This window comes from Delphinus delphis, chromosome 1, assembly GCF_949987515.2.
Source record: "Delphinus delphis chromosome 1, mDelDel1.2, whole genome shotgun sequence".
NCBI lineage: Eukaryota > Metazoa > Chordata > Mammalia > Artiodactyla > Delphinidae > Delphinus > Delphinus delphis.
The window spans coordinates 112,543,075-112,821,995 of record NC_082683.1 but is presented as its reverse complement, the minus strand read 5'-3'; the positions used below and the strand labels follow the sequence as shown (position 1 = coordinate 112,821,995).

The following is a 278,921-nucleotide window of genomic DNA, read 5'->3' as shown; positions in this document are numbered from 1 at the left end:
GGGCAAGGAACAAGAGCCCAGTCCAGGCCAGTCCTCTGAAGATCATGCCTCCCTGGCTCCAGCCCTCAGCCCTGACCATCCCAGTTTAGAGGCCAAAGATGGAGAACCCAGTGGGTCTAGAGGGTCCAGCAGATTCCAGGAGGAAGGGGAAGGACAAATCTGGGGGCTGGCAGAGAAAGAAACAGCTGTAGAGGTCAAAGTAATAAGCAGCTTGCAGCAGGAAACATGGCAAGAAGAGGGGGATCTGGACATGAAAGAAATCCAAGACTCCCCGGGTCCTTTGGAAAAAGAAACTCTGAAGTCTCTGGAAGAGGAGATTCAGGAGCCTCTGATTTCTCTGGAAAAACAGCGCCATGAGACGATGAGATCTCTAGAGAAGGAGAATCAGGAATCTCTGAGGTCTTTGGAAGAAGAGAACTTAGAAATACTAAAAACTCTAGAAAAGGAGAATCAAGAGTTATTGCAGTCTTTAGAAGGAAAGGAGATGGAGGTAATGAGACCTCTAGAAAAAGAGACTCTAGAACTACTTAAGCCTATAGGAAAAGAGGACCCACAGACATTGCAATCACTAGAAAAGGAGAGTCAAGAAATAATGAGGTCTCTTCAAGGAAATGTAGGAGCATTTTTATCTCCGGGAAAGGAAAATCAAGAATTAGTGAGGTCTCTAGAAGAGGAGAACTTTGAGTCATTGAGAGCTCTAGAAAAGGAAAGGCAGGAGCCACTGAGATGTCAGGAAGTAGAGAACCAGGAAACATTGAGACCCTTAGCAAAAGAGACTCTACAGCCACTGGGATCTCTAGAAGAAAAAGACCAGGAGACACCAAGACCTCTAGGAAAAGAGAATCAGCCACTGAGGTCTCTAGAAAAAGAAGACCAGACGACATTGAGCCCTCTAGAACAGGTGAAACCAGAGGCACTAAAGTCTCTTGGAAAAGACCAGGAGATAGTTAGACTTCTCGAAAAAGAGAATCAAGACTTATTAAGGTCCCTAAATGAAGAGAGCGTAGAGGCAGTGAGATCTTTAGGAACAGAGACTCTAGAACCACTAAAGCCTACAGGAGAAGAAAACCTGGAAATGTTGAAACCTCTAGAAAAGGAAAGTCAAGAACCACTGGGGTCTGTGGAAGGGAACCAAGAGACACTGAGACCCCTAGAAGAGGAGACTCAGAAATCACTGAGCTCTCTGGGAGGGCAGAGTGTAGAGGATATGAGATCTCCAGAGGAGGTAGACAAGGGAAGTCAAAGGTATCTGGAAGAGGAAGAGAACGTGGAGAAGGGAGAGAATTCAGAGCCACCGAGGTCCCTGGAGGAGGAGGGACAGGAGCTGCCACTCTCTGCACATCTGCAGAAGTGGGAAGATACGGTGCAGGGGGGTCAAGAACTGGATCAGGAAACGCCCCCTGGGAGACCTGAAGTGGACAGTGCGGACGAGGCAGAGATGGAACCTAGGGAATGGGATAGCTTCGCTGGGAAGGGGGAGGCTGTAGACCGGGGGGAGCTGCAGCTGATGGCCACAGGCAAGGCCTGGAGCCCAGGTGAGGGGCAGCCAGGGAGCTCCGAGCCCAAAGAGCAGAGGGTCTCAGCTGAGGGAGCCAGTGGGGTGGGAGGCACTGAGGGCCTCCAGGACCCTGAAGAGCGGCCAGACCAGGTGGGGACCCCGGGCCTCCCAGCTCCCCAGGGAATGTCAGAGGTGCTAGAGCCAGTGTTGGAAGGTGAGGATGTGGCCCCCAGCGATGGCCGAGCCTCCCCAGAGGTCACCTTGGGCTTAGAGACTGCAGGAGCGGAACAGGGACCGGAGCAGGAGGCGGTAGGGCTGGAGGACCCAGGCGGCCTGGCCAGAGAGGAGGTGATGGGGCCACCCCTGGGGGAGGAAGGTTTGGAGGCAAAGAGGGTGCAGGGCTTGGAAGGGCCCAGAAAGGAGCTGGAGGAGGCAGCTGCTCTGGAGCCAGAGCTCTCCACACTGCCCAGGAAGAGCAGAGACCCGCTGGACGCTGCCAGGGGCTGGGAGGAGTCTGAGCCTGAAGGCCCTGAGGAAGCAGAGGAGACGTTCCCTGCCGAGACCTCGTGCTGCGATGGAAGTGATACCCCTCAACCCAGGCCCTTGAGCTCCGAGGGGGCAAAGGAGGATGCCAAAGCAGTGCTGGGGCCACCCAGCCCACGGCCCACTGAGTCCTGCTCACCCATCCCAATCCCTGAAGATGCCCCTGGGGCCCAGCCCCTGGCTGAGGGTAGCCAAGAGGCTAGCTGGGGGCTGGCAGGCAGGGCTGAGGTCCTGGGAAAGGTGGAGGGTGAGCAGGAGGAGATGGGCTCCGGGGGAATCCCTGAAGACCTCTCGGAGGAGGGGGAGGAGAGCAGAGAAGAGAGTGAGGCTGATGAGCTAGGGGAGACCCTTCCCGACTCCACTCCCCTGGGCCTCTACCTCGGGTCCCCTGCTTCCCCCAAGTGGGACCTGGCTGGAGAGCAGAGGCCCTCCCCTCAAGAGGAGACTGGAAAGGAAGGCTGGGGCCCTGCAGTCCTGGCCTCTGAGGGCCTTGGGGCCCATCCCTCAGAGGAGGAGGAGGGGGGAGATGAGGAGGAACGTGGCCATGACTCTGAGCTGTCGGAAGAATTTGAGGACTTGGGGACTGAGGCTTCTCTTCTTCCTGGGGTCCCTGGGGAGGTGGCAGAACCTCCGGGCCAGGTGCCCCCGTTGCTACTGGAGCCTGCAGTCTGGGACCCGGATGGGGAATCGGATGGATTTGCAGATGAGGAAGAGAGCGGGGAGGAGGGAGAGGAAGAAGATGAAGAAGGGGAGAGGGGGCCAGGGGCAGGGCGGTGGGGGGCAGGGCCCTCTGTGGGCAGCCTCCCGGCCCTGAGTGGCCCTCAGAGAGGGAACCTCCTGGGGTCTGAGACCATGGATGTCAGTGTCCCCTGGGATGATGGCTTGAGGGGTGCGGCGTCTGACGCCCCCATGACCGCCCTGGAGACTGAGTCCCAGGACAGCACGGAGGCCTCAGGATCAGAGGACGAGTCGGATGCTATTCCCCTGGAGAGGGAGGGCCAAGTCCCTGGCCCTGTGGGGACCCTCAGTGCGGTGGAGGACACGGGCTTGGAGGTAGGGGACACCCTCGGTGTCAATGGCCAGGGCCCCAGCCTGAAGGAAGAGTTGGAGCATGTGAATGGGGGTGTGGTGAACGGGCTGGAGCAGTCTGAGGGAGTAAGGCAGGGGAAACCGGGGCCCCCTGAGGGTGACCAAGGGAGCCCCTTGGAGGAGGAGGAGGAGGGGGGTGCCCTGAAGACCCCTTGGGCAGGGGCTCCGCTTCACCTGGGCCAAGGCCAGCTCCTGAAGTTCAGTCAGCGAGAGGGAGATAGAGATTCCTGGTCCTCAGGGGAGGACTAGAGGAAGAGCACCCCCTCCTGCACCGAGGTCTTGGGCGGGGGGGATCCCCCAGCCCCTCCCTGCTCGGAGGCAGCACCCTTAACTTATCTCTTGACCCGTGGTTTCTGTCTGAGAGGCCTGGCTAGCCGAGGTGAAATGGGTGTGGCAAAGGGACCCGTTCCAAGAATGCAGGCTCTGGGAATAGAAACCAGCCCCTTGGACCCTGCTAAGGGGGACATCCGGCCTGCACTGTCCCACGAGGCTGAAGCCAACTGAATCTCTGTAGGACTAGGCCCCCCCTTTTCCTTGCACTCCCTTTCCTCCCCATCCCATCAGCTGGAAAAGGCCAGGGGCCCAGTGGCTCCTCCATGGGGAGGGGGCCGTGGTGGTCCATGCGCCAGGGCTCACCAGCTCTGCCCTTCTTCACTGCACCCTCATGGGATGTCTGGCTGATGGCTAATGGGGGTGAGGGGGTGCTCCTATGTCCTGACCCCCCATATGCCTGCCATGTTGTAGCCCCATCTGGCTTTTCCCTGCCTGAATAAAGTAATGCCTCCGCCTATAAAGTCTGGACTCTTCCTTCCTCAATTCAGGGGGGCCTCAGGGCTGACACAGAAGCAGAGGAGACTGGGAGAGGAAGCAGGAGATGCTAGTGTGAGGGAGGGGCTGCCTCCTGAGGAGAGGAGGACCTGGAAGGCCTCATGGGGGAGACACGGCAGACAGATGAAGGCTGCAGGCAGCAGTGCTGGAGACCTGGGGAGGGAGGGGGGTGTTGTTTGACCAGGGAAGGAGGGCCAGCCCCTGTGGCCTTGGCGCCTGCAGAAGTCAGGCCTGTCATCATCTCTGCCCACAGCGCTGATTACAGGGATTAAGCCTTGGGGCCACACTCCCCCGCGCATGTCCTCGCTGCTGGCCCCTCAGTGCCGCCAGCATGATAAGCCCCCTTGCCCCCAAACCCAAACAATTGTATGGCCTTGGCGTCTGCGCAGACTGGCTGGGTCAGAGCTGGGTAAGGGAAGAGGGAGGCCTATTCTGTCTCAGTCTGGCTGTGTGGCCTCAGGTCAGCGTTTAATCTCTCTGAACCTCAGATTCAGCCGCACAGCGAGGGATGCTGGGCCAGGTGACTGCGGGGCCTCCCAGGGCAGGGAGATCAGGAGGAAGGCTGGGGAAAGCCGGAGGGCTACCGTGTAGATCTTCGGTAGGACTTGCCTTCCATGCTAAAGCAGGAGACAGAGAAGACAGGAAAGTGGAGGTGAGGCCGGGATAGACTGAAGCTGTCAGGGGTGAAACAAAAGAGCGAGGGGGTGTGCTGATAACGGGTTAGATCGGGGGTCCACCCAGCCACAGCTTCTTCCCAAGAGTACCCCCCTTCCCAGGAGTTCTCTGGGTCCCTGTGTAGGGCAGGGTGACAACCCCCTTCCCAGGGGTTCCTGGATTAGGCGGGGCTTGAAGGACTTGAAGTCAGGATACCCAAATAGAAACCACTCCCCAGCTCAGCTCTGCAGGGAAGGAAGAGCCGGCGACACCTCTAAATATCCTGGGTGGGGGTGGGGCAGGGGCTGACAGACAAATGTTCCATGTCTGGGGACAATCCCAAGGCCAGAGGCAGGCCCTTCCTTTCCTCGGGCCCAAGGCTGAGGGCAGGGGAAGATGAGAAGATGAAGTCTCAAGCCCTCTGACCTCAACTCATCCTCTGGACAAGGAGGGGTGGACAGAGGCCCCCTGACAGAACCTCACTGTCTGTTTCTCTGCCCATGCCTTTCTCCTCCACCTAAGGGTCTTTGCATTAGGTACCCAGGCCCCCTCCTCTGCCCTTGGGGTCCAGGATGCTGGCAGCCCTCCTGGCAGCCCAAGCTTCCACGATCCTTCCTGTACTCACTGCTAACAAGGCCATGTCTGCTCCCGCCAGGCTGTGGGCCAGCACACTGGCCCGAGCAAATAAGGCCCACTCCCTGCTCCTCTAATGGGACAGAGGAGACCTGTGCTTGATCTCCCCAGGCCCTCGGGCACCCCCACCTGGACGGGGGACCAAGGACAGAGGCCAAGCCAAGCAGTCCTTCCCTGTGTCTGGTGCCCATCCTGACCCCCACACCAAGATCCCTGGTCCCCTGCAGAATTACCCAAACTAGCCATTTCTGCCAACAGTCCCAAACAGGTGGAGGGACATCAGTTAGACAGAAGTGAAGCCTTTCTGAAAGACGTATACGGTGGGTGGTGTGTTCTCTTTGGCAATGGTAGTCCATCTGTGCAGCAAGAGAAATGAGGGTTGGACAGTAACAGGGACTGTCAGATGTCTACAGGGCATCTCCTATGCGCCATGGACCATGCAGGTGCTGGGAGTCCAAGGTTCCTGGCCCCGAGAGCTCTACCTTCTAACCGAACAAGGGCTTCTGAGTGGAAATCATATTTGAAAACAGAGAAGGGCAGGAGGTTATGGGAGCATAGAGCAGGGGCCCCACCTGATCTGGGCTGGGGAAGGCTGGGAGGAGGAGGAGGTCAGGGATGGCTGCCCTGGGAACCTGAAGCATGAGCAGGAGCTGACCTGCGTGTTGAAGAGGAGGGAGGAGGAGGGAGGAGGAGAGAAGAGGAGGGAGGAGGAGGGAGGAGGAGGGAAGAAGAGGCGGAGGAAAGGATTCTAGTCAGAGGGAACAGCAGGTGCAAAATCCTGGGGCAGGAAGAGAAGTCTGGGCATTTGAGGAACAGAATGTAGGCTTGTGTGGCCAGAAGGCGGAGAATGAGGGGTAAAGTGTCCACAATAAGACTAGAGAGGAGCTGGGGGCCAGTGGGCCAAGGCCTAGCCAAGCAGCCAAGCAATATGGATTTCATCCTAAGGGAAATGAGGAGCTTCGAAGGGTTGTAAGTAGTGAGATGACACGACCAGGTTTGCATTTTAAATAGAACCTCTGGCTGCTGTGTGAGAGTGGATTGGGGTAGGTAGGTGGGCTTCAGGGAGGCTACTGCAGCGGTCCAGGTGGGGGACAAGGGTGGCAGTGGGAAGGAGAGGAGGCAGGTAAGGGAAGCACAGTCTCAGGCCTTGGTGACCCACTGTGGGAGATGGAGTGGGAGTGTGGCAGTAGGGGCAGCTGGGAGTCGGTGGTCCCATCTTCTGAGCTGGAGAATCCAGCAGGAAATTGTGACCTCTAGGAGGAGCTGCCCTGGGAGAGGGTGGGTTTGTGGAGCCCAGGAGAGAGGACCAGGTTGGAGAAGAGAATTGGAGGGGTCTGGGGGCCCAAGGGTGCTCAGTAAACACGGACTGAATACATGAATAAATGAATGAATGAACGACTGTGATGAGATCAGACGACAGGAAGCACTTGGGAGGGTGGAGTCCCAGGGGAGGGAATGAGGAGGCAGCACCCGCCACGTCCCCCCCATCCCAGCATGAGGACAAGTGGGAGGTTATTCTGGGGCCTCCTCTGGGTAAATATAGCCTCTGAACAGGGTGGGGGTAGGATGGGGGGGCTGGAGGTGACTTCCTCAGTTTGCTTGGGGCACTTCCTTATAAGGCTGTGCAGGCCGAGGCGCCTGGGAGGGTGAGGTCAGGGGCTGAGCTCTCCATTCAGCCCAGCCTGATGCTGTCCCCGTTGCTGCTGCTGCCGCCAGAGGCTCAGAGGAAATCAAAGGCCTTGGCTTTGGGTTCTGGCCAAGGAGCTCAGAGTGTGGCCTCTTAAAGGGCCCCCTCAGCCTCACGTCTATGCAGGAGCCCAGTCCAGGGGTGGGAGGGGGTGTTCTTCCAGGGTCCTCTCAGAAGGTGATGCTGGGGGCCTCGGTTTTCCCATCTGCACAATACTGCTCGGACTGGATCATTCCCTGCTGCTCCATGCAGCTAGGAGATGCTGCCGTCTAACCTGTATCCCTCCCACTGCAGGGTCTATGCTTCTTGCTCTGGCCTCTTGAGATCAAAGGCTCAGAGTTCATTCATTGCTTCCAAAGGCCCTGGTCTCTCAGCTCCCCTAGTTTCCCCCTCTCGGCCCCTCCTTGGGGGACCAGCTGCTGCCACTTGACCCTGTGGTGTCACAGCTGCTGTCAGAAATGCCATCCTTGTCAGGCAGGGATGGAGGAATGTGATTTAATTTCAGCTGGAATGTGCCCTCTGGGGCTGCCCCTAGAAAGGGGAGGGAATGGAGACTAAGCCCACCTAAGCCCAAGAAACCCAAGAGGGCTCTGGGCTTGGCGACAGGCCCCTGGGTCCCTGTGAGGCCACCCCAGCCCACAGGGGATGGTAAGTTCCAGGACAGTGCTGCAGCAGGATGGATGGAAGTTAGACATGAGGGTCTTCCTAGGAGGCGGGAAAAGAGAAGGTGTCACGTGAATGCAGCTCCAGTAGATAAAGAAAAGACCCAGGGACCCGTTCCCGAGTCCTCAGGCCCACCTTAAAAAGACAAAGGAGAGTCTCAAGTGAGCCACCAGGGAAGGGACTTTTCGGCTCAGGGGCAGGAAGAGGGACAGAGTGGCCTCAGGTGAGGGTCCACGGAGTCTGCGACCAGAAGCAGAGGAAAACACGGCCCTCTCTGTTTCCACTCTCATGATCTGAAGATTCCATATCCACGTCTCCATCCACCCTGGGGGCCCCTCTCCCCTCTCTTTCTAATACAGCACTGGCACACCTAGATCATGTCTCTTCTCCAACAATTCAGAAGCAGTAGACTCTGCCTCCCACTCCCCACTCTTTCCCCAGCCCCATTAATCCAGGGTCTCCAATGTGGACATCCCTCCTGTAACCTAACTCCTGTTTCTCATGCTGTCGCCTCTGACCCTCTTTCCCAAAGGGGCAGACCTGGGCCCCAGAGTCCCAGGTCCTAGAGCCTCCTTCAGCTTTCTCCTCTTCCAGTCATAAGCTCCCCTTCCCCCAGCCTTTATTCACTCTCCCCACCCCATGACTCAGCTGTGGCACCAGAAATAAACCGAGGCAGGTGCCAGGGGGCCACTGTCGAGGAAGCACCTCCCAGCAGCTGTGGGCTCCTGCTGACAAGTGGAGCCCCAGGGTCCCAGGAGGGGTGGCTTGGAGAGTTCAATTTTGGGGGTGGGGAGACGTCTCGCTGGCTCTGGCTCCCTCCTCCATCCTCCCTGCTAAGGAGAGACACCCCCTCCCTGTCAGCCTCACTCACCACTCACAGACCCACTCTCCTTCCTCGTCTCCCCCTTCTCACCTCTCCTCTGTCTTCCACTCTTCCACTTCCTTTCTTCCCTCCTCCCTGGCCCCTTCCCAAGTCCTGAATCCCTTGATCTCTCCTGGATTCCCTCTTTTTCTATTCACCTCGTTTGCCAGGAAATTCTGTGTCAAAAGAGAACTCCAGTTCACCTTGATGGGGATAAAGGCACAGACAGACATTCTTGCCAACGATACTAAGAATCCTTAGATGCCACTTGGGGTCCATAGAACATGGGCCAGCGGTCTGTGGGCTGTTTCTCTTAAGGGCTCAAGTCCAAAGTGGTCAACCAATAGCCTTCCCTCTGTTAACAACTTCTAAAGACCAAGGAAGAATCATCAGGAAATAAACACAGAGGCCACAGGATCTACACACTCAGACGATTAACGAGAGTCTAGAGTCTTTCAGTTGGGGAATTTCCTCACATTTTTCTTCCATTTTCCTCTTTTCTTTTCTCTCCTCTCCTTCCCAATCCTTTTCTCCTGCTCTGTCCCTGAATCTTTCAGTTCTCCCTTCCCAGGAGGAAGAAGGCTGCTTTGCAGGAGGCAGACGGGAAGTTAGATCTCAGGAAGGACCTTCAGCCTGGGGAACAGAGGAACCTTTATACCGCCGGGAGAGACAGCACCTGGATCCTCACTCCATGCGGGATCTGACTGCAGCCCCTACGGAAAGCCCTCCCACCCACGGGGGTCTGACAGGCTGAGCATTTTTGGAAGTCTTTGGGAGCTACTGTGTCGAAGAAGGCAGCCAGGACAATGGGGCCCTTTCTCTCCCTGCCCAGGAGACAGGCCCACAGACAGGCTAGGACAAAGGCTTCAGTGAGGTCAGGGCAGTGTGTGGGAGTTATGGGTGGGGGGGTGGGGAGTGGGGGAGGAATGGGGAGGTGGGATGTGGGTAAGAGCAGCCTGGGAAAAACTGGGAACCCTGGCAGGTGGAGGACCTCTGGAAGGCCCATCTCCCTGGGCTCTCAGGCCCCTTTTCAATGCCCAAGCCCCTAACCCAAGCTGGGCCTCCTCTCTCTACATAGAGGGGGAGGGAACCCCCATTCTAGATATGTGGGAAGGAGGCTGGTAACTTAACCGTATACCCAGGGCACTCTGCTGTGTCCTGGAGGCAGAGGTAGATACAGCTGTGCCCCTGCTCCAGCTGTCCAAAGAGATAGGGATGACACTCCATGAGGGGCCAATTCCCCCTATCCAGACCAAGAGAGGCCACACACACACACACACACACACACTGGTCCAGGGGTTAGATTCTGTGCAGGGTGCTGAGTCATCCCTGGACCAGCTCTCCCTTCCCCAGGAAGTCCAACAAAGCCAGGAGAAGGCTTCCGTTTCCGGCAGCCCTGCCCAAGCAGCTCAGCAGGTGTCAGGGGAACAGGGGGGATTCTAGTTCTTCTGGAACTCTCCTCATCCACAGATCAATGATGGTAGATCCCTGCCTACTGCTGCCGGGAGATTCAGTGAGAAAGCTGATGACAAGGCTGGGAAACCAAAGCCCCTTCCAGCTTACCACCAGAGTCTCCCCAGGAAATCCAACCTGCTACCTAAACTCCATCTCTGTGAGGATATGTTTCTCAGACAACCTCCCTTAAGAACCCAAGGACAGGGCTTCCCTGGTGGCACAGTGGTTAAAAAGCCGCCTGCCAATGCAGGGGACACGGGCTCAAGCCCTACTCCAGGAAGATCCCACATGCTGTGGAGCAACTATGCCCGTGTGCCACAACTACTGAAGCCCACACACCTAGAACCCGTGCTCCACAGCAAGAGAAGCCACCGCAATGAGAAGCCCACGCACCGCAAGGAAGAGTAGCCCCCGCTCACCGCAGCTAGAGAAAAGCCCGCGCACAATGCAGACCCAATGCAACCAAAAATAAATAATAATAAAAAATAAAAACCCAAGGACAGACACTGCCCCCTCCTCAGCCTTCTCCTCTTCAGACCCCACCTTCAAAGGCCCACTTTGGTCTTGATCCACTTACAATTCCAGCTTAATGCTCTGACATCCCTAAAAGTGCAATGAGTGGGTAATTGCAGGGTCATACAGGATAAAGTGGGGTTCTGCTCTGGCCCCAGGATCATCTTCTTCTTTGCAGCTGCTTAAAAAACAGTCCCACTCCCTAGCCATGCTAGGCTGTGTCCTGTGGAGGTGTGGAGTGTGGGCGGGGCAGAAGGTGGGACAGGAGAGCCTGGGGCGAAGAGAGGAATGTGGTGGTTGGTGATTGGTTGGGAGCTGGGTCTGGGAGGTCAGTGTTGGTGTCTCAGAGACCAGCTGGTTGGGGTTTACATACCTGGAGAAGGCCCAGGATGGGCCTGGGCAGGGATGGCCTGGGAGAGCCCCCAGCTCCCCCCAGCAATCACCTGTCTTTCTCTGGCCTGTCTCACTTGTCTGGGTCTCTTCATGTTGCCCTCTCTAAGCTTTTTGCTGCTCTGGATCTGTCTCCCTATCCCTTAGGTTTATCAGGTTTTACAGACTTCTGCGAAAAGGAGTAAGAACTGCCCATGTGCGTGAATGTGGTGTAACCGTGGGCACAAGCAGAAATGTGTACACATGACAGTGTGCACACGTGTGTGCATGTGTGTGAACCAGTGTGGTTAAGTGTGAGGCTCTGCAGCAGTAAGATTCATCCCCATCAAGAAGACAGCATGCTGACAAAACACTTTACCAGGAGGCACAAGAAGGCACAATTCAGTGGACTGCGATGAGGTACACACACACACACACACACACACACACACACACACACACACACGCACGCAGCTGATCATTCTCTCTCCACTATTCAGAGAGTGACCTCATCATCCCAATCTCCGCTGACTCACAGACCCCAGGGCCAGCTCAGCCTGGCCGGAAGTCCTACCTTCCTCCCGCCCCACAGCCCGCAACCCGCTTCCCTTCCCTGGGCTCCTCAGAAAGACAGACCCCAGCGCTCCCTGGCGGTATCCTGGGACTCCTCCAGTTCGGCTCCACTCACGCACGCGCAAACGGCACTCTCAGGCTGACGTGTCTGCAGCCGCAGCGCCCTCTGCTGACCACAGCCTATGGGCCTCACAGGTCGTTCCCCAGATCCCTGCCCGCCCTTGTTTCCCCGTTCCTGCATCTCTGCTTCTTCTGCTGAAAGTAAGCCTTCTTGAAGCCTAACCCTCTGCGTTCCCTTCACCCTCACACCCCCTGGGAGAATCCCCTTCTGGGACCTCGGAATGGGGACACCAAAGCACCCACCTCTCTGCCTTCCTCTCCGGGCCCTCAGCCCCTCTACCTCCCCAGACTGAACTCCAGGTCGGCTTGACTGGACACTCTGGGCACTCCAGCTTCTTCCAAATATCCTCATGCTGTTCCCCAACCCCCGTGGGCTTCTTCATTCCATAAATACTTACAGGGCAGCTATTCTGTGCCAGGCATTCATATCGGGCACTGACATCTTGAGGATTTCTCTGATCTTCAGAAGCTAATAAACACAGAAGGTCTATTCATCTTGTGAGGCCCGGCCCAACTCCACTTTTCTCTCTCACACACAGAGGCATCAAACTTGTTTGGGCTCAAATGCAGCTTTATTTCCTGTTGGTTTTACAGGTATTCCACCCTGCGAACCCATTCTCTTGGAAAACCGAGAATGAGTGGGCACAGAGCCCCCCAGGGGAATGGAGAGGACAGGATGGCTGGCAAGGAGAGGGCAGTTGAGGCACTTAGGGACCTACTCAAGGCCCTGAGGGAAAAACCTGATGCCCAGGGTAGGGGTGAGAGAGCCTAAGGCAGGGCTGGAGCTACCCAGGTATTTCACAGAAGCCCCTCCAGGCACTATCACCTGGACTTCAGCTCCACCCCTCTCGTTGTCACTCCCTGTGATGGGAAAAGCATGGGTTGGAGGGAGGGTTGGGGGCAGAGCGCAGTGCTGGGGGCCTTGACCCTTAGGGACCTGGAGCGGGATTGGGAGGGGGTGTCAACCGTGCCTTCCAGCTCCCCAGGAGCCTCCTCTGATGTCCTTCTGGGGCTTTTATTGGGCGCAGAGCTCGAGCCTGGGAAAGACACACACACTCACCCTCCACCCTTGGGCTCCTCCTCCTTCTCTCTCTTCTCAGAGCCTGCCCTCTGGGTTCTTGCTCCTTGACCTCTGACCTCAACAAAACACTTTGCCTGGCTCAGCCCTTAAGAGCCCAGACTGTGGCTGCATATTCTCAGACAGCAACACTGAAGGGGACCCCGGAGCATTCAGCCCACCTCCTCTTTGCCCCAGAGAGGGGTAGTGATAACTCCAAGATTACACAGCCAGTGATGGACAGAGCTAGGACTGGAGCCCAGGGTTGTGTTGGCTAGTGCCCCCCACCTGCCTCCTCCTGGCACTCACAGGCCTGCGGGGCACACAGGAGATCTGGGGGGGCTCCCAGCGACCATTCTCCTGGCAGCGGATCAGTGGTAGGTTGCGCTGGGCCAGGCCCTCCAGGCACCGGTAACGAAGCACTGTGTCTACTTCATAGCGCAGCCGTGGACGGCCAAATACTCGAGCCAGTGGCAGCTCTGGTGGGGGGCCACAGGACACTGCAGGGGGGACACAGTCAGGAACTGGGAGCTGGGCTCTGGGGGTAACAGTTCCCAGAATTGGGATGAAGGAGGAGAGGAGTAGGCCATAACCTGACACACACAAAAAAGTAGGGGTTCCAGGGACTTCCCTGGTGGCGCAGTGGTTGGGACTCCGAGCTCCCAATGCAGGGGGCCCAGGTTCAATTCCTGGTCAGGGAACTAGATCCCACATGCATGCTGCAACTAAGAGATTGCATGCCACAACAAAGGAGCCCACCGGCCGCAACTAAGAGCCGGTGCAACCAAATAAATAAATAATAAAGAGTAGGGGTTCCAAATGGACCCGTCTAATTTGTTATCCTGCCCATGCCCACGGCCTGGGACGCATTTCTGATTTCTCTGTGTAGCTTTGCACCCTCCTTCTGCACACACATCAGTTCCAGGATTCTCTAGCCCCCACCCCTCCTCCCCCTCGCCCGCCCTCACCCAGCCCCATCTTGCAGGTGTAGGACAGGTGGTAGTTGCAGGGCACATCACTCCATTGTCCCTGATCGTGCCACACCATAACCACGCAGTTCTCTCCGGACAGGAAGTAGCTGTCTGGCTGCCCAGGGTTCCAGTTCTCATAGAGCTGGGAGGGTGGGGGGAGGATGGAGGAGGTGGTGAGGAGCTCCAGCCCCAGGAGCACTGGGAGGAATGGACCTGGAGGACCTGAGGAGAAGGGGGTGGGGGAGGGGCACCAGGAGAGGGAAGGCTAGAGGGATGGGGAGTAGGGGACCCAGAAGGAAAAAGAAGATGTCAGGGGCTTTGGGGGGAAGGATAATGGGAACCAGAAGAGAAGAGAAGGGGACACAAGGAATGCAGGAGGGCCAGGAAGAGGAAAAGGTAAGGGGCCAGTAAAAGGAGAGGGAGGGATGGGGGTTATTGGGAGTAGAGGGCAGAAATGCTTCGAAGAAGCGACCTAGACAGCGTGAGGGGCGGCCAGAACCTCTCACCAGGGAGACGCCATCTGACCACAGGAAATCGCCTTCAATGGTCCTGTCATTGAGCCCGATCCACTGGTACTCCCGGTATCGATCTGGGGAAGAACCGCAGGGGAGACGAAGGTGTGCAGTGAGCTTCGCTGCCAGCAGATGGCGGCCATTCCCTGTCATCGGGCTGTCTGTGGGTGCTCGCGGGGGGAAGTCCTTCCCGCAACCCCAAATCCGCGCTTCCCGGTATCCTTATCCCTCCAACATCTGCACAAGGGCGGGATGGAAGGCAGGGGCGTGGGGCGTGAGGGAAGAAGAAAAATATCACCAGGGCTAGAAAAGGGAAACTCTGGAAAAAGTGAAAACTCTCAGCAAGGTCAGAGTCGGGGAGAGTAGAGGGAGGCAGGAGAGCCAGGGAGGTGGGGAGCGACTAAAGGTAAGCCCCCAAGCAACCGCCAGGCTGATGCAGGTGTATTTCCTGCGCGAATCTCAGCCCTCCCCTGCCTGAAGCCCCACTACCCACGTGTGGAGTGGGACGGAGGGAGAGAGGAAAGAAAAGTGAATGAATGAGGTAAACCAAGTAATGAGTACCTGAATTAATGTATAAGGGGGTTAATTAACACACTCATTAATTGATTGATTGATTGATGAGTGAGTGAGTGTGTGAGAGAACAGGTGATGAGGGTCGCCTCCCGCCCTGTCCCCAGCCCACTGTTGATGAAGTCCTGTTCCTCCGGCGTGCTGACGCTGGCCAGGTGCGCGCCGTACATCCGGCACTTGTTCTCCGCCTCCTCCCAGCTCCTTCGTGTAGAAAAGTGCTTGTAGCAGGCGCCCTGGAAGGCGTCCCAGCCGGGGCTGCAGAAGTGGAGGCCTAGGACACAGAAGGGCAGGCACCTTAGGCGGGAGAACGCCGAAACTCTGAGAGGCTGGGTCCCCAGACAGGGACTGGGCTCCTCCCACCACCTCAGACCGAGGGGGCGGGCTAAGTGTAGGAGGGCGGTGCCAAAGAGAGAGTAGAAAAGGAGCAGCTAGGAGCTGGAAGGGCCCTGGTTGGAGGGGGGCCTTGATGCCTTCCTTCTCTTGAGCGACACAGACCAGGGTGAGGCTGGAGTCCCGGCCTGGGTCTCTGCAATCCTCCTTCCTAAAGAAGAGCTGAACCCTCCTCTCTTCCTAGGAGAATGGAAACCGACAAGTACTGCCTGCCTGCCAAATTTCAGGAGCATAGATTCCCTGAGAGAGTCCTTTTTGATTCCACTTAACAGATGAGGAAATTGAGGGGAGGGCTCAGAGAAGTTATGTGATTTGTCTGAAATGGGGATTCTTTTCCCGCGCTTCCACTGCAGGAGGCCCAGGTTCAATCCCTGGTCAGGGAACTAAGATCCCGCAAAGTGCGGGGTGCCTCCAACAACAACAACAAATGGAAATTCATTAATGGCAAGGCCAAAACCAGTGTCCCATCCCACCCCCTGGAACTAGCGCGTTGTGGCAGGGTCTAGGCTTCAGCTCTCCCCCCACCGCAGCCCCTCAGCACACTCACCAACATCGCACAGGTCCCCCCCATAGCCAGGCAAACATAGGCAGCGGACCCCCTCCTCCTCCTCCAAGCACGTCCCACCATTGTGGCAGGGGCTGGGGACACAGTAACCTGAGAGGGAGAGAGGTGTGAGGTGGGGGGCCAGGGGAGCACAGCTCTGCAGCACAGGGTTCAGGGGTCCCAGCCCTGACCCGCTTGTCCTGGGGGCTATCACAGCACCCTAAATGTTCTCCCTGGAGCCTGCCTCTGGTCACAGCCCAGACCTGAGTTCTGGGTTTTTTCCCCTCCTCACTGCCCCCCACTTCAGCACTGGCTCAGCCCAGTGCTGGTCATTGTCATGCCCACCAGTGTGGGCCACGTCTAACAGGGGCCGAGAGGAGTGTCCAGGAAGGCCTTCAGGGTTTAATCCCACTAAGGGGAAAGATACTGGGCTGTCAGTCATGCGTCCTGGACTCTTACCTAGCTCCTGGATCTGCTGGGTACATTGAGCCAGTCACTTTACCTCTCTAGGCCTAGAGTTTAGTCCCCCACCCCTTGTCATTGTGCCAGGTCCTAGCACAGTTCTGTGTAGTCTAGGTGGGCTGGGTGGAACTGAAGGAGAGGAGAGTCACCATAGCAACAGTGAGGTGTGGCCTGCCATTTACTGCTTCTGGGATCTGACACTGGGGTGATCTAGGAGGGAGCTAACCATTCCTCCTGCTGTCCACTGGGCAGAGCCAGGCCCAGAAGCTCTTAGTGAAGATCCAATGCACTTCCCTCACTCTATGCCCTACTCCCTCGCCCCCCCCAACCCTTCCCATGAATGGAGCTGCAGCAGCTCCCCCTGTCCTGTAGCACTGGCTCCACACACTCTCTCAACATCACCCAACCTCTTTGCCTCCCCTTCTTATCTCCCAGGACTCTCCCCCCACCCCGTTACCAGGCTCCCCTTTCCCCCTCCACTTGGGGCCTCCTGCAGGTTCCCCAGCCTAGAAACCCCTTCAGTCCATTTTGTTCCTTCCTTCTGGCCCCTCTCCTCCAGGCAGTCTTCTTGGACTAACACACTACTCTGAAGGCCTGCAATCTGTTGTCTACATCCAGCTCCGTCTGGCTAGGCCATCTGCCTTCTCTTCTGGACTCTCTCTCATGATCTTGGGTGGCTGCCCTTAGACTGGGCCTAGGTGCTGAAGGGGCTGTCAGATTCTACTCCTTTCTGATCCGGATGACCTGGAGATGATGGCCCCACAGACTGACAGAGCAGGTCAGTGTTCTCGGCCCAGCCCTGGGCAGGACCCCTCAGACCAAGCCATCCACTCCTAGCAGCCAAGGCCCACGCCCACAGTGATTTACTCTGGCCCAAGATCCCACTGCCTGGTGGGGATCAGAGCAGAGGTGGGGGGAGGAGAAGCTGGCGGTGATTCAAAGAATTTTGCTGGGATGACCTAGCTGTTTTGGGTAAAATGAATCAGCTATTCCAACACCACTCCCCCTGTCATCACCCCTTCTGCCAATAGTTTCTTTCAAGCTGGTACTGCTACCTCCTAGGGCAAAGCAAGAAGGGGAAGTGTTTTATTTAACCCTTTAAGGACCAGGTCCTACAGAGGGTAGGAGTCCTGAGCCCCCTTCCTTTCCTCACACTTTCCTGCTCCTCCCGTGATCCTCTCTGCTCCTCTCTGTCCAACCCCCTAACCCTGGGGGCCAAAGACTCTCAAACTCGGTCCCTGGGGCCGTACCCAAGCCACAGGTCCCTCCCCCTGGCTGTGGGTGGCAGAACCTGAACCAGGATGGTGGGGGGCGGGTGTTGGCGGTGAAGGAACTCCTGTTGAGACTTTCTGGTCTTCCGCCTCCCCCCTTCTGGATCAACTACTATACACAGTCAGAAAGTTCTTCCTTCCTGCTGCAATAGCAGGCTGGAGGACCTCTCACTCATCCCCCAGGTGGGGTAACTAAGACACCGCAGATACTTCCAATGGTGATCCTCTCCCACCAAAGGCCCTCCTCACCCCACAGCACTGAACTCCAAGGCCAGCTGGGCAGGGAGACAGTAGTTGAAATGAGTGAGCCTAGGTGTGATGTAGAGCCCCCTAGCCCACCCTGGGCCACCTAGGAGAATGGCCCTGGTACTAGGAGGGTCCCAGCCTTCTCCAGAGATCTCCATTTGGAAGCTCAACCTTCACTGAATAGATAGGGCTTCTTTCTCTCAGACCCCAGAACCTAACTCCCCATTCCCCCTCCCTCCACACTCTCCATCCTCCCCTCCTGATTTGTTTCTTCTCCAGCAATAGGAACTTTGAGATCCTTTGGGTTCAGGAAGGGTGAAATAGTGGGTGAGGGTGGTCATTAGTGCAGGAGTTAGTGGAGGAGGGGGAGGCCATGGGCAGTGGGATGAAAGCGAGATACCATTCCCCTGCTGATATGTGGGGGAGGGGAACAGAGCCTTGGGGCACCTGGACACCAGGGAATGGCCTTCATGCTAAGAGGGGCTTTCTCTGTCAGTCCGCTGTATGTATGGCTCTAGATGGGAGCCATCAAGATGGATCAGAAAGGGACACGTGTACACACACACACACACACACACACACACACACACTCTGGCCAGCAGAGGTTTCTCTCCAACAGGAGTGAGGGATTACAACTCCCAGCACTCCCGCAGACTGACAGACAAAGACTTCTCTGGGGTAAAGTGTACAGTCAGATTTGGGATCTCAGCAGTCAGGAAGGAAGGCGGAGACAGGCCTGAGGAGAGGACAAGGGAACGGCAGGGGCTGTTAGACTGCTAGGACAGGAAAGGGTGCAGGCTGAAGATGGAGACGGAAGAGGCACAAAGACACCAAAGACCCAGGGGGAGAAAGAGAGAGACAGAGAGACACAGAGGGAGAGATGGCACCAAAAGAACCATCAAAGAGCTACCCAGGACACAACTCCATGGAATGAGAGGGGCAAACAGCTGGGGGTGGAGACAGAGGGTGCCAGAGTTTTGGTTATAAAGCGGTTTAATAGAGATTTATTTCCAAGGCTTGTTTCCATGAAACAGTCGAAAAAAGTACTTCACAGAAGTAGTTGCTTAAGGCTCTGTGGGGATAGGGCTCTCCTGGACCCGAAAGGTTGAGGGGTGGGCATGGGACCCCAGGCTTCCCTGATACCAGTGGGAGGCAGCTGAAGGGAGGTGGCACACAGGAGGGGGAGGGAGCAGTGGAGGATGGGCCTGGGCCTTGAAGAACGCAAAAGGCAATGAGGGCACCCACTGAACAAGGCATGAGGGTCCTCTGTGGGGCCAGTGAGATGTGAGTCACAGGTAGAGAGCCGAGGGTAGGAAAAAGTTCCAGGTGTTTGGTGGTAGGGCTGGGGGTCACAGTGTGGATTTCAGAAACAGGGACAGGGTCACAGGGTGGGAGTCATGGAGTTGGGAGGTTACAGGGTGAGGACTCAGAGAGCTGGAATGGAAGTCACAAGGTGGGGTATCCAAGATTGGAAGCCCACAGGTAGAGGTGGGTAGGAGAATGAAGGCAAAGGACAAGAGAGTCTGGGGCAGTGGTGGGTTAAAGGACTATAGGTCAGGTGATCCAGAGCTGCAGGGGGGGAAAGAGGACGAGGATAAAGAGGGAGGTTGAGCCTTGGGCAAAGTTACCTGATGAGGGGGCCACGGCCACTCCACCATGGCTGGCACTGTCAGTGGGCAGCACCGGCTGGGCATGCACTGAAGTCCCTGCTGGGACAGTTCTTCCAGAATTCTCTTCAGAAGGGGTCTCCAGGTCCCTGGTACCCTCAGGGGCCCGTGTGGCTGGAAGCAGGGAAGGGGCATCCTCGGAGCTCCCTGTCTCCTCACTCTCTCCTCGAGGGACCCCAGACAGCTTAGGACCCCCAGTCTCCTTCCCTATCTCTCTTGCCCCAACCGGAGCGGAAGGTGATGGGGATGCCAGGTTCCCTTCCCTGGGAGAGGGCAGGGCCTCCGTGGGTGGTCCAAGGACCGTTGGAGGCCTGGGAGCCTCTGGCTCTCCGTAGGGAGGTGGTGATGCATCAGGCTTCAGGACCGCCCTCACTGGTGGGGATGCCCGGGAGAGTGACTCCTCTGGAGCCGGCTCCGTGGGGAGAGGGGCCTCTGGGTCCAGGCTGCTGAGCTCACTGGGCCAGGCCCACAGGGCCTCGTCCTCCACCTCCTCCTCTTCTTCTTCTTCCTCTTCTTTCTCTTCTTCATCCTTGTATGTCTCTTCTTCCTCCAACACCTTGCCTTCCTCTTCTGAGGACCCCAGGGGAGGTACAATGGATTGGGTTTCAAATTCTAGGCAAAGCACAGATGGTTCAGCACCAGGGACAGCACCCACCAGAGGACAGGAAGAAGGAAGGGGAAGGGGAGAAAGGTGGGGCTGGGGAGGGTGAGCCCTCAGGGAGAGGGAAGAGCCTGCCCTGGGGAGGAACTGCCTTTGCTCCACACCAGAAGAATTTCCACTGGAGCTGCAATAGTGAGGCAACACTTGAGAAGGCTCTATGAGCTGTCATTAGCCCAGGAAGACCTGGTGGTTGCATCTCCCTCTCCCAGTCTGTTAAAATTCTCTGTTTATTTTGGGTAGGTGAGGGGGAGGAGAGACCAAAGAAAGGAGATCCCTCCTTCCCAGAGGGCAGCTCCTTAGTCCAAGCATCTCCAGACCCAGCTATCTGGGAGTGGGATTTGCTGGAAAGGCAAAGGTTGGGAGAGGAACAGGAGAGGTGCCTTGCACGATTGTGCTGCTGAGAGAGGACAGGGTAGAATCACGGCAGCGACAACGCCGGCCTCAGCCTGGGCTTGCCCTTTCTGCCCCAACTTCTCCCAGGTGTGGATATCCCCAGGATAAGACATTTGAGTTACCTAGGAGGGTCCTAGGGGCCTCTGCTGGGTCTTCTGGAGTGGAGCTTCCACCTGTTCCATCCTCCATAATGGGAATGGAGTAGATGGCTCCCCGGGACTCGCTCTCCACAGCTTCCCGAGGCAGCTGCAGTTCCTCCAGGGTCTCTGTCACTGTGACAATGGCTTCCAGTGCATCAGAGGCCAGGTCAGAGGCCTCAGGGATGGCAGAGGGCTGGCCAGAGTCTGTGGCAGGAGGAAAGTGCCGATGGGAGGTTAAGGAGGTGCCTCTGCCCTCACAGGCCTGCATGTGAGGGTTCTGGCTTAGACTCAGAGACCATGGAATTCTCTTAATTGTCTCTCGTCTTCCCTATGGAGCACCCATGGGGCCCAGAGAGCACCCCGGGGCTTCATCACTCATTCCTCAAGCATTAATCAAGTACCCGAGCATTCTCCTGGGCACTGAGGATACAGTGCACAGCAGAACAGCAAGCTTCCTGCCCTCAAGGGAATTTATGTTCTAGATACAGACAAACAAATAAACATATAATGTTACCATATAAAGAACAATTAAGTTTAGTAAGGAGATGGGAAGTGCTACTTTAGATAGAATGGTAAAGGAAGGCTCAGGAAAGAGGTCATCCCTTGAGTAAGGAGATGGAGGCAGAAGGATGGACAGAATGGCCTCAGCACCTTGGGACCCTGGTTTTAGGGTAAGGTGTGAGGGAATCCCAGTCATCCTAAGACTCTAGAAATGGAAGGGGACAGGCTGCCATCACCACAGCAGAGCTGAAGGGTAGGGTACAGGAAGGACATTCAACCATCACCACCTGATGATCTCGGTGTTGGGGCAAAAGGGCAAGTGGCCACCCCATCCTTCCAGGATCTGCTCTCTTCAAATAACCAGAGTTTTAGAATGAATTACCTTGTCCCAGGGGAAGGGAACCAAGAGCAGAAAGCCAGTGAAGCAAAGGTGGAATTGGGCTAAGAAAAGCCCTGAGGGCCAGCTGTGTTCAGCCAGACAAGACAGGACAGCACATCCTGCCTGCGTCACCTGCTTCAGTGAGCCTTGCTCACAGCAGACAAGCAAACCTGTGCCCTTGCCCGCCTCTGCCCTCCACCTGCTCCCAGCCATAGTCGTCCTCTTCCTTCCCCTCTTCTCCTGATTCAGTTCCTCCTTCAATTTCTTTCCATAACAGTGCTTGGGACATAATTATAATCAGTGCTAGACGTGTTAACTACTATTGTTATAATTATCATCATCATCATCCCCATTATCTGTGTTCAAGTAAGTCTTTCCAGATGGACCTGTCTTCCTGTGGACTTCCCTTCCCCATCCCTCCCAGCCTCGGGCCAAAGCCACCTGGAGATCTGTCCCAGGGGAAGTAATGCTTTTCTCTCAGTCTTTCCTTGTGCTGGGAGTGAAGCATTTCGTCTCTGGTCAGACTGGGGGCTCCCATGGCAGAAACTGTGTCTTCCTCCTTCAGACTAAGGGCTCCTAGTAGCCTGTGTCTTCTCTTTCCATTTCTGCCTCCAGCCCTTGTACCAGTATTGCAGGCTCACAGTTGGGGCAGGGACTCCAATGCTCCATGGCAATGCCTCCCTGATTGTCAGTCATCCTTGGCCTGGGCCCTGTGCCTCTGGGGGTCGCAGGCACTGCCTCCCCTCCAGCTCCCAATATAAGATGTGGGCAGGAAGCCATCTCTACACCCAGCTGTCTTTAAGGACCTGCTCCCTGTGGGGGGAATTATGTCTGTCCCTCAATATTTGGTGGTAAAAATCTGATACCTTCAAGCTGAAGGTTCTGGAAACCCCTCTGAAGCGTATTTAGTTAACTGGAGCAGATCATTCATTGGATTCAGAGAATGTCAGTCATCTCTGGTCTGCTCATGAGCTGACCAGAGATGGAGACATATTTGGCAGCCCAATAAGGGAGAGGCAGCTTTGCAACAGGAAGAGACAAGGCAGGGACTACTGGTGTGGAGGCAGGTGAGGAGATGCAGCGAGGTGAGCCCTCCTTGAGGCCACAAAGACCAAGTCAGAGGGCACAACCAGAATTAGAACCCTAAGTGACAAGCTGAGCACCACCCAAAGCTCCTTGAGGCAAATGGCAAAGATCCAAGAGAAACTGGTCGGGGCTGGGGTAAGAGCGACGGCCTCGACTCCATCTCCCTGAGGTTGGTCTCAGCCTCTGCAGGGAGGTGGGCTCACCTCGGAAGCAGTAGACATTGAAGCGGCTGTGCTTGTTGGGGAAGCCGGTCTGGTTGGGGAAGAGGAAGAGAGTCTTGACACCAGGGAGGCCCCCACCACAGCGCTGGCTGGGTGTGACAATGGGGTAGCGCACACTGCCATCAGCCAGCCAGCCTGGGCTGCAGCGGTCCAGGCCACCATCCCAGGCTGCATACAGCTGGCCCGTGGTTGCAATCTTAGCACCCCGCTCCTGGCAGTACGCCCGTGCCTCCTCCAATGTCAGCTTGTCTGCAGGGGCACCCAGGAACAGCTCTCCTGGGGAGAAGAAGAGGCTGGGTTACCAAGAAGGGAGCTCCTTCCACCCTGGGCTCCCACAGAGACTCTGGGCAAGCTTCTCTGGGCCTCAGTCTCCTCATCTGCGACATGCAGTCCATCACACTACTTTATAGGATCGAAGTCTAGATAGAACCTTAGGATCGATGATATTGCTCGAAGGAAACTGGCCCAACTTCCTAATTCTGCCAAGAAGGAAACTGAGGCTCAGAGATACTGAAACATAGAGAGATGCACAACAGGTAACAGCAGAGTCAAACTCAGTCTCCTACCACCTGTCTGAGGCTTTGGCCATGAACTTGTCTCTATGACAGTGTTTGGAGGGAGGGACACTGACTGTTTCCTTACCGCTGGCTGCCCACTTAAATACAGGATGATGAAGGATGATAAGGTCCAGCAGAGGCCCAGGAGGACCTATGGGCAGCACTGGAGAGGGGGCTCTTCCCCTGGGAACTCCCTACCCCCAATCACCATTTAGTTCTTCCGCATAACAGTAGACATCATAGAGGTCATCCGGGTCCACCACTCCATAGTTCCGGACCCCAGGGAAGCCATCCATGTCTCCATAACAGGCCTCTCGTGGAGTCTGGATGGGATACCTGGGGAAGGGGTACAAACGCCTTCACCAGGGAGCCATCCCACGGTGACCCTCCTGAATCCCATTGCTTTTCAGTGCAGCCAATTGTCCTCCTAGCTCTGCAGAAATGCACACCCCCCACCAAGGCGGGGTCCTAACCCACCCTCCAAAGACCAGCTTCATCCGCCAGAGGCAGGGAGCCCTATATGGCCAGCCTGAGGCAGCCCCTGGCAGAACCAGAGGCCACAGCCCACCTCAGAAACAGCTAGAAGCTCCAGGGCCCCAGCCCCAGCCCACCTCACGGTCTGGTCGGACAACCAGCCAGCATCACACTGTTCATAGCCCCCAAGATAGGCGGCATAGAGCTGCTCCGGAGTGGCGATTCGGGCTCCGATGCGGGCACAGGCCTCCTGGGCCCCAGCGAAGGAGAAAGCATAGCGGGCAGAGCCCTCCCGGTAGAGAAAGACGACCCCTGCGGGGCAGAGAGGATCCTGAGGCAGGATCACCCAGCACACTGACTTCCCCTTCCCCTCCTTGTCAACCCCCTGTATACAAAGGGTAAAGTCCAAATTGCGCCCCCTCTACAGCATGAGGGGCTTCAGTGAGACTGTGGGTAGAATTTCCTCCACCTGAAGAGAGAAAGGAGGTAACAGAGGCCTGTAGCTACCCACTCCTTTTCCAACTCAGTCTGTGCCTTCTAGGTGTTTGCTTCTGCTTCAGACTGTGGGCTCCCCTCCCTCTCTCCGGGAACCTCTCTCCATCTTTGCCCTCTCACCTTTGACCTTGACCTCCACAGCGTCGCTGCTGTCGTCGATGCCGTGCTGGACCTCGCAGCGGTAGATGCCCGAGTCGTTGGGCCGCAGCTCGCTCAGCACCAGGGAGACATCGGTGAGTGACGCTGGGTAGGCAGGCAGTGCCACGCGGAACCGGTAGGCCTCGCTCACCTTGACGCGTAGCCCCCGCGCCACTAGCACCTCGGCCTCCCGGCCGCCGGACAGGAAGGTCCACTTGACCCGGGGGGAGCCCTGCGCGGCCCGGCGGCTTGGCGGCGGCCGCAGGTAGTGAACGTGGCACGGGATGGTGAGGGCGCCGCCCAGCACGCCCTGCAGCGGCGCGTCACCCGCTATGCGCACGCGGAAAGCCCGGTCCTCTGTGGGCGGGCGGGGCCGGCTGGAACTTCGTGCTGTGGATCTGCCACGACCCGCCCCAGGGTTTCCGAGCCCCGCCCCAGGATCCCGACGCCCCGCCCTAGGATTCCCGGGCCTTGCCCGGGGGTTTTCGTAACCCCGCCCCCAGGAACCTGGGCTCGGGCCCGCTGAGTCCTGCAAACCCACCTCTAGGTCCCCCAGGCCCACCTCCCACGGTCTACAGACCGATCCACAAAGTCTCCCAGTCAAATTCACCCCCAAAGTCTCCCAGTACCACCCCAGGATTCCTGGCCCCCACCCCAGGGTCTTCTAACCTCACCCCCTGGGTCCTGCAGCCTTGTCCCCAAAGTTTCCCAGTCTGTTCCCTTCAGTCACTTTCACGATTTCTCCCAATTCCACCTCTGTTCTGCCTCCCAGCCCCATTCATTGTGCCCCAAGGGTCTCCCATCCTCCACCCTGGAGACTGGCAGCCATGCACCTAGTGCCCCTCCCCAGCCCTACTCCCAAGATTCCGCCACCCGACCAGCGGCCCACAAATCATCCCTTATTTTCAAGTGTCCCTGCCCTGATCTTCCCCCACAGTGCTCCCAATTCTGTCTCCTCCCTGGGTCCCTCAAGGCTGACAGACGTTGGTTAGGGCTGAACAAGAGGCTCCTTCCTACCACAGGGGAGATGCAGGAGACTGACAGTGACCCTGAGTGGGGTTGCTTACCTGAGCTGTCTCCTTCCAGAGCATCAGCTAAGGCCGCAGGGACCCAGGCCAGAGCCAGGGTTGCCAGCAGCGGCAGAGATGGTAGGGCCATGCTGCAGGATGAGGGGGGGGGAATGGAGGAGGAAAGATGGGGTTAGACCTCAGGATGGACTTCTGACTCCCTCCCACGTCCACATGGATCACACATATCCTGACTCCAGAAGCCCACTGCCCCCACCTCACTATTAATTAACACTGTTTCTGTCTCCCCACAAGGGATTCTTATTTATTTATGTTTGGCTGCATTGGGTCTCTGTTGCTGCGCGTGGGCTTTCTCTAGTTGTGGCGAGTGGGGGCTACTCTTGGTTGCGGTGCACGGGCTTCTCATTGCGGTGGCTTCTCTTGCTGTGGAGCACAGCCTCTAGAGCGCAGGCTCAGTAGTTGTGGCGCACAGGCTTAGTTGCTCCGCAGCATGTGGGATCTCCCCGGACCAGGGCTCGAACCCGTGCCCCCTGCACTGGCAGGAGGATTCTTAACCACTGCGGCCACCAGGGAAGTCCCCCCCACCAAGGGATTCTTATTCAGAACTGAGACCTGGGTCCTCATCAACTCACCGTGTGACTTAAGGCAAGTTCCTTACCCTCTTTAAGCCTTTGTTTTCTTACTTGTAAAGGAGCACCATTACTACCACCTTACAGGTTGTCATGAGGCTATGGGCTTTGAGAGTGCTTTTTATCCTAAAACAAAACAAAACAAAAACAAAAAACAAACAAAACAAACAAAAAAACCTGTACAAATGTATAGCACCCTGCACACAGTAAGAGCTCAATAAATGCTTACAGCATATAGCATGAATTGTGGGTGCCATTATGCTTGAGTCTCCTCTGCCCCTCCCAGTACCAGACTTCTTTGAACCTTCCTCCTCCCACAGTACCCCTCCAACCTTTCCTTCCTGTCCCTTCCTCCCTGAGTACCATACCCACCTAGCCTCCTCTGGGAAGGCTTTCTAGACTAAACCCGGGCAATGAACAACACCTCTCCAGCCCAACCCCTCATTGACCTCCCCCCACTGCACCATTACTTATAAGGAAACTCTTCTCTTTACCCCCCAGCATCCTCCACCCCCTCATCCTTGGCTGCCTTCTCCCTCCTTCCTCCCAGCCTTTCCTTTCTGCCTGGCACGGGCTTTCCCACAGGATCTCCTGGCTCAGAAACCAGCTGGGACAAAGCCCCTGTCTCTGCCAGTCTGGCCTCCATCCAGCCTCTCCCTTCCTCCACCCCAGCCCCAGGCTGGGGGGTGGGCTAAGGGGGGTGTGTGAGAATAAATGAAAGGGACCATTTCCCTCCTGCCCTTGGCTATCAGAAGCTCTGAGAGCTTGAACTATTCTTCTGAAGATCTCAAAGCTCTTACACTCTCATAATGGAGGGATGGGGGTGGGACATTGAGAAAAGGGCCCAGAGAGGGATTGAACCTGAGTCCCCAGTGAAACCAAGTCAGGCACCAGGCCAGTGTGCCCCCAGGAAGGAAGGCTGCAGAGCCAACGTCATCTTTAATGGTTGGCTTAGACTCAAAAGAGCACGGAGAGCCAAGGCTGCCATGGAATAGGCCAGTGATACGGCAAGAGAGATGAAGGTTAGACTGCAGGCAAGGCTTCCTAGACATCAGGCTTATTCCTACTGTCTACTCATTCCCACTTCAGGCCCATTGTTCCACTTCTATCTTCCCTGACCACTCAGGCTCTGTCTTCATACATGTCCGCCCTTTTCTGAGCCTGAGCTGATGGGAAGTTTCCCTCTTCTCCCAGATCCTCTGAAGGATCCCAGATCCTCCTAAGGATGCCTCCCCACCACGGTAACATCCATTTCCCCCATCGTGGCTGGGCATCAAGGGCTCTGTGGCTCTGTGGCTCTGACCTCAAGGTCAGAGGTGGGGGAGGAATGGCAGAAGCCAGATGCCCAGGGCCTCTCTTCGACCTTTGAGAGGGAGGAGGTTCTTGATGGGGCCCAATCAGAGGGTGTGAGACCAACTCTGGGCATGGGGGCCCTTGAGAGGACTGCTTTCTGGGGTTGGAGTGGGGACCATTTGGTATGAACAGCCAGTGCCTGCCGGGTGCTTGAGAGACTGTTTGCCATGCATTTGAGCTGTGCCAGGTCCTAAGCTGGACCCCTTTCTGGCGCCTTCCGTCCCCTCACCCTGGGCTGGAGCTGGAGCTACCCAGAGCTCTCTGATGGGCGGCCCAGAAACCCATATAGTTGGAGCCACTCTGGGACCAACACCCTAGACCCCGCCTTTCACCTCTGTTACATAAGTGGGGGAATGAAGGGAGAAAGTCTGAGTCTGATGAGGACCTGGATGCCTTGAATCATAGGGGGTATCCCACCCTCACCTCCAAGATTTGGAGTCACTGACCAGAGGAGCCAAGAGAGTAGCCCTGATTGTGTGGTTCTCAGTCAGAGAGTTTTGCACACCTCCCAACCCCACACCAATCACACCAAGCTTGGGCCTCAGCCCCTTCCTGGTAGAGCTAGGAGTCCTGAGAAAACTTAGGCATCCCCTCCTCTGGTACCAGACTCAGACTCAAGGATCCAAGGCTTGGTCTCCATAGCACACACCCACCCACCTCCACTACATCTTCTCATCCTCCAGAGCAGGACACACCACCACTTCATCTCTATCCTCAAGAGCTCAGCAGTCTTCCTGTCCCTTTCCCTGATGCCACACCATCCCTCTGCTACAGCCTCTGGATTTCTCCCCTTGTCTTGAGTTTTCCCAGCTGTTCAGGAAACTTCCCTCTCGTTACATTATCATTCCTGTCTGACCATGGATGTCTATCCCCTCACAGCCTTCAAAAACCCAGTGCACAGAGAATCAAGACCAAGCTGTGTGCGTGTGTGCGTGTGTGCGTGTGTGCGCACGCATGCATGTGCGTGCACTTAGGCACACATACCCAATGCCCACCATCTCTATGCTGAATGCCCACCAGCTGGCGGTTCAAGGTCTGCCCCACGGGAACTGAGCTCCAGCACTCAGCAGGGTGAGCAGGGATGCACAAGAGGCCAGAGCTTCAGTCACAGCAGGAGGGAAGCTTTCAGCTACCCCCTTAGTGGCTGTGTGAGGGGCAACAGGAACCTACACAATATCAGTGAGGCCTTAGCAGGGCCTGCAGGAGTAATTGCGGTAACCGTATAAATAGTCCTATTTATTGGAAGCACAACTAACAATACGATTAGCAACATCGTCAGCTGAGCTATTGTAACTCCTCCTAGTATAAAACCTGAAATGTGGATGATGCTGTTATCAACAGCAAAGTTAGCCATGACAACACAGGCACTGGTAATACTGGGAGTGGGTCTATGGGTTAGGTCATTGTCCCTTGATCTCACTGGTATTATCTGGAATAGAAGTAATGCAGATATGAATGGTGCTAACAAAACTAATGGCAAATCTTTGTCCTGTTAGAACCAAGTGGGCAGAGCTATTCTGATAGGAAGGGGATATGGAAGTACCTGGGGGGAGAGGGGTTCCCGGCCCAACAGCAGTGCTAGGAAGGAAAGCAGGAGCGGTAACTGGAATTCCAGCTGACAGTTCCTGACCATCTACTTGAGCCAGGCCTCTTACTAAATGCTTCCCATGTATAACCTCAACTTTGAGAAAAATACAGATTAGACATTACATCGATGAGGAATCCGAGGTTCAGGGAGGTGAACTAACTTGCCCAAGGTCACACAGCAAGTAAGTGGCAGAGTTGGGATTCCAGCTCCAGTCGGCGCCGGCACCACCCACAACAGCGGCTCCTGTTTGCTGTCCTGCGGGCTCCGGGAAGGTACCCCTAGGGTGGCCGGCCGCGGCTCTTCCCGCGGTGCTGCCTGCACCGTGGGTACAGAGTCGGGGGCTGACTCGAACCGCTGCCGCCCTGACCAGGACAAGGTCGCAAATCTCGGGCGGTGGTGCTGGGACTGGAGCCCGCAGCAGGGAAGACGCAAGGACCCAGAGGGGCGTTTCCATTAGCCCGCGGACTCAAGGGGGTTGCGGGTCAGGCTGCAAACAGCAATGGGGGTGCCAGCGGCAGAGCTGGGAGGCAGAGCTGGAGATGGCAGGACGGCAGCAGGGGCCGTAGGCGCTCCGGGCTGGCCGACAGCGGACCTCGCCGAGGTGTCAGGGGTCGGCGGGTTGGGTGTGCCGGAGCCACGCGAGGCAAGGCCTGAGGGGTCGGGGACGCGGACCACAGGGCAGCCGGGGGTCGCTCCCTTCTCTCTCCCTCCCAGGTCTGGGCGGCTGGGATGCGGTCGCACTCACCTACCGGCGGGAGGCGGAGGACTGGGGTGGGGGTGCGGTACCGCGAAGTTTGCTGCTTCCTCCGGGGGTCTCCTCCGCGTCCACGGCTCGGTCCCGCAGCTGCAGCCGAGACTGCGGCGGGGACTGCGCGGGCGCGAGCAGAGGCTGGGCCCGCAGGACGCTCGAAAGAGGGCGCCGGGCGGCCGGGCGCCGCACAAAACCCCCTTTCTTTACCCCCGCCCCCGCCCCGCCCTTCCTCGAGTCTGCCCCCGCCCTCGGGCTGGGAACGCGGGGGGCTCGGGAAGATCACGGGACCCGCTGCCTTCTCTGCGTCGGTTCCCGGCGGCGGCAGCCGCGAGAGCAAGGACGAGAGAAGTAGGACAGCGTCCTGGGGATAAGAAGCCGATGACTTGGAGTAGGGAGGGAGGGAGGGCAGAAGGGGCGGGCAGGGAGCGCTCGCCGAGCTAGAGGATGATGTTGCAGCCGGAGGGATGGAAGTTAGACAGTCGGAAGGACTTCCCGTTGGTCAAGAGGAGAGGAGGAGGGACTCAGACAGTAGGGAAAAGGATGAAGGGAGAATGGGAGGGAGGCTTTGCTCCTGGAGAGACATCACACGCACGTATAAATGGGGGAGGGAGTCTCTTTTTTGGAGGCAGGATCAGGTGCAAATGACCTTAGCCACCCCCCTGGAGGAAGCTCTGATTGGGTTTTGTCTTCTGTGGTGCTCCCACTCCCTGCACAGAGGAGGAGCTGACTTTGCAGCTGGAGGGATGGAGGTTAGGCAGCAGATTCATGGGTTAAGCAAAGCAAGGAACTCTCTAGACATGGAGGGGGGAATGTGGCACTGTGAACGGTCATTACTGGTCATGCAAACCAATGTGCAAAATGCAGGCGTTGCTGGGAGCCCAGAGGGCCCACTGGCCAGAGCTGTCGCTGATGAATGCACAGCCTGGTGCCAGGGGGTGGGCCTTGAGCGCTGCCCAGCCGCTGGGGACTCCTCAGAGCCCAGAATACCAATGACACCCCCCCCCCCCCACAGCTCCAGGGCCTCAGCTTGCTTCTTCTTTCCCAGGCTCTCTTTCCCTCTCCCTCCTCCCTCCTGGGATTCCAGGCAAGGGCCATGGCACAGACTGTGGGCAGGACAGCCAGACGCCTGGATTCTCTCCCCTGGATACCAGTGATGGCATCAAGGATAGCTTGTCAGGGGCTTTGATCTACACAATCTCTAACAGCACCTCCAAAATATCCCAAGTAAAGTGGGGTGCCTGCAATGCAAATGCAGCCTCAAGGCAGGTCCATGTCCATCCATCTAGATTTACCCAAGTCCGTCTTGTATGGAAATTCTGGACTGCCCTCTAGTGGATGCCCCAACTGCCCCACTCACCACTGCCTAGGCTTCCACTGCCTGGGCTTCCACTCACAGTGCTGTGAACTTGGTTCCGAAGGACTTGAAAAGCTCTCACACACACACACACACAAAAACAAACCCTCCCCCACAAACAAAAACCCTCCTCCCCAAATTCTTGAGGACCTAAAAGGTAGAATTCGGGCCCCTCCGCACAGACCCATCTATTGGAGAGACGGGACAAGAAGACCTGGGGGAAGTGGGTGGTAAGGTCCCTCAGTAAGAGACATGCCCCAGGCAGGGATGCAAGACTGAAGGGGACAGGGCAAGATGTCTGGGGAGTTTGGGGAGAAAGAGACCTCAGTTTATTCATTTCATTAAACAAATACTAACTGAATGTCCGCTATGGATCAGGCACTATTTTAGGCCTTGGGAATGCTGTCCCACGTTCCTTAGTGGGGGTGAGGGATCTGAGAATGCCTCTGGGGACAGATCTAGGCAACGCCTGGGCAGACCTAGGACCTCCCTTTGCTTTCCTCAGACCTTGCATCCCCAAGCTGAGAGACAGTCTCAGCATCAGTGCCTGAATCCATCCTAACCCCCACTTAGGCTTGTCTCTACATGGGCTGGATGGGGCTTGAGCCCAGCCAGGCAGAGCCATGCAACTGAGTGGCTGAAATTCAGTCCCAGCCGTGGCTCACATGTAACGACAATTCTTGCCTCGGGGAAACCTGGCTGTGACCAGAAAAGACAGAGAAAATGACTTTCCTTGCCACCTACCCATGTGACTAGAAATGTGGGCACACATTTTGGTGCCCTGGAGGAATCCATCCTCCAGCAGCACCTGCGTCTGGACAAGGGCTGGTACCAGACAGTCTGTTCCAAGGGGCAGACCCCTGGTGGGAAACCAGACCTGGTGAGAGAACAGTGAACTGCTGCTGTGAAGATCTTGATGAGAACAGGACTCTGGAGTCATGCGCACTGAGGTCAAACTCCTGTTCTGCCATTTGCAGTGGCAAAACCTTGGGAAGGTCTTTGTTTCTCTGGAACGGTTTCTTCTGTACAACAGGCTGAAGAGTATCTGCTGCACTGGGTAACATGTACTGCACTTGGGCTGGGTAGAGGAGGCACGTGGCCCATGGCTTAGGCTCAGTCAAATCTAATTATTTTTTATTTTATTTTTTTTTTACTTGAAGTAAAGTTGATTTACAATATTGTGTTAGTTTCAGGTGTACAGCAACAAAATCTAATTCTTTTCCTTTAGTAGTCATACACACACACCCTAATCTGCACCAGATCTCTTGGCCAGGAGGTCAGTGGGCCACTCCCCTGTGAATGGGATAGAGTGCTCATTATTTGAGAGAGGAGTCCTTTCCCAAGGATTTCCCAGGGGAGGAAATGAGCACCTCCCCAAGACTTTCCAGTATTTCCAGCTGTGAAAATTCATACTGAAGTCTAACCTGCACTTGATCTGCCAATTTCTGATCAGGGACTTTCGTTACTTGCATCTTGACCCATGGCCATGTGACAATCTCCCCCACTCTCCATTTCCATCCTCTTTTTGAGAAGAGATGAGATCTAAGGCCTTCCCCTCTAGGATTCAGAAAGAGATCCTCAGGGACTGGCTGAAAGCAAACAGGATCAATGGAAGCAGGAAGAATGAAAGTCAGATTTTAAGTAGAACTTCCTGCCCCAGTAACAGGAGGAGAATGTCTCAGGTAACCTTACGTATCTTCTGAACGAGGAAACTGAGACCCAAGTGGTGAAGTGACCATCTAGGGTCACATGGCATGTAACTGACATGACCAAAACCCAGGTCTCCCAACTCCCAGGCCCGGGTTCTTGCCAGGGCCCACAGCTGTCTCTCTCAGGGGAGAGAAAATGGGAGAGGTGGAAAGAAGAGAGAAGGAAGGAGGTGGGTCCAGCTCTCCTCCCGCTTCCATGTGCAACCCAGCTGGCCGTCTCCCAGCCTCCTGGGCCGTGGAGAATTTTCCAGTTTCTCCAGATGAGAACGATCTCCAACCCACTGCCCACCCCCAATATCCTCCATCCAAGACAAAGCTGAGGTCATGACCCAAGTTCAGGAAGCAGAATCAACCCTCCAAGTTCTAGCATCCCAACCCACCCCCCCACTGGACTCCCAATCACAGTGGCCACTGGCAGAGCCTGTCTCTACAGCTTCTTGAACACCTGTCTCCACTTTCTCAGACTTGGGGGTGGGCGCCCAAGCAGCTTGATTGCTCTCTGAGGCCATGCACATCACACAGGCACCTGGATCCTATGCCATGGGGACATGAGAGTGGGGCTGAAGACGGGGGATGGACATGGCGCTGAAGGCTGGCACAGCTGTGTTTGGAGAATAGGGGCTTTGATAGCTTCTGAAAGGGGCCAGGAAGCTTGGGACCCCAGCCCAGGGGAGGGAGGGCCCAGGAATGGCTGGGTGTAGCTCTGAGGGCTCCTGCAGCTGACCATGGGCTGGGGGTGGGAGGGGAGTAGGGTGGTGGAGGGACAGTGGGGGGACCTACAGACTGACCAACGTTGTGGGAGAGCCTCTGCTGCATGAGGAGGAGCCAACTGTCCCCCCTGACCTGACAGACCCTCACTTTGAGGGCTGCAAACTCATGTGTTCAGAGAAGACCACCAGCCTTTTCCAAAAAGAACAGCTGAGGGACTGGAAGGCTCAACCCTGAGTACATCCAAATCTACTTCTTGAGAAAAAGTCTGTCCCATCTGCAGACTCCCTGCAGCCCTTCTCCCGCCCCCTGATGGGGAAAGACCGCTCACTTTTCTGTGATGCTGGGGCAGGTGCTCTCTGAGTCTCAGTTTCTTCACCTGTAAAATGGTAATAACACTTTATTTTATGGTTTTGATGTTGGAATAATATAATTAAAACAAAAAATTAAACTGGAAGGAATTAATTTTAGATTAATTTAAACAGAGGAAAAGTGATGCAATCCCTAAAATTTTAAAACAAAATGAAACTCATGCACCTAATTATATATAAAGTTGGAGGCAAAGCCACATAGAAGAATTTTCTTTCAAGTGATTATAAAACTCAGCATTTTGACTATAGAACCCTAAGAACAACGAGAACCATGGAGATATGTTACTGCTGGCATTATTATTTTGAAAAGGGTTATTTATGGTGATAAAGCAAATAAGTAATTATAGTAATGGTGTTAGGAACTAAGATTTTCAGTGTAAGAAAAGGAAAATTAAGCAAAAACTGCTAATCTTAAATCTGCATTGGAAGTAGCAGCGTGAACTCAAGATTTGCATATTTATTTTCCGTCTCCTGAAAAGGCTTAGAAGCAATGACAAACCAATAACAGTGAATACCCCTTGTATCCAGATTGAGGTCTCTAAATAGTACTTTTCACTAAATGGAACTCTTTGGAGAGATTCCAGGTCTGGGGCAGGATAGTTTGTCATACTTGAGAATAAGGAAGTTATGAGACTTAGGTCAGGTTCATGTCAAAAGGACCCAGTAGCCAACTTGAGAAGACTCCCACTGGCCAAAGATGAAACATCAGCATTAAGATGAGTAATGACTGGAAGAGATTGAAACACGTCGAATGGATAAAAAGTCCATGGTTTCATAATGATACTAAAAAATAAGATCAGTGGTCACCTCTGGACGTTGACAGGACATCAACTCACAATTTTGAAAATGAATGGGGTATATAGCAGATCGTGTTGGTGTCCCTGTCCCTTGATAAGGCTTCATTTCTGATGTGGAGGTACACTTGGCCTAAGTGCATGGCAAGTCAGAATGCCCCTGGAAACGGCCCTCAATCAGTGGCAGAATGGGACTTGATAGCCTAAAATCCCAGCCCCTCGCCTCTCAGGAGGGAACGCTCTGAGGCAAGTTCCTCTCAGAGCTCCCAGCAGCTTTGAGCTCCAGCTGCCCAGAGCCATTACCTGCCCAATTATTTGGATTATTTACTTAATTACTTATTGGATTCCTTTCCTTCCCTGTTTCCCTTTCCTATCAAGATCCGGGAATTTTCAGACCTGCTAAGTCATGAGCACACGTGGGTGAGCACGGTGGCCATCCACAGTGGTATATTTGTGACTGGGTGTGAACACTTACAGAGGCATGAGTAAACCACGTGAGCAGTAGGCCCAGATTCCCGCATTACCTATCTCTGCTGCACACTTGCCTCTCTCCCAGCTCACCCTGTAGCCTTGTGGGGCTCGTCTGTGATTAGGATGCAGAGGAGGACAAAGCCCACACCTGGTCCGTAGATGAATCACTGCGACATGTTGATGTGAGCTGAACGTGGGCTGTTACCACACTGCCGTCCCCAAAGGGGTGGCCCTGAAAGACAGTGGTGAGGGAAGATCCTCCCAGGAGGATGTTTCAAGCAGTACACAGCTCATCTACTTTGCAGTGAGAGAGGTGACTTGAAGGAAGTATGCACGTGGACTCTTGAGCAGTGGCAAATGGCTTGGTTGGTCAGGCCAGAAAGGGCACAACTGGAAGGCTGGAGATAAGAAGTCTAGGGAAGAGCTATATGGATGGACTCACAGGAGTGGACATTGTGTCTGAGGGCAGTACCGTTTGAGAGCATTCACTGCAGAGGAGACATTGAACAGCTAGGGGAACAGAAGGACTCCAGTGGATAACAGCCAGCCTTTGTCCTCCGCGGTGCCAGGGCTTGCACAATGTGCCCATGAATGGAGTAGTTGTGGCAGTGAATATGGGGACTATATAAGGGCTCACCAGCATGGGCTCCCTCTCACCAAGGCTGATCGAGCTACTGCCAATGCTGGATGTTCGGCCTGTCAACAGCAGAGACAGATGCTAAAGCCTCAACATGGTACCCTCCCTCAAAGAGATCAACCGGCCACTGGGAAGCCTGTTGATTACAATGTACCTCTTTCAGTTTGGAGGGTGGAGCAGTAACTCCTTACTGGGATTAATGCATATTCCGGATATGGATTTCCCTTTCCTGCCCCAGTGCTTTGGCCATCACCAATATCTATAACCAAGGACATGAAGGAAATGGTTTATCCTTATGAGATCCCATATAGTATCACCTCTAACCAAGGAGATCAACTTTATAGTGAAGGAAATGTGACCGTGGGCACATGACCACAGGATCCATCGGCCCTACAATGCACCATATCTCCTTGAAACTGCCAACCGGATAGTACGTTAGTATGGCCTCTTCACACCACATCTAAATACCAGCTTGGGGAAAACATCCCCTAGGATTGAGGTACTGGTCTTCAAAACACAGTATATATATATGTATTTGAACCAATGGCCATTCCATGGTGCTGTATCCCACGGGTAAAATTCATGGGTACAGGAACCAGGATATGGAAGAAGCAATACCCCTCTCACCAGTGACCCACTTCGGGAATTTGTGCTTCCTGTACCTATACATTTAGGCTCTGCAGGATTAGAAGCCATAGTTCCTGGAGTGGGAGATGCATCCACCAGGTGTCACAGTAAGGGTATCACTAAACCTAAGACTATAGCAACTTCTGGGTCATTTGGGCACCTCATGCCAACTGACCAGTAAACAAAGAAAAGAATTATACTGGCCAAGATGTTTGATCTTGATTATCCCATGTCCGGTGGTAATCATGAACAGGCAGGTACAGCAATGTTGGCCTGTTAAGGGCATGGTAATGAAAGGCTGAGGCCTTCAGGGATGAAGGTCAGCGTTTTTCCATTGTGAAAGACTCATAGACCAACAGAATGAACTGTAGAGGAGGGAGATGTTGAATATTGATTACGGCCTTGGAACCAACTGCAGCAACTGTTTGCTCCACTAACCTTATTGTTATAAGATGCTTTTTTCTTTTTTTTGACTGTACCATGGAACTTGTGGGATCTTAGTTGCCTGACCAGGAATTGAACCCAGGCCCTAGGCAGTGAAAGCACGGAGTCCTAACCACTGGACAGCCAGGGAATTCCCAAGACTTTCTTTTATTGTTTGTTTTTGTTTTTGTTTTTTTTCCGGAACGCGGGCCTCTCACCGCTGCGGCCTCTCCCGTCGCGGAGCACAGGCTCCGGACACGCAGGCTCAGTGGCCATGGCCCACGGGCCCAGCTGCTCTGCGGCATGTGGGATCTTCCCGGACCGGGGCACGAACCCCTGTCCCCTGCATCGGCAGGCGGACTCTCAACCACTGCACCACCAGGGAAGCCCAAGACTTTCTTTGTAATGAATTAGAAATTGCGATCAGCCATGACCTTGAAGAATCGGTGAGGGGACAAAGTGATCTTATCATGGAGGCACAAATGGATGACAGTGCAAAGGGTTTAGCATAGCTGCGACCCCTATCCTTTGCATTCACCTCTGCAAGGGGAAGGCTTCTGGGAGAACATCTGTGACTCTGCCTGGGGACGTTTTTTTTCTGGCTGTGGGAGCATATTTGTGCTCAGGGCTAGCCAGGAATGGTAGAGGGTTAATGCTTCCAGACGCAGCCCTCAACTTTCAGACAGGAAGTTGACCAATAATATTTTAGTTTCTTTGCCCCTCAGGTGGGATTTCCTGAGACAGGTTCTACACTGCCTTCTAGAATTCCCCAGCAGGACTGAGCCCCAGTTGCTCCACCTGCTCTATCACAACGTTTCATTAGCTTCCTCCCCTTTCCTGTCTCACTTCTCCACTTCTATACCAGTGTTCCTTAGCATGACCTCCCAGATAAACTCCTTGCACTCAAAGTCTTGACTCACATCTGCTTTTAGGGAACCCTGTTGTCTTAGTCAGTTTAGGCTGCTATAACAAATTACCATAGTCAGGGTGACTTAAACAACATTTATTTCTCACAGTACTGGAGGCCAGCAGATCTGGTGTCTGGTGAGGGTCCACTTCCTGGTTCTCAGATGACTGTCTTCTCGTTGTATTCTCACATGGTGGAGAGCAGAGAGAGAAAGTAAGCTCTCCGAAGTCTCTTCTTATAAGGGCATTAATTTCATCATGAGGGCTCCACCCTTAAGACCTCATTACCTCCCAAAGACCCCACCTCCAAATACCAGCACATTAGGGATTAAGGTTTTAACATATGAATTTTGAGGAGTGGGGGGACACAAACATTCACTCCATAGCACCTATCTAAGACAAATAGAAGAGAATCAAACATTAATCCTACCTTCCCGAATCGGTTATATGTCAGGGTAACAAAATAGTGGATAAAGAGAAATTTTTCCTCATAGACAATTCACAGCTAATAAATGAAGGAGAAATGACAAAATTAGAACATCTCCATTTCGCACTTCTAATGAAATAATGGATCTAGACAGTGATCATCAGTAGCCATTAGATTAGAAAGTTCATGAGTGTAGTGAGTTGACAGTTGGCCACAGATATATCCACGTCCTAATCCCTGAAATCTGCAAATGTTAACTCGCTTGGAAAAGGGTCTTTGTGGATGTCATTTATTACATGAATTCATTCCTGGAATTCAGTTAATGGTTTTGAGATGAGATCTTCCTTGATTAGCCAGGTGAGGCAAATCCAGTGACAAGTGTCCTTACAAGAGACGGAAGAAAAGACACAGGCACATGAAAAGGAGGAGGTGGGGATTGCAGTGATGCAGCCTAAGGAGCCCAAGAACACCACCAGACACCAGAAGTTATAAGAGGCAAGAAACAATTCTCCTCAGAGTCTCCAGAGGGAGGGTGACACTGCCGACACCTTGAGTTTGGACTTCTGGCCTCCAGAGCTGTAAGAGAATACATTTCTGTTGTCTTAAGCCACCAAGTTTGTGGCAGTTTGTTACAGCAGCCGTAGGAAACTAATACAGTGAAGAACTTTATAATGAGCGGATCAGACTTACACTACCTGAATTCACTGATCAACCTTAGCATCACTATTTTAGCCCAATAATCAGACACCATGTGCCTTTTGATGTGATGAAGGAGGAAGTATGCAGTATCACTTATTAAATACTCCTGGGGGAAAAAAAAGTGAATGTTAATTTAATCAAACTTGTAAATATAATTACAGGGGATGGAGGAATATATTAAATGACACTTTGAGGATACACTCAGCTAAATCAAGACTGTGGGAAACCTGATAGGAAAAAGACCGAGTTACATAAACAAACAAGATGGCATAGATAAAATGAAGGGGAAGTATTATGGCTTAAAAGATACTTAAAGGGGCTTCCCTGGTGGCGCAGTGGTTAGGAGTCTGCCTGCCAATGCGGGGGACACGGGTTCGAGCCCTGGTCTGGGAAGATCCCACATGCCGCGGAGCAACTAAGCCCGTGCGCCACAACTACTGAGCGTGGGCTCTAGAGCCCGCAAGCCACAACTACCGAGCCCACGCGCTGCAACTACTGAAGCCCACGCACCTAGAGCCCGTGCTCCACAGCAAGAGAAGCCACCACAATGAGATGCCCGCGCGCCGCAATGAAGAGCAGCCCCTGCTCGCCGCAACTCGAAGAAAACCTGTGCACAGCAACAAAGACCCAATGCAGCCCCCCCCAAAAAAAGTTGAAAAAAAAAGATACTTAAATTAACCCAAAACAACTAATCAAATGCAATGTGTAGACCTTAGTTGGATCCTGGTTTGAGTAAATAAACTCATTATAAAGTTATATTTTTAGACATTCAGGAGAAATTGATCATGAACTAAATGTTAGATAACATTAATTTTGTTGGAGGAGTGTGATAGTAAATTATGCTTGTTTGTTTAAAAAAAAGTTTTTTTTTTGCCACACTGGGTGGCTTGTGGTAACTTAGTTCCCCAACGAGGGATTGAACCTGGGCGCTTGGCAGAGACAGCATGGAGTCCTCACCACTGAACTGCCAGGGAATTCCCAGAATTATGGTTATTTTTAAGTCACTATATATGAGAAATACATACTGAGTATTTACAGGTGAAATGATAGGCTATTTGAGATTTGTTTTAAAATACTCCAGCAAAAAACAAACACAAATGAGAGGATTCAAGAAACAAGGATAATTTTGAAATCGTCAAGCTGGAGGATTTGTTATTCTGTTCCCTCTATTTTTTGAGTACCTTTTAAATTCTCTATAACGAAAAAATAATAGTAATAGCAATATGAAGAGTAGTTGTAAGAACTTGTGGTCATATGTTTCTATGGGCAAAGAAACAAAGCTTTGCAGCAAATGAAAATCTCCTCCCATGACCGTTTCTCATATGGTCTCTTGACAAATGCTGAAGGCATTATACTGAAGACAAGCCATCTTCCTACAGGCTGAGCTGCAAGGCCTTAGATCTTGGCTTCCTGGGGTTCTGACTCCATAATAGGAGTGGGGGGACACAAACATTCACTCCATAGCACCTGTCTAAGACAAATGGAAGAGAATCGAACATTAATCAAATATTAAGAGAATCAAACATTAGAAAACCCAGAAGATTGGGGGAGTGGGTGACTACCAATATGTCCAATATATCCCAGAATTTAGACTGCCCTCCTTGCTGTTGGTGGTCAACATTTGTGCTGGTGCTGTTCACCAAATAGTTCCAATTCTACTTCTAGGTCAAAGTAAGATTGCTCTTTGCTGCCCCCTTCTGGTTGAGTGGGGTCATGTAATTAGTTTTGGAGAATTGAGTTGTGGAAAAGACAGTTGTCCCTGGCGCCTGTAGCTATTAACTGCTTGTATAAGACCCTCCAGAGCTCTTTTTATTTTTTCCTTCTGGCATGGTGATTGATGGCATATGAGATGGTGGCTGCTCTGTCACCCGGGGTCCCTGAATAACTAAAATGAGAAGAGCCCCATTATTGACCACAATACATGTAGCTAGAGTGAGAAATAAACCTTTATGTTTTAAGCCACTGAGATTTGGGGTTTTTTTGTTATCACAGCATAATTTAGCTTATCCTGACTAATCAGTGCCATACAACAACGGATACTACAGGCTGCCTAGTAAGAACCTGAATAGGAATGATTATTTTTGTTCTGTTACTCTCATTATTACTCATTAATTATTATAGGTACCACTTACTGAGTGCCTCTTATGTGTACCAGGCATGTACTATGCAGTCGATGCATTGTCTCAATTACTGTTCACAGCAAACTTGGGAGGCAGATCTTATTATCCCATGACCAAGATGAAAAACCCAAAGCTTAAGAACTGGAACAAATATTTCATTTGCTATATGAGGATTATTGAAGATGATGTTCATTCAGTCATCCTCTGTCCCTTATATAAAGTCCCATGGGATGAATTCATTTGACAATGATTTGCAAGAATCCTCTTGGAAGGCAATTTTACAACATGTATGAAGTGTCATTAGGAAGTTCATACCCTTTGCTCCAGTCATGACTATTCTCTAGCCCAGGCTTTCTGTGGTGTAGTTAGATTGCTTGAACAGTAATAAACAAACAAACATACAAATAAAATGTATAGAATATAATATATATTAAGGAAAATGAATTAATGACATGGGAGTTTGTCTCTTGAGTTACTGGTATGTTTCTTTTAGCCAGTTGTTAAGAATGCCCCTGGTCCAGTTGCCACTTTTGCCCTGGCAGTCGTGACGGTGGTGAACGCTAAACCCAGTGCACATAACCACCCTGCAGTATCAGCCCTGCGAGAACCTTATTGTGTCCGTTAACCTCCTCCTCCTTCTGAGGGCTTAATTTCCCATCAGCTGTTAACAGCGGAATGACTTTCCTTCCTTTAATAGCAATCATGTAAACCCTTCTGGGAGACTGGCAGGATACAAACACATTTTGAAATATGTTCAGGTCCACCTTATATTTGTTCTGTGGTGCCCAGGGGCTAGGCCTCGGGGGTTGGAGCGCTCCTGGCAGATTTGAACTAGAGTAATCTTAAGTGGGTGTGTGGCGCCCCCTCGTGGTCCCTGGTACAACACCACCCTGGATTCACTCGCTCCTATCCGTGACCAGGCCGTCCACGGTGAATCCAACCCTCTTCCGGACGTTTGGTGCCCTCTCCTCGCAATCCCTACTCTCTTGCAGGTTCACCCCTCAGGGGCAGTAGCGTCTGCTCTTACTCTGTCTTCCTAGGCGCGCTGTCAGCACGCTGGGTCCAAGGCCATCCCCCTCATCCCCCCACGCCTCGCCGCGGCGCTTACAGCTTCACCCAACACAAAAAGTCCTCGAGTTATTTTATTGCTGTATATAGAAGTCAGTTAATGCCCCCTCGACTCCCCTTCCGTCACCTAGCAGTGGCTGCCTCGTCTGCCGGGGCGCGCGAATCGCCGCGGGTCCGAGGGTCGTAGCCGCGCACCGCCACCGGGTGCGCCACCACTTCCCCTCCCCGACGCCGGGCCAGTCGGGATCCTCGGCCTGCAGCCCTCGGCCGAGAAGGCGGGTCAGGAGGGACTGCTCCTCGTCTGATGGAAGGGGAGGCTCGCGGGAAAGGGGCGGCGAGAGACCCCTGACACGACTCCCAGGCTTTGTCGCGCGCGCTGGAGGGGCGCTGTGGGCCCCTATTCGGAGTAGCAGTAGGTCCCGTAGGCCGCCTGCTGGGGTCTGGGGAAGCCGAAGCTGCGCACTCCGGGATCCGGGAGGCCCCCGCAGCGCGGCCGAGGCGTGGTGATGGGGAAGCGCACGCTGCCATCCGCCAGCCAGCCGCCGTCGCATTGGTCCAGCCCGGAGAACTTCCAGGCTGCATAGAGGTGCCCGACCTTGGCCACCACGGCCCCGCGCCGCCGGCACGCCGCGTGGGCTTCAGACAGCGTCAGCCGCCCCGGCACGAAGAACACTTGGCCTGGGGACCGAAGCGGGTCACCGACTGATCCAGAGAAGGGCCAGCCGGGGCGCAGCGGGATTCAGACTCCCAGGGAGCAGAGTCGGGGGGGCATGTGTGGTCGGGTGGGTCCGAGCTTGGGTAGGAGGAGTGGGAGTAACGAGACTGGGGGTGCGGGTGAGGTTGCGGGAGACAGGCTGGAGCCTGAGTGGGCGGAGTGACGGAGGGGCGAGGCCTTCAAGAGACCACGGAGCTGGCCCGGGATCTCAAGCCACTTGCCTTCTACCTTCCCGGCCCCATCCTTCAGGTCCGGGTCCTGGCCCCGCTCGCCCCGCCCCGCCTCATTCACAGGCTGAATCCTCCTCCTTCGCAGCCGGTCAGGCCACGCCCCCTCCGGTGCTGAGGCTGGCTAGCCCCGCCCCCTTACCTGACAGCTCAGAGGTAAAGCAGAAGGCGTCGTAGCGGTCGCGCTTCCGGTCGCGGGGCCCGTAGCTGCGGATCCCGGGCCGACCTGGGCCACCGCACGGAGCGCGCGCCGTGAGCACAGGGTAGCGCACGGAACCCTCGAGCAGCCAGCCCGCGTTACACCAGTCCAGACCCTCGGTCCACGCTGGGGGGGGGGGTTGTGTAGGGCGATTAGAGGCGTCACAGGGGGAGCAGACCCGGAGTTCGCCTCCACTGGGGCCCACGTGACAGCCCGGAGGGCGCCTGGGCTGTGCCGGGGTTCGGCCGCTCACCCTGGTACAGCTGGGCGTAGGTGGCCAGGCGTCCGTCTTGCTCCTCGCACGCCTGCTTCGCCTCGTAGTAATTGAACTGGTACCTGCCCCGGCTGGGCTGGTACGGAAACACCACACCTGGGGAGTGGCAGACAGCCTGGGGAGGGCAGGCAGAAGGAGAGGGGGAAGGAAGGGCGGTGCAGCCTAGGAAAAAGGGCTAGGGGGACCCCGGGAGCAGGCGGGGGAGAGGCTGGGGAGGACCCCTGGGAGGCCTGAGATGAGACAGCCGAGCCACCCCTGGAGAGGAGCGGGGCAGTAACCGAAGGGCCTCACCCTCCAGGCGAAGGGTCAGCGCCACACTCTCGTCCTCAATGCCATTGATGAGCTCACAGCGGTACCGGCCCTCGTCCTCCAGGCGCACGCCCGCGATGACCAGGGAGGCGTCTAGCCGATGCCCCCTTCGCATCCTGGCACGCCCCCCCAGGGGCCCGTAGCCCCGGGCGTGCAGTCCGTTGGTGATGAGGATGGGCGTTTCCTGGAGTTCCCCCGGCTCCACTTTGCTCCAGCGCACCTTGTAGCTGGGAGGCGGGGCGCCCAGGACGCAGGGCAGCGTGGTCGTGGCCCCACGACGAGAGTGAATGACCTCGTGGATGGGGGGCAGGAGGTAGTGGGGGCCAGGGTGGGGCGCTGAGCAGAGGGGGCCACAGTGGCAGGAACCCCCGACCCTCAATGCCCCAAGTGCATACCCAGATCCCCTTACCCCAGGCTCCCCCAACCCTCTGCTCCATTGCTCACTCAGCAATGACTCTCAGCCCCAGAGTATCTCCAACAGCTGCCCTTTCCACTTTCCCCACCACTGTTCCCCAGATTCTGGGCAGAGCTAAGGTCTTACCTGAGTCCCCCAGGGCTCTGTGGAAGGTGGTGAAGGCCCAAGGGAGAAGGAAGTGGCAGAGAGTGGGGAGACTGATCCTGCCTTGCATGATGGGGAGTCAGCCCAGCACAGTCTGCAGGGCACAAAGGGTGGGCATTCCTTAGGACTAAGGGAATGGGGTGGAGGGAACAGGGTAGATCTCCCATCAGGGATTCCTGAAAGGGAACTGTCCAGCTGGAAGCCATGAGGGCAGAAAAAGGGGCTGAAGTTGTTAGCAAAAGGAAGGTAATGGGGGAGGGGCAGTAATTAGCTCCACTCCCTGCCAGGCCTCCTGAGCCCATCCCGCCTCCTCTCTCACATCCCTTCAGTCAGCAGGTCCTAACTGAGCACCTCCTCTACCTATCCATTCTCAGCACCAGTTGCACTTCCCAAGTCTCGCCTTCTGGATGGCCAGCTGTGGTCTCTGTCCTCTCCCAATACCCATTCTTCATCTGAAGCCAGAGTAAATGTGGTCTTGTCATTCTCCTGCTTTAAACAGTGACTCCCCATTGCCGTGAGGATCAAATCCAGTGTCCGAACCCAACTTCCAAGGCTCTCTGTGATCCAGCTTCTCCCAGCACCTCCAGCATTGCCCCCCCCCCACCCTACCCCTCACTACCTGTGCCCTCTGCGCTGTGCTCCAGACATGTTCTGGCTCCAACACAGTCCAAGTTCACCCTCACCTTCTTCTTACAGGCAATCAGTTTGGGCCTCACCTCCTCTGGGAAACCTTTCCCCTCCCCTCCACTTCATCACGCTGTAGTGCACTGTGATCTACTCCTCTGGTTCCCCTACTGCCTTGGACTGGGGACTTGTTTTCTTAGAAGTAGTTCTATTAACAGCGAAATTAGCAGTGTGGATCTGAAAGTAATACATATGCATATGTAGACTATGTCAGTGAGCTTTCCAGTAATTATCAAGTATAAAATTATAAGGCTATTAAAAATGATTTCAGGGCTTCCCTGGTGGCGCAGTGGTTGAGAGTCCGCCTGCCGATGCAGGGGACACAGGTTCGTGCCCCTGTCCGGGAAGATCCCACATGACGCGGAGCGGCTGGGCCCGTGAGCCATGGCCGCTGAGCCTGCGCGTCCGGAGCCTGTGCTCCATAACGGGAGAGGCCACAACAGTGAGAGGCCCGCGTACCGCAAAAAAAAAAAAAAAAAAGAAAAGAAAAGAAAAGAAAAGATTTCAAACACAATTGTCTATTTCAGTAGTTGATTTTCCCCCCTTCTTTATTCTATTCTTTATTCTTTATCACCTTGGCCATTTTTTAAAAAAATTAGACTAAAGACCCCTTAACCTAGTTTTATTCCTTTCTGAGATCTGATTCCTCCACTTCCTAATCGCATGACTTTGAACAAGTTGCTTAACCTCTCTCTGCCTCAATGTCCTCATCAGTAAAATGTGGTGAATAGCAGCACACCTACCTCACTGAGCAGTTGTGGGGATTAGAAGAATGTATGTAAAATGCTTAAATAGGTCCTGATATCTAGTAAGGGCTATGTATATGTTAGCTGTTATCTGCAGCTCCCGGCATAGTTTCTGGCACACAGTAGGTGCTAAATAAATATGTGTGTTAATGAATGAGCTCACATTAAGGACTTCTGGGAAGGAGAGCAGGGACACGGCAAGAGGAAGGCAAGATTGAGGAGGAGTCGGAAAGCTAAGGAGCTGGACTCCGTCTTCTTGCAGATGAAGGCCAGAGCTGAGCATGCAGAAGAGACAGGGTTTAGGTGCAGAAAGGACTTCCCAATGGTTAAAAAGGAAAGCATCTGGGACAGGGACCTGAGCGAGAGAACACATCTCCTGTACAGGAGAACCTGGTGAGCACAGTGATAGTGGGAACTGAGACCGATTGAGGGACCCATAGTAATGACAGCCAGCACCAACATGTTTAAAGTTTAATGTGCCTGAAACTGCTCTAGGCACTTTACATGTACACTTTTATATCTACTCCCCTTAGCAATCCTATGAGGTAGGAACAACTGGATCCCATTTTTACATGCTCAAAGGTGCTCACATGTCAGGATACTTGAGTGAGGTCACACAGCTAGTAAGAGAAGGGGTTTGCTGGGACTTGAATCCAGACTTGACGTGAGGTTCAAGCTGTTAGTCACGGATCTGTCTTTCTGTTTCTCAAAGCAAGCGCACACACGTCTTCTTCATACCCTTTACAGAGAATGAGAGCGCGGCTAACAGCTCCAGTGCCTCCCCCCACCTTTTTTTTTTCCACTTATAAAGTTTTATTTAAGCTAAATATTCATAATTTTTGTGAGACACTTTTAAGTATAGAATAAAATTATTTCACTGATAATTATTTTATGAACATTCTGATCAACAGTACTGTGTAAGATATTTTGACACTGACCTGTTAGAAGTGGGCCTCTTCACAGAGATGGAGGGAGCAGTGACTAGCAGCTTTTTGTCCTGCTGGAGGAAGAGGTTCCAGGTGAAGGAGTTGCCTGGGTCCCTGGGAGGTCCAAGCATCTAAGAGCCCCAGGACTTGGACCCCTGATCATCGTACTCTCTCCTTTCACACCTTTGAGGAAAGGCTTCTGCCCTGAGTTCAAAGAAATCAAGGTACCAAAAACTCCCCCACTCATCACTCCACTAAGCCAGGCTAAGTGACTAGGGTCCAGCTCTGTGGCCGGGCACTGTGTCTGTGGCACTCACTGTCCTGGGCCCAGGGGAAGACACGGCTTAGGAAGAGGCATGGGAACCCATGAAGAGGGATGGAGTAAAGGAGGCAACCCAGGAATAATTACCTGGAATATTGTGGAGAATGGGGTGCCTCATTTCTTCTAGATGCTCTTAGACCAGAGAAAGGATGGATTAATGGGTGGGTATAAGGATGTTGGACTGATGGACATGGAGTGAACTACAAATGAGGCTCAAAGATCCATAAGTGTCAAGTTCCAGCTGCCTCCGCTTTTCCATACGGGCCTACTCTACGTAGCACCACTCCACCTCCCCCAACAAAGCCCTCACCTCTGCCCTCCGGTGCCTGGGTGCGCATTGCCTATGGGAAGAGGCTCTCAAGGTGGGAATCAGACTTCCAGGACCTCCAGTTGCTTCAAAAACCCTGACCCCTTCTGTCCACCTCCCCTGTCTGTCATCTGTCTGTCCTTTCCTTCTCTGTCTCCACCCCATCGGAAGCACAATTTCCCATTGTCTCCTTCTTTTCCCCTATTGTTGAATAACAGGGGCCCTTTCTTTATCCTGTGGGTAATGGCAATGAAATGTCAACAGCTGGGGATGTGGGATGCAGGACCGGCTGGCACATGCCACCGGAAAAAGGGCCTGGGTGGAGGCGGGCTCAGAACAGGAACTGACATCCCCAAGGAGGAGAAAATGGGGAGAGGGAGAGAGAAGTTCTGTGAGAAGGTTGAAATGAGGTCTCCCTCAATATTCAAGTTTCACGGCTCTAAAGAGATTTTGTGTAAGGCCGGGGAAATGGCTGAACTCCATGGAGAGCAGAGTGAGAAGTCAGCATTGCATGGGGAGAGATGGAAATTAGATAGCACAGAGGATTTTGCTGTCTCTGGGAAGGATATGGGAATTTCTGAGGATGGAAGGATTTTGGAAAGTTCTCCGAGAGAGGGCATCTTATTTGTTCCCTAGTTCCCCATCGCCTCCTTCAGCAGATGGATAATCTTAAAGTTCTCAAGAGAAAGGAGATCCTTAACCTCCCCGAGTGAAGGTTCACTTCTCTAAAATCCCTCTTATTAGGAAGTTCTTTTGGAAATCTAAACTCCTACTGGAGTTTAAGCTCATTTTTTGTTTTTTTTTTTAAATTTTATTTATTTATAAGAGGTATGTGGGCCTCTCACTGTTGTGGCCTCTCCCTCTCACTGTTGTGGCCTCTCCCGTTGCGGAGCACAGGCTCTGGGTGCGCAGGCTCAGCGGCCATGGCTCACGGGCCCAGCCGCTCCGTGGCATGTGGGATCTTTCCGGACTGGGGCACGAACCCATGTCCCCTGCATCAGCAGGCGGACTCCCAACCACTGCGCCACCAGGGAAGTCCTAAGCTCATTCTTTAAACCTTTCTATTGAGATATAATTTACATACAACAAAGTGCAGATCCTAAGGGTACAGCTCAATAAATTTTGACATGTGTACACACCCTGTAACTACCCAGCCCCAGATTAAGATATAGAAGGTTTCCAACACCCAGAATAAGTGCATTTCTTTTTTGTTTGCTGTCAATGCAAAGGGAGCACTTCCCTCCATAAACAGACATTTAGAAATGTTTCGAGCTTCAAATCGCCTCTTGCCCTTCTTTTTTCTCTGCAACCCAACATCAGTGGCTTCACGTTACTAAATCCTACACTTTCAGGATCCTTAGCTTCCTCATTTACCAGAGGGAAGGGAAAGTGACTTGTCCAAGACCACACAGAAGGCAGTTGTTGAGTCAAGCCTAGAATGTTCTGCTTTTCCGGCTAATCCCTCTTCCATTCCTCTCCTCGACCCTCCGAGTCAGCCCCGGAGTAGCAGGGTCTTCACTGGGGCCATATTTGACAGCATGGAGCCCACCCCGACGGTGCTCTTTAAGGATTGGATTGACTTTTTCCCGTCCGCTCCATCCTTTCCTAAACCCTTCCCTCTTCCTCCCAGAGAGAAGGACGAAGGAGAACAGACAAATAGCCGCCTGTCTCCTCTGCCAGGACACCCTGATCCCGCGCATCTGATTGGCTTCCGCCCAATACAAACAAACAGTCTTACGCGGAGGGGGAGGTATAAAGCCTCCATGGCCTGACCGGTCGCACCCTGATTCCCAGGCTCACCCCTCGCTGCTCCTTTCTCCCCAGACCACTTCTGAGTTGCGGTTTGGAAGTCTCTGGTGTATAAATCCGTAAAAGGCTGAGTTTGGCAGGGAGGAAGGCCTAGAGCTATGCGATAGATGCAAAGAGAACCCCTTGAGGATGGAATGAGAAAGGAACAGACCAAGAATAAATACAGCGTGAATAACCAAACTGTTCAGTCTGCTCAGGTCACATTCATTCTCAGTTCTTCCCGAAGACACTACGAGACAGGAATGAGGTAAGACTGCTCAAGCTTGAGTTGGCATCTTTTCTGGCACCTTCTGAGGAGAAGCCTTTGCCACTCCTGCTACCTACCAACCAGGGTGAGGTGGAATCATCTAGGAGGAACATGGAGTCCTGACACCTCTTTCCCTGACACCCCAGACTCAGCCTCCACCCTCCAGGCATGTTCAGCAGACTAATTTTCTGGATCTTTGGTGACGGCAAGCATGGGCCCAGTTTACTACGGGATTGTTGCATGAAGGACTGGGAAAGTCGGCAAAATGGTACTTTAGGGCGCATAGCAGGGAAGGGCCAGGTGTGCCGGGGTTGGGGGGGTGGGGGGGGGCTTCCCTCTCCTTCCAGTGAAATTTGCGTTCACCCCCACCTGCCTCGGCCGGCCGCCGCAGAGTCTCCTGCAGACGCTGCAGGGCCCTCTCTCGCTCCTCCTCTGCTGGGTCTCACCTTTCTCCTCCTCCCTGGGAGCCCCCAGGCTTCCTCTTGCTTCTAACCCAGGCTCAGGCCTTTTGTGGAGCTGCATCCTGGCTGCACTGCAGGACCATGTGCGGGGTGAGCCTGGGGGAGTCAGCCTTGTGGAAAGACGTGTTTTCCACTCAGGATGCCTCACTGTACCCTGAACAGCCTTTGTCCTGTAGACAGAGTCAAGGGTGGGAAGGAAGGGGAAGATGTGGCCCATGCCCTTGGGTGGGGGGTGGGCTGCCAGTCTGGAGGGGGCATGAGGCCACATGGGCTAATGGGAAGAACACTGGACCATGAATCAGGAATCCCGTTCCAGCAAGATGCTGACTTCCTAGGAGACTCTATACCAACCTCCGGGAACTTCAGTCTCTCTAATTATCGAATGGGCACCACATCTGCCCAACGGGACTGGCTGGTGTGAGGGTGATGGAGCAGACTTCTACCCAGTGAAAAGCACGCTGTGAATGAGGTTCATTGTTATAATGGTTGGTTCAAATTGGAAAACTGCTAGAGAAGGGGAGAATGAGATGGGAAAGAGCTGAGATCCGTTAGACACCCTCATCCTTGAACATCCTTGAACTAGCCACACCCTCCAAGAACAGTGGGGGCCCCTCATGAGGCTGGGGTCTCTTTCTAAACAGTGAGGGTGTCCCTCTCTGTATTTCCATCTCTGTGGAGAACAGGGGGATGTCACCACCCATGCCTAAGGTGCCACGTGGAGCCCTGACCGTGCCCCATCTCAAGCTGCCCCGCCCAGCCCAGGAGTCCTGACAGAACTCAGTTCCCTGGTCGTCACTCCAGCCCCTTGATTTGGGGCTCTTGAGAAGTGGGACCCACAGTGCCCACTTCAGTACTGATCAGAACCTAGAAACTAGAAGCAAAGATGTCCAGAGGCATCCTCTATGGGCAGCGTCTTCCTGGCTCTGAAAGGTCTTGAAAGACAACAGTGGGGATATCTGGTTGTCCTCATCTCAACCTGGCAAATGTTCAGGTTCCTCAACCATCTCTATCCTGAGGGCGTGGTGTCTGAGGGGTGCGGCCAGGGTAGTGCTTTTTCTGAATTCCCCCTTTTCTGAAGGGCCTCAGGGTGTAGAGAACTGTGTGAGCAAATGCAGTAAATGAACTTGGGAAGGTCTTGACCTTATGAAGTGCTCAGGCTAGTGGGATAACACCTGTCCTATCGCAGAGGTAGATGAGGGTAAAATAAAATGTTGGAAAGTGCAGAGAACAGTAAAAGACAAATGTCTAGAAGTTGTTTTCATGGTTACTAAGATTTAACAATTATATTTTACATATTACTAATCATGTCTCTGTTTGTCACAGTCAGTTCATGGCTATATTCAAGTGGGCCATTTAAATTGTACTTTTGGGGTGCAGCTACTGTGGAAAACAGGATGGACGTTCCTCAAAAAACTAAAAATAGAGTTGCCGTATGATCCAGCAATCCCACTTCTGGGCAAATATCTGGAGGAAACTATAATTCGAAAAGATGCCTGCACTCCTATGTTCATAACAGCACCATTCACAATAGCCAAGACAAAGAAGCAACCTAAATGTCCATTTACAGATGAATGGATAAAGAACATGTGGTACATGTATATAATGGAATACTACTCAGCCATAAAAAAGAATGAAATAATGCCATTTGCAGCAACATGGATGGACCTAGAGATTATCATACTAAGTGACGTAAGTCAGACAAATACCATATGATATCACTTATATGTGGAATCTAAAACATGACACAAATGAACTTATCTATGAAACAGAAACAGACTCACAGACATAAAAAACAGACTTGTGATTGCCAAGGTGGAGGACGGTTGGGGAGAGAAGGATTGGGAGTTTAGGATTAGCAGATGCAAACTATTATATATAGGATGGATAAACAGCAAGGTCCTACTGTATAGCACAGGGAACTATATTCAATATCCTGTGATAAACCATATAAAAATATGAAAAAGAATGCATATATATGTATAACTGAATCACTTTGCTGTACAGCAGAAACTAACACAGCACAGCAAATCAACTATACTTCAATAAAATCAATTTTAAAAGATAAAATTATGTTTTTGTTCCTCTACCTCTGCAAATACCTTGAGATTCCCGAGTCCTCATTTTATCAGCCCTTCTCACACTCCCAGGCCTCAAGTCTTGCTCTCTCAAATCCCTGCTTCTGTTCTCGTTCAAGGCAGTCTAAGTTGGATCTGACTTTACTTTGTACAGACTCTCACTCCCAGTCACACGTTAGTCAAACTTAAGCCCAGAAGTAAGAAGATTTGCAAGTATTAATCAACCGTTCTCAGGCCAGAATGTGAATAATTTAAAAAAGTGAGCCCTAACTTATAGCTCTACATTCTCTCACATGGGAAACATAAATACTCTCACAGTATTAACATTCCCATTTTATGGACAAAGAAACTGATGTCTAGAGAAAGTTAATTGTTAGTGAGTAACCCAGGGAGCTCATCTCCGAAGCTAGATGAGTTCTTCCCTTCTGTGGAAGAATAATTCCTCCAAACTTAGAAAAGGTAAAATGAGAATTGCTTTTTTTTTGTTGGTTGTTGGGCGTTTTGTTTTGGGGGGGGGGTTTGGTTTGGTTTGGTTTGGTTTGGTTTGGTGTCGCTCTAGAGCATTGTCTAAAAGCTTGCTTGACACTCAACTGACTCTCCTGGAGAATGTAACTTTGTTGTTACAGTATATTTGATAAATAATCTACAACCAAAAAAAGATGAAACATTTACAGTCTGTATGGTTAGTGGTTAACTTGGAGAAGTTGATAAAATGATAGAATTTTATTGCCCAACAGAGAAGTTAACCACAAAGGTGTTTTGGTTTTATTGTCCTGGAAACTTGACCAGTCATATCTAAATTAGCAATCTTATTTCGGCATTCCTTTTTTTACTGACTCTATAAATCCCTGTTTCTCAAATGCTCTTCAAAGCAGCTCCTTTGTCTTCTTCCTAGTTCTGCCATTAATGAGTTAAATAAATCTTTGACGTGAGTTAAAAAATAACTTTGAGAATTGTTTTTCCACTTCTCAACTTCCCTATATTGATAGCAACATCCTAGTGCTTTCTGCTTCCCTGGAATAGCAGATCCACTTGTCGAACTAACACATGAGTGCCCTGAGAGACTTGAACCTCCTTGAGGGGAGGATACTTTGTATCTCCAGCCCGCAGAGAACCAGCAATGGCACTAGGAGGAAGTGGCCATTCTCAGCAAGAGTCCTCTACAGTGCCTTCTTGTAGTTAAGGCTACGAAGGCTGCTGCTCCAATGGGCCACCATTGTTACAGCAACTCAATTTCATTAGCTACATCAGAGACTTTAAATTGCATCCATTGTTCTTCCTCAAGGAAGCCTCCCAAGAAACAATTTAACAGTTTTCTCACCTGGCATATACTAGCATTCAGAAAATGTTTACTGAATAAATAAATAAATTTGACATTTTCTTTCTTTCTTTAATTTCTGCAAGCTTAACCAAAGGGCAGGGCATAATGGCTAAGTTCCACAGGCTCTGGAATTTGAGTGTCTGGAGATAAATCTCAGGCAACCTACTAACTGGATAACATTAGCCTTCTCTTTACTTCATTGTTTTCCTCTGAAAATGAGGATAATGACATCGGTAATTAGAACTGTGCCTGACTCATAGAATGCACTCAATATATTTTAGTCCTTACTGTTGGTGAGGGGAAGCAGTGTCAAAGGAAACAGAATCAATCAAAACACAGATACTGACTGATTGATCCTAAGGGATCACGTGATTTTTAAAAACCATGAACACATACAAATCAATGTCCCTTTTATTTATCACAAAACATAACAAAATTAATACATGAACATAATGAAAAAGAATTAAACCACTAACAAAGGGATAAAATGAAAAATAAAATCCTTCCTTCTTTTCTTCCTTCCTTCTTCTTACTTCCTCCTGGAACAATTAAACCATTGTTAAGCTTCTTCTGTACCTGCCCACAAAGGTTTTAAGAATCTACAAGAATTCACATAAATAGAAACATACATCATGCATATATTCTATTTTTTAATCTAATTAAGATCATATACAAACTGCTCCCTACTTTTTTTTTTAACCTAATAATATGTTGTGAACATCAGTCCTATCAGCACATGACATAAAGTTTCTTCATTCTTTTCCATGTCTGCATAGTATTCCAGTGGGTGGCTGTAGCATAATTTATTTAACGAGATGTCTACTGTTGGAGACTGCTAGAGGTTGGACAACCAGTTAGCCATCTTGGGAAAAAAATATGATCCATAATTCATTCCTTAAACTAAATAAATTCCTGGAAGTTCAAACATTTAAATGTAAAAATGAAGCCAGAATGAGTCATAGAATAATAATTTTTAAATTGGAGGGCAACTTTTATTGCTTTCTTAAAAACTGATTCCACAATGATGCATTTAATTGTAGAGAGTTTAACAAACATAAAAACATTAAAAAACGAAAATTGCAGGACTTCCCTGGTGGCTCAGTGGTTAAGACTCCGCGCTTTCAATGAAGGGAGCCCGGGTTTGATCCCTGGTCAGGGAATGAGATCCCGCATGCATGCCGCAACTAAGAGTTTACCTGCCGCAACTAAGGAGCCCAAGAGCCACAACTAAAGACCCAGCGCAACCAAATAAATAAGCAAGTATTTTTTAAAAATGAAACTTAATCCTACCACACAGAGAAAATAAATTTTAACATTTTGTTGTCTGTCCTTCCAAACTTTCAAGGTATTTTTATGTATTTATTATGTGTATGAATTTTTTCATGATTTAATATGCAATACATCTGATAGCCAGCAGGTGGCTCAAGAAGGCGGCGTTACCGGCGCTGACGGGCCCTGCAGAGTGCTGGGCTCCGCATACAGCTCGAGTCCTGTGCACTGCTGGAGGATCACCGCTTGTTTACTGCGGACGATGTTCAGAGATGGGAATGCTATAGCAGAGACCTGAAAGTTTTGGGGGCGTCCTCCAGACTCAGAGCGCCCTTCAGACTCGCTTTGACAAGGCTGAGCTAAGCTTCAGTTCAGCGGGAGAGAGTCCCAATATCTCAAAGCGTTTTCCTTCGTATTTGTGGCAGCAGTGCCAAGAGAAAGAATGAGGTGGGATACCCTGCTGCTTTTCTTTCCAGCAGGGTCCTTTTCCCCACCTCTACTTCCACTCATATTGGTGTCTTTCATACTGTCCCCGTTCAGAAATTTTTCCATGGCATTTTTACTGATGTATCTGGAAATATTTCATTAAAAAAATATTGATTGATCGATTGGCTGCATGAGGTCTTAGTTGTGGCACGTGGGATCTTTCATTGTGGTGCGCGGGCTCTTCATTGCGGTGCGCGGGCTTCTCTAGTTGTGGCACGAGGGCTCCACAGCGCGTGGGCTCTGTAGTTGGGGCATGTGGGCTCTCTAGTTGCGGCGCCCAGCTTAGTTGCCCTGGGCATGTGGGATCTTAGTTCCCCCACCAGGGCTGGAACCGGCGTCCCCTGCGTTGCAAGACTGATTCTTAACCACTGGACCACCAGGGAAGTCCCTGGAAGTATTTTATTTTTTTAAATATAAAAAACAAGCCAACTGGAAATGTCTGCTGCCTTGAAAACTTCACTTCTCTAGGCTGACTCTAGAAGTGGCAGCAAGCACTACAGAGGAAAGAGGGCCCCTTTTGCAGTTCCCTCCCTCATCCATTCTCACCACCCCACCACCACAACCAGCATGTACACACACTGGGGTTTCTAAGCCCCTTCACAGAAGGACACACTGAGGCCAGGGAAAGACAGAGACAAGAACTAGAGGGACAGTGATGCAGAGCTCAGAGACAGGTCTTGACCCAAACTGGAGAGAAGCGTGGTACAAAGGGGCAGATGGCAATGATGCTTCAAAGGGTTTGTTAAGCAGAAACCCACACCAGATTGCATCAAAGAACAGCCGTCTGTGGCTGAGACCATTTCATTTCTGGTTTCTGTGCTGACTGGCCCTCAGGTTACTTACCTACAAATAGGGAAGATTATATACAATTTGGGATTAGGCTGAGAATCAAATAAAATGATGTTTGTGAAAATGATATTTTAAACTGTGAACCACTGTTTTAAATAAAACCCACTACTTTAATTTTTTTGAGTCATTTTTATTCACTTATTTATTTAGGCTGCTCCGGGTCTTATTTGTGGCACGCGGGATCTTTGCTGTCAGCATACCGACTTCTTTTTTTTTTTTTTCAATTAAACTTTTTAAAAATGTTTGAGGTAATTGTGGTTTTTTTTTTTGTTTATTTGTTTTGTTTTTTTTAAACATACCGACTTCTTAGTTGCGGCGTACATGTGGGATCTAGTTCCCTGACCAGGGGTCGAACTCGGGCCCCCTGCATTGGGAGCATGGAGTCTTAGCCATTGGACCACCAGGGAAGTCCCCAAAACCCACTATTTTTAAATAGCAAAGCACTCTGCACAAGGGATTGTAATATTTTTGTTGTTATGAACTTAAATAGTTAATGAAGTAGGAAAATTACAAACTGCCTAGGCCTGAGGATTAAGAAATAATATCAGTCTAAGAAAAAACCCTAAGACACATAGGCGCACCTTTTTTTTTTTCCCAACAGAAAGAAAAATAACATTATATTAGGTAAACATTGCCAATATTTGTGATATAAGCTTTCAAAAATCCCAACATTTGGTACTTCCCTGGTGGTCCAGGGGTTAAGATTCCATGCTTCCACTGCAGGGCACATGGGATGGATCCCTCGTCAGGGAACTAAGATCCCGCATGCCACATGGTGTGGCAAAAAAAAAAAAAAAAAGTTGCAACCACAAGCTCTTTTCTCTTCCCTCATTCTCAGATTTCAGTAATAGAATAAATACATGAACAAACAACTGAGAAGAGGTGGAGGAAAATGTTACACAAGTTTATGCACCAGAGGGATTTGTTAGCGTAGTATGATTTTTATGATACTGTGTGTGGACTTAGAGTATAGAAAGATAACCCAGTACCTAATTTTTAGGATTTCATTCTGCTCCAGAAATTTAGAAAGGAATTCAAGAGTTGGTCATCTCGGACTTCCCTGGTGGTGCAGTGGTTAAGAATCCGCCTGCCAATGCAGGGGACACAGGTTTGAGTCTTGGTGCGGGAAGATCCCACATGCTGCAGAGCAACTAAGCCCGTGTGCCACAAGTACGGAGCCTGAGCTCTAGAGCCCGCAAGCCACAACTACTGAGCCCCTATGCCACAACTACTGAAGCCAGCGCGCCTAGAGCCCGTGCTCCGCAACAAGAGAAGCCACCACAATGAGAAGACCGAGCACTGCAACGAAGAGTAGCCCCCACTTGCCGCAACTAGAGAAAGCCCGTGCGCAGCAACAAAGACCCAACGCAGCCAAAAATAAATAACAAATAAATGTATTAAAAACAAAGTTAAAAAAAAAAACAGTTGGTCATCTTAGTGCCACATTCACCTCCTCCTGAAGGTCTCCCTGTTGCCAATCATATTTCTCCTCATTTCTGCACCAAGTTCCTCAGCACTGAGGAACTCTGATTTGTATTCTTTTGCTGTTTTAAAGTTATTTTTCCTGACAAAGTATGTTAATTGTAGAAAAAACTAAAATTCAGAGAAAATGTATAAAGAAGGGTATGCACTTACTCATAATTCCTTCATCTCAGAATGACTGCCTGTAACATGTTAGTGTTCTCTTGTTCTTTTACTGTGCCTGTGGTTTTTTGTTCTTTTGGTTTTTTTGAGATACAATTCACCTACCATAAAATTCACCCTTTTAAAGTGTACAATTCAGTGGGTATTAGTATGTTCACAAGTTCAATCAACACCACTGATTCCAGAACATGTCATCAACTCAAAAAGAAACCCTCCACCCACCCATTAGTAGCCACTCTCCATTTTCCTCTTCCCAACTGAACTATGTCAATGGGTTTGCCTACTCTGGACATTGCACGTAAATAGAATCATACAGTATGTGGCCCTTTGTGTCTGGTTTCTTTCACTTAACATATTTTCAAAGTTTATCCATGTTGTAGAATGTATCAACACCACATTTCCTCTGATGACCTAATCATATTCCATTGTGGATCTACCATGTTTTGTTTATCCATTCATTAGCTGATGGACACTTGGATTGTTTCCACTTTTTAGCTATTACTATACACAGTGCTTCTATGAAATTTTGTGTACAAGTTTTTGTACAGACATATAGTTCCAATTCTCTTGGGTATATACCTAGGAGTGGAATTGTTGGTTCATATAGTAATTCTATGCTTAACTTTCTGAGGAATTTTTCATACTGTTTTCCAAGGCAGCCACACTATTTTACCTTCCCACCAGCAATGTATGAGGGTTCTCATTTCTCCACATCCTCACCAACACTTGTTATTGCTCATTTTTAAAATAATACTTATCTTAGAAGGTGTGAAATGATATTGTATTGTGGTTTTCACTTGCATTTCCCTGATGACTAATGATGTTGGGCATCTTTTCATGTGCTTATTAGCCAGTTGTATATCTTCTTTGGAGAAATGTCAATCCAAATCTTTTACGCATTTTAAAATTGTGTTGTCTTTTTTTTTTTTTTTTTTTTTTTTTTCAGTACGCGGGCCTCTCACTCTTGTGGCCTCTCCCGTTGCGGAGCACAGGCTCGGGTCGCGCAGGCTCAGCGGCCATGGCCCATGGGCCCAGCCGCTCCGCGGCATGTGTGATCTTCCCGGACCGGGACACGAACCCGTGTCCCCTGCATCGGCAGGCGGACTCCCAACCACTGCGCCACCAGGGAAGCCCTGTGTTGTCTTTTTATTATTGAGTTGTAAGTGTTCTTTTTTAAAATTTTATTTATTTATTTATATTTGGCTGCATTGGGTCTTTGTTGCTGCACAAGGGCTTTCTCTAGCTGCGGTGAACGGGGGCTACTCTTCGTTGCGGTGCGTGGGCTTCTCATTGTGGTGGCTTTTGCTGCGGAGCACGGGCTCTAGGTGCGCAGGCTTCAGTAGTTGTGGCACGCGGGTTCAGTAGTTGTGGCTCACGGGCTCTAGAGCGCAGGTTCAGCAGGTGTGGCGCATGGGCTTAGTTGCTCTGCGGCCTGTGGGATCTTCCCGTACCAGGGATTGAACACGTGTCTCCTGCATTGGCAGGCGGATTCTTTTTTTTTTTTTTTTTGCAGTATGCGGGCCTCTCACTGTTGTGGCCTCTCCCGTTGCTCCGCAGCCATGGCTCATGGGCCCAGCCGCTGCGCGGCATGTGGGATCTTCCCAGACCGGGGCACGAACCCGTGTCCCCTGCATCGGCAGGCGGACTCTCAACCACTGCGCCACCAGGGAAGCCCTGGTAGGTGGATTCTTAACCACTGCACCACCAGGGAAGTCCCTGTAAGTGTTCTTCATGTATTTTTTGGATATTAGAACCTTACCAGAAATATGATTGCAAATATTTTCTTCCATTCTGTAATTCTTTTTACTTTTTTTTTAAAATAAATTTATTTATTTATCTTTGGCTGCGTTGAGTTTTCGTTGCTGCACATGGGCTTTCTCTAGTTGCGGCGAGCAGGGGCTACTCTTCGTTGCCGTGCGCGAGCTTCTCATTGCAGTGGCTTTTCTTTGCTTCGGTGCACGGGCTCTAGGCACGCGGGCTTCAGTAGTTGTGGCTCTTGGGCTCTAGAGCGCAGGCTCAGTAGGTGTGGCACACAGGCTTAGTTGCTCCGTGGCATGTGGGATCCTCCCAGACCAGGGCTCGAACCCATGTCCTCTGCATTGGCAGGCAGACTCTTAAGCACTGTGCCACCGGGGAAGTCCCTCTTTTTACTTCTTGATGGTGTCCTTTGGAGCACAAACGTTTTAATTTTGATGAAGCCCAATTTATGTTTTTTTCCTTTGGTTGCTTGTACATTTGGACTCATAGCTAATAAACTATTGTTTAATCCAAGGTTATGAAAGTTTACATCTATGTTTTCTTTTAAGAGCTTTAGAGGTTTTGCTCTTACATTTAGGTTTTTGATTCATCTTGAGTTAATTTTTGCATTTGATGCGAGGTAGGGGTCCAACTTCATTTTTTTGTTTTTGCATGTGCCTATCCAGTTGTCGTAGCATAATTTGTTGAATAGACTATTCTCTCCTCATTGCATTGTCTTGGCATTCTTGTTGAAAATTAATTGCCCATAAATGTCGGTTTATTTCTGGACTCTCATTTCTATTCTATTGATTTTATATCTAGCCTATGCCAGAACCACAGTCTTGATTACTATAGCTTTGTGGTAAGTTTGGAAATTGAGAAGTGTTAGTCGTTCAACTTTGTTCTTTTTCGAGAAAAAGGACTCCTTGCATTACCATTTGAATTTCCAAATCAGCTTGTCAACTTATGCAAAAAAAGCCAGCTAGGATTTTGATAGAGATTGCGTTGAATCTGTAGACCAATTTGGAGAATATTGTGATCTTCTTAAGTCTTCCAACCCATGAACACATGTATCTATCTTTCCATTTACGTAGCTCTTCTTTAATTTCTTTCAATGACATTTTGTAATTTTCACTGTACAACTCTTGCTCTTCTTCTGTTATATTGTGTTAAATTCCTAAGTGCTTTATTCCTTTTGAGGCCATTGCCTATGAATTTTTTTTTTTTTTTTTTTTTTTTGCGGTACGCAGGCCTCTCACTGTTGTGGCCTCTCCCGCCGCGGAGCACAGGCTCCGGACGCGCTGGCTCAGCGGCCATGGCTCACGGGCCCAGCCGCTCCTTGGCATGTGGGATCCTCCCGGACCGGGGCACGAACCCGTGTCCCCTGCATCGGCAGGCGGACTCTCAACCACTGCGCCACCAGGGAAGCCCTGCCTATGTATTTTTAACATAGATGGGCTCTTACTATGCAGGAACCAGTTTGTACCTGCTTTTTTCATTTCCATCATATCATAGACATTTCCCCCAAGTTATTAAGACTCCTTTTAAAGCTACATATTAGTGCATTGTACGGTTACACTATAATTTATTTAGCAATTCTCCTGTTGTGGGATATTTAGGTTCTTTACAATTTTTCCATTTTATAAATATTCCTGTAATAAATATTTCTATTGATCTTGCTATGTCTGCATTTTAGGTTATTTCCTTATAAGCAGTCATGGCCCCTTCCCCCACGAGAGAACACAGCAATAAAGTGCCGGATATGAATCAGGAAGAAGGACCTCACCAGAAGGTGATCGTCCCAGTCCCTTGATCTTGGACTTCCCAGCATGCAGAACTGAGAGCAGCCAAGATGGCGGCATAGAAAGACCCTCAGCTCACTTTATAATAGCCATGTATTCTTGTTCTTACAATGGATTTTATTTCTCACAACTCTTGTGAGGAGTGTGAGACCCCATGAAACTTGGAACTCCTGGAGGTCCATTTCTTCTTTTGCAGTCCCACATAGCCCCCAGGGACAGGCTTACAGGCTGGGAGAGACTCCTTCAGGAAGCCCTCAGGGGCCCTGGCTTCTCCTCTTACCCCTGTGGCACTGTGTCCTGACCTTGCCACAGCTCTCATCACTCACTCATATAAATGCCTGGTAACTTGTTACACTCCCACAAGACGGTGAGGTCCAACAGGACAAGGGCTGGACCCCTAGCCCTTGGCCTACAGAAGACCCTTAATAAATGTTTATCAAATGAGTGAGTCAGGCAGAACAGGAGTTCAAGGTCCTAGGCCAGAGGAAGAATCTTGAGTCAAGGAATTATGGCCATTAGGTTTTTGGAGTGGCTGGCAAAGTATGCCACACAGAAATTGTAGGCTGGAAAGGGCCCTTGAGGTTGACCTATTCAGGAGTTTTCAAACCTCTTTTATGCCCACAGTATAATATATTAGATAGATAGATAGATAGGGGAGATGGAGTGGGAAAATGGTGGAAACTGAAGACCTATCTATGGAATTTTCTCTCTCTCTCTCTTTTTTTTTTGCCGCGCTGCTCTGGCTTGCTGCATCTTAGTTCCCCGACCAGGGATCGAACCGGACCCCTGGCAGTGAAAGCTCGGAATCCTAACCGCTGGACTGCCAGGGAATTCCCCCTTTATTTTTCCTTCCCAGGTAGCATATTGTAAAAGTAAAATTAATTTTATGTAAAAAAAGAAATCATATGGGGATGAGGGAGTATGACACACTGAGCAATTATTACAAAACTTTACTATGAAACAGCAGTTTTTCTTTTTGAAGTTCCGTGGGGGTGGGGGTGGGGGTGGGGGTGGGTCGGCCTCTAAGTTACCGTAAATCCTGATACAGGGACGCAAACAAGGGATTTTTTTTTTCTTTTCAAGTTTTAGTTCTTGGGTGGCTCCGTGAAGCCTAGGAACAGTTTGTGGGGATGAGAGCACGTGCAGCCTCTCTTGTTGATTTGTTTGCAATATGTTCTTTCCCTCCCCTGCTCAATGGACCCTAATACTTAAAAGGCAAGTCCAAACTCCTCAACCTGGCATGGATTCCGGGATCCTCCCTCTCTCTCCAGTCCCACTCTAGGTCCCGATTTTCCCTGGGCTAGACTAGGTGCACCCCGAAGTCAGGGCTCTCTCTTATGCATCTTTGTATCACCAGTACCAGAAGGGGCAGGTCTTGGCACAGCGTGGTGAGTCAAAAAGTGTTTGATGGGCTTCCCTGGTGGCGCAGTGGTTGAGAGTCCGCCTGCCGATGCAGGGGACACGGGTTCGTGCCCCGGTCCGGGAGGATCCTACATGCCAAGGAGCGGCTGGGCCCGTGTGCCATGGCCGCTGAGCCTGCGCGTCTGGAGCCTCTGCTCCGCAACGGGAGAGGCTACAACAGTGAGAGGCCGCGTACCGCAAAAAAAAGAAAAAAAAAATAGTGTTTGATGAACCTACTGAAACCTCTTATCTCTAGGATTTTATAAATAACTGTCCCTGCAGGTTGAGTATTCATCCCCGCAAATCACCTCAGAGGTGCTACCTCCTTCTCTGCCTCCACGAATCTCTCAGGCCACTCTCGATGGTTTCCCCTCAAGTTTTCCTTCCTCATATTTGTGCCTGGAACTAGTCAGTGTCGGACCCAAAGCTGTTCTCGGCATCCCAATAGAGCCGGATAGGACTGAAGTCCCACGGCCGTTCAGACCTGCAGGGAGGAAGAAAATAGAACACTTTCCGGATCTTCTGAAACGTGCACAACACAGTTCCTCCGGGGACGACCGAGAGTTCGGTTCCGGCGTGCGTCTCTATGGTTTCGACAGCCTAGAACGACCGAAACGGCACTTCCGGGAAGATGGCGGCGCACGGGTCACGTCTGGCACATGCTTCTGCGGAGAGGACCTTACACTAACGGTAAGAGCCTACAGTCCCCCGAACGGTGGCTGTCAGAGCCCGGGCTCAGGAGCAAATGTGAGAGCAGGAGAGTAGTTTTACCCAAGTGAAACTGCGGGAGGAGGGCTGGAGTTTAGACCTCAAGAGGAAGGAGGCCTAGGGAAAGGGTTGCCGGTTCTTTGGAATCGCTGTAAGAAAGGTGGCCTAGGGCCCCTTCTCCAGAAAACTCAGGTTGACTGGAAAGAAAACAGTTCCTGAAAATGTGCTATAAGTTTATAAAGACTGCGGCGCACAGCCTGGGATCTAGTTGCTTCTGTCCAGTTATCCATTCTAGGTCGGTTAAAGCAATTACCATCTGTGTCACTCAGTTCAACGAATGACGACTGAACGCATTCTCGATTCTTGGAGTTGCATTAAGTACACCGGGGTTGGGTAATAAAACCAGGGCGTATAGTTTCGAATTACTGCGACAAGGGACAGGCAATGGTAGGTTTTACAGCGTAAAGTACAGACGTCTATGAGATTGAGCAATGTAGTGATTAAGAACACCAGTTCTGGAATGCCTGAGATCCTGGATCCGCTACTTGCCAGCTGTTTGATTTGGACAAGTAACTAAACTTCTCAGGACCATTTGTCAATTACAAAAAAAAAAACCCCAACAACTCCTAATAGGGTTGTTGGGAGGATTAAATGAGATAATGTGTGTTCAGCAATTAGCAGCAGGCTGGCATTGAGTAAATGCATGTGTTGGTTGTTGTTGTTATTGAAATCTGGGGGCTAGTAGATTAGAAATAACTTGTGAGAAGAAGCAGAGGTTTGAGGTGGCCTCAAAGGCCTCAGTGTTTGAATTTTACTTCTGTTGCATTATCAAGAAGCAAGATAGGGCCATTTCTTCACTCAGTACTTTTCTGTTGGGACTCTCAAGGTGTCAGTTAGGTTTTCAAATAATCATCCTTCACAGTAGAAATGTGAACAGAAGTATGATTCATCCTAAATTTGCTACTCTTCATACCTAACCAGACTGGTCATCGTTGTTAAGCCTAATATGTAATGTTTAGGAGGGGTGACTTGATGTGTCTGACTTTTTTTTTTTTATTAGCATACTCACTAGACATTCTTAAACACAACTGAAAGTTTTAGCCTTTGGAGTTGTCACTTGGGGAGGCCAGAGGGTTACTCCAGGAGTGCCATTAATCAGCTTTTAAAATGGTCTGCAATGCCTGTAATAAGTGATCTTAGTACAAGTTAACTTTAGTGAGTCAAGTCAGCAGTGATAGTCTTAGTTTTGAATGTCTTGTGTAATAAGCCATCTTAACCGTTTCAGAGGCAAATTTGGTATATAAGTTGGACAGTGCCATTGTGGAGTCCAAAATGAGGGACACCTGAACAACTCTAAACAAATGCAACTACAGCTGTGACAAACAACACAGATTTGAACTGCATGGGTCCACTTACATGTGGATTTTTTTCAATAAATAGTACAGTACTACATAATCAGTGGTTAGTTGAATCCTGGGATGCGGAAGGCTAAGTATGGGACTTGAGCATCCATGGGTTTTGCTATCCACAGCAGGTCCTGGAACAAATCCCCCGCTGATACTGAGGGATGACTGTAGTTGGGAATGTGGTAGAGAGTGGGCCACTGTGGAGTCAGGCAACCTGAGCTCATATTCCAGCTCCATCTCTTAACAGCTGTGTAACCCCAGGCAAAAAACCCTTTGTAAAATAAGGATAAGGTGTATCTCACAGGACTGTCAGGATTAAATGAGACAGTATAGCAATATGTGTAACCCCTCTGTTACGCTTTAAATGCTCAATAAGAGCACCCTTCCTAAGCTGGACAGTTTCAAAAGGGGTGCTCCAACAAGACTGAAAGACAGTGGGGAAGAGGCATGTAGCCTTCACATTGAGAGGACAGTGTAAATGCTGGGGCACAGGTATAGGATATGGGCTCTGTTAAGTACTGTTGTCAGGTTAACAAGCACCTCCTTGCTTTGTTTTTACGTGGTAATAAATCGTGGGAGATGTTATCAGGTAGTGGTAAAGAGTGGGGACTCTGCAAACAAGCTGCCTGGGTTTGAGTTCAATATGTATCAGCTGTGTGACCTTGAGCAAGTCACCTAACCTCTCTAGGCTTTAGTTTCCTCATTTGTAAAACAGGGATATACTTTCCTGAATGTAAAGTTCAGGAAATCTTCCCGGGCTGGGAAGAGTACGCAAAATGATCCATGTAAAATCTTAGCACAGCCTGGCATGTAGGGAGTTCTCCATACATTTGAGTGTTATTATTAATACCAGGTTTCCTTGGCCTTCAGCATGTTGACATTGATCTCTCAGTGGTCGGACAGGGAGCTCCCCAGGCACCAGGCTTCTTTCCTCTGTCTCTGCTCCAGCTTCAGGAAAGAATTCTTACAGGAGCAGGCAGGATGGATGTGATGGATGATTGGGGCACTTTCTTTTTTTTCCTCTTAAAGGGAAGATAGTGACCCCTTCTCTTCTCTGGTGAGGGCCTGAGGACAGTGACTCTTTTCTCACCATGAGCGTCACCCCAGAGGTCAAGAGTCGTGGGATGAAGTTTGCTGAGGAGCAGCTGCTAAAGCATGGATGGACTCGAGGTGATTCCCATGGGGCCCTTTTCACATCCCCCCAACTCCCTCACTACCCTCTGCCCAGGGAAGAGGCATCATCCTGGATTAACCCCTATGTAGTCCATTCAACTGAAGGAGGAAAGTTAGTTTAAAGGGAAATTTGCAGAAGAAAATTGCTGACATTTCCAGAAAAGGGAAGAAGGGAAGAAATATGATGGTGGATAGTGAGAAAGAAGTGGTTCGGAGGACTGGGAGGGGGAGGAAGAGACACGACTTCTGTCCTGAGAGAATTATGAAGGAAAGATAGTTTGGGCTCAAAGATGGGAGGACTGCATGGAGAGGTGCTAGAAACAGTGCAACTGGGAGGGCTTCCAAGATGGACGGAGCATGCCCAAAGTTAGGTATGTGGAATGGCAAGGAGTGGCATGTGCTGGGTGTGCCTTGTGAGGGCTTGGGGCAGGAGTGGAATAAGCCAAATCATTCACTGTGTTTGCAGGCAAAGGCCTGGGCCGGAAGGAGAATGGCATCACCCAGGCCCTCAGGGTAACGCTGAAGCAGGACACTCATGGGGTAAGACTGGGCAGGCTGAGGGAGGTCAGTGTGGATGGGACAGGGGGGCCTTGAGGATAGGGGGAGGAAGGGGAATGACGGGTCCCGAGTTCACACTTCTTCCTCTGGCAGGTGGGACACGACCCTGCCAAAGAGTTCACAAACCACTGGTGGAATGATCTCTTCAACAAGACTGCGGCCAGCTTGGTAGTGAAAACTGGGCAGGTATAAGCTCTAATAGTAGGCACATGAACCATGAGGGCCTGGGACATGTGGGGGTGAGGGAGACATGGCATGTCACCCACTCACGGATACTCCCCCACAGGATGGCGTACAGATAAGGTGCCTGTCTAAGGAGACCACCCGTCATGATCCTTCCAAGCCCAACTTGCTGTATCAGAAGTTTGTGAAGGTATTAGAGGCTGGGGGTGAGAGGGCTCATCCTTTTTTCCTTCCCTGGTCTCCCCTGGGGCCTGAACAATTGCCTTGTATGCCCTAGCTATTCTCAGGACTGTCCTAACAGTGGGATCCTGTGACCAACCTCGCTGTTGCTTACCTAGACTGCCCAGACCCTCAGCAAGAATTGAAATCTTCAGGTTGAATGGATCCCTGCCATCTGCTGAGGGGGCAGCAATGGGGAGTGGGGGGTGGGGCACAGTCAGGAGCTGTCAGAGCAGGGCAGGGAGGGGATGTCTAATTCAGAGGACTTAAAAGTCAGAGGAGACCTGCGGGATCATCTGACCCATTGTCCTTATTTTGCAGATGTGGCCAAAAGGGGGGAAAGTGGCTCGCTGAAGAGCCCACAGTTGGCTAGTAATGGCAGACAGGACTAGAACCCAGGTGTTCAGACTCCCCTTTTCTAGCCCGCCAACAGAAGGGAGCTAACATTTAACGATCCTCTATTATGTCCTTAAGGGCTCTATGTATTATCTAGCAAATCCTTCCCATTCATCTCTGTGGCCATCTTCTGTCCCAGTTCAGACCATCGTCCTCTCCTGCCTCATTTCTTTCACAGCCTCATAACTAGACTCCTCACTCTAGTCTCAATCCCCACCGCGATTAGTTCATCCTCCACAAAGGATCCAGTGTTCTCTGAAAAACACAGATTTCATTCTGTCACTGCCTCCTCCTTGACCTCGGATGACACAGTCCAGATGTGTCAGACTGGCTCACATGGCCCTTCATGCCTTGTCCCTGCCTTCTTTCTTAGCCTGTCTCTCGCCACCTCTCAGGACCTCTACACTTTAGCCAGATGGAATCTGAATCTTTTCAAGGTACCATGTTTTTTCACTTTCAAGTTTTTGCACATGCTATTCCCTCTGCCTGGGACATTCTGCTTCCTTTGCCCCTTTACCTGCTGACCTTTTTCTTGTCTTCCAGGGCTCAGCTCCTTGTAGAAACTATTCCCCAAACCCTGAAGCCTGAGTAGGGTACCCTTCCTCTAGCACAGACAACACTTTCATCATCATTTTCTATGTTCTGCCATATTCCTTTACCCTCCAACCATGTAGATTCCATCTGGGCTGGAACCATCTCGTCCTTATTCCACTCTATCCCCAACCTCTTAGCCCAAAGTAGGTTCTTAACCTGGTTAAAGTACTGTGCATAGGTATAGGGGGAGGGGGCATGAAAAGTAGCATCTTTATTGTACATTACTGGCACCATGGGATGACCGCCAGGGGGCACTTGTCCCACTGTGAAGACCTGATGACCCAGAGCACTTCCTCCCTTCCTGTTCTGCCCACTAGCTGGCTGTGAGCCAGGGAGGCCAGGACTGCCCCCACCCCACCCGCCCCCAACTGCAGCCCACCTCCTGCCCAAGTTGATGTATGCAGTTTGGCACCTCTCGTGTGGGGCTGCAAGGAGCGATGTTGGGGGCTGACAGATTTGTGCCAGTGGCTGTTCAGGGTGGCAGTGGCACCACTGCTCTTCCCTTTCCAGGAGGGAAGAGCAATGGTGGTGGTGCTGAGTGGGCCTTGTCCACCCCCATGATTCCTCCTTCTAGACGGCCACACTGACTTCAAGTGGGGAGAAGCCAGACAAGGACTTGGAAAGCTGCAGTGATGACGACAGCCAGGGGTCCAAGCCTCCAAAGATGTGAGACTTCTTTTTAGTGCCAGGGGCATGTGGGAGGAGATGCCTTCCAATCTCAAAAGAAAGGACCAAGTGTAATGCTTGACTGTGGGCTTCATCAGGGTGGAAATGTGTTGTACTCATTTTTGTATCCCCTACACCTAGAAAAGTGCCAGGTCCTGAATAGGAACTCAGTGCTGAAGGAATGTTTTAGAGGGGAGGAGAGGTCAAGCCTTTCCACCAGATCTGTTTGTAACTCCTGATTCCTGCCCTTCCCCAACAGTCTGACTGATGAGATGATGCTCCAAGCCTGTGAGGGGCGAACAGCACACAAGTAAGTAGCGGTTAGCTTCTTGGGCTCCCTTCTTTTCTCCCCATCACAAGCCCACCCCTGTGCCACTCTTTTCACCCCAGAGAAAGTGATTCCTATTCTCTGCCCATTTCTGAAGCTGCCTGAAGACAAGCAGCTCCTCCCTTATGAACTTTCCCTGCAGTCTCAGAGATTAGGCCTATTTTCCCCAATACCCTCCCTCTGACTTGGGCCCCATCTATTTCAGGGCTGCCCGTCTTGGGATCACGATGAAGGCTAAGCTTGCTCGGTTAGAGGCCCAGGAGCAGGCCTTCCTGGCTCGTCTCAAAGGCCAGGACCCTGGGGTCCCTCAACTGCAGTCTGAGAGCAAGCCCCCACAAAAAAAGAAAAAGAAAAGGAAGCAGAAAGAGGAGGAAGAGGCCACGGCAACTGAAAGGAATGCAGAAGAGTACCCAGAACACACTGACCAGAGTGTCAGGAAAAGCAAGAAGAAGAAAAGGCGGCATCAAGAAGAAAGTGTCACAGATGAGAGAGAGGGAACAGCTGTAAGGCATGAGGAAGAAGAGACCACAGGAACAAGTGGGCTTGGGGAATTTAAAAACAGAGAACAAACTGATCAGTCCCTCAGGAAAAGGAAGAAGAAGAGGAGGCAGCGTGAGGAAGAAGACTTCAACATGGAGGAGGCTGTTGTAGATGGTGGGAACAGAGAAGCAGAAAGCAGATCATGCAGTGATCGGAAAAGTAGGAGAAGCAAGAAGAAAAGACAGCGGCATCAGGAGGAGGAGGACGTCTTGCATGTAGGGGATGAAGGAGAGGAGGAAGGTGGCAGGGCTAGGACAGCAGAGAGCAAGGCATACACGGGCTCAAGTGGCAAAGGTAAGAAGAGGCAGAAGCAACCAGAGGAGGAAAGACCTGGAGTCCACACTGACCAGAGAGCAAAAAAGAAGAAACAGAAGAGAAACTGAAGGCCAGGTCAAGATGCAGCCCGATCGATTCCTCTTCAGGAGCTGAAGCCTCAGGGACCTGAGTTGGTGCAGGTCTTGTGTACCCTCTCAGTGAGGAGTCCCTCCCAAAGAGGAAACAGCTCTGGAACAGTAGTCCGCTGAGAGGAGAGCGGTAGTGCCGTGTCTGACTTGAGGGAGCAGGCACATTCCCCCTTACAGCATCTAACCCAGAGAGGCTGAACTCAAGCACCTGCAAGGCCCGGGCAGCTAAGGGACAAGGATGCTGGGGGCTATGGGAACGGGAATGCAGACAGCCTCTGAAGGGGCATCTTGGCTAAAAGAAGTTGAAAATGTAGACCTATGGAAAATGTACTGATTTTTTAATTTTGTGAAGGCTAAGAAAGACATGCAAATTCAGCCCATAGGTTGCCAGTTTCTAACTATACCAAATTGAATAAACATCAGCTTGGTCTCCAAGCCTATATATAAGTCCTGACCATCATCTCCATTCTCAGCCTGAGAAGGTCCTGAATACAAGTTAGTTTCCTTGGAGGCCTCTGAAGAAATTCCTTCTGTTAACTTCCTGTAGTCTTGCTGTGCTGTTAAGTGGAAGGAGAAAGTTCAGAGAACCTCACCCAGCTCCCTGTCTGCATCCTTGATAAGAATTGTGTGTGTGTAAAGGACAGCACACCTCACTTGGGAGCCTTTTTTAGCATCTGAAAGTGAATTGTCATTACCCCCAAATGTCATAGCAACCCCTCTTGCATATATTTCCCCCAGAGAGAGGGCACCACATCTCCAGTGTTGCTCTCTGGCTCCTGCCATCTCTTAACCTTTATTGCCAGAAGAGCTCCCAGGACTCCACAGTTCTGGGAGAGAGGAACTAAATCTATTAGGAAGAATGCCCGCCCGCCTTCCCTCACTGCAGACGATAGACACACTCGGTGTCAGGGTAGGGTGGCAGGTTCAGCTGGTACTTCTTTTCCAGAGCAGGAGGCACGAAACGACCCCCCAGGTAGTGGTAGCGACCAGTAAACTGGCTTGCAGACTTTTTGGGTGCTGTCAGGGAGATGAGCAAGTCTGGCTGGATCCCTCCAGAGTTTCCCTTCTCCACATCCCATCCTGAAAAGAAGGTGGTATTCAGAAAGAGCGGAAAAGACCAGATGTCCAGTCCCCTTCCACACCTTGCTCTACTCTAGTCCTAAAAGAGTGGGAAGCCCCCTGGGTCCCCACCCGAGGAAATCGTGTCCATGTACTCCTGGGCTGTGGTCTCTGACAGTCACTGCAAAGGGCATTCCTGAACTTTGCTCCCCAGCCCTACTCTGGCTGTGGTATGCGCCTCTATACTTGGTCTGAACCTTGAGTCAAGAACCAGGACTCCTAGTACCTACCTCAAGGCAGGGCAGGGCCCCAATCCCCCCAACCTCCTTGGACCCAGCACCTGAGGGAATGTCGATGCTGGCAATGGGCACAGTGAGTCCATTCAGGACACTCAGGATGCTGCGGAATGGCTCCCGAACATCACCCTTGAAGCTGAAGCCAAAGATGGCATCCACCACCAGCTCGTATAGTTCATCAATCAGCGTGGGCTGTGGTAGAGCACAAAAAGGAAAGGATGTCAGAGCCGGCAGCTGCACAAAGAACCCTTAACAGGAGAGGGCTGTCCTTTGTACCCACAGACCGTTCACATAGGCACAAATATAATTTTTTTTTTTTTTTTTACAAATATAATTTTATCTCGTTCAGATGGCACTCTGAGGCCTAGAGTTAAGTGCAAGTGGGTCACTGATTGAGGCCAAGCTGAGTGCAGTCACATTTTCTGTTCTGAGTGCCTGCCAACCATTGGGGAGGCTACAGTGTAGGACAGCCTGAGACTTGGAGTCAGGAGGGACAGGTTCTGGTCTTGGCTCTGCCATGATCTGGTTCTGTGACTTTGCACAAATCACTTCCCTTCTCTTGCATCTCAGTCTCTTCATCTGTAAAATGTGTTAAGGAATTTTAAAAAGAAGTTCTCAAATTTTCCACTCCTAAATCCAAGATCTGAAGCATCTGAAGAAAGGGTTTAGGATGAGGCAGTCACCTCAGCTCCCAAGAGATGCAGATGATGTGTTTACTGCAAGCTAGGCGAAGAGGAACTGGCTGCAGAGTTACAGGAGTGGGGCTTCCCTGGTGGCGCAGTGGTTAAGAATCCGCCTGCCAATGCAGGGGACACGGGTTTGAGCCCTGGTCTGGGAAGATCCCACATGCCGTGGAGCAACTAAGCCCGTGCCCCACAACTACTGAGCCTGCGCTCTAGAGTCCACGAGCCACAACTACTGAAGCCCGCGCGCCTAGAACCCGTGCTCTGCAACGGGAAGCCCGCGCACTGCAACAGAGTAGCCCCCGCTCGCCGCAACTAGAGAAAGCCTGCGCACGGCAACGAAGACCCAATGCAGCCAAAAATAAATGAATTAATTAATTTTTAAAAAAAGTGACAAGGGGAAATTAAGGGGAAATGAAGCTGAAGAGAAGGTAGTGTTGGGAACTCATGGAGCACGCCTTATGGAGAAGGCTCTTACACCACTTCCATTCAGATAGCATGCTTTAGGCATCTTCTGTGTCAGGCACTATCCCTGCCCTCTAAGAGTTAATCCTCTAGAGAGGAAGATAAGCAAATGAGCTCAGTCTGGAAAGGTGAGGGAAGAGCAGAACACAGGCAGCAGTATTGAGGGCAGTGAACTGGAACCACCTACCTCTGGGGGCATTTCACCAAGGAAAGGGATGTCCATTTTCTGGCACTGGGTCACCAGTGCAGTGAAGAGTGGCTTGTTAGGCCTTTTAGGATAATAGATGGTTGGCTGGTAGCCCTATGAGGAAAGGAAAGGGGTGATTCAAGCCCAGGTCCTGGAAACCTCACTCTCCCCGACAGCCCTTCCCCACATACTCACAAAGAGTTTGAGGTGTCGAGCACAGACCAGGCCATCTCCTCCATTATTCCCGGGACCACAGATGACCAGGACAGTAGGGGGGCTCCTGGACAAGGACGTGGGGGGATATGCCTGAAGGCAGAGTCAAAGGGGATTCAGAAGGGCTTCGGGCAGTGACAGCCCAGTCTCGGCGTGGCCGTCCCTCCCACTTCATTGTGCCTAGGCCAGGTGGCTTGCACAGTGACTGCCCCTTAGGTGGAGAGTTGTGCCACTGACCTTGGCAATGGCTGTGGCACAGCTCAGCCCGGCCAGCTCCATAAGTTGGTCCACGCTGAACTGGTACTCGTTAAACAGCTCCTGGTCCACGGCCTGGGCCTCCTCCTGGCTGAGGAAACCCACAGCCTGAGTCCCCTTCCCCCAGGTGTTCCGTCGCGCAGGCGGCGCGGCCCAGGTCCCGCCTCTGGGGGGGGGTGGGCTTCCACCCAAGTCCCGCTCCCAGCGTGCCCGCCCAGAGAGCACGTGCCCGTCCAACCTCAGGTACTTCACTGCTGAGCTCGCCATGACCTCTGAGTCCCCGCGGCCACCCGAGATCAGCCGCTGCGGCCCCCACCAGGTGGCTCCCGCGCGACAGGCGCCGGCCTGGACTCTGAGGAGCGATAGGCGCGGGCCCGCAACCAGCAGCCCGAGCCCCAGGAGCGCCCGCAGCCCGGACATTCAGCTCTCAGAGCGCGCGGCCCCGCCCCGCCTCGCCCCGCCCGGCGCATGCGCGGCCCCTCGTCCCGCCCCCGAGAGGCCGGGGCCGCGCGCGCCCCTGAAGGAGGTGGTCCTGGAGCTGGAGGGACTGGTAGTTGGACTCCACCGCTCCTCCGTGTGTTGGTATGCGCGACAGCGCCCTCCCGCCCCGGCCGCACGTCGTCCGGGCGCCTTGTCTAGATGCCAGCCCTTCGCGGGAGCATTTTCATATTGCCTCACAGATGACCGAAGTGCTTTGCTTCCAACCGCCCTTTGATAATAATTCTTGTTTTTCGTAGCTCTTTCAGGAAGCTGTATAGCATAGCAGTTAGCCCGGGTTCCTCCCCTACCACTTAGTGGCTGAGTGAACTTGGCTCTCCAGGTTTCAGTCTCCTGTCTATAAAATGGGGATACGAGTACATACTTCATCGGGTGGTAATCCATGCAAAGTCGTCGACAGCGCCTGGTACATAGGGCTCAATAAATTAATGTTCTTATTCACACTGCTAAGCATTTTATATAACTTAGTACCCCTCTCCCCACCAAATTAGCTTCCCCTATCTCTGTTTACCAGGAGAGCACGCTGTACTTCCCTGATCATACATAATACTTATCCCTCTTCATCGGGTAATAGCTATGGAAATAGAAAAGTATAAACCTTAAATAGGTTGAGTATGCCAAGATTAAAAATGTAGTTGAAACCCTAGACTCCAGGTCACGATAATATTTCAAGAAAAACCTGGAGAGGAAGACTAAACTTGTAACCCAAGAGCTTTTAAGAATGCAAACACACTCCTGCCGGGTTAAGAGAGAAGTATGGGGAATAACAGACCAGTTACATTAAGGCATTAAGATAAAGATAATTATCCAGGTGGAATGAAGGTCTTGGGTTTTTGTGTTTGTTTGTTTTTTCCGTTTTCCTTTATGGTTTATTACAGGATTGAAGGTCTTGTTTTTATGCTAGTATATTCTTTTTCTGTATCGTGAATTCCATTTCCGGCTAGTTCACTGAGAAAACAAGAACCCCTCCTGCTTTTAACTACTCCTCTGATAGTCTCCTTTTTAATTATAAGAGGTTTAACATCTCCTATGGGTTGTACCCTTGGCCTTCATCTATGTTTGTTTTACATGTTTGTTGTGGGAAATTGAATGTATCAGACTGTGATTGCAGTGGAAAATTGTTTTTGTTAGACTTTGTTTGTGGTTTACTCATCTAAATTGAAATGTAGGGTTTACATTACAATTGGATAATCTTATTCAAGACCTCATTAACTTTGTTTATAACTTCACCGGTATATAAGTAGTTTCACTTTTATATATTAGTCAAGACTCCCTACAGGCCTACTTGAGAAAATTAATTTGGTAATTCTGAAGATTCATTTCTAAAACACAATGTGAAGCATGCTTCTTTGACATAGATAACATTTTGAGTTTATGTGCCCAGTGCTGACATGAATCATCTCATTTCATCCTCACAACTCTGTTATTATCCCCATTTTACAGATGAGAAAACTGAGGCTCAAAGATGTTGAATGACATGTCCAATGATACAGTGATAGCTGTCAGTGGAGCTAGGATCCAAGCAGCTTGACCTAGAGTATGTAGTCTTTTTTTTTTTAAGGGCTGCTGTGTATGCAGTGCTCTTCAGTGTTTTTATTTTTATTTATTTTTTAAATTAATGAACTTATGTATTTTTGGCTGCATTGGGTCTTCGTTGCTGTGCGTGGGCTTTCTCTAGTTGCGGCGCGCGGGGACTACTCTTCGTTGCGGTGCACGGGCTTCTCATTGCATTGGCTTCTCTTGTTGCAGAGCATGGGCTCCAGGTGCACGGGCTTCAGTAGTTGTGGCACCTGGGCTCAGTAGTTGTGGCTCGTGGGCTCTAGAGCACAGGCACAGGCTCAGTAGTTGTGACACACAGGCTTAGTTGTTCCGCGGCAGGCATGTGGGATCTTCCCGGACCAGGGCTCGAACCCGTGTCCCCTGCATTGGCAGGCGGATTCTTAACCACTGCGCCACCAGGGAAGCCCCTAGGGTATGTAGTCTTAAGCATTATTCTATGCTGAAATGCCTCTCCAAATGCAGAACTATGTAACTGAAGGGTTGTCAATTGCTGACTTCATTCTGATGAGACGTAACTATAAAATTATGACACACACACTCACAATTTATGAAACAGCCAAATGAGGGCTATCCTCAGGAAGGCAGTGCCCAAGTGCCCTAGTCCACCTTGCTGCCTTTCAGATTCTGGAGTTTTCTTTGGGAAATGTCTTCAAAACCAGTTCAAGAAGGGCATGTGGATTGAGCACCTACTGAGTTCCAGATGCTTTACATATATTATCTAATTTAATCCTGTCCATCCTATGATGTATTTTTATCCTCATGTTAGAGATGAGAAATTGAGTAGCAGAGAGAAGTCAAGTAATTTTCCTAAGATAATATAGCTATGAAATGGTAGAACCAATGATGGTTGATATTGGGTTGGCCTGACCCAGTAGCAATACTCTCGTGTGACAGATGCTGCTACTTGTCCCTCGAAATCCATTCTTCTCTATTTAAAGGCAATGTTATATTGGTTTTTGTTACAGTCAGTGAATCTGCATCCCAGTCAAGACATCTTGAATGCCTGACAAGATAATAAGCTCCATTTAGATAAGGAAGATTAACAGCTGTGTCCCCTGCACCTAGTTCTGTGCCTGGAACATAGTAGGTCCTCTACAAATATGTTAATGCATCCTCAAAATTTCATTGTGAAGTAATTCACAGTACAGTACATGCTCTTATCTGACATGACTGGGAGTAGATGATCTTATTTCAACTTAAAACAAAAAATACAGGGAATTCACCAGCGGTCCAGTGGTTAGGACTCCACGCTTTCCCTGCCGAGGGCCAGGGTTCAATCCCTGGTGGGGGAACTAAGATCCCACAAGCCGCATGGCATGGCCAAAAAAACCCATTCATTTGCCATCTGTCAAAGTGTGACCAGGGTCTTGTCTCTGAGGATAGGGCCAAAGATTGTAGTTCTCCATCTTCTTTATCTCATAAACTTCACCACTTACATATCACCTGCAATTTGCAGTCTGTGTCCTTAAGGTGGAAAAAAATTTATTGTATATTTGAAGCAAACTGAGTGCAAAATTCATCTAGATTTTTATGATTTTCCCCCAATTTGTAATAGTCTCTCTGCTTACATCTAATTCAACAGCAGTTTTTAAGGTGAGTCACCTGAATCACGTCTTCTAAGGATTCAATTTAGTTTTCATAGAAACTGCTTATTTTCACACTCTTAGTTTATCAATTTAATTAAATTACATATTACAATAACACAACTGGAATAAACACATTTGATATCAAACACAACCAACTCGGTAAGCAATGGCTTAACTGGGGGAGTAGAACTGACTGCACAGCATTCTAGAAGCTTCTCACTGCCAGGTTTGAATCGCAGCTTCACTTACTAGTTGTGTGACCTGGGTGGCAAACCAGTTAACTTTTGTGCCTTGTTTTCCTCATCTGTGAAAGGGAATTCATCTGCTGTGAGGATTAAAGGAGAAGACACTTGTGAAGCACTTGGAACAGTGTGTGGCATGTGCTAAGTGATCAGTGTTACATAATACTGTTGTTGCAGCTGCTGGCAGCAGTTTTGCTACAGGCCTGAGGGGCCTGTATCCAGGATCTGCTATGTTTCTTGGAGGAAGAGGAATGCATCCATTGGTTGGTTAAGGCGTATCTTCTGTAGCATTAGATCGCCATTTCTCATGTGAGAAAATGGAGTCAGTGACTCCAAAGCCTCTTAACCAAGATGTCATGGTTTTAAGAACTGGCAGGGGCCTTAGCAGTTGTGAGGTTTGAATCCAGAAGGAAAGGGGGGAAATTCACCATCCGTTTTCCATTTTTCTTTTGCTTATTGAGTCCAAAAATCCCAACGAGGAGCACACAGACCTCCTCAGTGCTGAGACTGCAAAGCCTTTGTCCAGCCTGCTCCGGATCCTACTTTCTGACATTGTATTCTGTGTCCATACAGTGCTCACTGGGAATGACTGGGAAGGGGCTCAGCCCCAGAAGCCCCTGAAGTGTGTATGTTGAGGAGGTACTGCAGGGGCCATGCTGTGGCCAGCAGGGGAGGGTCACATGATCATGCAGAAGCCAGACTCAGTGGATCTCCTCTGAGGGTTCCTGCTGGGGGGTTCCCTGGGCTGTTTGGATGACCTGAAGGAGGCAGAGAGGGGCTTGCCAATGGGAGTAACTAGGGAGCAAACAGAAGGCAGCTCGCCCTGGCTCCCGTTTCTGTTACCCTCTCTGACCCTTACCTCTGCTCGCAGGCTCCAGGGCAGGAGGGAGTAGGCTTAAGCCGCCTGTCCCCCAGTTCAGCAGGACTCTCCCTTTCGCTGAGGGCTGCACTCAGGCTATGCAGGAGGCAGGGGACACCCTGGGCCTCCAGAGCCGGGTGAGGGTTGTTCCGATTGCTAAAGGGCAAAGACAAAGAGGCTCAAAGCACCATATCCCTGAGCACCAGACCACATCTTCCCCCAACTTCATGTTCCATTAAAGTCATCCAAAGCCACACCCTCTCCTACTTCTTTTATCCATTCTCCAGGCCTCTTCCCTTCCCGCAGGGACCCACCTCTTGCTGTGGGGGCCGTTGGTGACCAGAAGGCCAGGATTCTCCATTCTGAGGGGGCCTTGGCCTCCAAATGAGAGATTGGCCCTGGGTCTTGGACCTGAATGGAGAGGACCAAACACATTCATCACAGGCCTCTCTGCACCAAGAACCATCATGGTGGGAACGAGACATCTTTGGGAGAAGAACAAGGAGGGTGGGTATCAGGGGATGTATTGGTCACTGTACACAGAGGAGACACCTGTACAGGGCAGGTGCTTGGCAAACCTGGGCCGACTAAAGTTGGGGATGATTCACCAGTGTCACTGATGCCTGGAAGAAAACACACTGAAAAGAAGACATCAGTGAATTCAAGTCACCAAGTAGCAAGGAACTCTGTCCTCAGAGTGCCAAGACTTTGGGGGAAGAGACTAGTAAACAGTAAGCTAAGGTAAGAAAGGCATCCAGTGCCTGGCATGTAGTAGGTGTGAAAGCCTTGGTGCCCCAAGATACAATGTTCTAGATGTTAGGGAAGCCTCGGAAGCAGGGAGGAAGAGGCGATTCAGGAAAGGGTTTAGGGGAAATGGGCCAGGGCCTTGAGAGACAAGCAGAAAGTGGGGAGGGCTGGTCCTGGGGTTGGGAATATAATGTGTGTGGGGTGCGGCCTCAGTATCAGACCTGAGGCAGGGAAGTGACAGAGTGGGGCGTGGGGATAAAGGAAATGAGAGTCTCCCATTTGGGGGAAGGCGATGCACAGCTGGAAACAGCCTACTTAGACTCACGCTCCAGTCTTGGTGTCCAAGCCGTCGTGAGAACATTCGCCGACTCTTCCTCTTTCCCCTTGTGGCCCTCCTCTAACTCATCTTCCCACCTATCGGAAAATCTGTAGGGGCAGGGAACAGGGGGCAGAGTGGCACTCCGGCCAGATCCCCCCCTCCCCAGATCCCACCGGCCACGGCCAGGCTATGACACCTCCCAACACCCTCCAGAGGCCATACCCACACCTGAAGCTCTGTTCCTGCCTGCCCTACTCACTCACCTGTGCCGCACTCCTGCTGTGCCTTTTCCCACCCTGGCTGGGGTCCCCACCACGGGGCAGGCCCCACCTGGAGCCTGGGGCCCCCCTGGAGCTGAGGTCTGGGAATGAAGGAGAGTAAAGGGAATCAGTTTGAGAAAAATGGCCACCCCAGCAGTGGTTGTGGTGTGCATGTATGTTCTCTCCACACACAATGGCCCCAGAGGGACAGAGAAGTGCTAGAGACTGCTGGGCTGTGCCTTGTGTCTGAGGATGAAATTACAGGGCAAGGCCCTTTGTTGTGTTAAGGTCCCTGCTAGTAACTCTCAAGTTAGAACTCGGGCTCATGGACTGTCAGAACTGGCCAGAGCTTAATGACCACCTCATCCTGCCTGGGGCCTCCGGGACAAAGTCACACAAAGTCGGTGGCCAACTTCAGATGGAACCCAGGTCTTCTGACCCCCAATCCAGTCCTCTGCTTATACCAGGCTAATTTAATTTTACTTGCAAATTATAAATATGGTGTCCTAGTCTTTCAAATAAGACAGAACATAAAACCTAGTAAATAAATATAACAAATAGTAAAGTATAATTTCAATTCCTGGCATAGGAGGTTGCCTGAGAAATCTCAGAGTGTGAGGGAGGAGGCAGCTGGAGAGACGCTGACCTGTTGAGAGAGGCTGGGAGGTAGCGAGAGGGGGAGGAGGGGTCAGAGAAGGAGGGGCACGGCTAGAGACCCACAGAGAAATGCCCCCCAGCGAAGGAGGGAGGGGAGAGAGGAACGTCCTTGGAGCACTACTGCCATCCTGTGGCCCTTTGGGGAACTGCAGCCAAGGACAAACCTTTCCACCTGCTCACAGATTTTTTGCTCAGTATCTTTGAAGGCACACCTTGGCTTTCACCCACTGAGCTAGTTACCACTCAGCCAAGGCCCTGGCACAGCCCTAGTGTTGGAGACGTGCCACAATCCCCCGCCCACCTCCCCATCCCCAGGTGGCCTCTGGAAAGTGATATATGTCCCATATGCAGGCCCCAGGGCAGATGAACACAGATGAGCAGTCAAGTGCAGCAGCAGCCCTGAGGACATCAGCTCTGCTCACCACCACCCCTTTCTCTGGGTAACCTCTCCCCACCCCCCGCTCCTTGTCTCAGGTGTCATCTCACCAGGGTGTGGGTTGGGAGCAGCCCACCCCGGGCCAAATGGGTCCTTATGGCGTCTGTCAGCTTGGCCACCAGCCGCTCTCGCACAGAATCTGGCTCCTTCTGGGGAGAGAGTGGATAATGGAGTAATGGAGGAAGCCTGGGCTTTGTGGTCCTCTGGGGATCGGGGAAGAAAGAAACAGGGAAGGGAGAGGGAAGGGGACTTGGTCTCCCCTCTTTTCTAGCCCATCCCCATGCCTTTGCCAGGGTCCTGCCACCGCCTGCCCAGAATTGTGGACAGAGATGGACTCTTCCTCTCAAGAGTGTCCCAGGACCTAGCACACAATGTGCTCAATGCACGTTGGACGAGTGAATGAATGGTGGGGAGAAGGCAGGAATATCAGCCAGAGAAAGGATAGCAGGAGAGCAGCTGGAGGGATATTGGGGAAGAGTTAGATTCTGGGATGGAGGGTCTCACCTGACACCGGGCCAGCGCTTCCTTATAGTACTTCAAAGCCTGGTCATGCTGCCCCAGTCTGGCTGCAGCAGCCCCCAGACCCTCACAGGCCTGCCATTGCCCCTTCACGTCCCCTGGGGAAGACAGCCTGAGAGGTCCTCCCACAGCTCCCTACACCTCCAGAGGTACTCCCCACCCCCAGTCCCCCTATCTGCCTCCCCACCAGCCCCAAGGATTCTCAGCCTTTGTCCCACCCCAAGCCACCTGCAAACCCCCTCACCCTCACCAGTGTCCCGGGCAGCCTGCAGAGCATGTAGATAGTTGTCTCTGGCAGCCTTGTGGTCTCCCAGCTGGCTCAGTGCAAATGCCAGGCTTCCAAAGCTCCGGCCCTGCTCCCACCGCTGCCCCACAGAGCCTGGTGATAGAGCCCGCCCCATATGAAGAGAGGACTTTGGCTGCTGGGACATCAGGACCCCACCCCCAAAGACAAAGGGAGGGTTGCCAGGAGTCCTTGTGCTCAACCCTGGCACACCTCCAGATGCACCACAGAGGCCTGAACGCTTGAAACCCAGCCTCTCCTCAGTCCTGAGCTTTGGCCTGAATGCCTCCCCCATGCTAGTTTGAGCCACGTATAAATCCAGGGCGTCAGGCAAGGCATGTATTAACAGCTCCGTTTTTATACACGTAGAACCTGAAGCTCAGAAAGCAAAAATGACTCGCTAAACGTCACACAATCATTTAGAGCAAGCACTGGCTCCACTTCAGGCCTCCTCTACCAGCCAGGGCTCTTCCCTCTGCCCATTGCTGCCTTCCCAACCCCAGGCCTCAGCCTCTGGGCCCATGACCCTCTGTCCTGTCTGGCTATCCCATCTCCTGCACCCCCTGCACACCCTCACTCCCCTGTTCTGGACTTCCCAGTCCCATAATTAGTTCTAAACGTCCATCTACTCTTCAGCCTCCGGGCCCCAGCTGGAACCCCTTCTTAGTCCCTTGGCCCCAATCCCATTCCCCAGCCCCTGGTACCCACCGTGTGTGTCAGCAGCCTTCTGGTGAAACTCCCGGGCTTCCTGATAGTTGCCGAGGGCATTGTGGGCCATCCCAAGGTTTCTTAGCACCGTGGCCTCCTCTCCTGGCCCCCGGCACAGGGGCAGGGCTTGCTGGAAGGCCTCTGCTGCTAGCGGGAACAGCTGGAGCTGGGAATAGCCCACGCCTAGGTCGTTATAGAGTTGCCCTAGAGGGCATGGCCACGGTCAGTGGTAGCCAGGTCAGATGCAGCTGAAGCTGTACCGCTGCAGCCTCTGCCCCACTCTCCCAGGGTTCCCCCAGTCCTCAGAATTGCCTCTGCTTCCACCCCACTTCTCAGAGTATCACCAAGTCTTAATCTCCCCAGATCCCGCACCTTCTCTGCCCAAAGGCCTCACCCAGCAGTCCTCGCTCAGTGCTCCTCTCAGCAAGCCTCCGGCTCTCCTCCAGCACCTGCAGCACATCACCCACCCCATGCTGCCCGCTCTTCAGCATACAGCCCGCTGCAGCCCCCAGTGTCAGGGCTGCAGCCCTGGGTTGCCCTGCTTGGGCGTAGGCCCGGCTCGCTTCCTGCAGGCAGTGGGCTGCTAGCTCAGGCTGTCCCAGAGCCTGGTAGCAGGCTCCCATTTTTGCCTGGGCTTGCCCCTGGTCACCTAGTGGCTGGTAGTGGCCCAGGGCCTTGTGATACCAGGCCAAAGCCTGAGGCAGGTCGCCCAGGGCGTGGTAAGCCAAAGCCACGTTGAAACACTGGTCGCCATGACACCCGCCCTGGGCTGTCTCTTGAGGTTGAGCTCGTAGGAGCAGCTCAAGCCCTCTGGCTGGGTCCCCAGTCTCCACGTAGGCAGCCCCCAGGTTGAAGGCACAGGCCCGGAGAACAGGGGTGTCCCTGGTTTGTGGTGACTTGGAAGCCAGGAGGAAGGCCCTCTGGAAGCTGGTCAAGGCCTCATGATTCTGACCAGCCAGTAGGGCCCTGTGGCCAGCCCTGGTGAGGGCTTGGATTCTGGCCTCTTGCAGTGGCCACTTTCTTTTCTTCTTTTTCTTCTTGGAGCTTGAAGGCGAGGGCGAGGGCTCTTGCAGGGTATCCTCAGTGTTGAGGGAAGACATAGTGCTGACGATAGGGAGCAGAGGGGTCAGTATGTCATCCTTGGCTTCCTCCAAAGCACTATCCCTCTAGGCAATTCAGCTCTACCTCTGCCCTGGTGTGACCCTCAGGGTGTCAAGGATTTCTCTCTGACATCTCACTTTGCTTCATCTAACCCGGTGAACACCATATTAACTCTCACTCTAATGTCCAGACTGGTTTTTCGTCCTCCAAGACTCACTTCAAGCTTCCTTCAGAAAGCCCCTCCCCTCAACCAACTGGGTCCCTCTTCTGTACCCCCATAGTACCTTATGTCCTTTACGGCATTTATCACACTGGGTTTAGGGTTATTGACTTTCTTGTCTATCTCCCCTACTAGATTTGGAGCAACCTGAAGGGTCTGGCACATAGATTCTCAATATATGCTTATTGAATGAGATGAAAAAGTTTTATAGATCATTAGATTATTATTATATATAGAGATTTTACCACAATAAAAAAGGTTTATTGAATGAATAAATGAATGGATGAACGAACAGAGCACACACAGGGCCTCTTCTCCACCATCTCCTTCACCCTGTGCCTCCAAAGACACCCACTCATATCTAGGTTCTCCTGCTGTCTAATCTCAAGGTATAGTTCAAGTCAGCTCACCAAACAGTGAGCTCCTGCTGTGTGCCGGGAGGGAGCCACACAAGGCACTGGTGCCACAAAGCGGCATAGGCCATGGAATTGGCAAGGAGCCAACTTCCAGGGGCAGGGCTACTGTCTGTCCATTTACTGCTTACTCCCTATCTCGAGGGGAACCTCTTTCTCCCCTACCTCCTTGGCTTTCTGTCTGCTTGCTAGTTTCAGTCCCCCAACATCCTGCTCTGGTCTCCAGGGCACTCTTAAACCCAAATACATTTCTCTCATCAGCATGTGTTTCCCATTAGTATCTCTCCCCCAAAAAGGCAAAGTCTTTTCATGAACTCTCCTCCCAAGAGACAGGAAAAGGAGTAGAAAAGATCCAGTAGCTGAGCTCTCAGCCCCTCCCATTTGCTTCTTCTTCTCCCCTTTTTTTTTTCTTTAGGAGAAACAGGCAGAGGTGATACATATTCTTTTCAAAGAAACTCCCCCTGTTCCTAAGAACAGCCAGGAATCCTGTCTCTTTGAGCATTCCTGAGGCATTCCCGGCTGCCCCCACAAGGTCTTGGGGCCCCAGACACAAAACGCCTTACCTCCCTCGATCTCCTCTGTAGCTGGCTTTCTGGAATGGTCCCTCAGGCTAGGGTTACCTCCCTTATCTCTTAGCTCAGAGCCCCTGGGGTTCCTAGACAACCAGGTACCGCCCTCCACTCCTAGGGAATTCTTTGATTGACAGCTCAAATGCCCTATCTTAGTGCTGAACCCTGCTGGTGCTTGGGCACAGATACCTGAATTCCATTGCCCTTCCTGCCCCACCTCTCCCCACCCTTGCAGACACACGCATCAATCCTTCACTTCAGGCAAGAATCAAAGCATCAAGGGCTTCTTACTAGTCACAGCTTCAAAGATCGTCTATCCCATTCCCTCATTTCACAGAGGAAGGGACCTCAGAAGAGCAGATGTAACTTGCCTGAGGTCACAGAGCACTCATGTAGCTAGGATTAGAGCCCAGGTTTTCTGATTCTGGGCTAATTAGCCTAAGGTCCCTTCCACTAACCGTAATTGCGAGCTTTAATGAGGCTTGGGTTGTCCCAGAAGTGAACCCTTTCACACATACACACACGAACACACACGCACTCTTATACACTGTGCTTCTGTGTGGTAGTTTCACATTTGGAAACAGGGTGAAAGGTTGATGGTCAGGAAGGGCCTGGAGATCAGAAGAGCCTCTCTGCCCCCCGGAACTCCTTTTTCCAGCTCCACTGATCTGCAACCTCCAGGTTCTGCTTAATGAGAGGACAGCAGGCCCCAGGACAACAGGCACCTACTGCCCTAACTCACCAAGGGTGGCCTGCATCAGAAAGCAAATGTCCTCATTTATCTGGGAGAAAGGCCTCTTTTAAGTAGAGGCCATGGCCAGAAACAAAATTATAAGGAAGTACTTGGGCTCACCTGCATTTGCCAGGCAGCCTCTGCTGAGTGCCTGCTGCGTGCAGGCCTGGTGCTGCGTGCCACAGATGGTGCCCACGCCCGAGGCCGGCTCTCCTAGCAGCCTGCGGCTTCTGCCCATGGGCTGGGCCTTCAGGATGCTACCACAGCATAGCCAGAACCAAATATGCAGCTCAGTCTGTTGTTCACTGAGTAGCCTCTCTTAAGGGGAAAGGAGGATTTGGGGAGGGAGCAGGGACTGAAACCGTTCTCACCAAGGTTCCAATGACCTCTCAATGATCTAGTGATCATTTCTGAATCATTTTTCTTGTTTGATTCCCTGCTGTATCTGATATATCCTTGCAACTCTCTCCTCACTTGGTTCCATGACCCACTGTCCTGGCTGTCCTTCTCCTGTGCTGACAACTCCTTCTCCATCTCCTTTGCTTGCCCTCTGTCCACCTCTTAAATGCTAGTGTTCCCCAACACTCTGCCCTTTGCTCATTTCTTATTTTACAAGCTCTTCCTCAAAAACTTCATCCAGTCCTTTGAATTTTTTTTTAATTGAGTATCGTTGATTTACAATATTGTGTTAGTTTCAGGTGTACAGCATAGTGATGCAGTGCTTTTGCAGATTATATCCTATTACAGGTTATTACAAGATATTGGGTATAATTCCCTGCGCTATACAGTAAATCCTCATTGCTTCTCTATTTTATGTAGTTTGTTCATCTCATACCCCTAATTTGTCCCTCTCTGCCTCCCTCTCCCCTTTGGTAACCACAAGTTTGTTTTCTATGTCTGTGAGTCTGTTTCTGTTTTGTATATACATTCAGTTGTATTATTTTTTAGATTCCACGTATAAGTGATACCATATAGTATTTGCCTTTCTCTGTCTGGTTTCACTAAGCATAATATTCTCTAGGTCCATCCACATTGCTACAAATGGCAATATTTTATTCCTTTTTATGGCTAATATTCCATTATATATATATATATATATATATATAGTAGGCCCTCAAGTTAAAGGGACCAAAGAACACTATAGGAAGAGTGTGTGGGGGGGGTTAATGGGGATACCAGGGGAAAATGATAGAGGCAGGGGTAGGCGCAGGGACTACTTCAAATAAGACGGTTTAACAGCGAAGGAGCCCTGGAGAAATAGCGACCCAAAATACCACAGGAACGGGAGCTCCCCTCCGGGAGCGCCCCTCCCCGTCTTGGACAGTACCCTTCGTCCCATCTGGCGGCGCACCTCCCAAGCCTGGAACTACAAATCCCAGAGGCCCCTGCGGCACAGACAGGACGTATCCTGTCTGCCTGTGGCTACGATGAGGGGCGGTGGCCGGGCGGCGGGAGATTCAAACCTGGAAGAAGGAGAAACATGGAGGGGAGAGGAACGGGCCCGTCCCGGGCGACCTGTGAGTGCCAGAAGGGGCCGAGAAGGGTCCGGCAGTGATGCCACTGGTCGGGGACTCGGGGGTCCTGGGAGAGGTTGGGGCTGGGGTTGGGCGCAGGGCCAACCAAGCAAGGGGCGGCCGAACTGTGCTCAGTGGGGAGGGAGCATTCGGTCCGGACTCCTGCGGGCGGGAGTAAACCTGTGAGCTGCGAAACGCTCCGACTTCTGTGTCGCGCTTCAAAGCTTACAAAGAGTTTTCTCACTTATTCCCAAATTCTGAGGCTCCTGGGCTGGGAGAATGTAGGTGGTCTGGATGGCCCCTTAAAAATTCGGCAGTTACTCTTGGCTACCATACTTGCTAAGCGCTACCGGGGGACGGGACGCCTAAAAAGGCCTGCGGGGGCTTCCTTGACTTTTTGATGCTTCTTTGAGACAATGCCTCTCAAACTTTACGGCGTCGGAATTACCCGGGGAGCTAATTTAAAATGCAGATTCCTGAATCCTATCCCAGAGCTTTAGCAACTATAGGTCTTGACTTGGGCCCATAATCTGCATTTATAACAAGCACCGCTGTGCTTCTTCCGTCACCCCACATAATTGTGATGCGGGAGTCCAAGTACCACACTTTCAAAAACGCTGCTTTAGAAAGAGAGACTGGGGTCCGAAAAATGGGACCGCGGAAAGGTTTCCATCTGACCTTCTGAAAGAAAAGCAAAATCTACTCCTTTCCCTTGCTCTCCATTAGGATTCAAAAAGCGAAGTCCACGTCCACCTATCTGTTGAAGGAAAGCTAGTTCCAGATCTGAAAAGGACAGGAAAACTGATTTTTTTTTTAAGACTCTGTGTCTATGTACAAAGTCCCGCCCATCTCTCACAGTCCTCAATTCATAACTCTGAAGTGATGTCACTCACTTACTGGTTTATTTTCCATGCTTAGCAACCAAAACTTGTTTCTTGTACACCCCCCTCAGAAGAACTGATGGATTTCCTGCGATTGGCCAGTGCTTTCCAATTTGAACATGGAGGGGTGTGTGTGTGTGTTTGTGTGTGTGTTTTAACTTGCTTAACTGACAATTCAAAGAAGCCCTGCCCCTGCCCCAATCATATTGCAGGATATGCAACATAATGAAAAGAGAGAAAGGGTTGGAACAACATTAAGTGCTGAGTCAAAGACATTTGCTGAGCTCTGTCTCTGTTTTCAAGCTCTCTGACTTTATTTTCTTGGTGTATGTGTGTAGCTTTCTCTCATTTTGTCGGCTTTTGTCTTCCCTAAGGAGACTAGAGAGATAGGGGAGAAGAGGGGGGAAAAGGATAAAAGGAGGCTGTGGCTAAGGCAGAATATGAATGCTGTCTCATTTCAGGGATTTCCTGTTCTTGAGTTTGGGAGTCAGAGATTGTCTGCATTTTATTTAGCTTGGAGACTATTTTACTCCTCAGGTGACCTATACCGAAAGGGAGAGTAAATACACCTTTGTGATCTTTTAAAATTCTCTGTCCTTCCACTTAAACCCAAGTGAGTGGCTTTTTTTCACGTGGTTCCCTCTGTTGAACTGCCTTTTCTCCCTTTCTGCCTGTTCATTCTTTAAGATTCTACTCACAGGTAGAATCCTTTGCTTCCTCTGCTGCTTCCATAGACTATTTTTATTTATTTATTGGAGTATAATTGCTTTACAATGTTGTGTTAGTTTCTGCTGTACGATGAAATGAATCAGCTTTATGTATACCTATATCCCCTCCCTCTTGGACCTCCCCACCCCGCCCCGACATCCCACCCATCTATGTCATCACAGAGCACCGAGCTGAGCTTCCTGTGCTTTATACCTTGTCCCCACTAGCTATCTATTTTACACATGGTAGTGTATATATGTCCATCGTACTCTCCCAGTTTGTCCCACCTTCCCCTTCCCGCCCTGTGTCCACATGTCCGTTCTCTATGTCTACGTCCATAGACTATTCATGAGCTATGATCGCACTTCTCACATCAGGTTGAAGTTTTTTACTTACATGTTTTTCTCTTCTAATAATAATCTTTGTACTTCCTGAGAGTAGGGGTCCGCTAGTCCAGTGCCTGACATATAGGAGGTATTGAATGAATGAATGGCTGCTGAATGATGAGTTCTAGTTAGTCCTGTTAACCTAGCCTCTGGGAGAGTACCTGAGGAGGATGGCACAAGTACAGTTCTTGGAGAACTCAGAATCTAATTAGGGATAAAATGAGGAGCTAAGTTCCCAGCCAAGGAGGGATCTGGACATTCCTACTAGGAGGTACTGAGGGAAGCGCAGTGAAGTAGGTTTTGGAAGGGGGGCGGTCAGGAAGATGGGTAGAGGGGAAAGGGAAGGAATGCCTCCAATACAGGAAGGATCCCCTCTTAAAGGGTGGGGAGGCCTCCCTTTAACAGGGTGCTGACTAGGAAAGCTAGGGATGGGAGAGAAGATTGGAGCCAGTGTCCTGGGACTAGGGGGACAGACATGTGGGAGATGCCTCCGGTTTCCGAGCAGAGTTGCCTTAGAAAGTCTGTTAAGAAGAAGCTTGCTACAGCCCTCTGTCTAATGCTCCCCTCCTTGGTTCCTCAGATGAACGCCTCACAGCTGAGGAAATGGATGAGCAGAGGCGGCAGAACGTCGCCTATGAGTACCTGTGCCGGCTGGAGGAAGCCAAGCGGTGAGCAGAGCGACCGCCTCTTTCTGGTCTCCCTTTCCCACCCTGCCCACCCCAGGCACCTGCCCCCAAAGCAAATACAAAAAGACAAGAGTCCATTCTATGGGAAAGGGAAAGTTGAAATAGCATCTTTTTTTTTCTTTCTTTCAGACTATTTTTTAGAGCAGTTTTAGGTTCGCAGCAAAATTAAGAGAAAGATACAGGGATTTTCCGCATGCTTCCTCCCCACAAACATACATAGCCTCCCCCATTATCAACAGCCCCCACAAGAGTGGTATGTTTGTTACAATTGGTGAACCTACTTGGACACATAATCCTCCAAAATCCATAGTTTGCCTTAGAGTTCACTCTTCATGTTGTAGACTGTAGTCTATGAGTTTGGACAAATGTATAATGACATAGCCATCCATCATTATAGTATCATAGAGTAGTTTCACTACCCTAAAAAGTCTCTGTTTCATTTATTCATTCCCTCTGCCACACCCCCACCCCCACCCCCAACTCCTGGCAACCACTCATCTTTTTACTGTCTCCATAGTTTTGCCTTTTCCAGAATTTCACATACCTGGAATAATACAATATGTAGGCTTTTCAGATGGGCTTCTTTTACTTAGTAATATGCATTTAAATTTTCTCCATGTCTTTTCATTGCTTCCTAGCTCATTTTTTACTAGTGCTGAATAATATTCCATTGTCTAGATGTACCACAGTTTATTAATCCATTCACCTATTGAGGATCATCTTGGTTGCTTCCAAGTTTGGGCAGTTATGAATAGAGCTGCTATAAACATCCTTGTGCAGGTTTTTATGTAGATGTAAGTTTTCTACTCCTTTGGCTAAATACCAAAGAGCACAACTGCTGGATCATATGGCAAGAGTATGTTTAGTTTTGTAAGAAACCACCAAACGGCTTTCCAAAGTGGCTGTACAATTTTGCATTCCCACCAGCAACGAATGAGAATTCCTGTTGCTCCACATCCTCAGCAGCATTTGGTGTTATCGGTGTTCCAGATTTTGACAATTCTAATAGGTGTATATTGGTATCTCACCATTGTTTTAATTCACATTTCCCTGATGACATATGATGTGAAGCATCTTTTCAGATGCTTATTTGCCATCTGTATATCTTCTTTGTATATCTTTCTTTGGTGAGGTGTCTGTTAAGGTCTTTGTCCCATTTTTTAATCAGACTGTTTGTTTTCTTACTGTTGAGTTTTAAGAGTTCTTTGGATATCTTGGGTAACAATCTTTTATCAGATGTGTCTTTTTTTTTTTTTTTTTTTTTTGCGGTACGCGGGCCTCTCACTCTTGTGGCCTCTCCCGTTGCGGAGCACAGGCTCTGGATGCGCAGGCTCAGCGGCCATGGCTCGCGGGCCCAGCCGCTCCGCGGCATGTGGGATCTTCCCAGACCAGGGCACGAACCCGTGTCCCCTGCGTCGGCAGGCGGACTCTCAACCACTGCGCCACCAGGGAAGCCCAGATGTGTCTTTTTTTAAATAATTATTTTATTTTATTTTATTTATTTATTTTTGGCCATGCCATGTGGCTTGCGGGATCTTAGTTCTCTGACCAGGGATTGAACCTGGTCCCTGGCAGTGAAAGTGCCGAGTCCTAACCACTGGACCGTCAGGGAATTCCCTCAGATGTGTATTTTGCAAATATTTTCTTTTGCAAATATGTTCGCCCAGTCTGTGGCTTGTCTTATTATTTTCTTGACATTGCCTTTTGTAGAGCAGAAGTTTTAATTTTAGTGAAATCTAGCTTATTAATTATTTCTTTCAAGGATTGTGCCTTTGGTGTTGTATCTAAAAAGTCATTGCCATACCCAAGGTCATCTAGGTTTCCCCGTTGCCTTCTAGGAGTTTTACAGTTTTGCGTTTTACTTGGAAGTTGATGCTCCATTTTGAGTTGATTTTTATGAAGGGTGTAAGGTCTAGGTCTAGGTTCATTTTTTGCATGTCGATGTCTAGTTATTCCAGCACCATTTGCTGAGGAGACTATCTTTGCTCCATTGTACTGCCTTTGCTCCTTTGTCAAAGATCAATTGACTATATTTACATGGGTCTCTGTTCTGTTCCACTGATCTATTTGCCTATTCTTTCACCAGTACCACACTGTCTTGATTACTGTGGCTAAGTCAGGTAGTGTTAGTGTACCAGCTTTGCTCTTCTCCTTCAATATCATGTTGGCTACTCTGGGTATTTTGTCTCTCCATGTAAATTTTAAGAGTCTCATGCTCCACCGACTGAGTTAGCTGGGTGTGCCTCCATGTAAACTTTATTTTTATTTATTATTATTATTTTTTTAATTTATTTTTGGCTGAGTTGGGTTTTCGTTGCTCTGCGCAGGCTCTCTCTAGTTGCCGCGAGCGGGAGCCACTCTTCACCGTGGTGCGCGGGCTTCTCATTGCGGTGGCCTCCCCCGTTGCAGAGCACGGGCTCCAGGTGCGAGGTCTTCAGTAGTTGTGGATCGCGGACTCCAGAGCGCAGGCTCAGCAGCTATGGCGCACAGGCCTAGCTGCTCCACGGCATGTGGGATCCTCCTGGACCAGGGCCCGAACCTGTGTCTTCTGCATTGGCAGGCGGATTCCCAACCACTGCGCCACCAGGGAAGCCCCCATGTAAACTTTAGAATCAGTGTGTGGAGATCCACAAAACAACTTGCTGGGGTTTTGATTAGGACTGCATTGAATCTATAGCTCAGGTTGGGAAGAACTAACATTTTGACAATATTGAGTCTTCCTATCCATGAGTATGGACTATCTCTCCATTTATTTAGTTCTTTGATTTCATTCATCAGAGTTTTGTAGCTTTCCTCATGTAGATCTTGTACATATTTTGTTAGATTTATACCTAAGTATTTCATTTTGGGGAGTGCTAATGTAAATGGTATTGTGTTTAATTCAAATTCCACTTGTTTGTTGCTGGTGAATTGGAAAGCAGTTGACTTTTATTTTGTTTATTTATTTATTAAATATCTTTATTGGAGTATAATTGCTTTACAATGGTGTGTTAGTTTCTGCTTTATAATATTTTATTTTATTATTTTTATATTTATTTAATTTATTTACTTGGTGGCACCAGGTCTTAGTTGCAGCAGGTGGGCTCCTTAGTTGCAGCTTGCAGGCTTCCTAGCTGCAGCTTGCCGGCTTCTTAGTTGTAGCACATGTGCTCCTTAGTCGTGGCCGGTGGGCTCCTTAGTTGTGGCTGGCGGGCTTCGTAGTTGTGGCTCACGGGCTCCTTAGTTGTGGCATGCATGTGGGATCTAGTTCCCTGACCAGGGATCAAACCCAGGCCCCCTGCATTGGGAGCACAGAGTCTTAACCACTGCACCACCAGGGAAGTCCCACAATTGACTTTTATATATTAACCTTGTCTTTTGCAACCTTGCTATAATCACTTATTAACGCCACAAGTTTTCTGGTATCATGCTTTCAGATTTTCTACAAAGACAGTCATGCCATCTGTGAACAAAGACATCACATCCTTTTATCCCCTTACATACTTTAATACATATCTCTATATATGGACACTTGGTTACATAACCACAATACCATTATAATACCCACCTAAGTTATCCATTAATCCTTGGATCAACACCCAGGCCATCTTCAAATTTTCCTGATTGTCTGAAAAAATCATCTATTTTTACAGTTGGCTTATTCAGTTAAGGATCTGAAAGAGTTCACATTTTACATTTGGTTGTTATGTACTACTAAGTCTTCTTTCATCTGGAACTGACATAAACAGTTCTTTATGTCATTGACTTGATGAAGAAACCGGGTCATTTGTCCTGTAGAACATCCTACATTCTGGCTTTGTCTATTCACTTCCTGTGTCCCTCAACTTGTTCTTCTGTATCCCATATTTCCTGTGAATGGATGTTGGCTCTAAAGACAGGATAAATGCTTAATTCTTTCCTTTTAATCAATAGCATATTTTTAATGTTCTCCAAAGAAAGTAGGTAGGATGGGGTAGATAGAAAACCAGGGTGTTTCTGTCAGGGAAGGCATGAAGGGAGGTGTGACTGGCTCTCTCTTTGAAAACAGATCTTTCCTATAGGCCCCAATATGCAGAGAAGCCCTTATTCTCTCCCTCATACAATCATCAGCCATAATAATACTTTACATTTATATTCAAAGTGTTTTCACATTCATTACGTCATTTAATCCTGGCAGCTGCCCACTGAAGCAGGAGGTACAGGTGGTATCTTCATTTTGCAGATTATACAGCTGAGGCCCAGAGAGGTGAAGTGAGGGAGATGGCATGGAAAGCAGGTCTTCTGCTTCAAAGGGCTGTGACCTTTCTGTCCCTTTGTGCTGCTCCCCTCGCTTCAACCCTGGGGCTTCCCTACTCCCCTCATCATCATCAAAGCTGGGTTATGTGCTGTGTAGACATGACTTTTGTATACCTGGGTTCTCAGAACTTGCAGAATAAGAGAAGTGAGCAGGTACAATTTGGTTCAACAGTCAAATGCATAACCAGACTGAGTGAGAGTTTATATCATGTAACAGGTAAGAGCCTGTTTAAGCCTCACTGAAGATGGGCAGCTTCAGTATCTGTCAGGGAAGATGTATAGGGTGGGTGGGGGCTGAGGATAGGCCAATCCAGGTGTTTGCGGCAGCTTGGGAGAAGGTGGGAACAGCCAGGCAATGGGCAGAGAGCGGAGTTGGGAGTAGGGCAGGAACAGGAGGCAGGAGAGAGTGAGAGGCTGCCTAGGGGGAGAGAGGGAGGGAGGGAAGGTCTTGTGGTTGGAATGAAGTGCTGTGGCTTGCCAGAGGGGGTGAGAAGCTTCTCTCGTGCTCTCAGCTGGATGGAGGCCTGCCTGAAGGAGGAGCTTCCTTCCCCGGTGGAGCTGGAAGAGAGCCTCCGGAACGGAGTGCTGCTGGCCAAGCTGGGCCACTGTTTTGCACCCTCTGTGGTTCCCTTGAAGAAGATCTATGACGTGGAGCAGCTACGGTACCAGGTGGGGAGCAGAGGTCTCTACTTTCTACCTTCTTCCTCTCAAACTATCTGTTCTCAAAGTTGTGAGAGTGGGGTGACCATATAATTTATTGTCCAAACCTGGGTACTATTGAGGATAAAATGGGTGCTAGTAATCATTGCACTGGAACAACGGGTTTCAATTGGTGCCTTGCAGCTAGGCGGTGTGTACTATGCTTAGCAGCAAGGGGCATTTGCTAGGTGGGCTTCAAGATGCCTCTGATATGAGAACTTCCAAGCAGACTTTTCTACCCACAGTCTACACTCAGAGGCTTGTGAGCTTTGCCACCTTAAGTTACTTCCAGGACATGCTGCTCTAGTCAACCCAACCCACCTCTCCTTCCCATCCCAGCTCCGGACTCCCCTTTTCCAGGAAGCCTTACTAGCTTGCTAATCCCATCCCTGTGCCATCCTTCCCAAATGACCCACTGGGTCATCCATCCCTGGTGGTTTCTCTCTGTTTTTGTGTCTCTGTCCTGGGGGGATGGGGAATCCATAGCACAGGGTCCTCTGCCCCCACCCCTTGATCTTCAAGCTGTGGTCTGGGCTCTACCCAGAGGGAACCCTGAGAACTGTGGAAATAGATTCTCTTCTCTTTCCTTCCCTTTTAGGCAACTGGCTTGCATTTCCGTCACACAGACAACATCAACTTTTGGCTGTCTGCAGTAGCCCACATCGGTCTGCCTTCGGTAACATTGGGTCTCAGGATTGGGGTTCATCTTTGCTCTTCACCAGTACTCGCACCTCCACCACACACATGCTTTATCTCCCTGGCACTCTTTAGTGCTCATCTCCATGTGTCTTCTAAATGAACTTAATCTAAGAGTTTAAGTTCCCTGAGGCTGTATGTCTTTGAACCATGTTACTTGGTCTCTGTCTTCACTTCCTTGTGGGTAAGGGAAGTGAAGGGAGGTGAAGGCAACCTGGCCCAGGATGCATTGTTGCCATTGTTCCCATTAGTCAGTGAGGCCCCTATATAACGCAGGAGGTGGGCCTCATGTTGGCCAGCCATCTTTCCACCAGAATTGCGTAGTGTGAAGCAAGGACACACCACATCCCAAGGCGGTAGACTTGGAAGCCTAGGCCAGGACCCCAACTGGACACATGCTGCATGTCCTCTCACTCTTTGACTCTCAGTTTGTTTCTCATCTGTAAAGTGGGGATAGTAATCCCTCCCCTGTCTTCCTTATAAGGTTGTCAGGAAGATCACATGATCTGTGTGAATTCCTTTTGTGAATTATAAAGAACTATACAAATTAAGACATAAGATTCTGTAGTGTTTTTCTTCACTGTAGAAGGCAATTATAAGACAAGGAAATAACAGTTAAGACAGATGCTTTGGTGAGAGGCAGATCAATAGAGGCCATGTGTTCTCAGTGAGGCTAGAACACTTTTAAGTCTCTAGATTTGGTCTTTTCTTATGTATCTAAGGTAACCAAGAGGTATTGAGGTTAAACCTCATTACAGTCGCCAGGTGGCATGAGAAATCATGCCTGGGGTTACTCAGTTCTTAGAGGGGCCCCCACTGATCAGAGACCTTTGGCTTGAAGACAGGGGTGGCATGCCCTGACCCTTTGCAGTCCTTGGCAGTGTGTGTTTCATTAGGCCCCTTGTGGAGTCATGGCCAGCTCCCAGCATGCCACCTTTCTGGCAAGAGTCCAAGGTGAGGGGCACAGGCTGGCTGTGTCTGTAGGATGAAAAGGGGGCCTGTTTCTCCTGGAGCATGTGGCCTGCGTCCTGTAGCCTTGATAGCCTTGTCTGGCGTTTGGTTAATCTGGGGCTGTGTGTCCGTGGCTGGGTCTTGGCTTAGCATGTGTCCCCGAGGCCTTTCTTTTACACTGAGTGTGTGGATGCAGTGCTGACTGTAAAGAGTGGGGAGATTGACCCAGAAGCCCCAGGTCAGAGAAGAAACCCATTCCTCAGCCCCTCTCTCCATATCTGGTGCTGCTTCCAAGTCTTCAATGGCAGTAATTGGCTGGTTTCCCCTCTAGAACTTCTTGCCAGAGACCACGGACATTTATGACAAGAAGAATATGCCCCGGGTGGTCTACTGCATCCATGCACTCAGGTGAGAGACCGAGACTTCTGTCATCCAAGTTCCTCTAGGTGGATGCAACCAACAGTCAACAGCAACAAACATTGCAGCAGGGAGGATGGAAGATAGACCACAGGGAACACTTCTCAGAGGGACATTTCTGATCTACATAGTTTTGTTTAGACTTATGTACATGCTGGAGGGCACATTTATGTGTGATCTGTGTGGATGAAGGGAAAGAGCAGGCAGGGAAGAGTGTTCAGCTTGTGACCGGGGTGCAAGGAAGTCAGATTAGGATGCATCTGGAGTGTCACATGCCGTCAGCGTGAATGGAGAAGGCTATTTAGTCCTACTCGCAGCCGGCCATCAGCAACCAGTTGGCTAAAGCATAGAAAGTAATTGACCAGTTCCTATGTCCATCGTGTCATCTCTTCCTGACTTCATTTCCCACATCCTTTGAGGACTCTGTGCCTTAGCTTAGTGGGTCTCTGCTTGCTATGCCCTTTCCATCCTCCATCTCCATCCAGTGACCTGCCACTGAAATGTGTCCTTCTCTGTGAAGCCTTCGCAATCCCTCCAGAGCTCCTACAGCATCTTATTTTTCTGCTATGGCATTGCCTTGTGCTGACTTACAATAACCTCTCTCCCTGTGAATGGGGGATGACTTGTGGGCAGGTGCTGTATGGTCTTCATCTCCAAGTCCCCATAGTATCTCCTGCAAACCTATTATAGTCAGCATGTGAAAATGAATAGACCCCAATGCCTTCCATTGTTTCCTAGTCTCTTCCTCTTCCGGCTGGGATTGGCCCCTCAGATACATGATCTATATGGGAAAGTGAAATTCACAGGTAAGCCCAGCTCCTTCCCCAGCTACCACAGTCTGGGCAGGTCTTGGGGGTTCTGGGCCTGATGAAGGGCATCTGTGCTATCATTGCAGCTGAGGAACTCAGCAACATGGCCTCTGAACTAGCTAAATATGGCCTCCAGCTGCCTGCCTTCAGCAAGATCGGGGGCATCCTGGCCAATGAACTCTCGGTGGATGAGGCTGCAGGTAGAGACCAGGCTCCCCTGCTGGGGTAGCTCAGTGAGTATGGGAGGACTCTGAACCTTATAGCCCCTGCATAAATCCTGGATACTTCTCATCATAGGCAGGGCCAACAGCCTACCTGGCTTGTCTGGCCCCTGTGGATGGAAAAAGGGGATGACGTCAGAGTGGGGTCTGCAGCTGGTTACGCTGTAGCTGGACTGGGGTTTGCTCTGGCATCCTGACCTTGTCTTCATGTCCCCTCCTAGTCCATGCAGCTGTTCTTGCCATCAATGAGGCAGTGGAGCGAGGAGTGGTCAAGGACACCCTGGCTGCCTTGCAGAATCCCAGTGCTCTGCTGGGGAATCTTCGAGAGCCTCTGGCAGCCATCTACCAGGAGCTGCTGGCCCAGGCCAAGATGGAGAAGGCCGCCAATGCCAGGAACCGCGTAAGGAGCCTTGGATGGCGGGGCCGAAAAGCTGGGTGGCCTGGAAAATCTCGAGTGAAACCAGGACTCCTATTTGTCCTGTCTCCGGAATCCAAAGTTGCCTAGAGAAACTAACTTGTCAGTTATTTTTGAGAAACAGGAGAGGAACTCAGGAGAATAATGGGAATTCAAAAGAGAAGATAGGGGAAAATGTTCTCGGGCAGGGCTGAGAGACTGGAATGTAGAACTGGATGAGATTAGACTGGAGATTCCAAAGGGTAGTTCAACTTAACTGTGTCAGTGCCAGGGGATTAGATCCCACAATTTCCCCAGATTCCTTCCAACCAGACTGACCTTTGGCCTTTGGAAGACCCCCCAGAAGAAGAAATAGTTATAGACAGGGAGGGAGGGGTAAGAAAGCTTGAATTGGTCTTCCCAGGTTCCCCTCTCAATGTAGTTTTTGCAGAATGATGGAGAAAGCCAGGACATCTATGACTGCTACCTAACTCAGGCTGAAATCCAGGGCAACATCAACCATGTCAATGGTAAGAGAGAAAGGCCAGGAGGGGTTTGAAGGGTAAGCCCCCGCCTAGGGAGTTATGGGGTTGGCTTCTCTCAGGCCAGAAGACCCATGACCTCACTTGGGCCAACACTTATTTCAAGGGAAGTTCAAAGTCAAGGCTGTGTGTGCTCTGTTTTATGTCTGTTAACGTCTGGAGAAGTGGTTGCTGTCAAGGAGGCTTCTGTTTGAATGGACATCCATAGAGTGGACAGAGGCAAAGGGGCAGGCTTTTCAGCTCTTGGTCCCGGGGGCAGTTGGTCTGGGGTCCTTCAAGAAGAGAGTTTGGAGAGTGGATGGGGGTAGGAGATCAGGGCAGGAGAGGCTGCTTGAAAGCCCAGGATGGAGCGTGCCTCTACCTTTTTAGGTCAGGATATCCTCAGGGTATGGGGTAGTGAGATGAGAAGGCTGTGAAGATCAAGCTGAAGAATTTGGGCTGGGCCCTAGGAGCCCAGGGGGCAGGGGTGAGGGTAACCCTGGGCAGGCAGGAAGAGGGCTGAACTGGGGATATTAAGGGGTGGGCTTTCTCACACTATCCATTATGGAGTCTTGGTCTTTTCAGTCCATGGGGCTCTAGAAGTTGTTGATGATGCCCTGGAAAGACAGAGCCCTGAGGCCTTGCTTGAGGCCCTTCAAGACCCTGTCCTGGCCCTGCAAGGAGTGAGGAGAGACTTTGCAGACTGGTACCTGGAACAGCTGAGCTCAGACAGAGAGCAGAAAGCACAGGTCAGGCTCTGTCTATGACCTGCTACCTCCTCTATCTGACTATAGGATGGGGGAGGGCCTCACCACTGTCAATTCTTTGTATTCAGTAAGTACTGACTATTGGTTAAATTACCCCAAAGCCTAACGGCCCACGCTGATCAGCTTCTGCCTTCTGAGAATCTCTCATACTGACCGGGGGGGACCCAGGGGCAGTCCAGTAGGCAGTGATATGCTCCCCCATTGCTGAATTGAGGCCTCAAGTTAGCAATCTTATTTTCAATGCTGTTGACTTTCTCCCTGACACTATATTTGTGTTGCCTGTGTTGTTATTTCAGGTGCTTGCTGGGTAAGAAAGAGCCAGAGGTTAGAGATGAGTTCTGAGGGATGGGTGGGCCAGGCTAGTCTGCCTAAAGGGGAGAGGTGGGGTTGAGGGTGGGTGACTGGGTGGACCTGGGGCTCATGCTGGCAGCTCCTGAAATATGTTCATGGTCCCAGGAGGACTCTCTTCTACTGCATCTCTTCCCTCTTCCAGGAGCTGGGCCTGGTGGAGCTTCTGGAAAAGGAGGAGGTCCAAGCTGGTGTGGCTGCAGCCAACATAAAGGGTGATCAGGAACAAGCCAGTAAGTCATCTCCAGACTGAGACCTGGTCTGGGTGTATCACTGGCTCTTGGGAGAGCATGTAACTCCTTTGCCAGCTTCTGTGTAGAGCAAGGTAGACTGCTGCCCGATTTTCCAGCTCCCCACCTAGTGTGCCCTATTCCTGGCCGCCTGGGGGGATGCTACAGGTAAGTTCATCAAGGCCCTGGAGATAATAACAGTCAGTACTGCACCAGGCTGGACTTCTAGGACAGGCAGTTTCCTTCTAGGCACCTCCCCTGTATTTTGACCGTTTCAACTTGGTTGAGTTCCTTTGGCTTCTGAAATATAGTGATGGCCCAGATGAGAGAGAAACTCATGATCCAGCTCAGTTTCCCTTAAAAACATGATATACAAATATAATTCTTTATTAAAAGAATGTGGGTTAGCGATTGTCTCCCTCCAAGGGGCTCAATCTGGGTAGCAGGCGTGAAGAGAAATAGAGTGCCGAGGCGCCACGCAGCAGCCTGTGGACAACCACACCCGGCACGAATGCTTGCCTCCGACTGGACTTGCTCAGTCACCCTTCACCTTTGTCTGGCAGGGCTCTCTGTGGCTACCTCATGGAGCCCCCAGGCCGCTCCTGGCTAACTGCCTGCTTATCGCTCAGTTCCTTGCTGTTGCCAGAATAATCGCTCAAGCACAGATCTGATCTTAGCTTCTTTGTTGAACATCTTCAGACCGTCGTGGCTCCTTCCATATTTCTCCTAGACTTTAGTCCCATCTCCTCAGCATGGTAGGTGAGACCTTCCAAATGTCTCCCCCAACCCTTCTCTTCACATCCCACCAGCCCAGTTGAGTCAGATGACCTGTTCTTCCTTGACTGCCCACAGCTTTGCCCACTGCCAGGCCTCTGGTCCTCTGGATTACAGTTCTCCCACGTTTTCACCAGTGGAAAGCAGATGAAAATATCCTGCAGAGCTGCCTCAAATGCCTCCTCCTCTGTGAAATCTTCCTACTCTCTCCCCCTAGCATCCCTCCTCCCCCACGCTGCCAGTGGATTTGCAGGGAGGGGAAGTACCTCTCACATAGCGGTGGCAGCAATGCAGTGTAGGTAATTTTGTATCCTTATTTTTCCCCAGTGGATTTTGTGCTCCTTGATGTCAATGCCCATATCTGCTTGGCATTTTATAAGCCCCAGCATTTGAAAACTAAAACTACATAGATACACCAGGGCCCCTTTTTAGCTTTCTCTCGCCCTTTGCAGCCCAAATGGCTCCACCTTGGAGCTAGTTCCCTATTCTTCTGCGCTGTCATCAAGATTTGGTCCCTGGAGCCCCTTGACTAACTTCATCTTAGTTGTGCTACATAGCCTCCTGTCAATCTTATGCTCACCACCCTAGGAATTCACCTCTGCTATGACAGCCACCTGCTGAGCTACTCAACTTCTAGGCCTGACAAATTGCTTCTTCCGGAGCCTCTTCTTAAAGCGACCCAACCCCTTTCCCTCCTGAACATTTAGAAACGCATTTTGAACCTCACAGAGGTTCAAAGCCATTTCCCCTCAGAGATCGCCAGCAGAACCTAGTTAGCCAGGAGAGTGGAAATGGCACTGGATGCCCAGCCTGTACAGCCTCTCCCTCCTCCCCTGCAGTGCTCCAGGCTGTGCAGAGGATCAACAAAGCCATCCGGAGGGGAGTGGCAGCTGACACCGTGAAGGAGCTGATGTGCCCAGAAGCCCAGCTGCCTCCAGTGTACCCCTTTGCATCAGCTGTGTACCAGCAGGAGCTGGCAGTGCTCCAGCGGCAGCAGCAGGGGGTAAGCCCTAGAAATGAGGATCCAGCTCTTGGGTTCCCAAGGAGCTGGAGGAATCAGAGCAGTCAGTCCAGAGCACCCATGAGGGCACCCTTAGATTCTGGCAAGAGATTAGGGGTGGGAGGTGGGCTACCATCCTTGCCATCCTGAGTGTATTATAATAGCAAATACCTTTGAGAAAACACTGCTTTAAACACTCATTTAATCCTAAAAGAACCCTATGAGATAAGTATTATTATTTCCATTTTAGAGATGAGGAAACAGATACAGAAGTTAAGTAACTTGCCCAAAACAGCTGTGGCTGGCAGTGCTGGGAGTGCATGCAAAGCTGAATATACTTGAAGCCTATGTTTTTAACCACTCTGCTGTCCCACCTCCCCCTGTCCATACAGCTTCTCTGACGGTGAGGTGATAGGGCCCTCCTGTAGGGATTTCCCAGCCTGTTGGAGGAGTTAGAACACACCCAAGGGCCCAGGCAGAGACACAGGGAGGAGTAGATGATGTAAATGGGAGATGACTTCACACTAGGGAAATGGAAGGGGCAGAGCTCAGGCTAAGTCTGGGAAGCCTTCTTGGAAGAGAGGAGACTCAATAAAGAATCCTGGGCTTCCCTGGTGGCGCAGTGGTTGGGAGTCCGCCTGCCGATGCAGGGGACATGTGTTCGTGCCCTGGTCCAGGAGGATCCCACATGCCGCGGAGCGGCTGGGCCCGTGAGCCATGGCCGCTGGGCCTGTGCGTCTGGAGCCTGTGCTCCGCAACGGGAGAGGCCACAAGAGTGAGAGGCCCGCGTACCGCAAAAACAAACAAACAAACAAAAAAAGAATCCTAACCATAGCAGGCACCTATAGAGCATCGACTCCAGGCACGACACTCAGGAAGCTCATGGTCTCAATGTATGAGACTATAGTACAAGGAAGCATAAAATAAGTCCTAAGAAGTAAAGCATAGCGACTAATGTGGACTTTAGAGCCAGAATCCTTGAGTTAAATTTCAGCTCTACTGCTTCCTAGCTATGTGACCTTGGGCAAACTATTTACCTCTTCTGCCCCTCAATTCATATATAAAATGGGAACAATAATATATTTATTTCATAGGATTGTTATAAGGATTAAATGAGTTAACATATGTGCTTAGAAGTGAGCCTGGCGTGAAATTTTTAGCCGCCATCATCATCATCATCATCATCATCATTATTATTATTATTATTTGCAGCATTCTATTTGTAGAGGACAGGAAGGGTGCTCCAGACAGGGAACAGCACAAGCAGATATTTGAGAAGGATGAGAAGACTGGGCAGGGAAGGGGCCCTTGGGTGTGTAGCACAGCGCTGAGGAGCCCACTTTATCTTGTTCTCAGTGTGCCCAGGGCCTAGTGCAGTTCTTGGTGTGTGGTAGGGACCAGAAAGGAGCAGGTAGAGCTCACTGGTTGAATGTGGGCTCTGGTATCCGGCAGTTAGCTTTAACTTATATTACTTGACTATGGGTTCATCTGTGAAATAGGGATACTTACCTATTACCTCTTTGGCTTGTTATGAAAATTAACTGATAATGTGCACAGAGTACTTATACATTGAGCACATAGTAAGCACTCTCAAGTATTAAGTATGATTAATTATTAGTGAATGGATTAGGCCATAGGTGTTTTGAGACAGAGACTCTGGGATGTGGGAGAGTCTTGGGGGCAGGATGGCAGGCAGACCCCCGAGGCCCTTCACCAGCCCACTAGGGAATCAGCCCTCCCTCTGTTGTAGGAGCTTGGCCAGGAGGAGCTCTTCGTGGCCGTGGAGATGCTCTCAGCCGTGGTCCTGATCAACCGAGCTCTGGAGGCCAGGGATGCCAGCAGCTTCTGGAGCAGTCTGGTGAACCCCGCCACAGGGCTGGCCGAGGTGGAAGGAGAGAATGCTCAACGGTGAGAAAGGTTAAGGTTTAGCTGCATGTTGAGAGAGGGGATGGGTGGGTGATGGAGGGAATGTAGTCAAGAGTCCAAGTTCTTGTGCTCGGAGACTAGCCTTCTGCATGATGCCCTGTTCTCCGGCACAGGCCAACCCTCTGGGTCTATTTGCAGTTCCCTGGCCTGTGTTTCTCCTGGGAGTTGGTGGGTTCACAGTCATTCCCCTTTCCTCCATTTATTTAATCTTTTATCACAAAGGTTTGAGTACCCACTCATGTGACAGATACTTTTTATTTTTCAATTATTTATTTAGTTGCACCGGGTCTTAGTTGTGGCTCGCAGGCTCCTTAGTTGTGGCACATATGCTCCTTAGTTGCGGCCAGCAGGCTCCTTAGTTGTGGCATGCCAACTCTTAGTTGCAGCATGCATATGGGATCTAGTTCCCTGACCAGGGATTGAACCCAGTCCCCCTGCATTGGGAGCTTGGAGTCTTAACCACTGCTCCACCAGGTAAGTCCTGCCAGGTACTATTCTAGGTGCTGGGAAACAACAGTGAACAAAACACAGTTCCCTGCTCTCTAACTTATGTGCTAGTAGAGGGAGACAGACAAAAAACAAACATGTCAAATTATTAGAAGAGCTATGGTGATTAAAAATACAGGGCAAAGCAGATAAAGGGTGGGGACATGGTAAGGGCAGTTTGTCTCTGCTACATAGTATGGTTATGGAAGCCTTCTTTGGTAGGGGGGTCATTTGGAGTGAGACCTAAAAGGCATAAGTGATGGCCATGAGCTATCTGGGGCACAGACCCTGAAAAAGAAGTGTCTTTGATGTGTTCAAAGAACACCAGGAAGCCACGAGGCGGAGTGGAGGGAGGGAGGGAAAATAATGGGAGAAGAAGTTGCAGAGGCTGGACCATGTAGGCCTCTGGCTTTTACTCTGAGTGAGGAAGGAAGCCACGGTGGGGGGGTTTAAGCGAGGAGGGAGATTATCTGACCTACTTTTAACAGGATCGCTTTGGCTGCTGTGCCGGGAATCGACTACCGGTTTAGAAGGGAAGAAGCAGGGAAACCTGTTAAATGTCTGTTGGAGTAACCTGGGCGAGAGTTGATGGAGGCTTGGCCTAGTGTGGTAGCAGTGGAGGTGGTGAAAAGGAGCCAGATTTGGGGTATATTCTGATAGCTGAACTGACAGGATTTGGTTATGTGGTGGATATGGGGTATGAGAGAGACTGGAGACGGGTATGACTCCCAAGATTTTTGGCCTGAGAAGTTGGAGTAAACAATTACCAAGATGGGAAAGACTGTGGGAAACGCAGGTTGAATGGGGGGGATCGGGAGTTCAGATGTTTGCTGCTGGGCTTGCGGTGAATTTTGGCGTTCACGTGGAGATGCCGAGCAGGCAGCTGGCATTTATGAATGGGCTATTGGTGTACTTTTTGGAGTCATTAGAATATGGTGTTTCGAGCCATGAGATTAGGTGAGATCACTTAGGGTGTGAGCACGGAGAGAGGAGAGGCCTGAAGACTGAGTCTTGGGATGCTCCAACATTTAGAAGTGAGGGAGGAACCAGCAGAGGAGACTTAGAAGGACAAGCTGTAAGGCGAGACGAGAACCAGGAGAATGTGACGTCCTGGAGGTCAAGTGAGGAAAGTAGTCCAGAAGTTTCCCCTGACCTCTGGCTCATGGTGCACATACTACCCCCCTCGTTCTCACTCACCTGGCTACCAGGTACTTTGATACGCTGGTGAAGCTGCAACAGGTGCATGGAATGGATGGGACCTTCCTGAGCTGGAATGATCTTCAGGCCACTGTGAGTCAGGTCAACGCCCAGGTCCAGGAAGAGACCAATCGTGAGTGGAGTCCAGGACTGGGGGAAGATGGCCCAATGCGGACAGCCCCATCCCTTAGCCATAAGTCTGGGCCCTCTGCCCACCTATATCTCTCTTTCCCAGAGGTCCTTGCAGTCAGCCTCATCAATGAGGCTCTGGAACAGAACAACCCTGAAAAGACCCTCTCCTCCCTTCTGCTTCCTGCGGCTGGCCTGGACGATGTCAGCCTTCCTGTCGCCCCGCGGTACCATCTCCTCCTCGTGGCGGCCAAAAAGCAGAAGGCCCAGGTGAGGCTTGGGCTGGCTGGGTTGGTCACCAGAGCAGGAAGAATATCCCCTATGGGTAGAGCTGTGCCCAGTATGCACCCTGGGAAAGCCAGTCTGATGGACACTGTCCCTTCTGGGGATGCGAGGCAGCGGGGGTTCTGATCTGGCCATGGGGAAGAAGGGCAGAGTTCTGGTCGCCAGCACAGAGCGAATGGTGGGGGCCTTGTGCGTGGGAAGAGCACAGGTCTGGGAGCCAGAAAACCCAGACTGGATTCCCTGCTCTGACACTCAGTGACCATGTGACTTATAGCAATTCCCTAACATCCCTGAGCTCTCCTTATACACCTGTAAAATACCACATGCCCTGGTCCTACCTACCTACTGGAATGAGGGTAAAAACCAAGTGAGTTGAAGAATGTGGCAGGGTTTAAAACCTGTAACATCCAGAGCAGGCGGCAGCGTAGAGAGTGGCTGAGGACAAGGACTCCTGCATCCTTGTCCGGGTTGCATCCAACTCCAGGTTGCATCCTGGCACCTGACCCTGCACGTGTTACTTACCCTCTCTGGGCCTCAGTTCCCTCACCTACAAGCTTGTGATAATAGTGAACTTGTCTCAGAGTTATAGGGTTTAAGTGAGGTAATATGACAGCAGTACTAGCTAAGGTTGATGGAGTTCTAACTCTGTTCCCGAGCATTGTCTTATGTGCTTTGCAAGTTTCAGTTCATAAGAAAGTGCTTTAGAACACTGCCTGGAACACAGTGCTCGATAAAATGTTAGTTTAGAACGTTCACTCTATTAATGAGGAGAGCTGGGAGGGAGTAGAGTCTGAGGTTGGGGTTGGCTAAAGCAAGGGAGGGAACAAGCCTTACAGCGTGGCAGGCACAGGCTCACTTGACCCGTGGTCACATGCAATCTTCCCACTGCCTTGTGCGGCAGAGGACCATGGAGAGGAATGGGAAGGAGAGGGTGGAGGTCAGGGTCAGATGGGCCCAAGAAGCTGTGAGTTGAGGCGTAGGGGAATGGGGAGGAGGGGCAGGTAAGTGTGGCCTCCGGCGTGGGCTCTCCCTGGACATGGCTCAGGCACAAGGGCAGGGAGGTGAGCTGTTGAGAGGATGGCGGATGCTGAGGGTTTAAGAGGGTTCTGGGGGTGCTGTGGCCAATCTGAGCTGATGCTTGGCCTGAAAGCAGGGTAGGAAAGAACCTTGTGAACCTGGCAGCAGTCCATGGGAGCCATAAGGCCATGCCCACGCAGGGTAGGCAGAGGGGAGTGGAGACTGCTACCCTGTGGCTCCCAAAGTGGGCCTGCAGTTTGGCTCCCCTGGGCAGCTGGGCTTGGGGAGACCAGCCTGGGCTCTCATCTTGTCTCATCTCTCTCAATTTACCAGGTGACAGGGGATCCTGGAGCTGCGCTATGGCTGGAAGAGATCCGCCAGGAAGTGGTTAGAGCCAACCAGGACACAAACACAGCTCAGAGGAGTAAATGGGCGGCAGTGGGGGCAGGAGTGGGGGGAGAGGGGTTGGGGGAGGCAAGGAGACGTGGGCTCAGCGGGAGCCTCCCCAGTCACCTCCTTCTCCATTTCAACCTCTTTGGGGAGGCAGGCCAGAATGAGAACAGGGCTGCTGTTTCGACCGTAGGATGGATTTCCTAGCAGTCAGCTGGGCAGGAAATCCTCAGGAGTCGAGAGCCCATAGTCCACCCACTGCCCCCTTCTGTGCCTTCCTGTGTACACTTTCCTCCTACAATGTGAGCATGTGAAACCACATGGGGGTCAAAAACCCATCCCGTTTTCTACTGGTAGCTTGAGTCTGGGTTCCAACAATCATCTCTGGTTAGAGAATGTTTAGTCTTGAAGTTGGCGAAGAGGGGTTGGCTTTGAGGAAAACTAGGCAAGGTCAGTACAAATAGACACTGGTGTTATTTCTGGTGTGGGGTGCTGATGGTGTTAGTTTTCAGTGTCTGGAGTCCATCTGTCCATCTGTCTGTCTGTGAGTGACTGGAAGGCAGGGGCTGCATCAACTCCCCCCACTTCTTGGACTTTATTCTCCTCCTAAAAGACTGTCTTGAGGCTTTCTGACCATATCCTGCCCTGGAGCTTCTGTACAAGCTGACTTTCCTTTTACCAAGCCCCAGCCCAGCCCTACACAGCCTTCCTCCAGGAAGCCTTCCTTGATTGCTAGCTTTTCCTCCAAGCACAGCTGCATGCTGCTTCTTTTCATCTGTGTCCATCCTGGGATGTCCTTGTCCCTTCCATCAGGCAGAGTGGTTTTGTGTCCTTCTTCTCTGGATCCCTTCCCAACAGACAGGACAGGGCCTCTGGGAGGGGCTCAGAAAGATTGACCACTTCCTCCCAATGCCCCTATTAGTGGCTCTTGGTGTGGCCGCCATCAATCAGGCCATCAAGGAGGGCAAGGCAGCCCAGACAGAACGGGTGTTAAGGAACCCCTCCGTGGGCCTCCGAGGGGTGGTTCCTGACTGTGCTGACGGCTACCAGCAAGTCCTGGAAGATGCCATGGCAAAGAAGCGGCGCCCAGGTAGTGGCCTTACCATGTCCCTCCCTTCTCTGCATGCCTCAGCCACCTCTAGCCTCCTCTGAGCCTTCTCTGCTTACTTGGTTTCTGCTTAGGGGATACAGCGCTCTGGGTTCAACATGACATGAAGGATGGTACCGCCTACTACTTCCATCTGCAGACCTTCCAGGGGACCTGGGAGCGACCCCCCGGCTGCCGCCTCAACACCTCCCACCTGACTCGGGAGGAGATCCAGGTTGGCGGGCCCCTGCAAAGGAGGGGGCTCATGGATGGGAAGTTTCCTGCGGGAGGGGCTCCCAACCACCAGGACACCAAAGGCTCTCTCTCCTACTTCCGCAGTTGGCTGTCACCAAGATCACCGCTGCCCACGACCGCCAACAGCTCTGGAAGGCCAATGTGGGCTTCATTATCCGGCTCCAGGCCCGCCTCCGCGGCTTCCTGGTTCGGCAGAAGTTTGCTGAGCGTTCCCACTTTCTGAGGAGCTGGCTCCCAGCAATCATCAAAATCCAGGTAGCAGGCTCTGGCCATCTGAGGCTTCAGGGCCTGGACATACCTGAGCTTCAGGGTTTTCTCCCTACTTACTTCTTGCTGAGTGGAGTTGGGACGATCTTTTGGCCTCTGAACAGTAGTGATTAAGAGCGTGGATTCTGGAGCCCAGACTACTTGGGTTTGAATCCCTGTTCCACCAGGTTAGCTGCATGGCCTCAACAAGTTATTTACTCTCTCCCAGTTTCCTCATCTGAAAATGAGGAATCTGGAAATTGTAGCACCCACCTTATAGGGTCGTTCTGAGGTAATATCTAAAGTACATCTAAACAGTACCTGGCAGATAGGCAAGAGCATGGTATAAATGCTAGTTACTGTCATCATCATCACCCTCCAGAGGGTATGAGAGCTGCTTTTGAGCTTCTCCAGGGGGAGAGTAGAAGATCTAGTGAGACATCAGGGTTTAGACACCAGGAGGACTTCCTGCCTAGAAAAGGAGTAGTGAAGAGGTGGTGGTGGTCAAACAGAAAAGGAGTGGAATCCCTTATGGAAAGAACTCTACCTTTTCTCTCCAGCCAGCCTTTCCATTTTTATTCTCCCAACCTGTGGATGGTCCAGTGTGGCCTCTGAGACCAACCCCCAAGTAACTGAGGCACGAGGCCAACTGGGAAGATAGGCCTCGGGCCCAGGCACTTTACAAGCCAGGAACAGTGGGAGCTGAGCAAACAGAGACCTCCTCAGGCAGACGTGACCTGGAGGGCCTCGTGGCAATGTTGGCAGTGTAAAAGAGACTTTATTTAATGAACACCTCCAAATGCCCAGTATCTGCGAAGGATGCCCCTTGGCACTGGGCAAGGGTGAGAGATGGGTGTGAGAGACACAGGTGAGTGATCACATCTCTCCCATCGCAGGAACTGGAATACAGTGGATGTGAGATATTGTGATAGTAGGGACGCAGAGATAATACCAGAGAACCCCAAGGGAGACAGAAGCACAGACTGAGACTGGCCAATGGCCCTTGATTATGATCTGGGACATGTGGTGGTCACTGAGAACTCAGGCTTTGGAGTCAGAGGCTACAGTTTGCCTCTTGGTCCTACTACGTCTGGGCACCTTACTTAAGCCTCTCCAGCACTCAGTTTCCTCATGCATAACGGTGGTACTCGCCTCATGTTGATTGTGAGGGTAAAGTAGGAAAATTACATGTAGCACTTAGTGCAGTACGTCCTCTATTGGTGGGAGCCATTACGAGATGTACATTTCGGGGCATTGGTCCCAGAATTCAAAACAGAACCTTAATAATCAGCATTTAGTGGTCTAAATCATAGGAATTCCTCCCTCCTGAGCACAGCCTGGCACCTCACAGCAACTCTAAGGAGCAGAAGAGCCATACCAGCAGTGGGAGAGGGCACAACGTCCGAAGGCAAGTTTGCTACTGAGCCTGGATGTGTGCCAGCTCTGGCCTGGGTCCTGGGAGACAGAGAAAGGGAGAGGGGGCCCAGAGCCCCAGGCTACCTGCTCTCCAGCTAGCAGGTGTGAGACTGAGAAACGAAGCAGCTTGGGTGTGCTGAGGCTGTAATCTCTCCTGAGAGGTCTGACCCTGGCCAGGACCCCAGTCAGGGTCCTGAATTCTGACCAATCCAGCTTTGGAGGCCTTCTCTTTAAGGAGCAGCCATGTGGGGGTGGGTAGGTGGTAAGAGCAGAGAGGAGACCCCTCTGCCTTTCCCCACAGCAACTGACAATATGTCAGGCAGTACCTGGAGTAGGAGGGGAAAGAGTGCTGAGGAAACGCACAGACTTGGGGCTTCCTGGCCTCTAGGCTCCAAGATGGACAGCTGGTATCATGGAGCCAAGCTGTCTCTTTTATATCCTTTCCCAACAGAAGGACGGTGTAAGTCTTAGGGGAAAGCCTGGCCAAGAGAGCTGGCTTTAGAAGGGGCTGGGAGGGCCAGCTGTCTGAAAGGGGATGCTCTTAACACACCAAGCCATGGCAGTGTCAGCGGCAGAGAGTTCTCCAGGGCCTGAGCTCTCAGGAGATGTTTAATGTGTTCCCTAAAAGACAGGATTTCAGTGGGTAGAGACAGGGCTGGGGTGAGGGTGGGCACAGACAAAGGTTCAGGGGCAGAAGATCATAAGTCATGTTTAGAAGAAAGTGAAATGTCTGAGGTGGTTAAAATCCTTAAGGAAGTAGGGATCCGTAGACAGATAGGAGTGTGGGGTCAGATGGTTGAGAACTTCTGGAAATTTGGGGGCTGGAAGAAACATGGTCTAAGTGGTACTTTAGGAAAATTAATCTCACACAAGCTTGGGGTGAAAGGGAAGAGGCTCCTAGGAAGGAGACCAAAACAGAAGGGAGCCATGAGATTTGTGTCTTAGGGACCAAAGGGGATGTGATTTATGGAGGAGATGGTCATATAGACCCTTTGCAGCAGACTAGCAGTGGGGAGGGGCATCAGCCTGACAGCTGAATTACTGGGGGCCTTAGAGGGAAGATTTGCTGAGAGCTGGAATTCAGAGCTGAATGGTAGAGTTGTAAAGAGAAGGGTGAGTTATGAGAGCATGAATGACCTGCTGCCCAGATGGCCATTGGCAGAGATGGTGGGCACACAGCTCTGTGCCTGCATACACTTTCCACCTGTGCCCCCATGTGCCTCTGCAGACCATGGAGTGTGTGACAGAGTGTGGGTAGTCTTTGTGTGGGCGGATGAGCGTGTTGGGGGGGTTATGGTACATGCTGTGGTGAAGCTGGTGAGTAGATGTATGCTTTATTAATATCTTTTACGCTTGTATCTTAACAGTTGTTTCTATGAGGAGGTGTTGCTTAGCATGAGTGTGTATGTTTGATTGCATGGTGCAAGCGTGAGTGTGGGGTGGGGGGGGACCAGGGAGTGTGGCAGAGGGTATGATTGGCTACATGCAGACATTTGGTCTTCCCCATGAAGTCGGAAGTTCTTTGAGAACAGGGCCAGTTTCCCCTTCCTTCCCCCTCTACTTTCCTGCCTCCCCCCACCCCCTGCCCCTTCCCTGGAGATCCCAGGACGAGGCTTTTCCCACAGGCTTCTCAGGCCAACAGGGACCAGCTGTGGTTACCGCTTTTTCCCTTCTGATCTCAGGCTCATTGGCGGGGTTACAGACAGCGGAAGATTTACCTGGAACGGTTGCAGTATTTAAAAGCAAACACGAATGCTATAATCAAGGTAGCTATCATGATTGGGGTGGGTTCCTGTCTTTCTTGAAGGACTCTCTGAGAACAGTTTTTAGTCCCCTCACCTATGACCTCTAGAGATGGCTGGATTGGCCTGGAGAGTGGGCCCTGACCCTGGAGCTCTGAGGCAGTGTGTCTCTGCCCCCAGATCCAGGCTTGGGCCCGGATGTGGGCAGCTCGGAGGCGATACCGGAGGCGTCTGGGCTACTTCCAGAAGAATGTGAGTGTCATCCCACTCCCCCTGTCCCCATATCCAACCTTTATCCATGAGACCAGAGCACAGGCAGCCGGCAACCCTTTTCCCATCTGTGTTCCTGGCAGGTTAACTCCATCGTGAAGATCCAGGCATTTTTCCGAGCCAGGAAAGCCCGGGATGACTACAGGATGTTAGGTAAACTGCCTGGGTTCCCTCCTCTGTCTGTGCAAGTGTCTGTCTTTGCGAGTTTCCTGGCTTTCAGCAGTTAGCAAGGTAGAAAGTCACACGACCCCACAGCTCACAAACTGGGACCTTAGAAAAGTTGTCTGGCCTTCTTAAGCCTTTTTCTCTCACCAACAGCTGATGTTCCCAACCCTGAGCATGCCTCAGGACCCAGGGTGGGTGGAGGAATGAGGAGATGTGCTCCTGCCTTTGCAGATACCCCGGTTTGATGGGAGGGATAGGAAGGGAGGTCCAGATATCCCTCCTGGGGCCACATAGCGGGTAAGGGGAAGGTACAAGTTGTCTGTGCAGGAATGTGGAACAGAGGTGGTAACAAAAGCCCCCTGCCCCACCCCAGTAAGAGATAGCCTCATCACAGGAAAAGCCCCTCTAACAAGGTTCTGTCTGTACCTCTGTACCAGTCTTAGATTATCTTCCTGTTGCTACCACACAAGCAAAAAAAAAAAGAAAGAAAGAAAGAAAAGGACTTTTCTCCTCTCCCTAGAGTTCCAGCCTTCCTCAACTTTGCCCTCTTCCCTGACCCATGATTCCTCCACTTCCCGCCCTCTGTGGCCCAACATACAGGAAGCCAGGCGAGGTACCTGGGGTCCTCTCTGCAGTGCTAGGAAACTTGAGGAGGAGCTCTTGAGGGAGCTCCATCTTCGTGCCCCATGGTTCCCAGTAGTTGGGCATACATCTAAAGCCTTAAAGAGGTCCTTCTAGGCTGCTCTTGGCTCCTGTTCTTAAAGCCCAGAAACCCAGCCTTGGAGGTCCCCCTCCTTTCGGTGAAGTGGACTAGTGGTCTATCTCCAGGTTTGCCTCCAGCCCGTGGGTTTCCGAAGAGGTAGGCCCCTTTTCTTCCTGGGCCTGAGGCCATACCTGTGGGCTTCAAGGTTGAGTACACTGTTCAGGAATCATCTCCCTTACCTCCTTAGTCCATCTTCCCACCCTGTCCTGCCGGCAGGGGTACCATCTGCCCCTATCTAGCCACAGACACTCGGTCCATCTGCTTCCGGGCAGCTAGCTGCTTTTCCCTCCTTACCTCTCCCCAGCCTGGCCCTTTCTGTTTTTTCTCTTGCTGTTGCATTAATACCACTACCCTGACCATCCTTGATCTCTTTTTCTTCTCTTTAGTTTATAGTTTTTCTGGAAGAACTTGTTTTTCCCAGGTCTGTCTCCCAATTTCATTAGCCCCAGCTCCACTCAGGGCACTGCCACTTACTAGCCGTGTGGCCCTAGGCAAGTTACTAAACTTCTTTATTGCCTCCATTTTCTCCTTTGTAAAATGGAGATAATGATCAGGTATGGTTGTTGTGAGGATTAAATGAGTTAAGGTGCTATATCTCGTTGAATCCAAGATGCCATCAGCTGTCTTCCATTGGTTTATCCATTCTTCACTCCTCAAAGATCTGTCTTCCACACAGTAGCCAGCGTGATAAATTAAACCTCGTGATCTTGTCACTCTCCTTCTTGAAACCTGTCAGGGACACCCCATTGCCCTGGGGATAAAGTCCAGTCTCCTAAACACAGCTTCCAAAACTCTCTGATCCAACCTCTCCCTGCACCTCTGACCTCACTGACCTCCAGCCCTGTCCCTCAGCACCTGCACCCTCCACACTGTGTTACAGGCATTATGGACTTCTAGCACTTCCTAAAACAGCCAAGTGCACTCCCTCTCACCCCCTTTTCACAGACATCAGGTTGGGTCTCACCTCCTCCCGGAAGCCTTTCTTCACTCCGCAGGTAGCCTTTGGTGGCCCGCTTTCACTTTCCCAAAGGTCCCCATGCTTGCCCCTCTCAGAGCACTAACCACACTGTAGTGAATTGTGGTTTATTTGTCTGCTTCCCTTACTGGACTGCCTTTAAGGACCAGGCCTGGTTTTGTTTATCCTCCAAATCTGACTCCTTCATTTCTTACTAGCTGTGTAACCTAGGGCAAGTTACTTACCCTTTCTGTGCCGGAGTGATTTCCTCAGTAAGTTACAGTGTGCTGACCTCACAGGGTTGTTTTAAGTATGTTAAAGCACTTAGAACAGTTTCTGTTCCATAGTGAACATTATATGTCTTAGTTGATATTTTGTTGTTATTCCCTGTAGCTTAGCTCACAGGCTTCTCTTTGCTCAAATATCATTCCAAAAGAGATTCAAGGAGAATCCATCTAACTCTGACCTCCCTATATTATAAAACCCATTGAACATTCCTTCTATCTGTGTTCCCCTGACGCAGACACTCCTGACAGAGGAGGGTCGTGTGAGGGTCAGGCAGGGCTGAGTGGAGGCTGATAGGTGCAAGTGAACTTGGAATGAAGGATGAGTAAGTTGGCCCAGCAGGAGTGGGGAGTGAATCAGAATAGGGGAGCCTAAACGGATCATCAGAGGATGCTAGGGCTCTGACTTTGGTGTGGGAGGTCACCGAGATAGGCCCAGGTTGGGGGTGAATCCAGGCAGGGGAAGGACAGCTCTTGTGTCATCCCTAGTTATAAGATAAGGAGCTCGGGGACAGGACTGGCTGGGAGGCTGCCCACTGCCCTCCAACTGCAGGCAGAACTAATTAGAAGAGGGCTGGGGTTGGGGACCTGCTAGCCTCAAGCAGAATGGACACTGAGGGAGGGATTACTGGGGAAGGGGGCTGGAGAGGAAGCCTCTAGTGAAGGCATGTCTAATTCTGGCGCCTCTGCCCCTCCTGCCAGTCCACGTGCCCCATCCCCCTCTCAGCGTGGTATGCAGATTCGCCCACCTCTTGAATCAAAGCCACCAGGACTTCTTGGCTGAGGCAGAGCTGCTGAAGCTCCAGGAAGAGGTGGTCAGGAAGATCCGGTCCAATCAGCAGCTGGAGCAGGACCTCAATCTCATGGACATCAAGATTGGCCTGCTGGTGAAGAATCGGATCACCCTGCAGGTGAGGGGCCCACTGGCCCACCCTTCTCCCAAATCTAGCTGCCTCTGGAGAGGTGATGCTGGCCATTCTCTGGTTGCTAATCAAATATTTTTTAAATGTCTGGATTTTATCACGTGGCTCAGGTCCTTGTGCAGTGGTCCTCTGCCCTTCTAGCAATTTGTTGGGGCACATGATATAGCAGGAAGAACACCGGACATAAAATTGGAATGGCTGGCTCTGCTGATTCCTAGTGATGGGACTGCGGGCTGGTCTTTTAACCTCTAGGTCTGTTTCCTCATTAGTAAAGTGGGAATAATGAGAGTGCCTACCTCACCAGGCCAAATGTAAAAATAGATATGAAAGCTCCTTAAACTGTAAATTACCATACAAATATGCAGTGACGGGGTGGAAGTGATATAGTGATATCTCCACCTCAAATCTGTACAACAGTCTAATAAGAAATAATAGCAGAAACGAATAGACATGGTGCCTCAGTCTGGTAACCCACTTCTCTCTGGGGACTCATCCTGTGACAGCAGAGGTGCCAGATGGAGTCTCGGGGCAGTAGGAGGCCCTTTCTCACCCTAGAACTGTTTATCTCCCTTGGCTCATTCCTTGAATACCTTGAACAGCAGAAAGCCCTGGCTCTTCAAGGCACTGATTCTAGACCATATGTTCTGTGCTCTGTGCTGGCCTGGGTCGGTTGTATCACCCGCTCCCCCGCCCCTGCAGGAAGTGGTCTCCCACTGCAAGAAGCTGACCAAGAAGAATAAGGAACAGCTGTCAGATATGATGGTTCTGGACAAGCAGAAGGGATTAAAGTCGCTGAGCAAAGAGAAACGGCAGAAACTAGAAGCTTACCAACACCTCTTCTACCTGCTCCAGGTGAGCAGAGGACTTTGGAAGGAGATATCTCCACTATCTCCTGAGGGTCTGAGACCTTGAGGCCTTCATGTCTGTGCCTTTACCTGCAAGTAAGGTGTTCTTTCCCACAGTCCTAATGCCTTGTACCCAGGGAAGGAAACTACCTCTGTTCATTTGTCTGGAATGTTCCCAGTACCCCCCAGAAAGTGTGACAGTGTTCTCTATTCCAAGTTCCAATCAGCAAAACCTTGCTTTATCTGATCACTAGTCCTCAAGGTGCGTTATCAGCTATTCTTATCTCCCCCATTGCGTACAGACTCAACCCATCTACCTGGCCAAGCTGATCTTTCAGATGCCGCAGAACAAAACCACCAAGTTCATGGAATCAGTGATTTTCAGTCTATACAACTATGCCTCCAACCGCCGAGAGGCCTATCTCCTGCTCCAGCTGTTCAAGACGGCACTCCAGGAGGAAATCAAGTAGGTTTTCCAGATGCAAAGGAATGGGAAGAGAATGGGTGAAGAGATGCCACTATTAGCTCCTTCACAAGGTGACAATTTATTGAGGTTTGAAGGTAGAAATGGAATCAGAAGACCTCTTTTCTCTGCTTCCTATGGAGACAAGCCATCTCCTGGGACAGCATGCAGGGAGGACATGCGCTGACATGTTAGCACAAAGGCCGAGACAGAATGTTAGCACAAAGGCCGAGACAGAGATAACAAGACATTCCTTAACAGGAGGGATACCAGAGCAGGCTTTAAAGAGCCAAAAATCTCAAAAGGAAAAGCAGCTATTTTACACAGAGGCAGGAGACCAGGTTCAATTGCCTCTTGACCCATAGGTCGAAGGTGGAGCAGCCCCAGGACATGGTGACAGGCAACCCAACGGTGGTGAGGCTGGTGGTGAGATTCTATCGTAACGGGCGGGGGCAAAGTGCCCTGCGGGAGATCCTGGGCAAGGTGATCCAGGATGTGCTGGAGGACAAGACGCTCAGCATCCACACAGACCCTGTCCACCTCTACAAGAGCTGGATCAACCAGACCGAGGCCCAGACAGGGCAGCGCAGGTGAGCCGACGGGCAGAAGGAGAGCTCTCTGATCAGCTCAGTCTTGGGCCTCACTGGGGAAGCTTGAGCGTGCTTTGAAGGTGGCATATAAATGAGCATGCTGATTTATGCAAATATGACACCAGCCCTATAGGATGAAATCTGGTAGCCTTTAGACCCCCTCTGGTAATTAACATGGAACTGCTGTAAATGACACCAGACCTGGTGTGCTTAACATAGAATGAGCACAGATGAATGTGCAAATGTGTTTAATTGCCATGTCAGTGCTTGCAAATGATAGGTCAGATTTACTGGGAGTTGGGATATGGACTCCTTATTGATAGGGGTATAGTTGAATATTCAAATTTATAGATGAATAGGCAAATGAGATAGGGGGAGAAATAAGTTGGCCTTATAGATTGGAGGCATTAACTCAGGTGCATAGGTACTAGGGAAATGGAGCCGCTAAGGAGAGTAGGCAGTGCTGGTGGCTTCTCTGGGTGGCACGCGGGCGTATAGTTTGGGGGTGGCCCAGCCTTCCCCACCACCACAACTACCAAAGATATGCAGGGTGGCCCTGGTCTCCTCTGGTTCCCCTTAGGATCTTTCCACAGACTCCAGGTCCTCCATTTCCTCCTACACTCTTCCACCTCCCCCTGGGTGCTCCATCTCTTTCTTCTTCCACCCACATCAGTCTAGTCCTCTCCGAGTCCTTTCTCTTATTCTGGCCTAATCCCCTTAAGCATATGCTGGGCTGCCCTCAGCGTGTATGTATGAGATCTTGTTGTTAGATGAATTTAGGGGGTAGAGCCTTAGGGAGGGGAGGCCATGGGAGGGGCTTCTGGCTGATAACTTGTCTCTCTCTGCCCATAGCCACCTCCCCTATGACATCACCCCAGAGCAGGCCTTGAGCCACCCCGAGGTCCAGAGACGACTGGACATCTCCCTCCGCAACCTCCTTGCCATGACCGATAAGTTCCTTGCAGCCATCATCTCATCTGCGGACCAAATTCCGTATGTGCAACAGCCGCACACCAGCCTAGGCACAGGATCTCAAGAGGGCCAGGCCATGATGGGGAGAGCAGAGCAATACTGAAGGATGGAAGCAGGAAGGGAAACTGGTCTCAAGGTGCTCAAGGGCTTCAGGAGATGGGTGGAGAATGCCCAAAGCCCCGGCTAGAGACTTGCGCTGGAATACAGCACGCAGGTCTGTGTGGGCAGTCAGGACATCACTGGGCCAGAGAAGGGAACCTCAAGTGATTATGGGGACATATTATTGTCTGAGTGTAAGTGGTGGACAATATAAAACTCTTCAGTCCACAAAGTCAAAAATAAGAAAACTTCAAACCAGTAAACACTTGTTAAAGGTCCTTTCCTTTCTTAAAATTTAGTCAATAATTATTGTTTGGAAAACAGATGATTGAAAACGGTGAGAAGGTGGGCCTCATCTAGATCATCACTCAGCCAGCCAGCCTTTCTGGTGCTCAGTAGTGCACGGGGCAAGGTGGGGATGCTGCAGAGGGGAGCCCACAGAGTTCAGTACCCTGCTTTCCAAACCTGGAGGACTGGATTAAAGATTTAAAATTAGGATTCAGAAAAGGTTGTCCTAGGACTAATAAAGGAAAGTACACAGTGAGCTGTAAACTTCTGTCCCTGACACCCTAGGAGGTGGAAATCGCTTTTAAAGGTATTTAATTAAATTTGTAGGTGGCACACCCATAGTAGGAATAATAATTAAGTCTAGCATGTTCGAATAGCACTACCGTTACTTTCACAGATGTAGTTTCACTTGATCCTCATAAAAACACTATGAGATAGAGAGGGCAAGAATGAACATTCCCATTTTCCAGATGAGGGAACAAACTTATAAGTGGAGCACAACAGCCTAAGCTGACATCTCTGGTTAGTGGTGGAATCAGGACTGGATGCTTCTACTCCAGTTCATTGTGCTCCTCGGCCCCCGCCTCTAGCCCTGACCAGGCCCTTCACAGATGCTCTGTGATAACAGCCTCAGAGCCTCCCAGGCTGTCCTGGGATGGGATTCTGGCTGTGGGTGTCAGACACCTAAGGTACAGGCTAAAGGTGCCTCTGTGGGGAGTGCGGGATGAATATTGGGATCTGGGGTGTTTCCCAGGGGACACTAAAGGGGACCAAAGAAGAGGCTCTCAGGCCAGGTTGGAGGCTGCGTGAGAGCTTAGTGGCTGACTGGGCCCTGGTCCTTGGTGCTGACATAAGGGCAGGAGGGAGGGACAAGGCCCAGAGATGTTTGGAGGAAGGCAGCAGGGAGCTGGCTGTGGATAGGGGAGGGCCAGTGCTTGAGCTCAGCTCTCGGGTGGCTGAGCCTGGGGAAGGAGAAGCAGGCACTCAGGCCCACAATCTGGGGTGGGGGGGTAGGGCCATAGCGCACCTATTGTTTTGCCCCCAGGTATGGGATGCGATATGTGGCCAAGGTCCTGAAGACAACTCTGGCAGAGAAGTTCCCCGACGCCACAGAGAATGAGGTCTATAAGGCAAGTGTTGTCTCCCATCCCCCACCTCTTGCGCTCTCCTTTGCCCCGATGGTGCCTGTGAACCCCCAGACTGACGCAAAAGGACAGAAAACCCTATGCTGTAAAAATCCAAGAAGGAAAATATTCTCCACCCTGTCAGTCGAGCCTGGCTCACCAGCAGGGCTCAGGTAGCAGAAGGAAAGACACCCAGGACATGAGTTAACAGTGGCCAACCCTGGACTTGTCAGATCTGGGTTCCGGTCCCAGCTATTGCTCAAGTTTGCTGCGTGACCTTGAGCAAGTTCCCGGCCTGCTCTGGGTCTGTTTACTCTTCTGTACCATAACAGGGTTGACGCAGGTGGTCCTTCCAGCCAGGTGAGCTGGGAGAGCAGGGCTGGGGCTGTGGAGGCGGACCCCAGGTGCTTCTACGATCCTGTGCCCGCAGGTCGTAGGGAACCTCCTGTACTACCGCTTCCTGAACCCGGCTGTAGTGGCCCCCGACGCCTTCGACATCGTGGCCATGGCAGCAGGCGGCGCCCTGGCCACCCCCCAGCGCCACGCCCTGGGGGCTGTGGCTCAACTCCTGCAGCATGCTGCCGCTGGCAAGGCCTTCTCCAGGGAGAACCAGCACCTGCGGGTCTTGAACGACTATCTGGAGGAGACACACCTCAAGTTCAGGTCTTGGGTCCTGGCATCCTATTCCTCCTGTCCCCTCCTCCTTTTCCCATCTTCTTTCACGTACCACTTCCCCTCTCAACTCCATGAAGAGGAGAGGCATAGAGGTGAAGAGTATAGTTAGTGGGTTGGAGGATAGATTGTTGGAAGGACTCCCCAGTGGAGAGAAAAGAGGACTGTTGAAGGAAGTTGGCTTGAGGGGACCACCGGGAGAGAAGGTAGAGCAGCACAGAAGGGCCGGAGTCGAGACTGGAGAGTCACAGTTGGCTTGAGCGGTCACTGGGGAGGGCCGGCGGAAGGCTGATGGGAACAGAAATGTGGCGGGTGCCGGCCCGCCCCGCCCTCTCACATGATCTTCCTCTGGAGGTAGGAGGTTCATCTGCCGAGCCTGCCACGTGCCAGAGCCAGAAGAGCGCTTTGCGATGGATGAGTACTCAGACATGGTGGCTGTGGCCAAACCTGTGGTGTACATCACCGTGGGGGAGCTGGTCAACACGCACAGGGTGAGAGGCGGCAACCTGGGGGCGCTGGGTAGGTGGGCTGGCCCTGGAAGGCCTGGTTCAAACTCTGCATCTCTTTTTCTCCCTCCATCCTATAGCTGTTGCTGGAACACCAGGACTGGATCGCCCCTGATCACCGCGACCCCCTGCACGAGCTCCTGGAGGACCTTGGGGAGCTGCCCACCGTCTCTGACCTCATCGGTACGTACCATCCTTGACAGCTGGGGCGGGCGGCGGGGGCGGGCAGTCAGGTGAGCAGGGCGTGGGAACGTGCCCCCTCGAGTTTTTGTTCAGTCGGGGACGTGTGCCAGGAAGCTGGTTACACGCTCTCCCTCTCTCCCTCTGGTCCTGGGATGGACAGACTGATATGGAGAAGGTGGACAGACAGTAGGGGACCCCGTACCGTCATGTAAATGGCCAGTTCAATCATGCGAGAGAGCCATGGAGGCATAGGGCCTGTCTTGGGTCTTAAAACGTGTCTCTGATGAGGGGGGATTTCAGGAGCTGGGGAATGAAAGGAAGCTGGCTTACAGGCGTGGAAGGGCAGGGTGGAGGTGGTGACAGATGGGAGACAGCCAGGAGCTCCAGGCTTGGGGAGGCACAGCCCCAGTAATGCAAGGGTGAGCTCTGTGGGTAACAGCCCTTCCGCTGGTGCTCAGGGCTGAGGGTACAGGGTGGTGCCGCAGAGCAGTGTGGGAAAGCTTCCTGGAAGGGGGGCTCATGGAGCAATGTATTTATTTACCATGGCCCCATCTGTGCGTAAGTGTGCTAGTCTCTCTCCTTCCTCACCTGCCTCAGGGGAGAACGTAGCTGCGGATGGGAACGTGGATCTGAGCAAGCTAGAAGTGTCCCTGACACTGACCAACAAGTTTGAAGGGCTAGAGACAGATGCTGACGACACCAATGCCCGGAGCCTGCTTCTGAGGTGGGAGAGCAGCCTCGGCCCCCTGAGCCTCCCCAGGCCAGTAAGATGGCTACTGTGGAGTGGCCATCCCACCTTCTTCCTGGGCTCTCTTATCCTTCACAAAGTTCTCCTTGAAGCCGAATTGGCCTTCCCCTTGCTGCAGTCTCAGCTGTTTCCCTTCTGGGGGCCTCAGCTTTTTGCGCTGTCTTGTGGCTGAAGGCAAAGGAATAGTTAGGACATTGGCAACACGGTTGTTCGCATATTGTTGTGCTGTTTACCAAATGCTTTCTTACACATCATTTAACCTAAGGGACAAATGGTGAGGTAGATGATGGTTTCCCTGCCTTCCAGTGGAAGAAAGAAACTTGGGTTAAGTGACTTGCCTATAGTCCCACAGCCGGTCGGTGGGGGAACTCGTGTTCTAATTCCCTGTCCTACGAGTGATGGTCAGGAGATGGGCATGGAGCTTTTCAACCCCAGCTCTGCAAAAGTGAGGGAGGACCCCCAGCAGGGCTGGGCTGGTCATCCAGGCAGAAGAGGAGCCAGGTCGCCACTTTGATCCCCCTGCCAGCAAGGCAGTCCCTCTGCTCACCCATTCACCTGGTAAACCAGTGAGCAGGGTGTTCAGCTCTGTCCTGCCATCAAAGCCCTTACAGTGGGGCGAGGCTAGGGGTGAGTACACATCAGAGGGCCGCCAAGAGGGAGGTGGGTGTCAGGTGCATGAGTGCTCAGAGGGACACCTAGGTGGAAAAGGTCTCACAGAGGAGGAAGTGTGTCCTTCAGCCAAAGGACTCAAAGGAAGACCATTTGTGGGAGGCATTGTAGGCAGAGGACACAGAGGTGTAAGAGAGCACAGTGTGTTCGGAACCATGGTAGTTCTGTATCACAGACCCATCACCCCACCTCCTGGGTCTTCCTCCTGGTTATGTTCTCCTCACAACACCTACCCCCTTCGCACCCTCTCTCCTTACCACCCAAGCATCCCTGGCAGCCGTGATGCGGGGCAAGGTCCACTTACTCTCAGCTCCCTAACCAGCCCCATGTCCAGACCCTCCCCCTGTCCCTCACCTCTCCCCCCTCGCTCCCCTCCTGCAGCACCAAGCAGATGCTGGCTGAAATCATGCAGTTCCACTCTGGGGATTCCCTCAAGGAGATCCTGTCCCTCTCGGCCTCCAGAGAGCAGGTGAGCGGCAGGCTGGCCCACAGGTACTGTCTCGTTCACCCCCCAACAGCATGGCTGATGCCTTTCCCGGGAAGACAGCTGTGCTCACCAGTAATGTGAGCTCTGGGGGGCCGAGGCCTCTGCCCTTGACCCCCAGAGACCCTCAGGCTGCAGAGTGCCAAGACTCCACCTCCCTCCCTACTCCCCATTGAAATAAGAGTGAGCCCTGCAGGGACCCCAGCCCCTGCTGTCAGTGCTAGGAGTTGCTGGGGGTGCAGAGAGGCAGTCTGGGCAGGCTCCCTTGAAGAGCACCGAAGGGCCGGTGCTCAGCGTAGGGAGTGGGCTGCTTGAGGGCCTGGAGGCAGGAGAAGGTGCTGAGTGGTGGGTGGCCAGGGGCAAGTTGGGCCAGCTGGAGTACAGACTCAGCCAGGGGCTTCCCAGAGAACAGGTGGGGACAACCAGTAGAGGCCTGTCCCACAACGCAGGACAGAAGGAGGGAGAGAAGCCCAGATACCCTGGAGCCATCACAAAGCTCCGTCGTTGGGAGTCGCAGCCAGTGTCTACCGGAATCCTTTATGCTGTACTCCTAGTGGGGCCCCCTTGGCCGCTCTTCCTCTCAGGTGACCCGCGAGGCCCTTCAGCATCTGCGAGGCTGTACACTTTGATGTTCTTCACAAGCCACCTCCCCCCGCCCCTCCCCCCTGGACCATGGCCTGGGGGCAGAATGGTAGGGCCTGCTAGACCCCTCCGCATCTCTGCCCCCAGGAAGCAGCCCACAAGCGGCTGATGTGCCGACGCCAGGCCTGTGAAGCCCAGACCCCAGTGTCGCTGCGACGACACCGCTCGCTGACAGCTCACTCCCTCCTGCCGCTGGCAGAGAAGCAACAGCGTGTCCTGCGGAACCTGCGCCGACTCGAGGGCCTGGCTTTGGTCAGCGCCAGCGACGGCTACCAGGGGCTGGTAGACGAACTGGCCAAGGTAACGGCCTGGGCCTGGAGGGAGCGGAAGGGCGAGAAAGAGAGAGAGAGAGAGGGAGTGAGAGAGTGTGTGTGTGTGTGTGTGTGTGTGTGTGTGCACGCGCGTGTGCGCGTGTGTGTGTGTGTGCGCACGCATGTCCATAGTGCTGGCACCTCAAGGGCAGGCCTCTCCCTGGTGAGTGCCTACCCAAAATTGTCACCAGCCAGGGGAAGGCCAAGCGATCTCCAAGGGTCCTTTTTGAAGGAAAGGTCTCAAAATTCGTCAGGGAAGGGAGTATTCTTGAAACTCTCTTTCACTAAAAAACAAGGAGCCGTGGAACAGTTACTCCTCAATGGGGGAGAGGCCCTGAAAACGTCCTTCAAGGGTTTGGGATAGGGTCCTTGAGATTGCCCTCCTCCTAGGGAAAACAACCTGAAATCTTCCTCTTCCTGCTCTTCCTAAAGATCCTTACAGTGAGTTGTTCTCGGGCCTGAATCAGACCCTGAGATTCTCCTGCCAGGAAGGGTCAACTCACCCCTCCCCTGGTGCCCCCAACCCCAGGACATCTGCAACCAGCGCAGGCACCGGCAGCGGCGGAAGGCAGAGCTGGTGAAGCTCCAGGCCACGTTCCAGGCCCTGAGCACTAAGGCCACCTTTTATGAGGAGCAGGGCGACTACTACAGCCAGTACATCCGGGCCTGCCTGGACCACCTGGCCCCCAGCTCCAAGTAGGTGCTCCCTTCCTACACTTTGAAGCTTGCCTCTGACCTCTCCTCCTGCCCATGTCGACCTTTGCCCCACTCTTTCCCAGCTTTGATAGGGACATCTCACCCCAGAACAGCACGGTCCCTTCCTGACTCTGGTCTTCGAGTTTCACTCGCAAAGTCTTGGGTTCAAGTGCAGCCCCCTCCTCTTGTCTTCCACCAGTGAGAAGTCTTCCTCGGGGTCTAATTTCCTTCCTACCAGCCACAGAGAGAACTAGTGTCTTTGGTGTTGAAGGGTTTGTTAGATGAATTCTCTGGGGCCTTTTCTTCCTCAGGAGTTCTGGGAAAGGGAAGAAGCAGCCATCTCTCCATTACACTGCTGCCCAGCTCCTGGAGAAGGGTGTCTTGGTGGAAATTGAAGATCTTCCCACCTCTCAGTATGTGTCTTTGGAGGGCAGAATGTCAGACCTCTCCCATGTCCTAACCTGGGGGTGGGGCTCTGGGCTGGGCACCAGGTGGGAGGGAAGGAGAGGCATGGTCCCTGCCTTGAAGGAGCTGCTAGAACAATGGGGAAGACACGACATTTCCAGACAGAGTTAAGGGCAGTGGGTGTGGTCTGGCACAGTTCTAGACACCCCAAGGCAGAAGATGCTGGGAAGGTGTCCTGGAGGAGAGAACAGTTGATTAGGGCTGGGCAGAGAGAAGAGCTGAGGTGTAAGCAGAGGTAAAAGTGGGAGGAGAAAGAGAGTGATAGAGGGGAAGCCTGGCTCTGGGTGACTCACAGCACTGCCTGGGATGAGCAGCAGTGGGTGGAAGAGTGCGGCTGTGGCCCTGGAAAGACGCAGTGGGTCCCTGTTTTGAATCCTGTTCTTGATAGCTTCAGAAATGTGATCTTTGACATCACCCCTGGAGATGAGGCAGGAAAGTTCGAAGTAAATGCCAAGTTCCTGGGTGTGGACATGGAGCGATTTCAGCTTCACTATCAGGTGAGGGGACACTCCCATGAGCCCTCAAGACACCCGATGGGCTTTCGGTGCTAGCCTGAAGATGGCAGCCTCGCCTGGCTTCCCTGGGCCGCGGATGACATCAGCTCTGTTCCCCACCCAATCCGTATCGTCTATTCCTGAAGAGAAGGGTGATGGTCTGTGTAGCCCAAGCCTCTCTGTCCCCGTGCCCTGACACAGACCCCACTGCCAAGCATCAGGAGAGTGGAGTGGGCTGGTGATGTCAGAGCAGGATTAGTATTTGAAGCCCTATCACATGTCAGGGACTTTACACATTACCTCATTTAATCCTCTCCGAAACTCTCAAGCATTATCCCTATTTTATAGGCTCTGAGACTAAAAGGTTAAGAAGCCGGCCTAAGTCATAAGCCAGTGTTCAGGGAAGCAGTGATTTTAAATCCAAATCTTTTTGCTCTGCTGTTTTGTCTTTTAAATGATTTCAAGCCCTGGCTCTGCTTGAATTGACATTTGGTCAAGTCACCGTACTTGTCTCTTGGCCTCGGTTTCCTCATCTGTGAAGGGGGTTTCAATGCCCACTTCAGTGGCCAGTGCCACTGGATGACTGTGTAAGTCTCCAAGATGTTAGTGTTTTATAGACTAGCTGTATGGGCCACCGTGAGAAACCCTCAAACTTGCTTCCCTGCCCCTTCCCTCCCTCCTAGGACCTCCTGCAGCTCCAGTACGAGGGTGTGGCTGTCATGAAACTCTTCAACAAGGCCAAGGTCAACGTCAACCTTCTCATCTTCCTCCTCAACAAGAAATTCTTGCGGAAGTGACAGAGGCAGTGGGTGCTACCCAAGCCTTTCTTACCTCGCTGGATGCTTTTCTTAACACTAATGCACTATTCCACTTCCCTGCAGACGCCCAGAGCTCAGGACTGGGCAGGGCTCGAGGAGTCTCACCCTTTCCCCAGCTGGGAGGAGTTTGTCTACCTGGCCACAGGCAGGGACTCTAATTGGCTCAAGCGAACCCTGTCTCTGAGTCTGGCTGTGTGGCTTTGAAGTCCCAGAACCCCACGGTTTTCCAGCCGGATGGTAGGGACCTAGGGCCTGCCCTTTGACCTGAGAAAGCTATTGCTCTTGCGTCTGCTGCTGCCCTCCCAATACCGTGAGCACTGCCCCAGCGGCCTGATTTCCTGCTGCCTCCCTTCCCTTCGCAGACCCCAAAGCCAGAGGGTCCCTGTCCCCACTCCCACTTCATCAGCAGTGTGTGTTCCTGCCCTGCTGAAGCCCAGGCCACTCTGTGACGCCTCACACCCTCCAGCCCGTCACCCTCACACCGGGTGGACGGCGCTCGTGAATGCCCATGTGGCATTGTGACACGGTTGCCATCCAAGGCGGCCTAGGCAAGATGACCCTCCGTTAACCTCAAATCGCATTCCCTTGTTTACAGTCTGTTTTACATGCGGGTCACTAGGGTATTTATTCTCTCCTACCCCTATACTCTGTGCAGCCTTAATCATGGCTTGCTTTCTTTTTGAGCTCAGAGAAAGAGTTCCCATTTCCCTGTTCAAACTAATATTCATGCCAATCTTTTATACCTTGTATATAAAGTCACCTTGGATCACTCGTGTTTAAGATCTCATTACTTCAGCTTCATACGGTACAAAAAGCAGTCTTCCCCTTTTCTCTCTCACCCTCAGGATTCTTGCACCTTAGAGCTGACTCTTCCAGGCAGTTTCCATAGATCTGCCATCTTGTCTCAGCCACTGTCTCTCTCTTGTCCCCACATCTACCCAGCTTCCTGTCCCTGTGGCCCTTCTGATTTCATTTTAATAAAAGCAGCTGTTACCCCCACATCTGTTGTTAACCCCTTATTTCACTTCCCGCGCAGGCCTCCAAGTTCTGGGACAGATGTTCCCTGGTGAGCTGGGGAGTCCTTCCTGCAGCCTCCCCCAGCCTCCTGCCTGCCTCGGCTGTGGGCCCACTCTGCCTGCCTGAGCTCATCAATGCTTAATGAGATGTGGCGTTTATTCCTCTCTTCCCTCCCCCAGGGGACAGAGAGTAGGAAGAAATGCTTAGGTTTTGATTCTGCTTTTATCAGCCACTCTGAAGACTAAAGCCAAGAGGAGAAGAAACCAGTCCAGCTTCTACTTCATCCGTTTTGCACACATTTGCTGCAAATTCTTTTCCTGAGCCTTGGGTGATGACACCAAAGGTGCTTGAGCCACAGCTCCTTAGTATCGTGGGTTCTACACTATGATCAAAATCCCATGTCCAAAAAAAAAAAAAACAAAAAACAAAAATCCCATGTCCATGAGGAAAGCCGCCCTCCTTTCCTCCCAGGTTTCAGGAAGCACGGAGGGGAGTCTGGAGGAGGGGACAGTCTATACAGACACCCGTCCTGACTTCAGAACTCCCAAGCAGCTCCTACTGGGCGGGTGCACACAAGTTTGCCCAGTGCAGCCCATCTCCCTGCACTCCGTTCCATTCTGTCACTCAGGATCTGTCTTGCTGTCACATTCAATCTCAGTCACATCCTCTCCCCCCCTTAACATGTCACAGCAAAAACTTCAAGTACCGCCTCGCTCTGGGTGACAGTGACACGTACCAGTGGATCCAAGTTTCTGTACATGATCAGTCATCATTAAAAGTCTCACACTCACCAAATGGCTCCAACACTACCCCACTGTGATGCCCCCCCACAATCACATGATCTCAGCTGCAGGCACTGCATGTAGAAAAGTCACAACAGCTACCGTTATTGCTGGGATATTTACATACACTTATTCCTCACAACAACTCTACAAAGGTAAGCAGTCACCATTTTTGTTTAACAGATGATGAAACTGATTCAGAGGATTAGATAACTACCCAACGCTACACAGCTGGTAAGGGGCAAAAAGTCTTTAAACTCGGGCCCATCTGCTCACATTATATTCCCTCGCATTTTTCTCTTCTCTGAAGCATTTCCACTTCCTTCACCCCACACTCTCATGCCACTCTCTTCTTCCAGGCTCACCTGACTCGACCCTAGTGATGGTCCCTGATGAGCTTCAGTTCATCAAGTCTTCTCCTAACTGTTGATGCCCAATCTGAGATACAGACACTTAGCTACAATGGTTGGGGCTATACACCAGTGCAACCTCCTCGGAGGACAATTTGGCAACATCAGAAATATAAGTGCAGGGTGCCAGGACAATGCAATGGGGGGAAGAGTAGTCTTTTCAACAAATGGTGCTGGGACAACTGGATATCCACATACAAAAGAATGAAGTTGGACCCCTACCTCACACCATAAACAAAAGTTAAAACATCATAAACCTAGACATAAGAGCTAAAACTATAAAACTCTTAGAAGAAACACATAAATTTTCATGACTTTGGATTAAGCAATGGTTTCTTTAGACACTGAAAGCATAAGCCACAAAAGAAAAAGTATTGATAGATAAATTGAACTTCATCAAAATTCAAAACTTGTGCTTCAAAGGACACTTTTCAAGAAAATAAAAAGACAACCCACAAAATGGGAGAAGATATTTTCAAACTATATAGCTGACAAGGGATTTATATCTACAATGTATAAAGAACTCTTATTGGGCTTCCCTGGTGGCACAGTGGTTAAGAATCCTCCTGCCAGTGCAGGGGACGCGGGTTCGAGCCCTGGTCCGGGAAGATCCCGCATGCCGCGGAGCAACTAACCCCGCGAGCCACAACTACTGAAGCCCGCACGCCTAGAGCCCATGTTACGCAATGAGAGAAGCCACCACAATGAGAAGCCCGCGCACCGCAACGAAGAGTAGCCCCCCGCTCGCTGCAACTAGAGAAAGCCCATGCACGGTAACAAAAACCCAACACAGAAAGGGAGGGAGAGAGGGAGGGAGGAAGAAATTAAAAAAAAAAGAAACGAAACTCTTACAACTCAAAAATAAAAAGCCCAACTAAATGGGCAAAGCATTTGAAAAGCCATTTCTCCAAAGAAGATATACAGATGGCTAATAAGCACATGAAATGATGCTCAACATCATTAGTCATTAACAAAATGCAAGTCAAAATCATGAGATACCACTTCACCCCCACTAGGATGGCTAAATAATAACAAGTGGTGAGGATGCGGAGAAATTACAAGTCATATATTGCGAGGGAGCTTGTACAATAGGGGAGCCACTTTGGAAAACAATTTGGCAGTTCCTCAGCATTTTAAACATAGAGTTACCATATGAGCCAGCAATTTCACTCCTAGGTATATACCCAAGAAAATTGAAAGCATACGTCCACACAAAAATCTGTACATAAATGTTCATAGCATCATGATTCATAGTAGCCAAAAAGTGGAAATAATCCAAATGTTCATCAACTGATGAATAGATAAACAAAAGGTGATCTATCCATACAATGGAATATTATTCAGCCATCAAAAGGAAGTACTGATATATGCTACGACATGGAAGAACCTTGAAAACATTATGCTAAGTGAAAGCCAAACACAAAAGGTCATATATTGTATGATTTCATTTATATGAAATGTCCGGAACAGAAAGTAGATTAGTGGTTGCCGGGGCCTGGGGAAAGGGGAGAATGGAAAGTGGCTTCTCATGGATATGGGGTTTCTTTGGGGGATGTTGAAAATATTAATTAAATAGTGGGGATGGCTGCACAGCTCTGTGAATATAGTAAAAAACCACCTGATTGTACACCTTAAAAGGGTGAATTTTATGGTATGTGAATTATATTTATTTTTTTTAACGTAAGCATACATACCCAGTAAGGAATTTTTCCTGTGGAGACACCTGGATAAGGGAGCAAAGAGCTCCGGAGCGTTTGTTGCAGTATTATTTGTAATGGTGATGATCTTAGAAAGGCAGCCACACAACGGTACATTATGCAGCCAATAGAAATGATGAGCTAGATCTGAGTGCAATGATGTGACAAGCTGCCAATGGTACATGTTGTTTGGAAAGATACACAAGAAACGTGGCAGTGGTCACCTTTGGGGAGGAGGAAGTATCTTTCTGTGCTGTTCTTACAGTGAGCTTATACTAGTCTTATGAAAAGGAAAGCCAACGCACGCTATGGCTCTAGAACTGAGGTGTGAACATCACGGAGGAGTGGCGTGTCCCTTGTTCTACAGCAGTGCTGCTGGGATTAGGCACCACAAGCTGTTCCTGGTCCGCTACTGGGACACATGCCGAAATTGAGAACAAGCATTTAGAAACTCACAGCCAGCAGTTTCACCCCTGAATCTAATAAAAGATTGAGTTTATATTTTATAAGTCTTTTCATTTCATTTTTCTAATAACTAGTTTTTATTGTATTTCACGAAAATATCAGTCCATAACAGATGGGAAATTTTAAGATGTCACCCTTCATTACAGACAGCTTGAGAAGAACTGTTCTACAGGGAATACTTTTAGTCATGTGACATAAGAATGCATCAGCAGGGACTTCCCTGGTGGCACAGTGGTTAAGAATCTGCCTGCCAATGCAGGGGACACGGGTTCGAGCCCTGGTCCGGGAAGAGCCCACATGCTGTGGAGCAACTAAGCCTGTGCGCCATAACTACTGAGCCTGCGCGCTAGAGCCCATGAGCCACAACTACTGAGCCTGCGCACCACAATTACTGAAGCCCGCACGCCTAGAGCCTGTGCTCCACAACAAGAGAAGCCACCACAATGAGAAGACCACACACCGCAACAGAGTAGCTCTCGCTTGCCGCAACTAGAGAAAGCCCGCGCACAGCAACGAAGACCCAACACAGCCAAAAATAAAATTAATTAATTAAAAACAAAAAGAATTCTTCAAAAACGTTATTAATGTCTATAACATAACCCATATAGTTCATATATTTAACATTCCCATAATATTGGACAGTTTTCCATTTTCATTAATTTACATAATTAATGAAAGGGAGACCCAACGCAGACAAAAATAAATAAATAAATTTATTTATTTTTTTAAAAAGTGCATTAGCACTGGGGTTTCTGGGGTTTTTTAAAAAATATTTATTTATTTATTTATTTGGTTGCTCCAGGTCTTAGCTTTGGCGGTCAGGCTCCTCAGTTGCGGCTTGTGGGCTCCTTAGTTGTGGCATGCGAACTCTTAGTTGCAGCATGCATGTGGGATCTAATACCCTGAGCAGGGATCAAACCCAGTCCCCCTGCATTGGGAGCCCAGAGTCTTAACCACTGAGTCACCAGGGAAGTCCCACATTGGTACTGTTGAATTAAACCAGAGGGACTGAATGGAGTAGCTGAGATCACACTATATATGCAATTTTAGAGTCTGCTTTATTCATTTAGCTGTGAAAAACATTCTCTATGTCTTAAAATTTTCTTCAGGGCTTTCCTGGTGGTGCAGTGGTTAAGAAGCCGCCTGCCAAAGCAGGGGACACAGGTTCGAGCCCTGGGCCGGGAAGATCCCACATGCCGCGGAGCAACTAAGCCCGTGCACCACAACTACTGAGCCTGTGCTCTAGAGCCCACGAGCCACAACTACTGAGCCTGCGTACCACCACTACTGAAGCCCGCGCGCCTAGAGCCCGTGCTCCGCAACAGGAGAGGCCACCGCAATGAGAGGCCCACACACCGCAACGAAGAGTAGCCCCCGCTCACTGCAACTAGAGAAAGCCCGCGCACAGCAACGAAGACCCAACACAGCCAAAAATAAAATTAATTAATTAAAAACAAAAAGAATTCTTCAAAAACGTTATTAATGTCTATAACATAACCCATATAGTTCATATATTTAACATTCCCATAATATTGGACAGTTTTCCATTTTCATTAATTTATATAATTCTGCAATGGATATCCTTGGGTATAAGATCTTTATTTACATTTCTAATTATCTCCTTAGAATGCTAGGACAGAAATTACTAGATCAAAGAGCATGAAATTTTAAAAAATTAGGTTTTTCCAGATTATAACACATATTCATTGTAGAAAATTTAGAAAATATTTAAAAAGCAAAAAAAGGTTAAAATAATTCATGATACCATCACCAAATGATAGCTACTTGTAATATTTTGATGTATTTTCTTCTAATCATATTTGTAATTAGAATCACACTACGCATCTTATTTTGTAACCTGCTTTTTCCATTTAACACTGTAAAAAATTCACCATATTAAATGGGATATACCATAATTTACTTAATCCATCCACTATAAAATAACCATATATACTTAAATCCATCCACTATAAAATAACCGTCTAGAGGGTTAAGTTTTGATATATAGAAGAATGTTATGTTGCAAATCCCTTGTAGGGGGCTCTGTTGGCATTGTTCTCTCTGGGTCTTTTTTTTTTTTTTTTTTTTTTTTTGGGCCATGCCATGCGGCACACGGGATCTTAGTTCCCTGACCAGGGAGCGAACCTGTGCCCCCTGCAGGGGAAGCCAGAGTCTTAACCACTGGACTGCCAGGGAAGTCCTGAGTCTTTTCCTTTAGGGTACTGATTCTCTCTTCCTCCAAATGACTGGTGGGATTAATGGTTAGCAGAATCTGCCTCCCCCTGACCAGGACACTGGGCTCAAGGCTATAGAATAGACACAGACTCCCTTCCCTTCTGCAATCAGAATTTGAATTCTGAGGGTGACACCCAGGAAGGAAAGCCAGTTGAAGCTGAGTCACCAGCTGGCAGCACCCTGGAGAGACAGCCAGCAGTTTCTGACACTGAGATCCCTAGAGGGGTCAGCGTGTCATCTTTCCCAGGTCAAGTCATCTCACTCCTTACAACCCTGAGTGCTATCAGCGTCTCCTGACAGATCCCTGCTTGCTGAAATTCCTCAGCGCCATGTTTTATTATTTACAAAGATTCCTTCCTGATTCATCTTTCTACCTAAATCTTTGTGCCTGGGTTTATTTCCTTGGATTATACTCCTAGAAGGGAAGTTGCTGTGTCAAAGGGTAGGCACCTTTTAAAGGCACTTTTTGCATGTGACCTAATGTCCTCCAGAAAATCTGTATCAATTAACAAAGAAAGAGGGCACAGAAGGTGAGAGAAAACCGGTACACCCTATGGGGCCAGTACTCCTTGATCCAGAATGAAGCCCAGCCTGACTCTTGCAAATCAACACAAATCTACCCTCGTGGGGCTTGCGAAACCTCTCAGTTGCCTTCCTACCACTCCCAGTGTAGCATAAGAAGGCCCCTTCCTCGGCAAGGAACGCACATTTTAAAAATACAGATTGCCAAATGCTATGTGGTACCCTGGACTGAATCTTGGGACAGAAAAAAGGACACCAATGGGAAAACTGGTGAAAATGAATAAAGTCTAGAGTTTAGTTAATAATAATATGCTAATATTGGTTTCTTAGTTTTGACAAATGTACCACAACAATGTAAGATGTTAACCTTAGGGATATACAGGAACTCTCTGTACTGTTTTTGCAACTTCTCTGTAAATTGAAAACTATTCCAAAATTAAAAGTTTATTTAAAACTCTATTACACCAATTTATAGTCCCACTAAGAGGGCATAGAAGTGTTAGTCTTACCACGACCTTGCCGACAGCAAGGATTTTTAAAAATTCAGTCCTTCAGCAAATATTTATTAAGTGCCGTCTCTGTGCCAGGCACTATCCTAGGTACTTGGGATCCGTCGTTAAACAAAGCAGACATAGATTGATGCCCTCATGGTGTTGACATTGTAAAGAAAGACAGATACTTTAGTATGTTAGAAGTAACAAGCGCTTTGAACAACAAGGATTTACTGTATAGCACAAGGAACTATATTCAATAGCTTTTAATAAAGTATAATGGAAAAGAATTGAAAAAAGGATATAGATCTATACATATATAACCGAGTCACTTTGCTGTACACTTGAAACTAACACAATATTGTAAATCAACTATACTTCAATTGAAAAGAAAAGAAGTAGGAACTTCCGTGGTGGCGCAGTGGTTAAGAATCCGCCTGCCAATGCAGGGGACACAGGTTCGAGCCCTGGTCTGGGAAGATCTCACATGTCACAGAGCAACTAAGCCTGTGCACCACAAATACTGAGCCCGTGTGCCACAACTGCTGAACCCCGCACACCTACAGCCCGTGCTCTGCAACAAGAGAAGCCACCGCAATGAGAAGCCCACACACTGCAACTAAAAGTAGCCCCTGCTCGCCACAACTAGAGAAAGCCTGTGCGCAGCAAGGAAGACCCAACGCAGCCAAAAATAAAGAAATTTAAAGAAAAAAAAAGAAGTAATAAGTACTTTGGAAAAATCAGAATAAGGGACAGCACGGGTGAAGGGGAGGAATAAAGGGTGGGTTAGGATTTTCAGGAGGGTGATCAGGAGGCTTCACTGAGGAGGAGGCATCTCGGCAATGACTTGAAGGAGGTGAAGAGGTAAGCCATGTGGATATCTGGAGAAAAGGTTTGAGAGATAAGGTGGAAGGACAGATCGTGTATGGCCTTGTTGGGGTCACACGAGATGTGGCAGAGACCACTAAATGCTTACCCCAAACCCCAATTACTCTGCTACATTCCCCAGCCCCTTGCAGCTAGACGGGTCTATATGAACAGTTTGGACCAATGAAATGTGAGAGGAGGTGTAGTGTGTCACTTCCAGGCTCACAGGCGACAAAAATCCCACATGTGATTTTCTGGTCTTTCTTTCCCTCGTCGGTATCTGTGGTCCAGAGAGTGCAGCTACAAGATGGTAGAGCCTCCATCGGCCTGGGTCACTACCGAGTGGCTACCTGGAGCAGAACTTCCCCCTACTATCCTATGTGTGACAAGTGTCATGAGCTGAGTCACCAGTGGGTAGCACCCTGGAAAGACAGCCAGGCACTGTCTGGCACTGAGACTTACTATCTTCAGCTACTGAGATTTGGGGGGTGGTCATCACCGCAGCACAACTTAGCCCATCTGGCCTGACACAGAAGGACTTGGCTTTGACTCTCTGTTAACCGAATCCATTGTTCGTTTGAAAACTACAAGCGTGATTGTTTAGTTTTCATTTTTTGATAATGACTGAAATAGCAGATTATATTTTCTAAGATGGCCATAACAAACTCTCCCAGCCCCCATGCTCTCCTTATCATGGCATCGGCCCTCCTCCCATTGAGAGTTGGCCTTTATGTTCCCTTCCCTTGAATCTGGGCAGGCCTAGAACTACACTGAAAGTGAGGCTCTGGGACCTCTAAAGGTAAGTCACAAATGATATGGCTTCTGCCCAGTCCTGTTGGAACATTTGTTCTTGGTAGCCTACAGCCATGCTGTGAGGAAGCTAAGCTGACACAGAGGAGCCAAGTGTAGGTTCCAGTTGACGTTCCCAGCTGAGGTCCTAGCTGACAACTAAACATGTGAGGAAGCCTTTGGGAAGACTCCAGCCATTGTCTGTCTGCAACTCCATGAGTGACCCTAAGACAGAACTGCTTGGCTGAGCTCAGGCAAGCCCAGAACCATAATGATAACGATGATGGTGATGAAGGTGATGATTGTGATGATGATGATGATGGTGATGATGATGATGTTTTAAGCCACTACGTTTTTTGTTGTTTTTTTATAAATTTATTTATTTTATTTATTTTTGGCTGCGTTGGGTCTTTTTTGTCTGGGCTTTCTCTAGTTGCAGCGAGCAGGGGCTACTCTTCGTTGCGGTGCGCTGGCTTCTCATTGCAGTGGCTTCTCTTGTTGCGGAGCACGGGCTCTAGGCACATGGGCTTCAGCAGTTGTGGCATGCAGGCTCACTAGTTGTGGCTCATGGGCTCTAGAGCACAGGCTCAGTAGTTGTGGCGCACGGGCTTAGTTGCTCTGTGGCATGTGGGAGCTTCCCGGACCGGGGCTCAAACCCATGTCCCCTGCATTGGCAGGCGGATTCTTAACCACTGCACCACCAGGGAAGTCCCCTAAGCCACTAAGTTGTAGGGTGGTTTGTTACATAGCAATAGATAACTGGAAGAGTGAGGCTGAATATTTTCACTATTCTTACCTAATATATTGAAGTCTTTTTACACCAACATGCCACTCCTTACCAAGCCTGGCTTTTCTCTTTCCAGATAAATATGTGAAAAAGGGTGAGACAATGGATGGAACTACCAGAGATGTCCCTCAAAATGGACTCAGAACAAAAATGTTCTGGGAATAGCTGTTCAGTTAACACACGTAGGTATTCAATAAATAGTTGTTAAATGAATGAATGATCCTATCCATGGGGGGTGGGGAGATGGGAGATGTTGGTCAAAGGGTACAGACCTCTAGTTATAAGAGGAATAAATTCTGGGATCTAATGTACAGCATGGTGACTACAGTTAACAATACTGTATTCTATACGTGAAAGTTGCTAGGAGAGTAGATCTTAAATGTTCTCACCACACACACACACACACACACACACACACACGATAATTATGTGAGGTTTATGGAGGTGTTAACTAACCCTGTTGTGGTAATCATTTTGCAATACATACATGTATTAAATCATCACATTGTACACCTTAAATTTATACAATGTTATATGTCAATTATATCTTAATAAAGACAGAAAAATAATAATAATGCTGTCCAAACTAACACATTGTAAAACTATACCCCAATAAAAATAAATAAATAAAATAAAATATTAATGCTGTCCACATTTCTGCATCTTGTTTAAATATATTATAATCAACCTAATTAAATGGTTTCATGAATTTCAGATGCATTATACAACATTCCCCAGAAATACCAATCTATTAAATAATTTTATTATAAAAGGCTTACAGCAAAGTTTTACTTTTTTCCTTCTCTTCAGTTTCCTTTTCATTAAACAAATAAAATAATGTATATTGTATCTCAATGTCAAAGACTCAAGGAATAGATACGAAGGTAAGCTAAAACATCTGCTACCTATTTTCCCCAGAGGGAAGGTTTATTGATAGTTTGGTATGGATCCCTCCAGCCCTTCTTTATATATATTATTTGCATTTATGTATATGAACTTTTTGTGGCAGAATGTATTTTCCAAAAATGGCCATGACACCATTTCCCATCCCACATGCTCTTCCAAAACGTTACCACACTCCCTCAGGTGGGGGCTCTGTCCTCTACCCCACAGCCTGGGCAGGCCTCTGGGCCTGTCTCACTAAGGTGTGACAAAAGTGGTGCTAGGTGACACCCAAGTCTTGTCATAAGAAGCAATATTGATTCCCCTTGGCTGTCTGTGTTAGGACACATACTTCTAGAGCCATAAGCCACATTGTAAGAAGTCTGGCTACCCTGAAGCCCCCATGCTGGAGAGACCACAAAGATAGACTACAGAGGGAATAGATCATAGCTTTTCTGGACCCCTGCTTGAGTGTTCCCACCCCATGTGCCAGACATGTGAGGAAGCTTTCACCTTAACCCCTATCAGAGTGTGACAGTGTGAGACCCTGAATGAAAAAGCCACTAACCATTAGCTAATTGATTAATATACATATACCTATGTATATTATGCTTACTTGCATAAATGACCTACTATTATATAGATTGCTCTGAGACTTGCTTTTTTCACTGAGCAATTTCCGAGACTGATGTGTGTCAGTGGGCTCAGATCCACTCCATGTTTTGTAAGGCTGTGCAGCATTCCATAGCATAGATATTCCATAACAGGGCATAGAAGATTTTCAAACATCTTTTAGCTGGGGCCTGCCTCTTCAAAGGAAAAGTATTCTTGGAAGCCCACTGTTTAAAACAAGTGAAACAAGCCACTGGGGCCCAGACAGAGCCTCTCCTCACTACACTCCACAGAGGGAGGGACCCGTCCTTGAAAGAACTCCTAGCTTTTGACGACACATTTAAAAATCACTCACCTTGGGACTTCCCTGGCAGTCCAGGGGTTAAGACTCCACCCTTCCACTGCAGGGGGCACTGGTTCGATCCCTGGTGGGGAAATTAAGATCCCACAAGCTGCCCTTGCATGGCCAAAAAAAAAAAAAATTCACTCACCTCATAGAGGGTCCAACAGTAGGTCACAGCAGTACTTCTTGTCTGTTTTTTATTCTCTTTCTCTTTTTTTAAGGTATAATTGGCATATAACATTATATTAGGTTCAGTTGTACAACATAATGATGATTCTATATTTGTATATATTGTGAAATGACCAGCACAATCCATCACCACACATAGTTCCAATTTTTTTTTCTTGTGATAAGCGCGTCTCAGTCTTGAATGTACATTCGAATCACCTCTGAATCTTGTTAAATGCAAGTTGTGGGACTTCCCTGGTGGTCCGGTGGTTAAGACCCCACGCTCCCAATGGAGGGGGCATGGGTTCGATCCCTGGTTGGAGAACTAAGACCCCGCATGCCGCACAGCGGGGCCAAAAAAAAAAGGTAAAAAAAAAAAATGCAAGTTGTGATGAGTAGGTCTGGAGTGGGTCGAGATTCTCAGCAGTTTTTACCGTCTCCCAGGTGATGCCTGTGCCCACTTGAGTGGTCAGGGATTAGCAAAGCCCAGCTAGATCCTGATGACCCCTGCTTTCCTCTCTCACCTACCAAAATGGTGGTGGGGGTTATCTTTCCCTCCTCCTTATTATTATTATTTATTTATTTTGGCTGTGAGGCATGTGGGGTCTTAGTTCCCCAACCAGGGATCGAACCTGCGCCCCCTGCAGTGGGAGTGCGGAGTCTTAACCACTGGACCACCAAGGAAGTCCTTCCCTAAAGATTGGAAGCTCCTATTTTCACCTCCAGTCTTTGGCTCCCCTTCTATTCTCCAGAACTCCAGAATTCCTCACAGATCGGGGGCCATGCCACCACAACCATCTGTGCAAATTCCCTCTGCGCTGCTGCGCTGCTGAACTTCACGGGGTGGAAACAGGAAGTTGTTGAACGAATGGGCTGTAGACTTGATTCTCACCTTTCCAGAACTTCAGTTCTCTCATTTCCACTTTAAATATCTGTTTTAGGAGAGAAACGGGTAGAAAACTGGAGTTGGGAATTGTGTTCCCTCTGTCATCTGTCACCATTACTCAGCCTGCTCCAGCAGACGACCCTTTTTTGGCCCTTTCTCAACACTTTTGCTCCAGACATGACCTTCCCCCACCCCCTGCCATGAGAGAAAGAGAGAAACCTCTAAGATGGTCCACAAACCTCCACCGGGCTTTGAGCATCCTGGTACTATACCAACAGATTTGCACCACTCTGGAATCTGGCCTTGGCTACATGTGACCCTCTCCTTCTGTAGGGGACGGAAGGAGAAGGCCTTTGTAGCAAGGCACCATACATACGTCATTTACATTAACTACTGTAATCTCTGCAGTACTTTATGAGTATCACCCTCACGTTATCACTGAGGAAATTGAGGCTCAGAAAGGGTCAGTGACTCACCTAAGGTCACACCGCTAGAAATGACTGAGCTGGGATTGGATCTCAGACCTGCCTGACTCAGCATTTTGCCCAGGCTTTCTCTAAACCTGAGCAATTCTGAGGTCCCTGTGTGACCATGCTGGGTCTCTGAGTGCCCTTTTCTCCCTCATTGGCACTTTCAGTCCTGAATTCATGAGGATACAGTCCCAACTACGCCCTGGGGTCTCCCCTCCGTGTGGAGTCCTGGGCCCCTCCAGCGTTCCTGTAACCACGTAGTCAGGGTTCTCTTATTTGGCAACAGTGAGACCATTTTGTCCCTGACCTGACTGGGCACACACAGGCCTGGGTTGGAATCCCACAGCCACCTGTTGTATGAATACAAACACGTTCCTTAACCTCTCTGAGCTTCAGTTTCATCATGTGTAACATGAGGATGATAACTCTATGTCAGATGGGCTATTGGAGGATGAGAATAGTGCCTCTAATGCCTTTCAGAGTGCTTGGCATCCAGCAGGAACGAAAACAAAACAAGCTTGTACCTTTTTTATCCTCAATTTTTAAACTTTCTCATGGATCAGGACTAAGGTGGCCTCTCATTGGCCCCTGCGTCTTCGCAGCAACACAGCCCTCCAGGGGCAAGTCAGGAGTGTGTGAGATGGAGCAATTTCCTAGCTCTTACTGAGAGCAGGAGGGGGCTGAAGCACACCCCGTTCCCTGTGGAATTTGGGGACCGTGCCAGGACAGACCGCAAGCAGTTATTAACCAGTATGTGCAACATGTGTGAGTGGAGAGCGATGGGAGAACCAGAATTTGGCGAGACACCAGCTGGCAGGCTGGCACTCCACACGGGGAGCTGGGTATGGACCATCACGGTGCCCACCCCTCGTCACTTCCCCAGCTCCCTATCACAGGTGCTCAGTAAAACTTGTTGAACGAAGATGCTCTTTGGGGATAGGGGCTCAGCCAATGGGGGAAGCGATAGAAGAATGGTGATGGCCCTGTGTCGACACTGCATGAAGGCCTGAGCTGCTTCCTGATAGACCTGTTAGAGGTTTGGTTGGGTGGGTGACAGGGCTCAAAGGAGAAACAATAGAGTCGTTCCTTTTGATGGTTACCACTGTCAAACTCCAGCCAACTTGAAAATAAATTTAAAGTAATAGAATAAAAATAGTGAAATACTGTGGGGAACTTCAGCTTTGAGAACACTGAGACTTCCAGGATGAGAGAGGGATCCTGCTGCCAGGCTGCCTCTCCTCTGCAGAGCCTCCGTCTGACTGGGAGGCCAGTGCAGGTTCCAGCCAGCCTCTCCTCCCATTCCAGCTCCTGCCAAGCTTCTACCCTCTGGCCTTTGCAGTTCTGCAGAAGCTCCTACCTTTTAGTGGATGGGGCAAATCCTTGACCCCTTCTATCACCCGATGAAAAAATGCTTGACCTGGTCTTTTGTCCCCTACCTCCCGTCCCCACTCCCAACAGCCCTCAACAGATAGTCTGGAGCTTCCCTGGTGGTGCAGTGGTTAAGAATCCACCTACCAATGCAGGGGACACGGGTTCGAGCCCTGGTCCGGGAAGATCCTACATGCCGTGGAGCAACTAAGCCCGCGCGCCACAACTACTGAGCCTGCGCTCTAGAGCCTGGGAGCCACAACTACTGAAGCCCGCGCACCTAGAGCCTGTGCTCTGCAACAGGAGAAGCCACTGTAATGAGAAGCCCGCGCAACGCAACGAAGAGTAGCTTCCGCTCGTCGCAGCTAGAGAAAGCCCGTGCGCAGCAACGAAGACCCAACACAGCCAAAAATAAATTAATTAATTACTTAATTTTTAAAAAGAGATAGTCTGATGAGTACCTCACAGGCAAGCCCACACAAACAATCATAGCATCCTGGAGAAGGACCATACACACACTCATTAACACGTGGAGTGACAAGTACACCTCTCCTCTGTAACCATCATGAGGAGGATGCGAGAGGGAGCCTTGAGCTTTGTCCACTTTGTTCCTTTACTGTCTCCTTGCCTCCCCTGCCCCCTACAAACGGTGCCAGGGCCCCCTCCTATGCCGCCACACAGGTACAGCCTCTGGTTGCTTAGCAACGGCGTGCCTCTTCCCCCTACCTCAGCAACCTCCCCTTGTAGCTCTAGTAGCAGCCACAGCAGGGAGAGCCAGGCTGGACCTGCCAGGAGTTGCTGCTGCTGCTGAAAGGGAATGTGTGGGAACAAGCCCCCAGATAGGCCCAGGTGTGAAACCCAAGGTTCTTTCTTAACACACAGGTCCCACACTGACTCTTGGAAAGTCCTGCCACCCTCCCCTGTCCCTAGCTTCTGCCAGGCTGCTGGTTCCCCCTCCCACACTGGACATCTCACCCCGCTGCTGTGCTTTCTCTGCCCTGGGTCTCTGGATCTTCCCCATGTGGTCTGTTCCCCTCTTGAGGCGCAAGGCCCCTTGTCCTTTGTCATCCTATAACTCCACATCCACATGTGTTTGTCTCTGGGGTCTCAGTGGCTGTCTTAGGCTCTCTTTCAGCCCCTCCTGCTCAGACTGAGTAACTGCCTGTCTCCCCTTCACTAACACCAATCCCCTCACTCCCCACCTCCAAAGACTGGTCACTGGGATGACCCCATGTTGCCCCAGCAACCATGACCACATCCCTTGTTACCACCTTTCCAGGAAAGGTCTGTGGCGGGAGGGGCTTCACCGAAATGGCCCCCAGGGGAATCCTGCTTTCTGCACTCAGCCTGCTCTGGGCTTCAGTTTCAATGGAAACTGACACTGGACTTCTGGCCAACTAGAAGAAGACTGGGTCCAGAAAAGAAAGAAAGTCCTCCCTGCTGCCTTCCCTCCATCCGATCAGCTACAATGTCAGAGTCCCCAAGAGAAGCTCCTGAAGAGACTCAGCGCCTGCAGTGGGCAGGAACCTGCCCCACCCAGAACAGTGCTGCCCAGCCCCCAGCTGATAGAGTGCCCTCCCAGGGCATGGTGTCCACCCCCCTGTCTGTTTCCACCTGACCTGACCTCTTTACCTACACTCCCTGCCACCCCACCTCCCTCAATCCCTTAGGCTTGGGTTTGACAATATTACCTGTGGGTTAAGAACCAGGACTAGGGAGCAGTCAGCAAAGAGATGGCTGAGAGGAAATACTTTGAGTAAAGGGAGACCGGGTGGAGCCCAGGCACGGCAGGGTTGGAGGGATGCTGAAATGAGAGCATGAGGGAGATTTAGGGAGGGAGACCTGGATTCTCCTCTTCTAGCAGAGGAAGCCAGCAAACAGCAGATGGAACTTTCAGGCAGGAGGCTGGACTGAGTGACCTCACCCAAACCCTGTGGTCTGCTGCTTTTGCAACCTGGCGAGTCTCCCAGCTCTCCTGGGTCCCCAAGTAGGAGAGCTTTTTATAGTTCACTCCCCAACTTGGGTTTGAATAATTAAACAAGATGGACAGAAATAGTAGCCGGACAGCTAAGGCGGGTTATTTTGGGGTTTTCTGGAACACAGAGTGCTCCTGGGCGGCACCCTACCCCCGCAGGGGGTGGAGCCAGCATGAAGGCCGATGGGAGATTCCTGTGGGGGAAACCCACCCGCACCCCCCATGTTCCTTGGGTTGACAGGTTTGCTCTCAGCCAGAGGAGGGTCTCACCACATCTTCCTGGTCTTCAAGGAAGGAGAGGGCTCTCACTGCCTTCTGCTCATAGCTCCTCCCCTGGCAGGAAGTCCCTTCTGTTGTCTGTCAGCCCTTCTACTTCAGAGATGGTGACAGATATTGAAAATCAGATCGATAAGCAGCTTCAAGACAGGCTGAACCAGGACGAGGTGGCTACTGCTCCTCTGGCCAAGGAGCTGGAATCAGGTGATAGGAGGTCTTGTGTCCCCCTCGCCCTCCACTATAACTGTTGGAAAGCTGTGGAGGGAATGAGGGTTGGAATGGGGGATGGGAGGCAGAGCTGGGGAGACGAATTGATGGGGGGACGGACTAGGCTCCAGGGAAGAAAAGGCCAAAGATGGATTAGTGTTGGGGCTGAGAAACTCTGAAGGGGCAAGAAGCTCTCTTCTAGCTCCCTAGTGTCCTGTGTTCCTGGCAGATGCCCAGCCTGGGTTTGCTGGGACAGGGTTCTAGCAGCTGGGGATGGGGAGAGGTGAGGAGGGCCCCTTCAGGTCTCCATTGCAGACCAATCATTTGAGGCTTGTTTGCATAATACTTTTGGTTCAACCACAGAGATTAGGGCCTCACCCCAACTCTACCTTGAGGCTCTACCACAGAGCTTAAAACCTGGGGCCAGAGGGGGCACTTGTAATGTTTTCTCTCTTTGGTAACAACTTCAGGGGTGGGTTTGGAGGTCAGATTTCAGGAAATACTGAAATATTCATTCATGTTTATTCATTCAACAAACATTTTAAAAGCACCAACTATAAGCCTTGCATCGTGTTGGTGCTGGGAATAAATTAGTATGGCAAGCTTGAAGAGGCTTGAAGTTCTCAAGAGGCTTGAAGTTTAGTGGGGGAGATGGCCATCTTAAAACCTGCTCTCCACCATTATTGAGTGCTTACTATGCATTCGATACCATATAGGAACTTCACAAAAATTGTCCCATTTAATCCTCATAACAAATCTGTGGTCTAAGTGGCATTAGCCCCATTTGACAGTTATTAGAACCAAGATGAAGAGATTTGTCCAAAGTCACTCAGCTTGTAAACTATATAAATGGAACTGGAACCTACGTTTATGTGATTCCAAGTTCGGGCTCTTAACCACTGCCCTTGTGGTCGCTAATGCCTGGAAGGAAGATGTAAATTCATTAACGCGGTGGGTGTTCAAAAGAGAGTGAGATTGCCTTTAGCTTCGGGTATGTGCTACGCGTGGCTGGGTGGGGCAATCAGGGAAAGCCTCCTAAAAGAGGTGGCTTTGCATCGTACTCAATTCATTCTACAAATACTTAAATTGAGTATCTACTACGCCCTTGTTGTTGGTGCTGAGGATCCCGAAGTGACCGAAGTCCTTGCGCTGTGGACATGCTGGGCAGGGATAGAGGAAAGGCCGAAATTATAATTGCGCGAGTCGTAAATGCCAAGTTTCCTTTACCCTCAGAGTTGTTCTGCTCCTCCTGGGTTTCTCTCCCAGAAGCAAATACCCAAACTTCTGGGGAATCTAGAGGAAAGGCCTGTCCGTCCTACTCTGGGAAGTCCTTCCTAACGTCTATCCTGCATTTCTTTCTGTTCCAACAGAGTTCCCCACCTCCCATTTCATTCCTCTTTTTCAAGGCCAAATCTCACAGCACTAACCCGGCAGTCCGAGAGCGTCTGGCCCTTTAAGGCCACCTTCTTCCCCCCACGTGCCGTCTGGTTGGGCTGGCGACGCTGACGCACGCGTGACGTCAATGGCAGCTGGCGGAGTCTGGGCACGAGGAGCGAAGATGGGGTGGGGGTGGGGGGGGCAAAAGCGAGAGGGCGGTTCATTTGCATTTAAAGGGTCCACTCCAGGGTTAGCGATCAAGGCTTTAAAGAAATGTGTATTTGGAAAACTTTCCGTCTTGCACTATGGGGCAAGAAAAAGGCGTGGTATAGCTAAAGTCGGTGGTGACTCAAGTTTGCACTGTCAATTATGTCCTTCCGCGGGAAGGGGGAAATAGTCCGTCGGTGCCCGGGCTGGAACCACGTGACATGGAGGGGGCGGTGGGGGGTGGGGAGAGGGAAGAAGGGAGGAGCTGGGGAGACGACTGTCAGGCTTCGTTTCAGCTGCCCCCACCCCCACATCCTGCCCACCCTCCTGCAGCTGCCACCACATCCTGCCCAGCCGGGGGCAGGGAACTCGTGGGGGGGGGGGGCACTCACCCAGGACACAGGTTAGGCACCCCTTCCCTACCTCTTTCAGTTCCAGGGTGGGGCGTCTGCCCTTTGCCCTGGGCCTGGCCCCAGGCACCCTGGCACTGAGCTTGGGGCACAGTTCTGCCAACACAGTCTTGGACACCTCTCAGCCCAACTCCGCCCCGCACCCTGCCCCCGCCCAAAGCGGGACTTGTTCGGTCCCAGATCAGAGCCCCATCCCTGGACTAGCACAGTTATCAATAGACAATTAGAAGTGTTCAATAACGTTTTTATAGTCTTAACTCAGATACACAGCTACAAACACATATACAGATTCATGAAACAGACTTTTGCTGAGCACATTCCATGCCAGGCCCTGAAAAGCCCTGAAGACTCAAAGTTGAGTTAAACTGCTGCCCTCAAGGAGTTCAAAATCTAGTGAAGGAGAGTAAATTAGAAACCAAAAATGTCAGTACAATGCAGTGTGTACTGATGAGGTAGATACACAGAGTGGAGAACACTATACAGAATCAGAGGTACAGGAAGACACACAAGTCGAAGGATCACCAGTATATTACCCATGCTGATGGCCCTTCCCCTCACAAGTGAGGTGGAAGATGGGAAAGATTGGGAGACTTTGCTGGGATTACTGGAAAACTGGGAGGAAGAATGATCAGCCCAATGGAAAGTATGACATGGATGGAGGTGAGGATGGAGATTGTCCAAATGACTGTGGAGAAGGCAAGAGCGTTAACCAAGCAGCCAGTTAGAGGCTGAAACAGCGGTAATGGCTTCCCATAGTTATGAAACAACATTCAGGAGAGAAGCAGCCCTTGTGGATGAGGAAGACCTTTCCAAATTAAGTTGGATAGGGATGCTTGGGGAGGTGTGACTAAAGGAAGCTATTGATGTCCCTTTGCCATATAAATTGATGAAGATGATACTGTACTGAGGAGTTTACACACACTTTTTAGGACTTTGGTGGGCATCTGTCCGACTCACAGGGGATTTTATAGCAACGTTAGTTGACTTTTCTCTAAGAAAGATTGAGTTGGTAGTCAGAGGGAGAGAAGGAAAAATGAGACCCAGCCATCTGAGCCTGCCTAGGCATTTTCCACCTAGCACATCCTGGGATGGGTAGTCCAGGGGCTAGAAGAAAAAGATGTAGTGAGTCATTTTCAGGAAGTCTTTATTATAATCTAACTTCCAGCAACACTCCCTAGATCCTTTCTTAGTTCTCCATGGAAATCAAGACCTCATGTTTGTTACTTTTCCTTTCCTATGAAGTTCTCTCTATAAATACGTGTATATGTAAATTCTATTCTACTTGTAATGTCAGCCTCTCCTGCTCTTTCCTACTCTGTTTTCTAGTGGATTATCATTTCAGCAACTCAGGGCCCAGGACACTCCATCTCCCCCACTGAGCTTTTCCCTGCCCTCCTTTCTCCCCCCTGCTCTTCCTGGCCCTTTAACACCCTCCTAGGTGACTCACCTACCTTCCTTCCTCATTCCTTTATTTAGGACCCAACATTCCAAGGCAGGGAGGACCAGGTGGCCAATCACAGCCCTGGCAAACCTACCTCGGGCTTGAGATTGGCTGGAGCTGTGGTTGGCGGGAGGCTCACCACTCAGATCTGTAGGATGTTGGGGAGGGGGTTTCTGGGAATCAGCCCTGGGAAATAATTTGTTCTGGGGCTGCTAATGGTTTTGAAGAGAATCCTTCCAATAGAGCTGGGGCCAGAGGGTCTCTAGCTTGAGAGCCTCAAAACTGGAGGCAGGCTGAGAACCCAGCTTTCGCAGCGTCCTGGGGGCTTGGCTGCCCCCCTGCCCACTTTTTTTTCCTGTGATCTGGGACCCAGTGGTCTGAAGGCTGAGTTCCCAGGCCTGTTCCTAAGAAGTCTTTTCCAGCAGCCCTGGATCTCTCCAGTCTCAACATTCTGCTTTCCCGACGTCGGAAACAGCCGGAAAATAAACACCCTGATGACTAAACGGTTTCTCCAGCTAGAGCCTGGGGAAGCACTAAAAATAGAGGCCACAAGTGAGGGGAGGTTCCCCACTTGAGGGAGGGGGGGGCACTTTCCCATCCTGCTATTGCCACAGCCCCAGGCCTGGCACAAGACTCTGTTCTTCTCAGAGTCCTTGGGGACAGGGCAGATGGGCTCCCCCTGCCTACACTGAGGTCCTTCAGGCAAGCTAGCCCTGCCTGGTAGGGAAGACTGACATCTTCTGGTGCTGGGGCCCCATCTCTCAAATCTAATGGGGAACTAAGAAGCTATGTTTGGGGACAAAGTGGAACACTCTAAATCAGGTTTCCTGAAGGAGGGGCCAAGTGGAAGAGTTGGAAACTGAGGCCAAGGAAATAGGAGCTTGCTGGCTTCCTGTCTTAAAGCATACAAGATAAGCCTCCAACCTATTTGCAAAGCAATTCCACTGAACTTGCCTCCGCTAATGCTTGTATGAGATAATGGGCCTAAAGGGGGTCTTGACAGTCCAGCCCTTGAATTATTATAATGCAGCATGAGGTACTGTTCAAAGCAATCTACTTGTATGAACTAATTTAATCTCCACACCAATTTATGAGTTAGGTACTATTATCAAAATCTCTATTTTACCCATGAGGATCATGAGGTACAGGGAAGTTAAGTAACGTGCCTCTGTTCCCAGTTAATAAATGGTGGAATAAGGATTTGAACCAAGGTAGCTTGACTACTCCAAAGTTGATGCCTCTTATCACCATAACATGCTGCCTCTTTCGGGATATATTCGTCTCTTCAGCCCTTAACCTAGAATTGAGTCTTTGTCCAGTAAATCAGACCCAGCCAGATAGAAATCAGGGTGTGTGAAGAACTGAGTGCCCTTCTGTTCTCCAAGGTTCTTTGAGATCTAAGCCAGATTCCATCATTTCCTCAAGCTCAAGGTAGGAAGCAGACGTTGGAGTAACAGGGATGCTGGGAGAGGAAGTCTGATGGGTCAGTTGTCCAGTAGGCATGGCACCCACACTCCTGTTGCAGGGCACGAGAAGATTCACCACACCCTGGAGCAAACAGGAATTAAAAACTTTTTAAAACAGCTACTACTGCTTCTTTAATAAGATGCTTTGGGGCGTTTCCTGTGCTGGGGGAAATTAGCGTCACACCCCTTTAAATTGCCCCCCTCAGCTGTAAGTGTTCTGGGGCCGCAGGCACTGGGGATTAGGTCACCCACGAACTATGAGCTGTCGCTTTAAATTGATGGGCGTCTGCCGAGCCGGGCTCCGGGAGGGGAGGGGGCCTGTCTCAGGTAGAGGGAGCAAGCGAGCTCTCCAGGTAACCCCCCAGAAATGAACGTGTCCCTTTAAGTGGAGCTTCGGCACACCCTAAGCGAGGAAGATGGAATCTTTTCAACACTTAGCGTCTACCGTTAATTTATCTACTTAGACTCCCACCTCCCAAATCTCCTGGGGCTTGGGGGATGGGGGGAGCTGTCGAGGTAGAGTGTGTGTGTGTATGAGAGAGTGTGCACGCAGTCCGAGGAAGCTCCCGGGAAAGGACCTCCTCGAGCGCACGGTGGCAGCAGTGCTAGGCGGCCGTCCGGCCAGCTCGAAGCGGGGGCACCACGCGCGCGGGCCGATCCCTTTAGGGGCCTCTGGGTCTCGCGTGCCTACTTTGCGTCGGTCCGTCGCTGTCTCCCTCCCTCCCGGCTGGCGGAGGGATCTGCCGCTCCCGGCGCCGCAGCCTAGCTTGGAAGGGCGGTGGGGTGGGGGCCGACCCGGCCCGGCCTGGCCGGCCCGAGGAAAGCGAGGGGCGGGGCCGCGTCCCTGGGACCGCCTTTACTCCGGCCCCGCCCCCACGCCCCCACGGGTTCCTCCCATTGGCTCCCCGCCTGTCCATCACCCCTGTTCCCCCCACCCCTCAAGCTAGGCTGAGCTGTGCCTACGTCGGCCTTGACTCTTGGGGGCTGGAGGAGTTACCTTTGGAGCCCGAAAGGAGGAAGGAAGGAAAATATCAACAACAGCCGAGGCGACTCGGACGCTCGGCCCGGGTCCCCCGCCTGCCTGCCCGCCCCCGCGCCCAGGACGGGGGCCTAGGCCCCCCGGCGCCGCCCAGGGCCCGCGCGGACGCCGGCCTCATTTATTATTCCCCCCGCCCGGAGCTGCGGCTTCCAGGTGCTGAAGATCCCCCGGACCAGGGGCGAGGGCTACCCCGCTCCCAGCCGTGACACCCCCCTTCCCCCAGTGGGGCCGGTGAGTATAGAAAAATAATGAGCCTGCCGCTTTAAGAGGCCCCCTCCCCCACCCCGTCCTGGGGTTGGGGTGGAGGGTGGTCTAGACCGTCCCCCTGAGGGGTGGAATGGGGTGGCCTTCTGGACTGGGAGGAACTCGCGGAGCGGGCTGTTTTCGTGTGGCGTTGGTGGGAGATTATATGGGGGACTGTTTGGGTGAGGGAGTCGGCTGTGGGGACAAGTGGAGTGGGCTGTAATTCCCTTGGGTGTTGGGGTCGGGGTGGGGACCGGGGGCTTGGGGGCGCGCCGGTCTGTTGGTGTCCGGGGGTTTAGGGCGATCCCCAAGTGGTCTGGGAAGGGGCGCCATCCTCAGAGGGGGTCTCTGGTGACAGCCGGGAGCGACTGACATTTTAACAGCCGGCCCTCCCTCCCTCTCCCTCCTCGCGCCGCCTGTTCCCTCCTCCTTGGCCCGAAATGGTGCAGAAGGGGGCCTGGGAGGGCGGCGGGAGGGTGGGGGCGGGGGGAGCCGCAGCTGTTTGGGAAGCGGGGGAGGGAGGGGGAATGTTGTTCAGATGACACCAGGGTGGTGGGTTGAGGTGTGTGAGTGTGTGTGTGTCCGGGGCCCGGGTTTGCCCGGCGCCTGTGGAGCTGGGACGCGGAGTCACCACGGAGGTGGGCACGCAGGACCCTTCCTTGGGACCTCCTAGCCCGCTCCGGAGACCCCTGATCTGGTTTGTCAGCAGCCCCAGCCGGAGAACCCCCGGCCAGAAGTTTGCAGCTGTTCAGCATCTGGGCAAGAGTTCTCCAGTCCCTCTCTCCACCTATGGCTGGCTGAACTGGGCTGGGAGTGGGGGTCTAGTGAGTGTTGGGGGGCTTTTGGGGAGGGAGGGCCAAAGAGGCTAAGATGCATCTAGTCTCTCACCCCAGTGCTAGCCCCTTTCCTATCAGTTTTGGTCTTACAGGGCCTCCCTTCCCCTAGTGATTGAAGCTCATCTCTCAGTGGCCTCCTGAGGTCTCTCCCCAATGAAAGGAGGGCTCCTGAGTGTGGGCACCTTTGGAACCACTGACTCGGTTATCCCAGGTTTGTCCTTTGAGTGGGGGACTCTCTCTGCCTTCGCTTAAGCAGCCCATTGTTGATGGGTTGGGGGAGGGTACAGTGGGTGGATCCTGTGTCCCCCTTCTCAGTGCTCAGCCCCCTTTTGAGATTTCCTTGTAGGCCTGGTTTCTTTGGTTTGGGGGAGTGGCCCTCTGCTGCCCCTTCCCCCATCCCCTCAGTGGGTGTCCTAGGCAATTCAGGGGCCAGCCTGGACTATGGGAAGTTTACCGTCTGGGGCGGTGACCTTGGGCTGCTCTGGCCTCGAGATAGCAGGGGAGCCCTGGCCAGCAGAACATTGGGTATTTTGAAGTTAGGGAGCTGTCCACCTCCCGCTCCCCTCCAAACCCCCAACAGAGAAGTCTTAGTAGTCAAGGAGAGCATTGAAAAAGGCACATGTCAGTGTTCACAGATGTCTACCCGCCTGTGGCCGCCGGGTCACACCCGCCCCAGGACTTAGCCTGGCTGTCCCAGCTCCCACGGCCTGCCTGGGAATGAATTTCCTTCCTGTGGTTTCCCAGTGTGTTGGGCAGGAGATGGGGGTGGGGTGGGATCAGTGTGAGGGTGGCTGAAGACCCATTTATATGGAGTGATTGGGGGTTCACAAGAGCTTATGTGTAGCTCTTTCTCCACTTTCCCCAGCAGACATTTGGACCCTTGGGTCTCAGTGGTCATATTCTCTTTGTTGTAACTTCCCTGCCACCCCTCCCCCAACACAGCCTGTGTGTGTTAGTGTATTTGTGTGTATATGTATGTATATGCGTGTGCATTTGTAAAGGGCAGGGTCTCTGGTTTCTCTGGGAGAAGGGGGAGCTTTCACTTACATACCTTTTGAGGCCAGAGAGGTTGTTTTTTTTAATCTGAGGTCACACAGCAAATCTGTGTCAGAGCTTTAGTCCAACCACCACTCTTTCAGGCATGGCTTCATAGCAGGGAGAGACCATAGGAAAGAAGACACAGTCCTTCCCCTTGGAGGCCCTGGTCCAAGTGGAGAAGCAGGACCCTTGTGTTGGGGGATGGGCATGAGAGGTTGGGCTGGATTCTGTCTGCTGTGCCCAGTGCCTGGAATAGAGTAGTGGAGGACATGAGAGGGTGGCGGGGACTGCCCGTTGTCTACATCACTCTGTACCTGCTGTCCCTGGACTGGAGGAGCCTGGGCTTCCCAGCTCTGCCCCTCTTGGCTCCTGGTTCTTCTCATAGGCTCGGAGATATGATAGTCTTTCTGGCTGCTGTTACATAATCTCGCCAGAAGATTTTTTTTTTTTTTTTTAAATCTTTCCTGGGTCTTTCCTGGGAGGTGTGATGAGGGGAGAAGGCAGAGGGTAGACTCCCCAGGTTGGGGCTGGAGGACCAGTAGCAAGGAAGCTGGGAGAGGCCTCCTGGCCTCTGAGGGGGACAGGAAAGAGGACACCTTGGGTTTAGGCCCTCATTGATTGTGACCTAGCCTCTCCCACCCTCCTCCCCGACCCTGCCCTGGGAAGGTCTCCCTGCTGTGGGTATCCCTGGGCCTTGTGCCCCCAGAGAAGCCTGCCCCTCTGCTCATCCTGTCAACCTTCTTCTTCTGGCCAGCTGGGCCCCTTGCCCTCCCCAGTTGGCTTTGGTCCAGAATCTCAATGCTTACCCTGGCCTGGTATGGGAGGGCCCTGTGTTGGACACTTTGCCACCCACTTCTGTACCTCTGTGGGGGCAAGAGGAGTCAAATGGAACAAATGGGTGGGTCCAGCATTTCCCTAGTTGTATTTAAAGCCAGGATCCCTGCTTCTCTGCCCCTCTAGTCCAGAGGGTGGTGGCCTTACTGGAGAAGGGGAGTCAGTGGGGGATGTGTAATAGAGGCCTCGACCTCTTGGGAACAAGTCATAGTTGGTGTTCGGCTGGGTCCTGGAAGTGGGTAAGAGGATCAGACATGGGCCTAGCATCCATCCTCAAGGGTCAGCCTATGGGTCTTGTGGCACTGTGGTGGTGGGTTCTCCCCACCCCTTGCGATCATAGCTGGGACTCTCCAGGCTCTCTGAGGCCAACTGGTTTGAGGCAATTATCTCCCTTTTAGAGGGAAGGAGGAGATGGTGGCAGGGCCAGCATAGCCTCAGCATCACTGTAATCTCTGGTGACTTTTATGAGCCAGTCATGGGGCCGGAGTCCGGCCAACCGTCTGTCCTTCTGTCCCAGTTTGGTGACTTACTCATGGGGTGAGGGGGAGGTGTTAGGTGCTAGTAGTTCTGTTCTGGGAGCTGAAAACCTTTCTGTGGTTGATGTTCCCCTGTCTGTCCACAACTGCAGCAGGCAGAATGGAGCTTAGACTTCAGGAAGAACTTATCAGTGGAGATAGATGGGAGAGAGAGAGAGAGCTCTAACTTGGCTTGGGAAGGATGGGATCTCAAAATACTTTCTTCGCCAGTGGCTCTTGGTGGCTCTGCTGAAAGGCCTTGAACTTTGGCCTAGTGGGGATGGTGCTGTTTGGCTCCTGTAATATTTATTTTCTCTTCTTCCCCCATGCCTGGGACTGAAAGTATCCTGAGGAGAGTTTGTCCTGAGAGCTGTGGGATGGCTGGCCTTTGGGCTCCTTTCCCCTGAAGGGGGCGGGGTGGGGGTCTCGTGCAGACTGGCATGCCCAGATGCACCTGGCAGCTCCACAGCGTTTAGTGGCACACACGCATGGAGGTGTGCAGCACACACACACGGGCGTGTAGACACCCATGAAGCAGCTGCTCCCTGTAGCGGGTGGGGGTAGCGAAAGGCAAAGATAATTGAAAGATTGGAGACTGGGGACAGGGTGAGGGGACTGGAGGCAAGAAGGCAGGGCATGCACAACTCTGAAGAGAGGAGTGTTGACTCGAGCAAGAGGGATTGAGTTTAGACCTAGAGCATAGCGTGTGAGTTGGGGAGCCCTGGCTGACTTCCCTCACTGCCCCTTGCAGCACCCCACCCCCGCCACCATTTTTCCCTCTCTGTGCCCCTGGCTCAGCCTGCCTCAGCCCCTCACTCGAACCGTATGTCCTTGGGTAAGTCTGCTTTCCAGATGTGCAGGAGTTTCACTTAGCCTTGTGGTGAGCAGAGCACCTGGGTGTTTTGGTGGTTTGTCACTGGTCTCTTTTGCCCTCCCCACTCATCCAGATAAGCAAGGCCATTCTGAGGTATCAAGGTTACATCTGAGCCCTCAAGCATTTGGGGGCCAACTCCTGGCCTGGGTGACCCCCAAGACCCTTTGCATCTGATTTTTCCTTTTCTTGAGGCTGTAGCCGCAACCTCTCCTTCCTGGGAGCCTAGCCATGCTTCTCTGGCTGGTCCTGCCTGGTGTGGAGACAGGGGGATGCATTCACTGACTCTGCACAGGACCCTGATAGCCTGGGGTTGAGGGGTGGCAGCTGTGCCTATTGTCTGATCTCTCTCCCCTCTGTTGTAGGCTGGGAAGGGAAGGACTTGTATGGAGCTCTGGCCTGTTGCTGGCCTCAGCCAGGTGGGACCATATTTACTCATTTAAACTCACCCTCCCAGGAGGCTTCAGGCTCTAGGCCTGCTCACTGACCTTGGCTTGGTGCCTCTGGCTGGGTGCTCTGGCCACTCCCCTAGGAGTTGGAGAGACCAGGGAAGCATATAGAGAAGGAACATTTTTTGCCCCCTGGTCATGAGCACTTTTACCCAAGGGCAGTACCCCACTCACCCTATTTTCCAATATACTTTGGAGACCAAAAACTAAAACTTTTGAGATCCCTGGGGATTGGAGAAAGGAAACTTCCATTTGTTGTGTCCCTGTGTGCCAAGCTCTGTGCTGGAAACATAGGAAGACTCATTTATTTTTCTCCACATTGTTTTTTGTAATTGAGGAGACTGAGTCAGAGATTTAAGTGACTTGCTCAAGCTTTCCCAGTTAGGAGGTGTTCAGAGCTTTTGTCTAAGGTTGAGGGAAGGATCCTGCCCTGCAGGAGGGGCAGTGGAAAAGGAGGCCCAGGGAGACCTGGGAAGAGGAGGAGGATACATTGAAGGGAAGAACGAACCCAGTAGGATTCCCTGGCAGGAGTGCAGAGGATTAGGGTCTGGTGGCAAGATGGGGGCGGGCAGGGGGACATGCTTTGGTTCCCTGAGAAGGTATTGTCTTCTGATTGAGTGCCATGGGAGGAAGCCAAAGCAGGGGTATGTAGGCAGGAACAAGTGACACTCAGAGACCCTTCCTGGGTACCAGTGAGTACCCCCTAAAGCTGCCATATGAGATGGATGAGGAGAGAGACTAGATCAGGAAAGACTTGAGCCACAAGAGTCCTGGGCTTGTGCAAAGGCAAGAGGCATGGCTGACTTGAGCCTCCCAGGCCCAGATATTAGGGAATCTGCCCTGGAAGGAATGTGCTGTTACTCCTGGGAGGGAGAACCTGCCTGCTCTCTGTCCAAGTTGTGCGGGGAAGCGCTGTGCTCAGCAGTCAGCCCTCCTCTGCCACTAATTCCTGGTGACCTTGGGCATGTCCCTGCACATTCTGAGTTGGTTTCCATTTCTGTGAAACAGAGATGCCTCCCCTGGAAGAGGAAGGAGGTTCCATGGGAAAACGTGTGGTACTCAGCAGAGTGGGTGCTTGGAAAGTGGCTGCATCCTTTCTTCCAGACATCAGCTCCAACCTGGCCCTGGACTTGCCTGCTAAGGCAGCGGTCCAGAAGGTGGGGTGGAGGCACGCAGTGTCCTGGGTAGGGACTGGATGTGAGGGGGACTTAGGAGGCCCTGAGGGGACCCTGGGACGGGCTTGGGAAGCTGAGCCCAGCTCTGCCCTCCCCAACCAGCTGCCTCCTTGTCTCAGAACCTGCCCACTCCACATTTCACCCCAGAGTCTTACCAGATCCCTCTGGCTGAGTGCTTACTTATCTCTCATGATCTCCCTGCCCCCACCCCTGCCAGCAAATACTTGGGATTGAGGGTTGGGAGAATAAGGAATAAGAGAGAGCTCATCCTCAAATCTCAAGGGAAGAGATACGGGCGGGAGTGGGTGTGGATGGGGAGAGGAGGGTTGGTCTCTTTGTGGAGTCTTCCCACTCCAGTTGGATCGAGTAACACGGAGGCAAGGGGATGGAGCAGGTGACCTCAAACCTTTAAAGCATGCATGTGTTAATGGTTGGGGGTAGACCAGGAGGAAGGGCTGATCTTGGAAGGGTTGCCTCAGGCCTCCCCAGGCACATCTCTCTTTGACCTCTGAGCCCCTTTTCTCCATCCCCCACAGCTGCCTGCCTCTCTGCTGACTCCCCTATGCATACCCCATGGCAGGCCTGTGGGGCCCAGGCTGACTGGGTGGGGACAGGTGTCCTGGCCCAGCTGTTCCCTCTTGTCTCCCCCACCTGTCAGCCCAGAGGGTGGAGAGCTGACAGGGAGCAGAGATGAGGAACCCCTTGGCCTCCTCACCTGCTCCCTGGGGTGGGGCCCTGGTTATAAAATGTAGCAGAGGGATTGAGAGTAGACAATAGGCAGGACTTCCCACTCAGAGGAAGGATAAATCCTGACCATAGGAATGGCAGAGAATGCTGAGTACATAGGGATCCTAGCTGTCAGAAATCAGAGGGGTCTTTGCACAATATCTTCTTGAAAGGGAGAGACTGGATATTGGTGAGGGACATGGATCAAGTCTGGGGGCAAGTATTTGACTAGGTGTATGTAGGTACCCCCCCCCCCTCCCGTGCTGCCTGCTAGTGTGGTGGGGTCGGGGCAGCTCCATCTGGCTGGGCATCTTAGCCTCACCTGGCACCTTTCCTGAAAGCAGCAAGCTAATCCTATAAGAGCTGCCTGGCTGGCCGCCTCAGCAGGCCCACGGAGCCGCACTGCCGGCCCTCCCTTGCCAGGGGCTTAGAGGACTGTCCTTCCAGTCAGAAGGAGATCCAGCTGCCACCCTGAGCGGCCCCTTTAAATCCCCGGTGGCTTCCCGAGGTCACGATGTCTCTAGGAGGATTTGCTTTCCGTGATTGGATTGGCCTCTTTGTGGGGGGCAGTGCTGTCTGCAATTGTAGGTGAACACTTCACATTCTCATCCTCTACCTTCCCTTCCATCGGAATTGGTGCTGTCCAGTCTGAGGGCCCAGGCCTCAGGCCTCCTCCCTTCTCTCCTTGCTCTCACGTTCCAGCAATCAGGACCTGGACCCCCTTCATCTTCTTCAGCTAAAGCAGCCTTGCCCCTGTTCTCTGGATGGGAAAGAAGGATCTTGCTGCTTTAAACAAGGGGACAGACCACTGCCCTGGAATACAGTGCCCTTCTGAGACTGTCTACTGCCTGTTTTTCTCCACTTTTTCCTCTTCAGCTTGTTCTTCCTTAGGCCAGGGGCCCATGCTCCATAGTTTTCCCAAGCCCTCATTTCCATGGGCAGTCCCTCTCCTGATCTAACCATCAGCCCTCCTGCTGCAGTGGCAGGCAGCCCAGACCCAGCACTGGTGGCATTATGCTCACCCCAACGGCTCTCAAGCTGACCCGCCCCCAAGGCCCCAGCTGCCACTTTCACTTCTGTCTCCTGAGACCCCAGAGGGAAGTTGGGTGGGGAGGTGGAAGGTGACCCACTAACCGTCCCAACCGCCCCACCTCTCCTCAGCTGAGGCTTCAGATGGCCAGGGGCCCCTGTCCGCCACTCTCAGCTAGATGAGTGGAATGGGCTTAGGTTGCAGGGAAAGGGTTGGCTGCAGTGGGAGGAATGGTGGTTAGATAGCAGGAAGGACTTCCTGGGATAGGAGACCACTCCTGCTTGGCTTCATTGTTTCAGAGGGTACAGCTAGAAGCATAGGTATTATAACTGGACAAACAGGTCATTTGACCTCTTCAAGGTAGGCAGGGGATTGGCTGTCTTCTAGCTCCCATTAGTTGGACTACAATGCTGGGGCTGCAGTGCCCTCCCAAGTGTTACCAGCTGCCCATGCTTAGTCAGGTAACTTCTAACAAAGCAAATTTTAGCCCCAGAGACTACTTTGAGTTCAAAGACTCAGCCTGGGAAGTCCTCTCTGTAGTCTTACATCTATGTCGCCTGCTGTACTAGGCTATTTCCTCTCGTTTTGCACTTTGGGGAATGGAATTTAGAAGTGGGGATAGAGGTGGAAGTAAGGACAGTCCGCTCGTGTCCTACTGCTGCCCCAGCCTTGGCACTAAAGAGGGGGATAGGGTTTTTCTCCTGAGGAGCCCCCAGGCAGTTTTGGAGCCATCACACTTTACCCCATGAACCTTATCCAGTTCCTCTAGCTGCAGTGCTTACTTGTTCCTCATAATTACACCTCCTCCCCTCAGATCCCTTCCTGGACAGGGGACCTGGACAAGAGTGGAGGACCCAGTTGGATTGAGAGCTCTAGACAGTACCACTAGATCAATTCAGAAATGTTTTCTGCAGAAGAAGGATGAGACTGGAGACCTGAGGTGCCAAGAACTCCATGTGGGGTCCCTAACTGCCTAGGGATGCTGGGTGGGGGTGTCCCAGGTCCTAGAATGGGAAGTAGAACTTGATGGAATAAGGTCAGAGACACTATGCAAATCCCCATGCAAATGAGCAGTAGTGAGTCATTACTGATTGGCCTGCTGGGTGGAGCATGAGGCAAGGCTCAGGCTCAGGTTCCAGAGCTGGCCCCACTAATGACCATGACAGTGACCTTGGGCCAGTCACTACTCTAACCAGAAGCAGGATCCCAAGCCCTGGGTCTGATAGGCACTCCAGGTGTGTGAGGGGATTGGCTTGGCAGAACCTCTGCTGCCAGGGCCTGTGCGCCCTGCCTGGCACCTGCCCTGGCTGACCATGAGCCTCTGCCAACCCTTGGCCATCTGTTGTGAAGGTTATCGTTCCGAAAGCACCTCCGTCTTCATCAGGCCTGTTCCTCCACTCTTCTGGCCTCCACATTGCCCTCCCCTCCTAAGCTGGAGGACAGGGGACCTAACTGGACCAACTCTTCTGTTATCTCTCCATGGAATCACACAGTCCTGACCTCCCTTCCTTTTGAGCCGCTATAAAGAGCATAGGAACAGAATGTCTAGGCTGGAAGGGCACTTGGGTACCTAGTCCACTCCACCTACCCATTATACTGGCCAGTGGGGTGAACTCTGGCGGGGGCAGTGCCATATTCAAGTTCACACAGTGAGTTAGGGCCAGGGCAGGGACTAGAACCCAGGCATCCAGAATCCCTACCCATAGTCCCCGTATTTCCCTGGGCTGTTCATTACCCTACCTCACCTACCCCTTTTCTACTAGGACTCAGTCTCCTGTTGCCCCCAGATTCTTCCTGAGGTCAGCGGGGTGGCTCTGGGAACTTGTGGGCGCAGGGTGGTTCCTAGGAGCCAGCCTAGAGGCCACCAGGGCAAGGCCAGAGCTGGGGTGGGAAGTGCTGGAGGTCGGGGGGGGGGGGGGGCAGTGGCTGCTGCCTCTGTAGGGGGCCATACAGCCTCAGTGATGCTACAGGAAGGATGAGAGCTAGACTACAGGAAGGACAAGCTGGGGTGGGGAAGCAGTGGAGGCGGCTCGGGAGACAGCCCCTCACTGGAGAGCCATGTCCTGGGCAGAGAACAGGCTGGCCCCATCCCAGGAGATTTGCCAAGGAGAAGAGGGCGGAAAGCCTAGGGTGGGGCGCGGGAGAGTTGTCCAGCGGAAACTGGAGGGAGGGCTCCTAGCCCTGCTGCCCACACTGGGTGCTCCTCTTGGCAAGTCGATTCCTGTCCCTTAAGCCCCTTAAGCGAAGGCTTCAGTGCCGACCTCCGCTTGTGTTCTTAGGGTGCCTGGGACCTGAGACCACCCCCGCCCCAGGTCCAGCTTTCTTGGACTGGCCCTCTCTCCCTCCCCACAGCCCAACAGTCCGCCCCCAGGTCCCTTGTCGGTGAGTTAAAATTAGCTCAGTGCCCAGACTAAAAATAGCCCCTGCCCAACCCTGAGGCTGTTGGGCTGGGGGAGGGGAGTCCCCGAGGGAGGGGAGGATGGTGGGAACCAGGGGTTTGGGGAGTGAGCCTGCCAATCAGAACTTTGAAGGGAGGAGGAAGATGGGGATGGGTACCTGCCTGTGCCTTTGAGAGCAGACCCTAGAAGAACTTCGGGGCGAATGAAAGGAGGCTGCCTTGTGGGAGGGGGAGCAGAGAGGGGGCAGAGAGATTGGAGAACAGGGAGGAGCCAGGGAGCAGTGGGTGGGGAGCAGGCGGGGGTGCGAGAATTGGACTGTGCGCAGGTGGGGGAGAGGGGCAGCGTGAGACCCCAGCACTGCCTTTGCCCAGACTTCGAGGGGAGGGTGATGCCCCCCACTTCGGGGCTAGTACAGTGTTTGTGAAGGAAGGGCTGTCTGTGTAGATTCCAGAGGCTGCGAACCCCAGGGCTCTCTTGCCTGGGCCCCATCTCTTGGTGGTCACTGAGTTTACCTTCCCACCCATCTTCCAGAGCTCCTCAGCATGTGTCTCTGCGTAGAGGGCTGCGGTTCAGAGAGAGTGGCTTGGAAGGTTTGTGAGCCCTGGGGTGAGGCAGGAATGGAGGCAGTACCCCGGGCGTTTAGAGGGCCGCTGGGCCTTGTGCCCACCTCTGCCCACTCTCAGGGCCTGCTTGCCCTGGAGCCTGGACCTAGCCAGAGCCTCAAGAGCCAAGATGCTCCATCCCCGGCCAGGTCTGGGCTCAGTCCTGGCCCCTGAGGGCCTCCTTGCCTCTCCCTGCCCTGCCCTAGGTGGGCCCTGCCCTTCCCTTGTCTGTCTCTTGGCAGGACTGCAGGATTTCAGAGGACAGGGTTGGAGTCCTGTCGAGTTTCGCCCACGTGCTCGGCCTAGCATCAGCGTCGTGCAAGCAGTTTCTTGTTCTCTACCTGCTTCTCTCTCAACCTCTGTCTCTGTCTAGTCTCCTGCCTCTCCCTCTGTCCTCTGGCCCTCTCCTTGTCTGCCTCTGCCCCTCACTCTGCCTTCCTCTTGGACTCTCTGCCACTTTTTCTCTGTCTCTTTTCCTGTCTGTGTGTCTGTCCCCCTCTGCCACCCCCCTCTGTGTCTGCCTCACCCACGTCTCCTCCCTCGTTAGTGAGCAGGCTGTTTGAGGCCGCCTGACTGTGGGGGTGACAGGTGGATTGGATTGTCACCCCCTCCCCCAGCGCCTGCTGCTTATTTCATGCCCTGCAGCCCAGCTACAGGGAAGGGGCGGGAGGAGGGATGACAGCTGTCTCCAGCACCTCCTGCCTTCCCCTCCAGTCCACAGCCCTGAGCAGCCTGGGAGGAAGGGATGAAGGGCCTGCTTAATGAGAGTTTCTCACTATGTGGAAGAGCAGGGTTTGAAGCCCGATGCTCTGTGACGGGGGCTGCTCACTCAGCCTCTCTGGGCAGCTGCTCCATTTTGACTTGCGCTGGTATGGCAGCGCTGAAAGCAGATGCTCTGCAGTTCCTCTGAACTTCTGGGCCGCTGGGACAGAGGGTGGATATGGGTGGAAGGGTGCAGGGGAGAAGGGGAGCTAGGTAGTCCCCTGACGACAGCAGGAGAGGGGAGGTGGAGGCTAGCCCCTGGAAGGCACTTCTGCAGCTCCCCCAGGAAGGGCAGCCCTGCTGCAACTGCAGCTTCAGGAGGCTGCCCTGACCGCTTGCCCCAACTCCTCCCGCTGGCCCCAGGCCACCCTCACACAGGAACTGAGATAGCATCATTCTGAAACCCGAGAATGGTTTGAATATTGCTCAGGTACCAAGTGGTGTTACACTGGGGGAGGCAGGAGCCTGTTACTTCTCCCATGACCCCTCCAAACCAAGATCCCCTTTAGGGTACATTTTATATGTTATTTGCATCTTATTTGCATGTCAGTACAACCCACATGTTCCTATTGGGTCTGTAGCCCAGCTGAGGAAACCGTTTGTCCATGGGGTCCTTCTGGGACCCCCACCGTTTCTGGTCCCCTCGCTCAGCCTCTACTCCTTGTCAAGCGTGTTGTCAGATGAGCCTCCTGCCCTGTGTCCTGTCTCATTTGCAAAGGCTTCTCTGCAGCCACCCTTCTCCACAGACGGTGGGTCTGCGCCTGCCTCCCTGGGACTCAGCCCAGCTGCCATCCTCCTCCCTCTTTGCTCCTTCTGTCTCTGTTGGGGGAGGCCCTATCTCTGTCTGCTCCCACTTACTCCCCAGGAGGTCCACCCTGCCCAATCCTGTCCTGCCAGCACTACTCCGAGTAGGTGAATCAGAATCAGAAGCAGCTGGAGTCTTCGAGGGGGTACTTTGGTGACAGAGATGCTGCCAGCCCAAGGAGTCACAGCTGTGGCCTGAGGTCAGGATTGGGTGGGCCCTGGGGCCATCAGAGCGGGAAGGCCATCCTGGATAACCCCGTCTCTGTGGCAGCCCTAAGCCCTCCCAAGCCTTTGGCCTCCAGGAGAAGCAGCCAAAAGCCAGGTCATCTGGGAGGGCCTCCTAGAGGAGGAGCGGGCTGGAAAGGGGAAGAGGAATGGGGCCGGCCCAGGCAAAGAAGAAAAGGCTCACATCTGGATAACATGCCCAGGCCTCTGGCTCCTGGCAGTTGGTTAGGTAATTAGGAAGAGAGCTAATTAAGGAGGTCCAGGCGTTCATTAAAATCTCCCTAATTGGATAGGAGGGAAGCTTGGTCAAGATAGGCCTCCATACCTTGGATAGGGTCAGTTTAGGGTTCATTGTGCCCACCCAGGCCCCAGCCACCCCTTTTTCCAAAGTAAGGGCTGAGTTCTTGCCCTTACTGTTCTTGCCCCCAAGCTTTCCAAGACTGCAACAGTGTAGAATGGATAGCAGAAGGGGAAAGAGATGAGTACAGACTGACCCTGCCTTGTAGGAAGGTTCCTGGTTAGGTAGGAGGAAGGACTGCCCAAGGTAGGGGCATCTCCTCCTCTGGCAGTGTTGGCACAGAGGTAGGAGTGGCAATGGGGAGGGCGCCATGGGAACATGGAATCATAAAAAGTGCTTTGGGCTACTGGGTATAGATGAGGCCTGGTCTTTTTAACCCTGACTTTGCTCTATCAGAGGATGCTCAGTGGGTCTCTGTGGCTTCCCTGTCTTCTCAGCCCTGATCCCTCTAGCATCCCAGCTCCCCCAGCATGAGGCGGGGGTGGGGGTGGTGGTGTAGGAGATCAGCCAGGGAGCTGGTTGCCAGGTGACAGTTGCCTAAGCAACCCAGTCCTCTCCATCTCCATGTACTCAGGGCTGCTCCTTAGAAGACTTTAGAGTCTCACCGTCTGTACCAACCAACCTGAGGGTAGGGAGGGTTGAGGACTGGAGTAGCAGGGGTAGTTGGAGGGTAGGGGGCGTCCAAACAGACAAGCTGCCGGCGCAGCTGGGAGAGGAAGAGTTCTGTCTCCTCAGAGGATAGAGTGGGAGGAGCTGGTCCTGCAACAGAAGTTAGACCAGAAGAAGGACTTCTCACAGGGTCACAGCGATGAAACAATCCTTTCTTCCTGTCAACAGACATTTCCCAAACTCCTCCTTACACGGGATAGAGTGGTGAAGGATACAGATGTGGTTCCTGCCCTCATGAAGCTTCAGTCTCATAGGGGAGCCAGGCATTAAATAGAAGCACAGAATTGTAATTATTTACAATCATGATAAGTGCTAGAAAGAAAAGAACAAAATACCCTGAGAGTCAATAATCTTGGGGAGAACCAAAGGAATGAAGTTAGATTGTAGGAATGACTTTTCTGAGGATCGTGAGAGCAAAGAGAGGGATCTCTCCCAACTTCAGGGAAGAGACAGCATTGGCCAGAAACTGGTAGAGGTTACCTCTCAGCAAAAATTTGCTGATGAGCAAAAGGTGGCGAGAAGGAGATAGTAAAATGGGAGAGGGATGAAAGGTGGATACTGTGAGCCAGAGGAGGGTGATGGTGACTGCATTTACCAGTCTAGATCGGGGTTTTCAAGGCCAGGCCAGAGAATCCCCTTTAAAAAGCCGCCTTCTTGAAAAATTTTAAAAAGCCCTCTTCTTAGCCCTCCCTTGCCCTCAGTGTGCCCTCCCCGCCCCGTTCTCTGCCAAACCCGTACCACTGCAACTCTGGAAAATACAGCCTTTGGATTGCACTGGGAGGCGGGGCAGCCGAACTCCTCGGGCTGGAGCCTTTGCAGTGGCGTGTTTGGCAGAGATCGGGGTCACAGGCGACGGATGGGGTGGCTGGAGCTAGTTCTGGGTCCAGATATCTGTTCAGCCGACTCAGGGTTGGCTGGGCTGGTGATGGTGATGTCCTAGGGCATGTGTGAGGGTGGACAGTAGGAGGCCCAAGGCCCATGGAGCACCTTGAGGATAAGGAAAAAGGGAAGAGGGTTTGAAGATTTCTCCCTGGGGAGAGAGAGGGAGGTGTGGAGGGGCCTTCTAGGAGTGGGGAGGGGGCTGCATTGTTTTCTGAAGCTACCTGGACAGAGCAGAAGCTCTCTTTCCAGCTGGGCTAGGGAACGCCTGAGGGAAAGTCCTGGTCATGGGAAAGGGTGGGGAGGGATATTCCTGGCTCCTCCCAAGGCCATAGATTCCCTGCCTTCCCTCTCTCCTTCCCTCTGTGGCCAAGATGCCAAGGCTGAACTTTGGCATCTACTGTGGAACCTTGGGACCCACGGTTGAGTGGATACGTAAAGGCTAGAGGACCTCAGCAGCCACTGGAAATGGGGGCTGGGGAGAGGGTTCCTAATTACAGGTGTCTCTGTCGTCAAACACCCACCCTCTGCCCAGGTTGGTTGTGGGGAGGTGAGAGCCCACCTTCCTGGACTCTGTAGTGGGCCCTCTGGCAGGGACTCTGTGGAAGGGGAACTCTGGAAAGGAGGACTGGGCTTCTGTGGTCTGGGCTCCTTCCAGGACCCTATCAGAGTGGCTTTAGAAAGCATGGGTCCCATGCCTACTGCCCCTTTCCACCATCTCCCACTATTCCATCTCTGGAATCACAGAGCCAGAAGGGCCCTGGGGTCATCTTGTGCCTCCATCCTGGGCCCTTCCAGTCCCCGGGGGCTCACCCAGCCTGTCTAGGTGCTACCCACACCTGAGAGCATGCACCTTGTCTGGCTCAGGCTGGGCTGCCATCCCTGTGCCTCCTTCCATCCTGTGGTACCTCACGCTGTACAGTGCAGGGCCTCCGTTTTCCCTCCTGGCCCTTTAATTGGAGCTCTTCGACCAGTGGGCCGTGATGGGTTTATAGGTGTACTGAAACAAGGATCCTTCCACCTGGTGCCTGTGTCCCCCTGGCTGCCAGCAGCCTCTTTCCTGTCTGGCACTGGTTCTATATTTTCTCTACATGCTTTGAGTTGAGCAAGGTTGGGAGGCAGTGCTCTTAGACTGAGCTTGGGTTCTAGGCATGCCCCACTCCTCTAGAGCAGGAGTTGGCAAACTGTGACCCATGGGCCAAATCTGGCCATGCCTGTCCTTATAAATCTAGTGTTATTGGGGGCACAGCCACACTCGTTCTTTTAAATGTGTTGTCTACAGCTGCTTTCATGCTGCAATGGCAGAGTTGAGTAGTTACAACAGAGACGGTATGGCCTGCAAAACCTGAACTACTTACTATTTGGCTTCTTTTTTTTAAAATATTTATTTACCTATTTTTTTTTTTTTTTTTTTTTTGCTGCAATGGGTCTTAGTTGCGGCACGTGGGATCTTTCGTTGTGGCGCGTGGGCTCCAGAGCACGTGGGCCCTTCGTTGCGGCACACGGGCTCTCTAGTTGAGGTGCGCGAGCTCAGTAGTTGTGGCGCGAGGGCTTAGTTGCCCTGCAGCATGTGGGATCTTAGTTCCCCAACCAGGGATCAAACCCACGTCCCCTGAATTGGAAGGCAGATTCTTTACCACTGGACCGCCAGGGAGGTCCCTATTTGGCTTTTCTTTTTCTTTTTTTTTTTTGTGGTACACGGTTCTCTCACTGTCGTGGCCTCTCCCGTTGCGGAGCACAGGCTCCGGACGTGCAGGCTCAGCGGCCATGGCTCATGGGGCCCAGCCGCTCCGCGGCATGTGGGATCTTCCCGGACCGGGGCACAAACCCGCGTCCCCTGCATCGGCAGGCGGCCTCCCAACCACTGCGCCACCAGGGAAGCCCCCTATTTGGCTTTTTAAAGAAAAAATTTACTGACCTCTGGTGTAGAGGGGTGGTTGGTTGGTTTGTTTGTTTGTTTAAAGCAGCAGAATCCATTCTTCAAAGCAGAAATTTAGGCCAAGGCCCACTGAGTAAAACAGATTGGTGTAGAGGAGCCCTGGTTAAAAGGAGATAGGGGTTCTGCAGCCCAAGCCCTACTTTGGGACTCCAGGCTCCAGGGTTCCATGAGTCTGGTATGAGGACCACTGCTCTAGACCTGCTCTGGTATATTCTTGAGCCAGGGGTGCAAACACACTCCCATTCTGGCAGCGGGTACACCGGGCTAGCTGTTCACAGCCTCGGCGGGTGTTCACTCGGCACGTTCTCTGCACCGGGCTCCGTATGGGAACCACCATCCTAGGCCAGTGGGGCAGCTGGCAAGCCCAGGTGTCTCTGCTCCTGGTGGGCTCTGGGGAGAAGTGAGGGGGTCGGACATTCTCTAAGACTCAGACCCTTAGGAGCCAGGGAGCTCCCTGATTGTGTGCTGTCTGACCTAGAACCTGAGGGCAGCAGTGATGGTGTGGAAGGAGCCTGGAGCAGAGTCCTGGGCCCTGAGTGAATTCCGGCTTGTGCCTGGCTGTGGCATGCCATCACCTCAGGTCGCCAACATTTCCTTAGTTTGTGGATGGGGCTCAGATGCTGCCAGCCTCTCACAGGGGTGCTGTGAGGCTGGCCCGTGTGCCAAAGGAGCAGGCCTGAGGGTTGCCAGGGCTGACAGTCCTCTTGTGACCCTCCCCACCCAGGAGGCTGTGCAGAAGGTGTCCCGCAGACCATGAACTGAGTGCTGGTCCGAGACTGTTCATGAGCACAGTGTAAGGTGTGCCGAGACCCACCACCCAGCTATCCCCTCCCCTCCCCGGCAGTGAAGATCCCCGGAAAAGATGGGGAGGAAAAAGATTCAGATCCAGCGAATCACCGATGAGCGGAACCGACAGGTGAGGGGATCCGGGAGCTTCACGGAGTGGATGAGGGCAGGGAGCTGGCCTCTGCCTCCACTCCACTTCCAGCCACTCCAAGAAGGCTTCCTGGAAGAAGGGGGCTCTGGAGTCTGTTATGGAAGGGCAAGGGCTGAGTTGGGAGAAGAGGAATCCCCACCTCCCTGCAGCTCTTAGGACCCTGTGTCCTAGAACCCCAAGACTTATCTGCTGCTGCAACCAGGCAGACCTGAGCCCCTACAATATGCAATATGCAAACCTCAGGCCGCACCCAGGCACTTCCCCTTTCCTGAGATGAATCCTTCCCCTCCTCCTACCCCAAGGGAAGAGCCTGGAAGCTCTTCTGTTCTCCCTCCCCAACCTCTTTATAGCCCCCAGCACAGAGGTGTGGAGTTCTGTCCATCTGAATGTCTGCCTTCAGTGAATTGGCCCTGGGCTGTGCCTTGGCCATGTGTTGGCAGAGGGGTGCTGGCCTGTTCCTTGCCCAGACCAGGGGCTCCTGAGAACAGGGTCACCCTGAGGCAGGGGCTGGCTATGTCCAGCTTCCTGTAGGTGGGACTCCTGGGCAGACCTTGACTGAGCCAGGCCTGGCCGCCCACACGCCCACCTACAGGTGACATTCACCAAGAGGAAGTTCGGGCTGATGAAGAAGGCGTACGAGCTGAGCGTGCTCTGTGACTGCGAGATCGCGCTCATCATCTTCAACCACTCCAACAAGCTGTTCCAGTACGCCAGCACGGACATGGACAAGGTGCTGCTCAAGTACACGGAGTACAACGAGCCGCACGAGAGCCGCACCAACGCCGACATCATCGAGGTAGGCCCACGCACGCGGACCCCACCCCCGCCTGCAACTGCACGCCACGTGCCATGCAGCATGCACACTTGGACCTCCCCGTGCACGCACACGTGCACACCTGCCCCTTGAAGCCCCCTCACCTGTGCGCAGACACATACAAACCCACATCCTCTTCTACAAACCCCGGGCCCGAGAAGGAGGGAGGGCAGTGAGGTAGATGTCAGATGGGGCTGCCCACCCAGCCCGGTCCCACCCCAGCCCTCTCTGAGCTGCTTTCTTCATGTCTGTCAGGCACAACATGACATCTCTGCTCTGTCTGCTCTCAAATTCTCTCTCTCTCTCTCTTTCCTTCCTTCTCCATCTTTTGATATGCTCCTGCATCTGACTCTTCCTTTCTCTGTCTCCCTCTTTGTTTCCATCTCTGATGCTCTGTCTCTGTCCCTTTGTGGGTCCCTGTGGCTCTATTTTCTGTTTCAAAGAGAGCTGACATTGTAAACCATTAAAGGACGTGGGCTTTGGAATCCAGCTCTGGCCTTTACTGGCTGTGTGGCCTTGGGCAGGTGGTTTCGCTTCCCAGAGCCTTGGTGCCCACCTCCACGAAATGGGGCCAGTGCCTGCTTTGAAGGGTGTTGTGTGAATTGAATGAGACAGCCCAGTTCCTGCTTCTCACACTGGGGGTACGGGACCTGTGCCGATGAAGAAGGGTGCCTGGGGAGCCACAGGCCTGCCTTCCTGGAGCGAGACTTCCACTCCACAGATGTGGAAGAAATTCTTTTATTTTTATATTAGAGAAAACAGATTTACTCTAGACTAGAATGTGAAATTCACATTCATTTTCAAGACAAAACAAGCATCTGTGAAGATGTTTTGAGCGTGGAGAGGTCAGCTTTGGGGTCTCCTCCACACCACCAGGTGTGCATCCCCTACTTTGTGTGGGTGCATGGGAGAAGCTGTGGCCTTTGCTCGAGGACAGCGTACAAGGTGGTACATGGTAGGAACTCAGTAAATGCAAAGAAATGGTTTGTCTTTCTCTCTCTTATTCTTCTACCTCTCTGTCTCCATTTCGATTTCTCTTTCCCCTTCTTCTTTTAAGCAGAGCCCAGGAATTGAGCCGGGCAAAGACAGCCCTGACTGCCTTGCGCTGGAGAGCGCTCTCTGCCTTCTGGCTGGGGCTCACCTAAGGGTAGACAGGGTACCAGCCCCTCAGCTCATCCCCCAGAAACCCCCCACCCCACCTGTCACCTTGGAAGCACATGTCCCTGTGCCGGCTGCAGTCCCTGGGTTAGGCCCACCTTTCACGTGACCCTGTGTTCTGACGCCTCCCCCACCAACCACACAGTCACACAGTGCCCTAGTAGGAGAGTCTTAGGGAAGGGCTGGAAGGAACGCCAGGGAGGCGGGGGGGTGGTCGGAGCTGGGAGGACCCTCACCCCTGCTGACGGTAGTGGTGCGGTTACAGACCCTGAGGAAGAAGGGCTTCAACGGCTGCGACAGCCCGGAGCCCGACGGGGAGGACTCGCTGGAACAGAGCCCCCTGCTGGAGGACAAGTACCGGCGCGCCAGCGAGGAGCTCGACGGGCTCTTCCGGCGCTATGGGGTGAGCCCCACTCACTCTCTCTCTGTTGGCCCCCCTTCCGGCCCCTTCCCCCCCAGGCGCTGCACAAGAAGCACAGGGAATGTGAGAGCCCTGAGGTGGACGAGGTGTTTGCCCTGACCCCCCAGACGGAGGAGAAATATAAAAAGATAGACGAGGAGTTTGATAAAATGATGCAGAGTTATAGACTGGCCGTGAGTAGTCGCATGGAGGAGAGCCTCCCTGTGGTGCATGGTGTGGCTTCGCGCCCCGCCCCGGCCCTCGGCTGCCTCTGATGGATGTTCTGCTCTGAGCCATGCTGGGGCTATTGGTGACCACTGAGGAACCTCTGGCGTTGGTCGTGATAAACCCGTGACCCTTGCTGAGACTCATCTTGGATGGAGCATAAGCCGGGAGAGGCCTGGAGTGTCCCCCTCACCAGCAAGAAGTGTGTAGATGACCTGAGATCCTTAGATGACAGGAAAGTAGAGAATGTGCTCTTTGCCCAGATTTGTTCTGGGGAGAGGCCCCTTTGGGCCTGCTCTGACACCCCCAGCCCAAGATACTCAATAGCACTGTCAAGGGGAGGCAGAGACTCCTGCTGAAGGGGAAGGCAGTGAGGTGGGTGAACGCCCTCTGCAGCAGGCAGACAGATGAGAGGCGACAAAGTGAGGTGACGCCCCGACCCACGCGCTCATCCTTAACAGCTGTGTGTGTGAGTTTGGGTCTGTACTCAGGGCCTCTAACCTGCTCTCTGTGTGTCCTGCCTGGCTGAGGACTAACCCACCTCCGCTAGGGGGGTTCCAGGTGTCCCCGGGTCTCTCTGCAGTGCGCAGAGCCTTCTTCTCATCCTCTGGGCCAGAGCTGGATCCCAAAGCACTCCAACCAGCATACTTCCTTGGTGGGAGTGGCAGGCATGACTCCAGGGGGTTCCAGAGCAGAGAGCTGGAGCTACTGGCCCAAGGACCCACAGCCCAGAGGCTAGAGGAACCCTGGCCTGCCCTCCCAGGCAAAGTGAGTCCAGGGTAAGGGATCACCCCGGCCTGACCCTGCCTCTCCATCTTCTGTCTAGTCAGCTGTCCCGGCCCCCAACTTTGCCATGCCCGTCACGGTGCCCGTGTCCAATCAGAGCTCACTGCAGTTCAGCAATCCCAGCGGCTCCCTGGTCACCCCTTCCCTGGTGACGTCATCCCTCACGGACCCACGGCTCCTGTCCCCCCAGCAGCCAGCACTACAGAGGAACAGTGTGTCTCCCGGCCTGCCCCAGCGGCCAGCCAGCGCAGGTAAGTGATCTGACAGGTGGGTAGGTGACGTGGCAGTGAGGTGTGGTGAGACTTCGGGATTCCATTTTCCACGGTGACTATTTCCCTTCACCCACCACAGCACTCTCCCAGGACTCACTCTGGAAGAGGCTGTCCTGTCGGCTTATGGTTCTCTTTTTCCTCCAGGGGCCATGCTGGGGGGAGACCTCAACAGTGCTAACGGAGCCTGCCCCAGCCCTGTCGGTGAGTAAAGCTGCCCTTCTGCCTGGGGGAGGGCCAGGGTCTGCCTGCTCGGTGGCCTCAGGTGTTCCAGGGACCGAGAGTGGCCTAGATTAGGGGAGAGGAAGATCCCAGGGCCTGAGCTGGTTGTAGTATCTGAGGATTTCTAAGCCCCTGGATTTTTTTGTCTGTAGCAGTGATTGGTGTGGATGATTGGCAGAGATGTAGGCTCGGAATTCTGGGAAAACTCTGAGAACTGACCAACATTTCTAGTTGGAAGAGAGATTCCAGATTTTTCCAGTTCAGTAGGGGGGTGCGTCTGGTTGGGATCTGGAAGATACGAATATCTGACATTGGCAACAGATAAAGAGGCACAGACTCACACGCACTTACACACGTACGGACACTTTCTCACCCTTATGGAAATATCCAGACATTAGATGTGCACTTGTAAGCACACGTCTATGAACCACAGAAGAAAGGCTGCTCGCCCCATGCCACCCCGCCCCCCCAGCAGCTGACAGCCCCTCCTGCCCTGTGCCGTTGTCCGGCTGGTGACTGTGACTTCGAATGTCACCATTGACGTCACCCCAACATTCCTGCCATTCCCGGAGTGATCCGGGAATTGGGATGGAGGCAGCCACACACTTCCAGGGAAGCAGTGTGCTCTCAGAGCAGAGGGCAAGGTGATACTTCTGGCGTTGGTCACCCCCACATCTCTGGGTTATAGAGTTCCCCAGCTTGGCCCCAGGAACCACGTACTACCTCCTTAGCAGCAGTTGTGTACGGGGGCAGGAAATGGGGGGAATGGCTGAATACCCCTCCCTCTCCAAGGAAATGTCCCGTGAGGTGCCTGCAGACCTTAAGGGAACGGTGATACTTCTAGGCCCTCGAGCGCAACACGTACAAAGTGGTTGTGTGGCCCTGGAGAAGTCATCGCACCTCTCCCAACCAGCGGTTGGCAGGTGTTTCCTCGTCTGTAAATAGGGCTAACGATACATGTCCTGTCCATCTTGCAGGGTTAGTGTGAGGATTAAATACGCTGATACGTGTGTGAAGGCCCTGTGTTGGTTATGGAGTGTGGAACAAATGTAAAAGATGGTTATTCTGCTTGTTATTACCAGTCTAATTTTGGTGGCAGCTATGTCATCAGTCCCCCAGTTCCAGTAACACCAGCACTGCAAGTGAATGGCTCGTCTTTTTCCCAGAGCTACAGGCATTTTGTCACGTGCTTATCCACATCACAGCATCCCGAGCTCAAGGCAAGGGGAGCAGTCTGAGTGGTTGACTTGCCCTTGTGACCGGGATCCACACTGAGTCTCAACTTCCAGGCTGCCCCCCTTCTCCAACCTGCGTCATTATGGGCCCAGTTGGGGGCAGGTACTGGACGTCCTGTCGTTGGAGACCAGCTCCTACTACCCAGTCCCATCACATGTAGCTTAGAGGCAGGGGGATGAACCCGACGATTGAGGAGTAAGGAGTGTTCTCCCCTTACTCCCAAGACCAGGGTGGTTTTAGGGGAAAATGAGAGAACTTAGTAGCCACTCAAAGTTTGAACATGGCTTTGAGAAGTTCTGGGTGACAGGAGTATTGGTTTGGGAGCAGTTAACAGGGCTAAGTGGTGGGTCCACATTTTTCCTTTTACCCTCATCTCTTCACCTTTCCAGGGAATGGCTACGTCAGTGCCCGGGCTTCCCCTGGCCTCCTCCCCATGGCCAACGGCAACAGCCTAAACAAGGTCATCCCTGCCAAGTCTCCGCCCCCACCCACCCACAGCGCCCAGCTTGGAGCCCCCAGCCGCAAGCCTGACCTGAGGGTCATCACTTCCCAGGGAGGAAAGGGGTTAATGCATCATTTGGTGAGTGGGGTGTCTGGACCGAGGGCCAGGGACTGGGGAATGGGAGAGTGGGGAGCAGTAGGGTGGGAGGACAGAGCCGACCTCTAGCAGGAGAGAGAACCAGCAGTTAGGACTTCCCTAGAGAGATCGTGGAATCGTGGCTTTTTATGACCTCTTCCTTCCCGAAGGGCCTTCCAAGAGGTTGGAGCACAGAAGTACCAGTCTCAAGGGCAGTAAAAAGGGACAGGAGGTGGGAGAGAAGGTTCCCTGATGGTAATAGGAGGGTGATCAGAGGGATGAGGATTAGGCTGTGAGGGATTCCTAACTGGTGGGCATTGGGATATAGCATCTTCTGGAAATCAGGACAGTGACGAGCTCTGCCCTCCTAGGCTGGAGAGCCATCCTGCTCCGATGCAAAGAGGTAGACGGCATGGCTGTGGGGGCAGGGGCGTGAGGGGGGGGCAGGGGTCAGAGACTGAACCATCCCCTTGGTTTTATTTCTGCTCCCAGACTGAGGACCATTTAGATCTGGTAAGTGAGGCTATGAGATGTTTGCTGTGGCTTTAAATTCTGGGTTAGCCCATTGCTCTGCGGTCCCCCAGCATGGAGTATGTGTGTGCCTTTGTCCTTTCGCCTGTGTGTGTAGTGTGTGGTGTTTGTTTATCTGGTTATTTGCCAAGAGCTATGCTTAGTGCCAAGTGGGATGCAGAGATGAACGGGGTGGGGGCGAGGAGTTCAACGCATGTGTGTGTACCTGAGTGTCCGTGGATGTTTTCATGGGATGTTGCATTCATGCAGACACAGCTGTGTGTGTGTGTGTGTGTGTGTGCACGCATGCACGTGCACCAGTGGAGTGGGCCTGCCTCAGGCCTCAGAGGTCCCATCTCAGTGTATCCCTGGGTGCCTGGATTAGGCCCTTGCGCTTGCCCTCTGACTCTATTCATGCCCACCCAGGACAGGGACCTCCTTAGGAGGGATGCCAGCTGGACAGGAAAATCGGTTTTCTAGGGAAAGCTGAGGCCCAAGGCAAGGCCAGAGTTGTCCTTGGTCAGGGGCTTCCCTGCTTCCCTCTCTCCTGGTGCTCCCTCCTGCACGCAGCCTGTCTTACAGACACTCAGAGGCATACGCAGCACTCTTCCTCTGTCACACATATACACGCTTACATCCTCACCCTCAGCCAGGAGTGGGGCGGGGGCTCCTCCCTCCCGAACTCCCTGACGGGAGGCCAGAGAGGCTGGAAAAGGCAGGCAGGCTTTGGCGGCCAACACGGCGGCAGTTACGGCCCCAGCGTGGAGTTGGAATAAACAAGTGAGTCAGCGGCAGATGGAGCTGACAGCCCCACACACGTGTGTGCGTACACGCAGGCACACGCCACGCCAGGCCCTGCATTCCTCTCACAGATGCCAGCACACTTCTAGCAGGGCGTGTGCTGCAGTGTGACAGATGGAGGGTAGACTCTAGGGGGACTAACCAGGAGAAGAATGGAGACAGGGCCCATGGCTGGTGTTGGGGCCCCAGGGCCAGCATATGTACTTTCCTTTTCACATGTGTGTAGGCGTCAGTGAATCTGTGTGTGCATGTCTCTCTCCATGGATCTCAGTGTCTCTGTGAATGCACCAGTGTTTGTGTGTCTGCGGTGTCTTCATGCTGAGGCATTCCTCCTGGGCCTTGAGATTCAGGGACCCCAGCTTGTCCTTGGAATGGGGGGCCTGGATAAAGCAGCCCTCCCATTTGCCACCTCTTGACAGACTCTTTTCTCCTGCAGAACAATGCCCAGCGCCTTGGGGTCTCCCAGTCTACCCACTCGCTCACCACCCCAGTGGTTTCCGTGGCAACACCGAGTTTACTCAGCCAGGGCCTCCCCTTCTCTTCCATGCCCACCGCCTACAACACAGGTGAGTGTTCATGTGACATGTAGCTGTGTGCACTTGGCCTTGGGGCACAGGAGGGACCAGAGAAGGAACACGAGGTATTCTCTGGGGGATGCCCCCATCTGAGGAGGGCCATTGATTTGGGTAGCCCCTACCTAATTAAGGTTGCCAGATTTAGCAAATAGTAACATCGGATGCCATTCACATGGTGATGGTGTTATTGGAACTGTCTCAAAGACATACTTGTGCAAAAATTATTCATTGTTTTGTCTGCAAATCAAATTTAAGTGGGTATGAGTATCCCTTATTTTTAAATAGGACCTAATGGAGAGGGAAAGCCCTGTCCTTGGGGAGCTCTCATCTGAGGTGGGTTGAGCAGCTGGGTGACTCGGGCTGACCAGGGTCGGGGAGTGGGGAGGGGAGCATGCCGAGTTCAGCAAGGCTTCCTGGAGGAGAAGAATGAAGGAATGAGAGAGACAGGGAGGCTGAGGAGACCCGAGAGGAAGCATGGTCAGGAAGATTTATCCAGCTTCCTGGGAAAGCCAAGTAGGGACTCCAGGGCGGGGTGGAGGAGGAAGAAGGGGGTCTCTCACCCTGATGTCGGCTTGGTGGAATGATGAGGGGGAAAGGGAGGAGGAGGTCTGATGAAAGTGGGGGAGGGGATCTGAAGGTTGAAGAGTCACTTGGAGACATGGGAGAGACCTCTGCGTAGAAAAATTCAGAAAGGACACCCAGTGCTTGGGCCGTCCTGGGTCCCCAGGGCTGTCCTGGCCTCTGTCACCCACTCACACCCTCCCAGGAACAGTCTGTGACATTTTCAGCCATCCTTGCCTGCATTCCAAGCTGCTGTGTCAGGAAGGACTTCCCAGTGCGGAAATGCCTTGTCACCTTGTTTCAAAGTATCAGTGTGGCTGGGAACCTGGTCTGTTTCTCCCACTGAAGAGGCTTCTGATGTTCCCCAGCTTTTCTCACCTGTGAATGGCTTGCATCAGGGCTGTTCTGTGGTGAGATCAGACTAGACCAAAAGACCCCTAAACTTCTAGCCACTCCCCAAGCCTACATTCCAGAGTTGAACCATGCTAGGTAGGGTCCCAGACACCAGTACAAATAACCACAAAATCCCACCTCTTCCCTGTGTGTAAAAATCCAGAACCCAACCCTGTGTGTGGGAAAGCCCTTCGGGGCAGGTAAGAGAGCTGGAGGGACTGCCTCGTGTTGAGAGGCCAGACCCTGGCATGTGGGTCTGTGTCCAGATTTTATCACCTGGGTGTCTTGTGAAGTCCCTCGTCCCTTGTGTGTGCTCCCATGTGTGTACCCACTCCCAAGTTATCATGTCCTTGGGCAGCTTCAGAGAGGACTGCTTCAGATGGCCGCACCTTCGGGGGCCAGTAGGAGTTCTCATCTGTGAGTTGTGGGTGGACAGGAGGTCTCTGAGGCCCTTCTAGCCCTACCAGTGGGGGCGGTTGGTAGAGGGCAGTACAGGCCACTTTTCAGGAGCTGCTGTTTATTTGGGCATCCCATGGTGGTGGTTTCCTGCCATCTTCTCGGGTCCTCCACCAGTCTCTGTGAAGCAGGAGGCAGGTTAGTGGGTGTCAGTGAACCTGCGACAGGCGCTCAGCAAGGCCAGACTTTAGACTCTATTTGTCAGTCTGGCGTGAAAGCAGATTCTGACCCTGGGCCTGCCGTTGGAGCCCTGCTGGGAAGTGTTTGGGCTTTCTCACATCCTCTCAGAAACCAAGGGCTCCAGTTCCTCTTGCTGCAGGAGTAGTTAAGCAGACCTCGGTTTAAACAGCAGGTGTTTTCAGGTGACCCTACGTATATAAACAAATCCCCAATGAACACATTGCTGTTTAGTTGTTCACTATTTACAGTGCCTGGCCCCAGTCCAAGTTCCGGCTGGGGGTGATCTGCCTGTGGTAATATCATGGATAAGGGACGCACCTGGCCCCTTGTTGACACTGGCTGCAGAGGTCTGGCTTGGTCGCTCTAGGAGGAGACCAAGAGGCCTGCTGGGGAGCCAGATCTCCAGGTAGACAGGGCTGGAGTGTGGTGGGAAAGTGCAAGACTGGGGTTTGAGTCCCTACCATTCACTGGCTGGGGGGACATTGGGCAACACTGCACTGTTCAGGGTTGGTTTCCTTGTTTGTAAAATGAATGTTGTAAATAGTTGGTCCTAGGGGCCCCTGTCTGCCCTTGGTCTGCTTTTTAAATGTAAGCATCTCAAAACTCCTGGTTAATTAACATTGTTATGAGACCAGAGGCAAGCGTGGACCATCTGTAGAGTGAGATTTAAAGGTAATAAAAGAAGCCTGGGGTCATGTCTTAGCTCTGCCATTGGCTTTCTCTGTGACCTGGGGAGAGTTCCTCAAACTTGAGGCTGCAGTCACCTCCTTTGTAAATTAATAATAACAGCAGGTAAATCTTTTGATTATTTATCATGTGCCAGACACTGTTCTACATACTTCGTGTGTATTAATGCGCTCAGTCCTCATAGCAGCTGAGTGATGCAGGCAGGATTATTGCCTCCAGTTTATGGACAGACTAAGTAACTCGCCGAAGGTCGCATGGACTGTAAGTGGAGGTGGCTAGGAAGTTTGACCCCATCGCTCATGCCCTTCACCTTACCGTTCTGCTGCACAGATAATCCTGTCTTCCCTGCGTAAAGACAGAGGGCTGGAGCAGATGGCCCCTCAAGTAGGAGCACGTGGTGTAGCATTGGGAGGACTGGCGGGTGTGCCCTCCTCATCACGCTACGGTGCAGTCAGCCTGTGTTCCTCAGGGAAGGCATTTTCTAAAGTGTCCCAAACAGGCTGCGGCATGAAACATAACAGAGCTGTGTAAATTGTGAAACATTTCATGGTTCTGTTTGTTCAGTGCAAACATCACAGTTTCTTCATTAAGACAGAAATTTTAAAAACAACGAGTGCCACCTCATGGGGAAATCCGCCAGAACCTTGGCCAGTTGCACCGCAGGCCTGTTTCGCTCACAGCCCCTCTGCTCTTGTAGGCCCTTCTGGGCGGCAGATGTGCGTCCTCTGTGTTTGTGGGCACAGCAGCCCGAACGCTTGCTGCTACCTATTCCTACCTGTTTTATGTGTTGACAGTCTTCAGGAGACTAAGGGACTTTGAGGAAGGTGGAATGGTAGTTACAGTCATTTGCTTCAGATGCGCCATTCACCTAGCATTTCCCACCATTCCCCTCTAATCTCAGAAAGGCTCTTGAAGACTTGGCATTTGAAGAGATGACAATTAGACATATATTAGACCTTTCTTACCTACCTTTTTTCCCCTTCTTTTTTATTTTTTTAAAATTTATTTATTTATATTTTTAATTTTGCCTGCTTTGGGTCTTCGCTGCCACGAGCGGGCTTTCTCTAGTTGTGGTGAGCAGGGGCTACTCTTCGTTGCGGTGCACGGGCTTCTCATTGCGGTGGCTTCTCTTGTTGTGGAGCACGGGCTCTAGGCGCGCGGGCTTCAGTAGTTGTGGCGCGTGGGCTCAGTAGTTGTGGCGCACGGGCTTAGCTGCTCCGCGGCATGTGGGATCTTCCCGGACCAGGGCTGGAACCTGTGTCCCCTGCCTTGGCAGGCGGATTCTTAACCACTGCGCCACCAGGGAAGTCCCTCGCCTTCTTTTTTAAAATTGACATTCTAAAAGTGATACCTACACACGGTTAAAAAAAAAAAAAAAAAGTTAAACACTATTTTAAAAAACCACCTCTCTTTGCATCCTGTTAAAAAACAGCACCTCGTGGTTATCAAGATTTGCGTTTCTTTGAGTGCCATCTTCACTGAATTTGTACGGGCTTAGTTGATTATTCACATCTGTCATTAACAACTCCCCCCACCCTGATAGTCCTGGAGGCGGCTCCCCCACGGGAGCCTCGGTCCTCTCTCCCACCGCAAGAAGCTCACCCGCACTTTCTTCCCCACCCCATGCAGATTACCAGTTGACCAGTGCAGAGCTCTCCTCCTTACCGGCCTTCAGTTCGCCTGGGGGGCTGTCGCTAGGCAGTGTCACCGCCTGGCAGCAGCCGCCGCAGCCGCAGCAGCCGCCGCAGCCCCAGCCGCAGCCGCAGCCCCAGCCTCCCCAGCAGCCCCAGCCGCCACCTCAGCAGCAGCCCCACCTGGTCCCCGTGTCCCTCAGCAACCTAATGTGAGTCCCAGGGGATGCCCACCAGTGTTGGGGAAGGGGGAGCTGAGGGGTGGGAAGAGGAGGGGCCTCATGAGAGCTGAGATCCCTTTGAGGTTGTCTGTCATCAGTGGACAGCACGTAAGCCACTAAGTGGCAGCCCTGGAGTCCCCTGCCAAGGCCTGGGAGAGCCATCCTGAGCCTTTCCCCCAGCCAGCCCGGGCTTGGGGTGGGGTGCGGGGCCCTCCTGGCTCTGCAGAAGATGACATGGGATGGAAAGACAACTCACGTGACTTCTTTTCCTTCTTTTCCCTTCACTTGGCCCTCTCTCTCCTGCTGCCTCTGTCTCCATCCACTTGCCTCACCCCACCCCCAACCCCCATCCTCTCACTTTCTGTCCTCTCTCACTCCGTCGTGTGACCTCCCATCACTTTTTCTGTCCCTCACCTCCTCTATTTCTGTCCCCTGTACTCCATGCCCACTGCCTGTCTCCAGCCCCGGCAGCCCCTTGCCCCACGTGGGTGCTGCCCTCACGGTCACCACCCACCCCCACATCAGCATCAAGTCGGAACCAGTGTCCCCGAGCCGTGAGCGCAGCCCTGCGCCTCCCCCTCCAGCTGTGTTTCCGGCTACCCGCCCTGAGCCTGGCGACAGTCTCAGCAGCCCGGCTGGGGCCTCCTATGAGACGGGGGACCGGGATGATGGACGGGGAGACTTCGGGCCCACACTGGGCCTGCTGCGCCCAGCCCCAGAGCCTGAGGCTGAGGGCTCAGCTGTGAAGAGGATGCGGCTCGATACTTGGGTACTGTAGCATCGCCCCTCCGGTCTGCCATTGTCTGCTGCACCCAGGGACTGGCCCATATGCCCCCAGCCTGTCTCATCTCCCACCTAAGAGGTGGCCAGCTAGCCCTTCCATCAGCCCTTATGGGGCAGCACGGACACCCTTTCACCCCCGCCAAAGGCCCATCTCCCCTCCCTCCAGTATCAGTCCTTCTGCTCGATGACTTCCTCCCCTCAGAGCTGGCCCTGCCACTAGAATCCTGGCCCTACTGGGAGAGGGACGTGGGGGGCACATACCCCGTAGCCTGGGCCACGCCCTCACACCCCCTTCTCCATCTCCTCTTTTCACAGACATTAAAGTGACGGTTCCCACTCCCTTCCTCTCAGCCTCCCTGATGAAGAGTTGACAATCTCACCGCCCACCCCTCCCTGTCCTGGGCTCCTCCCGCTCGACCCCCACTTCCTTTCTTGTGCTCCGTGTCCTGTTGACGGTTACATTTGTGTATAATTATTATATTATTATTATTATTATTATATTTTTTTTAATTTGGATTCTCGCTTTGGAGAGGGGGATGCTCCCATCCCCTCTTTCTGCACCCCCCACCAGTTTCACTGGCTGGGGGGCTCTTTTTTGCGGGAAGGGGGGGACACTTTGCACGTTGTACACATATGCTGCAGGAGGGGGTGGGGGGCCCGATAGGCCTTGGGAAAGGACAGGTGCCGAGCCCTGCATGCGGGGCCCTCCCACCCCATCCCCCAGACAGAGGGAAATAACCAAAAACTACCAAACAACAAAAACCCCTTACAATAGACTGAAACCCCAAAGTCGGCCTCATGGGTGGTTTTGTGTTTCAGGGGGAAAGTGAGGCAGAGGTTCTGAAGAAGGTCTCTGCTTCTCGGCTGTTCCTATGGCCACAGGCACATGGGGCAGAATACCCAAGCCTGGGCCCCAGAGGGCCCTGCACACACACCACACACTCTCAACTGATTCTCATGTGATCTGCACCTCCAAGGTGTGCGGGTGCTGGCCGAGGTTTGGGGCTGGGAAGGCTGCCTGGGAATCGAGGCTGGAGGGAAGGGGCTTGAGGTGGGGCCCCTATGAAGCACAGTTGGAGAGAAAGACAGAGCCATGAGGAGAGGGCTGAGGAGGGGCAGAAGGGCTGGGGCAGGGGGTGAATTGGGGGCCCCCTCCCTTCCCCAGCACTTTCTCTAAGATACACAGTGCAATAGCTCCCCGTCCCTCAGTTGACACCAGCCCTGTAAAGCCGGCCACGAAGCGAAGCGCAGGGAGAACTGGGGAGAGTGAAGTGGCTCAGCAGGAGGTGGCCTCAGGCACCCCGGGGTGCCTGAGGACTGGAAACCCTTGCATCCAGGGACTAGCGTGAGTGAGGGGACTTGCTCTTCCTTGCACGTACACATCCCCAGAGGAGTGGACATTGGGGTGGTGTGTGAGGGTGGGAGAGGGGGTGGAGGAGGTCCGCAAAAGGCCTGCCTCCCTTCTTTCCTCCTCGGCCCCTCTCCCCAGCCCTCCTCCCAGCTCCTTCCGCTCCTGACCCCACCTCCCTGCTCTTGGCGCCCTCATTGTCTCGCTACCTCCTGTCCCACCACCCCCAGGCCGCATCCCACCTTCTGTCTTGGCTACTGTAATTGTAAATAGCAACCTTTGGAAAACGTTAGCAGTGTAACAGTCCAGGAAACTGTTTTTTTTTTTGTTGTTGTTGTATTGATATGAAATGAGATTCTATTTTTGTCAAAGTATATTGTAATAATAATGACTCAAACGGCCCGTACTGTACAGACGAGATTCTTCTGCTGTTGTTCTTGCTCCCCTCCCCTCCCCTCCCCAAGTCCGCCCTCTCTACTGCCTCCCCAGTGGGGGCAGCCAAAGCGTGGGGTCCTGAGACCCCAGGCTGGATCACAGATCAAACTGGAGGGGGCAGGCCCCCGGCCCGCAGTCCACCACTACTCCCTGCCCTAAGGGGCCTGTCCTGGGGTGACGTGGGCAGGCAGACTGGGGCCTGCCCCACTCCTTCACATAAGAAGCCCAGCCCCTCTGCCCAAGGGGTGCAGTGCTCCCTTGGGGTTTCATCCTGGTGGGAAAGTAGAGTTAGACAAGGCCCGGTTTTGTGGTAGGCGACACTGCCTGCCTCTACGATCCAGCCGCTTGCAGTATTCCGATACTTGATGCAGGGAAGGAACCCAGAGCAGAGGGGTGCGTGTGACCGCACAGGTACCCGAGTGTGTTGATGAGGGCATCTGGTATTTATGTGTCTGAGTGTACCCTTGTATTTATGTGTGTGTGTGTGTGTGTGGCTGCATGGGTGTACCTTTATGTGGCTCTGAGCCCGTCTGGGCATGTGTGTGTGAACTGAGCTCTGAGGGTGTGTGCGTGTGTGTGTGTGTGTGTGTGCGTGCCTGAGTGTGTGTTTACAGAGGGACAGATGGCTCTTCTTGCAGCCACACAGCCCTGGCTTCCAGCTCTGTGACCCTCCTTCCTGAGCCCCACTCTCTTCCCTGCTGCAGCCCCTGTTCTCACCCTCAGCTCTGATATGTTTATACTTCACTTGGGGATCTGGCACTTGGCCTCTTTGCTTCTCCCTGTAGCCCTACCTCTCCCGCAGCTCCACGCACAATTGTTCACCCAGTCCCCAGGCCTTTATACCCAGCTCCCTTTCTTGGAGTACCCTCTTCCCCCCACACCCCCTCCTGCTTTCAGGATGATACTCAAGTTCCTCTTCCTCTCTGCAGCTTTTTGCTCACCTGTGCTGTGGTCCTTCCTTACAGCTTACCCCCCCAACTGCTGATTGGGCACACAGCATGCCCAGTCTTCCTGCACGTTCCTAGAGGGAGTGTCAGTAGATGAGACTTGATCAGGACCTTGAAAGAAGCCAGGGTGTAGTCTTGTGCATGCGTGCATGCATTCCCAGAGCCTTGCCCAGTGCCTGGCACATAGCCAGCGCTCAACAAATGCTGATTGGGTGAAAGGTGAATGATAGGTGCTCAATAAACGTTGAATGACTGGCCTTCCCTTCTCAGGCTATTCCCGCCATCAGTCTGCCCACCTTTCTAGGCTGGGCTTGGCCACCATTAAACATGGGGTCGGGGTGAGGGCCCCTGCAGTTCACGGTGCAATATTCACCAGTTTTGCCCTCTGCCTTGTAATGGCAAACCTGGCTTTTGATTACCATGTGTGGATGTGTGCGTGTCCTTTTCTCTCTATCCCTGGGGGCAGGGGGTGATCTGTGAATGAATATGTGACATTTCTGCAATTCAGTATCCCGAGGTTTCTCTTGGGGTTAGGGGCCCCTGGCCGGCCTGATGAATGGGTCGCTGGGAACCCAGACCTCAAGTGGGGACTTCATTTCTTCTTCCTCTCACAAGCCAAATTTGCCTCCACCCACTCCTTCCTCCGAAGAACTGGGCATTTGCCAAAGTAATCACTGGAGTCATCCAATGCCCCTCCCCTCCCCAGGTTTCCCACAGCTTTCAGGGATAGTGGGCAAGAGGACCTCCCACACATACACCCCTCCCCCAGTGGAACACACCATTTCCCCTCCCCCCAGCAGTACACTCAATGCAGAGAGACTGACCCCTGACCCTCATCCAGCCCTTCCCACCTTGGACAGGAAGGAAGTAATGCACCTTCTCTTGCTGATTATTTATTTGTTTGGAGAGACAGAAATGATGTAAAAGTGTATCTAGAAATATCTATATCTATATATTTTTAACTGACTCTTTGGAATCCCCTGGGGTGGGATGGGGGGTGAAATTAGGCTTTCACGGAGGGGAGGAGACATGGAGCCTGGGAACGCTTCATCTCCCCTCTTGCCACCTCTCCATCCCCTAAGCAGTTGGTAGAAGGAATGGGATTTGTAGCGGGGGAGGGGGGCTTGGAGTGTCATACGGAGAATCTGGATTCTCTGTCTTCCCCATTCAAGTCCCAGAGGGAAGGGGGGAGGGAGAGGGAGGGGAGACAGGCCCCGAGGTGCCCCACCCTCAAACCCGACAATCACCCACACTCCTAGGGCTCATCCTGGGTCCTGGGGAGGGCGAGTCCAAGTGTGTGACTGTTGATTTGTTTTCAATATTTCTTTTTGTGCTGTATGGTGATGCTTTCTTAGTATTCTACACAATAAGAAAAGACAAAGTCCTCGAGATTCTTATGAGTTTTGTTTGAAAACTCTTTCACTATATTTGTTGTAAAGAGGTTTACTATTAAAAGAAAAAGAATACACGTTTCTGATACTTTGGCCTGGGTTCTGGTTTCTTTGGTGCGGTCGGCTGAGTAGGGGAAGGAAGGATCGTGTGGCCCTGCCAGGGTGGGAGTCCAGAGCTCCACCTCAGCAGGGAAGAAGGGCGGTTAGCCTGCCGGGCGGACACTCACGACGTCTGAGGTGGGGTTTTCAGGTGAGAATTTCTTCCAGGTGCTCTGGTCAGAAGCAGAAGCAGCCCCAGGACTCAGGAGGGTTGTCTGGTTAGAAGCCAGAGGAGGGATCCCGGGACACAAGAAAAACAAATACCACTCAAGGCTGGGTCAGGAACAGATGGAATGTGCGTGGAGGAGGAGTGTGATAGAGGACCTTCAGCTACGGAAAGCTTTTCCACGGCAGAAAGTTGGCCAGGCACTCTGTTAGGCACAGATGGATTCCACCTTCACGGCCCCCACAGAGTTCCCTCCCGAAGGGGCAGCTGCCCTACCCCTCCCTTTTGAAGCGCCCTTTAACAGTGCCAGGAGCCTCTCCCTGCCCTCCTCACATACCCCAAAGGGCTTCCCCACCTGGTGCCTTTCTGCAGAGGCTGGCAGGGGCTGGGGGCTCTTGCGCCCGAAGCCGTGTGCCCTGCACAGCTGTGCTGTAGGGCAGATGCGGGGGCTCTGGAGGGAAGTGCACAGGGAGGGCCTGGCTCACTACTAACAGGCTTTGGCCACTCTTCTGTACTAGGCCCATGCTAGGTGCTGCAGCGGCAAAGATGGAGTATGAAGGGCCCACATACGATGGTGGCGACAGGCCTGCAAATGCCTAAAATCCACAAACTGTGGTTTTAATGCTTTGGTTGCGGCATATGCAGGCACATCACAGAATGTCTTCATTCCTTGGATTCCTCATCTGAAAACTGCGGTCGTCTGTACCAGTCCTGCCTCCCTCTCAGGGTCGTGACAGATTTTGCTTCACTTCTCCCTCAGCTGGAGCAGAGGTGAAAGATGCTGAGCAGGAAAGGGTTAAGAAGGTACTCTCCCCCGGATGAGGTTCCCCTGCTGGCTGCCTGTGACTAGAACAGCCTTGACCTAACACAAATCCCGAGCAAAACCTCTCTCCTCTGCACATCTCATACACTCAGACTGTTTGGCCTCACGCCTCCTTCTCTATAGACACCGGCCCCTGATGTCCTGGGTAGGCATTACTATAGCCCACAAATATTTCCTGCCCTCTTCTGCTTCCTGGACACATAGAAGACTGTATTTCCCAGTCCCTGTGTAGTCAAGTGAGGTCATCAGACTAGTTCTGGCCAGTGGACCGTACTGGAAGTAATGTGTGTCACTTCCAAAATCAAGCTGGTATGTGATTCTCCAAGTGCTCTTTCCCTGTCGTGGCAACTGTGGAAGCATGTCGAAGCAGCCTGGATGGCTAAGCTGCCTTAAGGTGATGTCCAGCGCCACAGTGGACTTTGTGTGAATGGAAAATAAGTGTGTTATGTTAGGCCACGGAGATTTCAGAATTGTGTCTGCAACATAACCTATCCTATCCTGATGAATGGAGTATCCATTCACACTGGGACAACCTTGAAGCCCCCTCTACTGCATACCCGCTGTGGTGTGGTACAAAGATCTCTGGACTTGGCATAGTCCAGAACTTGTTCAACTCCTAGTTCTGTTGCTTACCAGCTGTGTGGCCTCGGGTAGTCACCATTTGCCCAAGCCACTGTTTCATCAACTGGAAGACAGAACTAATAGCTACCCGTTTTCTCTAACCCAAGCCTTCGCCTTCTCTAATCCATCCTCCCATCTTTGGCACAGCACTGATCATCCAGCACCTCATCGTTCTCTACTGCCCACCAAATAAGCCCAAACTCCTGGGCAGGGTTCCCAGGGCCTTCAAAGAACTGACACAACCTCTTTTCCAGGCGTAGTCCATGCAACTCCACTGCACATCCCTTGGCCACTAGGGCAACCAGGCAGTACAGTCCATTCCTTGACAGACCCTTTGAGTCTTCAGTCATGCCATCCTCCTGTCTTAAATGCAACAAACATTTATTAAGCACCTGCTGTGTGTGAAACTCTTTGTTAGGCATTGGAGACACAGAGAGGAACAAGACAGCTCCTGCCTCTCAACTCACAGTTAAGCGGGGACAAAAGACAGGTGAACCAACAGTTAACACTTGAGTCAGCAGGCTGCATTAAATGACAGGTAGGAAGGCTGTAAGTGGGCTGTGGGATCAGAGGAGGAGGCACACCGACATCCGAGCCAGTACAGATCAGGGGAGGCTACTTAGGGGAGGTATTTGAGCTGGATTTGGAAGACATGTACAAATGAGGGCAGGGAAGGCATTCCTGGTAGCCGGAATAGCGTGTAAAGTATGGAGAGAAAATGGTGCATTCAGGAAATCTAATACTGTGGTATGGGTCAAAGGTACAGCAGAGAAAGCTGAAGAGGTAGGCGGAAACCTCACTGTGAAGGAGGGCCTTGATGGCCGTAATTTGGATTTTATTCTGCAGGAGATATTTGGTCATCAAAGGATTTTAAATAGAGGAGGGACTTGATCAGATTTGCACTTCAGAAAGCTTCCTGCCAGTATAAGCTCCCTCAGACAGTAATGCTGAGAACCAGTTGGAAGGCAGGCAGAATTGAGGTCCAGTCGGGGTCCTTTGCAAGTGAGAGGATGAATTTAGTAAATACTTAAGAGGTAGAATTAACAGGACTCGGAAACTGCCTGGTGAGGGTAGAGGACGAAGGAAAGGGAGGCGAGTCAACGACTCTCAAACTCATGCTTGGACTACTGACTGGATGGTGGTGCTGTGGCACCAGACAAGGCCACCAGGTACGTCCGAAGGAGATGAGTTTCGTTTCAGATGAACTGAGTTGGAGGTGTACGTGGAAGGCCGGCAGGGTGAGGTCACCCCATGGGTAGAGAGGTTTTTATGAAGAGGGAAGCCATTCATAGTGTTGGTCACCTGTGAAGTCGTCGTCGTCCTTGGGACATGGGAACTCCAAGGACCAAGGAAAAAGGCTGGAGGGCGGGGCAAGGAGAGACTCATGGAGGGCCCCAAGCTGCATAAGAGTTTGAGTTGTAGAGATCAGAAGAACCAGAAGTGTATTTCTTATCTGTGATCTCCTAACTTCACTAAAGGCCTGCTTGACTCATTAGTCTTTTTTTTGGCCGCACCGCATCCGGGATCTTAGTTCCACGACTAGGGATCGAACTCATGCCCCCTGCAGTGGAAGTGCGGAGTCTTAATCACTGGACCACCAGGGAAGTCCCTTGACTCATTAGGCTTGTGCTAACCTTGAAAAAGGGAAAATTCACTGATGCATTCTTTGGGGCATCGAAGGTAGGGAGGAGTGTTTTGCTCCCCAGGGGTAACTGCAGGGTCAGGTGTGGTGGACCTGGTGCAACCCTAGAGGTCACTGGTTTTCCTTCGATAAGGAGAGAGAACACTTCTTTACTCGATACCTGGAGGATATTCCGGAGGAACTACCTGGTAGGCAGCTGGATGAATGAAGCTGGGGCTCAGGACAATGCGTAGGCCAGAGGCAAGAGAAGGCTTGTGAGACATCAGCCTAGAGAGAACCTTAACTTCTTCATGACTCAGTCACTTCATGTGTAAAATGGGTTGCTGTGAGATTTAAATAAACGTTACATATTAATCACTTGAAACCATTCCTGATCCATAAGTGCTCAATCAGTGTTATTATTTTTATTACTGCTACTTGTCAAAGACATGAAAATAGATTAACTTACGTGGGTAAGAAGAGGTTCTATGGGCAAAAAATAGGGCTCTACATGCCTGTTTCTTTGAAAACTTTCCTATCATTCAAGCTTTTACTCCTACAACTTTACCTCCATTAAACTTTTCCTGATTTCCCCCATCCTACCCAGCTGGCTATGATATTCTTCTCTTATGAAGTGTCTTAGGAATCTGCCCTTTTTATAGCTCCTACCTCATTCTACCTGAAACTGTAGGTACTAGTTTCTATTTATTCTGTACAACTGGACTGAAAGCTCTTCTTAAAAATTCACTGTCTCACCCATTTTTGTGTCTGGCTCAGTGCCTGGCACACAGAACGTGTTCAGTCAGACTAAAATGAGATAATGCATGTCAAAGTGCAGTTCATAAACTGAGCGCTACAATCTACAAAGGGTTTTTTTCCCCCTCATGGGCGTGGTAACTTTCTGCAGCTTCTCTACTTTCCAGCACCAGATCCAATGGGGCTGAGAAGCGTGGAGTCCAGTTTCTTCTAGTTATCCCTCCACTGAAGAATTAGCACCCAGTGGGCGCCTATCCCCAAAGAGGTGACTCTTGGGAGGTGGGAAACAAAGGGTGGTATCTGATTGTTCCAGCCAAGGAGGCCAAGCAGTTCCCTGTAGCTCATGTTCTTGTGACTCACCCCTCAGTCCCATGGGCTAACTTTTCCAGCCTTGTGATTGTGGAAACTTGTTTCAGGAACAGCAAGCGGATGTGAAAGGGACATAAGGCGACCCCACCCCAGGCTCCAAAGTGGCTCCTACTGAGCCAGTACAGACTGCTTGTTTCTGATTGCAAACTTAAATCATTCAGTGTCATTGCCCGGCTAAGGGGCACGTCCAGTGCCCTGCTCTATTTCAGTTGGTAAACCCTAGGCCCAAAAAGAAAAGGTGGCTCTCAGGTTCTTTCCACAGCGCAGTTCCCAAATAGGTATAGTTCATTTGAGCCTAGGCTTTATTGCTTCCAGTTGGATTGACTTGCATTTACCCACCCCACCCCCCTTTGCTTTGCCCCCGTTTCCACCTGTTTACAGCTCTTAGGCCTCATTTGGGCACTTCGTTTGGCTTGAGATCCCCGCCTTCGCAGTGTGGCCGCCCAGAGTCACTCCCATTTACTGCGCATCAGCCGCCATGTGTCCAATAAAAGCTGGCGACGACGCCGAGGGCCCAAGAGGGAAGGGGAAAGGGAAGAGGAAGGGGAAGGGCCCCGCCTACACGGAGGTCACGCGCCCGCCAAACCCCGCCCCTACGTGACCGCAGCGCCAGTCCTCACCCCCAGACACCGCCCTTGGCTGGGAGCGGAGGCTGGCCTCGGCGCCTTGGTGTCCAATCCCAGCGCTGCCACCCAGTGCCGGGTGGGGACCATGAATTGGTTTGGTATTCGCGAAGAGGAGAATCTCCATCTAAGGCGAAGGGGAAGAAGGGAGGTGTAAGGCAATAAAAGCACTTGTTTAACCTGTCCCACTAGGCTGTAAGCCCCCATGGAAGCAGACATCACCGTTCCAAAGCGCCTGCCTAGGGCAGCGTCTGGCATACAGTGGGTGCTCAACAAATGATTGACTAGCAACGACCCCTGGGGACCCCGTCACCCTTTACACCGACCCCTTCACTCTCTCATTCACCCTCCCCGCTATGACAGCAAATAAGGCAGTCGGTCGCCAGCGGGTGAGCCAAGCTTCCTGCACGCTCCCAGGCTAACTTCCCAACCTCTTGGTCCGCACGGGCATGAGTACGGACAAAGACCCAAATCCACTCCTAGGGCTCCCCACCGGAGGGCGGGAAGTGGATCTTGAGGCTCACTTCATTGGCTCATCCGATGACGGATGGGACCATCAGCCAACCGCAGCCTACACAAGACGCGTGCGTACAGAAGAGATTTTAGCCCCTGTATGGAAAAAACACGAGCGGAGCGAACCAATTTTGGCTGGGTCTCACCAGGGCCTCGAGGAGGAGATGCGCATGCGTGAATACAACTGCCTCGCGCCCTGCCCAATTCGAGGGGGAGGGAACGCCCTCCCGCCTGCTGGCAGTTTTCACAGAAGTTTAGCCTCCGTTAAGAGTATGGCCAGCCATGGAGCTGCCTGGAGTATCCCGAAGAAAGGAAGAATCCAGGTCCCTGCCCTCGCGGGTGACACGGCCGTCCCCAAACACAGCCAGAGCGCCACTGGCCTGGCCCTGTTTGCAGAGGCCCCTCTGGAAACTGTGGGCCCAACGGTGACGTGAATATTAATTCTCAGTTTACGAAGCGCGTTGTATCCGCTGTTTCAGGAGTTCCTCGCAAAAACCCTCCTGTTAAAGTAAAGAAAGAAGTGGGAGGCTCAGAAAGGGGAAGGAGCCAGGCCGAGGACACTGCCTGTGAGGGTGACACCGGAATTGGAACCCAGGCCACCCATTCAGTGCTCTCCTACCACGATAAGCCACCTCCCTGCCTTCCAAGGAGTTTACGTCTAGTTAGGGTGATGCCACTTAAGATATAGGAAAAGTGAAGCTACAATTTCAGCTCATTTTAAAAATAGACAGTGACTGCTAGAGGCGTTCATAGTGGGAAGGATTGCTTTGTGCTCTTGTGATCTGAAGAGGCTACGTCAAGGAGATGAAGCTTCAAAGTATGTATAATTGGATTGACTAAATCTTAGGAACATACTGTTGAATGATAAAAGAAATCCCAGAACACTGCAAGTATTTGAGACCATTTTCATAAATCTCAGAAACAAGCAAAATTAAACAATATATTGTTTGGGTATATATGATAAAATGTTTTGAAAAGCAGAGGAATGATAAACACAAAATTTATTAGTAGTTACTTTGGAGAGAGTTTGGGGATGGGATGGGGAAGAAAAGTGGATGCTCTTGGTAATGTTCTAGTTATTGGGTTAAATGGTAGATTTGTGGGTATCCATTATATCTTATAACACACATATAACAACTATTCTTTTGTATGTATAAAATATCTAAAAGATGACAGTGGAATCATCTCCACCACCACCACCCCCAAATATAATACACAGTTGGAGAGATGAGGGGAAAGCCTTAGCTATATTACACTTGGTTTCCAGAGCATTTCTACACATGTTATATCAGTGGATCCTCACAAAAACCCTTCGAGGTAGGTTTTATTATCTCCATGTTAGAGAAGAAGAAACTCAACTGAAAGTTACTGGAGGCCAGTGAACAAAGACAGGAAAGGCGGAAATGCAGAAGGCCTGCGGGGAGCCCTGTACAGCTAAACCTCCAGTGCGCCAAGCACGATGCCTGAACAGAGAACGTGATCAGTAAACATTTGTTGAGTGAGCGAGTGGCTGAATTTTCTAATTACTTGGGTGTCTAGTGGTGAAATGAGCTGCCCTAGAAGCAGTTGAATACCCTGCACAACAGCTGGCTGACCATTGTCAGGATCAGGAGTACTACAGAAGTGATTCTCTCTCTGGGTGAAGGTTGGATGTAGATAACCTCTAAGATTCTTCTCAACTCTAAGGCTCTATGAGTTTATCAGGGGCTGAAGGCAAAACCATATGAAGATAATATTTCCACTGGGGAAGTGGAAGTGGTCACCAAAGAAATGCCTGGACAAAGGAGACATTTTGAAGGACAAATTAATAGGACCTTTTGCCAGAATAAGTGTGAGGTGTGTTGTAGTTGTTGTTATGTGTATTGTTGTAGGTAGCTACAGGAAGTTGACACATCCCAACTGGATGAATGGTTGTGCTACCAAGTAAAACAAGGAAGTAGGCCTTCTTTTAGAAATGCCTAGCAGACAGTTGATAATACAGGATAGTGCTCAGGAGAAATAAGGGCTGAAGACACAGTGAGATGTAAGAGAAAGAACACTGGAGTTTGAGTTAGGAGACCTGATTTCTAGACCTGGCCTTGCCTGTAATTGACAGAGTCGCCTTGGACAAGTTACTTAATCCATCTGAGTTTATATTCTCAGATATTAAGGAACATATACACACAGCAAGAACTATAAAAAGAAGAATGTGCCCTACCCCTTTCTCAAGATCTAGTTAAATCTACTCATATAGTTACATATGCAGGTATCCATCATTGGAACTTTGCTGTCCTTGGTTGTCCATTAATGTCATGTTCTTTCTCCATTATAGGACTTAACCACATTTTATTTCGTGTGCTTGTGCTAGAAGTGAGTTCCTTGAGAGAAGGAGCCCTATCTAATTCAAGTTTATATTCCCCCAAGGTGTCTTGCACAAAGTAGTAGATGTGTCTTGAATCGCGCAGAATTGTGTGGTTAAGTAGAGAGCAATGTTTAATCTCTGTGAGACCTAAATGTCCTTATTTGTAGATTAAGCTAGTTCATCTTTAAAGTTCTTTTGAATTATAGAAGTCTGTTATCCAGCTATGTTCTATGGATTGGGAAGATTGAACTATCCAATCTCTAAATTCCTTTTCCAACTCCAATATTCAAAGATTTTATAATATTGAGTTACAAGTAATCTGCACAGAAGTGATAGATTGAACTTGAACAAGTTCTTGAAGGGAAAACGCGTAGAAGAAGAAGATTGAGAACAGAAGCAACATCCAGTTATCCGATACAAGAAAGAGAAGCCATTGAAAGTGACATAAAAATCAGTCTCAGAAGTAAGAGAGACTTCCCTGTCGGTCCAGTGGTTAAGACTCTGCATTCCCAATGCAGGGGGCATGGGTTCAATCCCTGGTTGGGGAACTAAGATCCCAGCATGCTGCACAGCATGGCCAAAAAAAAAAAAAAAAAAGTAGGAAAGATAATAATAGGAGGGGTGACAAATTCAGATGCCTAGAGGAGCCAGGCAGATAACATAAATAAATGAAGTGGTCATGTAGTAAGTATGAGGGAGCAGTGGAGACTGGAGAGGCCACAGCCCATCTGAAGAAGTCAGCAGTCTCTGATTACCAAAGCTTGTGTTGCCACATCTTCTAGTTTTTAAGATGAAGCTGTAAATCCAGATTTTTGTTTGAAATCTCATGACTCTTAAATGTGGGCAACCAATTAAGATTCTTTTGATGCTCTATGCAGGTAAACACACACACACACACACACACATACACACACACACACACATACAATCTATAGGTCAGATTTGTTGGGCCACAGTCTTTAGCCTTTCTAGTATAGTAGCAAAGAGGAACTCTTTTCCCACCCTCAAATCATATGTGCTTAAGTATAATTTTAGTGGAAGAGGTTCCTGTTTCTGTTCATAGCAGTTCTATAATATCAATCCCAACCCTCTTGGTACTTCCAGGGCTTTGCCCCATCAGTTATACCCTTCTCTTCCTCTTTTTCTTTTCTTATTTATGCTGCGCATGGGCTTTTTCTAGTTGTGGTGAGCAGGGGCTACTCTTCCTTGCGGTGCGTGGGCTTCTCTTGTTACAGAGCATGTGCTCTCGTCACACGGGCTTCAGTAGTTGTGGCTCGCGGGCTCTAGAGCGCAGGCTCAGTAGTTGTGGCACACAAGCTTAGTTGCTCCGCAGCATGTGGGATCTTCCTGGACCAGGGATCGAACCTGTGTCCCCTGCATTGGCAGGCGGATTCTTAACCACTGTGCCACCGGGGAAGTCCTCCTCCTCTGTTTTCAACTTTTCCCTTTCTACTTGCATCTTTCCTTCAGTGTAAGAACATGTTTAAGTCTCTCCACTGCTCCACTGTCCTATAATCCCTTCTAGGTACTTTCTAGAAAGTTTTCTCTCTTTTTCCCTTCTCCAACAAATTTCATAACAGAATTAATTGCATTTGCTATTTCTACTCTATCTTTTCCCATTATAAGTTGGCTTTACTCTTCAACTCACTGTAGTCTAAGGTCAGCCTTCACCATTCCACTGAAGCCTTTCTGACCGGGGCAAAGGTCTCTGTTGCTAAATTCACTGAACTGCGCCAACTGGGCTAAACTCCTCAGAGATCAAGTATTATCCTTTGCACCTAAGTAAGAGGTGTTCCATCAAAGTTTATTAAAACAAACTGGAAAGTGTTTTCAAGAAAGAAGGATGGTCAGCATCATCAAACCTGCGAAAAGATCAAAGACTGTGTTGGCCAAATAAAACCCATTAGATTTTAAGATAAGGAGATTGTTGGTAACTTTTGAGAGGGGTAGTTTCAACAGAGGGAGTTGGTAAACATATTGCTGTGGTTTATAAAGAAAGCAGTTGTGAAGTCATGACAGAGGATATAAATCATGCAGAGAAGTTTGGCACTACAGGGAAGAAAAATCAAGCAGGAAATACTGGAGAAATAATGCCAGTTGGAGTTCCTAAGATTGAGAAAATCATGGCATGTTTGTAGGTAAAGGGGACAAAACCAGCAGCATAGGAGATACTGAAAATGCTCGAGAAAGGGAACATGCATCATCAGAGGGGATGGGAGGGAGTTGAGAAATCAGCCAGTTGAAGAGACTGGTTGGCTTTTGCAAGGAAGTGAGAAGTCTCTTCCTCTGAAGTAGGCAGCAGGGTTAAAGGCACAAGTCATAATTATATACAGACCCTTGAGGTAGGAAAGGTGGTGTAGGAGAGCTCCTGTGGATTTTTTCAGTCAGATGGAAGCAAGGTTACATGTCTCCAGTAATGGGGTGGTGTACAAGAACTGTAGATTGCTGGTGATCTAGGAGACATTATTCTTTACTGGCTATACTCCTTTTGCTTACTGTGTATTGTTTCCCGGGGGTTCTGTATTTGCTGCCCTTTCTTCTTTACTCCTTTTCAGGGAAGTGTCATCTAGTCCTGAGGTTTAAGCAAGCACGTAAATGCTGATGACTCCCAATCTATGTCAGTAGCTTAAATCTCTCTCTTGAGCTTCAGATCTATGTATCCAGCTACCTATATATATAACATATCCCCAGGGTATCTTACGGATTAAACTGAACAAAAACTCAGTATCTCCAGGACTGAAACTGTTAATTTCTCCTAAATTGTTTATCACAGCTAATGGTCACAATACTTTCTCTGTTGCCCAAGCCAGATACATGTCTTCATCTCGCTCTCTCTTTTTCTCTCTCCCTCTCCTTCTCTCTCTTTCTCCAAATGTGTGCGTAGGTAGATAGGCATTTAAAAGACTGGGAACACACTTATATTTTGTGTATTATGTTTTCTTTTTCACTTACTAATGTCATAATCATTTTATCATGTCAGTAAATGATTGTCTATATTTTTAGTGTCTGCATAGTATTATCTCCTACACATGTACTATATTCTACTGCCCTGATGAAAATTCTGTTTGCTTCCTTTTTTTCTATTATAAATAGCACTGAACATACATGTACGTATTTTATTTCCTTAGACTGAATACTTAGAACTGAAAGTGGAAGGCCAAAGAGTATGCACATTTGAAAAGCTTTTAACACATATTGCCAAGTTGGCCTTCCAGAAAAATTGTATATGGGTAGCATTCATTTGCCTGTACTTCTGCCAACATTGGATGTTAACACCTTTAATTTTTGCTGATATGATAGATTATATTTGGCCCTCCAACTCTCAGCCCCTGCCTTTCCCCAAAATCCTTTATCCTTTGTTTCTCACAACTCTCCCGGGATACACAACTCACTTGAAAGGCCGAGGGGAAAGTTACACCAAATTTCCCATAGAGATAGTTCTCAATCTTCTGCCCTTTCTTTAAGCCTCTGGCCCGATTTTTGCTGCTTTCCTGCGCAGTGGTTTCTAGACTATTCTATATGAGCTTCCAAAATATGTTTTTGGTGACTCTTTAGTATTTTCTCTTATCTCCCTCTTTTCCTAAATTCCTGTCTCTGAAAAGTCGTCTCTTCTCCCTCCTTGAAGGTTGACCCTTCCGAAGCACTCCTGCCCTTCCCTCCTCCCCTAGAACCTTTGCCTTATTTGAGCAGTATCTTCCATTAATAGAGTATTAATGTCCTTCCTCTTCCAGCAAATATAGTTAAATCTCTCCTATACAAGAAAAGAGTTCCATCACCTTTTTTACCTTCTCAAACTTGTACCTTCTCAAACTCTCCTATTTTTCATCATCAAACTTTTCTAAACAGTGATCAAGAAGTGTCTATTGAGTCTCATTTACCTCTCACCCCTTGAATTACGTGTTCCAGCCCCTTTTCTCTCCTGAAATTGTAGTCTTCAAGGTCCCAAACAGTCTCAGAGCCATACTGAAAATCTTGGTCTCTGTTGTCCTCCTTCACGTCTTAGTAGCTTGTGACGCAGAACCATGACCTCCATCCTGAGGCCATCTTCTTCTGGCTGTGTGGCTCTGCCTTCTCCCGGTTCTCCTCTCAAGAGAACGTCTGTAATTCTTCATGCCCTCTAAGTGTTTGTGTGCCTCCACCCTCATCTCTTCTCTCTCTCCCCCCTCTCTCTTTGGGTTTTCTCACCTACTTCTGTGGCTTCAGTGATCTTCTTTACGTTGATGACTCACAGCCTCTCTCTTGAATTCCAGACCCAAATGAGATAGTTACCTGTTAGACAGCTCTACCTGGATGTAACTCCTCAGATTCCACAAGTCCCGTATTGAATTCCTGAGCCAACAACCCCTTCCCCTCCCCACACAGAAAAATCTGCTCTCCCACCATGTTTCCCATTTCAGTTAATGCTGTCACCATACTTTTAATGGTCACGTTCAAAATCATAATCTAGGGCTTCCCTGGTGGTGCAGTGGTTGAGAGTCCGCCTGCTGATGCAGGGGACACGGGTTCGTGCCCCGGTCCGGGAAGATCCCACATGCCGCGGAACGGCTGAGCCCGTGAGCCATGGCCGCTGAGCCTGCGCGTCCGGAGCCTGTGCTCCGCAATGGGAGAGGCCACAACAGTGAGAGGCCCGCTTACTGCAAAAAAAAAAAAAAAAAAAAAAAAAAAACCATAATCTAATAGTTACCAGGTATTGAGTACCTGCTATATGCCAGGTTCTTTCCATACACTGTCAAATCCAATCCTCTTACAATAATTGTGTAAAGTTGATTTACTATTCCCATTGTTATAGATGAGGAAACTACTAGAAAGCGGTGGTATTCACAAGTCTAGTTAGTGGTAAAGCCTCTGTGTGGTATTTCACCACATAATTTCTTCCTGCTCCTCTACCATATCCAGCCAGTTTCCAGGTCCCCTGAATCTCTGCATGTTCACTGTACATCTGCCCCTTCTTTATCTGCCCACCACCTCCTTCAGTCAGCCTTTGTTCTTTTTGCCTAGAAATTAGCAAACCCTCTTCAACGATCACTGACAGATTTCATTCTAAAGCATAGTTTTAAACATATCACTCCTTGTAGGTTAAAAATCCGAAATTGCTCTTGGTGCTGAATGAAGTTCTAACCCTTTAGCTTGGCCTCCAAGGCTCTCCACCCTCTAATGCCAGCCTTTCATCCTGCAAGTGCCCTTTGTGGACTTATATTCCACCTAGCCAAAACATGAGCCTTCAACATGCCCCGCACTCCTAACCCAGTGTTTGTTCTTGCTATTGCTTCCCTCTTTAATTCCTTTTCTTCCTTATCTAACCCTCCCCCCCACCAATATGTGTCTGTTGAAATCCTACCCACACTTAAAGCCCAATTCAGATGCCACCTCCTACCTAAAACCCCTTCAAATCCTCTAAGGGACATTTCAGTTCTACCTCTTCCAACCGCCACTCTTAGTATTTTTTGCTTTTCTTTGTCATATTTTTCCTTGTCTCAGATTTTTGTAAATGTATGTCTTCCCAACTAGTCTCTTATATTCTCAAAGGATATGGACTGTTTCTTAGCTATCTTTGCTCCTCTCACCTTAACCCCGCCCCCGCGCATCCCTCCCCCCGCCCCCCACTGGGCAGTGTTCAAAGCAGTCATGTGCTGTGTGTTAAATTTTAGTTTGGCTGATTTGAACCAATCAAATAAACATTTGGTCCATTCTTGTTAATCCTTCAACTTCCACATTTCAGGCTCTGTCAGGTGAGCTGTTGTGCTGTGTTTCTAGACTGAGTGGCCTTGTAGGAGGGAGTCATTCCTGGAAACTGGAATAGATCAGAGATACCCCTAGGAAGAGAGATTATTTTCTCCCATTGGATTCCTACATAAATAAATTTTACCTACTTTTACACAGTCAGTTCTATTCCAAGTGTTAGGTAGAGGGAAGCAGTGTTCCAGGCTTTGGAGTCAGCCCAGGTCCCACCACTTACTAGTATGACTCAGAACATATTGCTTAACCTCTTGGACTCTCTGTGAGTACTTACCTCGTAGAGTTGTGAGGAGTCAATATAATGCAAGTAAAGCACTTAGAATAGTGCCTAGCAAAGATTAAGTGTTTAATAAATTTTAGATGTTATAGTAACAGTAGAAATTATAAAATACATTCAAAATGGGTTGGGGTTTTTTTGTTGTTTTTTTTTTTTTTTGGTATGCGGGCCTCTCACTGTTGTGGCCTCTCCCGTTGCGGAGCACAGGCTCCGGACGCGCAGGCTCCGCGGCCATGGCTCACGGGCCCAGCCGCTCCGCGGCACGCGGGATCCTCCCGGACCGGGGCACGAACCCGTGTCCCCTGCATCGGCAGGCAGACTCTCAGCCACTGCGCCACCAGGGAAGCCCCAAAATGGGTTTTATCTATTTATACTTTAGTATGAATGTGCCTGCCTTTCTGGAAATCCACATCAGTGTAGATTAAATGACTCTACTTCCCAGCTTCTCTTCCCAGGTCAGCCCTTCCAGCCCCTCTCCTTCCTCTCTCCTCACTCTCCTCCTGTGTGGAGGAGGATATTGCCATAGCCTTGCATGGCCACCAGGAGGAGCATTTGTGCCAAAGGAGGAGTTCCAACTCTCCCGTAGGAAAAAGTCAGCTTGAGTCTCCTGGCCTCATACGCTCCCCTCTAGGGCATGTTGCTCGGTAGTGTGCTATTTTGCGATGCCACCACTTCCATCTCCCTGTCCCCTCCTCCTCCAGGCATACATGGGGCTCTCTAGTTCTACATTTCCATTCTCTTCTTTCAGACAGCCTGTTCTAAAGGAATGAACCCTGGATGAGAGCCAGGAGACCTGTGACTTACCCAGCTTTGCCACTGATTAGCTAACTGCTTGACTTTCTTTAGCATCCGTTTCCTCACCTGTGAAATAATGATACTAATACCTGCCCTGTGAGCCTCACTAGGTTGCTATAAATCTTAAATATCCTGACATGTTGACACTATTTATTAACTATAACATGCCACAAAGGTTATACCTTTGTCTAATCTCATACAGTGTCATTGCTCCCTTCCACTGTCTTTGCAGTCTATGCTCTTCATTCCCATCAACCCTGTGCCTCAAGTTGGAAACTCATGGTCAGGAAGGGAATACAGAGCACAGCTTCTCTACCTCTGCTAACAAAAAGGAATGAGTTTCAACCATAGCAAGAGGTTGAAAGGCTGGAGCCTCTTTTTTTAACAGGGAGAAAAGGGCAGAGAGGGAACTGTCTAGAGCAACATGAAAGCAGGGATACCTAGAAACAAACAGAGGGATGGGGTGACTTGCTCCATAATTGGCCAGAGGGAAGGCTTAGCGTATTTTTGCTAAAAGGTTAAGGGCATCAGTGAATAAAAGAATGAATGTAGGACTTCCCTGGTGACGCAGTGGTTAAGAATCCATCTGCCAATGCAGGGGACACGGGTTCAAGCCCTGGTCCGGGAAGATCCCACGTGCTGCGGAGCAACTAAGCCCGTGCACAACTACTGAGCCTGTGATCTAGAGCCCGCGAGCCACAGCTACTGAGCCCACGTGCCACAACTACTGAAGCCCGCGTGCCTAGAGCCCGTGCTCCGCAATAAGAGAAGCCACCACAATGAGAAGCCCGCGCACCGCAACAAAGAGTAGCCCCAGATCTCCGCAACTAGAGAAAGCCCGCACGCAGCAACGAAGACCCAATGCAGCCAAACATAAATAAATAAAATTTTAAAGTTAAAAAAAAAAAGAATGAATGTATTGGGACTTCCCTGGCGGTCCAGAGGTTAGGACTCTGTGCTTCCAGCTGCTGGGGTCCCAGGTTCTGTCCCTGGTTGGGGAATTAGGATCCCGCAAGACACGCGGTGCAGCCAAAAACAAAAACAAACAACAACAACAAAAACCCGAAAACAAACAAAGAGAGAATGAATGTATAAATGAATCTGCACGAATGAATGAACTGTGGTCCCTCCCTACGGTAAGGTATTTAAGGTTTTGGGACACTAGGTGGCAGCACAAGGCAAGAAACCAAGAGATGAGACGGAGCACCTCATCTGTATTCCTCTGACTTTAAGCACCTTTTCCCTTTCTCTACCTACATTCTTTCAAAGGATGACACTCTCTAATGGTAAAGATGCAGACAGGGAAGAGAAAATCTGAGGGGAACCAAATGCATGTTTCCTAGGGTCATTTTCAAATAGCCCCTGGGGTTAGAGTGTTCCAGCTTTCAAAAGGGCATAAAAAGAAAAAGGAAAATTCAGAACACTGCATGAGAAATCTGGATCAGGGTAAGGAGGCATTCAGATAGGACTCCCAATCTAGACTGATTGGGAAAAGAACTGTGGCAGGAATCTTTTTTTTTTCTTTTTTTAAAATCAAATAATGTTACTCTGAGGAAGTGAGTGCCTCACCCATTCCTGCCTCAGGACACCAAGGACATGTCTCCTCCAATTTCTCCATAGATAGAAAGCCCATAGCATTTCTCAGCAAAGCAAAAGCAAAGCAGAGATCAGGAGTGTAGTTAACGGAGACTCTTCATTTTATCCTCCCATCAAGTATTGGTTCTTTGCTACAGGAAAGAAGGCTCTGCCCAAAGCTGGGGGCCATCGAGTAAACCCCCATCTCAGCCATGAAATCCTGAAAAGCTACTGTGGTACAAAGCAGGGAGTTGCTCATGCCAGCTTTGCCACCATAACGCAAGTCTTCTGTGTCGTGAACGTCACCGCAGTGGAAATATGTTGCCTTCTCCTTAGTTTCACTCTGCTTGGTTTTGTAACTCTAAGACAAAATTCCCCTTTCTATATGATTTCCATTTCTCCTGTTGCTCTGTCCAACATCCTATCTTAGCAGCCATCCGTGGATGTGCAGCCCAGTGACGCCCCAAATTTCCTTTAGCACAGTACAACAAATACCACCATCTGATCCTGTTTTCTCTGTCTCTGGGCTATGACTCCTTGATTCTCCCTGTTTCTTCCAGACCTCACTTCTTCCCATGCTTTTCCTTTGAACTGTAACATTTACTGTCTTTGTAATAATGCGTATAAAGCACTTGAAACAGAACACTCAGTTATTCATTCATTCAACAAATTATTTATCAAATGCCTGTTATACTCTTCTGGGCACTTGATAGAGAAATGAACCAAACGGGCATGATTCCTGCCTTCATGGAACTTTCAAGGAAGCTTATAGTTTTCAATTTAAGCTGACACATCCACTGCTTTGTGTCAGAATCTTGGCATTGGAAGGAATGTTTGAAACAACTAGTTCTATCCCTTACCCAAATCAGAAATTCCTTCCTCTATGTCTTTGAAGGGTGGCCATTATTAACAAAACATTCTCTATATTTGGTCTTTTCTGGCCATTTATACATCCTTCTTCATGCCAACCCTAATCTGCTTCCTTATTCCCATTCACCGATTCTTCTCCTACACTATTTTTTTAAATATCTTTATTGGAGTATAATTGCTTTACAATGTTGTTTAGTTTCTGCTGTACAACAAAGTGAATCAGCTATACGTATACATATATCCCCATATCCCCTCCCTCTTGAGCCTCCCTCCCACCCTCCCTACCCCACCCTCTAGGTCATCACAAAGCACCCAGCTGCTCCCTGTGCTATGCAGCAGCTTCCCATTAGCCATCCATTTTACATTTGGTAGTGTATATATGTCAGCGCTACTCTCTCACTTCGCCCCAGCTTCCCCTTCTGCCCCCACACACATCGTGTCCTCAAGTACATTGTGCACGTCTGCGTCTTTATTCCTGCCCTGCCACTAGGTTCATCAGTACCATTTTTTTAGATTCCATATATGTGCGTTAGCATGTGGTATTTGTTTTTCTCCTGCACTATTAGTCTGTCCCTTTTCTTTCTTTTCTTTTTTTTTTTATTGGGGTACAGTTGTTTTACAATGTTTTGTTAGTTTCTACTGTATAGCGAAGTAGAGTTCCCTGTGCTATACAGCGGGTTCTTATTAGTTATACATATTAGTGTATGTATGTCAATCCCTAGTCTGCCCCTCTTCTACATGATGGCCCATTGAAAGTTAAAAGTTAAAAACAGATATCATGTCTTGTGTTTTCCATGTGCCAGTCACTTTAGTGGGTGTTTTCATATGATCTCATTTAATCCTCACTTACTGTGCAGCCAATGTCATTCTCACCTTACTTACTAATAAGGAAACTGAAGACAAGACAGGTGAAGTAACCCGCCCACGGTCATACCTCTTATATATCACAGAGCCCCCTGTTTTTAGCTAATCCTCTTCTCAGTGCTATCTTATATGTTAGTATCTCACTTCAGATGAAGCCAGTTCAAAGAGCAGTAACATTCTTCATCTTTCTTGATCTGGATGTGATTCTTCCCCTCATAAAGCCAAAGACCACGTTAGCCTTTACCAGTTACATGATGGTATCGGTTCATAATGAGCTTACGATTACCTAAATGTTCAAGTCTTATTGATAGGCATCATCGTGAAGCATGGTCTCTCCCATTCTCTCCTTTCCCTACATTCTGCATGTTCAGGTCCTATTCATCCTTCAAGGCCCACCCAGCTCATGCCACCCCCTTAACGAAATCTTCCTGATTCCACATTATGCCAACTGAATATTATCTCTTGGGCTTCACTTGTGGCACAGTGGTTAAGAATCCGCCTGCCAATGCAGGGGACACGGGTTTGAGCCCTGGTCTGGGAAGATCCCACATGCCACGGAGCAACTAAGCCCATGCACCACAGCTACTGAGCCTGCACTCTAGAGCCCACGAGCACAACTACTGAGCCCATGCGCCACAACTACTGAAGCCCGCATGCCTAAAGCCCGTGCTCCGCAACAAGAGAAGCCACTGCAATGGAAACCCCGCGCACGCACTGCAAGGAAGAGTAGCCCCCGCTCGCTGCAACTAGAGAAAGCCCGCATGCAACAACGTAGACCCAACACAGCCAAAAATAAATAAATAAGATAAATTTTTAAAAAGGACCTCTTGCTCTCCCCTTAGAATTTCTATCTCCTTTTCTGAGCACATATCATGTCCTGCTATGTACATCAGTAATCTGTGTCCTTGTCTTCACTCTTTAACCAGGGCATACGCCTCATTCCCTTTTGTGTCTCTTAGATAGAAGTATCCAGCCACGTTTGCCAAATGAACAAATCTTATAACTGGGAAATTAGCATTGTGTCCCTAAATGTGCAAATGCTTTACACACTGCTGTTAAATTTCTTGAGCAAAGGCTTTCAAACTTCTCTGTGGTGTTGGGGCACAGTCCCTGCTCTGTCTTGCACAGTGTTTTGTATAGAACACCCGCCAGGAACTGTGTATTACCTCATTGATTTTTCACAGCAGTCCTGTGAGGTTGGCATTATCTCTGTTTTACAAATGAGGAAAATGGAGAGTCAGAGAGTTGAGGATCCAGACCCAAGATCACCTAGCTAGTAAGCAGCAGAGCTGGAATGATTCAAGCTGAGATCGTCCTGACTCCAATGTCTGTGTTATTTCTGTCACTATGCTGCTTTTCTAAAATAAAACATGTGCCCCTTCTGGAGACCAAGTGTGTTTGGGGCAGTCGCTCCAAACAGGCAGTTGGTTGTTGGCTGAGCTGGGGAGACCTGCCTCTGCAGATTGTCCTGGAGATGATAAAGCAGGCTGCTGGGAGCCCCTTTAGGTTCTTGAGCAGGTCAGAAAACAGCTAAAAATAATGGTTGAGAGACAGAATGGGTTAGATGTGGCCAAGACACAGGAAACGATGGGAAGAGACCGGCTATTCTTTGTGTGTGGAACTCTCTCCTGATTTCCTCTTGAATAATTCTCTCATCTTCTGCAAGTCTTTGTTCAAATGCCACCTTCTCAGTGAGGCCCCATCCCTCACTCCCTTACCCTGTTTTATATTTCATTTATTTTCTATGGCACTTATCACCTTTTAATAAATAACTTGCATGATCTAAATCCTGGAACCGATTTGCACATACATAGTCCTCCTGGTTCAGCCATAAATAAACTGCCCGTGAGGCTCCTCTAAGCCTCTCCCTCCACCATTTATGAAGCCCCTTTTGACAACAGAGTAATAACAAAGAAGAGAATAAATGTGAAAAGCCTATAGAAGAAATGACTTTCAGATGGAATTAAATTAGTGCTTCTGCGGATTTCCGTGTCCTCTTCCCCACAGTTCTGCCAAGGGAGGGATGAAAGTTAGATTTCAATAATTATTTCCCAACAGTCACAGGTGGGAGAAACTTGAAGAGACTAGAGAGAAAGAGAGACCAAAAGTGGGCTGGGGCAAGGTGGCCTCAGAGCTGAGACAGCAGGCCAGTGGGGCACAGAACAGGCTGTCCCACACCTCCACAGGGGGCTGATCCTCAGAGACCCCCAGAGCCCCGGGCCCGCCCCTCTCCCCGATTCCCATCGTCGCAGGCTCCCGAGAAGAATGCAGGTCAGGAGCATAAGTGACCTTTCACACCTCAGACAAGCTAAGTTTGTTTTCTCCTTTTCTGTCCAGCCCGCAGCAGGAGGGAGGGGGAAATGGGATGGGCCTTGTCGAACTTTCTCCCGCTACAATACCCCAGAGGAGCTGAAGTGGAGAGAGTAAAGGATCTATTTATTTTGGCTCAGGAGGGACAATGTAAGCAGATGGTCTTTGATGGGATTAGCGGCGTAATCTCTAAGACCCTGGTAAATTGGAAAATGATCCATTATATTCCAGGAACCTTTGGCGGCTTCAGCTCCTGGGGAGGGAGGGGCAGAGCCCGGGGGCACCTTGTTAGAAAGGACCCCCCTCCGGGAGCAGCCGAATCTTGCACAGAGAATTTGGGAAGAAGTTCGTTAGCTGGGCGATGGAAGCCCCTCTCCACTTGAGAGAGCACAGAAATAAGAATTCTCCCAGTGCCCTCTCAGAGCCTCCTTTTTCTTCCTTTCCCTCCTCCCTCTCCTGGGTGTGCTGGGGTGTCTTCACTAACGTCCTCTGCCTCCAACACTTTCCATTCCCAGGAACTCTTCTTTGGGGAAAGATATTGGGTCGCCTGCCTTGGGAGGTCAGAAAATTCTTCTTAGAATCCAAACGATAACCCTCCCAGTGGAATCTCAGTCCATTTCCCACTCCCTCCACTGGGACTCCCTCCACTCTCCACAGACTTGAAAGCCAGGCAGAGAAAGAGCCAGGACAGGGGGAAAGGGCAGGGATTGGGGAGGGGGGAGAAACGTGAAAGGGGAGGTAAGGTGATAATGAGCCACTCTGCCCAACCCTTCATCCTTTTAACTCACCTCAATCCCCCCAGAGCCCAAGTGCCTCCAGACTTAGGATCCCCTCCATCTGGAGACTCTGGGCCTCTGAGCTGGAGGCGTATGGGAGACGCATTCAGTGTGAGGTGTGGTGCAGTAGGTAGGGTCATATAAGTTATTTGTAGTGTGTAGTGTGTAAGTTATTTGTAGTTCCTCACAACTAAGTGAGGAAAATTGAAATCGAAACACTGGAAAGCCTAAGGTCACCCACTTCAGTAAGTGACAGAACTAGAACTGAAACTTGCTTTCATTATATTGTGAGATCTACTCGTGTTGATATAGAGGTCTAGATTTTTATTTTAACTACTGCACAACATTTTATTGATTTATTTCAGTATTGAAGTAATTTCCAAAACTTTATTGTTACAATCAGTCTTGAACAGACATCTGCTTGGAATTGTATCAGATTTATAGATTTAACTTGGGGGATTAAAAACCAAAACACAAATAGTCAAATATGCATTTTTCCATACATAGAATCTCCACAATTCTCTGAAAATAAGTATGTAAATAAGGAAAGTTGGTGGTGGGGAGGGGCAGATAGAAAGGCAGCACAAATTATTGAGTTCCAAGTAAAAATTCTAACACTTTTGAGTACATTAAACTCTAAGAGATGTAACAGTTGACTGGTGAGGGTTCCAGGAGGAATTCCACTTGTACAGCATTTTGTTTCAGGCTATTTCAATGTTCTGAGGTATGTTTTATTTTATTTTAGTATCATTTTTTAAAAGGGTGACATTTTGTTATGTGTGTATTTGTTTAGTTGAGATAATTTGAGGCTGACACAAGGATGTGTAGACTGGTTAAAACAAGAAGGCAGCAAGTTACAGCCATTCCTCACCTCCCAAGCCCCCCTCCCCCCCAGCAAATATGAAAATCAAACAGTTGACATAACAATCCTGGACTGGAAGAAACGTACTATTTCTTGAGTGTCTATGAGGGGCCAAACAGGTACACACTGGGTGCATTAATGCACTGAGTTCACAACCCAAGGAACTATGTTTCCTCTCCTGCATTTTACCTCTTCCGAACAGAGGCTCAGAGAGTTTAGGTAACTGGCGTAGAGTCACACAGCCAGCTAAGTGGCAGGGCTGCCATTGCAGACTGTGCTCTTCCCAGCACCTTGCTCTCCCATCAAGCTGTCTGGCCCTTATGTCATCCTCTGCCCAGAGCACCCTGCCTGGTTATTCACCCTCCTGGGAAGTCCTCTTGCTCCCCACAGCTGGTGCCTTTCTCTCAGGGCGGCCCGCACCCTGCTGAAAATTAATACACAGTATGTTTACTGATGAAGTCCAGAATGTTCTGGGGTGAGACTGACTGACTCGCCAAACCTGGGTTGGTCTCATTCCTTCCTGGCTCTGATCATCTTTCCACTGGAAGGACTGGTGACTCCTAGCCCCAGACTCTCCTTTTATAAAGGAGGAATAACTTGGCCAAGGCCACATAGTTGGTCCTAGCAGCCTGTTCCCCACCGGTCCGTGGATACGAGGGCCAGGAGAGAGACTACGGTAGGTATTTTTTCAGGTGTTCTGAGAGTAAAATGGCCACGGAGTCAGCTGGAGCTTATGCGTGAGCTCTGAACTCAGCCAAGCCTCTTGGTGGCTGTGATTCCAGAAATGACTCTGCACCTTTATCTGGAGAACTTCAGCTTGCTGGGTGCACCTCTTAGGCACCTTCTCTGTGCCCTAAGATGTTACAGCTTCCCCATCACCTCACACTCTCTCTATCACCTTTCTCTGCTTCTGAGAGCCACCGACGTGTTCAGCGGAGTCTGCACGTTCCTAATTCTCTGAAGCCTGTTGCAGGCTACCATGTTATGGTCTCCCCATCCGCTACTGGAAGCCCAGGGTCTCAGGGCAGAATTCAGCAGCTTTGGAAGATAAGGTCAAGGGCCCCCAGCGGTGCTTCAGGGAGAGAGGATATCAGTGCCTCCGGCCAAACTCCTCGAGGGTCTCGGCTGCCCTTCCACCACCTTTCTCCGTCTCCCTTTTCCCCTTTATCTCTATGTTTCCTTTTCTCCAGCATTTCTTCCTCTCTTATCCGTCCCGTTCTTGGCCCCGTCTTTTCTCCTCTGTCTCTCTCATCTTCCTTCTCCTCATCTTGCCAGGCTCCCCTGACACCCTAGCTGCTCCTGGTTGTTAATTATTCACCCCCCTGGCCCCGCACCACAGTCCGGGACTTCCTGGCTGGGGTTGGGGCCCTGAGCTGCCGGCAGGGAGTGGGCGCCGCCGCGTCGCCCAAACCCCACGCTGTCAACAGGCCGGTTTTCCCGTGGCTCCGCTTGGCGCCACGAACCCAGAGAAGCGCCTACAAGGGCCTCGCGGCCAAGAACACGAACCCTGGGGGGAACTGACCCTGACAGTCGGGGGATGTGGGGGCGGGGATAGGAGGATCATTCTTGGTTTTATTTTCCCCGGGGGTGAGTTCAGTAGCGGAGGTGGGGGGCAGAGGTGGTCCTCTGTGCCATCGCTGCTGGCGGGGCGAGTCGGGACTAACAGACCCTCCAGCGGAGCTTTTCGCCGGACCCGGGTCCGGGGAGCGGGCGGACGAGCAGAGGAGGCCCCGGGGGCTTGGCTTGGGCCGAGCGCAGCCGCCCGGATCCCCGAAGCTCTGAAACGCCGACTCGCCCCGTCTAGGCTCCCTTTCCCCTCGGGCGCCTTGGAGTCGTTTCTTCTCCATTTTGTTCCTTTGCCGTTTCTATAATTTAGTTTAACATTTTAAATGCCTTTGGTATGTTTCCTTTTCATTTCATTTAGTGTTATTTTATCTCGTTTGTTTTAACGCGTTATTTCTTTTCAAATAGATTTTGTTTTTCCCTTTTCTCTCTTTCCGATTCTCTGTTTTCTTCTGCTCACTTCTCTCCTCGGCTCTTCTCGTGCTTTCATTTCCTCTCCTGGGCGCCCGCAGCCCTGCGGCTCTCGCGTCGGAGGCGTCCGCGGTCGTCCCGCCCTGGGGAAGAAGCGAGTGTCCCCCACGCCTCGCCCTTCGCACCCGGAGCCCCCTCGGCGCCGCCCGGCGGGTCCGCGTCCCGTGCCGCTGCGGAGCTTGGACTTTGTCGCAAGCGGGAGCCGGAACCGCTGCTGCCCGCGAAAGCGCGGAGAAGAGGCAGGGGCGCCGGCTGGGGCCGCACGGGCGTGCTCCTCCCTGGCTTTGGCCGCGCCCGGGCACCCGCAGTTCACACATAGAAGCCACAGGTCCACACACACTGGGATTCAGGGCCCCGCAGACCATGGTCCACGAGCCACAAAGACACCGAGGCTCACAGCCAACTGAAGGGCGTGCGCTGCGCAAGCACAGCGCACGGCGACAAACATAAACACCGAGATCAACAAATGTCACACATATAGCCCCAAACTACACACACACACCAGTCACAGAGTGTCATATGGTCATATGGACATATATGTGATCATAGTACACATACACCAACCAGCACACACATGACTGCGCACTGCATATAGACATGAGGCAGAGACACACAAACCTACTTGCGCACACACTGCTGCTCAGGGGGGTTTCAGTGCTGACTACTCAACCCATCACAGTGGTGACCCTGGGGAGAGCTCCCGGCAGCGGGGAGGGAACCTGCCTGGTCTCACCAGCAGGCACAGCCGTAGCCATATACACAGCCACCCAGAGTTCAGTAGCTCTGCTTGCACTAAGGCTGTAGGGGCTCCGAAGGTGGGGAATACTGGCTGCATTTTTAGCTGAGGGATCCAGCCCAGACCCCAGAGCCTGAGCCCCAGAAATGAGCATCGGACCTAAAGAACCCTCTGTGAAGCCGACAGAAGCGGGCACTGCACCAAGAAAATAGCACTGTGTTAGCGTATAAAGCAGGCATGCGATATGTGTGCCAGTATGTATTCCGTGCCACATGTATCCCACACAGTGCCGGTGTTTGGCCAGGTGCCCACATGGAGACCATTATTTTTGTGAAAACGAGCAGAAGAGATGTATATGGTTCCAAGAATAAAAGTAACATATGTATACAAATATAGGTACCAATACACAACTAGGGAGATGTCAAGTAGAAAATCTCTCTCTAGCTCACTGGTATCATTATCAAGCTGGCATGCTAGACCAAGCCTCTGTGGCAAGGTCTGTCTCCTTTCCAGGGCGGCCGTGATTATTTGGTGCCATGGGAGCTCTTTGGTGAAAGACTGGTTTGTGGGAGAATCAGATGTATCTGACATATTATCAACCCAGCAGAAGGGGAGATTTTGGCAGCTTTAGGGGGCAACTTTGGGGTAAAGAACTGTCTGAATTGCACCCCAGAAGTCCCGGGTTTGAAAGGTGCCCTGGGCTGTAGCAGCATCAGCGATGGCCAGACATGCCTGGCCGATGGTGGAGCCTGACTGCAGGTAGGTGCCGGTACACATAGACGGTGCTGGATAAAAACATAAACCTGTTCATGCCATACACAAACCCTCTCTACACACGGACAGCTCTGAGAACCACACCAGGCAATGTGCGGTTACAGATGTCCAATTGGATCGCCAGAGAAATTAATTTTGTAGGAGAGAAGATAAGAGATATTTAGGTGCACACAGGGAGCTCTATAGTTTTGGAGCTCAGTTATTGTAACAGGAGAGCCACAGCAGCAGGAAAGTGCCTAGCGCAAAAGAGAAACACAGGCAGGTGAGTCCCCATCGTAGAACACCAGGCTGCATGGAGATGGGTGTCTAAGGGGCAGCCCCGGGAGGGATTAGATCCATTGTCCAAACGACTCCAGATGCACGCAGAGGGATGTGCCTGATGAAGCTGCAAATCTACTCACCAATTTCTGGGCTGAGCCTGGGGGAGAAACACGCAGAATTGAGGGCCACGTCCCATGTCTCTAACGTGGGTTAGAGAATGGAAAGCGTGGCCCTTGGGGCTGGCTGGCTGTCAGTCTCTGGATCTGCCCTGATCCTTAACTGGCTTTCTGGTGCCTCTTAGTACCTTTTTCTTTCACTCTTGCAGGTCGCTGTCTCTGGGTCGGTCTCTGCCTCTCTCAGTTTCTCTCTCTGCTCCGTTTGTCTGTGTTTCTCTCACTGCCTCTTCAATTCTTTTACTATTCTGTATTACATGGCCACAGAGAAACACAGCCAGGTCCAAGAGCACATACAAAAACAAATTCATGTCGTAGACGCAGAGGTCATTGGTGATAAAGCCTATTCGTCTTGCTGGTCTATATAGATTTCTGTGACAGCACATTTTCATTTTTGTGTAAAAATCTAAGTAGAACCTTGAAATTTTGTTTCCTTTCAGTCTTTTGGCTGCGCTCTCTTTGGGTGTCTGTCTCTGTCTCGTTTCTCTCAGGGACCCTTCCTCTTCTTCATTATATCACTTAAGAGCAGGCATTTTGGCCCTTGGACCCTGCCACAGTTTTGGTAATCCCCCCTTCCCTATATCGCCTTCTTCGAAGTTTGCTTCAGGTGGGCAAAGGTTTTTTTTTTTGAAACAGACAGTTAGATTGCCATATTGCAAGTGGTACCTGGAGAAAGACATTTGAAACATGATGGAGATACAAGAATATCTAGGGACATAAAAAGGGTTTTGGGGCCAAACAGAGATACTTCCTTAATTCACCTGGGGCTGGAGGCTTCTTCTGAGTGGAGTGGAGGGAAGGATATAGGCGAGGCTCTGAAATCCCAGTCACTGGTCCATGGCTGCCATGGGCCAGCAGAATCCCACCCCGCGAGGCAGAGGAAGAGGTACCCAACTTATGAGGGCAAGCGCTGGGAACAAGATGATGGAAAAGCAATGAAAACTGTCAAGGTCCCACTTCCCAATCTTGGATCTGGTACAAATAGTGTCTGAGTAAAAGAAGGGTAGAACAGGAAAAGGGAGGGAGTGGTATGGCTGACTCCTTAGAGACCGATGCACCCCGTGGAGATCTAGCTGGGGAACCAGAGAGTGAGACAGCCCCTGAGGGGAGAGGAGGGGTTCCCGGCCCAGCCCTGGTGGGAGAAAGGAAGTTGGAGAGTCGGACTTGCTTCAAGTGATTTATGCTTATCCTGTGGTTGTTAGAATAAATGACGCGCCAAGAGCCTCGGCGGGGGTCCCTTGACCATTTACCAGGTGGTGGAAAGAGGGCAAAGGGCTTGGTAATGTGGGTTGGGCTCTGGAGCCAGCAGAGGACTGGGGAAGGCCTCGGTCCTCGGGCTGCCCCAAGGCCATCCCGAGTGAACCTGGAAAGCTCATCCCTCCCGCCTCCAGATCCTTGTTTTCTCTCCAGATCTGGATTCTTCGTGCCTCTCGACTCTGTTTCTGGCTTCTTTACTCCCTTGAACTGCGGATCTGTCTCTCTCCATTTCTGTCACTGCTTCGCAGCTTTTCTGACTTCATCTGTCTCTGTTCTCAGGTCTCTGTCTCTCCGTACCCCCTCCCTTTGTTAATTCAAAGGGTTCTCACTGAGCCCCTCCCTAGGCTTCCCAGAATAACATTGAGTAAAATGAGATAAAACCCGCCTGTAGGTTTTTTTTTTCTTGTCCTACTCCCCTCAGCCCCCTCCTCCAGGGCTACAACCCCCTCTTATAATGTCAGATAATTGCTGGTGTGCAGCTCTGAGAAGCCAGAGCTGATACCAGGGAAGGAGCGGGGGGTGGGGGGGGAGAGAAATAAATAATAATCTGCTTCCATTCAGTGTATATAGGTTACCTGATTTGCATATATGCTAATATTGTTATAATTACCCTGCTGTTCTGGCCTATGATCAAGTTCTATAAATACATAGGATAGCAGAGCTAGGCCTAGCCACACCACCCTGAAAATTATCGCGCATACGTATGTATCTGTGCGCATTTCTGTGTACTCTAGATCTATGAGCCTTTCTTTGATATAACACACTCCCTTACAGATCCTAGCTCTTCCGGCTTTTAGTTACCCCTCCTATGTTTTAAGGCCACTCCAAGGGAGGAGGAAAGAGAAGCCTGAATGAGAAAACATTCTAGGTTATATTTAAATTCTTAGAATTAGTATCATTATGAATAAGTTATTACTATTTTATTAGGAAAATCAAAGATTTCCCCAAATTATTGAATTAATCTCCTGAATGCCCCCCTCCTACAGGCCCATGCTTTGGGGTACAGGTTGGGGGATAGGAAGAGATATCTCCATGTCCTAGGCCTTTTGAGATGTTTAAGAAAGTGCTGTCTGTGGGAGAGGAAGTGCAGTCCTCTTCCCCGAATCTGCCCCCATGCCTCACTCTCTTAGCACACTCCCACTCTCAGGAAACCAAGGGGAAGATGCTCATGGAGTTGTGCAGATTTTTGGGTGATAGTGGCAGAAGTGGGGAGGAAGCCTGGAGGAACATAAAAGACGCAATCCACAGCTGTCTGCTTTTAATTATAATTATCCCCTTTAGCTTCCTTTCTGGCTAATGAGGGGGGGATTAAATTTTTTTCTGCCTTTCTCCCCCTCCCTCCTTTCTCTGGAATTGAGGGGTGGAGTGAGTTCAGGGTCCTCCTCCCCTTCCTCCCCAATCCCTTGGTTACTGGGAGAAAGGCAGACTCCAGAGGGTGGTGACAGTATGAAGAGATTTGTAGGAACAAAGGAAGGACAGGTTTGGATTGCTGGACACGTCCCAGAGTTGGAGAGACCCCCCCTCCATTCCACTGGCACCCCCTCCCATCAACCCCCCAGCTCCCTAGACAAGGAACTCAATGTCTTCAGCCGGTGAGAAAGGAGCTAAAGGGAGCCCTGGTCCAGAGGGAAGGAGGAGGGAAGGGGTGGGGAGCTGGGGGCGGGGGGTGCAAAATTAGTCTCAAAGGATCTTTATTTCTGAGCTAGTGAAGCAGATGTAATCAAGGGGAGAGCAAAATAATCATAATGGGAGGAATGAGGGGAGGGGGAAGCTGAGGCTGGAATGGGGGGACTGGGCCAGAACAGGGCTGAGAATTGGGGGGCAGGTAGCCTTGACTGGGGGCAGTCTGTTACCTTCTCCTACCTCCCCAAAGTCTGCCTACTTTGGGGTAGGCAAAGAAGGACCAGGTCTATAGACTCTGACCTTTGCCCTCAGAATCCCCCTTTCAGAGCTTAGGGATGGCCAGGCCAGAAGGTGGCTGGGAAGGCACCAGGGAGAAGAGAGCCCCCCGCCCCAGCTGAGGGAGGTGGTGAGGAGAGGGGAGACTGAAAGCAGTGGGGGAGGGTGAGAGAGGGGAGCCAGCAGAGACTCAAGTGGCCTCCAGGTCTGTGGGACAAAAGTTGGAGGGAGATTTGTGTATGAGAGAAGAGGGGAGGGGGCCTTGGGGAAGGGGGGGCTTTGACAATGAACTTGAGACAAACTTCATTAGCATGCAGGCCTGCTGTCTGTCACGTCGAGCTCAGACTGAGTTCCCATGCAGGCCAGGAAGAGAGGGAGGGAGAAGAGGGAGGGGCTGAGGGTGGGGGTGAGGGAGAGAAAAGAGACCCGACCATTGTACCATTCTGGGCCCCAGCTTCCACCAGATATCGGGACCCCAGCCCTGGAAACCAACCCCCAACTCACTCTCCCTCCTCTAAGAACAAGATAATTTATCTCCCACTTTGGATCTGTGGTCGCACCCCTCCTCTTCTCTTGTCTAGGCTTCTAAGTGCTGGCCTTCACTGCCCCCCCATCTTGGTCACCCCTCCAGCTCTCAGCCTTCATCTTCTGACTGTCACTTTCTCTTTTACAGCTAAGATCTGGATTTGTGATTAGTTGAGCTGACAGGGACAGAGAGCTGGGGGAGGTTTGGGAAGGGGAGACCGGAATACTTTGAACCTCCAAATGGCAAACTGTGTCCTCTTTCTATCACTCCGTATCAACTCCACTCCCCACCCTAGACACACATCATTGAATCACGCTCTCAAGTTCGAAGGTGAATTAGAAGGGGAAGGAGACTGGGGACAGGGTATTTCTGTCACACACTTTCTCTTGCTTCCTTTGGGGATAAGGGTGGCCTGGAGGAACAATAGCTTTCCTTAGCCCCTTCTTCCTGCCTCAGGTTAGAAAAGGCAGTAGGAGGAGGTGGGAAAGAGTGAAGATGACAAAGACCCCTTCCCAGACAGGCATTAGATGGGAGAAGGAGGGGCTTCATCAGAGTGGGTTGTTATTCTGGTGGTGATGGTGTCTCCAGACAGGGGCAGCACCCCCTTTTTGCTGCCTTTCCAGGGAGCGCAGCAAGAGAAAGAAAGAGAGAGGCAAGCGAAATTCCTGAATGGATAGACACACGCTACGTCATCGGAGCTGCATCCTCCACTCCACAAGAGGCTAGGAGCCAGGAGAAAGAGGCAGTCCAGCGGCAGGGGCCACCCGAGCAGGATGTCCTCCTCACAGCAGCCGGGTAAGTGGCCATTCTTTCGGGAGGGTCCTAGCGCCTCAGACATCTGAGCTGGGGGTGGGAAGGGATCCCCTCAAATCAGTCGGGGCGCCCTACCTTCCTACTTTGCCCACTGGCTAATGGAGGCGGGTGCAATAATCACAGAAAAGAAAGGCTGATAAAAGATTTAGGGGTGACCAAAAGGGGTGAGGCGTGTGTGTGAGCAGTAGTTGGCAGAGTGGGATTTCACCTCTTGCTTCCCCCATCTATCTAGCGAGGTGGGCTGAGGCAGGCCCCTGCCCAGCCGTCCCAGAGCGCCTCTTGGTCCCCCTCCTTCCCCCAGCCCAGGCCAACCGGGAGACAGCTTACTAAGTTTGTCAATGGGATTCAGGGGGGCTTTAGGGTCACGGTGCTACTGATCCTATTAATCCGCCCCTCCCTTCTCTCCACCAGACAGGGCCAACATCTTAATGCTTGCACCAGAGGAGAGGCAGGAAGGCAGATTGTAGTGGAGATGGGAGGGAAGAGGAAAAATGGTTCTGTATTTGGACTCCTGACCTTCTTCCCTCGCTCTGACTCTTATTCCCCTCTGCCCCAAAGACTTCAGGTTTTAGGGGCGGACAAAGTCTGAGGGACTGGGGTGATTGGGGGTTGGGGAAGGAGCCACATCTCCAAAAAGGTGGAGACCAGAATTAGGAAAAAACAGCGATAGCATTTAGATTAATTTTATTCCCCTTTTTCTTTGCTTTTCTCGTGAGCTGGGAGGTGGGAAAGCTTAAAGGCAAGCGAGGTATTGGGGGCAGATGCCTAGGTTCAAAAGGGGAGAGAACCCTGCTCCAGCCCTTATGCGACCCATCTGACGGTGGTTTTTTTAATTTCTTGTTTTTTAAGAAGGGCCAGAGGAGACAGAAAGAAAACACTATTCTTATCCCCAGTCCCCACCCACATGGTGCTTTCTGGGAGAGAGGCTGGGACCACTGTGGGGTAGTAGAGGCTAGAGGCCGGCAGGCTATTTCTGGTACCCCAGGGGCCAGGTTTGTGGGAGAGGCTGAGGCTGCCGCCACCAAACAAGCACACACCTGTTCCATGCCTCCTGGGGTGTGGTCCTTGTCACCACGTCCCCCTGGACATTGTGTGTGGGGGTGGGGGTGTAGGGTGGGGTGCAGGGCAGAGGTCAGCAAAGAGAGGTACAGCTGCTCCAGGGACCCCATGACGCTTTTTGATTAGGGTGGGAGAAGGAGCCTTAGGCTCCCCAACTGTCCCTGTGCTTATTTTCTATCAAGTTGGGGGTTGGAGTTGGCCCCCTCTTTGGTCTGAAGATAATTCCAGACTGAGACACCCCTTTATGAAATGGATGGGCTGGCAGAGCTGAGGCTGGGAGTTAAGTGGGTATTCATGGGTGTTAGAAGTGGGGAGGGGGGCATTCAAAACACCCCTCCTAGAAATCAGCCTTGGATTTAAGGCTTATCTCTGCTCCCCAGCCTTCCTTTTTTTTCCTGATTTCCTCTGCATTTAGGTAGGTTATCTTCCTGACTTAAAAAAAAAAAAAAAAAGAAGAGGAAGAATTCGTTGTGGAATTGAGTTTGATGTAGAAGCAATCACCAAATTACCCCAACACACACACACACACAAATACACTTCTCTTAGTATTTTAGGAGCTGGGTTACCTGTGGTACACATGTCATTCCTCAAAATCATAATTTAGCCTGAAGCAAATACTGGGAAAGTAAGACTATAAAATATTGAGACTGGGTTTCATACCCAACATTAAAATTGTTTTAAAAAACTGCTTTGTATTCACACCTTTTTTGTATGCGAGAAAGAGAAGGAGAAGGAGAGAGGGAGAAATTGATAGCTACAGGAGATGTCTTTATGGATCCTTAGTGATATGCATGGGTAGATGATAGGTAGATAGGTAATGATGAGAAGGGGGAAGAAAGCTAGAGACACAATATGATTGACAGTATCTCAAGTGCGTAGCACTTTACAGTTTACAATGTAGTTACAGCTAGAGAGACAAAAATGTATGTCTGACCCCAGATCCTTCATTCTATCTTGAGCATGCTTTCTCGTACACCATGAGCAACAGGAATCTGTGAGGGGATGGTAGCCATTGGGCAGGGAATTACTCCTCTAGTTTTAAGTCAGAAGGGCCACAACATCTCCACAGGCTCAGTTCAAACCCCTGGGCCGGTAAGGTTTTGGAGGGAGGTGGAAGGAGGTTGTGAAGATGGGCCTGGGTTAGAGTCGTCCAGGCAAGATGGAGCCGGAGAAGCTCAGGCCAGGGGCCCTGCCTTCCCTGCATGTCTAGGCTTTTCTCTTTTAGCTATCTCCCTGTGCAGCTCAGAGCTCTGGCAGAAGAGGGGAACCTAGACTGTCTAGGTCTTAAAAACATAAGGCTAGGAGAAAAGGAGTTGGTGAGAGAGTGTCAGGGAGACAGAGGTGTTAGTGAGAGAAGACTGGAGCCACTCAAAAGACTTTAACCTTTGTATTCTCCTCCTTGACAGGAGCTGGGCATCCGAGAAGAAGCAGCCTCCTTTGTTTCTGGTGTCATCGTAGGTGTCCCCCTTTGGCTTTGGGGGTATTTATTTTCTTATTTGTTTGTTTTTGATGGTGGTGTTGGGGGTGAGGATGGAGAAAGAAGCTGGCTCTGCAATCATCTGGGTTTTCTCCTGTTCCCTACACCTCTCTACCCCATGCCCTGTCTCTTCTAGCTTTCAGCCCCCGATTTCGGTCTATTCTGATTGTTGTAAGACTTGTATAGTCATTGATAATGGGAATGGAACATGGAGACTTAGGAATGAAGGCCACCCTGCACCCAGTTCCGTGAGGGAGAAGAGAGGCACTGAGGATTCCGGGAGACTCTTTTCCCCCTCTCTCATAGGCTGCTGAGGGCAGAGATGGAGGCCAGTTGACACAGGGGGCGGTGGTGGGTTGCAGAGGAGCAGAGATATCTGCACATGGGTGATAGAGGTGAGAAAGGAAAGGAGTGTGGGTTGTGGTGAAGGGGGACCTGCAGAGCTTAAACAGCTGTGAGTGGGTGTGTGTGCCAGGGTGTGTAAGCATTGGGAGGTGGCACTGCTGGGAATATCTGTAGATATGTCATTGCATTTGTCTTAGTTGATAGGTTTGTGTGTGTGCGCGTACACAGCACCCTTACACACTCATGCTTTTGCCTCTCAAAGAGACCATTTGCCGATGGCTAACCCTCTACCACCTCTGTCACCTTGTTCTCACCTTTCCAACTCCACAGGGCTCTCAAGCAAGTGAGCGGTGTGTGAGTTCAAGGACAGAATTGGGAGCAGGCAGGGAGGCAGTGCTTAGATAGACCCGAGGAATTTTCAGGCCGGCCTCTCAAGGGGAGAAAAACACTTTGTGGGGAGCGAAGGGTGGTGTCCCCAGGGATGAAATCTTCCAGATTACGTCTCCACGCCCTTTAAACTATCTGCCCATATAGAGATTTTTTTTTTCACAGCTTCCCCATGTTTTTTTTTACTGCAAATTCTTGCTTTATTTGTCGCTATCCCATAGAAAATGCAAATATTCTACAGCAAAAGAATAATGTATGATAATGTTCACAATAATGATGCACTTATAAGACAGAAATAAATATCTGAACCCACCCTCTTCCAAATGCAGCTTTCTTCTGTATCTTCAAGGCAAATTAACCTGATAATTGAAACAAAGAACAAATACGCCTTTTATTTAATTACCTAAATATTTCAAGAGAGTTGCTTGATGCCAAAATACATTTTGGGACCCAAATTATAAAGATCCATCCAGAAGCTGCGTCCAGAGAGCGTAATTCAGGCCATGTTTTTTTATACATGGACCTCTTCAGGGACACAGACAATGGGTGGGCATCAGGGCTGTAGGGATGGGGGTGGGGACAGGCACTGGCAAAGAATGTATGCTCCTTGGCTATCTGAGACACTTACAGACTGAGATCAGCACCAGGGATTTGGTGTGCTCTCTCCACAGTCTGCCAGAATTTCCCTTGAAGGACTTGGGTGGGGTCTGCAGACCATCGCTCTAAGAACACTGCAGCGGAATCTGCTGTGTGCTGGAAGCAGAGGGCTCTGCTCCCACTGAGGCCTTCCTAGAGAGACTGAGGCTGGTTAGCCAAGCGCAAGGGGGATCGAATGCACCCACTTTACTCCAGCTGTTAGCTTCTCTCAGGTCTGCTGTATCCAATTCTCCGCAGTAGAAGGGTCCCTTCCGGTCAAAGGAACTGCGGAATAGTCACTAACATACAACTCCCCACACTCCTCTCTCATCCCCATACGCAGATCCCACAGGACACACCTTTTGTCAGTGCCCACCCTCTGCATCCACAATGGGCTCAATCCACATGAAGACAAACTCAGACTTGCAGACACACTCACAGAGACACACATTCTTTTATTAATTCATCAGTTACTGAAGGACCTACTGTATAGCACAGGGGACTCTGCTCAGTATTCTGTAATAACCTAAATGGGAAAAGAATTTGAAAAAGAATAAATACATGAATATGTATAACTGAATCACTTTGCTGTACACCTGAAACTAATACAACATTGTTAATCAACTATACTCCAATATAAAATAAAAATTAAAATAAATTAATTCATCAGTTACTGGGTACCCACTTTGTTTTAAGCATGGTGTTAGATACCATAGAGTCAAAAATGTATGAAATCGCCTCTGCCCTTGAGGGGCTGTCTCATTTGCTACCCTTGAATTAGTTTCTTTTTTGAAACTGGAGCAACATGGCTTGGTATACAAACCAATTCCAGTTAATATGATGGTGGGGAGTTTTCTGCTTCTTTCATGGCTTGCAGTTCCATCTCCATTAGAATAAAGACGGTGCCCCACTCATCGTCATCCCTGAGCAGGAGCTGTGGGAGATCAGGTTGTCAACTCCACCCAGACAAAACTAAACAAAAAATTACTTCATCAGGAATCTAGGCAGAGAGGGGGATTCCAAGTAGATAGTACCAGGACAACTTAGAATAATCTCCATTTTCTTTTGTGGGCCCCCCCGCTTACATTTGGACGCTCTGTTTAGACTGAGGTACCTCTGTAGGAGCCAAAGCCATAGTAAGGTGCAAGGGGATCTAGTTCTTTGTCTAACTATTTGGGGAAATTTAGATATGTACCCACTTCTGTCCTGACCTTGGTTTTTCAGGAATTCCAGTTGAGTCTGAATTTGGGCAATAAAGGTGTGGTTGAGGGGTTTCTGTTGGACAAAAAACTGTTTCTGTCCTCCTTCCACCCCAACAAAAATACAGCAGTGGCTGAAGGGGAAGGGTGGCTCCTGCTTCTTGCTAAGCTGTCTGGATGGCCCAGGCCAGGGCAAGGAATTGTGGAGATAAGCTTGGGCCCCACAGAGGGCAGGGAACTTGGTTGGAAATTATTACAGAGGAGAAAGGGGAGTGTGCTAGCTAGCAAGACAGCCTCTTTCCCACATGCTGGCCCCAGCCTCCAGGAGCTGGGTGAGGGTAGGATGGAGGAGCAGAAAGGTTTGTTTAGGGTGCTTTTAAGGGATGTCGTGGAAGGGCAAATGGAGAGATACTTGTAGGGGAAGTTGGTGGTATGTTCGGAGAAGTGTAGGCCCTATTTAGGATTGCTGGAATGTCTAGAGGATATGGGGTATCCTATAAAGGGGTGTGAGGTGGTACACTGAGAAATATTTGAGGAGGTCTGTAGGCATGAAGAGGCGTATAGTTTCTCTGGGGCCTGGCATGGGGGATGTATGTAGGGAATGCATCTAGCAGCACACCAGTAGGGTATGTCTACCTGTGAGAGTGGGGAGGGCTCTGCTTTTCTGCAGCTATACCCCACCACTGGTTGGTGTGCTGTCAGTTCTGGGAGGGTGAAGAATTGACACTGTGGAAGTTTCTAGAGAGCCTTTCCCTTGGGTAGAGGCCTTGAGACCCTATGGAGGCTGACAGAGGCGGAAAAGGTGTGCCAAGCACTGCCCTGAGACCTGGGGAAATCAGGGCATCTGCTTCAGCTCCCTCCTGTCACTGTGGTGGGGAAACGCAGGGCCCTGGGCTTTATCCTATTTCAAAGTGTCCCCCACCTCACAACCATGCAGCAATTATTCATACATTTTCCAGTTTTTGAGGGGAGCACCAGATGAAACCCACTGGCAGGGCTTGCATCTAACCAAGGCAAATAGCATTCAGGCTGGGCTTTGTCTTAGACTATGCAGAGGCAGGACCCTGGGGCAGATAAAACCACCTGGCTGCGTCTGATGGCCAAACACTGGGCCAAACCCAGTGCACCCCTGTTGCTGTAGGATCCCTGGTGATAGGACCCAACCCATATTAGGCAGAGGGACTGGCTCCCGATGTCCAAGTCATAGGATTTTTTAGAAAAGGGGCCCAGAGGAGAGTGGGTGGAGGGATGGGGTAACTCGGCACCAGGAAATAGGACTGCTCCCTGTCAGTCACAGCGGCTCAAATGGGGGTCCGCAGCTCGATCTCAGAGGGCTCCGCCAGCCTTGGAGAATCCGGATCCCGCCTGCGGACCAACGTGTGCCACCGGGAGTTGGGACACGGCATTATTCGCTTCTGATTCTCCCGGCCACATGGGGAACGGGGTCGGGAAAGCCCGCAACCTGAAACCTTGCTTGGAGAATGATTTTTCTCCCTGTGACCCCGGCTCTCCAGACACCCGGAGATGGAACCCGGGTTGGGGGTGCAGGGTTCGCGGTTCAAGGCGCACGGGGTGGGGGAAGGGAGAGAAAGCTCTAGCGAGGGCCTCCAGGGCTAGGTCAAATCTGCAGGTGTTGCCCAGACTAATGCCAGCTGGGATCCCCAGCCTCCCCTACCTGGAACTTTGGTGCTGCGAACAAGTTCAAGAGATATTCTCATTTCTGCACGGCGAAGAAGGAGGCCCAGCCTCGCTCAGACCCTGCATCTCCCAATAGGAGTCCCAAACTTCCAGGATCTTTCCCTCACTGTTTTGGATTGAAAACCAACAAGGGAGGTTCCCGTCCATCCTAAAAGATTAAGATCACAGTCTGGGAGGCACAAAGAATACCCTGATGAGAGAAGGCAGGTAGAGGTGGAATCTCCAGTCATCTGGTTCTTTTTGAGGAGATGTCACCCGATCTCTTTTCCCATCATTGAGCCCTGGACCTGGTGCAATACACCTAGGGCCAAAATGGAAAATGTAGAACCTACAAAAAGAGTGAGGTTGCAGTGCAAAAGCACAAATGGCAATGCATTGGAGATGGCCGGCAGGTCTCGGGGATGCAGCAAAAGGCTGGGAATCAGCACACAGACATAGTAGTTCCTCCCCCACTCACCATTCTCCCGGGGGGAGGGCGCCCCAGTTGCGCACTCCGGCTCAACCTGGGAAGGGGGAGGGGCGGAGCCGGCGGGGGAACGAGGTGGTGACGTCAGGCTCGGGGGAACCAATCACAGGCTCGCCTGGGGAGGGAGCGTGAAAGGATGAATGAAAAGTCCGGAGCCGGAGCGCGCCCGGGTCAGAGCAGCGGCAGAAGCTACGGAAGGAGCTAGGGAGGTGAGGCCCGCTCTGCCCTGCTCGCCTTGGCTCGGCGGAGGCTGAGATCCCGGCGGGCGCCTCCACCCCGGCGCCCGCTGAGCCCTGGCATCTCGGACCCAGGGCAATGGCATTCCGTGGGCGGGAATCTGCAGGGAGGACCGCGCGGGAGAGCACGGATGGGCACACTAGGCTCGATGTAAGTGGCCTGGCTGGCTCGGGACACGAGGTGGGCTAGAGCCTCGGAATCCTGCGTGCCGGCGCCTCCACCACTAGGGGGGCTGGCCGAGCCCCACACCCTCCTCAGGGCTCCCGGGACCTCCTAGACGATTCCCGTTCCTGATCGGAACTCCCACCAACCCCTAGGGCGCCTCTCGCTTCGGACCCCCGGCCATTTTCACAGCCCTGGGTGATTCTGGACCTCTTTGTACAAAGCCATTTCTCTGGGGGGTCTTGCGGGGCCCGGGACTCGGCTCACCTTCCCGGCCCGCCCTCCGCTTTCTTCCCTCTTCCCCATCTCATGGGTGCTCTCTCGGATCCCTTCTTGGGTGTGTCTCTGCCTTTTCCTTCTCTCCTAGAGAGACTCGCTTGGTAGTCCCTGGGTCGCCTCCTCCCACCCCCTTTGGGTTGCTAGGATTTCCCTGTTTCCTTCTGGGACACCTCCGGGGTTTTACCCCCAGGATTTCGCTACCCGCTCCCCCTTTTAGTCGGAGGCTTGGATCCAGCCCTTTCCCCTGCATGAGCTCCGCTTCGCTTCCACCGCCCTCGCGAGGTGGAAGCTGTGGTGGGGCCGGCTCCGCGCCTTCCCCCTACGACCCCACACGGAGGCTTGGGCTCCACTGGAAGCTAAGGTTCGGTCTATCGGATGCGCCTGGATCTCCCAAAGGAGGGCAATGTAGACCCCGTGAGGTTTGGGAGGCCTCTGTCTCGGTCCCTGCAGTCTTCCCGTGTGGCACGAAAAGCCCGAGAGTCCCTCCTCCCAGGGACCAGCGGAACTCTGTCGCTTCTGGCTCGAATGGGGAGCGGGAAACGAGGCGTCGCAAGCTTTGGGGATCCGGGGGCGATTCCCGGACTTCGACACCGTCGGCCGTCGCGTCTTTTTCCACGCCTTTTTCGGTCTCTGTCATGTCTGTGTCCCTGTGTCTCTGAGTCTTTTTCCGTCCTGGACTCTGTTTCTCTCCCCGTCCCCCACCTCTAGCAGTGTACCCTTTCCCCAACCCCCATCGGCGGGCGACCAGGATGCTTCGGCGATACAGGCGTCCGCAGCGGCAGCCGAGAGGCTGCGTGGAAGAGGCGGCGACGGCAGCCAGGAGGCGGGGTTGGTTGTTATCTTTGGTTATCTAGCTGTATGAGTGGTGTGGAGTCTTCATAAAGCTAGATAACCGAAAGTAAAAATAACCCCATACACTGCGCGGAGGGGCCCCGGGAAAGCTGGCGGCACGGGCGGGCGGGGGAGGCCTAAGCGAGGGGCTAGAGCTGCGAGGACCCACGGGCCATGGTAGGCGAGAAGAGGACCCGGCGGCCCTCGGGCCTCAAGACCGCGACAGTCGGGGCGACTTTCCACTCTCCAACTTCGGTCCGCGCAGGTAGGAGTCGCGGCCCCATAGCCAGGCTCAAGGCAGTACCTTCCCCCGCCGAGTCGGGGGGTGGAGGGTAGCAAGAAAGGGCGTTGTGGTTACTTCTCGGGATGGGGCCTTTTCTGGCAGTCTGCGGATTGGGTCACTGCCGGGGAAGCTGCTCCAAGGGAGAGATCTGATGCAATCTTGTTGCAGGGTTATTCCGGACGGTGCCGGGGGTTCCTGGGCCAGGCCTCTCCCGTGGGCGCTGGTGAACGGCTTCCCGCAGGCTATTCACAGCTATTGCTGGGGCGGGAGAGTTTGGGGGAGGTCACCTGAGAAGGCTAGCCTTTGCTTTGATGGGCTCCCTGAAGCCACGTAAGTCTATCCAGCTAGATCGGGAGCCGAGAATGGCAAGGTGGAGATAAGTGGAGGTAGACTGGAAGTACGGGGGGTGGGGGCGGGGTCGCTCAAAAAGAGGACAGGGTGGCTGGGGAACCTCTTTGCCCAGCCTGGGTCCGGGGCGACAGAGTGCAGAGTATTTCTCGGCCTCCTTGTTTTCATATTCTTTCCTCCTTCCTACTCAGGACCCGAATCTGATGTCTTGAAAAGCTTCTCATGCCAGCTTTGTCTTCACTGACTAAAGGGGTTGAGTTGGGGTCTTTCAGGACACCCTACCTCCCCACTCCATCCTCACTGTCTTGGAAATCATCTCCAAGAGCAAATGGCCTCAAGGAGCTCCAACACAAAGGAATTTGTCGCTTGGTATTTATGCTGCCCAGAGAAAGCAAAGAATTAGAGAGATTAATCAGGGCCTTTCCTAAAAGAATCCATGTATCTGGCCTGACCTAAATATTTTAAGCAAAAGGGTGTAGGTCCAGTTGAGTGGAGGATGGTCTAGTCACTTGGTAGAATAAATGTAACTGTGGCAAAACTAGAAGTGGGCCCCTCTGCATTTATTACTTCTCCCCATCCCGACAACTCCCCCCCATCCCTCCACCCCACCCCCCGCATTCCAGAACACAGGGCAGGACAACTGGACAAATGACCTCGTACTGACTCCCTTTGCCTGTGTAAATTTAAAATTTCCTCCCAGGAGCTGATTTTATAGCTACAAGATTATGATTCAATTATATATTACATGGGAGAAATATTTGGGAATTCAAACGAAAACAATTGGGCTTCAGAGAGTCCAGAGTGCCTATGTCTTCTTCCTGGTTTGGAGGCAAGAGAGATTAACGGCCTTTTTGCTTTTTTCAGCTGTTTGAAATCTGGTTTTTTGGAGCGGGGGTGTGCAGCTGGAGACAGGATTAGGAAGAAAGGGAGTGGGTTTGGGGCAGGCGCTATTAATCCCTAACACCGCACCGTATTTCCCAGTGACAGCACTCTGCCTAGGTGCCTTCCTTTGATCCTCCAACACTGTGAGGTCGCTGCTGTTAACCGCATTTTACAAACAGGAGCTACGCATTCAAAGGAGTTGCTAATGTCACTCAGTGGTTTCAAATCCAATACTTTCTCTACTTCTCTACTCTACCATGCTTGCCTGAGGGAAGGACTAGAGAGGGTGAGGTAGGTAGACTGAGATGGGAGTGAGCTAAGAAGGGAGGGAATCTGTGCATCAGCGGAGAGGGAAACCCCACTGTGAGATGCAAGGCCTGGTTGTGAGCATGGGCTGACTTTTTTTTTTTAACTTTTCATGTAGTTAGCTGGAAATGTGTATTTGGGATCTGCTGAGCAGATCTGCTGATCTGCTCATCCACAGGAGACTTCAAACCTATATTATTAGCCACACCATTTGGCTTTATGTTATTATTGTTGTAGCCCATTAATGCGTTGGACCACAGGATCTCCAAAGGAGAATAGACGGCCTGAGGGCACTGGCGGGTTGAGGGTTTACCTCCTACAAAACAAGCACCTCAATGGAAAGGGGGAATAGGAGGCAGGAGCGATGTGGGAGTAAGGGTTTTTGTCTGCCTCATGCGTACATACGGTGTGTGGGTGTGTGGATAGGGTTGTCAGGAGAATGATGGGTGACAGTATCTGTGGGCCGTGTATGTCTGCTTATGAGGGTGAGAAACCGAGTGATGTGTGACCTGGTATGAGATTGGATGTGCGTGATCCATGGTGGGTAGGAAGCTCAGATGTGGGATTAGGGATTCCTGGCTACATATAGCTATAAAGCCACTAGAGGAAGAGACACTCTGGGATCTGGGGGGCTTTACCAAATGCAGACCTCACAGTGACACCACTGAGTCCTGCCTTCTGCCTCCCCCAGCCTTTATACCAGATAGCATTTCCTCCAGCTAAACCCAATAGGAGAACCGATGGAATGGGGTTGCGTGGAGGCTGGGTTGAAAGGGGCACAGAAGGGCCTTACCAATTTCTCTTTTGTATCATCACGTTTCTGCGTCCAAGAATTTTTAGTTCTGTTCTTCGGATCTTGCTACATCCACCTATTCCTACTGGAAAACAAATTTTAAGCTAGGTTCTTTACCTATTTCTCTCCTCATCCCTTTATCCCAATACCTTCCCCTATTGAATTATGAGTCCAGGAGTTCAAAGGAAATTTTCTTCTAAATATTTGTCTCAAATTTTACATTTTCACTCACACCCTCACCCGGGGCCAAAATTTTCCCAATCCGGGCATCAAAAAAGATTTTGTTGAAAGGTCCTTACAATAACAGGAATCAACACAATCAGAAAGGCTAGGGAATGAAAGAGAATGAGCAAATGTAACTGAACCAAGGTCTATGTTTAGGTGCCATTATTAACCAGCCTCAGATCAGATACTTGTACAGCGGGGGTAAGCATTTATATCCTCAGGGTTGTTACATGGAGCAAATGAAGAATTCTATATAAAAGATCTTATATGTTATGATACCCACAGGTAAAGAGGAATTCTTGGATTGCAGAATAGCTAAAGGCTACAGTTTGAAATGACTGTTTGAAAGCATGTGATTGATCTCAGAGTGCCAAAGGACAGCTTTTTGGCACATTCTCGACTGAGGATCTCAAAACACTTAAACTTGAGAAAATTCCTCCTCCTTTTCAGCTTTGGAGTTGAGGAGGGACTCTTGGGACCTGAGGAAGCAGTGTCTGAAGCCTGGGGAGAGGAGGAACAGACCCCGGGAAGCCTGTTAAGGGAAGTGGCTGGAGTCCACGTGGCAGAATGACCATTGTATTTTTTTCTCCTTAATGGATCTTACCATGTATTGGTAAGAGTACTTAAGATTGGTAAACTGACTTATGTAGATAAAGAGCTATGGCTGTGTAAATGATAATTCCAAATTTATTCTATTAAGCTTCTGGAGTTACTAAAAAGAGTTTATTAAATTAAAGGACCAGTTAGGTAGTGGGTATAATTAACGAACCAAAGAGAGTTCTGTCTATCAGTATGCAGACTTTTCTTCATCGTTGAAAGACTTTAAGAAGGGGTGTTTTCGGGGACTTCCCTGGCGGTCCAGTGGTTAAGACTCCGTGCTTCCAATGCAGGGGGTGCAGATTCAATCCTTGATCTGGGAATTAAGATCCCACATGCTGCGTAGTGTAGCCAGAAAAGAAAAAGGGGGAGGGGGTGTTTTCTGTCTTCTTGTCTCCCAACCCCCCACCTTCCCAACCACTGACTCTTTTTTTTTTTTTTTAAATATTTATTTATTTATTTGGTTGTTCCGGGTCTTAGTTGCTGCATGTGGGCTCCTTAGTTGTGGCATAAGAACTGTTAGTGGCGGCATGCATGTGGGATCTAGTTCCCTGGCCAGGGATCGAACCCGGGCCCCCTGCATTGGGAGTGTGGAGCCTTAGCCACTGTGCCACCAGGGAAGTCCCCCAACTGCTGACTCTTAATTCCCAAGGGTGATAACTCACCAGAGAGCACAGGCCCCTCTGCATTCTTCCACATCTGGAAGTCCTTCTGAGGCCTGTACTTCCCAAGGTTTGGGAGTTGGAATACTGATATTTATTTCTTCACCTCCTTTCCACAGTGATGTTCTGACCTTTCCATCCTCCTTCCTTTGCTATTGAGACCTCAGAGATCTTGAGTGGTTAGAACACTGTCTCATTCGGAGGCAGGGTGTACCAACTTCCTTAGCTGTTAAATGAGTTTAGGTTAATGCTTTAAAATCATTGGAGGGAAAGAGTAGACGAAACCATAGAAACATTCTCAGAACTTTGAGGAGAATGAGGAACAGGGCTGTGGAAGGTAAGTGTGGGCCAGGGCATATTTAGATAGGAGAGAGGTAAGAGAAAAAGGGGAACCCTTCCTTGCCACCCAGGCTCTCCCAGGGCTTAGAATGACACCCCCCCTCCTCTTGCCCTAATCCCCCCATTAAGGCTGCTCTGAGTTTGTTATGACAGCGGCTGAAGGCAGCTGAATTGCTGTTTGCTGTGTCTGCTAATTGGACTGAAGGGTTGGAATCTGGACACTGAAAGAGACCATTGTTGCTGTTTACCTTCCACAACTGCCTCCCTGGGGACCTTCTGGGTGAAGGGGAACAGCACGCCCTCAGGGTCATTGCACCCATTCCCTGTCTCTGCACAAGGGACTGGGGTGGGGGGAAAGTTCATCTCATTGCCTTGGAATGGTTTGAGCTCCCACAGCACAGAAGAGACAGGCCCAACACCTGAGTCGGTCTCCAGGCCAGGCTTGGGGCCATTGGGAACTCCTAGGAGAGGGGAGGTTATATGTTTGTCCTTCTCCTCCCTCTTCATTCCCTTCTCCAGGGGGCCTAGCATTGCCCCTTCCTCCAGCTGCTCAGGCTTAACCCCTGAAATTTTTCTTATTTGCTTTCTTCCAGACCAGGGATTCTCAACTTGGTTATGCACTAAAATCACCTAGGAAACGTTTTAAAAAATCTGATATTTGGGTCCAGCGTATCCCAGAGTGCCTGAGAATGAGGCCTAGGCATCAGTATCATTTAAAAGGCCCGTTGGTGTTTCTAAATGTGCATTTAAGGTTAAGAACCACTGATATAGGCTCATCTCTCTGCCTGGGAAACACGCAAACACACACACACACACACACACACACACACACACACACACCTGTGCACATGCAAGCAGGCACACACACACCCTTTCCTACTTTCCCTACCTTTCTATTACCCCCACACACAAGCTCCTAAGAGCCATAATACTATCGGGCAGATTGTGTATCTTCCTCATCTTTATTACTAGATTCCTCGTAGGAGTCTTAGAATTTAGGATGGAATTTCGAAGTCTGTAACCTGTCCACTACTTCAGCCTGAGCTCTACCCCAAGGGCAGAAACTATACTCCATCTCCATGTGGATTTCCAAGTAGGATCCAGATGAGGACTGATCTAATCCGGGACACTTAAATCATTAGGGATGAAGGAGTGTGAGTTTCAGAGTTTCATTGACTCTTGATCTCTTCCTCCCCCAAAGTAGTATTGGCTATTTGGAGATCTTCAGGGAGGAGAAACTGTCTTCAGAAATACATCTGCCCCTTTCCTTGCTGTTTCCAAATGTTTCTGCTTCTTCTCTTCCCTTTAGCTTCTCCTCTGGGGTGGGTGGGTGGGATCTCCACCACCCTCCCGCCCTCTTTCCTCCACAAGGGCACCAGAGCCGTATCCAGCACCACGGACAGCTCCCAGGCGGTGAGTGCGGTGGCTGTGCTGACCCCCTTCGGGAGGGTTAGGAGGGGATCCTGTCTGCACGGTTATATATCAAAGACTCTAGAATTTTTAATTTTGGGGAGTTGTTTGCAGGCAGCTGTTGAGTCTCAGGGAGAGGAAGAGGCTGAGGGCAGTTGCCATTCCGTCTCCAGGAAACTGGGTTTGTCCACCTTGGGGAGTCTGAATGAGAGGGCTTCAGCAGTAGGGAGGTTGAGGGTTAAATTTCAGGAAGAATTTAACCTAAGCTCATGTAAGGTACAGAGTGTATGGATCAGGCAGCGCCTTAGATAGCATCAGCTCTATAGCCCTCATTCTACAGATTCCCAAGAGAGTGCAAGAGGTATGACCAAGGTCACTCAGCTGGTTAGTGGAAAGGCCAAGATCCAGGCTCCCGGTTTCCAGCCTGGCCGTCTTGTTGTGTCTGATACCTCCTTAAGGAGTCTCCCTGCCTGAGTTGGGTGGAGCAGCCCTATTGCAGGTAGGTAGAGTTCACAGGTTGCCCCCATACAAAAGACAGGATTCATGTCCAGACATGTGAGGTGTGTCCACACAAGCCAGGAAGAGATGGAACTGACTGCTCTCTCTGTCTGAGAAGGCTGGGAAGGGAGGCCTCAGAGAGAAGCACAGGGGAAGGCATACCTAGCAGTAGCTGGTAAGCCCATGGGAGACAAGGCAAGGGGGCAACAACCTGCCAGGGCAAAGAGGCCAGTGGATGGCCACAAGGAGTCTCCAGAGGCCGGTAAGAGTCACGCAAACTGGAATGGGGCCTGGGAAAGGCCCTTCTGTGTGCCCAGTCCTGCTCCCCCAACACCGCAAGCCTGGAAACAAAGGGACCATTCTTTCTAGGATTTGATGCCGCCATCTCCGGCTGGCAGTGCCAGGTGGTGGGGGCATCAGGGGGTGTCAATCCATTATCCCTCCCAACTCTCTAGGTCCTCTGGGGCTGGATGTTGGGGAGGTGGGTGTTCCATGCTATGTTGCCATGGCAACCACCCCAACCCCCACCTTCCAAAGCACAAAGAGAGACAGCTTGCACCCCCCACCCCCCCAACCAGGAAGAACCTGGGTCTGGTTGGGAATCTTCCCTTGGGAATCCTCCTTTCTGATGCACAAGCCATGGCATGCATAAGCATCACCCTCTTTTCAGCTGAAGGTTCAGCCATCAGCAGACCATACAGGCAGGGAGGCTGGTACATCCAGAGTCTCTGGGCAAGGTTGTATAAGTGAGTCCCTTGTACTTAACCCTGTCTCCTCCCAAGCTCTCCTGTCCCTCACATATAGCCAAGGCCACCCTAGGCCTTCTCAGCTGAAGCAACGGTGCCTTCCCCTACTCTTTCCCAGAAGTGAAGGACACCTCACTACCCCCAGCAAGCCCCCAGGCTGTGGGAACAGAGAAGATGGGGTCATTCCTGCCACCCTCCATCTGTACCCTCCGCCATTACTCATTAGGCATTCTGCCCCCTCCTTCCGCTTGTTAAGCCTGATTTGCATACATTTGCATAATACAACTCATTTGCATTCCAGGAGGCTCTTGGTAGGAGCCAGGAAAAATGGGGAGGGGGGTTGGAGAAGAGAGAAAAGGGGAGAGATTTTGTTTTCATCAAAGTGTATGTGTTGGAGGGGGAGGTGGCAGGAAGAAGACAGAAATAAAAACTCACACTACTTTCTTTCTTCCCTTCTGCCCTCCCTCCCTATGCTAGACTCAAATGCCAAAGAGAGATGCCAAGGGGCCAGCTTTTCTGTCCTTTTTTGTCTTGCTTCCTCCGGCCTTGGCTCCCTAGCCTGGCCCCCCACCTTGTTGGGCTCAGGCTTCAGAAAGAAAGGGGCAAGGGTAGGAGGCAAGCTGTGGGAACGGAAGCAGAGGGAGAGAGGGAGGCCACCATCTTAGGTAGCTGGCGCCTATAAAATGGCCGCCTCTGACAGGTGTGGGCTGAGAGCCAGCCTTGGTTGGTGGACAGGGAGGGAGGTGAGACCATAAGAAGGACTTTCTGGCTGACCAGGAACATTGTTGGATCTTCCTACTAGTGGAATTGTGAGAAGAGGATGGGGAGAGAAGGAAGGAGGGAGAGATGAGGGATGGCAGCCCCAGAAGAGACATGAACCTCGCATACGATCAGAGGTGGTAGAGAGGCCTCTGTGTTGAGTTTAGTTCCAGACCCCTCATGGGTGCCAGTGGTTAGAGAAATTGGAGGACTGTGAAGAGTGTAAAAAAAAAATACAGGAAGAATCAGAACTGGGAGTATCAGCAGGAAAAGGAGGGGGAGAGGGTAAGGTGTGGGCAGGCAGGATTATCTGTCAGTTTGAGGGTTTCTCTGGGGTCTGTGAAGGGCTCCTCGCTATGTACTTGAGGTGAAGTTCCAAGTCTTCTCTCCTCAGCCCATCAGTCTGGCTTCCACCTTCATAACTGGTGAAACCTGTGCCCTCTCCAGCCTCTCACACAGACTCTTCAACTGGACCAAATGGCCCTTGCTCAAGCCTGGTGACCTCTGTGGAACATTTCCTACTGATATCCATTTCATACTGATGTCTTCTCCTGTGGCCTTTGGTTCTTCTGTTAGATCCCTGATTATTCATTCTGGGTTCTAGTCATTCAGTCCTCTGGGTAGATCAGTTCTCCAGTCAGAATTGTTTCCCAAAGTTCTGCTCTCAGCTCTTTTTTTTCCTTTCCACTCATGCTCTTTCACTTTTATCATTTCAACCATCATTTGGAATTATAAACGCTCACTCATTTCTCTAAACTCCAGATTTGCACCCTAACTACTGTGGTCCTGTCATTAGCTCCCAGATCAGACTGGAGTGGTGCATCTGATTGGCTAAGCCTGGACCGCATGACCAGGCCCTAGCTGCAAGGAAACCAGGGAAAGTACCTGTGCTTTTGGCTTCTGTAGTGGCTTATAAGTACAACCTCCCTCCAAGACTCATGAGATGGCCATTCCCCAAACATAGGGAGGGCATTCAGATGCTTACTCACTCAGCATTGTGCTTTAAGTCTTGAGCTACATTCCTGCTTCCCCACCTCTATCAATAGCATCCTTAAACTTCTAGGTCCTCAGGTGCAAATCCTGAGCATTATCCTGGATTTGCCTTCTTCCTTTCCCCTCCATCCAGACCAGTCACATCAGAACCCATCACTTCGTCCTCAGTAGCGCTTCTCACATCCCTGCCTTCCTTCCCCTTACCCATATCTCCATGTCAGCTCATTCACTGAACAGGCATTTATTGGGTGCCTACTGTGTGCCAGATGCTATGTTGAACAGGAAGGTGAAAGCTGCTTTGAGGGCCTAGCAGCCTGGTGGGGGAGGCAGACACGAATAATTACAAGACAGTGTAAAGGCTGCTGTCCTGAAGACCTATACAAGGTGCTGTGGCCGCATGGGGGCCGGAGCCCTGGGACACCTTAGGTGAGTTAAGGAAGGCTTCCTGGAGGGAGCCAAAAGATAAGTGATAAAATAAAGGGGATAAAAGTGATCAAAGTTAAGCAGGGGCTAACAGTCTAAGGCATCTGACGAAGTGCGTGGTGGAGAGTGGACAGCATACGTGAAGGCAAGGAGGTAGGGAAGAGCGTGTTGTGTCAGGCGACTAGCGTGTCCCTCGGAGGGAGTCTGACTGGGAGGAGATGGGAAATGGAGGCAGAAGTTCGGTTATTAGGAGCCTTATGTGCTTCAGCAGGGAGACTGGATTTGATGGGGGTACTGGGCAGTTAGCTGACAGCCTCAGAGGTGCTGAGTGCAGAGTATGGCTCGGGGACAAGCACATAACCACCCCCAGGATGAAGGGGGAAACCCGAATCTAGCTGCCCACTGAGCCCAGCACCAACCAGATACTTACCTGGCTCTTGGCTGGTTCTGAACAAAGAGAGGAATGTGAAAGGAGTGGGAGCCACCTGAAGAAGGGTCTCTGCCTCTCCCCCTCTAGAATCACCCTCACTCCTCTAGGCCACACACACCTGCACGGTCGGGCAGGCTCAGGGGAGCTCCCTGGGAAGAGACGTGGAGAAGCCAAGGTTGGTCCCCAGCACAGTGAGTGCCCTGAGGTCAGGACAGGAGATGGACCTCTGGGGACCGGAGTGAAGAACAGAGAAGTTCAGTCCTGGAAACTTCCTGGAGGAGGGAGTGGGAGAGGGGTAAGGGAGGGTCCAGGAGTGGGCCAAGGCTCTGAGGAGGTTCTTCCTAGAGAAGGGGTGAGAGGCTGGAGAGACAGCTGAGGAGATGACGATGCCACTGCCGGCCACTAGGGTGGAATGTAAGTGGGTGTGCCGCCTACCGCCCCTCCCCCAGGCGCAGCCTCTGCACAAAGACCTCTCTGTGAGTAGCTGTGGAAGTGGCCATGTCAGGTGCGGGGGCTTAGCTCCCAGGGCCCACTGGGAGTGGGCTGGAATGGGGTTGGAGGAGGGGAGGGTGAGGGGTGGCCTCAAGCTTTAGCCAGGTCCTGGCAGGAAACAGAAGCTGAGATTTGGCCAGGTCTCACAGTGAGGCCATCCATGGTAGAGCCGTTCCCAGGACAGGCTCCTCTCCAGCACCAAGGCTCTGCCCCTGCTCCCTCCCCACGTCTTTCCAGGTGTATCTCCGATCCTGCCAGGCCTGTCTAGCCTCCCTTCCCCAACTGTACACGCCCTCCCATAGTACCTCTGCGGCTGGCCCCGCCCGGAGCCTCTCTCTTCTTCCAGCATAAGAGTCCCCTCCAGCTCTGCACAGGGCTCCCTGTCCAGGGAGGGCTATGTTGGGATCAAGACTGACCAGAGCCCAAAAAGGAGTCCAAGGTCCCCTCGGTCTCCACACCCAGGGGAGGTTTCTCTCCTTGCCTGGCCTCAGTGTCACTTATGCTAATTGGCAGTATGGGTAGACCTTCTCCCCTACCTCCAACCCTCCGTTGGGTACACCGTCCCTGCTAATAAAAGTTTGGATTTGGGGCACTGGAAGCGGTAGAATGACAGTGGACACACCTCAGCTGGCAGGTTGCTCACAGATTTGATAGAGGGGCTCCGGCCATAGGAAGAACAACAAAAGAAGGAGGTTTTGGTTTTCGACCCTGGAATAGGGCAGGCTGGTCAAGATACAAATTCTATCTTCCCTCCCTTACTAGCTGGGTGGCCTTAGGCAAGTCACTTAACGTCTTTGGATCCTAACTTCCTTCCACGGTTATCCTGAGGATCAAATATGTCGGTGTGGATGAAAGGCTGTGTGCAGATGTCCAGTGCCCATTCTAAATGCTGAGGGACACAGAGTTAGAGGGGCCACGATAGGCAGATGGGGACAATCCAGGAAGGCTTCCAGAGTCTGGAAATGAGGGAGTGGGTTGCTGGGGAGGAGAGTGAAGGGACTCTGGGTGCAGAACGTGATGAAGCCCTGTCTGGGAAGCGTGGCTGGGCTCCGTGGACTGGCTGGAGCTCTCTGGTCTCAAGCAGGTGAGCATCTTGCTGAGACAGGTTTGGGAGGCACTTGTTTTTAACAACTATGTGGTGAAATGGACTCCATGACCACGGCTTCTTTCGTCCTTCTCAGGAAGAACTTCCCACTGGCCCTGTGTGAATACTGTCCAGCCATTCCGGGAAGAGAGGAGGGGTGGACTGAAGCTCGATTTCCCTTCATTGTCCTAACCCACTCTGCTCCCTCGTCTCAATGCTCTCCAGAGGGAACCTTAGCCAGACATTGTGACCCTCCACTGAATGAGGACAAAATGGTACCTCCAAGCCTTGCCACTTAGGACCCTCCCAAGTCCCTGATTTTAAGGTTCCTCAGCACTGTCAGGAGTGAGCTAAATTCAGACCAGTTTAGACCTCTCGGCTGGTGGGCCAGGGAGACTTTGAGCAGGAGGGTCTTTTGTCTCTGAGCAGTCATCCCTTGTTGTACAAGCAAGAGTCTCGAGGAGGAATCCCCACAGATAGCAATGGAGCCTTTAGGCCTGGAGGGAAGGGACAGGCTGAGGCTGGCATATGGAGGGAGAGCCCTGGGCACAGGGTCATGAGCTTCACCCAGCTGGGGCTACCTTCTGCTGGGTTTGTCCATCTGGCACCAGCTGGCTTCCCGGCACTGCCCCCGCAACCAACCAGACTCCTTCTTCTGCTGTTACCATGGCAATTGGCTGCCATCTTGTACTTGGGGCACTATCTCATATCTGGATTTTCCCATGGGGCTCCTGGAGGATGGGAGATAGGTCTCCAGGGGATTTATCTCTCCTCTTGATATCCACCCAATAAAAAATCATATTAATATATGATTTTTTAAAATAGCCAAAACGAAGGCTTACTATATGTCAGGCTCTGCTAAATACTCTCTAATATGTTAGTTAACATGGCTAAGAAAGCATTAATGAGACAAAATTTAAGGGGTTCCCACTCAGTTTCCTGTTTCTTTGACAGACTTTTCCTCTCTCCAACCAGGAAATTCCATGATCTTGCTTACTGCTGTCTTGGGAAGTCCTCTCCAGTGTCTAACCAAGATCTGTGCTGCTGAAGTACCAGTTCTTTGACCCTTGGCTTGACATGGCTAATTGGAGAGGTAAGGAAGGATCTGCCACCCAGCTTCAGTCACTTTATTGAGCTTCCCGGACTCCAGCTGTTGGGATAGGGAAACTGAGACTTGGCCAGATTGGTGAGGGGCCCAAGTGCCCCTTAAAGACTTGGAGTTCCCAAGTCTAAAACCTTTTGTTTAGAGAAGTGGAGTCAGTGTCACAAATGCTTTGAAATTTCCCTTCCTTGCCCCCATCCCCACCCAAAGAGAGAGGCAGGAACCAGAGACCATTGGCAAGTGATAGTCTTCTAGCTCGGGTGCAGTGGGGGTGGAAGGCAGACTCCCCCTCCAGCCACTGGGGACGTTCCAGCAGGGTCCCTGAGAGATCCTGGGAGGGTAAGAATTCCCTCCTTCTGTAGCTCAAGCAGAAGGCTGAGAATTGTCACCTTGAGCTAGAGGGGCACCTATAAGGGGCACTGAGCAGGGGCCAGCTTTGCAAGGGAATCCTGAATGAGGAGCAGGTGGAGAGAGAAAGAAGGCCATTCTCAACTGAGGAAGGGTGGGCTGGCAGGGAGGGGCTAGGGATAATTTACGATATCACTGTTCTCCGCCCCGCTTTCCCAGCCCCCACCCTCTTCCCAGCCCCCTGCTACTGTACGGTTGCTAGGAGATGCTCCCTCTGTCTGGAGCTGGGAGGGTGTAACAGGCGGAGACTGTTCCATCTGGACTCCTCCTCCCCCACCCAGAGGAGGGCCCTGCGCTGGGCTTCATCTACCACCCCTTCCCAGGCCCTGACAGACACCAGTTTCCTCTGCTGTTCCCCTAAATCCAGCCAGCCTGGGGCTAGCAGGGTTCCCAGACAGGCTGAGGATCTGGAGCAAGGAGGGGAAAGAGAGCTGTGGAGGGAGATGCTAACAGACTTAGCGGGCACTGAGGGGCAGCTGGCTCACCTCCGGGCCTCTGGGAGCCAGCCCAGGCTGGGAATAGGGCCAGAGGGCGTCAGGGACACAGGCCTCAAGGAGCCCAGGTTTGAGGGAGACTGAGTTCCTACCTTTGGGGAGCTTCCAGTTTGATGGGTGAGGCAGACCTCCCATTCCCACCCCTCCATAGTATGGTCAAGGTCAAGGTTAGGGACTGGCAAAGGTGGGGTTGGGGGCAGGGCAGGGAAGGAGGAGGTGGGACAGGGAGGAAGGAGGCAAGTCTGGAAAGTCTGAGAGTCTAGGTAGGAGGAAGGTGACACTGATCTGAGCAGAGATGGGCAGCGCAGCGGTGTGGCCTAGAATTTCAGAAAGAATTTCTTTCTGAAATTCTCTTCTCAGATTTTTTTTTTTTTTTTTTTTTTTTTTGCGGTACGCGGGCCTCTCACTGTCGCGCCTCCCCCGCCGCGGAGCACAGGCTCCGGACGCGCAGGCTCAGCGGCCATGGCTCGCAGGCCCAGCCGCTCCGCGGCATGTGGGATCTTCCCGGACCGGGGCACGAACCTGTGTCCCCTGCATCGGCAGGCGGACTCTCAACCACTGCGCCACCAGGGAAGCCCATCTTCTCAGATTTTAAAGCTGTTGGAGAAGTCGGGTGAGGAGAACTCTGGGGGCTCCCCACTCCGGGTGGGGCAGGAAAGGAATGCTGTGCCCACAGCTGTGCCTCTGACACCTGATTTCTGTGCAGCCCCTATTGATTTTATTCTTTCCTAGGCACAGCTTCCCTCCACCCCAGGAAGGAAGGGACTGACCTTGATCTGGCACCCGCTTGCTTGTGTAAGCCCTTTCCTAGCCATTGTCTCAGTTAATCTTCCAACGGTCCTGAAAACTGGTGATACTGTCCCCACTTTACCAAGGCATAATCAGAGCCCCAAGTCACAGGACTAGTAAGTTGGGCTGGGCTTCAAATGGGACTTGGTGGCTCCCACAGCATATGCTGTCTCCCTCCCCTGTGCTGACTTCCTGCAGAACGTGTTCCAAACACAGTCGGAGGGACTGAGAGGAGAGACGGCCAGATGGGGGGGAGGCCTTCTCTGCGTGTTCTCAGGGGAGGAAGGGGCGCTCCTTCTCAGGTGCAGGAGTGAAGTCTGAGGAATGCTGAAACAGTCCTTGCAGGTTAAAGACAGGACTGGGGAAGAGGCCACGGGAGCTGTAGAAGTCAACAAAATCTTCCCGGGTTTGTCCCGAGCCAAGGAAATATGCTTTCTGTCTTCCTGAAGCAAGTGCCCTGGGCCACTGCCTAGCCTCTCACCTGTTTGGGATCTGAGCTCCTGCCCTGGGCATGCCCTCTCTGCCTCCGCCTCCACACACACAACCCCTGCCATGGCCCTGCGTAGAGCACCTAGAAGACGCTCCTAGATTCATCCATTGTCATGGTGGCCCCCTCTTACATGGAGCCCTCCCTGGTCTCTCGCGTTTCCTGGCCACTGGACACGTGCTCTCTGCCTCCTGCTAGGGTCTCCATCCAAAGAGAACCTTTTTCAATCTTGACATTTTTTTTCTCTTCAGACCAAAAAGAAGAACCTACTTCACCCAGCTGGCTTGGGTTCCCTCTGAGAAGCCGTCCTGATTGACTGAAAGATAAGGCTAAACTCTAGCAAGTTGAAGAGCTCTTTCAAGAAGCCTTTGAGCCAGAGAGAAGTGGGGAGGCCCTAGCCTCCAGCCTGGGCAGCCCACTGTACCTGGAGCCACCTGGGATAACACTTTGCTTCACCATTGCTCCCAGGTCTACAAGCTGTCCATCCCACCCGTCCTGGTTTCTCCTGTGTTGTCTGAGCTGAGATTCCTCTGAGATGGAAGTCCCATCTCCTGTCTAATAAAGACTCTTGAATACTGACCAACAGTACTAGTGGTAGTGGATGTACCTGGGCAGGGGAGGGGCTGAATGAGAGGAGGGCAGTACCGGGCTCCCTCTAAGAGACCAGTGCTATAAAAGCCACCATTGCAACAAAAGGGGGAAGCCTCACTAAGACAGAACTCCCATCTGTGGGGGATGGGTTGGGGAGGAAAGATCTCCTTGGCTCCTCCCACCTCTCTGAGCCATCCCAAGGCCCCTGGGAACACCATCCATGATCTGGTCAGTCCCAACTCAGAGCAGTGGGCTGATGCTCCCAGCCAAGGAGGCCCCTAGGTACCACCCCAAGGACCAAGAGGATGGGAGAGGGTGGGGTTGCTCCCCCAGAGTGCCTGTGTGGGAGGTCACTGGATGGCCCTCTGTCTCAGCCACCAAGGGACACATCCTTAGAAATGTCCTCCAGGGTTTGAACAGACCAGAGATAAAGAGCATCCCTGCTTCACGGGGCCACCCACTCCTGCTTCCTCTCTGTCCACCCTCAGTAGAGGCAGAAGGGGATGAATATGCTTAACAAAAGGGATTCAGGTTACACAGCAGGTAGGACTTCCCAACAATACCTGGGAGGGAACCTGAGGGAGCAGGGGAACCACAGCAAGAAGGAACTGTGCTCTTGGCCTTATTTGCCCCATAACACACCTGCATAAAACATGCTCCCCCAAAAGATAGAGCCCCCCCCTCCAATCTCTAGAGAGTTCCTGCTGGAAAGTGTTAGCAGAGTCCAGAGTGCCAGCTCCTTTTAAGCCTTCTACCACTCCCTAAAAAGTCCTTCCTCCATCTAACAACAATCCCTCCATGGAACTATAGCTGGAATCCTGGGATTTTTCTAAATAAAAAGGCTTAAGATAATACACATGGTTCAATTCCAACAGCACAAGAGGGAGAGTATGCCTCTTACCCTCCCCTGTTCCCAGCCACCCACCTCCTCTCCCAAGAGGCAACCACTGGTGCCTATGTCCTCCCTGAGATACTCTGCGCATCCAAGCACGTATGTCTACACACCCCTCCCCTTCCATTTAAACACTGACCACAGCATTTTTAGCTCCTCTAGACCAGGGCTCCTAGCCTCAGGTCAAGATGAACCACAGGGGGATCCTTGCATCTGCTGAAGTTGCATACAGAATGCTGGCTAGGCACCTGGGCATGATTTCCAGGAAGAAGGAACGCGGTAAGAGCCACCTGTTCTAGCCCAGCTCCTCATTTTACAGAGGAAACTGAGGCCAGAGAGGGGAAGGGCTGTGTCCTGGGTCCTCAGCATGTTGGAGGCCCATGAGGAGAATTCCAAGCTCCCCTAACCTACATTCCAAGGAGCCCCAGGACCCCCCACAAGGACAGGGTCTAGGAGGGCTGACTGAGGCCAAGGATGCGCCCAGGAAAAGGCAGTTCCATTTGTATCACAATCTGGCATATTTAAGGGGCGGAGCCTGGGCTCACCAGGTCAGGCAAGTGCTTCTGAAGTTCCCAGACCTACTTTGAGGATCCTTCCAACTGCGCAGCCTTGCAAGGACCCATTGCAGCCCTGGGGTCAGCCCCCGGAGGAGGAGGAGGGGGTGAATGGAGACCGGGTCTGGCCTGGGTTCAGCAAGAAGGAAGTTGCCCAGGTCTGCCCTCCCCCTCCCCCTGCTTTTGTTTGGACCCTGGAGCCTCAGCATCAACCTTCTATGGCTTCCTTACCCTCTGGGTTTTGGGGGGCCTGGGCAGGGAAAAGCAGCCCTCTGCCTCCATTCGCGGCCTGGCCTCCTGGCTTGGAAGGGAGGCTCCTGGTGAAGGAGCTGGGGCGGCACGAGGAGGTGGGAGGAAGGACTTATCTGAGCACAGGAAAAGAAAGCCGGACACTAGTGACAGCAGGTGGGAGAGGAGCCACAGAGGGTGGGCTGCCTTTTGGAAACAGAAAGGCCCAGACCCAGACAGGGGCAGAAGGGGTGGGGAGGGATCCCTCCCTCGACAGGGATGCCAGGACTGGGCTGGGAGGGTCCAGGCAGACACTTAAGAATCTGCTCTCAGAGTCCCACTGAGCATATGCAGATGAGGTCTGTCTGTATGCAAATGACACCGTCTGTATGCAGATGAGGGAAGAGGGCATTCTCTTCTCAGGGTTACCATAGAGCCCATCCCTACCCCCTTCCCTCAGGGCCCCAGGTGCAGGGCAGCCTGCGAAGAGGCCAGGCCTGGGGAGGAGCAACCTGCAATAGAAGGTTAGACTTTGGGAAGAACTTACCAAAGGAAAATGGCCAGTCCTGTGAAATGAACTGTAGAGGAAATGAGGAATATAGAGGGGCTGCTGAGAGAGCCAGGCAAAAAAGATGGGGGTGGACTGTGAAAGAACATCTCAGTCACCCAGAAACGCAGGCAGACTGCAGAAAGCTTTGAAAGGGAGGCAGGAAAAAAAAGAATTTCGATTGAGTATCCACTTTGTGCCAGGTCCCACATGGAGTGTCTTCCACTGTCTCACTATTCCCGGTGATAACCCTGTGAGGCCTTTCACAGATGAGGCCCAGACAGACTGACAGGTCCAGGTCACGCAGTTTGCAAATGGCAGGGCCCTGGGCTGTCTGACTCCATGGCAGGCAGCCACGGCTTAGGATCTCCTTACTCCTCCCTTCTGGTAAGCCGCTCCTCCTAACCTGAGGGGAACTGAAGGGCCTTAGGGGTTGGGAGGCTGTGCCTGAGTGAGGAGTGCTGCTGCCCGCTGAGGGGAGGTCTGGCTGGGTCTCAGGCCCAGAGAGGGCCTGCCGAGGGCTGGGAACTGGCGGTGGAAGGTAGGGTGTGGCTGTGAGGGTAGCTGAGTGGGCAGAAGCCGGGAGGGGGACATCAGGGCTGGGAAGGACGCCAGGGATAATACGGTGGGGGAAACTGAGGCCCACAGGGATTGGGAGGATTGCCCTCCTCACTCAGCAGATCCAGGTCCAAGCTGGGCCTGAACCCAAGGCACTGCGCCCCCAGCCCAGGGCCCCTTTCTGGGAATGCAGAGGCTGGGAGTCGGGGCGTCTTGGAGAATAGCCTCTCCTCTTCCTTCGGTGGCCCCTGGTCCCCCACATCCCATGGTGTAGCCAAGGCCTTTGTGGGGAAGCCGTGGGGAAGAGAGGCCCCTTGTTGGCCCATTCATTTTGCTGGAGGCTCGGCCAATGCCAGCCCAGGCACCGGCTGGGCTCTTCTTCCTGGGGGTGCCAGCCGGCCCCCACCCACTGCCACTGCCCGCTCCGCTCCCCAGCTCTGGCGTTTCCTGGAGCCTCAGGGCTTTGGCCCTGGTCCCGGCTGAAGGATGGCGGGGAGCCCCAGCCCCCGCGTCCCCCGCACCTCGCCTTTCACACGCTGGCACCAGAGCCGTGGGAACGCTGGACGGCAGCTGGGCACCGGTGCCCGGCTCTGCCCACCCCCAGCCCGGCCGACCTCAGAGAGGGGAGAGGAACAGGCTGCCCCAAAAAAAAGCCCCCTCCGGGATGGGGCCCTAGAAATCCTTAGCACTAATTATGAATCTGGGGACAAACAAGGCATTTGCAAGTCAATTAGTGACAGAACTTTCCCAGGAAAGAGCTTCATCCAGGCTCAGCTTCAGACAGGGCCACATGCTGGGTCATCTTGTCCCTCCCCCTGCCTCTGCCCTGCTCAGAGCTCAGGGACAGAGGCCGCCCAATGTTCTGCCAGTCCCTACGTGGCGGAGGGTCTCAGAGCCCTGATGGGCAACGAGGGGCGGGAGGGCAAGGCTGCACCCTGCTGAGGTCAGCTGGAGGTCACTAGAGCGCTGCCACCAGGAGACGTCCCGTCAGGGCCCTGGCCTCAGTTCCACCTGTGACAGAACCTGGCTGCTCCTGGATGGAATTGCCAAGGAGACAGCTGGCCCGGACAGGGTGGCATGGATGGGTTGACAGGAAAATAGAAGTCATTGTGAAAGGGTCGGGGGGGGAGATGCTACCCGGAGGACACAAAGAAACCAGGACAAGAGGAGACCAAGGGAGAGACAAGGGGTCCCAGGCATCTCAGCTCGTGCCGAGGCAGGAGGCACGTAATCCGAGGGGGCGCAGCCACACACATGGGAACGTCAGGCGGACTAGCCGGCCATCTGGGGCCACTTCCCGTAGAGAGGGCGACAGAGCCCGTGAGGCGGCTGCTCCCGGGCGGGGAGGCCTTTAGCTGGGAGAGGGGCTCTCTGCTGAGAGGACCCCTTAATTGGGGGAAGAGAGTGAGGGAAGGGGCTATTTGGGGCAAAAGCCCTAGAGCCAGCCTCGCCATCTGAGGGAGATTAAGGGATTATAATTAAAATGCGTTTGAGGGACTCCAAGCAGGTGGGTTGGGGCTGGTGCTAACGATCTAATTGCTGCCTTTAGCCAGGGCTTTCGCCAGGGCCTGGCTGCTGGGGCTCGGTAATGAGTGGGGGGTGGGTTCCTTTTAAAGGAGGGTGGGTGAGAAGAGGCGGAGTTGAGGGGCCAGGAGGGGCAGTCTTTCTCTCCACTGTGAACACCTCAGCTCACAGGGTCCTGTGCCCCGGCGAGGCTCCCCCTACTGCCCTCCCTGAGAAACCAAGGGGAAGGCTGCGGTTCAGTGGAGTTCTGGGAGCCTGGAGAAGAATCTGGGGGGCCAGGAGTGAGCAAGGAGGATACTCACGTTCCCACAGAGAGAGGACATTGAGACGGGGATGGTTAGGGTGTCCTGGGAACAGTTACAACGCCAACACGAACTGCAAACGTACTCTGTGTCGAGCATTGTACAAAACACCCTATAAACTGATTTCACCCTCACAGCCATGGTAAAGTAGGTCTCCCCCTCGGGACTAGGGCTGGGCCCAGCCCCCTGGCTAAGCAGACGCCAGGGGTCCCACTGGCCAGGGGTGGCTCCTTTCTAGGAAGGGACGGATGAACAAACCCTCTGTAGACTCTGAGAGACCTCAGGCTGAGGGGCAAGAGCATGCCGATTGTAGCCCAAAGACCCCGGACTCTGGGAGTCCAGCCTGACCGAGGTGGTGCGGACCCCTCCTGCCTCGCATGCAGAAGGCACACTAGGGACCTGGACACACATCAGGTGTCACACCGCTAAGCCTTTGCATATGCTGTTCCCTCTCCTTGGAAGGCCATCCCTTCTGCTCCGTTTCTGCCCTTCTGAGAGATCTTCCTCTCCCCTGCACCCCCTAGATCCCCTAAGGGGTAAGGGTTCTCTCTGGCCGCCTGGAGCCTGGCTGAGAAGGTGCTTACCACGCATTTAGGAAACAGATGAATGGCCTGGTGAGGGGCCGGTGTTGACTTTTATAACGAAATGTCTGAGCAGCTCTGGGAGGATACAGGGGAGACCAGGAACATTAGTTGCCTCTGGGATGGGAACTGGGTGGTGGAGACCCGGATGCAGGAGGGAAACTTTACTGTGTGGTACACCCTTTTGGGCCTCTAAAGTTTTATGCCCTTAAAGTGAAGAAATTCCTGGGGACCTCCCTGGTGGTCTGTGGTTAAGACTCCTCGCTTCTGCTGCAGGGGGCATGGCTTCGATCCCTGGTCAGGGAACTTAAATCCCATATGCCACATGGCCAAATAAGTTATTATTATTTTTTTGGCTGCGTTGGGTCTTTGCTGAGCGAGCTTTCTCTGTTTGCCGCAAGGGGGGTGCTACTCTTCGTTGCGGTGCGCGGGCTTCTCACGGCGGTGGCTTCTCCTGTTGCAGAGCACAGGCTCTAGAGCACAGGCTCAGTAGCTGTGGTGCACAGGCTTAGTTGCCCCGCAGCATGTGGGATCTTCCTGGGGCAGGGCTCAAACACATGTCCCCTGCGTTGGCAGGCGTATTCTTAACCACTGTGCCACCAGGGAAGCCTCAAATAAATAAATATAATTAACATTTTTGTTGTTGTTGTTTGTTTTGTTTGGTTTGTTTTTTTTTGCGGTACGCGGGCCTCTCACTCTTGTGGCCTCTCCCATTGCGGAGCACAGGCTCCGGATGCACAGGCTCAGCGGCCATGGCTCACGGGCCCAGCCACTCCGCGGCATGTGGGATCTTCCCAGACCGGGGCACGAACCCGTGTCCCCTGCATCGGCAGGCGGACTCTCAACCACTGCGCCACCAGGGAAGCCTCAAATAAATATAAATAAATAAAATTAACATTTTAAAAAGTGAAGGAATTATTATTCAGAAATAAATCTGATTTAAAATAATAATTACTGCATCTTTTTTGAAAGCTTGGGAAGGACAGTGTTTAACCCCAAAGGCCAGAGCATAAGAGAACCCCTGAGACTCCTCACTGGGGAGGAAACAGTGCAATTTCAGTTCCTTCCCTCTACCTCCCCCTTCTCTCACCCTGCTCCTGCCTCCTCCCAGGGCATGGTCCCTGTGCCCCACACTCCACCGGGTCCTCTAAGAGCATTTCAGTTGGCCCAGGGAGCAGAAGCGCCCCCTCCCTATCGGGTGGGCATTGCGGGCAGAGCCCCTGGATTCTCACTAGCCCTGCACAGGGCAAGTCACTGAAGCTCCCCAAGCCAGCAGCTGCCCCAGTGAACACACAGTGACGGCCTGGCTGCTCTCCCCTGAAGAGGTCTGAGGGCGGCTGCCCACCCTCCTCTGCACATGCCCGAGGGACGCTTGCTGCCCAGCCCCAGCCATGGGCCCTGCTATCTCCTGTGTGCTCTCTCCCAGGCCACCTCCTGTCTCTGCGCCTCCTTGTCCCATCTGGGGCATGGGTGTATCCCTGCCCTTCCACCCCCTGTATGGCTGAGCTGAGGATAAAGGAGCTCTGGGCACCCAGTCTTAGCATTCTTATCTGAAAAATGGGGATACAAACAGTAGCTATTTGCCAGAGCTGTTGGGGGGATTAAATGAGATAATGTATGTAAAGTGCTTGGCGCGGCAGGGCACGAAGTGGGGGCTCATAAATGGTGGCTGTTATTATAGTTATTAAATGGGAGGGACCCTGCAAAATGTGCTAGCCTGGGGAAGGGACTCATCATTATTGCTCTGGCTGGGAATAATGAGGCCTTGTGGTAATAGCCCCTCGCACTCCCAGGCCCCTCTGACAAAAGGACGCAGCGGCTGCGGACGGGCCCGACAAAGTGAGAAGTGAATGGTACATAATGGGACACTTAGGGGCTTAGCCCAGGCTGGGGGGCGCTGGGAAAGACCCTCCGGCTGTGGCTCCAGGTGCTGAAGGACCCCACAGGCCGGAAACCCAAGCCGATGGGCCGCCCTTTCTTTGCTTCAAGGCGGCTTGGCCAAGAGCCTTCAGCCGCAAACCCAGGTCATCCGGGCCTTCGCTAATAATGGACAAAGCGCCCCTAAGTGCCAGGTGCCGCTCTGTGTGCCAGGGCACCAGCCCGCACCAACAGACCCCAGGACCTCAGGCCGTGCGAGGCTACTGTGGGAGACCAACATGAATCCAAGCAAATACTCAAAATAGGTAGAGATGCTGATGAGTGATCTGAAGAAAAATAGGAAGGGAAAGGGAACATAAGGGCTGGAGTTGGGGTGGTGAATTCAACTTAAAATAAGGTGCTTCCGGAAGGCCAGGTTTTGTCCAAACTTTTCTTGTGGAAGATGTTAAATAGATGCAAAAATAGACTAATCTAACGAACCCCCATCTACCCCTCATCCAGCTTCAACAACGGCCGGTCGTTCCATCTGCACCTCCACCTACTCTCCCCCACCTCCCGTGTCACTTTTCAGGAAACTCCAGACTTCTCCTTTCATGGAGGATGTGATTTGAGCAAAGACCAAAGGAGATGAGGAAGCCAGCCATGTGGTCATTAGGGAGGTGAGCATTCCAGGCAGAGGGAGCAGGTGCAAAAGCCCTGCGCCTAGGATCGGAAGATCAGGCTCTAATCTCAGTTTTGCCTCTACTGGCTGTGTAAGCTCACACGAGTCCCTTCACTGCTCCGAAACTCAGTTTTGTCATCTGTGAAATGAGGCTGATGCCCTCACCCCACAGGGAGTTTGTAGAGGTGGAATGAGAATCTCTGCGAGTGCTTTATACAGTAGAGCAACACGCCAGGATCAAGGTCTACTCTCAGAAACTCAGTGTCTTGGTGGAGGTGAGGCAAGGCCCCAGGGTACCCAAGACTAGGTAGGGGTTGGGAAGGGGGTCTGGGGGTGGTTTCCTGCAGGTTACCCCCAAACTTAGTGTAGCAGACTACGGTGATGGGGAGGGGGCTTGAGCTCAGAGCCAGGCCATGTCTGCTGGCCTCCCCCTCACCCCCACCCCCATGGATGGGCCACAGGATCCCAGGCTGCTGGAAACAAGAGAAGGGTCAAAGGCCTGAATGGCCAACTGTTCTCTGAGGAGGCTTGGCCCCCTCCAAAGACCCTTATCACCACATCCACCTCCCTCCCAGGGTGATTATCACCCAGAGGGGCCTTTCCTGGGGGACACAAAGAGACCCTCCACTCCCATCCTCTAGGCAGGATAATGGGCCATTCACACTGAGGGGACCCCAGCCCCACACCTGGCCCTCTCAGGCAGCCCCCGACAGCCCCATTGTCCCAGGCCCGCCTTGCACACGGGTGTCAGTGGCAGGGAAGCCCTAGCCCCCAGCTGGAGCGCTCCTCGACTTCCCCCACCTCCCCAGCCGCCTGGACTCTGGGCTCGATCTCGGGGGGAGGTGGGCCCACCATTCATCCCACACCCGCTCACTCGGAATTTCACTCCTCTCGAAAGTCCTTACAGAGCGATGGGAAAATGGGAGGGAATAATTAGGAAAATCATTAACGTCTCAAGGCCCATCTGAGAGGGATTAAGGGATTAAAAGGCTTCCAACCAATCTCTCCTACTTTAAGGTTGTTGGAGGGGTTTTGTTTCCAGGACTTCTTTTTCCTCTTCTCTTTTCCTGGATTCGGGGACACTAGAGTCTTGGTGGATCCTTCCTTCAAAAGCTGCAGGAAAGGGTCAAGACAGTAAAATCCGCATGGAGAAGAATGGGGAAGAGCAGGTGTATGGGGGAGGGTGCCTTCCCAAGCTCTCCTGAGCCGCCTTGGGCCGCCTCTCCGGACATGGGTGGAGAGGGAGGGGTGCAGCGGCCAGGCTGGGCCGGAGGGGAAGCCCAGACAGGCCTGCTGAGAGCGGACCAGCTCCCTCGGAAGGCCCCTGAGAGGCCCAGCCCTGCACGCCAGGCCACATACACCTCCTCCGAGTCCTGGCTGACTGGGTCCAACCGAGGCAAAATGGGCCAGAGGCTCCGTGCCACACATCCTGCTCTGGAAGGCCAAGGCTGGAGGTCAGAGAGGAGGGAGCGGGGCCAGAAGGCTGAATCAACAAAGACTTTTACTGTTTGCAGTAAGCAACATGCAGCCGCTGTCCTTGAGCAAGGCGTGGTCCAGTGGGGGTGAGCAGGTAAAAATGAATAGCTCGTTACAACACGCTGTGAGGCTGGCTGAAGCGTGAAAGGGGGTGAGGGGGTCTACAGAGGAGGCAGACCTCAGCCAGTCTGGAGGGATTTGGGACAGTGCCCTGGAAGGGTGATTTATTTATGAGAGGATCCCTAAGGCCTGGCACCTGGTAGGTACCCACAAACTGTGAGGTAAGTGCTCCACTCGGATACATCACCCCCTTTTATATGGAGGGTCTCACTGAAATGGTCCCCCTCACCTGGCTCAAGGCAGAGCCGGTATTTGGGTTGCTGGAGAGCAGAGGGGCACGTTAGGGGATGGCCCAAGCTCTCCCTAGAGTCTTCATGAGCTCCATCCTGACGCAGCCCTGAACATTCTGGGGAAGAAAGATACTGGCAGCACGTGGCTCACACAGTGCCCCCCCCAACCAACACACACACTCACGGTTCCAGTTTGGGGGCACCCTGGAGTGAAGGCGGCCCCTCCATTTCTCTGGAAGGCTCAGTTAAACCCCCTCCGAACTTCTGTATCCACCAACCCTTGCCTCGAAGACCTGAAGCCTGGTGGGGCAACATGGAGGCAGGCGGGAGCCATCCTGAGCCAGCACCTCGCCAGCGGTGCGGGTGATAGATGCCGGCGGCTACAGCCCTCTGCAGCATTAATAACCACGTTTAAAAATGGTCTTAATTAGCAACTGCCAACAAGAAGCCCGGTACTAATTCCACCAATAATCGAGGCTTGCGGGGCGCGGACAGGAATGCTAGTGAGGGGATGGATGGCTTGCAGACCCTGTGCATAGCTTGCAGATACCGTGCAGCTGTAGGCTCCAGCAGAGGCCAGCTGAGTGGCTGGAGGGCTGGGAAGAAGGGGGACACTGCCCCCACCGGCTCCCACACCAGGGCTCCTTGACCCCCCACGGCGTAGCCTCCTCAGATGGTGTTGGGACAAAATGAAGCGTGAGGAATTGCAGGGAGGAGGGGAGATCTCTGTCTGCGCCGTCAGAGCCAGAACCCAGACAGCAGCCTGTGGGATGAAGGCGCGCCTGTAAAAGCCCAAGTGAAATGAGCTAGAAGGGGATTGGGAACAAGCCCCGCAGTGTCCCGGAGCCACATTCCTCGCTCTGGGGAGACGGAGATGGATGGTGCTGAGCTGGGGAGGAGGGGACACTAGGGTGGGGGGGGCATCTTCTCCAGCTGAGGGCTCCCCTGCCAAGACGAGCAGGGTGGGAAAAGCGAACTTAAGAATCCAGCCGATGCCCCAGCACAACAAAGCCCACTTCCTCTCTCAGCCTCAGAGCCAGGATGGGTCTGCTTGGGTCCTGCCCAGGGACCTTCCAAAGACCATCCAGAGCAGGCCCAGAGAGCTCCAGAAATCCAGGCCAGAGAGAGAGAGAGGGCCCCCTTCAGAGCAGGCATCTCTGGTCCAACCTCTTCTGGGGACAACCTGCAAATGTCCTGGAAGAGAAGAGGGAGGGTCATGGGAGGAAGGATGTGTTCTGGGGCTCAGGCGGGTGGAGCCTCTAGCCATGTGTGGAGACGTGCAGGGACCTGGGTTTGGCTTCTTTCAGATGTGGCTTTTGGGGTCCCCGGAGGAGTTTCCATGAGGCTGGGCAGCCCCAGGTCAGAATGTTTTGGAGGGTTCCAGGTTGGAGCAGAGATGCAGTGAGGAGTTGGAGGGGGGCCCACTTCCAAAGGTGGGGAGTGGGGGTGGACAGGACTCTGGCTACTTCCCTGGCACCATAAAATGCCTCAGCTCCCAGCCCACATCCCCTGACCCCAACTTTCCTCTTATCTGTCTCCCAACTGCTATCCCAGGAGGCCAGGCTCCACTGCCCGCACTGCACCTCCACCTCCCCAGAATGGAGTTGCCACGCATGTTGTACCTGGATCTCGTCACAGAGGCCAGGAGGACAGAAGGAAGTGCTCCGTCTTAGGAAAAGCCTGGGCCAAACCAGAAATGAACAGGCCTCTGAGGCAGCACTAGAAGCCCTGCTTCCCGGAAGACTGCCTGCCCTACCAGCGTCTCCTCCCTCCTCTCCCCATTCAACCCTCTCCTGCCTTACTGGAACTGAAAACCTGGACTTCCTGGGACAGTTCTCATTTTGATGTTGCCCCCATTGACTTTGCCCCGAAAACCTTATGAGCCTCAGAAGCATCACTGTTTCAAGGGCCCAGGCACCATCTCTGAAATAGCTCCCACCTGAGTGGCATCAGCCCTTGATCATGAGCCTGTGTGGGAGTTTAGAAAAGGTGGAATCGGGTCCTGCACCTTGCAGAGTCGAAAGCCCAGTTACTGGAGCTCAGCCTGTAAGCACACAAGAGCAGAGGCCAAGTTCCCAGCTAGAATGGACTCTGCTTCCCGCATAGGGTCCCTTGCCTACTATCCAGTGTTGGGCCAATACCACCTGTTAGATGGGCACAAGCTCCTGGGCTGGGGGTAGAGGGATGCACGTTTCACTTGTGGGAGGGGACTTTCTGTGGCAAACCACTCCCCCGCACCTCTACATCACTGGAGAAGTTTCTTTCAGTCCTGCATGGCTAGGGCTTCTCCCAGTAAACGGTGGGCCTTCTTAACTGGTGGTGGCAGCAGAAGGAAGCAGGAAGGAGGCCTGGACTGGGCCTGGGGCTCACGAGTCACAGAGGATCCCTCGGGGGCATCTCTGTCCAGTAACCTGCTTTGGGGAAACTATGAGTATTTCCCTCAAGGTTCTGGAAGGGAACTGGCTCCAGAGACACCTCTGGTCAATGTAATGTGAAAAAATGGATGGAGATGGAGAGGGCAGTTAACAGGTAGGGAGGATGGGAAGAGCATCACCTATAGGCTAGGTTTAACCTCCAAGAGACGAGGCTCAGAAATGAACTGATTTGTGTGAGTGGGGTGCCAAGTTGGGGGCCCACCAAGGTCTGACCCCAAAGTCAAGGCTCTTTGGGGAGTTGAGTAGGTATGGAGGGAACAGGTGACCACCCCTGCCTGGCCCCAAGGCGTGGTTTGGGTCGCCTTCTTCCTTCCTCCCCGGGCTGGCGAACTCCGATCGGCGATCAGACGGCGGCACGGAGACAATAGCGCTCTGTCCCGGGCGGGCGCTCCGGGAAGACAGCTCATCCCTATGCAGGGACGGCCTCCCCCACCCGGGCCTGGCCGCCAGCCCCTTTCAGGCGGTGGAAGCCGGGGCGGCGGCAGAGGGGGATTCTCACAGGCCGTTGGACATTTGCATAGCCCGCTCGCCCGCCCGGAGACATTGGCCCGCATTGTTCCCGGGCGGCGGCGGCAGCGCCGGCGGGCGCACGGGCCGGGGCGCGCGGGGCGGCGCGGAGGACCCGGCTGGGAGCGGGCGGGAGGACCAGACAAAGGAGACGGGGCGCGCAGAGCCGGGCGGGGGAGATCGTGACGGTGGGAGAGAAATATTGGGGTGAGGTGGGGCGGGGGACGCGGCTGCCGAGTTAGTCTGTCCCGGGACCGCCACCGACCCCCACTTCGGACACCCACGCCGTGTCTAATTCCTCCCTGAGCTGGGGCCACCATGCGCCGTGATTTGAATCCCAATAACGGGGCATCTCAGGCCTTCCCCAGGCTATGCAGGTTCAGGGCGCCAGGTCCTCCAGAGGTCAGAGGAGCAGCTCTAGCTCCCGGCCCGGCCCAGGGGGCTCTGGCCACACAGGCACAGAAGCACCCTGAGGCGCGTGGGGAACCTTGGACCTCCCAGCCAGATGTCTGGGCAGGAAGCTCTGTTGTCGCCCACACATACTTGTGCCAAGCCCGTACAGCTCCACCTCCAGAAACCCTTTCCTAATGCCTCTGGCTCTGCTGGCTTGACACTGACCCCAGCGCAGCCAACCTTCCCCATCAGTGGGGCCCTGGGAGGCGAGCAGGGGCCAAGTGTCCTCGTCCATCATTGTCCCCCGAGCTCAGGCACTGGGGCTGGACAGACGGAGTTCATGAGTGGGCAAGTGTCTGATTGTCCTGCATTGAGAGTGATAATGGCGGTGATCAGAGGGGCTGTCCCTGAGGGGCAGAGGCCTCATTGTCCTGAAGGGGTGAGGAAGGAGCTCCCTTTGCCCCTGTCCCCGCCATCTCCTTGACCTGTTCATTGTCACCCTGTCAACCCAGCCTGAATGGATGGGCCACCGTGTGGGGAACCAATGGTGCTGAGCCAGGGGCTACAGGAAAGATGGGGGAGGGGCTTAGCCTTGGTGAAGCAGAGAGGCTCCAAGGATACCTGCCTTCCCTGCCCTCTGAGCTCCCTGCCTGAAAGCAGTAATGGGACGATCACCCCCCAGACCCAAACCAGTAATGATGGCTCAGTCCATCATTTGGACCGAACAATCTATGGACTGCCCGCCAGGGTGCTAGGCACTGCAGGAAAAGCTGGGGGAGGGAGAGGAGGAAATGCAGAGGGAAAAACCAAGGGCCTGGTTTAGGAGAGTTCAGTCCAGGACAGAGTCCCCTGAGCCATGAAGCCAGGGTGCTGTATCTTTTTTTTTTTTTTTTTTTTGTGGTACACGGGCCTCTCACTGTTGTGGCCTCTCCCGTTGCGGAGCACAGGCTCCGGACGCGCAGGCTCAGCGGCCATGGCTCACGGGCCCAGCTGCTCCTCAGCATGTGGGATCTTCCCGGACCGGGGCACGAACCTGTGTCCCCTGCATCGGCAGGCGGACTCTCAACCACTGCGCCACCAGGGAAGCCCTAGGGTGCTGTATCTTGCAGTAGAGCTCAGCAGCATCTCCCAGGCCGTGAGAGGCTTTATGGGGGTGATGGAGCCTGAACTGTCTGGTTAGGGGATATTCAGGGCCATCTCCTGTCGGGCAGCCATCACCCTTTCTCAGGGATCTCTTGGTGGGCCACCCTAGGAACTGTAGCCTTTCCTCCCTTAGAAGCTGGCTGGGTAATTGCCCTCTCCCAGGGAGGGTTCAGTTGTCACTTCTCCAGGAAGCCTCCCTGGATTGAGATGGTAGCAATGACCAGCCTAGGCTAGAGCAGCCCCTTTCTGTCAAGCCTGGAGGGGAGTTGGTTGTGGTCAAGAAAGAACCAGAGTAGAAGGAAAGGATCAAGTGGGAAAATGTTGGTGGTATGCGTAATAAATGAATACTCGTAGCCTTTCCCACCCAGGATAAGCAAGGGCAGGGAGGGTCTTATCCTTAAGTCTCTCCTTCCTAGAAGTCTTTCAGATCTCTGTTTGAGGACTGCTCAGAGAGCTCGGGGGCAGAACAGGTCAGCTGGCTGTACCTGGATCCATGCAGAGGCAGAGCCATGGCTCTGCAGGGTGAAATGGGGGATGGGCCTCTGCTTGCCCAGACTCCCTCCCAGCAGGGGCTGACAGGACAGGGTACCTTTTTGCAATCTCAGCAGTCATCCTGCCTCAGCACAAGGATCTCCCTCCAACATACCTACCCCAGCCAGCAATGGTCAGGGGAGGCTGTGGAGGAAGGAGGGGAGCTCAAGGGGAGGGATATACCAAATATATTTGGGCCACATGGGCAGGCGTGGTCCCCATGGGGCACTTCTCTCTCAAACTCCCTCCTTGTTCCTCAGCTTTTCTTCAACTCTGTGCTTGACCTCTTTCCCCAGCCAGACTCAGTCCCTTCAGCTACAGTGAGGATGGAGCCTTGTGGGGGCACCTTTTGCCCCTGTCCCAGAACTAGGCCTCAGCAATCCCTCCTTGGGTTCCTACGTGTGCATGGGTTTTGGTTTTGAGAAAGAGGTCTCTAGTCATGCTCACTCCTGCCAGAAGGGAAGAGCAGGAGAGGGCAGAGGGGGGTCCCAGTACTTCAGGGCTGGGAAAGGAGCTCTGGTCTACTGGCAGGATGGATTCTCTGTTGAATGAGAGATCTGGAATGACATGTGGTGGGGACTGGGAGCTCAGAAAAGCCTTGTGGCATGAATAGTGAGGACCAGAGCTGAAGCAGACAGGGATGCCGTTAGGCTGTAGGAAGGACTTCCCATTCTTGGTAGAGGATGGAGGGGCAAGAAAGGCCGCATCTTCCTCTGCTGGGTCTGGAGCGCCCTCTGGTGATCAGATGGCTTCGGGCTGACGGAAGCCCCATTCTCTGCAGCAACTCATTTGCCCTTCCTAGTCCCCACTCCTCAGACTCGGGACAGGGACATAAGTTGGTGCCTGGGGGCTGGCTGCTTCCAGCTTCTGAGGAGTTAGTGGCAAAGAACTCCTTATGCCCCTCTTAGTCCCAGCAGGGGCCCTCTTCCTACTCTGTTCAGCGGCCACCCAAGTTGAGGGTCAGAGTGGCAGCCGTTCTGGAATAGGAAGAGCTCTCCAGGAGCCTGAGCTGTCTGTCCTATAACAAACACACACTTGCTGCAGGAGAATGAGCTTCCTGTCTCTGGAGGCAGGTAAGCCCAGTCTGGGCATCCACCTAGCAGAACACGGCATCCTAGGGCGAGTTCCATGGACCCAGGGAGGCAGGATATTGTCACCACTAAGGTCCTTTCTCACCCGAGGTTCCAAAATTGTGAGTTAGATGGTAGGAGGAGCCCCCCAAATTCCAAGTGCACATAAAAAGGAGTGAGAGTCCTCGGTGACCGTGGTATTTATCACCTTCAGGCCCTGGCTCAGGCTTCACTGTAATGGAGTGATGCTGGTCCAGTGGATCAGCAGTCACTTGGGTGCCTCACTTGCAGGGCGTGGGGCGGTGGGGTGGGGCTGTGTGAGGCTCTCCCCTCACCACACTAGTTACAGCCCCTTCCCCAATGCTGCCTATGGTAAGGAGGCTCCTTCCGGCTCCTGTCTTCTTTCTTGCAGCAGAAGTGATGGGAACTAGAAAAGAAAAGCTTCCCAACGGTAGCCAGCCATCATATTCTAAAAGGAGAGCGTCCTTTCAAGTCCTGGAAGCAAGTTAGGCCCGAGTCTCCAGTTCCTCTGCCCTCAGAGGTCCCTGGGCTAAATCCTCATGCTCCCCAGGCACCTGGAGGGCAAGGATGGAGGAGCAGGTGAAGGGGCAGCTCCAGGGGGCTGGAGACCACAGCTCAGGGAGGGACCCCAGAGGAGAAGAGACAAGCGAGGAAGGAAAGAGGCACGTTGGATCAGAGGAGGTGCGGCAGGGAAGGGAAGGTTGGAGGGTGAGAGAGCCCCATGGGCCTGAGGGGCTGCAACCACATCTCACCTCCCAGTAAACCTGGTCCTCGTAGCACTGGGAGTCTGGCGGGGAGTCCAAGAAGGGCAGCCGCAGCAGGAGCCCTGGTGGCAGTAGGGGATCATGTGTGAGGCTTTTTGCCAACCCCATGGGGGAGACTGCCACTCAATACCACCGGGCACAGAGGAGCCAGGAGGCATGAGGTCAACGCGATGCCCGGCACAGGCATATCACAGTGGTATTTATCGAGCACCGACTTTTGCTAGGCCCTATGCAAAGTGCTTGACGTGCATTGCCCTCCTTAAGCAACCACAGCAACCCTGCAAGGTGAATATGATCCCTCTGTTACAGAGAAGGGGGCCAAGGCTTACAGAAGTTAAATAACTTATTCAAGTTGGCACAGTTGGGAACGGACCAAATAGTGAGTCTGTCACGAACCACAGCTCATAAGCCTTCTGTGGCCGCCTATCCAGGAGGGGTGCAGAAAGCGTTTATTGAGTAAGTAATTAAATGAATGAATGAGCTGAACCTTGTTTGAGAATGAAAATCTCAGGGTGGGAGCAGGAGGGTGGGGATACTCAATCAGACGTTTTATTCTGAAGGCCAAAAGGACTAAGGCCAGATATCAGGAAGGACTGCCTGACCTGGCATCAGTGGGCAGGCTGCCTCTGTGGAAGGTTTTTGTGCTCCAGTCTAGTGATGAGACAGGCAGGGCTCTTCCCTCCCTGCCCCTAGCCCTACACGCTTCAGGGCCTCAGCCTGAGGTTGGGCTGCCCTCTAGTGGGCAGAGGGAGCAGCACAGGGAAGCCACAGAGGAGAGGGATCTGTCGGCCCCTAGCAGGCTTCCCACCTTCCCTTGGCATCGGAAGGGAGCAAGTACACACTTTGTCCTACTTATCTGGAGGAAGTTACCCCTTAAATGTACAACCCCACCCTGCACCTGGCACAAAGTAGGCGCTCAACAGATACCTGTGAGTAAATGAATGGCAGGGGGATGGGACGAAATGGCCCTTCCTCCAGAGAAATCCCCTCCTCTGTCTTCTGCCCTCCCTGGAGCTCCTCACAACGCCCATCCCCCCCCTCCCCCCCAGGCCAAGGTCACTCACCTCCGAGGCTCCCACCCACAGAGGCAAATATCAGTGTGACAAACAGTCCGAAGAGCTGGTGCATGGCCTGAGACGTCGCGCTGCGCTGGCCCTTGGCTAGGAGTGGAAACACGCTCTCTAGGCTGCAGGGAGGGGAGAGTGGGGGGAGACAGGGATGGAGCATGGAGCCAGGGCTGGTCAGTGCATCAGTGCACTGCACCGCTTCCTGCAGCGGCCAAAAGGGCCTCAAGGGAGCTGCCAGGCTGAGTCACCTCCGGGCCTTTGCTCCAGTCAGGCCCATAGCCTGGAACACCCTCCCACCTCCCTTGTGCCAGCAACACCCTCACACCTTTCAAGGCTCACTTTGAGGGTCACTTTTGCCTGCCCTCTTTTCTGAGCCCTGATGTGCAAAAATCTATCCTAAGGGTCAGTATCTCTTACCTGACCCTTTAGTAATAACACTATTGAAATCATTTGTTCAATGACCTTCTGCTGCACTTGAGTGAGGACCAAGAAGGCAGTCCCCAGTCTTGTTCACTCCAGTTTCTTCAGCTCCCAGGAGGTAGAGGAATGAATGAATGAATGAATGAAAAAAATAGACAGCTTTTTCTTGTTGGTCCACAATAGGAGGAAGAGAGTGAGGGACTTAGTTCAAGGGGGATAACGATTCCACTGGGGATGGGGGGTGAGGGTGGGGAGAACTCACCCATCTCCGTAAGCTTCATGGGTGGCCAGTCCAGCCACAAGGACCCCCAAGAGCGCTCCCAGGACCCCAGGCATCCCGTGGAGGTTGTGGACACCGCACGTGTCTTGGACTTTGAGTTTTGACTCAAGGGTGGGCTGGAGAACAGGACAACAATAATGAGTCTCGTGTGCACTCCGAAGACCCCCTCTTCTGCCCAGGGCCCAAGAGGCATCTGTACCGTGAAGAACTTGTACCCCAGTGTGGAGACGGTCCCAGCCAGGAAGCCAGCTACCAGAGCCCCAAAGGGTGTCAGCATCATTTCAGCCGATGTCCCCACCACAACCCCTCCGGCCAGTGCGGCATTCTGGATGTGGACCTAAGGGAGCACAGAAGAACAAGGCGTTGGAGGCCCTTTCAGATCGTCACACCCACACCCAACCCAACCCCGCCCACCACAGTGGCACCTACTGCTTCTGAAGTCCCCCCACCATCTAACCCTCTAACTCTCCTGCTATCCTGTCATCACCTCATGCTCTGACCCAACGCCTCCAGTGCAGATGGAGCCCCCATGCCTGTGCCGTTACCTGTTCCCCTGGAGAATCCTCCTTGCAGGGTCTCCGATCCTTCCCCCGCCTCCCGGTCCCTCCCTCTGCCTCTCCCAAGCCTCTCCCCCATACCATGTCCAGCCGCCCATCCCTCCCGACAAGGGCTGACAAGGCGAAGGTGCTGAGGGTGCTGGCAGTCAAGGAGTAGTACGTGTTGAGAGCCGACCGATGCTGCCCATCCCCCAGCGCAGTGGGTGCAGAGTTGAAACTAGGCCAGAAGATCCATAGGAAGATGGTCCCTAAATGGTGGGCAGGCAGGCAGAATGCGAGGAAGGAGGTGACTCCCCCACAAGGCACAAGCTGTGTAACTGCACTCAAGTCACCTACCCTCAGCAGCCTCAGTTTTCTCATCTGTGAAGTGGGGATAGTGATACCCACTTTATAAAGTGAGGACTAAATGAGGTGATACATCCCAAGTGCATAGCGCATGGCCTAGCCAGTACTAAATGTTCAACAAATGGTAGCTATCGCGGGGTACTGGCACAAAAGGGAGCTCCTTGATTGAAAACCACAGGGGGTTGAGATTTTTTTTTTTTTTTTGCGGTACGCGGGGCTGTCACTGCCGCCGCCTCTCCCGCTGCAGAGCACAGGCTCCGGACGCGCAGGCCAGGCGGCCATGGCTCACGGGCCCAGCTGCTCCGCGGCATGTGGGATCTTCCCGGACCAGGGCACGAACCCGTGTGCCCTGCATCGGCAGGCGGACTCTCAACCACTGCGCCAACCAGGGAAGCCCGAGATTTTTTAAGTATCAGAAAAGGAAAGAAAAAAAAGGCAAAGGGCACCACATGTCAGGCACTAATCTGGTACTTGATATACATAAGAGGAAAATCACTTGTTTTATAACCTCAACTGCCCCCTGGAGAGGGTGGGCCCTGCCATGAGCACCGATGGGCTGGGCCTGCGCATCTGGGGTAAGGACATATGCCCTGCCTGCGGGTCCCAGGTCAGTCCTGGAGGGAGAGGGGGAGGGGCCAAGGGCAGGTGAAGGGGAGCTGGGGACCCGGTAGGGTAGGGTCAGCAGAGCAAAGAGGCTTGAGAGACTGCCCCTTAGTCCTGAGTGGTCCTTGGGTTGCGATGTAACTTCTGCACCTCCACAGTCTGATTAAAATCTACCACACATACACATGCATCTTCTGAGAAGAGTTTTGGGAGGAATCGAGGAAGAGGCCAGTTTTCCTGTCTGGAAGAAGCTGGGAGGCAGAGGAGATCTGAGAATGTAAGCCTCGCAGGAAAGCACAGACATCTTGGGGAAGCCTTTGGACTTCAAGCTAAACTTATCTGAGTCTCAAAGGGCAAGGAGGCCTCAGCTGACCTAGGATTCCACATGCTCTATTTCACAACAAACCCAGAGGTGAGCAAGAAATACAAAACCAGTCTCTTTTTAATGTAAGAACGGGCACTTCGGTCACTACTCAATACTACCCTCAAAAACATAAAATAAGGCTTCCCTGGTGGCGCAGTGGTTGAGAGTCCGCCTGCCGATGCAGGGGACACGGGTTCGTGCCCCGGTCCGGGAAGATCCCACATGCCGCGGAGCGGCTGGGCCCGTGAGCCATGGCCGCTGGGCCTGCGCGTCTGGTGCCTGTGCTCCGCAACGGGAGAGGCCCGCGTACCGCAAAAAAAAACCCATAAAATATGGATTTCCTTTCCTGACTCATTAGTGAATAAAGAGAGAGGAGCAGAGGCCAAGGCAGAGGTATGCGCTTAGGAGAAACAGGTGGTGATGATGGGGCTTGCAGGTCAGACCCTACTGCTCGCCGGCGTGACCTACGACCTCTCCTCCTCCCCCTTGAGAGTGCAGGAAATCCCCTGAGAGGACGTGACCTCAGGAGGTGGGACGCAGCCCCAGGGACAAAAGCCTGGAGGTTAGAGATGGGGAGAAGCTGAGTCTGGCTGGAGAGAGAGCGTGGGGAGAGTGAGTGGGGAGGGGGCAAGGGGGGGAGGAGTAGCCAAGATCCTGCAGGGGTGGGTGCGCCAGGCTGAGGAGTCTGGTATCTAACTGTCGGTAGTGGGGACCCTGGAGGTCTTCAACAGAGACTGGTGCCCTCAGACTTCGATTGAGAAAGGCCCCTAGGATGGATCTCAGGGCATGTGCATACCCCAGTGCTGAGTTCTAAGAACCTGTCATAAAACTACTGAGAATGGTGAGCACGGATTCCCGGGGCTCTGGTGGAAGAATCCGAGTTGGTAGGGAGTTCCCAGCCAGAGGCCCAAGGATTCTAGGTGGCACCCCAAGACCAGGCCTGGAGATGAACCGGCCCCGTACCCACCACACCTCAGCAGGCCTCACCAATCATGGCAAAGAGGTCCGAATGGTAGACGGAGCCCTGGCGATGCTTGCTCTTCTCCAGCTGGGGCCTATAGAGGACCCTGGAGAGGACCAGCCCGAAGTAGGCGCCAAAAGCGTGAATAGTCATGGAGCCTCCTGCATCCTTCACCTGGGGAGGTGGAGCTGAGGTGGAGGGGCAGCCCCTTGCCCCTGCCCCTACCCCACGCCCTCCCTGCTCAGGGCCTGGCCCTGGCCACTCCCACTCCTCACCCCATCCCCATCCAGACTCACCCTGAGGAGACTAAGGAGCACAAACTCGTTGAGGCCAAACAGCACCACCTCCAGCAGGGCCATGAGCAGAAGCTGAGCCGGCCCAGTCTTGCCCAGTATGGCACCAAAGGAGATGAGCACAGCCCCAGCGCAGAAGTCAGCATTGATCATGCTGGGGGGTTGGGATGGGGAGGGTGAGAGGGGGCTGGAAGCGAGGGCAGCCCTGGGGGGTGGGGGGAGGGGAGGAGGCAATGAGCCTACCCACCTAAGCTCTTCCCTGGTAGGCAAGAAGGTATCACCTCGCCTTTTTTGTGGATGCGGAAACAGTCTCAGGGAGGTTCTGGGCCTTAGCAAACAAAGCCCACAACAGGTGGAAGAACCAGATCTTGAATCAAGAGCTCCTCTGAACCCTGCCCTTTTCCACGACACTATCTATCCTCCCAACATCTCTTGGGTAATAAGGGGCCTAAAGAAATGGGGAGGTGGGGCTCGAGGATGGGAGAAGATATCAGGCAACAGAATAGGCAGGGCTCCTAAAAGAAATCAACGGATGGGTCAAAAACCTGGGTCAGGGAGCAGACTTGAGGGACTGGGTTTGAGCTGGGTCCCTTGGACAGGGGCCTCCCAGGTAGACCTCAGGGGAGCCAGGGTGGCCGCCACTGCCCACCTCTCTACGTCTACATAGATGTGGCCATGGTGGAAGGAGTGGAAGAACCCCTGGACGAGTGTGGACCACTGCAGGGCAAAGGCGGCCGAGAGGAAGGTGAAGCCCACGCTGCTGAAGCCGTAGCGCTGCAGGAAGACCATGAGGAAGCCGAAGCCCACGAAGATCATGGTGTGTACATCCTGGAAGCCTGCAGGGTGGAGGGGGCATTCAGGGCTGCTCAGGCTGCCACCCATCCACCAATCAGCCATCCTGCCAGCGCCCCCAGCTCTCACAAGCCAGGGCCGCCCTGAGGCTGGAGCCGAGCCTATAAAACTCCCTGGACATGGCCGGCCTCCCAGCCCGGATACCCCATGCAGAGCTGGCCAGCTTGGAGCAGTGGGACCCAGACCATCCCTGCTGTCGCCAGGTCAGAGCAAGAGAGTAGAGCCTTCCGCTCTCTTCTCTGCCCCACTCATTTGCCCTATCCCTGGGTTGCTTACAACCAGTGAGAAGTCCAACATTTCCTGTGTTCTTTCCTGGCACAGTCCCTGCCCTCTGTGCTGGAAATTCTCTTCCCCTGCCGGGTTTTCTTAAATTTTCCCTTTCTGTCGGAAGTCCTTCTTGATGTCTACCCTCCATTCCTCATACTTCAGAATCTATACCTCTCCATTTTCAGGATTTTAAATTTTATAAATTAATTTACAAAAATAACTTTAAATTGTTAACAGAGATTATCTCAGAGAAAAGAAATTGAAGGGAGGGGGCAGGGCTGCTGAGCTGTACAACTCTGGAGCAAATAATGCCCCCTGGAGGTGTGCAATATGGCCACTCCGGGAAGGAGGATTTTACCCTATAGTTTGTTTCTTTCTATACTTTGAATGTTTTAATTTTATAGATGAATCACTTGAATTTTTTTAAGTGTCGGTGGGGTTTCTGGGCAGGGAGATTTGGGGTCTTTTCTGTTTGCTTTCTATTCTGTGTAAAAAGATCTAAAATAATAAACAGTAATAGTGAAAATGAGATAAATACAACAATTTGCTTTTGTATTAGTTTGTTCTGTACCCCTCCCCCCATCTACTTGTAAATAGGGTTTGAAACACAACCTACTATGATGTTCAGCCAGTGCATCTAGTCCTGTTTCCTTCGTCTTGGGTCTATGTATCCATAATACTGTGCTATCTTTGGCTTTAATTGAGAAATACTAGAGAAACACTTGAGTGCATTATTGCATTTGTTGTAAATAACTTACTGAGAAACAGGGTCAACCACGACCATAAACTCTCCTTTCATAGCTCCATGTGAGAAATTTCTCCTGGAACTTAGTACTAGGAAATGTCATTTCCCCTGAGGAACCAGGAGCTGGTTTGCTTTCCCTCATTCATGTGATAGATGTTTACTAAGCAGTCATGCACCAGGCTCTGCGAATGTAGAGCTGTCGGTGGAGGACAGCCATCAAAAGATCAAAGAATCACATATGTGAGGCTTCCTTGGTTCTGATGAGAACACATAACTGACCATATTACCCCTTTTTCCTAGCTGCCTGGACGCTCAGAGCTACAGGAATTTCAACTATAACAACTGTAGGCCTTCACAGTGTTCCTTATTTGTGTACTGCTTCTATACTTTTCTAATTCACGTTTTTGTTGTAAATGATCGCGTGTCTTGTACAAAGAGGCAGATCACAAAGAAAGAAAATCACAATCACCTTTTTTGTTTAAAGGTGAAGGACCAACAAGCCAAAAATTTATTTCTGAACTTTAGAATGTAATCAACGACTTTGAGAGAAGCAAATTTTTCTGCTTGTGTGTGTGTGTGTGTGTGTGTGTGTGCTGTGTATGGGCTGATAGGAAATGAGTTTGCAAGCCCTTGGCAGAGGGTGGGGTGCATGTTGGAACTGGAGGTCTACAGCTCAGCTGCCAGCCCCAGTGGCCAAGTGGGTGAGGGTCTGGAGGTCCGCTGGCCTCACTAAATGTCTCCACCACTGTGCCACTTTTCCAGCCCAACTCACTCCCCAAATCACCCAGATCTCTCTTCCCTCTCAGATCTTAAAACCCAACAGAAAAGGAGAGTATCTTTTAGAACTCAGCCCGAAGCCTTAGTTCTTATAGCCTCACGGCCTGACTTGTTTTCTCCTTGTGCAAACGGTAAAGGGGGTGCCAGGTCTGTCCTTTTGCCCAAGGATAACAAAGCAACAAAAGGGGCTGGGTCATGCCCATTTCATGCCGAAACCGCTCTAGAACTTGTCTTAAAAGGCAATAATATTTACATCTCCCACCCCGGGTTTGTTTGGAATCAAAACTCAATCCCTTGGTCTTTCACCTGGAGTCTAAACATCAAGAAATCTCCTTTACTCATTCCACTCTGTGGAACATTCCACACAGACATTCTCCATGGACTGTGGTGGGTAAGGGGCTATTCCAGCTGGAGGCAGGGGCATAGATGAGATGACCCCTCAACATTCCCTTCAGGGGATCCCTGGGTTGGGCAGGATGGAGCCTGTTTTCCATCACATCCCCACCCCCACCAAACCCATGCACCTTTGGTTGGAGAGAAGATAAAAGCCCTCTAGGGCCACCTATCACCCTCCCTCCCTCCCTTATTGCCCTTCCCCAACCGCACCAGATGACTCCTGAACAAGGTCAGACTGTGGGACAAGGGGACAGTTAAAGCTGGGGCTTTAGCATCTGACAGAGCTGGATTTAAATTCCAGCACCTCCCCCCTCCACTTCTCACCGTGTGATCTTGGACAAGCTACTTAACCTCTCTAAGCCTCAGTTTCCTCATCTGTAAAGTGGGGATATAAAATGTGAGAAGCAGGAAAAAGGGAGTGGTAAGCTGGGGAGGCCATCTGCCCCCACCACTCTACCCCCACGTGCCTTTAAGAGGGCAGATAGGGCTGTATTCTCCTAGAAAAGTCACAAACCACTCTGGTCCCAGTCGCTTCCCCCTGCCCCCACCTCAAGAAAATCCTGATTCCATTTGTCCTAAATCCCTCTCCTTGCAAGTCAGGTCTCAGAGATATATAAAAAAGAACCTGTCCATATTTTTTCTTAGAACCCTTTCTCATCTTTGCTTCTGTGTCCCCTGTATGCCTAGTCTTTTCCCCTAGTTTCTCCCCTTCTTTCTTTCTCTCTCTCTCTCTTTTTTTTTTTATTGGAGTATAGTTGCTTTACATGTTGTATTAGTTTTCCCCCTTTCTTATTTTCCATTACTTGCCTCATAGGATAGAAGTTTGTAATGTGGGGGAAAGTCTGCAGATGGGGAGTCAAGAGACCCGGTTCTAGGCTGGCTAACTTGCTGTGTGATCTTGGGCAGTCACATGACCTCTCTGGCTCTCTCTCCACATCTGAGAGGAGTGGATCAGATGAGCTCTAAAGGCCCTTCCTATAGAGGTCACAGACAGATACTCAGAGCAGTCACGCATTTGACATTGGCTAGTCCCACAGCTAAACAACAGCGGCAAAACTCTCTTTCATCTCCCAAATCAAAGGGCAGTGGCTACACCACCCTCTGGCCCTGACCACTTCTCCAGGACACAGGGATAGGTGAAGACTTGGCTCATCAAAGCCCCATGCTCCAGGGACCTCACACCTCCCTCCTCCCCAACCCATCCCTGCACCAGGGTCCCAAGTCCACAGGGATAGAAACCTAGTGCAGAAAAAGAGGTAGGATTCCCACTGCTATTCCTCTTATTGCAATCCAGGGACGGAAAACTGTGCATCCAGGAGAGCCTACCATTGCAGCAGAGGGATAAGAGGTTGGGGGTTTCAGGGAGGACTGTGAAGCAAGCAGGGCTTGGAGGCCTTGAGGCCCATGGGAGAAGCAAATGGGGGTTCATGGCAGGCAGCCAGGTCAGACCCTAGGACAAGAGCTTACTTCTCTCAGCCTGTGGACTGTCCCTGCCCAACTCCCCATCTCTGTGGACAAACGTATGACCCCAAGAGTCTGCCATCCCAGCTCTGTGGCTCTGACTTTGATTCCAGCACCCATGGCTCACCTCATGCAGCCAGAATTGGGGTGAAATGTGGGGCGGGAGGAGCTGTAGCCCTCCCTCGGCCTAGGATGGCCGGTATTCTGGCACTTTATGCCCAGGTCCAAGCCTCCACCTCACCCTCTCTATCCTCAGCATTGTGAGCTTCATTTTCTTGGGGTTGGGGCTGGGAGAGGGTCAGGTGGGGACACACTGCCACCAGCTCTGCATACAGAAAGTAGGGTAATAACAGCCTGGGATTTTTATAGGAGATTCTCACATTCTGGGCCTCATTTGAATGGATATCCTTCAAATGGAGGCATCTTTCTCCCCATTGCTCAGATGGGGAAAACTGAGGCTTAGAGACCTGGTCAAACATTTGTGATGAAGTCTGGGAGATCTGGTCCCAGCTGCCCAGGGCCTGAGTCACAAGGTTGGGTCCCCAATCTTGAGGGAAAGGCTCTGTCCACAACAGGGGGCAGGGGCTTAACCTTCTCCTTCCTGGGCCTTGTCAGCAGGCAGGTGAGCTGTGGTGCTAGGACCTGAGGATGGCTGAGTCCTAGTTCCAGCTCTGTCACTCACATGGTAGGTGATCATGAACAAATCACAACCCCTTGGAGCCTCAGCTTCCTCCTGGGTGAAATGGGCTAATGACCCTGCCTTGCCTTCTTCGCAGGGCTGGGGGGCTGCTACTCTGTGATTGGCTGGTGGATAGTTACATCATTTTCTCTCTGGCTCTGGAAGGACCAGCTTTGGGGGACTGGGGAAGAAATGTCTCAGTCCACTAGTCTTGGCTGCCTTCACAGCTAATACCATCACTGCCCCCTGTGCCCCACTCCCTACCTCCCCTGCCCAGATGATTTTTTCCCTGTGGTCAGGGTGGAGGCCCCAGGAAAGGCAAAGTCTCTGAACAGCCCAGCAAAGCCCAACTAGGCCAACAAGAGAGTAGGTAAAGCTGGGGCTTCAGATCTGGGTTCAAATCCCAGCTCCCTCAATTCTGACAGCAAGACCCTGAACCAGCCACCTAACCTCTCTGAGCCTCAGTTTCCCCATCTTTGCCTACTTCATAGACTAAAGGAGAAAAAATGCACGTGCCGCCCTCAGCATAATACCTGGAACGTGGCAGACGCTAGTGAAAGGGTGTTATTATAATAAATCTGGGGCACCTTAGATCTGGGCATCCAAGTGCTCCCTCCCAAGACATCGGGGGAGCTTAGGGCCTTAGCTCTCCCCGTGCCCTCACCCGCACTCACTTGGGTAGCGAAAGTAAAATTCATTGTCCGCGTTACTGTGGTTGTGCCAGTGCCAGAGGGCAGCGTCGGTTTCATGGTTGTAGCGGACAAATACCGCAAAGAGGATGGCGGTGGCGCCCTGGAGGAGGAGGCACAGCAGGGGCAGCTGCAGTCGCCGGCCCGCGGTGCGGCGGGGAGACCCGGCCATGGGATAGAGGCTGCGAGTCTCCGTCTCCGGCTAGGGCTCCTGGCGCGCGGCTCTGGGAGACACTCACCGGGCGGGCCGGGCAGGTTTCACTCGAGCCAGGCCCCGCCCACTGAAGCCAGCCCCCGCCCACAAGGTGGCTTACCTGCCCGCAGTTCCTGGCTCCAGCCCGGGAGGCGGGGAAGGGTGGGCGGTGTCCCAGGCCTGAGGTGGGGCAAGGAGTGGAAGGCGATGGGGCGTTTGTACCCCCAAGTCCTCTTTCCTTTGAGGCAGCTGACCCTGGCGCCGTTCCGGTTGGGACAGGTCCTTGGAAATGACCCTAGAGAGGCGCCCTGTGTTCTGCCTGCTGGGGCGCAGCTGCGGGACCGCAGGGGGCGGTGGGGGGGAGGAAGAAGGGAGGGCACCCGCCCCCTCAAACATGCTGTTAGAGAGTGTTTCCCTAAGAATAAGCGGCCTTATAGGCTCAGACTTCCCTGGTCGAACCCCTCCAGGGTTAATACAAGAGAGAGGAGAGGGGATTACTCAATCTTTTGCCCAACTGAAAAGGCGATAGGGAACGGAGATAAAGAACAGCCGGCTCTCTAGGCATTGATGATTAACCTGGCCGGGGAGGTCTGAGCCTCAACAGTTGAGTTCCTTACCCCACTCCCAAGCCTCAGCCTCCTCACCCGCGTCTGCATCCCACCACACTTGTAGGTCAGAAGGCTGGACCTGCGAGCAGGCTGGGCAGGGGCCAACTGACACTTGGGTTCCCTGCACGTCCAGTGTGGATATGAGAGGGTCTGGGCTGCCCCAGCAGCTGGAAAGAAGGGAAGCTAGATGGCAGGAGGGTCTTCTCAGTTAAGAGTCAAGAGACCCTTGTTACACAAGCAAGATTTGCATCTGCTGGGGTCCTGGTAGATAGACAGCGAGGAGGCAGCTGTTAATTGAGCACTTACTGTGAACCAGGCTTCAGAGATGAACCAGATGACCCCTCCCTCCAGGAGCCACTGTCCAGTTGGGAGAGAGACACCTAGGAGAGAACTGAATTACCACTGGGGTAAATGTGTGACCCTGGGAATCACAGAGGCTCTGGGGGCCTAGAGGAGAGGCTGCAGAACCCACAGGAGTGGGGATGAGGGAGGGGACAAAGATGGAGAATTGCTTCCCGGGAGGTGGTGTCTGAAGGCAGCCTGGAAGGCCAACCTAGAAACTGAGTAAGTGAAGAAAGAAAGAAGAGGAGATGTTTCAAGAAGGGGACCCACATAAGCAGAAACCGTGCACACGTTCAGGGTGCTCAGGAACTGAGGCCAGGGGTGGGTATCAGCAGGCAGAGGTACGTGGCCTCTACCCAGTGGGTGCCAGGCCCCTGGAGACCTCTAAACAGATGGAGGACCCTCACATTATTGGTTCTGACTCCCAGAGGCCACAGGGGCTTCAAAGAGGAAAACGTGAAGGCCAGTGGGGCTGGTGGTGGGGAAGGCCCTCTGTCTACACTACCCGTAGCCTAACCCCAGCTGTCTGAAGGGGTTGTTGTGTGGGACGGACTTGTGGGTATTTGCAAAGATGTCTCAGACCTCGGCCTGAAGGAGGAGCTGCCATTCTTAGGGGATGTGGCCTAGGCCCATAGGGACCAGCCACTGCCCAGAACTGATGCAGGGTAGGGCTCCTCCTAGGAATGGGGGTTGCCCCTTCTCGAGAATTGGAAGGGACAGGAGTGACAGGGGTCCCTGACCCTCCTCCTTGCTTCTCCTTCTGCCCTCTCCCCAGTTCACCTCCTCCCTACCTCCCCTCAGGGTCCTGATCCTCTGGCCCAGCATGGGCTCTGGGGTACAGTTGGATTCTAGGTGCCCAGCCAGGCAGGCATGGGAGGGTGGTAGCTGCCTCTGATAGCACTGCTCTACCAGGCTGAGCAGCCTCTCTGGCCTTCGGTGGCCCCTGGCCCCGAGACTCTCTCTCACTTCTTGGTCAGCAAGATAGCTGTTTTCTAGCTCCTCTGCCGGTGGTGGCGTGGGGCGGGGGGGAGGAGAAGATGTCTGGTCAGCAGCCTTTGGATAATGATTCTCAGATAATTCAGCATCTGGGGTATCCTCCCAGGTCCAGCCTTCTGCCCCAAAAGTTCAGCCTGCTTCCTGAGCCCTGTTTGGGAGCAGGGGTTGCCCTGGGTTGCACAGGCAGGGACTGGACAGGCCCTTAAGGGGAAGAGTCTTCAAAAGCAGCAGAATGCGAGAGAGAAAGAAGGAGTGAGCTGGGCCTTCCCAGCATCTTCTGGGAGCCTCTACCCTGATGCCAGCCTCCTCCATCTCTATTCACCTGTTGTCTCTCTTAGTCTCTCTGAATTCCTCTGAATCTTTGATTTTCCCTCTCCTCTGTTGCTCATTCATTCATTCAACGAATATTCACTTAGCGTCAACGCTAAGCCAGGTCCTGGGGCTGTGACCTGAGGTTCTAGCCACACGTGTAACATGGTTGGGTCCTGGATGCCTACAGACCTGGCAGGTGTCAACCCTTTATTTGTTGGATTGTGGGAGATCTAGAGGGAGCCTCCTGGAAGGGCCAGGATAGCTGGGCCAACCTCTTGAGGGCATACTTGGAGACCTTTGGGGAACTGCTAAATACCATCTTTATAGGAGGATCTTGTTTTGTTTTGTGTTTTTGCGGTACGCGGGCCTCTCAGTGTTGTGGCCTCTTCCGTTGCGGAGCACAGGCTCCGGATGCGCAGGCCCAGCGGCCATGGCTCACGGGCCCAGCCGCTCCGCGGCATGTGGGATCTTCCCAGACCGGGGCGCGAACCCGTGTCCCCTGCATCAGCAGGCGGACTCTCAACCACTGTGCCACCAGGGAAGCCCTGGATCTTGGTATTTTAACAACTAATGAGTACCATCTGGTATCATCCCTGGTTCAACAGAGAGCAAAACCCTGACAGTCCTCCCCTTTTGAGGGTCCCCCTGGCCCACCCGCCCCTTCTGAGGGCTCTCCTGGCAGGCCTACACCTGTGAGGGCTCCCCTGGCCCACCACCCACTATGGAGAATCTCAGTCCATGGTTTTCTTTTGGATTGCCAAGTGCTGTCAGGGCCCCTGGCCCTTCCTCCTGCCTTCTCTGGCCCTGAAAACTCTGATGGAATGGGGGGGCTTCACCTCTCACCCCTTCCTCCACCCCGACCTCCTCTCAGGGCCCAAACTTTGTCACCAGCTCCCATCCTGCCCGGCCTGGGGTCTGCCCAATCTTTGACCTTCCATCTCCAGTTTCCAGCTGTGACCAGCTGGGCACTTGAGGGTGGCCAAGGGGAACTGGTGTCTGCTGCTTGCCCTGGCCCAGCCTGGCCAGGCTGTCCACGGGGACCAGGGTTTGGGTTACTGAGTAACTCGGGGCTGCTTGGAGCTGTTCTCTACTGGGGTCACCTCCTCCCTATTCCCTGCTCTCTTGGCTCAGGAATCCCCAAAGCCAATTGGGTCCTTTTGCTCCATCAAGCTATCCCCAGTGTTTATGGGGAACAAAAGAGAAAAACAGCAAAGCACCAGAATCAGTAAGACACTTGTTTGTTCATTCCTTCCTTCATTCAATACATCTTTGCTGTGTGACCTCAGCAAATTGTTGAGCTCTCTTTGAGTCTCAGTTTCCTTATCTATAGGAGTAATAATATTCCCTTTGTGGAAGTGTTACGAAGATTACAAATAATTGATGTAGAGCATTGGCATTTTCATAAGCAGTCAACAGATATGGTTATTATTGTTCTGATTGGCTGAGCAGAGAGGGCAAATGGGTTGCTGACTCCAACATACTATGGGCACATGCGCCTCTGGGGACAGGAAAGGATGGAGGGGGCAGACACAGACTTGATGTGTTTTCCTGTCATCGGCTGGAGGCAGCGACCAGCAGAGTCTGGGGCCTAGGACAAGCATATTCAGAAAGGGCCATCAGACCAGCAGCCCCTGTGACACAACAACTCTTGAATAGAGGAGATTTGGGAGAAGGCAGAGCCTTCATTCATTCAACAAACATATATTGAGCACCTACTGTGTGCCAGACACGGTGCTAGGGGCTGGAGATACAGTGGAACGAGATATATCCCTGGGTGGGGGTGGGAGGTCTATCTGGGGGGGATGCAAGTGAATCAGCAGGCAATCGCATTGCCAAGGTGATAGTGGGGGAGACAGGTCCTATGGGGATCCAACCCATGCTGGGGGTGATCAGCGAAGGCTTCCCAGAGGAAGTGAGGCCTACCGTGAGATCTGGCCTAATTTCACAGGTAAGGTGGAACAGGTGGATTCCTTTTTGTCTAACAGTCTGGTATGAAACTAGAAAAAGAAACTATACTAGAGAACTCCTCAGCACCCATTTTCTGGGGGTGGAAAATCCCAGACCTCGTTTTTCCCCAAAAACCACAGCCACAGTGGCACCATACAAAATATTGTTGTGTTTACATACAGCCAACGGTAAAATCAAATATGGCTTTCTGTCCCCAGAGGCTCACCAAAACAACTTCCATGTAAAAGATTGCCAAAATCAGATTACTTGTGTTTCTTCATCTGTAAAATGAAAATGACAATACCTTGGGAAAAAAGTTTGTCAGAAGGCAGTGATATCAAATTAAAATGTTTTCCACTCATGTAATACATTTTGTTTGCATTCCTGCTATGTGCCAGGTGCTACGCTACGGGCTAGATTCTGGAGGAATATCCTCCACGTTCCATCACCATCAAACAGAGCAGAATCGTGCTCTGTTCTCAGGATGCCAAGACGGATGAGATGTCGTCTCAGTTCCCAAGGCCTGACAGCAGCTCTGCTTCAGTGGTGCAATTCTTGCGATCCTGTTGGGGGTCTGTGATCAATTCCTGAACAGTAAAATTCTGAAAGACAGCAAAGAGCAGAAGGTGAGAGTGTGGCCTCAGAATGAGAGGGACAGAGGTCAGAGTCCCAGCTCTGTCCAAAAGAGATTTTGGAGAAGTTGCTTACCATGCCTTGAACCTCAGTTTCCTCATCTGTTACATGGAGATAAGAATAGTAATAACCCCACAGGGGTTGTTGTGAGGATTAAGGTCCACAAATCACGTGACATGTAGTACGTCTTCAATAGTACAGCCATGGTTGTGACTGTTGGTCAGCACTCACAGCCAGGGAAGTCCCTCAGTCCTTAGTTTTCAAAATATAATTGTGTTCGGTTAACTCTCAAGTGCCTGACTGGAGCCACTTAAGAGAAGAGCCAGGGGGGACCTCCCTGGCTGTCCAGTGATTAGGACTCAGCCCTCACTGCGAGGGCCAGGGTTCCATCCCTGGTCGGGGAACTAAGATCCCACAATCCATGTGGCACAGGCAAAAAAAACAAAACAAAAACAAGAGAGAGAGAGAGAAAAGCTGGGAGGGAATCTAGGGTGCAGTGGAATTGCATCTAGAAATGGGTCAGGCGGAGGTGACAGCAGTTAAAGGGAGCGAGGAGATGAGAAGCCACATCCCCACCCCAGCTTCCCTTCCTCAGTTCTCCTAAGGATTCTGCTGCCGCCACCAAACCAACCAAAACCACACTCCGCCCTGGACAAGCCAGGAAAGCCGGCTCAAGCCCTACTACGTCTCCCTCTGCCGGGAGCTGTTGTTCAGGCATCCTGGTGTTGGACCCTTGCTCTCTTAGGCCAGTCCCATCCTCCCCTCCCCAAAAGTGAGTGACACTTTGTGATGAACACCTCTCTTCTCTGGAAAGGGAGCAGTTGGATAGAAATATTCTTTACATACGACCCAGGACAGGACAACTGTAAAGGTTGGAAGCACATCTTCTCTGCCCCGGGCCTGAAGCAGCCGGGATGGAGGTGGTAAGATGGTTCCATAAGGTTTGACAGGAGCTGCAGAAGAGCGATCAGACTGGGCTGTGATCAGACTCAGCCTCCCTGGGGCACATCTAGGGACGTGGGCTGTCTGCTCTGATCTCCCTCCTGCAGCCCCACCAGCGTACCAAGCTCCTGAGACACAGAGGAGAATGTGGGATCTGAGTCTCTTAATGCTGTTAAGCAAGGTCATGACCATTCAGCCGTTCATTTCGTAGCTATTTATTGAGCCATGCGTTGCAAGGCCAAGCAGGCCCTGCTTTCAACCCTGAGGACCTGGCAGTGAACAAACAGGCATCGTCCTTGCCCTCATGGAGCTGCTGTTCTAGTGGGGGAGACGCACAATAAACACACACAAATAGATACATAAGATGTCACGAGAGGTTTGTTGAAGAAAACAAAGCTGGGCTAGAGGATAGAGTGACAGGGATGCTGCTAGACTGGATTGCTAGGGAAGGCCTCAGGAGGGATGGAAGGAAGTGAGAGGGGATCTTACAGACTGATAGGCCAAGGGAACAGCAAATGCACTGCCCCTGAGGTGGAACAGCAAGGAGTGTGACAAGAGCTCAGTGAGCCATGGGGCAGTGCAGGAGGGGTAGCGGGGGCCAGCACACGGACGGCTCAAGGCCCTGGTGAGGAGTTTGGACCTTACCGTAAGGATAACGGGGAGCAATTTGAAGGGTCAAGAGCAGAGAAATAATATGACCTGATGTATTATTTTAAAGGATCCCTCTGGCTGTCTGGGGAGCAAGTAACCAGTCCAGACGCCACTGCTGCAACCCAGGCAAGAGCCGACGGTAGCAGTAACAGTGCAGAAAGCAGTCAGATTCTGGACGTACTGGGTTGGCCCAAAAGTGCGTTCGGGTTTTTCCTTGACGTCTTACGAAAAACCCGAACGCACTTTTTGGTCAGCCCAATATTTGGAAGGTAGAACTGACAAGGTTTACCGAAGGATTGGATATGAGGGGAGAGAGAAAGGAGTTGCTATGGACCGAATTGTGTGCCCTTAAAGTCATACGTCAAAGTGCTAACCCCCAGGGTGACTGTATTTGGAGATGGGGTCTTTGGAAGATAATTCGGTTTAGATGAGGTCATGAGAGTGGCCCCCTCATGATGGGATCAGTGCCCTTATAAGAAGAGACACCAGAGAGCTCCCCCCACCTCTTTTGCTCTCGCTTTCACTCTCGCCCTCTCTGCCAAGTGAGGTCAACAGAAAGAAGGTGGCTGATTGCAAGTCAGGAAGGGAGCTCTCACCAGAAACAGATCATGCTGGCACCCTGATCTCAGACTTCCAGCTTCCAGAACTGTAAGAAAATAAAGCTCTGTTGTTGAAACTCCCAGTCTATGATGTTTTGTTATGGCAACCTGAGCTGACTAATGTACGAGTCAAGGATGGTACCCAGGTTTTTGACCTGAGCCACTGGTGGCGGGCCCATCTCCAGCAGGGAGCCGAGAAGACCCCTCCCAAATGCAGCCTGTTTCTCCCTCCAGGCTGAGAGATTCACTTTCCAGACTCTGTACTTTAGTTCTGGCGGGTAGTTAGTTCAGGCTCTTACCCGCGTGCCCCTTCTTCAACTAAAACAGGACTTCACCTTCGAGGCCCACCTCAAGTATGATTCCCTGCCTTTGGGCTCCTTGTTGTGTGCTCCCCAAATTAGAGTGCTGGATGCCCCATTGGGATTTATACCTCCACCCCTTCTCTGGACTGGGCCACCTTGAGGGCAACCCCTCTACTGGGCATGGCATGGTCCCCACACCCAATTGCTGACTGAAATGTTGGGCTGAAAGGAGACAGGACTTTGACTCCACCAGGGTGAGTCCTTTCCCGCCGCTGGGAGTCCTTTCCAGATCTCCATCCTCGAGGGCCCGCCCTTTCCTACTGCTTCCTCTGCCAGGCCCTCCACCCTGAGACAGCTGGTCAGCTGGCAATGGAGCTAAGTCATCACACCAGTCCCCACCTTCCTCTGCCAACAACACCTTCACCCTAGGCTTGCAGCTCCAGCACTCACAGCTCAAGCCAGTAGCAGGTTAGCTCCCATGGAGGGGGCAGGCCACACCCCTCCATCTCCGCGGGCGTGGGCAGCGATGGTGGACAGGAAAGAGGGGGGCCCCACCCTGTTGGCTGGGCTAGGCTCCCTGGCTGGCTCTCAGTGTGCCCTTCACTGTCCTATCTTCTTAGCCAGATCAGTTTGTAAACAATATTATCCTTCCCACTTACTCATTCAATAAATATTTATCTATTTAAGTATTTCATTTTATTAGCCATTTAAATATGCAGCAAATGGCTACTGAGAGCCAGCTATGTGCCGGGCACTATTCTATGCGTTGGTCACACAGCAACGGGAAAAGCTGTCAAGAACAGGAACAAAAAACCCCTGATTCTTCACGAATGTGAAACTTACTAAAGTTCTTTTTAACTGTATTGTTTTAAAATGTGTCACTACTGGGAGTTCCCTGGTGGTCCAGCGGTTAGGACTCAGCGCTTTCACTGCTGTGGTCCGGTTCAATCCCAGGTTGGGAAACTAAGATCCCGAAAGCCACGCCACGTGGCCAAAGAATAATAATAATAATAAAATGTGTCACTCCTTGAAACTGGTGGTCTGACGGCATCAAACTCCTGCCAAGTGGTTTGCAAATATCAGATGAAAAAACCCAGAAGATCCTGGGTTCAGGAAGGGAGAAGCTGGGCCAGTGGGGTGGAGGAGTGTCTTGGGGAAATGCTCCCAGAGAACTCCTCCAGGGTTCTGAATCTCCCCTTCCGATCTTCATTTTTCCAAGCTCTGGACATACCTGAAGTTCTGGATTCAGTTAGAACTGCCACATCTGAGATGAGCAATAAACAGAGAAGCAGGTTCAGATGAAAACCACAGGAGGATGTTACAGGAACTGGGGCTGCTTTATCTGGGCAATGGAGGTCTGAGATTGCAGGGGCTGGGGATGGCACTATTGGTTCCTGTCTTCACCACGGAATTGGCTTACTAAGTGCTTGGAGAAAGCTGTAGGAGTCAGACCCAGGTTTAGGTACAAGAGCCTTCTAGCACCCAGACCTGCTGCCCTGGGAGGAGACTGGGCTTCCTGCAGCTGGGCAGGTAGCTGGGTAATTCCTGGCAGGAGAATCATAGACACAGAGGGGTAGGGGGCCTAAAGCACACTCACCAGAGCCACTGCGGGAAAGCTGAAAAGGCTCAGCAGATGATTGTGAGAGACCCCGTGTGGCAGCACCCACTCCCTCAAGTGAACCATGCTGGCCTGGTGGAGACACTGGGTCAGTGTCCCTCTGAATCATTTGGGTTGGGGAAGAAACTCTGAAAAAATACCAGTGCTTGCCCCCACCCCCAGAGACTTTGATTTAACAGGTTTGGGTGGAGTCTCAGCACCAGTATTTTTCTTTTAAAGCTCTCCAGACAATTTCAATGAGTAGCCAGAGGTGAGGATCGCTGATCTAGACCAGCACATCAGCACCCTGCCACCGGGGAGCTCGTTAGAAGGGAGAGGCTGGGAATTCCCTGGTGGCGCAGGGGTTAAGAAACTGCCTGCCAATGCAGGGGACACGGGTTTGATCCCTGGTCCAGGAAGATCCCACATGCCGCGGAGCAGCTAAGCCCGTGCGCCACAACTACTGAGCCCACGTGCCACGACTACTGAAGCCCGGGCGCCTAGAGGCCGTGCTCCACAGCAAGAGAAGCCACCACAGTGATAAGCCCGTGCACCGCAACGAGGAGTAGCCCCTGCTCGCTGCAACTAGAGGAAGCCCGCGCACGGCAACAAAGACCCAATGCAGCCAAAATTAAATAAATAAATAAATGAAAGAAAGAAAGGAGAGCTCTCAGGATCTTCCCCAGACCTACCGAATCAGAAACTCCAGAAGCAGTCTGCATGGAACAAGCCCTCTGGGTGATTCTGATGCACAACAACGAACTTTCAGGCCTTTTCTAGCTCTAAGAGTCTCAGAACCTCAGGGAAACAAAGGTCGATAATGGCTTACCCTCTTCACCAAGGATGTGCGTTCATGGTTTAACCTGCTTAGAGAGCAAACCAGTCAAACCAGTCAAACCTGAGATCACAGAATGGTTTCACTTGTTTGTTAGTGTCTCACTTCCTGAAAAATCCAAAACAAAAACTACCCATCTTCAGACTTTTTCAGTAAGTGTTCAGCTTGGCAGCAAACAGTAGTCCTTGAATCAGATGCACCCATCACCTCCTGTCTCAGAAAATCGACTACTTGAGTCCTTAGGACCCGACTGCCTGCTTTATGAGGTCTTCACTTATGGGACCCTGCCATCCACTTGGCTTTCATCCCATCCCCAGGAGTCAGTGTCAGTACACAGAGGGAAGGACCTGCCAGGCAAGAGTTGGCCCAGCTCACCCAGAGAAGAAAGTGGTGGCAAAGCAGGCTTGAGCAGAAGATGTCAGTCCGGGCACCACTGTTCATTCAGTGGAAAAATGCCGATGTGTCAGTGGTAAAGGGAAGGGAAAACCAAAACCCTGTGTCAGAGGAAGCCCACAGCAGAGGGCTTATTTGCAGGGAGGTGGTTTAGCACTCTGCGCTGGAGGTTCTGGATGAGACTAGAAGGCTGTGAGGATCCCAGGGTTTCCATCCGACAATTCCACCCCACCCCCTCTGCCCCAGTGTAGAAGAGAAGGAGGGACCCAGGCTCCCCTCAGAGATTTTTCTCCGGGCCTTTCTCTTGGCCTCAGAGCAATTAGAAAGGCCCCAGAACCCAAAAAGGAATCAAGCCCTGGAGAGGAAGTAATGGCCAAATCTAGGATACACAGTCAGGTAAGAAGGAAGAAGAACAGTGGTTAGTGAAATCTCAGCCCCATTGAGGGGAAAGCCAGGAGGAGAAGGACACTGGGGGAACGCCGCTCAGGCACACCAGCCATCTTCCTTCTCCCATACCCCTCCCTGCAATTCCCTCTGAGACACTGTCATGAGGATGTCCCAAAGGCACTATCACGTGTTATAACAGGCAACTATTCTGTAAATTCTCTGGACCCTACCTCTTGCTCCAGCTAATGCTGCGGTGACAGTTTCATACAAGCTTCAACCAGCTAAGTGCAGGTACAACCTGTCAGTGTCTCTCCTTGGAATCTGTGCCACCCCTCCCATTTATTGCCCTGGGGCTTCTTTGCAAGAACCTACAAAGACTTATGCATGTGTAAACTGGAAGCATGGGGGTGCTAGGGACTGAATGTAGCCTCCCAAAATTCTAAACTGAAACTGAAACTCTAAGTTGAAACTGAAACTCTAAACTCTACCCCCTCAATGTGATGGTATTAGGAGGTGGTACATTGGGAGTTGATTAGGTCATGAGGGTGGAGCCCCAGTGAACGGGATTAGTTCTCTTAAAAAGGGACCCCAGAGGGCTTCCCTGGTGGCGCAGGGCTTCCCCCGTGGTGCAGTGGTCGGGAGTCCGCCTGCCGATGCAGGGGACACGGGTTCGTGCCCCGGTCCGAGAAGATCCCACATGCTGCGGAGCGCGTCCGGAGCCTGTGCTCCGCAACGGGAGAGGCCACAACAGTGAGAGGCTCGCGTACCGCAAAAAAAAAAAAAAAAAAAAAAAGGGACCCCAGAGAGCTCTCTCACCCTCTTTTCACCATGTGAGGATACAAGAAGTTGGAAGAGGACCCTCACCAGAACTCGACCAGGCTGGCACCCTGATCTTAGACTTCCAGCCTCCAGAACTATGAAATTAAATTTGTTTTTTATAAGCCACTCAGTATACGGTACTTTGTTTTTCTGTTTTTTGTTTATTGAAGTATAACTGACTTACAATATTATATTAGTTTCAGGTGTACAACATAGTGATTCGATTTGTATTTTATTTTATTTTGTCTTGTTTTGATTTTTTGACCATGCTGTGTGACTTGCGGGATCTTAGTTCCCTGACCACGGATGGAACCCAGGCCCTCGGCACTGAGAGCATGGAGTCCTAACCACTGGACTGCCAGGGAATTCCCTCGGTATCTTTATACATTACAAAATGATCACCACTATGGTACTTTGTTATAGCATCCTAGACTGATTAAGACAGGGAGTTAACAAGAGTGGGGCACTCTGGATCAGCAGGGGTCAGGAGCCAATAGATACATTTCCCCTTTTCATGACCTCTTTTCATTTCATTTCATTTCTCAGAAATGGTTCTGAGATCCATTTCATGAGGCTCCTCGAAAGGTCCTGTGGGATTGAGCATGAGTCACCTGTAGTGGTGGCCAACCGAATGATGCATCTTTATATCATCTTTCCCTTCTTCCCTGTCCACTCCGCTCGTTCTGCATACCTTCTCTCTGGATCTCATTCCCAAATAAACTACCTGCATGAAAAACACTTGATTCAGGCTTTGCTTTGGGGAGAAACTGGCTAAAACAACTGCCTCCAGACTAGAATGAAGACTATCAGGATGGGATTTTGGAGCTGGATCACTTTTTAGTCAGATGGCAAAAAGGATTCCACTGCTGGTAATTCCTGGTGTATGACAGCATCAAATAACTAAGATTCTCACCCGTGGTGGACTGGGATGTGGTAAAAGGTGAAGTGTTGGCATTTGTGATAGCTATGACCCTTTAATGGCATGGGGGCAATGGTAATTTATAAGGATTGGCTGGCTTTTAACTGCTTTGGAAGCCTTCAAAAAAAAGAAAATTATAGGCTCAGGTCAACTAACTAACAACTCAAGGCATACCACGAAAGTCAGAGAGCCTCTTTGGCAATGTCTAAGGAGACTCTCATCTAAGTTGCAGGGCAGACAGTGAGAAAATCAGATACGGGATCTAACTGAGGGTAGCAGAACAGCAAAGGAGACTGAATGCACAGCACCAACAGGTCTCCTATATCAAAGTCAGGACCCTGATAGGAAAAGAGTAAGACTCAAAGACCTGGAATGAGACATCTGTGCACATGAACCTGAGAATGCTGAACCTCCAGCTTCATCTGAACACTCCAGGTCAGCAGAAGCTACCCTCTCCCCTTGCAGCGATCAGCACCACCATCAAATACTTAAAGGATACAGGGATGGTAGTTTTGTTGGGATAAAGTGGTGGATACATAAGGGTTCATATACTATTCAATTCATTTGTCTGGCTCCTGCAGAAGCCAAACAGAGTGGACGATAATGGGTTACCATAAACTTAACCACATGGTAGCCCCAATCATAGCTGCCATACTGAATGTGGTGTATTTACTGGCCAGCTTCTAGCATTGATATGTGACTATTGGTCTGGCAAGTGTGTTCTCTATCCTCCTTGGTAAGGATGGTTTAAAGCAATTTGCCTTTATATGAGGACAGCAGTACACAATCACTGTCTCGCCATAAGATCATGCTAACTCTCCTGTTCTCTAACCAATAGAGTCTGAAGGGAAATCAATTGTCTTGACGCGCTGCCCAACATATGCCTGTCCACTATATTGATGATTTACTAATTGGACTTGATGATCATGAAGTGGTAAGTAGTTCAGTAAGACTAGAAGGTTCAGGCTCCTGACTGTATGGCTGTTAGTGTGACTGACGCCATCTTGGGCCCTTACAGTTTCTCCTGACCTTTCGCTGACCCTACCCAGGACTGTAGTGTGCAGTGAATCACTTCTCTGTCATCAAGGGCTTTGTAGTTAGTAGATATTTCCTAATGATCATTCGGACTAGGTAGGCTCTATGCTCTGTTAGTCCCCAAACAATGATGAAAAACCTTCCCTGACATATTCCCAGTGCCCACAAGACTAGTTACCCATTCACAAATCTTAACTTAGGAATGTACGTCCTGTTTCCAAGCACATACCCCCATACCCTAGGTTAACTATAAAATTATCCCAATGGCCCCTCTGTGGTATGGAAAGCAGCTCGATCCCAATCCCACCCACTGATCCACTGATTATACAGAGCTGCCTCGTTTTTCCATCTCAAGATGCCTTCTCAGTTTGGTGGGTGTTTTTCATTCCCTCTGTCCTCCAACACTGCAACATTGAAGAAATTTTTAGGGATCCAATAATCTGAGGTATGCCAGAACATCTCCCCTAAAGTGAAGGACAAATAGTTGCATTTTGTGTCCCCTACCACTAAGAAGAATGGTAACTGGCAGAACTCTTTATTTTATTTTATTTTATTTTTTTTGCGGTACGCGGGCCTGTCACCGCTGTGGCCTCTCCCGTTGCGGGGCACAGGCTCCGGACGCGCAGGCTCAGTGGCCATGGCTCACGGGCCCAGCCGCTCTGCGGCACGTGGGATCTTCCCAGACCGGGGCACGAACCCGTGTCCCCTGCATTGGCAGGCGGACTCTCAGCCACTGCGCCACCAGGGAAGCCCTCAGAACTCTTTAGATTCTGGAGGCAACATATCCCACACATGGGAATATTGCTCCAAACCATTTATTAGGTGACCTGAAGGGCTATCAGTTTTGAGTGGGGTTCAAAGCAAGAGAGGGCTCTATGGCATGTCCAGGCTATGATTGAAGCTGTCCTGCCACTAAAGCCACATGACACACAAAAAACACAATGAATCCAAAGGCCTCTACAGTGGATTAGAACGTTGTAGAGAGTCTCTAAAAAGCCCCAATAGGAGGGCTGTAACACAGACTCAGGGTTCTGGGGCCAAACTCTGCCTACTGTGAAAGAGAATGTTATCATTTGAAAAATGGGCTATAGGGCTTGAGCACAGACCCAGCACTGACTATGGGACATCGAGTGACTATTCATCCAGAGCTACTCATCTTGACTGGGTATTATCAGATCCACTGAGTCATAAGATTGGGGGGGCACAGCAGCAATCCATTGTACAATGGGAAAATGGCATATTTGGGATTAGGCCTGAGCAGAGCCAAAAGACCCATGCTAATTACATCAACTGGTGGTCCAGACTGTCTGTGTCCTTTGCGCCAGTGCTTTTCCCTCAACTTATATCTATGGCCTCATGGGAAACTTTCCAAGACCAACTGACAGAGGAACAAAAACTCAGGTCTGATTTTGAACACTTCCTATATATTTGATATTAAGGTATTATTGCTATTTTCAAGTGTAATAATAATGTCATTTTTCAAAAGCATTTATATTTTAGTGATACATACTAAAATATTTACAGTGAAATTATGTAATGTGTGCAACTTGTTTAAAATATCATGAGAGGGGAGATGAATGGGACAGAAATGGCCATGGTTAAGCCTGAGTTAGGGATAGATGGGAGTTCATATACTATTTACTTATGT

At 51.6% G+C, this 278,921-nt stretch overlaps 10 protein-coding genes and 1 long non-coding RNA gene across 17 annotated transcripts in view; 5 read left to right on the top strand and 6 right to left on the bottom strand.

Moving 5' to 3' along the window:
* NES (nestin) overlaps positions 1-3,910 on the top strand; it is an 8,500-nt gene extending 4,590 nt beyond the window's left edge. Inside the window, exon 4 of the mRNA XM_060031937.1 lies at positions 1-3,910. This exon is cut by the window's left edge and continues 361 nt beyond it. Coding sequence (XP_059887920.1) covers positions 1-3,379 — 3,379 coding nt within the window. The 3' untranslated portion in view covers positions 3,380-3,910.
* An 8,127-nt stretch (positions 3,911-12,037) lies between these two features.
* On the bottom strand, positions 12,038-29,721 carry BCAN (brevican). 3 transcript variants are annotated; one of them, XM_060008379.1, is made up of 15 exons: positions 29,566-29,721; positions 25,909-26,005; positions 25,290-25,381; positions 24,205-24,579; positions 23,727-23,901; positions 23,324-23,451; positions 22,541-22,834; positions 20,354-20,575; positions 19,139-19,789; positions 15,535-15,642; positions 14,710-14,868; positions 14,022-14,104; positions 13,513-13,657; positions 12,854-13,044; positions 12,038-12,524 (listed from the first exon to the last, which is right to left on the bottom strand). In XM_060008379.1, the coding sequence occupies exons 3-15, from the start codon at positions 25,378-25,380 to the stop codon at positions 12,417-12,419; spliced, it is 2,730 nt and encodes a 909-aa protein (XP_059864362.1). In that variant the 5' UTR covers position 25,381; positions 25,909-26,005; positions 29,566-29,721; the 3' UTR covers positions 12,038-12,416. The 3 variants fall into 3 exon arrangements, with proteins under 3 accessions (XP_059864362.1, XP_059864377.1, XP_059864369.1); XM_060008394.1 differs by having other exon boundaries at positions 19,139-19,747; XM_060008386.1 differs by having other exon boundaries at positions 29,570-29,721.
* A 12,233-nt stretch (positions 29,722-41,954) lies between these two features.
* Positions 41,955-47,249, bottom strand: HAPLN2 (hyaluronan and proteoglycan link protein 2). The gene is made up of 8 exons (XM_060008351.1): positions 47,157-47,249; positions 46,934-46,978; positions 46,537-46,598; positions 44,151-44,262; positions 43,592-43,945; positions 43,280-43,396; positions 42,970-43,152; positions 41,955-42,563 (listed from the first exon to the last, which is right to left on the bottom strand). The coding sequence occupies exons 4-8, from the start codon at positions 44,236-44,238 to the stop codon at positions 42,283-42,285; spliced, it is 1,023 nt and encodes a 340-aa protein (XP_059864334.1). The 5' UTR covers positions 44,239-44,262; positions 46,537-46,598; positions 46,934-46,978; positions 47,157-47,249; the 3' UTR covers positions 41,955-42,282.
* A 15,594-nt stretch (positions 47,250-62,843) lies between these two features.
* LOC132438078 (G patch domain-containing protein 4) lies at positions 62,844-69,859 on the top strand. The gene is made up of 8 exons (XM_060031909.1): positions 62,844-62,944; positions 65,398-65,538; positions 66,008-66,081; positions 66,193-66,285; positions 66,386-66,472; positions 68,066-68,157; positions 68,417-68,467; positions 68,691-69,859. Exons 2-8 carry the CDS (start codon positions 65,460-65,462, stop codon positions 69,406-69,408), a joined length of 1,194 nt encoding a protein of 397 aa, XP_059887892.1. The 5' UTR covers positions 62,844-62,944; positions 65,398-65,459; the 3' UTR covers positions 69,409-69,859.
* Position 69,860: 1 nt separating this feature from the next.
* On the bottom strand, positions 69,861-73,050 carry NAXE (NAD(P)HX epimerase). The gene is made up of 6 exons (XM_060031924.1): positions 72,826-73,050; positions 72,570-72,678; positions 72,315-72,425; positions 72,120-72,233; positions 70,829-70,976; positions 69,861-70,509 (listed from the first exon to the last, which is right to left on the bottom strand). The coding sequence occupies exons 1-6, from the start codon at positions 73,005-73,007 to the stop codon at positions 70,307-70,309; spliced, it is 867 nt and encodes a 288-aa protein (XP_059887907.1). The 5' UTR covers positions 73,008-73,050; the 3' UTR covers positions 69,861-70,306.
* A 3,976-nt stretch (positions 73,051-77,026) lies between these two features.
* Positions 77,027-82,361, bottom strand: TTC24 (tetratricopeptide repeat domain 24). The gene is made up of 10 exons (XM_060008337.1): positions 81,656-82,361; positions 81,262-81,465; positions 80,521-80,649; positions 80,256-80,368; positions 79,802-79,900; positions 78,662-78,759; positions 78,405-78,505; positions 77,647-77,743; positions 77,333-77,488; positions 77,027-77,231 (listed from the first exon to the last, which is right to left on the bottom strand). The coding sequence occupies exons 1-10, from the start codon at positions 82,359-82,361 to the stop codon at positions 77,150-77,152; spliced, it is 1,785 nt and encodes a 594-aa protein (XP_059864320.1). The 3' UTR covers positions 77,027-77,149.
* Positions 82,362-88,371: 6,010 nt separating this feature from the next.
* On the top strand, positions 88,372-126,169 carry IQGAP3 (IQ motif containing GTPase activating protein 3). The gene is made up of 37 exons (XM_060008324.1): positions 88,372-88,454; positions 93,260-93,416; positions 94,045-94,122; positions 95,425-95,501; positions 96,249-96,316; positions 96,406-96,519; positions 96,762-96,940; positions 97,386-97,464; positions 98,041-98,204; positions 98,716-98,803; positions 100,414-100,577; positions 102,325-102,482; positions 104,195-104,316; positions 104,419-104,582; positions 105,948-106,038; positions 106,927-107,094; positions 107,187-107,326; positions 107,431-107,601; positions 110,691-110,774; positions 110,931-111,002; positions 111,104-111,173; positions 113,890-114,098; positions 114,810-114,962; positions 115,258-115,421; positions 115,784-116,008; positions 116,861-117,001; positions 118,413-118,497; positions 118,922-119,154; positions 119,522-119,654; positions 119,750-119,852; positions 120,450-120,576; positions 121,651-121,738; positions 122,483-122,695; positions 123,236-123,402; positions 123,714-123,815; positions 124,256-124,364; positions 125,045-126,169. Exons 1-37 carry the CDS (start codon positions 88,390-88,392, stop codon positions 125,156-125,158), a joined length of 4,839 nt encoding a protein of 1,612 aa, XP_059864307.1. The 5' UTR covers positions 88,372-88,389; the 3' UTR covers positions 125,159-126,169.
* A 22,142-nt stretch (positions 126,170-148,311) lies between these two features.
* Positions 148,312-182,287, top strand: MEF2D (myocyte enhancer factor 2D). 2 transcript variants are annotated; one of them, XM_060031888.1, is made up of 12 exons: positions 148,312-148,599; positions 165,387-165,578; positions 166,192-166,395; positions 167,837-167,974; positions 169,023-169,233; positions 169,399-169,455; positions 171,099-171,289; positions 171,779-171,799; positions 173,034-173,163; positions 177,079-177,292; positions 177,764-178,070; positions 178,400-182,287. In XM_060031888.1, exons 2-12 carry the CDS (start codon positions 165,525-165,527, stop codon positions 178,409-178,411), a joined length of 1,539 nt encoding a protein of 512 aa, XP_059887871.1. In that variant the 5' UTR covers positions 148,312-148,599; positions 165,387-165,524; the 3' UTR covers positions 178,412-182,287. The 2 variants fall into 2 exon arrangements, with proteins under 2 accessions (XP_059887871.1, XP_059887880.1); XM_060031897.1 differs by lacking the exon at positions 171,779-171,799.
* A 22,576-nt stretch (positions 182,288-204,863) lies between these two features.
* Positions 204,864-236,580, top strand: LOC138414036 (uncharacterized). 3 transcript variants are annotated; one of them, XR_011246408.1, is made up of 5 exons: positions 204,864-204,878; positions 212,486-212,657; positions 215,141-215,188; positions 233,697-233,814; positions 236,253-236,580. It is a non-coding gene; the product is annotated as an uncharacterized lncRNA (long non-coding RNA). The 3 variants fall into 3 exon arrangements; XR_011246406.1 differs by having other exon boundaries at positions 212,451-212,657; XR_011246407.1 differs by lacking the exon at positions 204,864-204,878 and adding an exon at positions 212,178-212,192.
* Positions 236,581-245,809: 9,229 nt separating this feature from the next.
* LOC138414058 (uncharacterized) lies at positions 245,810-249,776 on the bottom strand. The gene is given in 5 exon segments (XM_069540633.1): positions 245,810-247,055; positions 247,058-247,337; positions 248,792-248,987; positions 249,078-249,204; positions 249,629-249,776. Coding segments are annotated over 5 exon segments (1,236 nt in total). The 3' UTR covers positions 245,810-246,570.
* Positions 249,777-252,407: 2,631 nt separating this feature from the next.
* On the bottom strand, positions 252,408-263,974 carry RHBG (Rh family B glycoprotein). 2 transcript variants are annotated; one of them, XM_060031866.1, is made up of 11 exons: positions 263,749-263,974; positions 258,547-258,733; positions 258,145-258,225; positions 257,901-258,051; positions 257,631-257,778; positions 255,413-255,579; positions 254,974-255,111; positions 254,757-254,890; positions 254,072-254,193; positions 252,996-253,069; positions 252,408-252,797 (listed from the first exon to the last, which is right to left on the bottom strand). In XM_060031866.1, exons 1-11 carry the CDS (start codon positions 263,933-263,935, stop codon positions 252,729-252,731), a joined length of 1,458 nt encoding a protein of 485 aa, XP_059887849.1. In that variant the 5' UTR covers positions 263,936-263,974; the 3' UTR covers positions 252,408-252,728. The 2 variants fall into 2 exon arrangements, with proteins under 2 accessions (XP_059887849.1, XP_059887859.1); XM_060031876.1 differs by lacking the exon at positions 258,145-258,225.
* Between the last annotated feature and the right edge of the window lie 14,947 nt (positions 263,975-278,921).

What these genes read in the sequence shown, in the direction of transcription:
- BCAN (XM_060008379.1), bottom strand. Translation starts at nt 25,380, where the DNA reads ATGGCCCTACCATCTCTGCCGCTGCTGGCAACCCTGGCTCTGGCCTGG. An exon ending in TTATGCGGAAGAACTAAATG is followed by an intron (nt 22,835 to 23,323) that starts GTGATTGGGGGT and finishes TCTTCTCCCCAG; the next exon opens with GAGAGCTGTTCCTGGGTGCC. An exon ending in GGCCGTGGCCCCCTCATCAG is followed by an intron (nt 15,643 to 19,138) that starts GTAACTTTGCCC and finishes TCTCCCTCTCAG; the next exon opens with GTTACTGTGTCCCCAGCCCC.
- HAPLN2 (XM_060008351.1), bottom strand. Translation starts at nt 44,238, where the DNA reads ATGCAAGGCAGGATCAGTCTCCCCACTCTCTGCCACTTCCTTCTCCCT. An exon ending in CAGAGCCCTGGGGGACTCAG is followed by an intron (nt 43,946 to 44,150) that starts GTAAGACCTTAG and finishes CCCTCTGCTCAG; the next exon opens with CGCCCCACCCTGGCCCCCAC. An exon ending in GCTGACCCTTCGCCTGGAGG is followed by an intron (nt 43,397 to 43,591) that starts GTGAGGCCCTTC and finishes GCCACTCCCCAG; the next exon opens with GTGTGGTGTTTCCGTACCAG.
- LOC132438078 (XM_060031909.1), top strand. Translation starts at nt 65,460, where the DNA reads ATGAGCGTCACCCCAGAGGTCAAGAGTCGTGGGATGAAGTTTGCTGAG. An exon ending in TGAAGCAGGACACTCATGGG is followed by an intron (nt 66,082 to 66,192) that starts GTAAGACTGGGC and finishes TTCCTCTGGCAG; the next exon opens with GTGGGACACGACCCTGCCAA. An exon ending in TGTATCAGAAGTTTGTGAAG is followed by an intron (nt 66,473 to 68,065) that starts GTATTAGAGGCT and finishes TCCTCCTTCTAG; the next exon opens with ACGGCCACACTGACTTCAAG.
- NAXE (XM_060031924.1), bottom strand. Translation starts at nt 73,007, where the DNA reads ATGTCCGGGCTGCGGGCGCTCCTGGGGCTCGGGCTGCTGGTTGCGGGC. An exon ending in TTGGTGAAATGCCCCCAGAG is followed by an intron (nt 70,977 to 72,119) that starts GTAGGTGGTTCC and finishes GCTCTACCACAG; the next exon opens with CCCACGCTGATTGATGAACT. An exon ending in CAGCATCGACATTCCCTCAG is followed by an intron (nt 70,510 to 70,828) that starts GTGCTGGGTCCA and finishes CCTTCTTTTCAG; the next exon opens with GATGGGATGTGGAGAAGGGA.
- TTC24 (XM_060008337.1), bottom strand. Translation starts at nt 82,361, where the DNA reads ATGTCTTCCCTCAACACTGAGGATACCCTGCAAGAGCCCTCGCCCTCG. An exon ending in AACGGCCCCCACAGCAAGAG is followed by an intron (nt 77,489 to 77,646) that starts GTGGGTCCCTGC and finishes TTTGCCCTTTAG; the next exon opens with CAATCGGAACAACCCTCACC. An exon ending in CCTGGAGCCTGCGAGCAGAG is followed by an intron (nt 77,232 to 77,332) that starts GTAAGGGTCAGA and finishes TGCCTCCTTCAG; the next exon opens with GTCATCCAAACAGCCCAGGG.
- IQGAP3 (XM_060008324.1), top strand. Translation starts at nt 88,390, where the DNA reads ATGGATGAGCAGAGGCGGCAGAACGTCGCCTATGAGTACCTGTGCCGG. An exon ending in CACAAACACAGCTCAGAGGA is followed by an intron (nt 106,039 to 106,926) that starts GTAAATGGGCGG and finishes TGCCCCTATTAG; the next exon opens with TGGCTCTTGGTGTGGCCGCC. An exon ending in ACACGAATGCTATAATCAAG is followed by an intron (nt 110,775 to 110,930) that starts GTAGCTATCATG and finishes CTCTGCCCCCAG; the next exon opens with ATCCAGGCTTGGGCCCGGAT.
- MEF2D (XM_060031888.1), top strand. Translation starts at nt 165,525, where the DNA reads ATGGGGAGGAAAAAGATTCAGATCCAGCGAATCACCGATGAGCGGAAC. An exon ending in AGGGGTTAATGCATCATTTG is followed by an intron (nt 171,290 to 171,778) that starts GTGAGTGGGGTG and finishes TTCTGCTCCCAG; the next exon opens with ACTGAGGACCATTTAGATCT. An exon ending in CTGAGGACCATTTAGATCTG is followed by an intron (nt 171,800 to 173,033) that starts GTAAGTGAGGCT and finishes TTTCTCCTGCAG; the next exon opens with AACAATGCCCAGCGCCTTGG.
- RHBG (XM_060031866.1), bottom strand. Translation starts at nt 263,935, where the DNA reads ATGGCCGGGTCTCCCCGCCGCACCGCGGGCCGGCGACTGCAGCTGCCC. An exon ending in GGACCTCTTTGCCATGATTG is followed by an intron (nt 255,580 to 257,630) that starts GTGAGGCCTGCT and finishes CCCACCATTTAG; the next exon opens with GGACCATCTTCCTATGGATC. An exon ending in TGTGGGTGGGAGCCTCGGAG is followed by an intron (nt 253,070 to 254,071) that starts GTGAGTGACCTT and finishes TACTGCCACCAG; the next exon opens with GGCTCCTGCTGCGGCTGCCC.